Source organism: Crinia signifera, chromosome 2 (genome assembly GCF_055691185.1).
Source record: "Crinia signifera chromosome 2, ASM5569118v1, whole genome shotgun sequence".
In the NCBI taxonomy this organism is placed as follows: Eukaryota; Metazoa; Chordata; class Amphibia; order Anura; family Myobatrachidae; genus Crinia; species Crinia signifera.
The window spans coordinates 361,895,372-362,148,915 of record NC_139218.1 but is presented as its reverse complement, the minus strand read 5'-3'; the positions used below and the strand labels follow the sequence as shown (position 1 = coordinate 362,148,915).

At 44.7% G+C, this 253,544-nt stretch overlaps 2 protein-coding genes and 1 pseudogene across 3 annotated transcripts; 2 read left to right on the top strand and 1 right to left on the bottom strand.

Moving 5' to 3' along the window:
• The first annotated feature begins 52,555 nt into the window (after window positions 1-52,555).
• On the top strand, window positions 52,556-115,125 carry TNFRSF19 (TNF receptor superfamily member 19). Of its 2 annotated transcripts, XM_083169912.1 has the most exons (10): window positions 52,557-52,752; window positions 66,777-66,878; window positions 74,331-74,441; window positions 80,759-80,937; window positions 88,208-88,293; window positions 106,014-106,175; window positions 107,195-107,320; window positions 108,647-108,740; window positions 109,700-110,033; window positions 112,180-115,125. In XM_083169912.1, exons 2-10 carry the CDS (start codon window positions 66,807-66,809, stop codon window positions 112,186-112,188), a joined length of 1,173 nt encoding a protein of 390 aa, XP_083026038.1. In that variant the 5' UTR covers window positions 52,557-52,752; window positions 66,777-66,806; the 3' UTR covers window positions 112,189-115,125. The 2 variants fall into 2 exon arrangements, with proteins under 2 accessions (XP_083026039.1, XP_083026038.1); XM_083169913.1 differs by lacking the exon at window positions 107,195-107,320 and having other exon boundaries at window positions 52,556-52,752.
• Window positions 115,126-127,221: 12,096 nt separating this feature from the next.
• MIPEP (mitochondrial intermediate peptidase) lies at window positions 127,222-230,464 on the bottom strand. Its single transcript, XM_083169911.1, has 19 exons — window positions 230,213-230,464; window positions 227,713-227,886; window positions 226,218-226,306; window positions 223,451-223,537; window positions 222,204-222,267; window positions 220,826-221,008; window positions 216,314-216,470; window positions 213,745-213,793; window positions 212,197-212,257; window positions 209,579-209,631; window positions 191,501-191,654; window positions 189,498-189,575; window positions 187,740-187,944; window positions 170,720-170,829; window positions 168,552-168,626; window positions 167,707-167,826; window positions 153,329-153,450; window positions 152,083-152,156; window positions 127,222-128,129 (listed from the first exon to the last, which is right to left on the bottom strand). The coding sequence occupies exons 1-19, from the start codon at window positions 230,360-230,362 to the stop codon at window positions 128,032-128,034; spliced, it is 2,103 nt and encodes a 700-aa protein (XP_083026037.1). The 5' UTR covers window positions 230,363-230,464; the 3' UTR covers window positions 127,222-128,031.
• Window positions 143,086-143,221, top strand: LOC146060872 (U2 spliceosomal RNA; annotated as a pseudogene).
• Window positions 230,465-253,544: the final 23,080 nt, after the last annotated feature.

Genomic DNA, 253,544 nt, shown 5'->3' with positions numbered 1-253,544 from the left:
GCACCACCTGTCCTCCACTGGCTCATCATTCTCGCTGAAGGACTTGGAGGATGAACTGCTCAGCAAATGACCCTGTATCTGTACTGACCCCTGTATCTCTACTGACCCCTGTAACTGTACTGACCGCTGTAACTGTACTGATCGCTGTAACTGTACTGATCGCTGTAACTGTACTGACCTTTGTAACTGTACTGACCCCTGTAACTGTACTGACCCCTGTAACTGTACTGATCGCTGTAACTGTACTGAACGCTGTAACTGTACTGACCCCTGTAACTGTACTGATCGCTGTAACTGTACTGACCCCTGTAACTGTACTGATCGCTGTAACTGTACTGAACGCTGTAACTGTACTGACCCCTGTAACTGTACTGATCGCTGTAACTGTACTGACCCCTGTAACTGTACTGATCGCTGTAACTGTACTGACCCCTGTAACTGTACTGATCGCTGTAACTGTACTGAACGCTGTAACTGTACTGACCCCTGTAACTGTACTGATCGCTGTAACTGTACTGACCCCTGTAACTGTACTGATCGCTGTAACTGTACTGAACGCTGTAACTGTACTGACCCCTGTAACTGTACTGACCCCTGTAACTGTACTGAACGCTGTAACTGTACTGACCCCTGTAACTGTACTGACCCCTGTAAATGTACTGACCCCTGATTTTGTCAAAGTCTTCTGTGATCTGTCTTGCAACATAAATTAAGATATTGAGGGAAGACAGCATTTCCTGATGATACAACGGCCCATTGTTAGGACAGTAGGACGTTGCCTAAAAAACAGGACTGCCCGTCCAGAATCGGGGCAGTGGGGGAGGTCTTTATATAATAAAGGTGGGGAAATTCACTGGTACAGTATGCAAGCTACACCAATGTGTCACAAACCTCACTTCCTGTCACCCTACACAGCGACTATTCCTAATGTCCATATTTTACTTTCCGTTGTAGTTGTATATGAAACCAGGTGAATGTTTGCATAGTTATTGAATGACACGGTGCAGTTCTCCTGTAAAGTATATATTACCACACGTGTAATATAAAATCATTTCTACTATGGAAATGGAAACTAGTAAACCAAGAACATCTGGAACTGAACTCTTGTGTTTATTTTGTAATGGATACTGCTGTAATTAACATTATATTGCCAGCCATTAACTTGCAGCTACATATGTTTACTGTTTTTTTTTTAATTAAGGAACACTTAACATGTCCTTTATGTCACATGACTGTCGGCTAGTGCTGTGGCATATAGAGGAATAAAAACTTCGGCCTCACTGAAGAAATAAAGAAGATTAGAACAAATTCACATTTTTAAGGTCCTCTTACTTGTTTGCCTGTAGTTCATAACCAGTCTTTTCTATTATTGTGTTAGTTCCTAGTTGTAAAGCACTGTGGAGTATGCTGACATTTAATGGAATGAGAGATTTTCGCACTTTTTAAAATCGCCCATTATCGCACTTTTTTAAAGTCGCATTTTTGCAGCGGATTCGCATATTTAATGAGGTGCGTGTTCCGGAAAGAAAAGTGCGATTTAGTGCGATAATGTGCGAATTTTCAGCATGAAAATGTGTGAATTTTAAGCATGAAAATATGCGAATTTGAGGTAATGTGCGATTTTATGTAAAAAAAAAAAAAAAAAAAATGGCGTGAGGTCCCCCCTCCTGAGCATAACCAGCCCCGGGCTCATTGAGCCGGACCTGGTTCCAAAAATACGGGGGACAAAAAGCGGTCCCCCGTATTTTTGGAACCAGGTCCGGCTCAATGATCCCGCGGCTGGTTATGCTCAGGAGGGGGGACCACACGCCATTTTTTTTTTCAAATAAACACTTTAACACATTTTTTACCATAGGAACATGCACAGATCTCAATGATCTGTGCAGGGTTCTGGCCAATTCGCATATCAGAACCTGGTCTAATTTTTTGGCGATTTTAAGACACATTTCCCAAATTCGCATCTCATTAAATATGCGAATTGTATACTTTTCAATGGGAAAACATCTGGATGCGAGTTCCAGCGCGAGTAAAAAATCTCACTTTCAGAAAGTACGATTTCGCGGAAAAATCTGCGATTTTTGCCGTTTTTCGCATCTCATTCAATATGCGAAAACGGGATTTCGGCCGTTCTTCTCGAAAATATCGCAAAAAAACAAAAATCGACTCCTATTAAATGTCACCCTATATAACCACTGATAGTAATAGTGTGAAACGCGTATTAGAGCACTTCATGCATTTTACATATTTGCCACTTTATGGATGGCAGAAAGGAGGGGAGACGCACGTGCCGTGTACAGATTGGCACATGGGACATGATGAGGTCCGTAGTTACAAATCTTGTCATCAAGCCTAGCTCCATTCACTTTATTAGGAATACTCAAGGGCAGCCTTCAAGCCTGGATGCAGAATCTCTGACAATCGTGAGTCTTCCGACATTCTGTAGGAGTAGGCAAGTGTGGCATTCAGATGCGGAACTACCATTGGTGCAGCCTCCGGTGGAGGCCGGGGATGGTCGCACGCTTGCGGTGCTCCCGGCTTCCATCCCCCAGAGCCACCATTCTCGGTCCCCCAGAGTACCGGAAAAGGGACACAGAGAGTCGAGAGTGGCAGGAGGGGAGGTCGGAGGAGGCCCCTGGCCACAGCACAAGATCCGGAGGAGGCCCTCGGCATGAACGCGGCTGCGGCCCCTGGTGCAGGATGAGGGAGTGCCCCCCCAGCAGCAACCGCAGGATGCTGCCCCCCACTATATCAGCCCAGAGGACCGCAGCCAGAGGAGGGTTGAGACGGAGGAGGGAAGCAGATGGACCCCGGCGCCACCTCCGCCAATACAGACAGCAGGAACCCACGGCCGTGAACACCCAGTGCCCTGCCAAGGAAGCCAATGGGAGAAGAGGTATGGCTCTGAATCGGGCCAGTAATGGTGGACTCCAGCCTCACTCTTTCTGACTACCCCCTCTCCCTGCACGCTGCCCCCCCCCCAGCTGCAGCTCCAGTTAGGGCCCTGAAACACTGCCCCCCCCCCCACACACAGCCTAAGGATCCATCCTGTTGTGTGCTGTTGAGCCCTTCTGCTGCTGTGAGCAGCATGATCAAGATGGCGCTACAAATGGTTGCCTAGGAACTGTGCATTCAGCCACATGTAACCCTGTGTCTCTGCTTGTATTGTTACCGCCTGGCTGTAGCAATGACCAGTGGCGTCGCTGATGCCTGCCTTTGCGTTGTGCTGCCCAGCAAATATATGTTCCCTGCCTCTATAATCAGGGCCGGTGCAAGGCACCGGAGCGCCCCAGGCGAGTCGGGTTGGGGGCGCCCCGGTGCCCGGGGGTGTTACCTGTATTGCCCATCCCTGCAGTGCTGGAGCGGGCAGGGGTGTCCTGCGGCACTGTCCACTGCGCTGTCACTCTGTGATAAAGCTGCTGCTTTCGGCGGCGGGATCCCTGGAGTGTCCGTGCGGCGCTGTCCTGTGCAAAGCTGCTGCTGGCGGCGGCGGGATCCATGGAGTGTCCGTGCGGCGCTCTCCTATGTAAAGCTGCTGCTGGCGGCGGCGGGATCCATGGAGTGTCCGTGCGGCGCTCTCCTATGTAAAGCTGCTGCTGGCGGCGGCGGGATCCATGGAGTGTCCGTGCGGCGCTCTCCTATGTAAAGCTGCTGCTGGCGGCGGCCGGATCCCTGGAGTGTCCGTGCCGCAGGGGTACCTGCGGCGCTGTCCTGTGTATAAAGCTGCCGCAGCTTTATACACAGGACAGCGCCGCAGGTACCCCTGCGGCACGGACACCCTGGCCAGCTATATGCACATGGGGGTCAGGTGAGGGGCGAACTGCCGCCCTCCAGGTGCCGGCGCCCTAGGCAAATGCCTAGAGCTGCCTAGTGGTGGCGCCGGCCCTGTCTATAATACCCAGGATTAGCGTATACCTGTATGTGTTATGCATATCTGTACTCTCACTGGATTAACTACCTCCTGGCTATTGCACAGCAATTCAAATCAAATTCCTAGTATACGCGAGAGTATACGTATACCTGGCCAATAAAGCTGATTCTGATTCTGATTCTGAAGACGAAGGACCTGAAGACTAAGGGGCTCACTGTTGCCCCTGTCACCCTCTTCCTCTCACCCACTGTTTTCCCTATCCCACTCTGCATTCCCCTGCCGATATATTTGCTGATATAAGAAAAATCAAATAGAAAAATAGGCAAAACCGTGTGTACGCCCTATAAGAAAGGGTTTGGGTCATTGGGTCGACCCAACAAAGGTCAACATTTTTTTTGTCCCGAATGTCGACACCGTCGACATGGACACCGAAAAAGTGCACTGCATCCGCTCTATGACCCTGTTGACCTAAAGCTATGTGAACCTAAGGCGTGTCAACCTTCAGTGGTTGAACTAATGTCGACCTAGTGACCATATACCATAACAAGCGTGTCACAGTAATACTATAAAAACAAATACAAAGAACAAACATAATACAAAAAACCAACGCCGTCCGTCCTGCTCCCTTCTAAAACAAAGCACACACAGTGTAATAACTTATATGGGACGAGCACTATACTGGAATGTGCTGCACAGTAGGGAGAACCTAAGACACAACAAACTATTGTATTGTGAGGGTCCTGGCTGTGTATGAAAGAAGTACTTGGTATGCATGAAATACTGTACTGAGTGTCGACAGTCACGCACCAGGGAGATTATTACAGTTCCTTGCTGCCAATCTTCAACATAAAGCCCTCTCTACTCTGCTACGAAGAGGAGAGTTAGTCTGCATACAAATCCACATGAGGCAAATCCAGAGTGAAACCAGGCGGTGTGCAGCTTGGTCTGACATAGTAGGGATAGCCATCGTCCATCGATGATTTATTATCGTCTGTGGTTTATAACCAATGTAGAATACTTTTGCCAAAGGTTTTCCCCCATCTATGGCACAGCATAGCTTCGCCTCTGACCCCGCCTCCAATTTTTTATTGGCCTTGGAGCGGCCAGTCATTGAAAGGACAGGAATGACCATCGGTTGTGGAAATTTACCATATTGCCATTGGTGCCATCTTCGCAAAACTACAACTCAATCTGAATCAGGCCTGGAGAGCAGAAGCTGTTTCAGTTGGGGCTGAGGCAATGGGAGAGTGTCAACATCTCCCTGCTTCCCATCCAGCCGGTACCCCCCTCTGGCATCTCATGTCATCTCATCTTTCATCCTATCATCTTCCAATCATTAGTATCGGTCACGGGCCAGCTCTTCCAGCTGATGGGAGTGTAGATGTGGGTTATTATGTGTAATGCTAGGTACACACCAGAACGATCATGATTGTGAACAGATCGTGAGGTGATCGTACGATGGTCGCATGCTCGGTTGGAGCACACAATCTGCATATGATCCAATCACGATCTCTATCCAGTTTAATGGATCTTTAATAAATCCTGACTGCAAAAAGAGCAAACGACTAGCAAGGACGCGCATCGGACCGGAATCGGATCTAAAACATGCCCAATTGACATACAATTGGTCAAGATTGTATCGAAATTGAGAAATTGATGCCAAATCGTTATGGTGTGTACCCAGCATAAGTGGCACACCTGTGGGCATTGTGTGTTGGCAGCACTACTCTGGGCATTGTGTGTAAAGTTGTATTACTGTGGGCATTATGGGGGTTATTCTAATTAATTCGCATTCCCCATGCGTTCTGATGTTGTGCGCTTGCGAATCAACCAGAATAACCCCCTATGTGGAAGCGGCACTACTCTGGGCATTATATGTAAGTGCCATTATTTTGGGAACTACTACTATTGGTATTATGCATATATGGGCACTACTACTGTGGGCATTATGGGGGTTATTCGCAAAGCTGCAAATTTGAAGCCTTGCAAGTCCACCAAACCTTGCCTTGCGAATGGTTAGCAAGGGCAACTTGCTCGCAGGGACTTGCGAATGGATGTTACGCAGTAAGATCCATTCGTAGGGGGAACCTCCCACATCTTTCGATGGTCATGATGTGGAAGGTGAACACATATGTAAGGTAGCTCTGAGCACCGGTGAGGCTGACATCTGGTGATGGCCTCATTAGCATGAGAACGCCAAGCATTCTGATGGAAACTCCCATGAAATGTTCCATAACCTGCCTGTCGCCTCACGTCCCTCTCCACCCCCCGCCCGCTGTGTTGGGTGTGGGCACCCGGCAAACAGAATGTTCACGTGGGTGCACACACCCTGCGTATACACATGCGCAGAAATGCGCACTAACAAAACATAGGTCCCCATGTGAACGCAGGCTAGCTGCAAACAGAACTGAATAAGGTCCCATGTGTATAGGAGGCACTATTGTGTGGTGTAATGTGTATAAGTGGCACCACTACTGTGGGCATTATGGAGGTTATTCTGATTGACACGCAGCACTGCGAAGTTCGCAGCAATGCATGTCTGTTTTAGCCCACCCGTCCACAGACCCCCCATGGGAATGTCCCAGAAACACTGGTCATTCCCATGGGCATATCACCCGACCCGCCGCCCCCCTGCCCGCACTATTGTGTGCGAGCGTCCGGCGAACACTCTGTTCGCTGTGGCCACTCGCACACAGCGCGTGCATATGCGCAGTTAAAAAAATTGTGCTCCAGTGTGAATTTGTATGGGAGCGCATGGACCAGAATAAGGTCCTATGTGCGTGTGTAATGGGCACTACTATGTGGTGTAATGGGAATCAGGGGCACTACATGCAGTGTAATGTTAATAAGCTTGTGGCAATGTGTGGTGTAATTGTAATTGGGGGTACCGTTGTGTGGACACACCCCTTCCTTCTGAGACCACACTCCTTGTTGTGGCACGTGTCTCCGGCATACAGTGTCTCTTTCATTGTATAGCAGGGTTGCCTACCCTCCCAGAATGGTGGCCAACCCTGCCGGATTCTGGGGGACCCCCCCTGATTGCGGCTCCTCCCCCCCCCCCCCATCTGACCGTGGCGTTTAAATTGCCTTATCTCTGCTGATCTCCGGGGAGGGGGCGGGGCTTAAGTGTCATAATCACATCATTTAGCCCCGCCCCCTCCACGGAGATAGGCAAATTGAGTATCTTTTCTTCATGGGGTGGGGCTTAATGATGTCACGTGTGAGCCCCGCCCCCCGAACTCCTGCTGAAAGTCTCCTCTCCGGGCAACCATGTTGTATAGTTTGCAGGGGGTGCCCAACACCTTAGCACAGCCCTGGATTTACTGTAAAGGTTTTTGCCTTCGCCAGCATGTATTGTATGTGTTTACATAGATACATATGTGGGTATTTTACAAAAGTCACCGTAAAATTAAAAATAACCACCAGCATGTGAGATCATGTGATCACACTTTACATTTTCCTTGAAATAATAAGCATAACAAGGAGAAATTCTACCTCATAAAAATTCACAGTTTGCTGTTACACATTGGACCCTTTGCTAGGAATTTGCAGGTGATAATCTCTAACAGAGAGGAGCAGGAAAACTAATAATCAGGCGCCAAGTTTGATATATAATTGAAGCAGATATGATACAGCCGTTCTAGATAATTAAATCATGCTGCCACCACGGCATGTAACGTACCAGTAAAAACAGTGAGTGGGTGAGAACTCAGGATGCACATCCTGTGTCAGGGAAGACATACAGTTCTCCTGCATAGTGCAGGGCAGTTAGCGGGATGCAGCGTTCCAGATCATTTAGCAGAAAGGTTCCGTTATTTCCCACCCCTGATCACTCTCAAAATACAACTAAGCTGTAATAACAGTACAGGAAAAAAAATGGCATATTTTCATAAGCTAGATAACATAAAAAGTTACTGGCTACTATAAAACGTTTAATTGCAAATTGCCATGGTATGTTATTGTGGGGCCTATTCATGAGGTGGAACGGGACAGATAAACATGTGGAACGCCAGCTCTCATGTTTATTTAAGTAGAGGACCTAGGGTGGGATGTACTAGGCAACTCATCCATGATGCAATACATTCCACCACTCATCGGGCACATACTGGCATTAAAACGCCAGTTTGTACATAGAAATGCAGATAAAATTGCAAAGGACAGATCTTCCAATGACAGCTGTCCTTTGCGATAGGAGGACTTTCGGTTTTAAGACCCAGGAGCCCTTCTGTGCAGGCACAGAATGCTGTGAACTGTGCGGGATGTTCTGGGAAGGATTTGATTGGTGAAGAAATGGCAAATATCTTGAGACTCTGCAATACTGCTTGGTGGATCTTTAAGGACCTACTTTCAGTTGAACCATCAAAACATGCACCAGCCTTATGGTAGCTACAGATTAACCCTCTGCAGGGCAGGCGACAAGGGGGGTCAAAGGGGACACTTGTACCAGGGCCCAACCTTGTGAGGGGCCTCTGAGGGGCTCAGGGGTTGTAAGCATGCCTGCGGCAGTGCAACCCTTGCAATGGTTTATAAAGGTGCTGCTTGCCCATCTATGTTCCTGGAAGGAATCTTACAGAGACCACGGCGGTCAAATTGTCAACAGGGTCAAAATGTCGACATGAAAAATGAAGACACATGGAAAGGTAGTCATGAGTTTTGGGCATTTTTTGGGTGTCAATGTCAACAACTCTACAGTGCATGGTGTGCTGCGCTCACGATGCTTTGGACTATTATGTTCTCCCTCTATGCCGACATGGATCGTGAAGTAAGAACAAGCCGGTAGAAAAAAAAATCATGAAAAACCTCATGTTGATCTTTTGACCCTGTTGACCAATTGCATGTTGACCTTTTGGGGTAAAACTAATGACTGTGTATCTAGACACTGTAACTGTAACCATGTGTATGTGTGATATGCCAGTGACAATTCCATAACACGCCCATAAGTAGGACCATCCCAGTGCATATAAGCGTTAGTGCACAACCAAAAGGGGAGGGGTCATAGCTCATAGGGGAGTGGCCATGTGACACACCCCCTTGCTTCTGTATGTCAGATGGACAAACAGAGCACCGGGAGGCTGCACTGCCCATCCAGTTTGTCTTTTTAAGTTGGCGGATTGGCCCATCAGGTCATCGGCCCTTCTACCATGTGCCAGATGGGCAGTCTGGCACTGGTAACTGCCCAGGAACACCCATCACATTTCAATATTTTTCTCATACCGTACATCTCAATCCATTTGTGCCTCGGTGCATATACACAGTGTAACATTGAGCCGCAAAAGTTTCAAGTTTTTTTGCGCACACAGAGTAGCAAAATAAACCAGTTCAACTCCATAAACATTGGCATTGCGTGCAACTATGGGAGTCCAAGGGTCGGGCAAAGAACTACAAATGGATAGATAGATAGACCCCAATACAAGGGGGCATGATTGAGTGTATGGGGCAGTGGCCATATCTGTTAATTCCTACAGATCGCTTTACTCCCGCAAGGCCACGTCCCTGTTTTGACATGTTTTGTCATGGCCAGCCCCTCTGTGCGTCTATTCCCCCCCAGCCGTGGGACACTGCCGGCCCCAAGCGGGATGCGGGAACATCCCAAAGAAAAAATGGGACAGTTGGGAGCTATGCTAGTAGTATTGATAAGACTTTAATGTAGCAGTGCCGCGAGGCCACGCCCCCATTTTTCACCGCAGTGGGGGCATGCCCAGCAGCTCTGTGAGCTGCTGGCCAGCCCCCAGCCCCTCTGCCTGCAAGAATAGTTGCTGTGCCTATGCGCACAGCATCTATTCACGGACTACAGGGGGGACTCCCAACTGTCCCTCCCCCACCGTGGGACACTGCCGGCGGCGGGAGGGATGTGGGAATGTCCCAAAATATAGGGACGTTCCCGCGATAAGCGGGACAGTTGGGAGGTAAGATATAGTGTCTATATTTTTTCATCTCTTTTCCATATCTTTAATTGCACAGTCTCAGATTGTCAGTAAAAAAAAAAAAAGACATAAGGAAATTGTAGGTAGATTGACACTTTAAATATGTCTTAAAGAAATGTATTGCATCTGCAGAACAGTGGAAGCTCCAGTATGTGAAATCCAGCCACAGGCCGCGTCTGTGAATATCTGTAACTAGTCCCGCAGCAGTAAATGATGTCATGGGATCTGTCTCTTCGTGAGATGAAAAGGATTAAGTGAAACCCGCTGGCACTAGGCAGGGATCCAAAACATAATCTTCAATTCAGTTTGTGTAACTCGCAAAAGATCCGATCTGGCCGGGGCACTTTTATAAAAAATCTCTTCTCATACAGAAAAGTAAAAAAGAAATAGTTTTAGTGTTTCCAGATACGTAAATCAATAACCAGGGAGGAACATCGACTTGTGTTATTGCCAATTTGGTATTAGCTAGAAGGAGCCGTTTTGTGTTCACATTACACTCTTTGATGTTTGGCAAGTAATCATTACTCCGGTTACAGGCGTTTGGTATTGCTGTGTTTCTGCTTTGATCTGTCTGGTTAATTTTATTTTCTGGATTTAGAACTTCATCCAGGCTCACACTTTAAGACATTTCAGCATTTGTCCAGTTTTTGTGGAACAATAAAAAGTTTCCTCCAGCTGCCCGGAGATAGTGGAGACAAGGGAAGTCCATGCTCTGGATAAATATCAGGGAAAATGTTCTTTAAATCTTGTGTTTGTCTAACAAAAGGAATTATGAAAAATAATGATGAAATTATCATCTAATAAAGTGCCTTGGTAATGAAATCTACTTTTACAAACAGGTCTAAAGGAATAAATGTTACAACTAGCAGTTTATTTTATTGGTTGCAACATGCGAAGCCCCAAAAAACGCCTAATTCAGATATCAAGAGGTATCAAAGCGGCTATGGGGCCTAATTCTGTATCAGTTGCGAGGATTCACAAAATGACAACTGCTAACGCTAGGTAAGGGGGGGGGGGCACGCATCACAGGTCAAGGCTGCCCTGCTCGCTGTGTTTCTCCCCGCAATGTACAGATGGAGCCCCTCTCATTCAACCTCCGTCAGCCGCCGCACCCCATTCCGATGGTGCTCCCTCTCGGTCCCTGCCGCCTCCTTGAAGGGTCCCCATCTGTCGCCGCCGCCACCTCACACCCGCACTAACCCTGCCCATCTCCCTGAAGCGGAGACTGGCAGGGTTCCCGATCCCCGCCGCCGAGTGACTGGGACACGCGTGCGTGTGAGTCAGCTGGAGCCCCTCTCCACCAGCACCCGCCAGCGGGGACATTCTGGCGAGCCCTGGAAATCAATGAGAGGGGCTCCATCCATAAATGCAATGTAAACACCAAATTTAGCATTTGCATCGCTATTGTGTGATCACTTCATTATACTAAAGCGAAACGCTCACACAGCTGCTTCGCCTCCCCAAAATGGTCAACATCGCCCCTTCAGTAGTTCTCCCATCTTAGTAAACTAACCCCATAGAATTTGATGGCAGATAAGAACCCATCTAGTCTGGTTGCGCAGAATGGCCGGTGCTTTCACAGACCCATGCCTACAAAATGGGGCAACAGGACCCAATTTTGTACAATAATCACCATCACTGCTCCACCCCTCAAATGGAACATGCTCCGATCTCCCACCATCAGTGTTGTACACAAAGATATGGGTTTGTGTACAACACTGAGTAAGACCAATACTGCTTTCACATTGCAGAAACGGGTATTGACCCTGTATTCTTAAATGGGACTTTAAAACGGGTCTGAACCTTAAGACCTTTCACATTGCAGTTGAAAACCGTTTTAAAAAGCATTTAATACAATTCACACATTCAACCTGTTTAACCCCCAAGGGACACGTTTCAAGCCATAGAAATAGAGCCATTCGCACTGCCTAAAAAACGGCTTTGAAACGGGTAGGACTCTGCTTTTTAAACGTGTTGAAATACCAGTTAACTTTAACCGGTAAATCAACTCTGGCACCTTCACATTGCAGCCTTAAACGTTTTAAAATGGAAAAAAAAACTGCAATATACCATTTTAAAAGTGCAGTGTGAAAGGGGTATCATTATCACTTGCTCCCCCTACTTTAAACTATTCTATAGATATTGAAAGGAGAGATGAACAGTGTGGTTCTGTTTTGACTTGTTTCTTCCCAAGAAATTTGGACCTAAATACAAGACATTGAATAACCCTCTAGATGTCATCTTTTTACAATGTGGTTCTGGGTAGCTTTTAATAGCCGTGAAAGATGACATTAAGCCTAATACCCCTTTCACATTGCAACTAATTACCGTGTACAAGCTGGTTTCTTGCCGGTTCGACCTAGTAATTAGTGCGACGTGAAAGGGGATACTGGGTCCGGCAAACAGGTAGCAACACGGCAATACAAACCGGTAAAAGAAAAGGGTTCTTACCGGTTTGTTGCCGTGCGGTGTGAACGGGTTAAACGGGTTCACCCGTTTCTCTTTCACACTATGGAGGAGGCAGTGCTTGGAGCAGCACCAGCTCTAAGCGCTGCCTCCTCCCCCGCTCCCGATGACGCACCGACTTCCCACCGCGCCCCTGGTTGACATCAGAACCGGAAAAAATGCTGGTTTGCTGAAAGGATGTGAACATCCCAAAATGCAGGGTCGCTCCGGGACGGAACCGTTTCAAGGTCCCTACATTTTGCGACCTGAAAGCAGTATAATTTTCAGGTCAAATTTTTGCAGGAAGAAGAGAGTCAAAACTAAACTGATCTCTAATTAAAAGTCATCTCAGATTTCATATACAGTATCATCACGGGATCATAGTGACGTTGGTTATCCGTAGCGTGTACAGAGGGTGTACATTAAACAAATAAACAGCTATGGTGATAAAAATAAGGAAGGAGTGATAATAATAATCCCTTCCAATTATTTACAGAATCAGTATTCTACATCGGCAAACATGAATTGGAATCTTCATAAGTGCAGTTATATTGAACCACTCCATAATTACAGACCTCTGGAGCTGTTCAAAGAAACCAATAATTTCATTAATTGCTTAGATGGTTTGGCCTATTGCATTACAAGCAGTTAGAAGGACTTAATTGGGTAGCTCTCTGCCCTCTGTGAAGCTGTGTCTGCAAATTCAACTAACAAAAGGCAGGATTTGCGCGGCTGGATGGCTGGGCCACACAGGTGCTTTTATCATGTGATCCAACGTTACTTAGCATACTCTCCGAGTGCCCCAGTCATCTGCATACAGTCCACGCTGCCATTGGTGGCCTTCATTTAACCAATAACAATGATGTTATCTCCCCTGCTGTAACTAAAGTCTTCTGGCCCTCCAGGAAAAATATGGGCCTGGGCCTCTTTGCATGCTATTCTCACCCTACATGTATAGGCAATTTCCCTGTGACTGGGATAATAATGTGATGGTGAGTGAATTGCGACAGGGTAGTGGATTGTTAAATCTTTGCAATTCGCTCGCAGATTTACACAGGGCGGGGTTTCACTCTGTCTGGGTGGTAGCCAACAACTCACAGTCATCTGCAAATTTGCAGATGACCGAACAGGTCTGACTTAAGTTGCATACACACTGTACACATTTTTTGACCAATTTTTTGTACCAATTTCATTCATTCTGAACGATATTGATCAAAATATCTTTCAGCGTGTACACGGAAAGACACTGATGACCAATTTCCCTTGAACTCAGTGTCCTGGACAAAAGATGTTTATGAAAGATGTTAACGAAAGACGAAAGACCAAGGGCATAACTACCATAGGTACAAGGGGTGCAGCAGCTGCTATGGGGCCCAGAGCTGAATATGTTTTACATACATTTCTGTGATGTGCAGCGGGTCCCCGGCGGCTCCCCCAGCGGCTCCCCCTCCCTCCCTTACCTGGCCGGATGATACTGCTGCTGCGGGGTGGGCTCTCCTCCCTGCACCCGGAAGAGGATGTATAGTGCAGAGAGGAGGAGGTCACTGGTCCGGGCAGCACAGCACTGTGGTGAGGGGAAAGGGGGGCCCATCCGGGGCGGCGGTGGTCACGTTAAGAAGCCCATAGGCTTCTATGGGGTATCGCCAGGATACCCCCGCAGTGAAGACCGAGCATTTGAAAATGCGGTTAAAACCCCAATAACAGGGGTTTTACCGCATTTTTCACTTAGTGCATCCCACCCTATATCTATTATCTTCTAGAAGGTGCTGAATAAATAATACATTGTTTCTGATAGGTTGCTACGGGCAACATACCATCGTCAACAGAACTCCCATCTTAGTAAATAAGCCCCTTTGTTTAGCAGCTTGGATTCTTGTACATTGTTCTTACCTAAGTGATCTAACATTACACCTTTACATACTGTATGAACTGACTTAGCAATCTCTCCCAGCACTTACCGATGCTGTGTCTCCGACCTTTCCTGTGCCCGCTGAGTCTCTGCTGCCACTGTTGAACTTGTTCCTGACCCCAGTTTATTTGACTGTTTCCTTTTTCCTCTGTTGTCGACTTTCTTCTAATCTGAGTAATAAGCATCAATAACTCCACGCAGGGGACAACACAACAGGCTGCTAAAGATGAAAGGAAATAACCGTCTAGGTATTGGGGTTCACTAAAAGGTTTCACTGTCTGCCATGATGACACATAAACATGAACAGTACTAGTAAAATGGTACTACAGCAATATTGTGTGCCTAGTTGGTGAAGTAAAACCAGCAATACAGCATATGGCATGGTGCTGGGTATATCGATCTGTGTGGCAATCTGAAACATACTGTAAGCTTGCGAGCAGGGCCCTCCTACCTCTATGTCGGTTTGTTACTGCCCAGTTTATTTTATCACCTATTGTAAAGCGCAACGGAATTTGCTGCACTTAATAAGAAACTGTAAATAAAATAAGAGGAATAGATTCGATTGACCAATCAGGTGGGAATTCTTCTGTTCGCAAAGTTTATCTGAGGCCTCTCCGCTCCCATGTGGGATCCTTGTGTACTGTATAAGTTTTGGTTAGCCGACTGTCACCCTATTAATAAATGCATCAGTTTATTTACAGTTCCTCTATGTTACCATTCCCTTCGGGGCAAAATGTTTCTGCAGACATCAGAGGTAGCATTTGATCAGTAAGTGCTATGGAGTTAGTGTAACAATGTAAATGTCACAATGTAAATGTCACAATAACTTCAGTATTTTTAAATTTTTTGTTGGTCTCTCATTCTTTTTTTAAATGCACAATTATCTAATGTAACTTTCTTAAGTACATTCCACAATTGACAGGTTCCAAGAACCAACTTGCACCTTGCTCTTGGGGTAATTGCGATGTTTATGGGTTTTTTTGCCAACCACCTTGGGTTATATTTACTAGGTTGTCTACATGACTTAGTTGTCCAGTATGTACAGAATGTAATGCTAATCTCTTAATTTTTGTCGTCTGTTTTTTTCCGGTATGCATACGTACTTTATTGGACCGATTTGGATGAAACCGACACAAGGTGGCTTGATTGGATCCAGATTAGGTTCACAGCCACTAAGACCCCCGATCCCAACCCCGTGTGGGTATTGGGGGCATAAAAAGGGGTCTGGTCATTACATAAAGTGGGTTAGGGAAGCAAGCTATGGCAAAGTTGCATAACATAGAGGGGGTAGAGGACATGGGGTTTAAGAAAAAAAATGTGGTGAGATCCGGGAGCCGAGCGAGAGGTGCACAACACAACATGGGCATGGGGAGCCTGTTCAGGGCCTGCCGCTGGATGGATTTGGATGAGAACTTCAGATGCCACTAGGCACCCACCTCCAGGGTCTGTTGGAAGAGCTGTCAAGCTTAAAAAGATGAAGAAGGCTGGATTTCTGAATGTATAACGTTCCCCAGACGTTGCCCTCCGAACCAGATGGTTTCCACCCTCAATGCCGGATTCCTGTCAGTCAAGATGCAAGGGGATCGCGCGGATACAAATCACTGTATTTTGACGGTTTGGCCTCGGACATGCATGCTACGATATGTACACATGTACAGTTGTACGATAATCAATCACCTTGCAGTGGCCCATTTATCATTCAGTATTGTATGTCCCTGGGCTACCGACATTCTGGGACGCCGGGGCAGTGCAGTCAGAGGGGTCTGCAGGGGGTCATGTACAGTCCCCCCAGTGCCCAGCTGAGCACATCGCAGGTATGGGGTCCCTGCACGTGGGGAATGATACATCCCAGCGGTAGGATCGCATATTACAATGCGATTCTGGGCGGTAATATTCCTCCCAGGTTGATCCATCATGAATGAGCCCCACAGTGACTCAGCATCCTGGCAAATAAATATTCCTTATTGTCGCAATTTGCATGGCTAAGGAGTCTTTATTATCTGATACATGTATATTTGCCCATATTGGACATTGTATTCAATAGGTATATAAATCAGCAAATGTTTTACCACATGGCTTGTATTATATGCTCTTTATTTGTGTGGAACTCTATGTATGTGTGAAGATGATATAGACCAGGGGTGGCCAATGCGGTCCTCAATATCTACCAATAGATCATGTATCTCAGGCTCCTATGGATCTATAGTAGGAATGAATGCAGCAGGTTTGATAATGTGACAGTTAAGGGGCCTACACACATGCCAATATTAAGGCATTTTCTAAGCGACTTTGCTTAGTTTGGCAAAGTCGCTGAGAAAACGCCCTCACATCGGTGTGTGTGTAGGGGTTATAACGACAGCGATGCGCGTCCCCTCCTGCCTTCGTTAATAAAAGTCAGTCTAAACTGACTTTCATTACTGCCGCTATCTGCCAAAAAGAGATTGGACGTGGACGTCATGTGACGTCAGCCACCCGCCCCAAGCAGGCACCGACCCGTCTGCGTTCCCAAGGGAACACCCAGCATTTTTAGCATTTTTATGGCTACACCCATAAAATGCTGGGAATTCCCCGGTGCCAGCCCCCTCCCTCCCTTACCGTGCGGACGCACAGGGGGTCTGCTCATACACAAAAAGTACATGTGCAGAACCCCCTCCACCATAGGAAAATTCTTGTTTTCGGCCCCTTCTGATCCGATCGGAATTGGGCCCATAATCAGATCAACTTGTATTTTACCGCCATGGCAAAATGTATTTTCTTTCTGTGCTCATTATTGAATATTTTTTGTTTGAAACCAGATATTTAAAGAAAAAAGTTTTTTTTTTAGTACCTAAAACCCTTCCTCGCCAAGTCCAGCAGAATTAATTGGAATCAGCAATGCTTCAGTCACAAGAATAGCTGTGAGTCGTTGTGCCAAGTCAGCAAAGGTTTTTCCTGAAGAGCTTACAATAACGCTGCCAATCAGCAGATAGACCTTTAACCTGTTCCCTCAAAGTGGGGATATACTTCTCCAGACCATAATAACGGAGGGCGCTACAAGCACAACGCATCACTGGACAGCAATCTACAACTGAGCAATTGAATGACCTTTTCATTGTGACATGTATGTTTAAAATCCTGACAACCAAAGGTTAGAGGTCAGGCATAATTGGCTCCCCCCCTCCACTTCACATAATTGCTTCAAATTCAGGAAAGGTGTAGTTAGCAATCTATTAAGCATTTACTGTAAGTGGAGTCTTTCGCACTGCTCATCTGTGTTAACCTGTCACCTAGTTTAATGATCCCTAATTTATATAATAAGATGACATTTTTGATATTTTTTATTGTGCATACATATAATGAGTTTCAGCCGAACCCCTCTGAGTCACAATTCTCACCTGATAATTTAATGGCTGCTATTGAGCTGGCGATAATGATGAGAAAGTAAATGATAAATTCAGTAAATGTGTTTTCTTTTCTGGTTTGAACACATGTAAGGCAAAACGAGGGCAGCATAGGCCAGAGTGCAGTTAAGAGCCCGGGGATTTGGGGGTTAACTTCAGATGCAATGCAGCACAGAGCAGTGTGATGATTCACAGGCAGGTTAGCATGTGGGGTAGCTGGGCCAATCAGCACCAAAAGGGGAGGTAGCTTAAGCAGGGTATTTAGGGTCCAGCTCTGGGGGCAGGAACTTCCTCTTGGAATCCGGATCTGAGTGAGAAGCCTGCAGGGACCGAAGCTAAGTACCTCATTAGTGTAGTTATCCCCTTAGCAGCCTTCATCATGTCCGGCCGCCCCAAGAGATCCGCGCCACCTCCCCGGTGGTTGGCAGACGCCTCCCGCCCGCTGGTCACAGTGCCAGCACGCGGCGGCGGGAGGGGAGCTAGCAGGACGGCTGCGACCGCGTCATCGCGGGTGCGCGCGCCGTCTCCTGCTGGCATAGTGCACGGGGGACAGGGTTCCCCCGCTCCCGGAGGCAGCTCCTCGGCTCGGCAGGGCTCTGCTGCAGGCGGGGAGCAAGCAGCTTCCTCCGCACACACCGTGTGCCCAGCCGCGAGCAGCGCGGCTGGGGACAGCACTTTGGCGCCATCTGCTGGCGTACCGCCGGCGGTGCAGGCGGATGGCAATATTGATGTCACCCCGCGCTCCTCAGGCAGCGGGGTGAGTGCTAGTGGTACATCACGCAGTGGGGGGGATGCCTCCCAGGACCAGTACCCCGCTGACACAGGGGCAGGGTAGCCCGCTACAGGTCATCACTGGGGGCCCCGAATGGAGCCCTCTGCCAGTGGCCACGGGGGGTCAGCGCGGCACAGGTCAAGGGGCTCTGGCATCCCTGGCGACCATCATGGCCCCGGTAGGGGGGTCGCTCCGTCCCTTAGGCTGGGACGGTGGCCGCGCGGGCGCTTTCGTCGGCGGCCGGGTCGATGGCGGTGCCGCCCCCTTTCAGGATTGGCAGGCCCCGCAGCAGCAATGGCATCAGGGCCAGCAGCCCTTCCATACGGCCCCTCAGGGCTTCGCCGGGGCTCCGGCGGGTCACAGGGGGGGCCAAGGGTTCGGCCATGCCGGGTTCGGGGCGGGCCCGCAAGCCTATATGCACGCCCCCTTCCAGCAGCAGCAGCAGCAGTGGGCATTTCCCGCCCCTAATACAGGGGGGTACCCTGGGTATCCCATGCCTAACCCACAGTATGGGCCCTACGCGGGGAGTCAGCCAGCCCCTTTCCCTTATTTCCCCCAAGCAGCAGGGCCTGCGGGGGGGTTTCCCGGGGGGTATTTCAGGGGGACATGGCAGGGTGCTAGTGCCCCCAATCAACAGGTCCCGGGAGGGCAACAGCAATCGTTTCAGGGGGGGGGCTTATACACACCCCAGCATATACCACCAGGCTCACCAGGTCAACCAGGTTTACGCGACTGGGGGCCCGGGGAGTCCTGGTACAGCAGCAGGGGAGACGGGGAGGAAGACAGGTTCAGGATCTGGTCCTAACGTTGCCCATTTGTCTCCCGAGGTATCCACAGCTGGTGGGACGAGTGTCGTGTTCGGAGGGTCGTCTCAAGAGGACGACACAGACCGGTCCAGGAGGGTGGCAGAATCTCGGCCAGCAACCCCAGTGGCGACACCAGCCCCAGGCAGGGGGTCAGCACCTGCTGCCTCGAGGGACGAGCACCCGGCTTCAACGTCCAGGCCAGAAGCATCTACTTCTGCAAGGCCGGTGGCCACACCGCGGGCAGACCCCGTGGTTCAAGGCGAGGCTTCAGGAGACGGTGAGCATGATGATTCTTCTGAGTGTGCATCCTCCTCCTCCCGCTCGTCGGCTAGCAGTGACGAGTCCGGGTCCCCCAAGCGTCCGCGCAAATTTGCAAAAATGGTTGTGCGTGCGGTGGCTAAGAAAGTGGGGGGCACTAAGCGCGCTAGGAAGGATGCGGAGCAGGAAATAGTTCCCCCGGCAGGCGATATGGTCCATTGCACCAATACCGCCGTGTCACGGGGCCTGCGTAAGGGGGTGAAAGACAAAATCAAGAGGGGAAAGTTTGTCGACTTTTTCACGCTAACGGTTGACATGAAAAAAGATTTCGAGGCAGCCAAGAAGGCGGGGAGCAGTAGTGAGGCGGCCTTCAAAGGCTTCCACAATTGGCTTAAGGTTTTCCTGGTCTTCTCCTCCTGTTACTTAAGTACACGGCCGGGCGAGCACGTGAACGTCTTGCGTTACCTGTTTCTGGTGAACAAGACGTTCATGGACTATAATGAGTCATGCGTGGCGGAATTACGATGAGAAATTCCGCCTCGCCCACGCGGGGTCCAGGGTCATGCCCATGGGCTGTAAGCACGTGGAGATCTGGCTCGAAGTCATTGGGAAGGGGCAACATAGCTCCGACAGCTCAGGCAGGAAGCCATTTCCAGCGTCAAAACCCGGTTCCAAGACAGGCGGCAAAGGGAAGTGCTTTGCTTTCAATGAGGGCAAATGTGACAGGGGCGCCAAGTGCCGCTTCCGTCACGAATGCAGTAACTGCGGGGGGGGGGCACCCGTCCAAATCTTGCAGGTCGGCCAGCAAGGGCGGTGACCAGGGTGACGCCGGCGCTGGCGGAAAGTAAGGCCCCGTCCCCAATTGTGGTAGAAGCGCTTGCCCGCAAGTTAATGGGCTACCCCAACAGGGCAGACGCAAAGTTTTTACTAGATGGTTTTAGTTTCGGTTTCCCCCTCCCCATCCCCGAGGGTGTCAGAGTTTCCTCTAACAGGAATCTCAAATCCGCCAGGGATTTCCCCGAAGTGGTCTGCCAGAAGGTACAGGCTGAGGTGGCCCTGGGAAGGATGGCGGGCCCTTTCCAGGGGGACCCCCTTCTGGACATGTGTTTTTCCCCTCTCGGGGTAGTCCCTAAGAAGACAATACAGGTTGATACAGCACCTGTCGCACCCCCACGGCGAGTCTATAAACGACGCCATCCCAGACGAGTTTTGTAGTGTGCAATACCAATTATTTGATGAGGTGCTAGGCATAGTCCGGGGTTTCGGCCAGGGAGCCCTTATGGCCAAACTGGACATCGAGTCCGCGTTTCGGCTCCTCCCCTTGCACCCCAGCTCCTTCAGGTTTATGGGTTTCAGGTTAGATGGGGGCTCTTACATTGACAAGTGCCTCCCGATGGGCTGTTCTGTCTCCTGCTCCTACTTCGAGAAAATCGGTACGTTTCTGCACTGGTGCATCCAGAACAGTACTGGATGTGTGGGCGTAGCCCATTACCTGGACGATTTTCTCTTTGTAGGGCCAGGAGACGATGGCACATGCGCAAACATATTGTCCCGGGCAGTTGCCCTGCTGGGGGAGTTGGGGGTCCCCATAGCCGCGGACAAGACGGAGGGCCCCACCAGGGTCCTATCTTACTTAGGTATAGAAATTGACTCGGGTGCGGGGTGCTGCCGCCTTCCTGAAGATAAGGTGACAAAGCTCCAGGGGTTAATTGCGGAGTGCTTGCAAAGGAGGAGGATACAGCTGAGACTACTGCAGTCCCTGCTAGGATCCTTCAATTTTGCTTGCCGCATTATACCCATGGGTAGGATCTTCTGCCGCAAACTTGAAAGGGCCACGGCGGGGGTGCGGGACCCCCACCACACGGTCAGGCTGTCACGGGAAATGCGGGACGACCTGATGGTGTGGTCTACATTTCTAGGGCAATTCAATAGAGAGCTTATATGGCCCACAGAACCAGAATCCAGCAAAGAGCTACAGCTCTTCACAGACGCCGCTGGCTCCACGGGATTCGGGGCTTATTTCCAAGGGGAGTGGTGCATCTCGCGGTGGCCGCAGTCATGGATTGACCGAGGTTTCACGGTCAACCTTTTACTGTTAGAGCTCTTTCCCATTATTGTATCGGTAGATCTATGGGCCACACGATTGGCGAATCGGAACATAGTGTTCTGGTGCGACAACCTGGGGGTGGTTCACGCCATTAACAATCAGAGGGCGTCTTCCCCGGAGGCACTTAGGCTACTGCGTTACCTCGTGCTCCATTGCCTGAGGAACAACATCCATTTCCGAGCTAGACATGTCCCCAGCGTAGAGAACACCATAGCGGACGCCCTGTCTAGGTTTCAGTTCACAAAGTTTCGGGAGCTGGCTCCTGAAGCGTCACCCCTGGGGCTTAGGTGTCCAAATCTTGTATGGCAGATCATAGAATCGGCATGACGAGTTTGGCACTGCTGTCACTGGCGCCCTCCACCCGTAGGGCTTACACGGCGGCCTGGAGTGACTGGGAGGAGTTTCAGTCGGCACCGGACGTTTGCGGTAAGTCGGTCGAGGACCGGTTGCTCGCATTTGTCTGGGGCCATTACATAAGGGGCAGGTCAAAGTCGGCTATGGCGGTGGCTTTGGCGGGTATCGCTTTCCACGCCCGTCTGAGAGGCGAGCGCGATCCAACAGGGTCATTTATTCTGGCAAAAGCCTTAAAGGGCTGGGCGAAACAATGGCCAGTGCCTCCTGACACTCGTCGGCCGATAGATGAGCGCATGCTGGGGGATTTAGTGGCCTGTTTAGGAAAAGTGGCCGATAGCGCTTTCGAGGCCGCGCTTTTAAAGGTTGCTTTTTCATTTGCTTTCTTTGGGGCATTCAGGATTAGCGAATTGGTAGCTGCTAGTAAAACTGCCCAGTCGGGTCTGCGGTCTGAGGATGTGGTTTTCCACGAAGACCATGTTATGTGTAGGATCCAAAGATCCAAAACTGACCAGTTAGGGAGGGGCAGTTGGGCCACGCTGCGGGCCAGTGTGGACCAAGCCATATGTCCCGTAGCATTAAGCAGGGATTATATGTCCCGCAGGCCGGTTTCAGCCATGCAGTTTTTTGGTTCACGCAGATGGCGTGCCCCTCACCCGATTTCAGTTCGGGGCTGTATTTCGGCGGTGTTTAATCGACTTGGGCCTGCGGGCGCAAGACTACTGGACACACTCTTTTCGCATAGGGGCGGGGCTTCCACCTTCTGCCATACAGAGAGTCGGGAGGTGGAAGTCCTCGGCTTTTAAGAAATATGTAAGATTAGATAAGATAGATAAGGTAGATAAGTTGTAGTATGCGCCTGTTGCGCCAGCCCAAAAACGTAAGTTTACAATCGGTTCTGGAACGGCTAGCGTTCTGGAATCGACGGTGTGAAGTGAATTTTTTACTTTTTCCTTCGAGGTAGAACTAATTCAATTCGGCTGTCACCAAAGTTCACCGGAGGTTTTTTAAGTTTTTCACCTTCACTTGGGCTGTATTGTGCATTCTGGTTGTGTTTACAGTATAGTTTATATTGATGTTACCGTTAGGTTTCTTCTTTTTCAGCCCCCTCCCTTTCCTCACCGCCCCGGGGGATAGTTTGGTTCATGGGGCACTCCTATATTTTTTGGGCAGCCAGGCATCCCATGGCCGCCAAGGCTTCAGGCCTCCTGCGAGCCGACTCAGTTCAGTGGTTCGGGGTTAGGGGACTCCAATGGGGTGGGCTTTACAACCTTCTGGTCACCAAGGCCCGCAGCTCAGGGCGCCCCGGCACACTGATCATACACCTAGGGGGCAACGACCTAGTTAAGAGGACAGGGCTCTCCCTCATTTGCAACATAACTACAGACCTAGAGCGCATTGCGGCCCTTTGGCCAGGACTGCATATAGTGTGGTCCGACATTGTCCCCCGTTTTCATTGGCGGGGCTGCAGGGGTGCAGTTGCCATGGATAGGGCAAGGCGAAAGGTTAACCATGCTGTTTCTCGTAGGGTACACGCCATGGGGGGTAGAGCAGTACGGCACCCCACGACAGTCAGGGAGTCGGCCCATTTGTTCAGGTCAGACGGGGTGCACCTGTCTGACGCGGGCATGGAGGTTTTCCTGGGGGACATCTTTTCTCGTCTAACTCACCAATAGGGCAGGCATGTAGGTCTAGTTTGAGGGGTGGCGGGCCTCGGTCCCGGGCGACCTTGTGTTAGTGTCTTGGGAACCTCGGCAGTGGCGAGAAGGCGCTCTCGACCAGCAGTAGGGTGAGGTGTCAGGTGGTCACCGTGCGGTATTACCCCCCCTTGCCAGGACGGTGGGCGAGTCCCAAATTGAGCGGGGACGGTGGGCACTTCCTTGAGGTGTCCGCGCACTACCTTAGAGGGGGCGGGGAGCCGTCACGGTGCAGGCTGTACCTTACGTAAGGGGTGTGTTTGTTAGATTGGAGCGATGCAGTCGCTGCCATTGGCATACACCTCTGACTGGTGCTGGTATCAAGTACTTTTTTGGCCATCCCTTTGATAGACAAACAAGGGTCATACCACCTAAATAAATAACTTGACCATATTAAACTTATGCCATGGTTGTCTGAGTCTTATTTTTAGTTAAGGTGTCCGTGTGAATTATTTATAGGCATTTAAAGTAAAGGTAACAACACAAGGCAACCAACATAATCCCTTGGGCGCCTTAGGCAAAACGAGGGCAGCATAGGCCAGAGTGCAGTTAAGAGCCCGGGGATTTGGGGGTTAACTTCAGATGCAATGCAGCACAGAGCAGTGTGATGATTCACAGGCAGGTTAGCATGTGGGGTAGCTGGGCCAATCAACACCAAAAGGGGAGGTAGCTTAAGCAGGGTATTTAGGGTCCAGCTCTGGGGGCAGGAACTTCCTCTTGGAATCCGGATCCCCACCCTCCCTTCCCTTCTTTTCTTCCTCTCTCTGGTGCTCATTGCCTTCGGGCTGTCCAAACAATTGGCAAATTTAGTTTTAGTTTAAAAATCGGCGAGAAGGCACTCTCGACCAGCAGTCGGGTGAGGTGTCAGGTGGTCTCCGTGCGGTATTACCCCCCCTTGCCAGGACGGTGGGCGAGTCCCGAATTGAGCGGGGACGGTGGGCACTTCCTTGAGGTGTCCGCGCCCTACCTTAGAGGGGGCGGGGAGCCGTCATGGTGCAGGCTGTACCTTACGTAAGGGGTGTGTTTGTTAGATTGGAGCGATGCAGTCGCTGCCATTGGCATACACCTCTGACTGGTGCTGGTCTCAAGTGCTTTTTTGGCCATCCCTTTGATAGACAAACAAGGGTCATACCACCTAAATAAATAACTTGACCATTTTAAACTTATGCCATGGTTGTCTGAGTCTTATTTTTAGTTAAGGTGTCCGTGTGAATTATTTATAGGCATTTAAAGTAAAGGTAACAACACAAGGCAACCAACATAATCCCTTGGGCGCCTTAAAGAATTGCGGTACTGGGAAATTTTGATAATCATTTAATGTAAGCTAAAAAAAAAATGAAAGCAAAAACATTATGAAGTTTCCATTTGATCCCGATTACTAATTTAATCTTTCAACTAGGAAAGCAGAGTGATGTGTGGGAGGACGGGGGTTCCTGCGTGAGTGAAATAAATAGCAATGTATAGCTCTTCCTGATAGATGTAGATGCAGCTAGCAGTGCTGGCCTCAGTCATTATCTTTATCATCAGCATGTATGTAGCTACTGACAGCCAGTGGTGGATTTAGACCTCAGGGGCCCTAGGCAAGATACCAGTTTGGGCCCCTTCTCGCTCCAACAATTTATAACAGTATATTTTTGCTGCTGATTGCAGCAGTGCATCCGGGAACATGGAGGACGCCATGTTTCTGGAGGCCTACTCTGCAGAGTCTATGACACCACAGAGTGTACAGACCCTGTGTGGGCCCCCTTTTCTCTTAAAACTTCCAGAACTGGACACACCTCCGGACCGTGAGCCATCATGAGGTCACAACCAGATGGCATGGCCACCATCACAGTTAGAACAGCTGAGTTTCCAGAGCACTTTAGGATGCTCTGATCAGCTTTGGGCCGGCTTCCCTCTTATAGGCGGCAACCACCCCTAGTTATGGCCCTGTGTCCAAGGCACTCCAAGCCAAATGCACTCATTCTGCACCAGGTGTTACAGAATAAAATCATGGCTATATTTAATGTATTGAGCTCATTAGTCAAGAAAAAAAAAAACAACAGGACAAAATGTCCATATATTAACCAGGCCAAAACACCCAAAAATTGTTTAGATGACTAGGATATTTGAGGGAATTTAGATTATTTTAGTGTTGTTGAACTGAATAATGAAAGTAGTTATTTTAGAATTGGCTCTAGTTCTCGAGATAATGGATACCTCAAATTAGTAGGGAACTGAATAAATATATAGACTCCACAATCATTCTAGAAAACAGGTTCTAAAACTCGGTCCTCAGGACCCCACACAGTTCATGTTTTCCAGGTCCCATGGGGATTTTGAAAATGTGACAGTTTGTGATAAACAGTGCTCCTGTCGGGTCCCGATGGCCAAGTTTGAACACCACTGCTCTAAAATATCCCCCTCTCTGTTGCGTGGTGTGCATTGTCAATTGAGTTTTTCTAGTTTCTAATCTGTGAAAATCTAGCAAAGCTGCCCCATAATAACTCTTTATGATTTCCAATAACATGAGTGTTGATGAATTTTATAAATATATTTACTAGACTTTAATATTAAGAGTCTTCAAAATACAAAAATCAATATAACTGTGTTTTTCTAGGAGGAAATAGTTTCCAGCAAATCTAAGTTGATTGGAAAATGATATTGTTTCTGCAGAGTGGAAATGGCAGAGTTCCCATCTACAAAGCATGATACGCCACAAATTGATAACACCTTCGACAACAAATTCAAGGGGCGATTCAGGTTTGCTCCCCATGCAGCAGTCATACGAATGATTGTTCTCCCCTTCAGAAATAATAATCAGTCCAAACTGACATTTATTTATGTTTGCGTCCGCTGAAGAGGGGGCGGTGCTGATGTCAAATCTCCACCCCAGCATGCATTGGCCCACCCCCGTTGCCCAGCGTTTGGTTCCTGAATCACCCCCTCAGTATGTTCACATCACCTGTTATAGCAATATCTATAATTACAACAAACTTTATTCCCCATCTTACTAATTTAAATATTTACTACAAATACATTTGTGTCTGCTGAATGCATGTAATTACTCCTAATGCCTGGACATGTCAGGTAAATGCTGAAAGTGTCATTAGTAAAATCTCTGTAATTCTATGAGACAGGGCGTTAAGTGTGACAGTTCCCCCAGCGTGCTATTACAGTCAGTCAGTGATGATGTGGTGTAAATGAGGGATTGCATGTTTTCCAACACTGCAGGTGTGAAATATATGATCATCTATATGTCTAGTGACTGATAGTGTGTCTCCAAAACACTGGCATCTGTTGGCAGCCAGTGAAACTACATCTCTTTCCCTCTCACACATGCACAAACACAGAGGCAATCACAAGGTAGCGGAATAGGAGCATTTGAGCAGTGACTATGATGATGATAACAGTACAAGTATTGCGTCAGTAAAGGTTCCACCACAATCCTTGATAAATGAAGAAGCCATTGCTGGAGAAATCTGACAAATCTTAGGTGCCCAAAAGTATTGTAGTTTTTATAATATAATTATTATATGTTTGTACATCACCACCAAATTACACAGAGAATAGTTGTCATACATATCAGTGCCTGTGCCTGCAGCCATTAAAGCGTAGAGGTAATTGTAGTAAAGCTGCTTAATGTGAAAAGAGAGGATATTGCTCATAACAACAATTCAGAATCTAGCGATCATTTCCCTATTGCAGACACAGGATCTGTTCATTGCTATGGGCAACATTCAAGGACGGGAGGGTCCCGGAAATCGGGTCCCCCTCACGGCCCCCTGAAATGAGGGGAAACCCTCCAGGAAAGCCGCCCAGCTCCTTTTTAGCCCTGCCCACCGCAGTGCAATGCCTTAAAGATGGCATTGCACATCGGGGGCATGGCTAAAATGGCGTGATCGATCTGGCCATGCCCCCCAAAGAGTAGCCACTCATGTGGCTCTACCCCAACCCTACCCCTTTTCACTCCAGGTGGCCCCGCCCCCCCTGAGCTTGCTGCCCTCTCCCGGAAAGGGCAGCTAGAAAGTAGGTAAGTATGGCTTTATTATATGTAGCCTTAAACCCCCCATCCACTGCGCAGACATATCTGAAGCTACTGTACAAATCTCTTCAGATTTCCCTTGAACTCTCCCAGGAATCTGATCTGACCCTTTACTAATTTTCCCCATATTCACTAGAGATACATCTAAACAGATCTATGATAAACCCTTGACAGCTTCAGACCAGATGGATCTTTGGTGCAGCACCTAATATATTTTTTGACAGATGTATATGAAATGCAGACGCACATCTGATCTGAGGGAGCTCAGTTTTTGGCCTTCGGTCTCTGCCAGATCCATCTGAATCTGAAGAAAACAGGCCATATCTGACTAGTGGATGGGGGTCTTTGCATTTTAGGTTCTCTAACAGACAATATTTTATCAAAATCCAGTTAAACTTACGTAAATACGTAAACATGAGACAATACAAACCAGGCTTGCCTACCCATGGGCGGGAGGCTCCCGAAAATCGAGTTCGCCTCCCGGCCCCCTGGGATGGTGGGCAAGTCTGCTGCTTGCAGGCCAGAGCCCCCGCACCCCCCATCCCCACTGGTTCAATTACCGAAAAATCGTGGTGGGGCTAAAATAACGTGGTAGCGGCAATTCGCATCATTTAAGCCACGCCCCTTCCTGTGGCCACGAATCACAGAATTTTATGGCATGGGGGCAGGGCCAAGTGATGTCAGCTTTGTCCCCACCCCTCTGATGTGTTGCCTCTCCAGGCTTCTCCCAAAGAGGTGAAAATCAAAGTAGGCAAGTATGATACAAACTCCGCGCAGATAGTCTATGGGTGGAAATTGAACTCATCACCTCAGTGCTGAGATGCATTAGCACTAAAATATCACTGTGCTACCAAATGGATATGGTAATATATTAATGGAAAAAATACAAATATATATTTTTCAATCCTTTGATAACTGTACAGCATATGCCCTTATATGATGAAATATTATTTTCAGGCACCAATTCAAACTTGAAACAGGCTTCTCTTCCATTACAAATATTCCCACCCTTCTCCTAATGCAGAGGAATAGCTGTTATCTAATACCCCTCTCACAAAAGAAAATGCAGGGACATACCTAGGAATTCGGTCCCGGGATCATGCCGGGCATTCTCGGGTTGGCCCTTTCGCACCAGCCTAGATTCCTGGGTCAACCTAAATCTAGTGCTGGCTTGAACGGGTACCGAGCCAAAAATACCGGGACTTTGTCTAGGCATTTCAACCCTGCTAGATAGCGTTTTATTAGCGTCCCCATCAAAATGCTGGGCATTCCCCAGGGGACGCCGGCAGGCCGATGCCTGCTCTGGTCAGGCGGATGATGTCACATGACGTCAGCGCACGCCCCCTCTTCGGCGAGCATCGAATGATTTCTCTCCTCTTCGGCCGGATGTGTTAGCGTACATCCCCTCACATGGTACCGAGGGGATTCGGCGGGTGGTCAGACAAGCGGCGGGCGGCGTTTATGGGCTCGCTAGGCAGCGGTTGTATGCTGCTGAGCGAGCTTTGCTAATTTAGGCCCCATATGCATTGCTGCAACTTTATACTGCATGGTATATTTACTAAGAAGGATTGAGAGGGGCAATAATAGTACATTCAAACCAGGTGTGTTCCCAATTAATATTACTGCCCTTTTAAAACCAGTGGTCAGTGAATCATTATATTTTACTAGTATTTTCCCAGACACATTGCTGTGCTGAGATTACCTGAAGGGTAAAAAAAGGGGCAGACTAGATGGGCCAAATGGTTCTTATCTGCCGTCAAATTCTATGTTTCTATGTTTATTCACAATTCTCATTGTCCAAGGAAACCCGAGGACCCACTCCTGAGAGTGTCTGGTATAGTATGGTACATGGGTATGTGGTCCCTGGGTCGACAATGTCTAGATCAACAGTTACTAGCCACTAATGGTCGACGGTGACTAGGTCAGCGCCAAAGAATGATCGACAAACTCTAGGTCGTTATTGACAGAAGGTCGACAAAAGCTTAATGTCGATGTGGACATGGTCGATATGGATAAGGTTGACATGAGCTTTTCACTTAAAAGGTGCATTTTTCATACTTTACTATCCAAGCGGGGATAAAGTGAGAATATAATAGTGAGCCGAGCGCGGCCGGGCACCATGCTGGAAGCATGGCGACTGCGGCATACCTATACAGTGTCAATGTTGACAGATACCCAAAAACGTAAAAAAAAAAAAAACGATGACCTTATTCATGTCGACCATATCCAAGTTGACTTAAAGCTTGTGTAGACCTTCTGCCAATGTTGACCATTCTTTGGTGTCGACCTAATCACTGTCTACCATATGTGGTCGACCTAGACATTGTCTATAATCTATATCAGGGCCAGAATGACCATCTGGCACTTTTGGCAAATTCCAGAGGGGCCTATGGCCATGTGGGCCGATTTTTCCATTCAGGGTGGAAGCAACGCCTCCCAATCGACACAAAGAGAGAGCAGCACGTGCACAAATGCCAGGGCCGATTCAGAGGCCCAATCCGTCCCTGCAGTATATGATATAGATTGCCCCCTTCCTGCTTATTCAGTAGATACACAGACACTGATAGAAATATGGAGGGCTGGATCTTACGGTCTGCCCATCCCTAGGCACCCATTATTGCCCAACCCCACCCCCCCCCCCCCCAAAAAAAAAAGAGGGAGTAAGAGGCTTTCTTTCTTCACCCAGTGGGCGGCGGCCTTTAAGCGCCTCTGCATGGACACTGCCCATCCATAGGGCTCTCCAGTGCAAGCTATCTGATACCCAATGGTCTCATATATTTCAATACACGTTTGCCAGTTCCCCTTCTATACAGGTCTTTGAGACCCAATACAAAATAATGCCTAGATGGTGCCGTTGTCCTGAGCAAATTCACACATCTGTATCTACCCTATGCTGGTGACCAATTGCAGGGCACTCCTCTTCATATCTAGTGCCAATGCCACATTCTAACAGGTTTCTGGCAACTTGTTTATAAAATCACATGTGAACTTACTGGGTACCCAGTACCAGAGACTCCTGAATTTTGGATCCTTAGTTTGATGGACATGCCACTCTCCCAATATAAAACATAATTATTACTGCATTTAGTAAATGCAGATAGGGCCCACCATACCTTATTTTATTTATTTTTTTTTTTTTGGGGGGGGGGAGAACTGCTGTGCAACCAATTTCTCTCTGGATACAGAAGGTTGGCTTTGGAAGATCTCACCACTACTCCACAAATGTCTTCCACCAGATCTACTGCCACTTAGTTGACATGGCTAACTTAAAAAATTCTCCCGCCTACAAAATTAACATGACACTGACATCGGACTCGACATCCTAACACCATGATGATAATTCCCTCTTTTCTCCATCTACTTCTCCTTTACCATACTAACCCCTTTTCTTTACTTTCTTTTCTTCTTTCCCCATTCTCTTTCGCTAATATTGAATACGTGGTTGTTTTGTAGAACTGAATTAATTGTTATTTCAGAACCGGCAGTATTGTCGTAATCAATATACTACATGCATGTGTTCTCATTCTATTTTACAACTTAATAAAAATCAGGTTGCGAAAAGAAAAAGTAAATAAGGTTTGTTTGAACTTTGACACGATCTCCATTCTGGCTTCACTCTACATGTTTCAGTTGATACAGCTGAACCAACCGCATCTGAATAAACTGAAAATGTAAAAATGTTAATTATGCTTTCATCTTAATTATTGGGCATAATGATTGCATTATATGGGGACTCCTTTGGTCCAAAAAGAAATTGACACTAATTGTTTTTTTTTGAGTCTGTCATTATTCATGTTCCTTGATATTGATATGTTTCTCTCTCAATTACACATTGCTGTGCAAAGAGAAGCCATTACCTCAGATCTAACTGATCGGAACTCCCACAATATTCTTCTCCGAGATTCTGGATTCTGTACAGACTAGACACTAGACATTGTGGTGCCCTGTGTCACAAAGAGAGTTGGTGCACCCTCTCCCCATATTCAAAACAGGGGCTTCATGGCGAAAGGGCATGGTCACAAAATAGTACCAATTCACATAACATCGTACAATTACACACAATACACCAGGTAGAGCATGTTACTTGGATTCCGCCAGGGCTGCCATCAGGAATTTTGGGGCCTGGGATTCATTTCCTATCTGGGCCTCCCCCTCCTCACTTGACTTAACCTGGCTCCTGCTCCCCATCTCTTTTTCCGCTGAGCTGCAGCCCGGAGGTCCCGGAGCGCAGGCTTCTTCAACTCAGGATGCTGGCAGCCATTTAAAATGCAGCACCGGTTGGTGAGCCAATCAGAGCTCGTGTACCAGCAGCCGCTCTGATTGTCTCAAAAGCCAATCCAGCATTTTAATTGGCCACCTGGGGTCCTGGGTTGAATAAGCCTGTGCTCCGTGACCTGCTTTGTTCAGTGCACTGAGCGCAGCGCAGCAGAGGCACCCTTACAGAGGACGGGGCCCAGTACAGCTATTGGCGGCCCTGGATTCCACCAGGCAGAGTATGTTATAAACATTCGGGCCAGGTGGCGGATGGTGCAAAAAAATCCGAATAAGGCCCTATGTCTCAGGGCTCTTGTCCTGAGCCGGCACACACCTATGTTAGGAGCAAACTGGTCCAGATGTGTACAATGCGGCAAATTCGATTTTTCTGTGCATTATCATTTTGAGCAACGTGCGCCTACAGTATATTACTTTCAAGTGTTTACATAATAGCAATTACCTTCACTCTGCAGAGCACTCACTCACTAATTACCACCAACCCTGATAATACTAATACATAGCACTGCCTAGATTTGCAACAAACTCGAGGTCAAAATTTGCTGATTCAATTAATGAATCTGAAGGCATGCGATATATCATGCCTTGTTGACAGAAGCCAAATTCTAATCACATTACTTGTTCCACATCCTATAAATAGACCTGGTCTTTGACATCGCACGAACAAGCAGCAACGCTGCTGAAATCTCTCTGCTTTCTATCCTTATATATAACATGTTATAACAAATATGGTAACCATCAGATGTAAATGAATGCATCCAAGCTGATTACCTAGAACATTTAAAAATATAGATTTTTCTCTTAGTTTAAGAGACGTATAATGAAATGTTTGCTTATCTGTGCATCTGATGGTATATATTATTGTGCTGCAGTAGTTTTCCCGGAATTTACCGCTGCTGCTTGCAAATCTATGGAGAGCTGCTAAACCAATAATAAAGCTTTATATGAAATTGTTTATAGGAAGTTTTCTTGTACGCCATCTGTTATATGTGCGTACATGCTGTACCCAAAGGCTGTGGCTAATTAGAAAATGAAGTTCAAGTGTGTCTCGGAGGCTGTAGGAAATGGTGTTATTAAAGCAGATGCAAGATACTCTCTCTGCTTATAATTTATAATGCCCACACTGATGGTCTACTACCAACCGCATTTACTAAACCACCCAAAATGTATATAACCAACAGAAGCCAGAAATAATATTCACTTCAAAAAGGCAACACACAAGTTGGATGTATGGTATAGAATTAGTATTTCTCACATATACAGTGTGTTGCTATTGTTTCCTTTCCACTAATGCTGCTTTCAGACCGCATCTCTGGCTTTGACCCTGTATTTGGAAACGTTTCCAAAAACGGGTCTGCCAGATAAAACCCCTTTCACACCGCAGCACTTAAACGGTATATTACCGTTTAAGTGCCGATTTTTTGACACTGGCAGACCCGTTTTTGGAAACTTTCCAAATACAGGGTCAAAGCCAGTGCAGCCTTCAGCCCTCCCCTCCGTGCAGCTCCCCCCTCCTCCCCCCCCCTCGCCCGTGTCGACTTACCCCGTGCCGGTACCTCTGTTGTGGATCCCGGCACTGCAGCTCGGAAAGCACTTATGAAAAAAGTGTCTTCCAGAAAATAGCTGCCCCATAGGAAACCCTGTTTAAAAAAACTGTCTTTCGTATGGGGGCAGCCATTTTCTGAAAGACACTTTTTTCATAAGTGCTTTCCGAGCATACTGAGCTGCAGTGCCGGGAAGTGGGAACCACAACGGAGATACCGGCACGGGGTAAGTCGACACGGGGGGGGGGGGGCGCCGACACGGGGGGGGGTTGGGGCGTCGACACGCGCGCGGGGGGTGTCGACGCGCGCGCGGGGGGGCTCCAGTGCTGTGAATACTTAATGAGCGCTCATTAAGTATTCACTGTGCTGAATTTAGGACCCAGCTCATTGGCTGGGTCCTAAATACCGTTTCAGAACCGATTTTGAGCCTAAAATACCGGTTCTGAAACGGGTAGGACCCTGCATTTTAACCGGTTAGAAAAAAAACGTTTTTTTCTAACCGGTTAAGTGGTCCTGCACCTTTCAGACCGCACACATTACCGTTTTAAAACGGTAAAAAAACGGCAATATACCGTTTTTAAAGTGCGGTCTGAAAGGGGCTTTAGGGGGTGATTCATGTTTACTATGTAAAATCTGGGATCGGTCCGGGGACCGATGTTGCTGTTTTGTACATGCGTATCGGCAGGGCCCCCAGGCAGGGAGGTGCCCCGGCGCTCACCCGATCCACGGGGGGAGGTGGGGGGATCGGGGTGCCAGGTGATGCAGCGTGGGAGGGACCTGGGTTCAGCCGTAGCGCTCCATGTGGGGGGGGGGAATGGCCGGGTGATGCGGTGCGGGAGGGACCTGGGGATTCTCCTGCTCTACCTGTGGACAGAGAGAGCTGCGGGAAACTTACCCCTGCTGCCGGCGTCCCTGTGCGGGTGAAGTCGCTCCAAGGGGGGGTGATGCTCGGGGGAAGAGTTGCGGCCGCCGGTGGTGCTGACCTCCATCCAGAGGGGGGGACTTGCTCCAAACTCCCGACCTCCAGTGGCCGGCGCCCTATGCAAATGCCTAAAGCTGCCTAGTGGTGGCGCCGGCCCTGCGTATCGGCGAAAATATGCAGACCCAATTTGCGAAACCCTTCGCCAAGGTGTTTGCACAGAGCGCCCCGCAGGAGTGTACATTGACTTCTATTTGCGAACAAGTAAAAAAATGATTCGATGGTCGGTGACCATCGAATGATTTTTCGCCCATTCGGCGGAATGCGAATGGATGTGTAAGTGTACTTATACATTCTCATGCAAGCATGGACATTTGCGTGGTTAGCGGGGGGGCGGGCATTTGCTCGCCCGGCGGGTGGTGAAAGAAAGCTGCTTAGCGAGTAGGTCTGAATGAGGCCCTTAGTACTTGACTTTTTGCACTTGGACTGTTCGAATGCTCTGATATTTTTACATACTAGTAAAGGTGTGGCTATTAAATAAAGAGAATGTACTTGACCTTGGACTAACCCAAAATGGTTTTGCAAGTTTCACCCCTCTCGAGCAGATAGGTTACTGTCACACAGCGTTCAAAGTTGTGTTCTTCCAGTGCCTCGGAAAAATGTTTATTTCCAAAGTAGAGAAACTTGTTCACTTCAAATGTTTGTTAAATTGTACAAAACGCCCACCAAAGATCTCCATATGTTAATTGACGCCCCATCAACTCAGTGTCTAAATCAGGGATGGGGAACCTTCGGCCCTCAAATGTTGTTGAACTACACATCCCAGCATGCCCTGCAACAGTTTTAGTATGGCCAAATAGCAAAACTGTAGCAGGGCATGAAGGGGTGTGCAGTTCAACAACAGCTGGAGGGCCAAAGGTTCCCCATCCCTGGTCTAAATCATAGCAGAAATATTAACTTCGACACAGAAATGGTTGGGCAAGTTTTGCATCAACATCTCAGCATGACAATCACAATTTGTATATCTCCGCCTACTGTAGTTTCTTGATGGCAGGGCCGGCCTTAGGCATAGGCAAACTAGGCAATTGCCTAGGGCATTTGGAATGCCTAGGGGCATTAGCAGCTTCTGCTGATTAAAATGATATGCAGCATGCCTATATTCTGTGTGTGAGTGAGGTTATATCTGCATATGAAGTAGTGTATTCATGGAAATCATAACATTCTGTATGCAGGTACAGCCACAGTCGCACACAGAATATAGCCATGCCGCATATAATTTTAATCATCGGAAGCTCCTTGTGTGTCCTGGTCATAACAATGCAAATAAGACGAATTTTCAGCAAAAAAGGCCCCCAACGTTAGCAGAACTGGCCTGGAGCTGCATGGCCTATTGAGGCAAGATGTATGAGGAAACATCTCTATCCAAGCAGAAGCAGAGGTCACACTGTTAGCGGCTGTGCGAGTGCTGTCTGCGGGTGGGTTGGTTGTGCAATAGTGTTCGGCATATGTGTAAGGGGCATTATGTGTGTCATGTATAAATGCATTAATAATGTGCGACAAATGTGTAACAGGCATTATGGGTACTTATCTAATATCTGGACTCCCGTCTTTCTTATGAGACCGCGGCCCCTCGCGGGGCTCGCTGCGCTCACCACGCTTCGGGCACGGTGGCTCGCTGCGCTAGCCACACTATATAAAATCAGCTCCATGCGTAGTTGGATAGTAGGGGTATGAAAAAATGGGGTGCATTTAACATGGGAGTCCAGATAATACATAAGTACCGCATTATGTGTGTCGTGTATAAGGGCATTAATAATGTGCAACATATGTGTAATGGGCATTATGTGTGTCATGTGTATAAGGGCATTAATAATGTGCAACATATGTGTAAGGGGCATTATGTGTGTCATTATGTGTATGAAGGGCATTAATAAAGGTTGGCATAATGTGTAAGGGGCATTATGGTTATAAGGACATTATTAATGTGTGTCATGTGTAAGGGGCATTACTGTGTGGTATTATCAGGGGTGCCGAGAGAAAGGGGTAGGGGGTACAAATTACCCAGGCCAAAGTCTGATGGGAGGGCCCAGTGGAGGGCCTGCCGTGGCAAACGCAGGATTTTCAGAAGGGGGTTTCCAGAGGGGCGGAGCAAAGCACGGAGATGGACACTTAGGTGACCCAGTATATGCCGGGTCAGTATTATAGTATTATAGATAGACCAAATGTATATTAATAATAATAATAATAATAATAATAATAATAAAAAAAAAAATATATATATATATATATATATATATATATATATATACACACATATACACCTGGATCAGTAATATACACCTGGATCAGTAATTTCCACTAATTGCCCCTTTACTGCACAGATGGTGGGAGATGAGGTGGGAGAAGAGGGCATTTGGCTGAATGAAGGGGCCCTGATACATAATTTCCAGGGTGGTAGAGTGGAGTGGGCTTATTATTCATAATTGTCTGGTGGGAGGACAGCTTGCTTGACTGCGGATATCGCCAGTTCCCGGAAATAGATTTCTTAGCTTTTAATGGAATTAAAAACTAGAGAATCCCACCTACCAAATGGTACTGGGGACTAGGGGATCAGAGTTCAGGAGGCAGAGCAATCTGCCAACGAGAATATAAAACTACATACCAGGTGTGTGGAGCTGGAGCAGTAACCAGCTGCTGGAAGGCTGATATCTCTGGTTCTGGGAACAGTAGAGACAAGCTACTAGTGTCCATCAAAGGGGGAGAGTCCCAGCTTTTGGAATGTACCCCCACAAAAACTCTAAGTCAGACAAAACCTGAAATATCTGACTGGGAAAAGCAATTAACAGGCTTGGATGGGGACCACTGCTTTGAAGTCAGATATCTCCGGTTTCCAAGGGCCGATTTTTAAAATTCTTGTACCCATGGAAAGAGGGGACCCTCAGCTTTCAGCCTAGGGCCCTAAGACTCCTAGGGGGGTTTCTGGGTACTCATAACCCCCCCCCCTGCGTGCGCTACTGGCCTGGGCCCCCTCCCCTTAAGTGACAGCAGCAGCTGCAGATCTTCTCCTCTGCCCAGCACACACTGCTTTGTGCTGGGTTGCAGTGTGGCCATGGAGGTGCTTAAAATACTAAAATATTTTCTCAGGATTTTTTTCTAAGGGTATAATGTGAATAATGTGACGAGTAATGTATATAAGGTAAAGTGGTATTACAGTGTGATGTAACATGAATAAGGGACACCATTGCATGATATAATGTGAATAAAGTTGCACTACTGTGTGGCATAATTTGAATTGGGGGTAAAATTGTGTGGCCATGCCCCTTCCCAACAATAACACACCCCTGTTTGGGCTGTGCACCGAATGTGTGCACTGTTTCTATTTAAAATATTGCGGGTAGGAGCACCAAAATGATGACTGCTATGATGAGGGTTGATGGTGCTGGGAAAGGGGAGCAGGGTAAGAGGCGGTGCTAGGGGGCACCAGCCAAAGTCTTGCCTAGGGCATCATTTAGGCTAGGGCCGGCTCTGCTTGATGGAACCTTCAGACACTAGTGTTGGCCCTGAATGTGTACTAGCCTGTAGAGGTCTCATCACAGAAGCCGCCGCTGCAGAAATGTTATTAAGGGCATTAGAGGAGGACATAAAGGAGGACAATTTTCGAGGGAAGACAGATCTTACAAAAGAAGGACTGTCCTCCCTAAAGGAGGACAGTTGGTCACCTTAGCTTTAAAACCCCTCTCTGCTGCTCTGTCTTGCCCCTAAGTGCAGCTCACATCCATCATCCGAATGGTGCCCCAGCCCTTGTTTGGCACCCCTACCCCTGCATTCTGTACCCTGTAGCAATACTGCTCGATCACACGTACCCCTGGTCCTCCATCTGGACTAGGGCCCGTATCGCAGTACAAATTTGTTCTAAAAAATGGGCAAAACCAGGTGCAATGCAGGTGGGGCAGACATAACATCTGCAGAGAGAGTTAAATTTGGGTGGGTTGTGTTGAAACTGAAATCTAAATTGCAGTGTAAAAATAATGCAGCCAGTATTTACCCTGCACAGAAGCAAAATAACTCACACAAATCTAACTCTCTCTATACATGTAACATCTGCCCCCCCTGCAGTGCACATGGTTTTGTCCATTTTGAGAACAAATTTGTACTGTCAGAACTGAACAAGGGCCATTGTGTAAGCTAGGGAACTATGATGGGGCACAATATTACCTAGGGCACTACTATGGATCAGAAAAGGAACTAGGGCATTAAAAAACATTGGGACAAGGGCCCCTTCAATATGTATCAATGGGCCCACAAAGTTCTGGTTTTACCTCTGCCCTGGCCCAGACATCTAATACATTTTTCTCCCCTTATCAACAGGTGTCACTCTGCTACGGTCTCTATGTTCTGCCGGTACTGGAGAGTCCAGTCTCAGCCAGTGATAGGCTGGTCACTTTGGGCCACATATAACTGACTTTACACATAAGCTTCAGCTCTCATTCTTCTGATACAATCCAGATTTTATCCTTAATTTATGGCCTCTTGTGCATTCTCTTTCTTGTCTTGGGCAAGTATTAGATTTGTTAATGATCTGGCCAATGGGAGGTTATTTCCTCCGTGCTTCAGTTTTCCACCAATATCTATAAATTAGGGACTTTTTCCAAGCTTCCAAAGCTCATTTTAGCACTCCCACATTCAAATGGCTGACATCTTCGGTATATTGGACAAGAGGAGGTCTTGCTCATAGCAACCAATCAGCTACTAGATACTTTAGCAATTATCATGAACAGTGTATACAATGCTACCTTAAAGCTGATTAGTCCATATAGGCTATACTTGTTCACTCTGAAGAAGGTTTGATATACTTCCACCATAAGAAGAGTAAAAATCAATGTATGGGCCAATAAAGGGGTGTACACACAGAGCGATTTTTGCTAGCGACTTTAGCTAAGCGATTTTGACTAAGTGATTTTGTCTATGGGCGATTCTGACTATACTAGAATTAACATACTTGGTTGGTATTCATTGCAGATCGCCTAGTGAATATCTCCCTCAGCAGTGAATAGCAGTGATTTTGACTAGACAGCCAGCGATCTAGTCAAAATATTCTTGCCTGGCAACTCTTTTTTACTAGGCGATATTATAGGGAGATTTGTCACCTTGACAGAGATCTTTACTAACCTTCTAAGCAATTTTGACTATGTAGTCAAAATCGCTTAGAAGGATCGCTCCGTGTGTACACCCCTTAAGATAGTCATGGTGCCTCATTGGCTACACACCTCTCTGCCTACAGTAGCTTCTGAATCTCTACAACTGTATTCTATTGAAGTAACCAGTATTTAAACTACAGGCTGAGTCTCTCATACACAAAGTATTTTGGAATTTGCATACTATAATGAGATACCTAGATATGGGACCCAAGTCTAAACATGAAATGCATGTATGTTTCATATAGACCTTACACATATAGCCTGAAGGTCATTTTATACAATATTTGTAATCATTTTGTTCAGGAAACAAATTTTGTGCATACTGAACCATCAGAAAGTAAAGGTGACCCTATCAAACCCACGCTCAAAAAATGTTGGCATTCGGAATATTTTCCATATCTTAGTAATCAATTAGTTAAAAGCCTGTTAAAATGACAGCTTTTGGGCCCTACACACGGGGCAATTTCAGCCCATTTTCTAAGGGATCTGACTAGATTGCTTAGAAAAGGACCCACATCGCTCTGTGTGTAGCAATAGCGATGCGCAGCCCCGTGTGTCCAGGGCAGCCAAGAGGGGGGGGGGGAGCGGGTACTAATTACCCGGGCACAGGCTTGCTAGAGGGGCCCTGGTCCAACCCCTCCCTGCCCCCTCTATCCCTCCCAGGTAGCAACAGCAGCACACACTTCTACAGCATGTGCTGTGCTGATGGCAGGCCATACTTGCCTACTTTGGATTTCACCTCTCCGGGAGAAGCCCATAGAGTCAACACGTCAGAGGGGCAAGGCTGACATCATTTGGCCCCGCCCCCCCATGCCAGAAAACGCTGTGATTTGCGGGCAGTAGAGAGGGGACGGGGCTTAAATGCTGCAATCGCGTCATTTAAGCCCCGCCCCCTCCCCGTACAGTAATTAAACCAGCGGGCAAGGGGGGAGCGGGGGCTATCACCAAAAAGCAGGAGACTTGCCCATCTTCCCGGGGGAACGGGAGAAGGACCCGATTTTCGGGAGGCTCCCAGCCATTCCGGGAGGGTAGGCAAGCCTGTGGCAAGCTCAGCATGAGATGTCATGCTGAGCCTGCTGTCAGCACAGCACAGGCTGTAGGTGTGTGCTGCTGCTGAGATTACAGTTTTTAGAGTTTTCTTTCACCCTCCTCTAAACATGTTGGTGACGTGGCCTAAGTGCGGGAGGTGCCCACATCTCCCACACTTAGGCCACGCCCCCAAAATTTTACCGGGCCCCGGCATTCCTCTCGGCTGCCCTGCGTGTGTCTCTATTACCGGGCAATTAACATTCCTGCATGCAGGATAAATCTAGTTAAATCACCAGTTATGGCCAGTGTTCTCACCGGAGAGCACTGGCCCTGACAGATTAGTGATCTTGCTGAGCGATCTACATTGCTCAGATCGCTCAGCAGTTTCACCCTGTGTGTAGGCCCCATAAGTCCTTATCTGCTCCTACCTCTAATGGAGCGCCTTACCTCTAATGGAGAGCCTTACCTCTAATGGAGAGCCTTTCAACCACTGTGCCGTGTGCCAGTGTGCCATTAAGATGTTCTCAAGTGTGCCCCCAGATCTAGAGCTGTCCACACCAGTTTACAACCACCGCCACCAGTTCAACTGTTATTTACTCTTGTGTTCATGTGAGGGCCAATGTATTTTATTTTTGTTACCTGTGAGGACCAGTGTGATTGTTTTTTTTTTTCATATGGGGGCCAATTCGTTTTTTTTTCCTGTGGGGGCCAATGTTATTTTCCCTGTGGGGGTCTGTTGGTGTGCCTTGGCAATTTTAATAGTGGTGTGCCACAAGTTGAAAAAGGGTGAAAATCACTGCTCTAATCTCTAAGCTCCCTCTCTCCATATACAACAGGTTTGAGACAGATCATTCGCCTTTCATTTACTGTTAGTGAGTAATTTGGTCCACCGATTGGCCTCTAGTGGTCACTGGTGTTACTTCACCTCAGAGGTGAGGAGTATTTACCCTTTTTTATATATATGTAGATATGGGAGACTCAACTTGTGTAACATTAGATCAATAATACATGGCCAGTAAGAAAAAAAAATTCTGGTTCTCGGTAATTATAAAAAATCAGGATGCTTGATAAAGAGTCCTTTTTGGATCTGTCTCATCAAACTTTTTAATTACCGCCAAGTCCCTGGACTGTTTCTTTTTTTTTTTACTTCCTTCCTGTCCACATCAACAGCAGAGACCATTTGGGAAACAGCCAGGCAATAAGTTTAGTAAAAAAGTGCCCATCTCCATACTAATTGTACTTACAAAGCCATAAATGGGGTACCTGTAGCCTGTGTACCAGGACTACATGAATTTGATCATTCCACTTTAAGATTATCCATCCTACCAAAGCATAATTTCTGCAAATGCAATAATTCCTGTCACCAACGGTGCCTTAGGCCTTTATATAATCCTGATTGATACCAGCAACAGTAACACAGGGTTTTAGTTTATACAGACACATGTCCGCAAGATTATTTTCTTTAAACCCATCACACTCATGAATTATTTGTATTGCTCAACTAAACACTGCATGGATGTTTGTACTCAAGCTGTATTGTAATAGAAAGCAGATGCAAATAAAATCAGAATACCAGAAGAAGAATCACAGCACATTCACAGTAAGTATGATGTAAGCGGTGCTGAAAATAGCAATATGGCATTCTTTGCCATTATAGAAGGATAGGCATTTAGGGGGGACCTGATCACAGTGGTGGATCCAGGGGAGGGACACTTGGGGAATGCCAGCTGTCAAAAATTTTTAACAGATCAGCAATAGCACTATGCTGCTAATTGACACCGCCGCTGGGAACTAGGACCCAGAGGTTTGCCGGTGCCCCACCTAGGTTAGCATATGCCCATGTGCAGGAAACATGACTGCCATTGTACAGCAGGAAATGCTGCTGCTTGCCACACAGCAAGAATTACGCAAATCTAGGGATGGCCATCGGTGGCTTCCCCATCGATGGTGGCCATTGATGGCATCATTGATGGGCAACCTCAATGGGCCCATCGATGGTCACCCCTGCTTTACAATACAGATGATTGTGTGCCATTTAGAATCTGGGGGAGGGGCTTTGCAGGAGTGTTTGCTCTGTGTCCTGGTACAAAAAAAACAAAAAACATATTCCTTGCGCCGGCCTCTTTTATGGTGGAAAACCATCTGGTTCTCCTGCATCCATGGCAAAGGTATTCAACATTGGTTATAACCCTCAATGATTTAGAACCATCGATAGTTGTTGGCCATCTTTATGCACAGCCACACAAGACTCTACCGCTGCCTCTTTCCTTCACAGAACAGCAGGATGGGACACTACATGGGGTCATCCAGGACCGTGGCTACTAGGGTGAAAGTACCGGCGGGGGTGGGGTACAGTCATATTGGAACTGGAAAAACTGGATGATGGGGGTAATATGTACATTGTCACCCTGTCCTACTGCCCAGTGTATATGTCCTGCCTTCACCCCAAGTGCATGACCCACTGTCACCCCATGGGTCAGAGGCAATTGTTTAATCCCAACTGATCTCCCGTCTAAAGTGACGAGACATTGGGGGGCAATATTAATCTTATGATTTTTACAGCACTAGGAAGCCGCCGAGTTTCATAAACAAAGGAGAAATGCGTATGAAAGCATTGCAGCCCGGTCACCGCAGTGTGATACTATCATCGCCCATTGCATTATTGTTTGGCGGATCACCAAGCCATATGGTCATTGCCCCATTTAAATGGACTCCGGAGCACATCTCTGGTAATTAAAGACCAACTTGGACAGTATTATATCCGGATAAAGGATTTTTGGAATATAAGTGTAGCCAGTGCTCGAAGTGGGGCGGTATACGGCGGTATGACATACCGCCACTTCCCTCCGCCACTTTATTTTTTGTCTGTTTATGGAATGTACCAGCGCTAGAATAGAATATGGTATCCCAGCGCTGAACAGCAGCAGCATTGTTGGAGAGGTGTCCTTCTAGGACCTCTCACGGTACGGCTACCAATGAAAAGAAGGGCAGCTTTTTTTTAATACTGGCATTAGCCAATCACGTCTCTGTCCACCAATCAATTAGAAGCTGTCAAGCGGGAGGCATGAAAGCTGCAGAGGTCGCCGGACTCAGGGGATGGAGGTTGGAGCGTGCGCCGAACCCGCGGGACATGGAAGCTGCAGCGTTCACTGGACCCGGAGGGTGAGTGTGGCAGCAGCGGGCACCAGACCTGCGGGGGATGGAGGCTGCAGCAGATGCCGAATCCAGGAGGGATGGCGGTGTGAAGGCTATGATGGGAGCTAGTCTGGGGGTCTAGCCTGCAGGACTGCTACTGTCCTCCAGGCTCAGCGGCCACAGAAAAGATCAGGCATCTGCTGGATCCTTCAGATAGCTGCACCCACCCCATAGCCAGATCCACACTACAATCCATTGCCTCAACCCAGCTGCCGAGAAACTACATTCACAGCAGGTGAGCTGCTGCTGTATTGCCGGGGGAAGGGGGGGGGGGGGAGCAGGTGAGATGCTATGTGGCCTTGCAAGGGATAGGGAAGTGAGGGTCCTGGGGGGCGTGGGGGTGGGGTTACATTTCCATACCCCCACTTCTAAAATTCCACTTCGACCACTGAGTGTAGCAACACAGCTACTGGAGAGCAATCATACTGGCGGGACTGGTAACTATGAGAATCACTGCCTCATGAATTATGTCTAAAAACTTTGATGCCTAAGAATCTGAGCCATTATTCTAAGCCTCTAAGATATTAGATATTGCCAGCTTTTATATTTTATATGTTGTATTGTCTTGTCTGTGTTTTAATTAATTTTTTATTATGTAGTGCACTTCTGAAAAAATGTTTGGCTATGAATTATTTTTTTAAATAAATCTATATTGGATCAAATACTGTATGGGATAATTTTTAACTAAACACAGCTGCGCCTCTTAATTAGCAACAGTGACTTACGCCATTTGTTGCTATCCCTCCATATGTTCAGTTTAATCTGAGGTACACATCTTTGGTAAAAGCGGCAGCAGCAGTGTTTAGTATTGTGCTACTAGCGCTCCTGAGTATCCTTAGGGATACTATCTTTTGGTTTGTCTTTTAAGGTTTAGGCACACATAGCGGCTTAACTCGACCAGACAAATGGGCCCCTCTGTTACCCTGTATGTATGCCCCTCTGTCACCCCATGTGTATGCCCCTCTGTCACCCCATGTGTATGCCCCTCTGTCACCCCATGTGTATGCCCCTCTGTCACCCCATGTGTATGCCCCTCTGTCACCCCATGTGTATGCCCCTCTGCCACCCCATGTGTATGCCGCTCTGTCACCCCATGTGTATGCCCCTCTGTCACCCCATATGTATGCCCCTCTGTCAGCCCATGTTTACATGCCCATTCTGTCATCCCATATGTGTGCGCCACTGTCACTCGATGTATGTCCCATCTGTCACTGTGTATGCCACTCTGTCACATTGTGTATGCGCCATTGCCACCTTTTATATATGTCCCTCTGTCACTTTCTGTATAGGTGTCATTGTCACCCCTGTAACATGTGTGCAAATTTAGAGGTCATTCCTCCCCTAGGCACATTATTGGCCAAACCCCGCTGCGCCCCCCCCCCCCCCTCCACCCACCAAAAATAAATAAATACTGTCCCCTTAATTTTGTAGTCAATCCGGATGCATGCAGACTCCCCTCTTGACACCCCTGCAGCCCAAGCCTGACCCCACTACCACCTCCAGGGCCACAATTTGCTACCCATTGGGCCTAATTCAGACCTGATCGCACGGCTGCGAATTCTTGCCGAGTAGGAAATTTGTGGGAAATTTGCCGCTGCCTTTGGCGCTTACAAATAAACCTAATGCAGATAACCTCCTCTCTTGCCATATCATGGTGCCCCCACTATCATCTTCTGGATCTGCCTCCTGGGCGTACCCCTGCTCTGGCCCCCATTGGGGGAGGCTGCTGTACCGGCATGCAGGCACGGGGAGCCCGGCACAGGGTGCAATGTACCGCATGGAGCAGAGCAGGAGGTGGAGGTAAAGTTACCACCTCATCCCTTTAAATTCGGACACATATTAATTACACAGGTTCTGTGGCAGTTTAAAACCAGGTGAAATGGAGTCTTGAAGTCAGCCAGCCACAGAACCTGTGTAATTAAAATGTGTCCGGAATTAAAGAATGAGGTGGTAACCCTAGGTGGAGGTCCAACGCCGAAAGCGCAACTGAACAGTGAGCAGCGGTTCCTGGAGCGAGACGGTTCTTCACTGTCAGTGTTTGGAAGAACGTCTCGCACCAGGAGCCGCCGCTCACTGTTCAGTTCTTCAATCTTCACTGAGTCAGTGAGTGAACTGTGACAGTGAGCAGATCAGCCGCTTGTTCAATGGCTGTCTGAGGACATGTGACTCAGAGTCAGACAGTGAGTGAGTAAGTGAACACCAGCAGCGGTTCCTGGAGCGAGTCTGTTCTCAATCACACTCTGTCAGTGGAGAAGAAGAACCGATGCTCACTTCAAACGGCTCACTTGGCCCATTTAGTAGAACCGGCTGAAAGATTCGGCTCATTAGTGAGCTGCGGAGGAAGGAGCCGCCGGTTGCACGCTGTTAGCAAAATCTCAGTGAGCACCTGGCAATTGGAAAGAGCAGCTGCAGCTTCCTCTAGTCAGGTGCAACAGGGGTGCAAAGGGGAGACAGTTATAGCGGATGCAGGGGATTACCCGTTGGAGTCCTCGGGCCCCCCCAAGCGGCCGGGCCCCATAGCAGTTGCATCCCCTGCACCCTCTTTAGTTGCGCCACTGAAGAGATTTTTGTTTTATAGTATAAATATGTAAATGTATTCCTTACAGAGCCTGGTTCCTGTCTTCTCCATAACAGTCAAAATAATATTCATTGCAAAACGCAGTAACTATGGTTACCGGATACTACTATACTATGTGTGCTTTGAATTACATATATTTAGCTCTATTGTAAACAAAATCAGGTTTGAGTTACCACAAGGATTAAATAAATCCATTGGAAGTCCGGCAGGAGTCTCCATTCGCTTTTCATTAACGTTAAGCCTCTTACAGCAGACTTTATCCACCCTGAGCTTTTATAAACCATTCTGTTTAAGTGTATTATGTATCTTATTGTGCTCCTGATACATTAAGAGTTGATCAGCTTGTAAAGTTATCTGCCACAAGTTCACACCGCAATCAAGCAGTGATGCTATAATTTCTCATTTCCTATCTATCCCTTCTGTGTCACCCAAGTCTGTCTGCCCTTCCCCTTTAGAATGGGCAGGGCCCTCTCTCCTCATGTGCTTTTCTCTGCCATCCTGACAATTGTGTCAGTGTCCTGGCCCCTGATGTAACTGTCCTTACCATGGGTATCCGGACTATTGTTAGACAGCACTTACATAGACAGTCCTTACATCGACACCATTAGTTCGACAGCTCAATAGGTCGACATGGTTTTAGGTCGACATACCATTAGGTCGACATGTCATTAGGTCGACAGCTCATTAGGTCGACAGCTCATTAGGTCGACATGTTTTTAGGTCGACACTGCCATTAGGTCGACAGTGTCTATGTCGACAGTCAAAAGGTCGACATGGTTTTTTTCACTGTTTTTTGAGCCGACATGTGCCGACAGGCAGTATTTCATGCCCTACTATCCACTAGGGCGTGGTGGGAGAATAAAATAGTGTGCCCGAAGCATTGCGAGGGAAGCGAGCGATGCAAGGGGCTGCGGTTCACTTCAAACTGTGTCCATGTCGACTGTGTCGACATTTCGGCCAAAAAACAGTGAAAAAACCCATGTCGACCTTTTGACTGTCGACATAGACACTGTCGACCTAATGGCAGTGTCGACCTAAAAACATGTCGACCTAATGAGCTGTCGACCTAATGAGCTGTCGACCTAATGACATGTCGACCTAATGGTATGTCGACCTAAAACCATGTCGACCTATTGAGCTGTCGAACTAATGGTGTCGATGTAATGGCTGTCTATGTAAGTGCTGTCTAATATCCGTCCCACATCCCTTACCATGTCCTTGTCCTAAATTGCCTTGTACTGTAATTCGTTATTTTCTTGTCTTTCGCTCATCTTTGTATTGTCAGGCACTGTGGAACCCTTGTGGCGCCATATAAATAATCAATAATAAAAACAATACTGCATGTGTTTTACAGGCACCATTAATATCTTAGACCATAATTTCTAACTGTACAAATTTTTAAGGGACAGTCCCATTTTTTTGTCTTCAAGGAGGGGACTGGGCTAATGTAATGTTGATTTGTGTATTTTTAGACATTTCCCCTCCAGATAGACCCGCAATATTTACCCGCAAGATGGACTGGCAATATTTATTACCAGTTACTTATATAGCGCATACATATTCCTCAGCGCTCTACAGATAATATTTGAACATTCACATCAGTTCCTGCTCCAGTGGACTGTGCAAAATTTTGGCGGCATGGCCTTGTAGCAAGGGGTGTGGCCTATACCCGCAACGCTCCCGCGAGGCCACACCCCGGTTTTTGCCGCTGTGGGGGCCTGGCCAGCGGCTCTGTGAGCTGCTAGCCATGCCCCCGGCCCCTCTGGCTGCAGGAATAAACACTGTGCACATGCGCACAGTATATATTCACGGATGACAGGGGGGCCTCCCAAATGCCCACCACCACCACCACGGGACACTGCCGGCACCGGTCGTGGGAACGTCCCAAAAAAACGGGATGTTCCCGCGAAAAGCTGGACAGTTCGGAGGTATGATGTGGGGCCTACTCTCCAAACAGGAGTAGGCCCTGTAGTTTGCAAGGCCTCTGACTGCATATAGCATAAGCATAAGCATATAGGGCCAGATGCACTAAACTTCAAAAGTGATAAAATGGACAGTGATAAACAGCCAGCCAATCAGCTCCTACCTGCCATGTCACAGACTGTGTTTGAAAAATGTCAGGCAGGAGCTGATTGGCTGGTTGTTTATCATTCTCCATTTTATCACTTTTGAAGCTTAGTGCATCTGGCTCATAGTCTTTCCCTGTATACCTATGTGCAGTCTGAAGTAACTATACATGTATTTCACTCCAGGGGAAAGATCTGAGGTGCACGCGGTATGCTATAATAGAAGCTTGTCAGACTGAGACATCATCATTTCACACCTAAGCAAATCATTATCTACAGGTCACTGGTAATGCAAGCTACCACTTCTCACATGTAAACAGACTGCGCAGTGATTCCAAGAGCCCTATGTTTCTGCTTCACACGACCATGTCCATTCATTTCACTCATATTTAAAAAAAAAATTGGTGCTATTTATGAAATGCAGCTATTAAATAATAAGATTAATGCTATAATTTACATGTAATTGTATTAAGTACATTTTAACTCCACTCCCCTTCGGTATATGGTCGTTAGGTCGACACATATAAGGTCCACATGCACTGGGTTGACCACTGAAGGTTGACCTGACTTATGAAATAGGTCGACATGGTTGGAAGGTCAATGCAAGCATTAGTTCAACAATGGCTAGGTTGACAGTTAAAAGGTTGACTGGTTTTTGCACTTTTTTGTGAGCCGACATGTGCCGACAGGTGGTATTTCATGCCCTAGCATCCACTAGGGTGTGGTGGGATATTAGAATAGTGTGCCAAGCTTAGCGGTACACTTTGATGGTGTCCATGTTGACCATGTCGACATCCTGAAAAAAAAAAAGTAAAATACCCATGTTGACCTTTTGACTGTTGACCTCGCTCCCTTCAAACATAGAGGCGCCAACACTGACCGATCAGAGGAGCAGTGTAACCCACGGACATGCGATCGCCCCCCTGTACCTGTCTCCGCTGCCAGCAGCTGCAGTGATGCGTGCTGTGTTATGTAACAGACGCTAGGGACACCAAACTGAAGACAATATGGCGGCACTCTTGGACTTATTATTAATATTAACAGGTTCTTATATAGCGCAGCTGAGCTTCTTTTTTTCTCAAAGCCATCGTCAGGAATGTATGGTAATACAATGCCATTACAGCCCCTGTTGATGTAACAATCAGGTGTCTAAAAACTTTTGTCCATATAGTTAGGGGTGTCTGAATGGGGGGTAATATATATACAAGCATATATGACTGATGCGTGCGGATCAAAGTGTGGCGATCTAAGTGCTCCCTAGTTGGTATATATACGTTTTAATATTCTGGACAAAGTTATGGTGTTCTGAAGCAGTTAGTAACCCAGGCTGCTCATGTTCTGAACTTGAACTGATAGATAGAGCTATATAGAAGTCAGCTGACTTACGTAGTCCACATAGTGTCCCTGTCAGCATCGCAGCCAGCGTCCCTGTCAGCATCAGCGTTGTGTTCCCGCAGCCAGCATACTCAGCGTAGTCAGCATGTAGTCAGCGTAGTCTGCTTGTGTCTGTGTCCGGAGCTTACACAGTTAGCGTAGTCAGTCAGTGTTTGTGTCAGCGCTTATTACATTGTGTGGGAACCTTTGACCATTTTTAACCTGCCTGACATGACGGGTGTGAATGTGTTCCTGAAACACCCCCACTATCCACGTGAGCCTAAAGCATGGCGAGCACAGTGTGCCCCGCGAGGGGACGCAGTACGCGTCATTCCGACCTGTTCATGCCTCCACGATTCATGTCGGCTTGGGGTTGATCTTATAAAGTGTGGCGAGCTCGAAGCGTGGCAAGTGCAGCGAGCCCCTCTAGGGGATGCGGAAAATGAGCCCAAAGTGTGGCGAGCATATCGAATCCCTGCGAGGGGACGCAGATTACTTGACCTGTATTCCGCGTGCGCTCGCTACCGTTCGGGCTCGTTAAACGGGTCCTATCGCGGGGCTCCCTGTACTCGCCACGCATCGGGCTCAGTGGCTCACTGCACTTGCTACACTTTATAAAATCAACTCCACGCCGATGTGGATAGTGGGGGTATGAACAGGTTGGGAGGATGCGCACCGCGTCCCCTCATGGGGCTCGCTGCGCTCGCCACGCTGGATAGTGGGGGTTTGTAATGGAGGCATTTGCCAGTATTAGGGTGGCCAATCCCGGGATTGCATATCTCCAAACATGACCCTCTCCAGGAGGGACACAATGCTCTATTCCTGGACTTTCCTCATCATTTATGATTGCCATCACCTGTGATGAAACACCTTTCTTATCAATAAACCTGTTTAAAAACAGGTGACGGCAATCATACATTAAGAGGAAAGTCCTGGAGCAGAGCATGGTGTCCCTCCTGGAGAGGGTCATGTTGGGAGGTATGGGATTGGGATCTGTGGAATCCCGGGATTTGGCCCCTAAAATGCCGAGATTTCAATCCCGGGATTGCGCAGTCTAATGCCGGGCAGCGTCTGAGCATGTGCTAGACGCTGCCCGGCTTCTCCGTTCCCCTGCGTGGCTCTGCTCAGCGTGACGAGGCCAGAGGTCACGCTGCGCAGGCCAAGCAGCTGCGCAGACCCGGCGCGCAGCATGACATCATCGCCCGCCCGCCCACCGGCCTGCCCGGCTACTGGATCCTGCCGCTGGCCGCTTACTCACCCGCCTGCCTCCCTGCATCAGTAATCGGCCGCCCACCCTCCCAGCTTCACCGACCACCCTCCCGGCCGCACCGCACATGTAAGTAAATATGCGGGGTGGGTTTTTAACTTAGGGAAGCCAATCCCGGGATCGGGCATTTTTCAATCCTGAATTCCGGGATTGAAAAAATGCTCCGAGATTGGCAACTCTAGCCAGTATATAACAAGGAGCAATGGCAATGCGTCCTGTATTGTGCATGAGATGCACTTGCTCCCGCACTCCACCTTTGTGCACGAGACGCACACGCTATCAAACCCCTAACCCTGACCGTCTCCCTGAAGCGGACATGGGCAGGGTTGCCGTATAATTACTGAGATGCACTTGCATATGAGACGCTCGTGCATCCCAGGCAGATGGAACGACTCTCTGCCGGCGCACACATGATCGCCTCCCCGCCGGCGTCCGCCAGCGCAGGAGATCTGGTGGTTACCGGCGCTGTGTGAGAGGCGCTCACTAGGCTTGCCAGGGACGCCGGGGACAGAGCTTCAGCTCTTGGGGACAGTACGGTGACTACGCTGCCTGAGGGGGACACTATGCTGACTATGCAGAGCTGCCGCGGGGACACTACGCTGACTACGCAGGGCTGCCATTGCCCTATGCTGACAACGTACCTTAGCCTACGCTGGCAATGTGGCGTGCAGCCTTGAAACTACACATGTACAGTTTTAATTTATGTACTTTAGGTACTTGTGAGTTATCCGGGCTGCCGATTTTTTTGATTGTATGCCTTAAGTTAAGGCATACAATCAGATGCGATGCGATGCGATGCGATGCGATGACCCGATTTTTCCATAGGAATCAATGTTAAAATGGAGTCCATTTTAACATGGAATTCAATGGGAAAAAGGGGTCCTTTTCATACCCCTACTATCCAAGTGGGCATGGAGTTGGATATAAACCTGTGGCGAGCGTAGCGAGCCACCGAGCCCGAAGCGTGGCGAGCGAAGCGAGCCCCGCGAGGGGACGGTATTCTGTGTCCCCTCGCGGGGCTCGCTACGCTCGCCACGCTTCGGGCTCGGTGGCTCGCTACGCTCGCCACAGGTTTATATCCAACTCCATGCCCACTTGGATAGTAGGGGTATGAAAAGGACCCCTTTTTCCCATTAAATTCCATGTTAAAATGGACTCAGTCCATTTTAACATTGATTCCTATGGAAAAATCGGGTCATCGCATCGCATCGCATCCGATGGTCGCATGCGATGCGATGCGATGTGCCCGATCCGACCCGATTTAGAAATCGGCAGCCCGGATAACTCACAAGTACCGTACTTTATAATTGGGCACTTCAGAACTCATGTGGCACCACATAAATAATAATTGTCTAAAAATATTATTATTATTTTAATTAAGTAAAATATTATATAAATAGACTGAGCGCTATGAGCTCGGGCACTGGTTAGCAGCAGGAGAAGCGCCCCCTAGCGGCCACAGGTAACCGTCTTACAATTGCCATATTCTACACAGGGAGATTTCTGCGCTTCCTTGAGCAGAAGCTACGGAGGGGGCGTGCTTCAGTGGGCGGGGTCTGTCTCCTAGGAAACGTCCCCGAGCCCCCTGAGCTCTCCCGCTGCTCCGGCAGCAGCAGCAGCTCCTGCAGTCAGTGCTCCGGGCGGCCGCGCAAGAGCTGATGGGCGACGGGAGGACGGCTGCTCAGCCAGGTGTCAGCCCGTGATACACAGCACGTAGTTGCAAGGCACGGGGAGGGAACAGAGCAGGCCGGGGCGGCTGCAAGCAGCAGGTGGGTGCTGGGCTACCGGCTCTGGGAATGTGCGGGTGCAGGGCTACAATGGGAATATTTTGTGTATTTGGGCACAAGTGCAGCAGCAGCAACAATGCCCGCAGACTACTGTATGATAATATGTGGGAAGTGTGGGGTTCCTGCACACACCCATGCATGCATGCTACATGCTCACTGCTGAATGTCACCATACTGCATTATGATATTAGGTTAGTGCCATAATGCACTTATCTTGCTGTGTAAGTAAATATGATGGTGGTTGGTCACCATGATGGCACCATATTGCATGCATGCATTAAGTCCTGACATTTAGCATTGGGTGCCATCTCTCTAGAGTTGGCATCTCCATAGCATGCCAGGCTCCAGCATCTGTGCAGTCTACAGTATATGTGGTTTCTGCCATATTAAACCTGTTTTTATGAGTCAGTGAGTGATCAGGACTGATGTGGGCACTGATACTCTTATTACTTATATATAATGATGATAAGATCCCAGATGATCAATGTTGGTATTATTTTTTGCAACTTTGTTGCGTAGCTTCTGTTTTTTTTCAAGATATTTTTAAAGCAGAATTCAGTGATCAATGTCATCGCAATGCGATTGTTTCCTATTCTCCTGCATGTTCTTTATGCTGATAGACTTTTATGTCTGTCAAATCCATGTTCAGTAGTCTAGGATTACAATGGTGCAACAACCATGGGTGACGGCCATAAAACCGGTGTGCCCATATGCCACAGATATGTGTCTGCTGATCAAAGGCTGTGTTGATCCCTTTATGCTTTAATATTGTGGTAATGTATTGTTTTGTTGTGGCAAAGGATCATAAATCATGACCTTTGGGGATTGTGGCCACCGGACTTTGCAGCTGGGATGCGCTGGTTATGAGTCTGCAGGAGCAGATTGTAGATATGCCCAGATGGCCAGTAAGGGCTTTGTATGAAAGAGATGCTCTTGGGTACAAGCAGAGTGATTGCATTTGATTCTAGTACACACAGTATGGAATCCTACAATTATAGTTTTTATTTTGGGGGGGGGGGGGGGGGGGGGGGGATTATAGTTTTTTGACTTATCAAGAGCAAACTTGGTCTATTTACTCAGAAGTATGTAGCTGTTAATAGCTTATGTGATATTATTATTATTATTATTATTATTATTATTATTATAAATATATATATATAAATATATATTTTAGCACATTTTCAGCAGATTCATTCTTATCTTTATGTACAGCAAAATAAAGAATTGGGTTTGTATACTGTATATTCTCCAGTTCCTGCTACACTTCCTTTGGGTGTAATGTAGCTAAATGTCTATCTACATTGTGAAGGCTAGTGAATATGCCGACACCATATAAATAATAAAAGTAGACGTTTCTGACGCAATTAAAAAAAATAAAAAATAATAAGCTGCTTTGCAGTATAGTTATGATTTTTGAATTTGGAAGAAATCAAAGTTGTTGAACAACTTCTAATTATATTCCCCCATTGACTCTAGTTTATAGCCTAGCTGCATTGGTGTCTATTATCAGGGTGACCAACAAGAAGTGGGGTGAGCCGCCTGCCGAGTACACAGCCCACTAATGTCATTTCTGTATATCGAGGTTATAGTTTTTATATAAATGTGTGATGTTTGTTAGTTTTATGTGGTGTTACACAGAGTTGGATTTGGTCTATTTTTCTATCTTATTTTGCTTATATAAGCACAATCGTATCGAAAGCTTTCGATTCGATTCCGATGCACGGCCCCCCGACATAGAAATTTAATAGAAAAATAGACTGCAGGCAAGACTATATAGTAAATATCTGTACTAAATATAGTCCAAATCGAATGTGTTTGGCTTACTGTGCGATTCACTCCTGAACGAATTGGGATCGAATGGCAAGGAAATCGCACCGTGCGTACACTCCTTTAACAAGAGGCTGCAATAGTAGTATACAATACTGTATGTTATTGTTACATGTTAAGTCTTTGTAAAGTAGATTTATACATGTGTGATCAACCTCTTTATTGGTTGAGAGACTTCAAGTCATTATGCCCCAGGGTGTAAAGCAATTATATAATTGGTTTGAAGTTTATTTATTTCTGTGTATAACCTCTGCCGGTACTTATGTATTATTTGGGCTCCCATGTTAAATGCACCCCATTTTTTCATACCCCTACTGATCCAACTACGCATGGAGTTGATTTTATATAGTGTGGCGAGCGCAGCGAGCCACCGTGCCCGAAGCGTGGCCAGCGGACGCGGTCTCATAAGAAAAATGGGAGCCCAGATATTACATAAGTACCCCTCTGCCTGAAATTCAGCAATGGATAACTATTTTTTCTTAATGATCCTACTGCATAGGTATACATCATTATTTGGTGTACTTCTAGAACTTAGCATATTGCGGCAGTTATGCGTATGCTTTATCAGCACGCGGACGCTGTATTTAAAAAAAAAAAAAAAAAGTTCTGTGTGAATTGAGCTTGCCTCAACGGACAACGTATTCTGCTGTATGGTTTGGTTGACTTAACACAAAATCCACCAGTGGATCAGGAGTGAATGTGATGCCAAATGCTGAATAAAGCAAATATTAACTCAGCCATTTGAAAACTTAGTTCTTCTCTGGTTACATCGCTCTGTGTAACAATGTTAGTTTATGGTATAATAAGCTATGTCATGAAGTACAGAAAATAAAACTTCATAAAGAACCAGATTTATAGCTGTAATTTGTTTTAATGACAATGCTCGCTGTTTATGTAGGACTCCTAACAGGAGTTAAGGTGCCCATACACTGTGATTTTTGTGGGTGCGATGCGCACTCCAGCACATATCCCATTGCACAGTTTAAAAAAGTATGTGCTGCACGTACTTTTTGAACTATCTTCGCATCGCATGCAAATCGCATGCGATGTGATGTATTCCAAAACGCATGCAATTATTGTAACGTGTATGGGCACCTTCAGTCCATGGAGAGCAGACATGTACACTAGGGATGGACATCGGATACCATCAATATTTTTGACTTGATGGTCTTTCCATCTGATGCCATTATTGCGATGGTTGCCACCATCACTTGCTTGTCTATATAATGTTCATACAGTACCGCTCTCCGTGACATTGCAAGGCATACTGTGATTGCAGTACTGCAGCCACTATTTGATGGCTATGACCGTTCCTATAATCTAGTTTTCCAGAGTACAGAATATGAGTTAGTAGATTGTAGCTACCGGTAACAAGTCACAGCCCCCCCCCCCTCATATGTAATCATGAAAGCAGTTTAATTTGCAAACTTGCTATTGGCCCTGTATCTGTTTGGAGTTTACATGTTTGTTTTTCTTAATGCCAGCCAGAGGAATTAGAAACATAGAATTTGAGGGCAGATAAGAACCACTTGGCCCATCTAGTCTTCCCCTTTTCTTAAACATGTTACCTCAAACCATATTTGATCCTTATTTCTTTGTAAGAATATCAATATGTCTATCCCGAGCATGTTTAAATTGTTCTACTGTATTTGCCTCAACCACCTCTGATGGGAGGCTATTCCACTTATCTACTACTCTTTCTGTGAAGTAATTCTTCCTCACATTTCCCCTGAATCTTCGTCCCTCTAGTTTCAGTGCATGTCCTCGTGTTCTGTTGCTCCTCTTCCTGTGAAGAATGTCTCCCACCTGTACCTTGTTAAAACCCTTGATATATTTCAAAGTTTCTATCATGTCCCCCCTTTCCCTTCTCTGCTCCAAAGTATACATATTTAAATCTTGTGGTCTTTCCTGGTATGTTTTGTGATGTATTCCAGCCATTTGGGAGATAACGCAGGGTGACGAATGAATCCTTGTACAACATGTAACACATGGTCAAATTAAAATGCACACAGAACACAAAATCAGCCTGCCATAAGGCTGGATACCCATGCTGGGTTTTGGGCATGGTATGCCCCTTGGATGGTGTGCCAGCTCTAGCACTTTTCTAAATACCACCAGGACAAAGATATGATCACACGGCTGCTACTTTGCCACGCACCATTAATTGATTTTTCCAGTGTGTGCAGTCTGTGAGTAGCCCAGGACCTACTTGGCCAATGCGATACAAAGAGGCTGATCGGGTCCAGAGCTGACACCACACACCCTCTATGAAAACACCAGGTCGTGCCTGCATTTTCCCCTGAAATGTCCGGTTACCATCCACAAATGCCGGTTTCCTGTCCATCACCATGATAAAAAAAAAAGTCAGGATTTTTTCGCAGGATGGCCTTGTGTATGCGGATTACAAGCCGTACACACGCGCAGGCCGTCGGCCATCAAGTCCGAATAACCCCTGAAGTGCTGACTGTCAGGACAGTTGGGAGGTAGGCGGCGGAGACAGCAATTGCTCTTGAAGTTTAGATAATTTGCAAGCTTATATTCTTCCCCAGACACTGTAATGCAATACCACGACATGTCACTCAACTACTGAACACACAAAGTGTCATTATCCCTCACACCTTCACAATGTGCTCAGTAGAGCTTCTTTCTGTCATGCAGGTCTGCAAACTATTTTCTCTGACTCCTGCGATCAACTTTGACAGCCGTCTCTTGGCTCTAGAACGCCCTTAAAAGAAAAACCCAGCCTCAGTGGAAATAACACGAGTCTATTTATTAGGTCAGCAGTCATTATGTCTGTGGCCCTGTTTAGCAGTCTCACTAGTCTTGCATTACGCATGCTGCTTTAACGTTTTGGAAAACTGCACCCAACACCGTGACTGTGAAACGATTGACTGCATCCTCTCCTGAAGACCCGGATTGATAAATTGTTAACTTAAAACATTCCCAATCTCCACAATGTGTGATGGAATGTGTTGTTGCTTTTTGAGGCTTTAGTACGTCTGGTTGTAAATAGACTCCCTTGGACAGTGGAGGTGATTCAACACTGTTCAGTAAGCAGCAGTCATTCGCTGGTTACAGAGTGGCTTAACACCACCCCTCAGAACGCTACCCCCAACAGCGGAACGGGCTGAATTTGCCCTGTTCCAAGTGCAGTAGAATTAGGCCCATTGTTCTTGGTGGGCGTGGATTGATAGATCAAACGTAAGAAGATACAGACATTAGATGGTTGACATGGACAATAGGTCAACCGATATTTGGTCGACAGTAAGTTAGGTTGACATTCAAATTGTTGACCTTAAAGAAGTAGACACATTTTTTTCTTGCCTAGCTCCCGCTAGTGCCTAATTCTTACCTTTTTTAAACATGTTGCTCCAAGTCACTGATGACCTAATGACCTTGTCACCCTGTTCACCGTTAACAATCTAAAGCTGACCTATTGACCACCGGGATATCGTTCTTAGCACAACCTTGTTCACCTTTTGCTACTGTACCCCTTTAATAGAGGTTCCCGTTTTTCGACCAGCCGCTTTTTCCATACGGTAACCGCCTTTACTGCAGGGAGCAGTAATGGTATAAAACCGTCCTGTATATTCGAACACTCATTGTGGTATTCATGGTAGATTCTCATTACATTATTAGTTGCAGTCTCTATTCAAAGCCACATTCAGTATATAAAGCACTGAGCAGTGGTTCAGATCTGCCATCGCTCTCCTCTCCCAGCTGCCTGCACTGGCATTTCTATGGCTGCAGTGTAGTAATTGTGAGGGATCTGCAGTGAACACCCGCTGGAGCTCCGCATGAGGGCTGTGGGTCCCCAGTAATTTAAATACATTGCTGTGAGGAACAATAAAATCATTTAATAAGAAGCAATAACCCAACATCTAGTATAATATGAGATTACATACATGCTTTATATCAAGCACAAAACTAGATAAACGTAAGATAAAACAAAATGACATGCATAAGCCCAAAAGTAGATAAAATTAATGGTTACTTAATTTTTTATTAGTGTGTTTTTAAATTAATCTTTATTATACGGCCATACATTTGGTGTTACACGTATACATTGATATATGAAGAATTAACACCACATAGAACAGGCCTGGCCAATACGTGGTCTCTTAAGCTGTTGTGAAACTACACATCCCAGTATGCCCAGACACAGTTTTAGCATTCCTTAATGGCAAATCTGTAGCAGGGCATTCTGGAGCTTGTAGTTGGGGAGCCACAAATTGGCCAGGCCTGAATTACCCAGATATGCACGCACACACATTTTCTTTCAGAAACATGCTTGCACTAGGGAACTCTGGCAGGCACGCATCCTTACATTAGCTTACATTAACTTTCTCAATAACCGTTTCATAGTGGTTCATAACCAGATTTGCTCATACAGAATGCAAATCATTCTTTATTGAAGGAATTAAATAAACAAGGAACAGACCCTATACATCCCTTTCCTTGTACTATTTACTTAACTGCCAGAAGAGTTTTCCCTGTTAATTTGCATAGTATTATAAAGCACTGAGCTTATTTACTGTCCTTTTAATAATGGGGTAATTTGAGTGCCAACATTTCTGTGAGAGATGTTCAATATATCCTCTAAAAATGCCAACGTCTCTCACATTTGTTATATAAATGACAGGAAGCAAGGACGTAACTACCATAGGTGCAAGGGGTGCAGCTGCTATGGGGACCGGAGCTGAAGGATGCCCATATTTGCTGTCTAACTAATATGTTTTACATACATTTATCACCAATTGCTAAATAGGGGGCCCTTACAAAACTTTTGCTATGGGGCCTACAAATATCTAGGTACGCCTCTGACAGGAAGCCAGCATTTGGGGCTGGCAGCCAGCTGTTGTTTCTGGTAGTGTCAGGGAAAACGCAGACGTGCCCAGGCGTTTGAGGGTAAGGTGAGCAATGTCCTCTCTGGAACCGACTGCTTCTATCGCAGCCACGGAGAAAGTCCTGGGCTACACACAGATTGCACACAGTAGAAAAATTATTTGAGCATCTTGTGAATGGATTTGCAGCTAATCGCCAACGGCTAATTTTCGCAAGCCCTGCTTAGCAAATCGCAGCCTTCACAGGGCAGGTCCGCGGTTTGCGGGAGGAGCTTAAATGATTCATTTTGCATAATTTTAGCCATGCCCCTCGACGCAGACCGACGGAAACCGGTATTTAGGGCAATGCGGAGGGGGGGTGCGGGAGCTGCGTGGCCAATGCGGGAGGATTGCCCACCTTCACGGGGGCCGGGAGGAGGGCCTAATTTTCGGGAGCATCCTAGCAATTCCGAGAGGGTAGGCAAGCCTGCCGTAAAATGACTAGGACTATGGAATCTATTACAAACTTATTATCAGGTTATGGTCTATGCAGAAATAAATGAAAAGGGATTTCCTTTTTATTGTAGGATGAATGAATTTTAGGATTGATGGAGATAACTATTTTAAAACAATCCGGTCACTTTATCCTAGTATAACTCCTGTGCCAAAAATCTATGTTAAGCTCTTGTAGATGTGAAACCATTGTTCTATTTGCATATTGTATACACAGAAGGGTAATTCTTCTTGCAATTTGATATGGTTTAAGAAATAGACCCCTGAAAACACAGAAACGTTTGATCTGCTGGCTTTTATGCCCCACGCGCTGCTTTATCTCTGTAAGGGTTACCTGACATGCTACTGGTGGAGGGGGAACAAAAGACAGATGTAGGATACTGTATTGCAGCGCTTTGCATTAAATGTTGTATGCTCCATCCAAGCGATCAGAGGGATTTATATCAAAGTCAGATCTAAGGACTGCGCCTGCAGATATTTTGGCTTTTTGATGCCACTAGCTGTGATAAGTAACTCATTTAGCTGAAGGTTGGATTAAGAATACGCCAAGTCAGACTATAAAGGAGTGTTAAAAAAGATCTTCTAGAATGAAATACAAGTTTTATCTCTTGTGCACAGTGTAACATGCTACAGCTGATACTGCAGACTTCTTCATTTTTTTCCTGTTTTGTGATTTATTAGGGCAGCACGGATGGTGTAATGGTTAGCATTACTGCCTCATGGTACTGAGGTCATGGGTTTGATTCCCACCATGCCTGTAACTGTGCAGAGTTTGCTTATTATCCCCGTGCTTGCATGGGTTTACTCTGTGTACTCCGGTTTCAAAAATATACTGGTAGGTTAACTGGCTCCCAACAAAATTAACCCTAGAATGAATGTGTGTGCGTGTATATGTGGTAGGGAATATAGAGCGTAAGCTCCACAGGGGCAGGGACTGATGTGAATGTTTTAATATTCTCTGTAAGCACTGCAGAATATGTGTGCGCTATATAAATAATGGAAAGCAGTTGAAATCCCGGCGGTCGAAATCTGCCGGGATGTGCGCTATATAAATAAAGGGATGCAGTTAAAATCCCGGCGGAACTGCTGCGTGGCGGATAATCCACGGCATCCGGATTTGGCCGCTGCATTGAATAGACCATGTTGATCCATTCCGTCAAAAGAATTTCGGAATGGATCCGACATCAATTAAATATACCCCTATGTCACCAGGGCATTTGGAAAGTATTTAGAAGCACATTGTGGGAATACAGAAATGCCGTTCCCTGTGCTGGAATGTGTTTAACTTTAGAATATAAAGTATTTTGGTTGCATCGTTTTATTATTACAATTCTTCTCCCAGAAGTCATGTTGCACCTCAAATTATTCCCACAGTGGATCTCGCGGTCCTTGTTGAAAACACTCACACGACCAGCCAATTGCTGTGTGCCTGGATCATATAGCCCAAAATGAGCCTCTGCATTCTTGCTGGACCAATGTTGCCATATGTAAAACTTCTCACATATCAAATACTTAGGGCTCTATATAATGTTTATTGTAGCACCCTGCACCTAAGTGAGGAGGGCATATTTTAATTCTGAAGGGCATAATTTTATTGTATTGCTACTGTAGATATAGCCACACTTTCTGGTCCTTATTCTGGTTGACTCGCAAGGCTACGAATTTCGCAGCCTTGGGAGCACCCCAGACCTCGCCCGCATAGCTGCCCGCCCGCGCACCCCCGAACCTCCGCAGGCATGCGAACAATCGGTCCCCTCTTACGAACGCACGGGGGACCGATTTAATTAGAATAACTAAATTATCGCGGCTTATTGTTGTGTTTTCACCCCGAAAACAGGAAATGTGGAAAAATGTACTTTTTTTTCGCAGTACAGAAATGCATGCAATTAATTTCAGAAACCGCCTTATTCCCAAGTAAAAAAACAAAAACAAAAAAAAACAATTAAAGAACTATTTAGGGAAGCTTGTTGCCTTTCAGAAAGTATGGGAAAAGCAGAAGCGGACTTATCATCCTGCGATAATGAAGTCGGCCATTTTTCTCATTTCATGCCGTGTGCAGATAAAGGTTGTCAACTCCTCAATCTAATATCTCAAGTAAGAAAACAGCTGTGACCTCTCACCTCTGGTTACAATAAATATCAGAATATTTTGGGGGTATTCCATAACATGGGATAGATTAGCGGCACATATGTTGCGTGTTAACACATCCAAGCTGCTGTTCAATGACTAAAGCAAACCTACATCAGATGGATTGCCACCTGCTCAGTGTTTAACGTGCCCAGCTAGTTAAAAATGGGACCTGCTGCATATGGGAACTTGGGAGAAAAACAACACATAAAGCAGTCCGATATTTGTTTTTCAATAAAGCCAGCAACCATTATTATAATCCGTATTCCTGTAGAACACATGTATGCACATGAATAGCACTTAATTGCTCTCTTACTTGGAAATAATCATGCAAATAGTTGCTCGGATTCCATTATGGAAAACCTTGCAATTATCGCTTCGGTTGCTAGCGCTGCCATTATCCCTGTGCTTTGAAGTCAATTTTTACGACCGCAAGGTGTCTAGGAAATTAGTTTCCCAGAAAACTTTCCCTGTTTTATAAATGTGTATACATTGTAAAACATATCTCATAAATAATAATTTCTGTGACCTTAAAATGCACCTTTTGGCAATATACAAGTTGCAATTTTGTGGGCTGATCCAATGCTCATACTGTCCATTTGCTGGGAACGTATTGTTGGCCAGAGGCACTAAAATTCAAATGGAGAGTGATAAACAACCAGCCAATCAGCTCCTACCTGCCATGTCACAGGCTGTGTTTGAAAACTGTCAGGTAGGAGCTGATTGGCTGGTTGTTTATCACCCTCCATTTTATCACTTTTGAAGCTTAGTGCATCTGGCCCTATATCACTGTCATGAGGCAATTTTTTTTTTCCTTAATCCCTAATGAAATTATAGGTTGCATTTCTGTGAATATTGTTCATTGTAGTAAATAAAAAATAAAAAAGTCAAGCTTCCTGTGTAGGTTAGTGGTATGTATATCCTATGCCTTATGCCTCAAAATGGTTGCCACTGATTAGTGGTACACTTCAGCACATAGGAGCCTTATTCGGTGACATGGAGCAGAGGGGGGGGGGGGGGATGAGAATGTAAGGATAGTTTTTCATGGGGACATGTATCTAACCTACAGAGTGGAAAAGTTGGTCTTATCAACCAATCAGCTTCTACATATCATTTTGAAGACTGTACTTGATAAATTATATTGAGAAGCTGATTGGTTGATAACGCATCTTCTTTCTTTTTTTTATTTTTCATCAATTGTCCACTTTTTAGAAGGCTCCATACATCTCCTCCTTATGAACGGTATCTTATCTCTTTTTATTAAGTAGGTTACAAGGGTGTGCGCTGACCACCCATGCCAGAATAATGTGAACATTTTTTCACCAGTTGAAGATTTAAAAAGCTGTGACTATGGCGCATCATTGTTCCTGACGCCATTTACAATCTATTGATGATACAAGTTCATTGTTTTATTTTATTATATATTCAATGTAAATGGTCTTTCTCCAAAAGTATTGTTTTCCTATTTGCCAAATTTTGGGCTTTTACATTTGATAGTAGGCTATTGTTACTCCTGTGGGGAGGGGAAAGTCCTGAATCTGAATAGAAATACCTGTTCTCCGAGACTTCTGGCTCTGTGTCAATGGCCGTTGATGCGGTAGCCTGGGGACATAAGATGAAAGCGATCGTTCTGAACTGAATGTTAAAAGGCAGAAACCGTCCAGGACCCGCCAGCAGCAGTAGAATCATTTCAGCTGCAGGTCTTGACACTGTGCCCAGCCGTCTGAACCCTGGGTCTTTTCAGTTCTGACCTTGCAATTATCTAAATATGTAGATGTGACTCTGCTTCTCCTTTTATGTGTGAGAGAAATCTCCTGGAAGGAAATCGTTGCACTTAAATAACTATGTGCCTGTACTCCGTGGTCACATTTGTGCTTTGTTTTGTGTGTGTGTGTGTGTAAAGGGGTGTAGTGCAAAAACATTTCCCAGAGGCTCTTAGGGGATGATTGGATTCAGGGCTGTACACCCCCCCCCCCCCCCCTTTTAGCCCATTTTCTATTGTTTCTCCATCCCAAATTAAATTAACTTCCTGCAGTCGCCAGTGGTTTATGCAGCATGAAAGTGCTAGATGTTATCAGGGGACATTTAAATGCATCATAAACTCCTACTCGCCAAGCACAACACTGTACTACTAGGTTTATATAGCTAAGCCATTAATACACCTATGTATCGGCTGGCTGCACGGGGCTCAGTAACATGTAGTGGGGTTCTGCGTTGATGCAGGGTGCTCTGGTTTGGTCATACTGGTAATAATCAGGCCTTGCTACCAGATCTGTAGTCTGCTGAGATCAGCAATACATCTAGTAGTTACTGACGGCGCAATAGATAAAATGTTGACTGACAATTCCACCTATTCTCATACTGGATTTGGGATGTCAATGAACATACTTCGCTTTGGCCTATACTGTAATCAATATGTGTGAAGCCTATGGTGTCCCCCATTCATCTACGCCAGGCATATCCAATCTATGGCCCTCCAGCTGTTGTGAAACTACACATCCCAGCATGCCTTGCCATGGTTTCAGCATTCCCTAATAGCAAAAATGTGGCAAGGCATGATGGGACTTGTAGTTTCACAACAGCTGGAGGGCCACAGTTTGGACATGCCTGATGTACGCCCTCTCTTGGCTGCAGTCGTCCTCTTATTCACTGAGATCTATACGGCTGTTAACAAACTTTGGGGGGGGGGGGGGCATTTAAGCAGCAGCCGCTTCATTGACTTCAGACGGGAAACCAGTGTTTTCTTATGTCTTATTTTTGCAGACGTTCTCCTATAACCTAGATAAACTTTGCCTGTACTTTTATCATGTTCATCACAACTACTGAAGCGATAGATGCAGTTTGTATACTTTGCTGCTGTGCTGTGTGATCTGAGTCCGCACAATAACGTGTTATGGAATCCTGTCAGTGAGTTTATCTTTGACTTCAGTTAGACTGCGGTTGGGCCAGGCTGCTACAGGGTCTGAGGAAGAGTCCCCACATTTGTATGGGTTACCTTGTGCACTCCAATTACCAGCTTAATAGATTTTAAAAATGTCTATTTTTGTAATAAATTGCTTAAAAATAAGATATTTAAGTGGGTACGCAGTCAGAATCAGAATCATCTTTATTGGCCAGGTATACTTGCGTATGCTTGAAATTTTTTGTGGTAACAGTGCAGCATCAAGCAGGGAACACAAGGGGGGGGGGGGGGGGGTGGGGGGTGGGAAGAGAGGCATAAACATACATCACATACATTTCACATGTATCTAGAAAAGTTCGAGTTAGTATTTAGTATTTGGTACGTTCAATACTGTTTAGTTGGTGGACAGCTATTGGGAAGAAGCCTTTTGTAGTTCTTGTCGTCTTTGCTGGGATGGACCTAAAACGTCTGCCTGACGGAAGGGGTTCAAACAGGTTGTGGCCAGGGTGTAGCTTGTCCGCCAAGATCTTTTCTGCACGCTTATTGACCCTGGCTAGGTATAGATCTTGGACAGTGGGGAGCTACGCCCCATTGTAGCAACACTAAAATATCAACATGCTTGTTATGTCGTCACTTGAATCTCGACATGGTCAAAATGTCTTCATTATACGGCTGTGATTAGGTTAGGGTTAAGCCTTAAATTGGGCAGTATGGATGGTGTACTGGTTAGCATTACTCTCTCACAGTGCTGAGGTCATGGGTCCGATTCCCACCATGGGAACAGAGTGTGTATATTCTCCCTGTACTTGCGTGGGTTTCCTCCGACATTCCCAAAATATACTGATAGGTTAATTGGCTTCCTAGAAATATAACCTAAGTGTGAAGGTGTGTGCGTATACATGTGGTAGGAAGAGTATAGATTGTAAGCTCCACTGGGGCAGGGCCAGATGTGAATGTTCAAATATTCTCTCTATCAAGCGCTGCGGAATATGTGTGCACTAAATAAATAACTTAATAAATAAATAAAATACATTTTGACTTAAAATGTTCTAATTCTCAATGTTCATGTGCACTATGGTGATTACTGAAGCCAGTGATAACACATTTATTTATTTATTTATTAACAGTTTCTTATATAGCGCACACAAATTCCGCAGCGCTTTACAAAGCATAATTAGGAACAAAAACACATATCAAATTACAGTACAAGACAGTTTAGGACAAGTACATGGTAAATATGGATAGTTGCATCAGGGGACAGGACACTGAAGCAATCATCAGGGTGGCAGAGGTTTATATATTCTAAGAAAGGCACATGAGGAGAGAGGGCCCTGCCCGTGAGAGCTTACATTCATACGCCTGCACTCATGTGGTGGTAAATACAGATTAAGTATCCTTTATCCAAAATGCTCGGGACCAGAAGAATTTTGGATAAAGGATTATTCCGTATTTTGGAATATTTTTATATTTCAATGAGGTATCTTCCATTTATGTTGTATAAGCACATCAAACACCTGAAATACACACAAACATTTTATTTGTGCATTAAACAAGGTTTTAAAAAATGAAAGAAAGTTTGTGTACAGACACTGAATGTGAATGCCAAGCAATCATGTCCTTGCATATATTTAGTGCCAGTTACTGTACATGTTATTTCCCCAATAGTGCCAGGTACAGATGTACTCAGTAGGTTTTTAGCAAAAAATAAAAGTACATTTTGGAGACTATGGTTTTCCGGATACTCAACCTGTAATAAAAGTCTAGAAAACCGTAATAACCAAAATCTTATTATTCATTTCTGTGTTTCTGTCCAGATATTGAAGAACTGCGCAGTCGGTGGAAAGATGGACCATACAACACCACAGGAGAAAGGATTATTTTGGATTATGATGCTGTGGCTTATACCAATATGTTTGGTAAGTAATATGGGGCATAGATTGTTACATTAGAATCATCACCGGTCTCCAGTTTCCTTCTGCGGTGTAAGTCTGAAATTTCCCTTCCAGTGTATACGGTCACATATTACAGGCACCGTGTTTATCAGCAGGCAGTGAATAATCACACACCGTCATGCCCATACACGCCCGGCATAGCTGCGGTGTTTCTACATAACACAGTCAACGACTTCAAAGGCTCCTCATTTAAAGTGAATCCAGATATCATTAACTGCTAAACTTTTTGTGGTTAGAATTAATATACTACAAAGTATCCTTGTATGTTATTCATGGCTCACTGGCAGTTCTTCTCCATTTGTCTTGCTGCCTATTTTGATTTTATTATTTCAATTAGCATTTTATATAGGCATTACAATGTTAATAAACCATCAAATTTCTATTTGATCAAGTTTGGGCAGAGGAGTCGGCTGTTGTGTTCAATGTTCTGTTTCTGCCAGACAGATCACAATGGTCATTTGTTAAATGCCATCAATTATTAGAATTTGTTAAGTATTGCTAGTCTGTGAACTTTTTTGTCTATTTATTATTTAACAACTGCAGGCTCTGGGAGGGCCTCCTTACATTGTGCCAGAGCCTACTGCAGGTCTCTGGAAACATGGCACCTGCCGTGGTCAGGCATCCATTTTGGCAGTGATTTTTTTTGTTTTCTACATGGCTTCAGTTCTTATGCAGGACTTGGGAAACCTAAGTAATCGATGCATGTTTTGCACCATGGTTACGGTATAGTGGGTGGACAATGTCTAGGTGGATTTTACATGTGTCGACCTGGTCACGGTTGACCGCTAGTGACTGGTGACACATACCGTGCACCCATTAAAGATATGCTAAAGGGGTGAGGTTTTTTGAAAAGTTGTTATGTCATAACACTTAATTTACATTATTTTCATTTAAATGTTAACCCTAGTTAATTAATTAAATAATAAAAAAAAAAGGATTAGTAGAAGTGGTCCTTATACCCCATCATTGCTAATCTCAGAATTGGGACACCGGGGCATGGTAGAAGTATGCTGGGAAAGGTATGTGTCATAGTGGACATGAAACGCGTTACCTCCTGCCCAGAGGGCGTGGTTGACACATTTGAAGTGCAAGCCCACCTACAGAAGCACAGTGTTATTGCGGCACCCAATCATCTGCCTCCACTGCATGTAGCACAGGGAATATCCTCTGGAAGGCGGGACAAATGTGCCAGTTCACTTTTTCATATTGGAAGTTCCCAGGTGAAATTGGGACAGTTGAGGGGTATTATGTAGATACCTTGCTAAAAGGCATTTCGATTTAATATGTAAGATCTTTTTAGGTTGTTAAATCGAAGATGACATGACTGTTCCTATATATTAGAAGGCTAATGCTGCTCCTCACCTTTATGGGGGGAATTCAAGTGTTGTGCATGCCGTTACCCACGGCACACACTTTTTTTTTTTTTTTTTTTCTTGCAACCTCCAAAGATGCAAAAAAAAAACGTGTTCAAAGTCGGAAGGTTTAGATGCTCACTCGACAACATTAGAATGGTTTAGCTGCTTTGCAAAGCTAAACCCGCTTAATATGCTAATGGCAGTCTGATCAGAAAGACCCCATTAGCATAGATGGCCAGCAGGGGGCACCAGCAACAATTGAATCGGCTCCATAGTGTTTACTGGCTCTTAGATGTAATAGTTTTTGTAGAATAGATTGAAATGAAAATCTTTTTTTTTTTTAATGATCTGTTCCATAAAATTTTTATGAAAGAAGGCACTTAAAAAATATAAATATGTAAATGCTGAGCTTCTAATGCGGTTGACAGAAATGCAGTTGATTCACACCTCTTTATTTGGATGTCTAAACAATATTTTGTCCACGCTAACATCTGCCTTCCATATGTTGACGTATAGTACTTGAAGTTCAGTATAGTTGAAGTAAGACCAAACATTCGGATGTCAATAACTTGTACTTTTATGTCCTTTGCATGAGAAATTGTATCATAAGTGCCAGAAACAATCTTTTTTGTATATAGTTATGTTCACAAATGGGGCACATGAAAATTTTTATCCAGATATTTGCCTTTCTGTCCACCAGTTGTCACTATTCCATGGCTGTGGCATTGGGCCTAATTCAGATGCGGCCACCAATCGACTGTTGTACGCAAATCGGCAGTTGTTTTCTTACTGTGCATGCATCAGAGCCACAGTGTGCGTACACAGAGAGGGTGGTGGTGGTGCACACAGTAATGGATTAGTTGTAAAGTGAGTGACAGGAAGACAGCGTTTGGGGTAGTAACGGGGAGTGGTTTAATAAACGCAGACCTTTATGGCCAATCAGATGGCGTTTTCAGGGTGTGCATAAATTAGCAGTTGCTATCTCACTTGCCTCTGGAGAGCCCTCTGCATCCTGGTGGACAGCTCACCTTGCGTGTTTACAGAGGCACTCAGAATCTGCAACATGACCTGATTTGCAGCGATGGTACCAATGCATCAGCAACTGAGCGCCTTCAGATGGAAATGATGTGACTGTTAGCTTCTGCATATACTGTACTTGCCATTGAAAAGGGCAAAAGATAGTAACGGCAATCATAACCACACCTGAATTAGGCCCATTGTACTGATTGACTTTTAATCAGTTAATTTGAACAGCACTCAAGCTGGCCACATGTATATTCTCAGTTATGTTACAGCCTTATTCCAAAATGGAATAAATTTTAATTTTCCCTCAATAGTCTACACACAATACCCCATAATGACAATGTGAAAGTTTATTTTTATTTTCTTTGGGAGATTTTTGCAAATTAATGACAAATAAAAAAACTAAGTAATCACATGTATATAAGTATTCACAGACTTTGCTCAATACTTTGGCAGCAATACTTTGGCAGCAGTTACAACCTCAAGTCTTTTGGAATATGATGCCATAAATCTGGCACACCTATCTTTGGTAGTTTCGCCCATTCCTCTTTGCAGCACCTCTCAAGGTACATCGGGTTGGATGGGAAGCGTTAGTGCACAGCCATTTTTTTCAGACCTCTCCAGAGATGTTCAATCAGATTCAAGTCTGGGCTCTGGCTGGGCCACTCGAGGACATTCACAGGGTTGTCCTGAAGGCTGTGTACTTAGGGTCTTTGTTCTGCTGAAAGATGAACCGTCGCCCCAGTCTGAGGTCAAGAGAACTCTGGAGCAGGTTTTCATCCAGGATGTCTCTGTACATTGCTGTGTTCTTCTTTCCCTCTATCCTGACTAGTCTCCCAGTTCCTGCTGCTGAAAAACATTCCCGCAGCATGATGCTGCCACCACCATGCTTCACTGTAGGGATGGTATTGGCCTGGTGATGAGCGGGGCCTGGTTTCCTCCAAACATGATGCTTTTTACATTCACTGCTGTAGAGATGGTTGTCCTTCTGGAAGGTTCACTCCACAGAAGAATACTGTAGCAATGACATCTAGTTCTTGGTCACTTCCCTGACTAGGGCCCTTCTCCCCCAATTGTTCAGTTTAGACAGCCAGCCAGCTCTAGGAAGAGTCCTGGTGGTTCTATACTTCTTCCCATTTACAGATGATGGAGGCCACTGTGCTCATTGGGACCTTCAAAGCCCCAGATATTTTTCTGTACCCTTCCCTAGATTTGTGCCTCGAGACAATCCTGTCTCGAAGGTCTACAGACCGTTCCTTTGAATTCATGCTTGGTTTGTGCTCTGACATGCATTGTCAGGTTTGGGGCCTTATATAGACAGGTGTGCCCCTTTCCAAATCATGTCCAATCAACTGCATTTACCACAGGTGGACTCCAGTTAAGGCTGTAGGAACATCTCAAGGATGATCAGTGGAAACAAGTCGCACCTGAGCTAAATTTTGAGCTTCATATACATGTGATTTCTTTGTTTTTTATTCTTAATAAATTTTACAAAAATTTCTAAAAAGACTTGTTTCACGTTGTCGTCGTCGTCGTCGTCGTCGTCGTCGTCATCATCATGGGGTATGGTGTGTAGAATTTTGAGGTAAACATTTTTTTTGGGAAGCTGTTTGGACGCACCGGTTGCGACTAGGACACACATTTGAGCAAAAAAGATGATGCACTGCTCTGCATGGCTCACTTGTGCCCTATGTCTCGCACCCCGGTGTATTAGGACACATACGTATGTTTTTACTTTACAAACAGTGGTATTAAGACAAAATGCCACAAAAGCACCAAATTATTTTACTGCTTCGATGTCCAGGCAATATCCATTTGACTACGTAGTACAAAGCCTTCTCTAAAGTAATTTGCACCAATGTACCATGTCCCATCTCTGTATCCCATATACAGATAATGGTGCGTATAAAACGCCAGCCACAAATACAGCCATGATGGCATGATGTGTTTGCTATTTGCAGCAAGAGCAAAACAACGCAGGTGGTGAAAAGCCCACCCATATAAGGAGCTATTCAGCATAACGGACAGGAGAATGACCTATTACAGTGGTTCCCAAACTGTGCGCCTAGGCTCCCTGGGGTGCCTCGGGACACTTGCAGGGGTGCCTCGGGTTGGTCGTCCAGGACCAATTCAAATTATTTATGATCAATTATTTCTGGACAAAACCAGTGCTGGTGGCTGCCAATCATAAAATGTGTACAATCAGAACCAAATCCTGCCCTTTACCACCTAACTGAACCTAAGAAGCACATATAAACACAATCTACTTAATTTGATATATATTTTGGGGATGCGGTCATTTGGTCTACTGCATTATGGTAGAAAGTCATTAGGTCGAATCCATTAGGTCGACATGCTAAAAGGTCGACATGACTCGAGGTCGACATGGGAAAAGGTCGACATGATTCTAGTTGAAAGGTCATTAGTTCGACAGGTCATTAGTTCGACAGGGTCATTAGTTTGACATTGTCTATGTCGACATTCACAAGGTCGACATGGAGTTTTTCACTGTTTTTTGAGCCAACATGTGCCGACAGGCGGTATTTCATGCCCTACCATCCACTAGGGCGTGGTGGGAGAATAAAATAGTGTGCCGAGCGTAGCGAGGCACCGTGCCCGACGCATCGCGAGCGCAGCGAGCGATGCGAGGGGATGCAGTGCACTTTAAACTGTGTCCATGTCGACTGTGTTGACATTCAGGTAAAAAAACAGTGAAAAACCCCATGTCGACCTTGTGAATGTCGACCTAGACAATGTCGAACTAATGACCTTGTCGAACTAATGACCTGTCGAACTAATGACCTTTCGACCTAGAATCATGTCGACCTTTTCCCATGTCGACCTAGAATCATGTCGACCTTTTAGCATGTCGACCTAATGGATTCGACCTAATGACTTTCTACCATAATGCAATAGACCAAATGATCCCAACCCATATTTTGGGGGGCCTAGAGGTGCCTTGGAAAAATTCTGATACTCTAGGGTGCCGTGATTAGAAAAAGATTGGGAACCTCTGACCTATTAGTAACCACGATCCTATTCCTGCCGCAGTTGTAGGGGCAGAATTCCTTTCTAGATCATCTGTTCTCGTCTGTAAAGAGCAACGAGGGCTTCCGGTAGGAACAGGCAAAATAGAGGGAACAAATGAGAAATACAGTTACTGTAGTCTTAAATCACTGATCTCTTATTTTAAATTACATATTATATATCCGTGGTGCATCTTTGTAATTTGAAGCAAGTTGGGATAGACACCGTACAGTACATCAAACAGAATGTAACAGAAGTCTGAAAAACACCTGTTCCCCTGGGAGGAAATCCTCCAAATAGAACTTTTCAAAACATTCCCTCAGGACCTTCCTAAAATATGTACAATTTATATTACAACTGCCATCATTATACTCCAAATAAGGCAAGTTGGCAAACGGTGGCCATGCTGTATTGACTGATGCACAGTCTATTTCTACATTTGATTTCGATGGTGCTATGCGATTTCACGAAGATAGTTAAAATTGGTATGCTAGTGTAAATCACACCGTGTGACCACGGCTTTAGAACATTTCATGTATCCTGAAAATTGTTTGACGCGCTCCTGAATTTGCGCCTTTGTTCTTAAACACTCCTAAAGAACGGATTTGTTTTTTTGGAGGCTGCCTTAGCATTTTTATATAAAGCTTGGAAAACATTATGGGGGGAAATTAAGATGTTTTTTTTTTTCCCAACCTGATGTTTTCTGGTAGTGTCCGAAAAAAAACGCAGGTGTGCCCAAGCGGTTTAAGGGAAGGCCTGTGTCGTCCGCCTCGATCCTCCTGTGTCTATCACAGAGTTGTGGAAGGGTCAGATCAAATGTAGAAGCAGACCATATTGCATGGTTTTCACTAAAACATGGACCTTGCACATGAGATCAACCGGTTTTTAGTGAAAAGTCGACCCATGCTGGTCCACGTCCGGCTGGTATCTCTGATGGGGTGGAAAAAAAATGAATCTGTTGCATCTATGACAGATTACCGGGCATACACTCACCAGCTGTAATACAAGCACTGCTAGGGGTCCCTGAGGACTGGCTTTTGTGAAATACTCATCTAGAACCATGTAGTCTTTTGAACTGAAAACTGAACTGAGCACTTTCTGTGTGTGCTAGAGAATATAGCGCATGAGTACTATCTCCCCACTACATACAATATATTTATTATGGTGGAACAATAAAACTATAAGAGGTGCAAGCAGTGACTAAAGTAGAGAATGATCTGGTCACTGCTAAGTCCATTACTCACTTCTTGAGGGGCCTACTCACAGGGAGATTAGCTGAGCAATACTAGAACGCTCAACAAGATCACTCAGCAATCAACAATGCGTCAGTGCAGTGTGCTGAGCGATCTGTCAGGGCCGGTGTTCTCCGGTGGGAACACTGGGCCTGCCTGGCAATATTACTAGATTTATCCAAGATGTCCATAGGCCTTCAAGTCGCAGCACTTTCTTTGTTCTCATCTTGCCTATCTAACCGCTCGTTCAGTGTTCTCTTCTCTGACTCCACCACTGGACTATGTCTTAGGTCCTCTGATTTTTGGGGATTTTAGTGTGATCTGTATGGGTACTCAAATCTACCTATCCTCTCCAGACTGTTCACCATCGATATTGGGCCATTTTTACTGAATGCCTCTCTGCCGTTTCATCTTGGATGTCATCTCACTACCTTAAACTTAATACAGGTATTTCAAAAACAGAATTAATAATATTTCCACCGGCCATTAGTAGTTACCAACCTGATATCTCTATCACTGTTGATAAGTCGATAATCAACACTACCCCAAGTGGTCCTTACTAGTCTTGCCTATGACGGACTCTCAATGCTACAATCCATTCTGATTGCGGCTGTAAGGCTAATCCTACTTTTTTCCCCTGAGCAGAACAATTAGGAAATAATACTATGAATGCCATTTCCCTGTCCGAAGGGTTTAAACAGCTGTAGGAAGAGCTGCACTCATTGAAGTTGTTTTCCTTTATTTGTGTATTTAGTTCTTTAATTTGCCATTTCTTGTAGGTTGGCAAAGCACTTTCTGAAGTTGGAGACTGCAAGGAGCAAGAGTATTTTGATAACACGGGAAATTGTAGACCCTGCAAGCAATGCGGTCCGGGGAAGGAACTGTCTAAGGTACCGTGAATGATACTGATTTGCAAAATTGTATGTGTATAATCGGTTCCATGTTTTTTTCAAGAAATCTGTGTGGAGTATTGCCATGCTCAGTGACATGATATATTCTCATTGTCTTTGATTAATTGTCCCTTTAAGACTGCCTCCAGTTTGATGTAATGATGACATAGGGGGTTTTCAATCTAGCATCACGGCTGTCGATCCCTGCTGACAACCGTGATCCTGGCCCGTTTGTTGTCAGCTGAACGACAGGCGGGATTCAATGTCCCAACTGTCGATTGGCGTAAAGGCTGCATGGCCACGAAAACGCGACAATCCATGGCCGTTATTGGCAGAACGGGCCCGACAGCTTCTAAAGTCGGGTTCGTTCTGCCGGGATCTCGCTTCAATTCTGTCATTAAAGACAGCATTGAATAGGGAGCCACCGCAGTTTCCCGCATTGGAAATAGCGGCGGCACATTGCATACCCCCCATAGTCAGTTAATTTTGAAGTACACCATTTTAAATGTCATTTTTGGGAAGATATATCGAAGATTATAAAGAGTGGAGAAGTTTCCCATAGCAACCAACCAGCTTCTAGTAATAATTTTATAACCTGTGGTATGAACAGTTTCTCCACTTGATCAATTCTCCATGCTTTAGAAGCTTTGATACATCTTTGTTCTGTAATCATGCTGTCTTGGCGGGAGCAGGACTGCCTTGGTTGCATGTGATGTCATAAGCACATGACCCACATCGGCTCTGGTAACCACAAAGTTCTCATTGATAGATAACTGAAACAAACCACTTTTTCCAAACGTCCCTTTACCCGCGTGCCCAAGTAGTTTAAGGGAGGGTATGTGATGTCTGTCGCGATCATCCAGTATCTATCACAGAGTTGTGCAAGGGTCAGACTTACTCACATTTGCACAGACTGGAAAAATCATTAGATGGTTTATGAATTGCTTATGGATGTGCTACAGGAAAGGGATTAGCGATATTTTCACAATTCACTCGCAGATTTACACAGGACGGGTTTTCTTTCTGTCGGGGAGGTGGATAACTACTCGATCGATCATCTGCTACTTTGCAGATGAGAGATCAAGTCTAATTCGGGCCCTGATACATCACTGTTGCTGGTCAATAAAGAAATTTGTATTGTATATAATGGACAGATTGCTGCGAGTGAGTTATTTATGGGCATCTACCTGCTGAGCAGCTGCCGGGCTTCCTAGTGGCTAGGATCGCATATGATACAGTGGGGTAGATGTATGAAGCAGTGATAAGGGAGGAGAAGTGATAAAGTGCCCGGTACTTTATCACCGGCCAATCAGCTCGTAACTGTTCCTTTTTAAACCCAGCCTGTAAGTTAACAGTCAGGAGCTTATTGGCCGGTGATAAAGTGACACTTTTCACATGATTTATCGGCCCGATGGGTCAAAATCATCTGAAAAAGGGCCATATCGTACTAGTGTATGGAGGCCTTAATAAGGAATCTTTGGAAATCTTGCAAACTTCCATAGCCACACTCTCATTATCTATAGAACTTCCCTTCCCTAGTACAGATAAAAGTACTTAACCGTTCTTCTAGATATTGCATTGTGGGGCTGCCTGCTGAGTATGAACAAACCTGCGCCTTCCCACAGAAACGTCTTTATCCAAAGGCGACCTAGAAACGGAGACTATTATCACATTTACTACATAAGCTCTGTACAATCGGGAGCCGTAAGAGCAAGAAAAGCCTTATATACCGGAGGAATGTCATTCCTAAATTGGTGCTTCATTGTACATCGCTCTGTGTACTCCCTTCATTGTACTGTATGTATTTTGCTTGGAGGGGCCGGCACAGCGTGATTTGCCTTTGGCAAGGCACACAGATAGGTGTGGCTTCTATTCAGCGCTAAGTGGGGTGCCTAGTGTGTGAATGTCTATCCAGCTCATAGCCGGCTTCATTAAAAAACAGATACCTCACTGATCCCTGCCATAAGCTAGTAATAATACAACAGTGGGAGCCCTTGAAAACCTTTTATCATTCAAATGCGCCAAATAAAGTGGACGGCTACAGGAGTAAGGGAGATGATTAGCCCTGGAAAACACGCTGCAAGCTGCTGCAATTAGACAATAGGGCTCTGTGATCCTTATACAGCTGGATCTACTAACTCGGTCACAAGAGAACCCAATTAATTAAATACTTCCCCCCCCCCTTACTTTAGTTCGCCATGTATTACCCAATTCTAATATTTTCTTTTTCCAACAAGGCTCATACAGCTGTTTCATCAGTTCTGGGAATTTTTATTCGATCCAAAGAACTGAGACGTTTTTATAATGGAAATTCTGCCTAATACGGAAGTAGAAAGTATTACATTCCTCAACACTGACCAGCAAAACCAGCCCTGGCTCTATGGAGGAAGATCAAGTGACACACCGTGTCTGGTGAAGTGCAGGGTCAGAGGGCACCGTCTGAAATCAAGGAGCAGTGTGGGAAATCCCTGACCAAGGCTTACGGGTGCAAAGTATGCTGACAGGTGTACTTGCAGCATCTTGAACCTTGATGATAAATTTGGGGAACACACAAAGGGGTATATTTACCCCTTAGCAACCCTGGACACAAAGTGGTATATTTACTAAGATGGGATGTTGCCCGTAGCAACCAATCAGATACTATCCATTATCTTCTAGTAGGTGCTAAATAAAATAATAAAAATAATCTGACTGGTTGCTATGGGCAACCAAGGGTGCATCAAAGGCATCCGGTTTGGTGCGATTTCTCAGCCTGATCCGCAGGAATCAAGTCAAATCGGACTAGTGTATGGGGGCCTTAACTTTCCAGGTATGAAACAAGTAAATTAAAATAGCTGTGTTATAAATACAGAGGGTGTTTTTCTTTTTGGTTGAATATATCCATAAATAGACATACACAGGTATTGTTTTCAGCTTAAAGGATTTTTTAGTTTCTGATTGGCTCGCCGCGCCCGTTTCCTATTGGCCGCCGATGCGGCGTTTTGAATTGGCAGCCGAATTGGCGCCAAATTCAAAACCCCGCTTCGCCAATGGGACCCGCGAGCTGCGGGTTGGCCACCGCTGTGTTAGGGTATGATCTTTATGCATGAAAGGGTTAAATGGAAATGGCAATTGAAATTATATAAATATGATGTGTGTAAATGTGTATCAGAAGAACATTATTATGCTGGGGATGGTAGGGGTTAGGTACTAGTGAGGGGACCTAGGGTTAGGCTGGGGGGTAAGGTTAGGAACTAGTGGGGGGATTAGGGTTAGGGTGCAGGCCAGGGGGAAAGGTTTAAGCACCTATAAGGTGGTGGTTAGGAACAGGCTCTGGGTGGGGGAGGGGATTAGGTTTAGGCAGAGGGGTGCGGAAGTTAGGATTAGGCACTGGGGGGGGATAGGCTCAGTCTGTGGTGGGAAGGGTTAGGCTGCTAGAATGAAGGGTTTGGTAGGCATGCGGAAGGAAAGTATACTTACCCCCTCCTCCTTGGGATGTGTCTGTGTCAAAGATACAGTTGCAATAAAAATTATGTGAACCCTTTGGAATTACCTGGATTTCTTCATAAAATGTGTTCTGATCTTCATCTAAGTCACAACAATAGACAAACACAGTCTGCTTAAACTAATACCACATAAACAATTATATGTTCTCATGTTTTTATTGAACACACCATATAAACATTCACTGTGCAGGGTGTGAACCCCTAGGATAATGACTTCTCCAAGAGCTAATTGGAGTCAGGAGTCGGCCAACCTGGAGTCCAATCAATGAGACAAGATTGGAGGTGTTGGTTAAAGCTGCCCTATAAAAAAACACACCGGTTTTGAGTTGGTTTTTCTTACGAAGCATTGCCTGATGTGAACCATGCCTCGCACAAAAGAGCTCTCAGAAGACCTACGATTAAGAATTGTTCACTTGCATAAAGCTGGAAAGGGTTACAAAAGTATCTCTAAAAGCCTTGATGTTCATCAGTCCACGGTAAGACAAATTGTCTATAAATGGAGAAAGTTCAGCACTGTTGTTACTCTCCCTAGGAGTGTCCGTCCTGTAAAAATGACTGTAAGAGCACAGCGCAGAATGCTCAATGAGGTGAAGAAGAATACTAGAATGTCAGCTAAAGACTTCCAGAAATCTCTGGCACATGCTAACATCTCTGTTGACAAATCTACGATACGCAAAACACTAAACAAGAATGGAGTTCATGGGAGAACACCACGGAGGAAGCCTTGCTGCACGTTTGAAGTTTGCAAAGAGCACCTGGATGTTCCACAGCACTAAGGCCAAAATATTCTGTGGACAAATGAAACCAAAGTTGAGTTGTTTGGAAGGAACTCACAACATTATGGGGGGTATTCAATGTCTGTCGAGCTCCTTATTTTTGTCGAGCTTTGTTGTTTTCTCGACGAGAGGTTGGTTATTTATGAGGTCGCCTATTCATTGTCTAGTTTTCTCGACTTGTCGAGCAGAGCTCGCCTGATTTGGTTTTCGGTTTGCTCGACTGTCGAGTTGCACATAACTCGACTTGTCGAGTTATTTTGGGTAAAATCTGTCGAGATAATTCCTGCAGCCTATTCAATGTCAAAGAATTCACCTGACCTCGACTGTTTGAAATCACTCTTCCCTCAAATTTAACTCGACAATTATTTCTGTCGTGACAAGGGAGTTTCTCTTGTTGCATGTTCATAAATTGTGTTAAATGTATATGCAGGATTGTACTAATGTTTGTAGTGCTTATCTTGACTTCTGTCTTTGTGATATTTTGCTAAATATTCCTCTTTTGATTAACTTTACATTTGATGCATGTTTATATGGTATGCTTTAACCCATTATTCCATTGTCAGCATCAGTTTTCAGCTTGTATTATTACGCATTTGTTTAAATTATTCCATTTGGCATATAAGAAGTATTATCTTTTTTTCTGCTCACCTTTCATGTTCACTGTGCTGCATTTTGCCCATTGAAAGTCTTCTGTATACATGTCTATTTATGTCTACTTCTGGTTTGATCAAACACCTATGTTTAGGTCCCTTGTATACATGCTGGGGCAGAATTACTCAGGATACAATGTTTTTGTTGCCATTCTTTTGTTTACTTCTACAATGCAATGCATTGCAATTTACCTCAGAGCTCTCATTCCTGTACTGAGACTTCAGGGAGATACCAGCATTGTGCAGTCTGCTGATTTGGAAATGGTTTTTATAGGAGAATTTTTATTTTTAACAAGATATCTACTTTTATATTATTGACTATAAAAATGAAGCCTATCTCTGACAATTGCCACTTTCCTCTCTAGGGGAGAACTCGACTTGTCGAGCAGGGGAGAACTCGACTTGTCGAGCAGGGGAGAACTCGACTTGTCGAGCTAAATTTTCAGTTAGCAAAATGAGAAAAACAAATGCAAATGCTCGACAATTCGGACTGTTACTGGTGGGATTGAAATTACAGTTTGAATAGGCGAGAACTCGACTTGTCGAGCTAAATATTCATGTCGAGCAAAACGAGAAAAACAAATGCTCGACAATTCGGACTGACACTGGTGGGATTGAATACCCCCCTATGTGTGGAGAAAAAAAAGGCACAGCACACCAACCTCAAAACCTCATCCCAACTGTGAAGTATGGTTTGGGGATGCTTTGTTGCCTTGGGGCCTAGACAGATTGCTATCATCAACAAAAAAAATGAATTCCCACTTTATCAAGACATTTTGCAGGAGAACTTAAGGTTATCTGTCCACTAATTGAAGCTCATCAGAAGATGGGCGATGCAACAGGATGACCCAAAGCACAGAAGTAGATCAAAAACAGAATGGCTTCAACAGATGGAAATACGCCGTCTGGAGTGGCCCAGTTCAAAATCCTGACTTCAACCTGATTTGAGATGCTGGGGCAAGAGAGCGATTCACACCAGACATCCCAAGAATATCGCTGAACTAAAACTGTTTTGTAAAGCGGAATGGTCCACAATTCCTCCTGACTGTAGTTTGGTTTGCTGCCAAAGGAGGGTAAACCAGTTATTAAATCCAAGGGTTCACATACTTTATCCACCCTTCACTGTGAATGTTTATATGGTGTGTTCAATAAAAACATGAGAACATATAATTGTTTGTGTGGTATTAGTTTAAGCAGACTGTGTTTGTCTATTGTTGTGACTTAGATGAAGATCAGTACCCAATTTATGCAGAAATCCAGGTAATTCCAAAGGGTTCACATACTTTTTTTTTGCAACTATGTCCTATGAAAAATATCTTGATATTGCCAATGTTCATGTTTTTTAAGAAAAGAAAAGGCCTCTCATTATAGCCTTCCATTGACCCCTGGTGTATTTTCTTTTATAGGAATGTGGTTTTGGGTACGGGGAAGACGCACTCTGTTTGCCCTGCAGACCCAATAGGTTCAAAGAAGACTGGGGTTTCCAGAAATGCAAGACTTGCCTAGACTGCGGCACGGTGAACCGCTACCAGAAATCAAACTGCACACCGACTGGTAATGCCGTGTGTGGTGAATGTTTGCCAGGGTAAGTACACCAGCAATGGCACTCTCCTGGCTCCATGTGGTATATTTTAGTAGTATATAGTATGTTTTTTGGGGGGTTTTTTTTGCATAGATTATGGTTGGTACTATTCATCCCATTTTTTTTACATTGGGTTTTGGGAAAATGTACTTTCCCCACATAGACGTTTCCGACATATGAATATGTTGTGACGGCCTTGAGACAATGGGGCAGATGTACTAAGCCTGGCAAAAAGATAAACTGGAGATAAAGTGGAAGGAGATAATGCACCGGCCAATAAACTCCCAACTGTTATATTTCAAACACAGCTGATTGGCTGGTGCGTTATCTCCTTCCACTTTATCTCCAGTTTATCTCTTCTCCAGGATTAATACATCTGCCCCAATGAGCCATGTTCTACAAAGGGATAACCATAAATTTGGGTTTGTCTTCTGTAGAACGTGCTCTGATTGGTAGCGCTGCACTGAATTTACTAACTTTGTTTGGACAAGTGTAGCTCAATTAAATAGAGCTTAGAACCCCACACTCATTCATCTCGGCTTTCAAAGGCCTAGTGCAATAGTTTGTCTAATATAAAGTGAATTCTCTGCCTGCTATCATGGTCGCCGCTCTTAGCAGTTGAAGAGTGAAATATTTTTCTAACGATTTAAGGACTCTCAATTAAAGCACGAAACTTGATCTGAATTCTAAATGCCAGCTTTTGTGCTGAAACAAATGCCTCGCCAGTACTGCACAGACCTCACTGCCACAGGGCATCATTATTGTAAAGGAAGTAATCATGCTTAAGTTCTCAATTCATAATCTGTGTTCCTGTGATATAGCTATGATAGGGGAAATCTAGAACTAAAACAAAAGGCGGCTGTTTCCTCAGTACAAACTTCTTTGTCCCCTTCGACTATATTGCCTAAATGCTGGCACCCACTTTCTGGGCTCAACCAGTATTCCTGGGAATGCATCCATAGAGGTCTATGAAATTGTATAAAACCACATTTCCCATTCTGGGCTTACTAGGAACGGACTCTCCACAGCACTCCATATAGTGTGGAAATGGGCCATATTACTCTGCATTTATGTTTTTAACTTTGCTGCACATCCATTTGTGCTGTTTTTACTGTATGTTTTGCTTTTGTGTCACATTTTGAAGTAAATAATTATATGTACAGATCATCCAATTTCTCTTTTTCAATTGTCCACAGCGCTGCTACCTTTTTCCTTTTGTTGCTTCACATGTTTTACAGTAGTAACTAACCTGTTTTCAGCAGCTGCTTAGAAGCCACTTATGCCAAGCGCCTCCCTTCTAGATTCCCACCCAGTCTAGGGTGTGTTCTAGTTCTATCCACTTTTTGGTATAACGAGAGATTTATGCATGTGGACTTATTATTGACTAGTTTAATGGTAAAAGCTCCAATAAACACATTGAAAAGTCACCATTAAAGAAATCCAGCCAGAAAGGAATCCAGGTCATGTTTTGTGAGTTAATTTTACATCCAAAAACATCTCTCTAGATTTTAGAACCTTTGGGATTTGCTGTATAGTGAAGAGAGGTGAAGTGGACTAGTGCAGAAGCTGCCTATCCCACCCAATGAGCCTCTAAATCTAATTTTATAGAGCAGTGGTAGCCAACTCCAGTCCTCGAGAGCTACCAACAGTTTACGTTTTCTAGATCACCTCACAGGTGCACTCATTACTGACTGACCCATTATAAATGATCCACAGGTGGAGCTTATTACTTCACTTATGATTCTGTGAGGAGACATGGAAAACGTTAACTTTTGGTTGCTCTCGAGGACCGGAGTTGGCTACCCCTGTTATAGAGTGTACTCGATTATTGGTTCTTCAGCTTATTGGTTGCTGTGGACCAGTGGAGAAGTTTTTCCACAGCAGTCAATCGCCTTCTACCGATCATTTTATACAGCACAGGTTCTCAAACTTGGTCCCCAGGACCCCCAAAGTGCATGTTTTGCTGGTCTCCTCACAGAATAAAAAATTGAAATAATTAGATCCACCCGTGGATCTTTTAAAATGTGTCAATGAGTAATGAATGCACCTGTGCTCCTGCCGGGTGACTTGGAAAAACGTGAACTGTGTGGGGTTCTGAGGACCGAGTTTGAGAACCCCTGGTATACAGTGTACTTGATAAAGGCTTCTTCAGCTGATTGGTTGCTGTGGAGAAGTTGCCTATATAGCTTCTCTTTTCATTGCTTGATACATCATCCCCTCAGTTCCTTCATACTTTGCTAGGCATGCCTAAGTGGATGTGAAAAGGTATTTATAGATGTTGGTTGACTATGGCTGTGTAAGAGCACTGAGCATTTCTTATACCGGAACCAAAACTAGATTGTAAGCTCAGGTGGTTCTGTAATGTACAGAATTGTGTGTGCTTAAAAAAACTTTGTGTACACCTACATCTTTATTACACATTTTATATTACAGCACTTTGCTCACATACACAGTGGGGTGAAAAGTATGTTGCTCCCTTTATCATTTTTTTTATACATTAACATATGTCACAATTATCTTCAAACAGAACTGTATTTAAGACAAAGATTTTCATTTATTGAAGGTCTAAAGTAGGGACGGGGAACCATTGGCACTCCAGCTGTTGTTGAACTACACATTCCATCATACCCTGCTACAGTTTTGCTATTTGGCCATGCTAAAACAGTTGCCGGGCATGCTGGGAAGTGTAGTTCAACAACAGCTGGAGGGCCGAAGGTTCCCTATCTCTGAAAGTCCAACATCTTTAGAACCCATGTGAAAAAATGGCCTGAAGAAATCCAGGAGGGCGCAAATACATGTTCACACCACTGTACATGCCCTCAAGCAATGTGTGCCAAACACACAGCATTTTCTGCCAGCTGACTTCTGTGCTTTTCAGCCAAGTCATTCTTTTGGACTGAGTTTTATAATCCAATGGTTCCCAGACTGTAACATCTGATTTGCATTATAAGTTTTCATTTCCAACTAATGACTTTTTTTCTTTTTATTACAAATTCCCCCAAAAATCTTAAGCCTCCTTACAAAAACAAATCTCGGAAATAAGTAAATAAAATGTTTTCCTAATGATGTGTAATTTCATCCGTTACATTACCCAGCAACGCCTTTTCAGTACTAAGGGGAAGATGTATCAAACCAGGAAGGGAATTCACCCATATGAACCAATCCGCTTCTAGTACTTAATAGAATCTAGTTGATTACCTACAATCTAGAAGCTGATTGGTTACTATAAGCAACTTTTAATTTTACCAGGGTTTATTTACTAAGATGGACATTCTGTTTCAGATGGGATGTTGCGATGGGCAACCATATACTATCTATCTTCTAGAAGGTGCAAAATAAATAAGTAGGTTCTGATTGGTTGCCCATAGCAACAACCCATCTGAAATAGTACTCCCATCATAGTAAATAAACCCCGCCCTCTTTAGATCTGATACCTCCTCCCGCATGTTAATGCTTTACTTGACCCCTGTGTCGCCCCCCCATGGATGCGGTGGTCACATGCAGCTAATATGGTTTCAAATACTGATAGTACATGCTGAATAATGTACCAGATTAATAATGCAGTGGTGTCACTGGGGGAGTGCGGGCACCCGGGGGTCACTCACTGAGGAGGTGACACCACAGTGCTAATTCCTGCTCAGTGACAGGAGCTGGTTGCTGCACTGTAACATTAACTGCAGAATCCAGCTCCTGTCCCTGTATAGGAGTCGGCACTGCAGCCAAGGCACTCTCCAGGGCCTCCCAGACACCTGCAGGATCCCAAGCCCGTGAAGCCACATCCCTAAACCAGTGATGCCTCGTGCCAAACTCACAAGCCCATGCCCCCTTTACTGGGGGTAGCTTTGCCAGGCTGTATAGTTCCAGGCTATCTCTGTCTTAAGGCCCCCATACACTAGGGCGACTTGTCCTGAGGACAAGTCGCCCCCGACTTCCCCCTGAGCTTCCCCGGCAGCTCCCCGGGGGAGCTTGATAAGCTTGATAAGATTGGCACTTGATGTGCCATTTTTTTACATGTGATAAATCGTCTCAATTTATCACATGTAAACCCGGGGAGCAGGGGGGTCTGCAGAACAGGGCTGCTGGTGGGGGGCGCTGCTAAGGCAGTGTGCAGGGGACGCTGCAGGGGACAGTGACAGAGCCGGGCAGGGGGAGGCGGGAGCTGTCCAGTGCTGGAAAAAAAAGCCCATACAATGAATGGGCAGCCTGTGATTGGCTGAGCGCTCTCTCAGCCAATTGCTGACTGGCTGAGAGAGCGCTCAGCCAATCACAGGCTGCCCATTCATTGTATGGGCTTTTCTTTTCCAGCGCTGACAGCTTTTCCTGCCCGGCTCTTGTACTGCCAACTCTGTGTCCCCCGCAGCGCCCCCCTGTCTTACTAGCAGCGCCCCCCCCCCCCCCGCGCATTGACGGCTCCCGGATCCCTGCGGAGGTAGTGCAGGCGGGGACCGCAGGCGTCGCAGAGAAGAGACCATCGGCGCGGCGGGAGAATAGAAAGAAATCTTATTCAAAAGACCGGGCGGCCGCTGAGCTCAGCCAATCAGCGGCCGCCCGGTCTTTTGAATAGGATTTCTTCCTATTCTCCCGCCGCGCCGACGGTCTCTGCTCTGCGACGCCTGCGGTCCCCGTCTGCGCTACCTCCGCCGGGAGCCGTCAATGCGGGGGGGGGGGGGGGGGGGGGCGCTGCTAGACAGGGGGGCTGTATATAAAGATATATCGGATCTGAACATCGTGGGTGCTAAAAAGCACCCATGATGGCTCAGATTCCGATATATGTTATGTTCTGCAGGTCCAACGCCGTGATCCGATCCGATGCACACGGGACCGCGCATCAGATCAGATGTCAAACACATGTGATTTTGGTCTGATTTCACCCGATTTATCGGCCCAAAGGGCCGAAATCGGATGAAATCGGCCGAAAATCGCATAGTGTATGGGGGCCTTTAAGCTTTGATAAATCTGTCCTCATGTGCACCAACATTTAATTGTTATTGGGTGGAGTTTTTCTTCTTATCTGTTAAACCTTTTCATTCCTATTCCCTGAAAATGCTAATGATAGATGGCTTTGTTTCTAAACTACTAGATTCTTATTGAGTCTGGCTCCTTTGCTTCATACTATATAAAGCACAAGCTTCTGTGAGGTTACTTTTTTTATGTAACATTTCAGTATGTCTGAACTTGCTCTTGCTTTCAGCTTAAACACTGTATCATTTTTCACCATTCAGCTCCTTTGTTGACTTTTCTGGTTATAATTTTGTTCATGTATTTCAAAGTATTTGTTCCACTCTGCTTGTTTGGGTCCACAAACCCCTCTGTTGTAATTCCAAAGTTGCACTGACCATGGCTGTCTGCAGTAACTGGTAACAGCCGTCTTGTCAGGAATGCAGCAATTGTTTTTACATGCTTCAGCGTAATCTCATTTCTGTAGAAAGATACCCGGGGATAATGGGATAATTAAGCACAGGTTTGAATTCTCAGGTTATTTTTAATAAGCAAAAAAAAATACAAAAAACCCATTCAGCTTCTGAGGTGGTCGATGTGACTCGTCTGAAACCATTGCAACATTTTACATTTTTGTGTTGTCCATATAGCAACCAATCAATCAGCTTCTAGCTGTTATTTTAGTTTGTACATGCATAAAATGGTAGCAAAAATCTAATTGGTTGCTAAAGGAAACACCCCAACTTGTCCCTTTTTTTTTCTTTCTATTATAAATTTGTCCTTAACCCTTTCAAGTACAAAGTCTAGTCAGGCGCAACAGTCCTAGCGCTAGTAGCAGATCCAGTGGTGAGCCACTTTAAAATAAGAACAATAACATCGTTCAACATTAACTGTAGACCATTTTTGAATCTAAAAAAAATGACCATTAATTTAACCAGACAATTAACCAGACTGAATTGCAAAAAAAAAAAAATTTGGACTGCAAAAGGTTCATGGCTATCATACAGTGTCCTCCTCTGACTATGAAGTTATTCCCTGAATACAATGGGGGCACCAACTTTTCATCCTGTGAACTCTCTAAATATGATTGCCCATCAACCCAGTTACAAAGCATTGTTGATTAACAACCAGTGGTAGATTATTTTGCCATTGATGGCAAACATCCTATGGAGCCCCACCCCCTCCACATCCCACCCTGACGGTTTTCTTTATTTTTCTACATGGTGCCTGGATATTAAGTCTAGCTCCTCCCCCTGATGCACCTGTAAAGCCCCGTTCCTACCTCTGATTGGTCCACAGCTAAGTTTAAGAGAGCGGAGATGGCCATAGGTGGGTGAAACCATTGATGGTTCTCCTTTTTAGTGTTTCGTACCATGAAGGTTAACAATCAATGTTACCTTTTGAAGGTCATATACTTGCCCCTTGCACCTTTTATGTCTCCCCTATGGGAGATGCTAGAGGTAAGGTCCAAAGGGGCAGCTAAACCAGGGGCATCACTGCTCCTTCACTTCACTTGGAAAGAAGTCTTGCAGGAGAACAACATTTAAGGGAAAGCAGGAAAGTATCTTAGCAGTTGTAGGCTGAAACACTCCCCAGTTACCTCCCCCAAGGGCTCCCTGACGTTCAATCAATTTGCAATTACATCCTCTCTGCGACCGACATTGCAAGACCACGTGCAGTGTGGCTTTTACACCGGCGCAGTGGCAAATGTGTACAACACTGGATCGGGCCCTATGTAGCTTATTCCTATGCCCCACCGTCTGTATGTGACTGCTGCTCTTTTCTGTAAGGCTCAAAAGTTGTTATAATGTAAGTTGAGCAAGATTCTTTGGGGGTGATTCTGATTGACATGCTAAGCAACGAAAATTCACCGCAGGAGAAATAATTCGGCGGTCGCCAACCATGATGATTTCCCCTGCCTCCGCAAATATGTCAGTCTTAACTGACTTATATTTGCGGAACGCCCATGAAACGCTGGGCGTTTCCATGGCACAGCGCCGCCGCCGCCACCCTGTCCCTCCCTCCTCTCTATGAACTGCCCGGCGACTGAGCAACTTGCCGTGGCCGTTCACAGTGGTGGTGCAAATGTGCAGAAATGCGCTTGTGCGTGTGTAAACCCTGACCACTGGGGCAGGGGCCAAATTCGAGACGGAATAACCTTTAGGATCATATGATTGATTGGATATTTGACAGATAATCGTACAATAAAATGTCGGCGAGTGGGGAAACTGTATCTTCTAGAAACATTTTCTGTGTGTATGATGATGATGATATACATAATTACACAACACAATTTAGATCCACTTGTTACTAATATAAACCCTTTATTTTGCAGTTTCTATAGAAAGACCAAACTGGGTGGATTCCAGGACATGGAGTGCGTCCCCTGTGGGGATCCCCCACCCACTTACGAACCTCACTGTGAGTATACTACGTTTATTCCACACTTTGCAATCATGAATTGTTGTAAATCCTGTTTTCATTTTTCCAATGAGTTGATAAAAGTGCTGATTATAAACCGGTGCCCCTAGTTTTGTGGCGCTGTGAAAACAAGTGTTCATTTTACAGCGTTAAACTATGCCGATCATATAAAGGGTTGGGTGGGAGTATCTTTAGGGGCGTTCCTTATTGCATTATTATTGTGCAAAAACTATTCCGTCCGGAGGTGGCAGTTACACATTAGCACCATGCCCTTCTTAGGGTTTGCCCACCTCCGAAGACTGTAGAGTTGGCGTTGAGAGCAGTAGACAAACCTTATAGGGGTAAATACAATTTGTAGCCCCCCCCCCCTTATAACTGAGGACACCTCATTGAGGACACCACATGAAGGAAGCTGTTGGTGGTAATTGCCTTCTGAATAGAGTGACCCTTGACCTTCCATACAGAAATACATTTACACTTGGCTGTTTTGTCATCGGCCGTCGGAAGCTATAATTATAGACTGCTGTATAAGTTGGCAGGTTTATAATGGTCAATCATTTTAATATTTATTCTGTTTTGTTGAAACAAATATATATATATATATATATATATATAGGTAAGAAAGCAAGGCGTCACTCGGAGACAGATGAATTCAAATCTTCACTGCTTTATTAAGCACAAGGTAATAACCAACACCAGCGTTTCGAGCCGCAGGCTCGTCCTCAGGGTACAACCCCTCACTGCACACACACCATGTTATATACCCCAAAAGGTCACTCCCCCATTATAATCAACAGGGTTACTCACCTGGCACAGGTGTCAGCGCGGCGCCTCCAGCGTCTCATTCCTCCGTCTCCTATCCCTCGTTGCACTTCCGGGACGCGTCATCAATGACGCATCCGGTCTGTGACACGCAAGGAAACTTCAGAGACTAGGTGATATCCGCCTCATGACCCGCACAGCCATTCTGTACCTGGGAGCTGCCTGTGTATACGATACATGCATAAAAATTAGCATATAATAAAATACATAATATAAATGATTACAAAACCAACAATACGTGAATACATAAGTGAAATTATATGAAAAAAGTAAATTTATAAAAAAGATTAAAAAGAGGATTACCAGCTGTGTCAAAGGACTAGCGCATTATTTATTTTTTACTGTAAATAAGTTATTTAGTTCTAACAATTAATTATAAATTGCGCTAACTATCCTCTACTTAACTGCAGATTTCCCGTATGAGCAGTAAAATATTAGCACTGATTTTAAATATTTAGTGTACCAGTGTGTGTGTCTGTGATATAAAGCAGTGAAGATTTGAATTCATCTGTCTCCGAGTGACGCCTTGCTTTCTTACCTACATTGGGACTTTGATGTCTGAGGAGGGCACCGGAGCAAGTAACCTACATTATAACCAGTGGAGTGCCGGACCCTGTATCTCTTTATATATATATATATATATATATATATATATATATATATATATATATATATATATATATATATATATATATATATATATATATATATATATATATATATATATATATATATATATATATATTTTTTTTTTTTTTTTTTTACTTTGTCTCTTGATAACTTGGACTTGGTTCTTCTGTTCAGTTACTTGTTTCCTTGATGAAAACCAATAGTGTTTATTGAGTGCGATGCCATTTTGCGTTTTGGTTGACCTGTTTTTCCTTTTCAACCCCACTAGTGAAATCTATTCTTGTGCACTGCAGTGTATTAAACCTCTCATCCCATTTCATGTTGACTCTACAGAGACATTGTTGATCCAGGCAGGAGAGCGTTGATAAATTAGCTCTTTTCCCTCCCTAGTCGGCTGCTTAGATGTTGCTTGTGAAATATCCTTCAAGAAACGTTGAGAATGACTTCTCTCCCGCAGATGTGTTGTGTATATTACTGGACAGTCCACACAGATTATATTTCAACCTCAAACCTAAGCTGTCTATATGGGAGAGACAAATATTTGTAAGCTCCATTGAAGTGCTTTGGTGGCAAATGAAAGTGTTAATGCCTGTGGGGGCCCCATAAATTAACAAAGTCTTTTGTAACACTGAGATACTTTGGCAAGTGTTTTGTTTGCCTGTGAACACTTGTAAGGGGCATGAACTTCCTGTGCTAAAGGCTTATTGAGTGTAGGGAGTTTATTAAGACTTTGATCAGAAATTCTAACAACTAGTAGCAGTTGATTATTACCCAGCTGGCAATAAATCTCCCGTCTTCCCTTTTATCCACTGCTTGGTTTTAAGATATTTGAAGGCAGAAACTGGTTTAAACATTTACCCTTTTTTTACGGGATGGGGGGTTGTCGTAAGACCTCTGTCCAGACGCTGCAACCTTTTTCTCGTAAATACATAGTACGATTATGGATAAAGAGTTTTCTTGAAGACTTCTTGCAAAATGTAGCAAAAGAAAAGTTTTGTCGTATGGATTAAATAATATCTAGTTGACCTCTATAACGGATTGGCAAATATAATACTCAGAACCACGGCAACACTGTTGTATTAGGTCTCCTATACTATACAAAGTTCTAAAGTATGGGCTAAAGCCGGTATCTGGTCAACGGATCTACGATGTCTCATGTTATGGTCGGCCACGCGTAGTCTAACCCATCTAGTTAGACGCCTAAAGATAGTGGACCACGTCCAGATCGACCGTAATGGAAGATAGATGCCAGCGTTAGAGCAACGGGAGCGTGGTCAACTTGAGTTTTCCAAGTTTTTTTTTTTTGGGGTGTCAGATGTCACAGTTAGGCTTGGTGCGAGGGGACACTGTGCACATATACAGTGTTCACGGGGATCCCTGGTCGATCTAAGCAGCTTTGAGCCGCTATTCCATAACCCTGAATCTAGCCATGCATACTATTAATGATAAAGGTGACAACACAGTTTAATTTTATTTAAAAAATGTCTGTTATGTTTGAACAGGCTGCTTTACTCTTCTGAAACGAAGCGCTATGCAAAGCCGTCCACAAAGCCGCTCATCTGTTGATAATACAAGAAGACGAGCAGCTTTCCCGGTGATGGTGCGTTGCGGTTTAACGTAAACATCCATTCGCAAGCTAGGGGGAACCACCTCCATCATTCTATGGTCGCCTAATGATGGCAAAGGTGCACGCATATCTAAGTGACTCTCAGGTCACTTAGATATGTGTGCACCCTCGAGAGGAAGTGGGCGGGCAGCGGCGAAGGCCAAGGTGGGAATTGAACCCATGACCTCAGTGTTGTGACGAAGTTACACTGTCTGTGCTTCCCAATATGGCAGCTTCCACTAACATAAACTGTATATGCCATAAACTATGTCTAATAGATTATTTCTTTGTTTTAAGTAGATTTTTGCGGCATGTCCCAGGGCTCTTTACTGAAACAAGCAGGTGTTCCATTATATTCCTACCCAGGCCTCTTGTGTTTGACCAACCTGCTTACAATGAATGTTTGCATGCCGTGCACACGCCTCCTCTTATCTTTATTGGCTCATAGATAAGGATCGGTTACAATAAAGATTTAAAAAATATCTGATTGACCAAAGACATTCTCTGTTTAAATTGGGCACGGAAACGTTGCCATGTACACATTTCTTTAAATGTTTTATTTGCTTTATATGTCCTATTTTATTTTCACAAAACCGGTTATATTATTTACATAAGACATTCAAAAAATATATCCGTACCTACCTATTTCAGAATTACCACAGAATCGATTTTATCACAGGAAAAGAACGGTTTTCTTTAAATTATTCTCATTTTTGTAAAAAAAATTTAATATATATTTATTTTTCTTGGGTAAATCAAATAGTTTCCCATAAACGAAAGGTTCATACACACTGGGCGATTTGCGGCACCGCTGATATTATTAATGTCTACATATGCCTTATTAACTTTGTTAAAATGCTGACCTTTGCATTAGAATTATTGCGAGGCTTAGGGTTGGGGATAGACAGACATTATAAAGTGTCTGGTAATTTACCCTAGACGGGGTTGGCCTGAGGCCTCTGGCCAGAAACTGGAAACTTTTTAATACAGTGGCAGGTATTCAATGAGTAGTTTAGTTTTGTTTTGTGATCCTGTTTAGGATTCACAGAGTTTCGGAGGGCTGGAGCATTCGCTGCCAGCCCTCCCTCTCCCCCTATTCAACGCCACAGGTTCCCGCTGCCCCATACGGCGATTTTTAACCCCCCACCCCCCCCCGGCGAATGCCACAGGGAGCCGGGGGAATGGCGGAAGGCAGGTAGATGGAAGCCCCCCTGCCTGAGCCTGACACTGTGGAGGAGGAGGAGAAGGAGTGTTCCCGGGGACACAGGCAGCACAAGCTGCCCCCCCCCCCCTGGGAGAGCTGGCAGGGGACGCAGTGGAGGGAGCGCTGCGCTGGTCCCACTCCATGCATATGTAATGAGCAGGAGCAGTGTGCAGTGAATATGTAATGAGTGGCTCCCCGCCCCCTGCTTGTGTAATGTGTGAGAAACTTCACAAAATTCCATCTGCTCCCGAATCAGGCCCATAATGCCCAGAAAAAGGCTGGCCTTTCCCCTGCAGACACAGGCGATGTGATGCCGCCCTGTATTCGGCAATCTGCGGGCAGAATAAAAGTCAGTGTAGATTGACTCTTATTAGCGAACGGCAGAAAAATCATTTGATGTAAGGGACCATGGAATGATTTTTCGGTCATGTGGAGGTAGGCTTTAGCGTTCACATCCCCTCGCATGGTACCAAGGGGATTTGTGATGGGGGGGTGGTGAAACTTCGGGCGGACGCCGTTTACCTGTTCACTAGGAGCCACAGTGATTCCAACACCAGCAAACCGAGAAAGACATTGTAAATCCATTAATACAGTATAATATTGCTAACAGGCAGTGCTGCATGTACCCATACATATGTAAGAATATGTATATATTTGTAATAGTTGAATGTGTAAGCCGTCACTGCCAATGTTAGGCTGTGAAAACCACAGATGAGCTGTTTTACGGCAGAACCTGACACTTTATGTTCCAATTCTCCATCATCCTGAACACATAACCATCAGTTATTTCGTTAACATTCAAGTTCCTTAATCATTTGTGACAGCGGGAGCTGCAGAAAACACCATCCAGATGGGGGAATTGATGTGTGCTAAGGTTTTCACGTATCTGAGCATGATCAAAGCGCTCCGTTTAGAAGAATGTTATACATTCAGACTTTCAATTTCAGACTCTGATGCCTCTCTTATCCCTATATCATATACAGAGACGTGTTGCTCATGCAGCACAGGCGCTCTTGTCTTACCCAGTTCACAAGTAACTTTTACCAAGCACTTAATGATATAGGAGAATATTTATCTCAGCGGATCTTGCGGTCAGCAGTCTCAGCGGCTGCGGTTACATTACCGTAATGTTGTCACGTTACCTAATATTCCAAACTATGCAGCCTATCAATTCATTGGCTGGATTCAAAAGTGTCAGTCGAATGCTCGCTGCGTGTAGGTAATAGCGCAAATCTACTGTGTGTTGTAGTGGTTTATTTCTTTTTATATCTTTATTTATAAATATTAAGTATTAACATGGAAGTGTGCTTGTTATTCAGATGACAAAGCACCTTTCTATTTTAAATACAATAAAATCGTTTTTGTTTTTTAAAATCATAATTATTTTATTTCGAAAGCACCGCAAGGGTTCCGTAGCACTATACATGGTAAAATGCTACCTCCTGGTCACACACATATATGAAAAATAACATTGATTTTATGCCAACCTCAGAGACTATTATATACTCTATGCCACGTGTGTTTTCGCAATAGGGACACGATCCTGAAAGCTTTGCTTCTCCAGAGCTTGGCCCTGGTGGCCAACGTCCTCTTCAGATGCCGGTAGCACCGGTTATTGCTGTATAGACCCCTAATTCCCATCACCGAGGAGGGCGAAACACAGACCATCTTGACGCAATAGAAACTGCATCCATTGTCGCATATAATGCCATTCTAGGGTTATTGGAAAGGTATCCAGACTTTTGGTCGACATTTTGACCAACACTGTCATGGTTGACACATGGAAAGGTCAACATGGGATTTTCATAATATTTTTGTGTCAACCATTTCGGTGTCAACGTTTTTTTTTTGCCTGTGTGTTTTTCCCCATGTCGTCCATGTGCATGTCCAACATTTGGAGTCAATTTAGTCGCAGTCAACCTAATTATTGTCTACTCTACTTTCCACACCCATCTTGTAACGTGGCTTTGCGCCTCGTAATTGTAAGCATACCCCCCCCCTCCTTCTCCAATATAGTCTATGGACAACCGTTGCAGACTATTCTAATCTCCAGTCACATTCCCATATCAGTATAACCCCCCTCCTGTAACTAGCACAGCATTCCTCTCCTCTTCCTGTAACATGCTGTGCTGTTTCTATTAGGCTGCTTAATATAAAGAAGAGTAAAAAAAAAAAAAACACACACACAATCCCCATCAATAAGCCGCTCTCCACATTCCTCCACACAAGTTGCTGAGCAGTGGAAATAAATGTCTTTGTTCTCTACTAAACGTCACTCGGCCACTTGAGCAATTGTGCATCGGACACATCAAAGGTGCATGACAGTGTCTCCTGTGCCTGCCTTCTACATGACTAGCTCCCCGGCGTGTACAGTATTGTGTGTTAGGGAGCGCAGTACACTACCTAGACATTACCAAATGTAACTGCGCTCTGAGATCGCTCTGTCTAGCCTAAGCAGCTTCAATATGGGAGACCGCTCTTATTTATTAAGTGTTTCTTATGTAGCGCACACATGTTCCGCAGCGCTGTACAGAGAATATGTAAATATCCACATCAGTCCCTGCCCCAGTGGAGCTTACACTCTATATTCCCTACCACATGTACACGCACACAGGCATTTTAGGGTTAATTTTGTTGGGAGCCAATTAACCTACCAGTATATTTTTGGAATTTGGGAGGAAACCGGAGTACCCGGAGGAAACCCACGCTAATACGGGGAGAATATACAAACTCTGCACAGTTAGAGCCATGGTGGGGATCGAACCCATGACCTCAGTGCTGTGAGACAGTAATGCTAATCATTACACCATCCGTACTGCCCCCTAACGACTTACAAAAGTCAGGGTTAGGCGGGGGGGGGGGGGGGATGGGGTGGGGCTTGTTGTTAGACTGCAGGTATGAAGGGTTCAGATTAGGCACCTATGGCGGCAGAGCGTATACATTAGGCCCTGTTGACCTAATGTATATCAACATTTTTTAATGTGTTGACCTAAAATTGTCGACCTCATGATCCATACCCGACTTGGCTAACAGTTCTTTACCTTTGCCAAAAAACTGGGTATTCATATATGGAAAGAGCTATAAAAGGGCCTCTATCCTTTCCGTCTTATTATTTTCAGGTTACTTATAGGATTGCATATAAGATTTTGGGCCAGATGCACTAAACTTCAAAGTGATAAAATGGAGGGTGATAAACAGCCAGCCAATCAGCTCCTGCTTGCCACAGACTGTATTTGAAAAATGTCAGGCAGGAGCTGATTGGCTGGCTGGTTATCACTCTCCATTTTATCACTTTTGAAGCTTAGTGCATCTGGCCCAAAATCTTATATGCAATCCTATAAGTAACCTGAAAATAATAAGACGTGACATGACCCCACACATTGCACACAGCTGCTGACCGTACATTAGAAATGTGGCATCGCGCAGGTATGCCGTGAATGGTATGGAGCGGATTGTAGCATGTGTGCGGGCTGTAAAACAATTGCTGTCTTCTGTGCTGAAAGGATGTTTCATGAGTGTCATGGCGCCACCGTGACCTGTTCAGTTGTGTGTATTTATCTAATTACAAAAGCCATAAATGTAATGTCAAGTCAAACAATGTGTGTGCCAAGCATTCATGGCTTGCTCATAGGAAGGGGAGTGAGAGCTGGGGGGTTGTATTTAATCTTGTGCTGGTACATAATAGAGCTTCATTTCCCGTCTCTTTCACATAACTGAGAGACTCTTTAGAGGAATTTGAAAATAAACCATTTATTGTCTTAGTGAGTGTCTTACTGGTCTGGATCGGCCTCTTCCCCGATGTTCGGAGTCTTTCACACTCGCTGTCTCGTTAGCTCCAGGAGGGATGGAGTGGGGGCGGCAGCAGGGGAACATCCAGCGTATTATGGGCTTCCCCATAAAAACACTGGACGTTCCCCTGCACACCATGAGAGTCTCAGCCAATCAAGGTCTGGCCAGTCATTTCAAAATATTCAGCAACCGCATCCCGCTGCCCGTCAAAATGCCGCCACAAGCTCCAGCCTCCGCTGCCACTCGGACGGACCCCGCTGCCCACCACTACGAGCTAGCCTGACCCCGCTTCCTGCCCGCTCCCGCACGAGGAAGGAGGTCCCAGGTCGGGTGGTCGGATGGCCAGCAGGTCCGACCACTGTCTTGGGTGTGATGAGCACGGGACCGCTCATCGCACCTGAGGGGACATCAAACTGAGCCAATTTGACGGGCCGATTTGTCAAAATTGGCCCTGTGTATGGGCACCTTTAGGGCTGTATCCTATAAGCCGTGATAATTTACCATGGCTAATTACATCCCCCCCAGGACATTTTTTTTGCGGATTGCAGAAGCGGAACGACTTTTTGCAGATCCTGTGTTTTTGTACAGTAGAGGAAACTTTTGGCAGAAAAAAACAGGGGGCTGATTGGATAGCCTGAAAAAACAAATGGTCTCAAAACAAAACCTAAAAAAAACTTTTTGGAGCCTCATTGAAAATGAGTTTTTACATTTCTGCTCCATATTGATTTATATACAACCAACAGTTTAAGAAATAAGGTTTATAATTTGCTGTGCAATTGACTAATTTATGAAATGCTATATTATACATGTTAAAGTCTCCCTTATCCGCATATTACAAAAACCGAAATATTCCGAAAACCATGGTTTTTCAGAGTATTTCGTTTTTTTTGTTTTTGTCCCCCCCCCCCCACACCTCTTTTTTTCATACTTACCTCGTCCCCTTTGTCCACGGCGGCCATCGGCATCCGCACATTGCACCCCTGGGACCGAATATGCTGCTGAAGAGGATGCCGGAGGATACCGTGGACATCGGGGCACCACCGGGGGACCAGGTAAGTATGAAAAAAAAAATCCCTTATCCAAAATGCTCGGATAAGGGATACTCAACTTGTACCAATGTTTGCTGTTTGTACATTTTTGTTTATGTGGGCGAGGTGTACTAAGATTTGAAAAGTGATAAAGTGGCGGTTGGTCAAATTATTTATCTGCCCACAATCTTCATAGATTATCAAAGACAAGTGGAGGTGTCTGTAGCAACCAATCAGATTGTAGCCAACTTTTATCTAGTACAGTCTAAAAAAATGCTACCTAGAATATGATAGGTTATTATGGGATACAGTTTTACTTGTTCTTTATTAAAGGTCTGGTAAATCTCCTTCCTTAACATTTTTACAAGGCGTGTGACCAAACCCCCATGCTTGGCCACAATCCTTCTTGTAACCGGTCCACAGACCTCCCTGAACGGACACAGTGGATTAGTAAGTGTGATCCTCACATTCTTATTCCTCACTGCCACCCTTCCTTCTTCCATACAATCCAGGGCTCTCTGCTACGAGATATATAATACGTAGATGTGTGTGTAAATGTTCCGTGACACATTCCAGCATTCCACCTTTATCCCATGGAAGTGATGGCATTTATGAGTCAGATCTATTTAATGCAACTACAAAGCTTAAAGCAAATGTACCCTGTACAGTAGATGACGATTCCTATGTGGATATGTTCTTATTGCGCAACAACAGCTCACTGTAAAAGCTCTGGAGAATATTTTGGAGACTGTACAGAGCCATTTGAGCCTGTGCCCTTCCGATTGTGATCTTTGTTCTAACTCCCAGCTGGCAGCCTCGTCCTCTAATCCTTGTGGAAACTTACATCGCAAACACAAGAGCGGTTTCATGACTCCTACGGCACACATGCTGCGGAGAGGACGTCGATGGGGGCTGCTGAATGCTTATTGGGCCTTCATAACATGCTTTACATATAGTGACCAATCACATGGAAAGCTGACCCTTTCCTTTGTCACGGCAATGCCTTGGTGTATATATAGGTCTGTGCCAGTCAGAGAGAACCGCCACATATTCTCAGCTGTTGTTCTAGTAGTTGGGAACGAACCAAACCGCGTCACTGGTTACTTTAATATTGCATTGTTCCTAACTAGCAGATGTCTTATGGAAGGGACATGCGGGGTAGATTTATGGTAAGGCAAAAAGCTCCATCTTGGATAGGACTTTACCTTATCCATCAATGGGTAAGAATCGCTGCAGCTTCTCCACTCAAAACGCCCTATTTTAAATAAAACATCTCTATATACTTTTACTGACTTTAAAAAAAACCTGTTAGCGGCTTCCACTGCACATGTGCAAGAGGCTCGTACATTCCCAGATCCCGGTAGCACCAGAAATCACCATGCGTAACTAATGTGGCTGTATTGCGATTGATTATATAAGTAATTTCTTATTGCTAGATTTTGATAGAGCTTTTGATCACTTCGCCGCTGCCACTACAGGCGGTATTTGTGGAAGGTCCTTGGGGACACCTGTAAATCTAAATTTGACAGGGAAAGATTTTTGGCAGGCACTCTGCCAAAAATCACTCTGCCACTTGGCAGAATGGCAGAATGCACCCTCCCACTAACACATTATAACCAGGGCCGGCTTTACCATTAGGAAGTTGCTTAGGGGCTCCATAATCTGGGGGGCTGCCCCTAAGGCTGACTCACAATATTAAGGATGACTCTGGGAGAGGTATCCTTGTTTAACTTAATACAAACGGCAGGTGTTGAACTTCTAAGCTTCTCTGTCCACGCTCCCCTATTTGAATTTTGAACTGTGACGGAGCCGCCACTGCCAGAGGTTACTACACAGCCGGAGAGGAGAGGCCCAATCGGAACATGCACATGGCCCCTCATCTCTTAAAGGTACTTTGCATAAAAGGCCAGATGTATCAAGCTTCAAAAAGTGATAAAGTGGAGAGGTGATAAACAAGCAGCCAGATGTATCAAGCTTCAAAAAGTGATAAAGTGGAGAGGTGATAAACAAGCAGCCAATCAGCTCCTACCTGTCATTTTTCAAACCCAGCCGGTAGCATGACAGATGGGAGCTGATTGGCTGGCCATTTATCACTCTCCATCTGCTTGATACATCTGGCTCAATGCCTTGTACACATGGGGCCACCCGGCTTGTTCTGCTGAGCAAAGTGCTGCAGCATGACCGCTCAGCACATAGCGTGTTCGTGCTGAGTGGGGCTTTGCCTATTGTTTAATAATAGGCAAAGCCCTGCGATCTGGGCCGCCGGCGATACCGACGCGCAGGACGCAGCATGTTGTTCAGCGCCAAAAGCCAGATCGCACCCTTGTGTACGGGGCTTTAGAGCAGCAGTTGATCCTCTGATGTCACAGTAATGTAATGTCACACACGCGGGCTGTAAAATCACTTTACCAAAGTGCAAAGTCACCATCCTGGTAATGTTACTGGACCCTTGTTTGCGTTATATACACCTTGAACAATGATTGGGATGAAATTGTAATAAGCCCTATCCGGAATCAATATTTGAGGAAACGGCAGCCTTATCTACAGTATATAAACCTGCTATAGCATTCATCCACTTTTGACCTTATTATAAATTACTAATCTTGAATCAACAACTGGTAATCTTTGCCTATTGTGTATAACTTACTGATTAAACCAATATTTCTGTGCCGTACCTCAGGTTATGTAATAATTGGGTATATGATTACAGTATGTCTGTTTGTTGAGCAGTAAATGGACAGCACACAGGGTACGAGCACATTGGCATACCTCTGTATAATGCTTCCAACCCCTCTGGTGTTTTCAAATGCGATTTCCTTACGCCAAAGAAGACCCAATTCCGATCTGTACAGAAACCTGATGGTTTACACAGAAATCCAATGGTTGTGGGTCTGCGCATGTACAAAACGGTCTTGCACGCACCCCCCTGTAAGACGCAGCATGATAAACATGCTGCAGTAGTTTGGGAGCGGTGCAGTTTTTCAAATTCTGGGTTCGTCTCCCCCATTTTGTAGCCATGACGGGTCCAGGTTCTGCATTCTCAGGCCCAAAATCAGACGGCCAGCACAAGTAAGCTGACTGGTTCCTAAAAACATAGCGGATCCCTGCCTGCCGATGGTGGCTATAGTGATCAAGGCTTCCTCCTCAAATGCAGCACTCGATATATGTGGAATAATGCAAATATATATATATATATATATATATATATATATATATATATATATATATATATATATATATATATATATATATATATATATATATATATATATATATAAATATAGTACTATTTTTCTGGAAAAATAGGTCCAGGAACTCCAGGTCTGGGGGCGGATCAATTAAATAAAATATATATATATATATATATATATATATATATATATATATATATATAATAGAGAGAGGGAGGGATAGATGTATGTATTGTATTTACAAACAAAGGCACTCACAGGTGACTTTAAAATAAAACTTATCTTATGGAAAAGTACATTTTCAGTTCCTGATGATGTCATATTTAATAAGAGGTTCAGGAACTGAGTTCCTGCTGGTTTCTGCTGAAAAATAACACTGTATGTATGTATACATACATATATATATATATATATATATATATATATATATATATATATATATAGTAAATTATATGCATCTCTGAATATTTCCTAATGCACAGAGGTAATAAATCCAGGTGGATGTAGGAATGTTGCGGTGTGACGCGCACTTCTATATAATAAGAGCCTCACATTGGGATTTCCTTTTACCTCTGCGTGTCTGTGGGTTAACCCTTTGAATGCCAAGTAAATTTGTCAAAATAGGTGTGAAAATTGCCGAGAAAACTTTTTTAGAAAACAGCCTGTAATGTTTACCTTATATTGGAAATATAATCTTTTTATACACAACATTTTTTTTATTTGAATTTATATAATAAATTATATGAGCGACGCCGGCATTTTTATTGGATATTTTGCTCATATCTCAGAAATGTTGACACTCAAAGGGTTAATCCGGCTACAGCCATGTGTATGTGCATTAATCTTGCTACATCCATATGCATCTGTGGAATAATCCTGCTACACCCCTCCAGATGCCGGCATTAATTACCGCACTGTCCGGAGTAATCCCAAACTTGTGGTAAACCTAGAAACGCGCACAGGTGTATGGCCAGCATTACAGTAGTGCTCAGCAATACATGTAACCGTACAAACCTTTCCACGTTCTACACGTTATTAATAAAGTATAAAATCCAGGTAATGTATTATGCTAGAATAGCAATGGCTGTCATATTGGCTGTGGTGTGTAAGATGGCCACCGCTGTACCTGTATGTTACTATGCAAGCTGCAGTGCTGTTCGGAAACTCCTGATTCCAGCTCAGTGTTATACGGTAAAAGGTTTTATGTCTGATCTTGGCTTGCAGAGAATGCTGGAATTTGTAGTCCCACAAACAGCTGCAGGTAGGCCCAGGTTGCCCAGGTTTTGCAAATACAGTATAGAACAGCAATATATTACTCTAGAAAAGATTAAAAAGATTGTTTTTTTTTTAAATTTAACTGAACAATTTATTATGCGATAAGAAGTCTAGAAGGTTCCTAGAAGTCACTCCCCGGGTTCCCACCCACATTCTGTAGCCAGACACATTGATGGATTGCAGTGTCTGTCACTTGCTGAGAGAAGGGCACATCTTAATAATAAGGACCCTTGTTGTTCTGCTTACACAACAAAGGAAATGACAACCACTCACTCAGCTCATAACTTACACATGTCACAACATTTAACACATTACTTAAATACTCTGCTCTTTGGTCTTTTCTGTTTGCCGATTGCTATTTTACACAAACCATTTGTGGTATTTCTTGCACTACGGTCTACAATGCTGAAGGAAGGTTTCTGCTTACGTGACTGTCTTTCTCTTTCCAGTGAGTCTCTCCAATTACATATAATAGGCCCCAGAGACCTACACATCTTTTGTGTTTGTGTTTCTGGCCCGTCCGTTCCATCCTGTGCTGGCTCCCATGATCCAAACTCTAGCTGGTGCGCAGCAAGCTATAGACTTTTACTTCTGAAAGACAAAACTAATCGATTCATAGACGATGCTACAACAGGTATTTCCGGGGTGACCATAATGAAATATTGACACATTGGTACATATGGGCAAATTTTGGGCCTTGTTACAGAACAGATATTTAAATAATAACGGTAATGTCAGTGCAGGTGGCCTGAATGGAGCAACACCAGCGCACAAAAGACTTGATCCCCCCCATAGAGGTGAGGAGCAGTGTTAGCCTTTTACTATATAGGACTAGTCTTAAGACCCGACGGGCAAAAGTTTATGCAATTCTCAAACATTTTGTAAAGTGAAAATGTTTTTCATTTATTAAACCCTTTGGTGGTAGTATGGCCTCCAGCGTGAACCACTGGAGCACCAGCCGGGATCAGTCATACCACTACCGTAATTTGTGCACATACTGTACCTTCAAGCATTAAAAAAACAATATTAAGACCATACCACCCACAATCCACCACCACAACAATAGTGTAAGCCACTCCTACTTTCTGGGGGACTCCACCCCTATTAAGTTGTGAGAATTGAAAATGTCCCAACAAACAGGTATTTATTTACCTGCAAGCGTAACACAGTATCTGTGGATTTGCGGAATAATACTGTAATATTCCAGCACAGTTTTCAGGAATTTATCTTCCTATGTCTATGCAAATACACAGCGCAGTTTGATATGTAAAAATCAAAACCACAGGGCAGAATATTACTTCTAAGAAAGCAAAAAAAAAAAATATTACATCTGTTTAGAACATAATTCATGTGGAAAAACTGGCAAAAGCATTTGGTAAATGAGTTTATATACAGAAACCCCATCTTTCATGTTAGCCAGGCTTTGATTCTGGCTCCGATCAAACTAATTTCTGCCTATTTATACCTTTTTTAAAATCCTTCCTGTGGCGCTCAGTGTTCCCCAAGTGGGATTTCAGATTAATTTGTTCTGGTCATTCAGTTAAAAAGCATGGAACATTAGGAATAAAATCCCAGAGTTCAGAGCGGGGGGCTTTACGTGGTGAGGGAGGACATTTTTGTAGTCGGCTCTCGGAGAACATTTTCATAATTGTGGTTTGACCATAAGCAGGTCAGGGTTTTGGGTTATGTGTTTGGCTGCATGTGGCCCTGTACGTGTCTCTCTCAGCAAAGCTGCCTATTGTGTGGTGTGCAAGAACTCTGTGCCATGGCAACTTTATTTTACCTTGTTGGGGTTTAGGATGGTTGGAAGTGAGGACTAGTGGACTACAGAGATGACTAGCAGATGTGCAGTTCCTAAATGCTCACTGCTGTTTGTTATACAGGATTTGTGTTTCTGCATTCACTGACAGAACAGTGAGCACAGCACCTGTAGCATAGATAAATCATAGTGGCCTGCCTGTGGATACAGAGGGAGCACCAGTAGCACTTGTTAGAGAGACACTGACACTGTGTCCGATTCAGTACTATGGAGTAATCTCCAGCTTTACCTCAGAAAGGGGGGGGGGGGGGGGTTCAGGGATTTGTCCTTATTGGAGTTTGAAACTATGCGGCGCAGTTTCAAATTCAATCGCTGTTGGGATGATATAGAATTATTTATTTATATAGCGTACACACATTTAGCAGTGATTTACAGAGAATTGTTGGGAGCCAATAACCTACCAGTATACTTCTGAATGTGGGAGGAAATCAGAGTACCTGGAGGAAACCCATGCACACATGAGGAGAATATACAAACTCCACACAGTTAGAACCATGGTGGTAATCTAACCCATGACCTCAGTGCTGTGAATGCTAACCATTAAACCATCCGTGCTATGTAGTACAGGCAGGGGTGCCGAGAGAGGGGGGGGGAGCAGGTACAATTTACCCGGGCCTGTCAGGGGGGCCCTGGTCTGAACACAGGTTTTTTTTTTATTTGCTGGCAAGTACCCCTAACATGACCCATTCCATTAGGTACAAAATGCTCTGTTCCTGGACTTCCCTGCCAGTGGTAATTACAGAGGTTGGACTCCAGCACAGTCCAAAATTCAAAGAGGGGCAGTCACATCAACTGCCAGTGAGTCCAGGACAGTGATGCTTGGGGTGGCAGTATAAGTGACCCCCCCTTTTGAATATTGGACTGTGCTGCAGGCTCACATCTGTAATTGCCACTGGCAGGGAAGTCCAGGAACAGAGCATTTTGTACCTAATAAAATGGGCCATGTTGGAGGGTATGTGTAAATCCTTTGCAAAGAGCATGTAACCCCTGGCAGAGCATGTTAACCCCTGGCAGAGCATGTAAATCAGGGCAGACAGGTTAATCCCTGGCACAGAATGTTAACTCCTGGCAGAGCATGTTAACCCCTGGTAGAGCATGTTAACTTCTTAATATGCAATGAGCATTACGGTGTGTGGCATAACGTGTAATGAGCATTAGGGCATGTGGTATAATATGTAATGGATGTGTGACATGTGTAATAGACATTACAGTGTAAATTTTTGTACGTGTAGCCACCTTGGAAACAGTCGTAACACAAGGTCCGCAGAGTGGGGGCCCCAGGAAGTTGTTGTACCGGGGCCCAGAATTTCTCTTGGCGGCCCTGAGTACAGGTGTACCACCCATCCGCTTCTCTATATAGTACAGCTGTATGTATCACCCATCCTGCTCTGTACAGTACAGTTTTATCATGCATCTGCTGTGCTATACAGTACAGTTGTATCATGCATCTGCTGTGCTATACAGTACAGTTGTATCATGCATCTGCTGTGCTATACAGTACAGTTGTATCATGCATCTGCTGTGCTATACAGTACAGTTGTATCATGCATCTGCTGTGCTATACAGTAGAGTTGTATCATGCATCTGCTGTGCTATACAGTACAGTTGTATCATGCATCTGCTGTGCTATACAGTACAGTTGTATCATGCATCTGCTGTGCTATACAGTACAGTTGTATCATGCATCTGCTGTGCTAAACATTACAGTTGTATCATGCATCTGCTGTGCTATACAGTACAGTTGTATCATGCATCTGCTGTGCTATACAGTACAGTTGTATCATGCATCTGCTGTGCTATACAATACAGTTGTATCCTGCATCTGATGTGCTATACAGTACAGTTGTATCCTGCATCTGCTGTGCTATACAGTACAGTTGTATCCTGCATCTGATGTGCTATACAGTACAGTTGTATCATGCATCTGCTGTGCTATACTGTACTGTTTTATCATGCATCTGCTGTGCTATACAGAACCGTTTTATCATGCATCCGCTGTGCTATACAGTACAGTTGTATCACCCATCCGCTGTGCTATACAGTACAGTTGTATCACCCATCCGCTTCTCTATATACAGTAGTACAGCTGTACCACCCATCCTGCTCTGTACAGTACAGTTTTATTACCCATCCTCTGTGCTATACAGTACAGTTGTATCACCCATCCTACTGTGGCAGGACATGCTGGTCTGTGTAGCCCTGGACTAGGAATATGACATCATAAGCTGCATTTTGGTGCCTCCTTAATGCCACCGATTCCTACTGAATAATTACTTTTTATAGAACGCTTTATTTATATATACAACTATATATTTATAGATACAACTTATACAACTTTATTTATATTCCTTTCCAGGCAGCAAGGTAAATCTTGTGAAAATCCCTGCCACAGCATCGAGTCCCCGGGATACCGCTCTGGCTGCAGTTATCTGTAGCGCCTTGTCCACTGTGCTCCTGGCCCTGCTCATCCTCTCCGTCATCTACTGCAAGAGACAATTCATGGAGAAGAAACCGAACTGTAAGTAATGCTCAGCTCTCCTCTTTCTGGTTTCCCTGTCCTATAATGTAAGGTGTACTCTATTAGTTGTATAGAAATTATCTCCAGGGCTCTTGGCAAACAAGCGCTTATTTAATCTTCATGAACACCTGTATTAACGCTCTGTTGCACTTGAGGCAACCATGTTCTTAGACTGATCCAACCAAGGCTATCACAGAGGCAGGAAGTCCTAGCCTAGTACAGTCTCACTGTGAATCGTGTACACCTTACCCTGACACTGTGTCTTATGATATCACTAAGGGCGCCTACACTGTGTCCAAAATAGGAGGTAATTCCAGTATGTAGACAGCCTGTGTGTGCTGTAGCCAAACAGTCTGCACTCACCCAGCAGTGACTGGAAAAGCCAGTTCCAGAACACTGTCACTGCCGGGTGCGTGCAGGGCTGTCCGTGCTAGCCTCAGCCAGAAGTAATCTGGGCAGGTAGAAACGACACAGAAGGCATTGTGCCTAACATGCTAGGTGTGTGTCCCAAGTGTGGGAGATGGGTGCATTGTACGGTATATGGTGGGGGGGTGTTATTCTGGTTCATTTCGCAGCCTTGCAAATGGTTGGCTACCGCCCCCACTTCATGGTCTCGTTAGCATGAGAACGCCAAGCGTTTCCGTATGCTAATGGAGCCACCCAAAGGTGTACTTTGACGGTGTCCATGTCGGCATTTGGGACCAAAAAAACGTGAAAATTATTTTTGACTGTCGATCCTAGCCATTGTGGACCTAATGCTGGTTTCAACCTTCCAACCTTGTCGACCTATTTCATGTGTCACCATAAACTGTCAACTTTCTGCGGTCGACCTAATATGGGACAACCCAATGACCCATTTCCCACTGTAATTGTTATCAGAGTTTATAAAACATAATAGTACATGTATACGAATATGTATGGGGAATGCTCATTGATTTATCAGACGTGCTCTGGTCCCTGTAGTGTATTACATATATAATGTATATAGACCGCTCACACCCTCTCTCTCCCTCCTGAAGGGTCCAGCAGGTCTCAGGAAGTGCAGTACACCGGCTCAGAGCTGCTGTGTTTGGACAGACCCCCGCTCACTGAGCACACACACAGGGCTTGCTGCCAATGCCAGCAGGAACCAGTGCAGGCTTGTGGTAAGTAATGGCTGCACATGGTCTGTATAATATGATTAGGCCTCTAGTACAGAGCTGCAGACTGTTACAGTGGCAGCACAGAGTACTCTATGGTTACTCACTGTCCTATTACACAATACCGTAGCACAGGCTGGTATTGCAGCTCAATGAAGATATTGTGGTTATCTCAGGGTTGCCTACCCTCCTGAATTAGCCGAGAGGGTCCCAGAAACCAGGCCCCCGGGAAGGGTGGGCAAACCTCCCTATTTCCCCCGCGCCCACCCACTCATCCTGGTCTTGTTTAAATACCACAACTCGCGGCTTTTTGGGAGTGGCGGGCTAAAATGACATCATTTTATCCCCGTCCCCTACTTCGGAGATCCGTGTATCCCGCTATTTGCCGGACTGGGGCCAGAGCTTGATGACACCGATATCAGCCCCCGCCCCCCCCCACAGTTCTGCTGACAGTCTCCTCGTGGGCTGCTCCCGGAGAAGAGACTGTAAAAGTAAACAACCATGGGTAATCCTGGGGGAAACTGCATCAGCAAGGCTGAGCCTTTTGCTTTACTGAATAATGTGATTATTAATAATGAATGACCTGATGTCCCGTCTGGTGTCCTCACAATGGCCCCCAGCTATGACACACATTGCTTTTAAGAAATGTTATTTTAAACCGTAATCTGTAATGTTTCCATATAATCTTTATTATGTACATAAGGCTGAAGTCTTCCCCCAAACTCCTCCAACAGTGGGCTCACGACCCCCCTTTCCTCCCCATACTGAGCGAACGCTTTGGTGAGTGTGATAGTCGCCAAAGGCGTTTGCAGAGGAGGTTGTCACATTTGCATATATGCTTTTGTTCATAATTTATCTGTTGGGCCATTGCAGTAACCAGGCTGCATTTTTTTTTTACATACCCTTCACCGCTCTTTTTAGTCCACTGTCCAATATTAAAATGTGCTTATTTCCAGCTGGATTCACTTTTAGATATTTCTTATACGCTGATGATGAGCGAAATGTTCAAAACTAATCTGAAAAATATTCACCTCACTCCGCACTTGGATGCAAAACTTTGAACCTTCTGCCAGTGGAATTTGGCGTTGTTCCGCTACAAAACTGAATATTAGGAAACAGCACCGCAGCATCACTTATCTGTAGTATATGTATCAAATAAACTGTAGATATTGTAAATGATCATTGCAGAGTGAGGTCCGAATACTCTCAGGTGCCAGTGAGTAAGTGTGCCCAGTACGGAGAGGGCTTGTGCCTGGTCATATCGCTCTGTGCGTGTGTGGGAACTGGCATATGGCTGCCTATAGAAATAATAATGTGCTTTTCTTTCTTTAGGCCCCGTTCACTTGATCCCCTCGTTGTGCTGTGAAGAAACGTTCAGCATTGGACACGGCTGTATATTCCGGTCACACAGCACGCTGTGCAATGGGTAAGTACCGTTTAAATCGAAAATAACCCTTGATGCTTTTTTCTTCTGAGTTGTTTTTATATGAACAGAAACAGGTCTGATCTGTGTAGTTATTGGGTCTACAGTATGTTGGTAGACATGGGTTTGGGTCGACACAATAATCAGGTCGACAGTCAAAAGGTCGACATGGGCTTTTTCACTGTTTTTTTGTGCCGACAGGCGGTATTTCATGCCCTACCATTCACTAGGGCGTGGTGGGAGAATAAAATAGTGTGCCGAGCGCAGCGAGGCACCGTGCCCGATGCAGTGCACTGGAAACTGTGTCCATGTCGACTGTGTCGACATTCGGGGTAAAAACCCCATGTTGACCTTTTGACTGTCGACCTATTGACCCGTCGACCTTTCCCCATGTCGACCTAACGGTGTCGACCTAATGCTTGTCGACCAAACGATCCCAAACCAGTTATTGTATGTTCCTGACTACGATGATATGCAGATTGCATTTTTTGCTATTACTTTCCCACAATCCTGTTGGGAACCGCCTTCCCTCAAGTGCCCATAATACACCTTGTATGACTTCTGCCCTAAAGTGGCTCTCTGCTTTAGATAAGGAGATAATGAGATTATATAAACACTTTCTGATGCAGTTTAAGACATGCCCATAGCATTTCTTAATGTTTATTATAATTTTTTCACGTCCTTCACATAAGCCCTTATGTTATTTGATATTGGAGAGTGTTGATAGACTGTACATTAATGAGGTGAAAGTCGTCTGGCTGACTCACGTTATTGTACTTATCCAGAAGTGCTACTCATTACACCCCATGTCATGTGATAGACCATGTGTGGCGGAACCAGTATCCATGGCAGTGCGGCCTAGTAACTGGGGACCACACTGAGAAGTGATTGGCTGGTCGTCATTCAAAATGGCTGCCACTATTAGGAAAGTATAAAGACATTACTTGTGTTTGTTCTTTCAGGAATGCAGAGTCTGTGGCAGACATGATGCCGGCATATACTGGATCTGCTTCCCACTTGGCCTGCAGAGAGCTTGCAGAAACTTGGCCTCTTATGCAAACACTTCCTGGCACAGGGAGCGCTCCTGTCTGCGAGCCATATCCGGAGCCTATAGGAGAAGACGCAGGCTTTCTCAACAGAGATACTGAAGAGCCAAGCAACTCGCACACGCACAGTAACAGTGCGGAGACGCAGCCTTCAGAACATCTGCATGTATTAGAGCTGGTGCCGGGTCAGATAGCTAAAGGAAGTCAGTCAGAGGATGAGCAGATGTCATGCACTGACCACGATAATCAGGTGATTATGTGCGACGGGCACAACTGCAGCAGAATAGGCCATTCCATGGATTGCTGGGCGGTATTGGGACGTTTGCTTTGCATATCATATGCTATGATTAGAGCTGGGACAACAATGGGCTAATCATTGTTTGCTATGGTCAGGATAGGACTGGTAACAAGTAAAACTGATTTATTTTTTTTGGGGGGGGGATGCATTTAGTTTCCTGGCAAAATGTGCAATTTATAGTCTATAGATAATGCTGAGAAATGAGAGCACATTTATATTGTTCTGTGGTGGGGTTATTTATTTATTACCAGTTTCTTATATAGCGGCACATATTCTGCAGCGCTTCACAGAGAATATTTGAACATTCACATCGGTCCCTGCCCCAGTGGAGCTTACAATCTAATCTACCACATGTACACGCACACACAGACATTCTAGGGTTAATTTGTTGGGAGCCAATTAACCTACCAGTATATTTTGGATTGTGGGAGGAAACCGGAGTACCCGGAGGAAACCCACGCAAGCACGGGGAGAATATACAAACTCCGCACAGTTAAGGTGCCCATACACTGGCTGCGACATCTTGCAGCAGTGTACGGACACCCGATGGACTGCGAGCCGCCGGGACCTTCCCGGCGGCAGGGACACATGCGATCCGTTGTGATGGATCGCATGCGTCCCTGCTTCCCGCCCGCCCCAGAACGGGTGGTCCGACGGCCAGCCGGTTCGACCACATAATCGGGTCCGATTCACACGGGGACCGCGCATCGGACCCGACTACATGTCAGGGAGAGGCGATTCGGTCCGATTTAACGGGCCGATTGGTAGCAATCGGCCGAAATCGGACCAAATTGCCTCGATGTATGGGGGCCTTTAGGGTCATGGTGGGAATAGAACTCATGACCTCAGTGCTGTGAATGCTAACCATTACACCACCCGTGCTGCCATTACACCACCCGTGCTGCCATTACACCACCCGTGCTGCCATTATACCACCCGTACTGCCATTATACCACCCGTGCTGCCATTATACCACCCGTGCTGCCATTATACCACCCGTACTGCCATTATACCACCCGTGCTGCCATTACACCACCCGTGCTGCCATTACACCACCCGTGCTGCCATTACACCACCCGTGCTGCCATTATACCATCCGTACTGCCTACAAAATGTTGGCCATTGTAGTGTCGATATTTATTATGTCAAGATGAGGATGTCACCATGGTCAAAATGTCGACTTTGATTTCATGATGAATGTCAGCATAAACAGTGATGACCTGTTAGACTGTGGACATTTCATACTTTGTACCAGCTGCATCTTTTAGGTCTCAAAGTTCATGTCTACCACTAATCCTCTCTACTGGACCTAACCCATAATGTCCACATTCTGAGTGTGTCGACATGCTGCTTGTCATCATTTTCACCATGTTGACATTGTAGTGTACACCTTGTGAATGCCGACACTGTTACTGTCAATCAGGTGACTGCTTCCCTGTGGTGGTGTTAGGTCGGAGCACAGTACAAACAATAAGGTCAGTTCTGCACAGGACACTTCAGGAGACAATTGACTGATGGGAGTTCTAGTTCACATGGGATGTTGCTATGGGTAACCAATCAGAGCCTATCTAGTATCTTCTAGAAGGTGCTAAATAAATAAGAAGCATATTCTGGTTGGTTGCCCATAGCAACATCCCATGTACGTGGCATCTATTCACATTTAAGGATAGCATTAACCTAGCACCCCTCCATAGGTGTTGGGCACACCCCCATTAGTGACGCCGACGGATGGGGCACATGATGAAGCTGGACAGCCCACAATCATGACATCAGCAGGCCACGCCCTCGTCCAGCCACAATATGCGGCTTGCACTCCCTGTACACCACCGGTAAACCAACACTTTCTGTGCCGGATTATCGGTGGTATCCCCCCCACCGAGTAGTCCACCTCCCCTGCGCAGCATGACTACCCCCAATCACTGATCCTTTGGGGACTCACGGAAAGATATGCATGTGTTAATAGCAGATTTTTCCCATTTTGGTTTAGGCATACGTTACTGAAACTGATGCATTTACTAAAAGCTACATTACTATAAATGGTTGAAAAGAAAATGTTTCACGCAAGAGATACAATTTGTTTTATCTCTTTCATTTGCAGGAATGCTGAGTGATTGTCAGAATAAATATCCCATTGGAAACTGTCTGCGTTCCGGAGGTCTACATCTGTCGCCACTTTATGGAATTAGCATTTCATCATCTGGGGATTTGCATTTGTTTGGGACTCCTGAATGTGGCTGTACAGTAACTAATGCCCATATACAGAACACAAGGACCCGTCTACTGGGAGAACATTGCGGAACTGGAGCAATTCAAGGGAACATATCAATCAAGAAGAAAGCATCACGTGACCTGGAAGTTCCGAGACCAGTGAACTCTAAAGCCGAATGCCTCCATCGGTTTCTATAGTGACCCGAGTTGCTCACTTATTTTTAGAACCTTCTGCTTACCCCAAATAAATGTCTACTTTTATAATGTGTGCCTATGAAACACCTTGCCATATATTGTAAATAATGGTGCTGAATACTAAATCACGTTGGAGGACATGTATTTAAACCATGCAGAGGATATGAGAGTTTGGGGCGTAGTATTGACCTTTGCGGTTACTATTGGCAACACCACCTGTTTTCATTGCACGAGCCCTCCATTTGTTTCTCTGGATTTCAACAATGAGTGTAAAAAAAGAGACCTTTTTTTATTTATTTAGTAAATTGTCCTTGTTTAACCTTTGGTTTCATTTACCTGTAATTTCCCTGACGAATTCCATATAAATGTGTAAATAGTTGAATGTTCTGGATTAGAAACTACGAGCTGTGTACCCAAGGCTTCTGAGAAGTCCGGATTTGTGTCTCAGTCTACTGTAGATCCTTCTGTCGCCGCAAGCTTTGTAATGAATGTGCATTATAAGGGTGTGTGTACATAGTTATGTGACCTGGAACAATATATATATAATTCTTGCCGGAGATCTCCTTCTGAACAGTGTGGTGTGTATCTACCTATTTTTATACATCATATATACAGTACAATGTTTATAGCACTGCAAGCAAATGGTATGCATTCGCATAGTCGGCAATGACTGTGTAGACCATACTGTGGAATTGCAGCATGTCGACAGGTCTTATCTATATAGTTGGAATAACGGGATGCAGTTAAAATCCTGGCGGTCGGGATCCCGGCGTTCAGAATCCCGACGCCGGAATCCCGACCGCCGAAATCCCGACACTTTCACCCTCCGTGGGTGTCCACGACACCCCTGGAGGGAGAATAAATTAGCGTGGCAAGCGCAGCGAGCCCGCAAGGAAGGGCGATCCACGTCCCCCCCTTGTCGGGATTTCGGTGGTCGGGATTCCGGCGTCGGGATCCCGACCGCCGGGATTTCATACTGAATCCGGAGTAACATTACAATATTATCAACATTACATATCTTAAAGTTATGGTGACTTGTTGACACGTGTTGAGTTGACATGGAGAACCTTGTGGTTGTCTAGATTATGATGGTTGACGTTAGAAATGTCGACGTCATACCGAGCCCATACAAACTATTTAGGCACAATTAAATGCCAATAATATATACAATCTAATTTTGGTATTGATAATGGTCTTTTACAAATGATTTTCCTATTGCCTTATCTGTAGGACTATTAATGTGCTTTCTAGTACAAAGTGCTAAGGGCCTAATTCAGACCTGTTTGCTAGGCTGCGTGCATCAATCGAAAGTCATCGATATAAGTCACGTTCGAACATTCGAAAAATTTGCCGATCATCTAATTATTTTGTACCTGTTCTCAAATAAAAGTCCGTGTGGCCTGTCTTTTGTTTGCCACGGATATGGTGGAATTCGGCATGGGCGCTGACCTCGTGTAACATCATCTGCCCACCCCAAGCAGGCTTTGACACACCTGCATTCACATGGGAACACCATTGTTTTTGTGGGCACGCCCAGGAAACGTGGGGCATTCCCATGCTTGAGTCCCCTTCCCACCACTGTCTGTGCGTAGTGAGTGTGTTACCCACCTAAGGCGTTTGCACAGAGGGTCTGCACATGCATATTTTTGCCCACACACATGTGCAGACCCTAGGGCTAATTACAATGCAAGTATATGTCGCCCAAACTCCGTAGGGCGCCATGATTCAATGAGGTTTGGCAACCGCTACTTTACGCTACCGTGTCAGGGTAACCCGCACATAGAATGTAATAAAAAAAAAAGTGTTATTTTTTTTTATCTGTTCATGGAACATAATGCTGTACGATAGCTTATTTTTAAGGGTCACTTTTTTACATCGTGTTTTGTACATATGATTGTTATTTAATTTTCTAGGTTGTATATTGAATTTTTTTGAAGTGTTGGATTTGTTAACCACTCAATAGCTTCATCTTATAAAGGCATTTTTGTATCTTTTACTCTAATACAGTCCACTTAGGATGACCTTTTAATTCAACTGTAGCTTTGCAAATAGATTGATGTCAAATACTAAATGTATCCTTAAAGAAACCTCGTACAGTACTTTGCCTGAGAGATGTTGTCAGTGAAATAATACACCACTTCACATTGTTCTGTCTTTTAGTATTAGCAGCCTTATAAAAACCTACTTGTTGCCTTTTACACAGTGATGGCGTCCATTTTGCTTGGTAAACGAATAGTCGTGAGAGTGCAGCCTGTCCGCAGCCTTAGACAGGCTTAATAATGAATGAGGGAACTTTCTTCTCATGAACCATGGTGGAGACTACAAAATGGCCGCCCCTGTGTGAAAGGGACAGGTATGTACAGGAAGGTGCATGATTACTATGTTGTACTTTCCTGAGGAAAACCATTTCCCGCTTCATTCCTTCCTGCAGACAAGCAGAATCCTGTGCTTCATGTGTTTGTGAATAGTGTACAGACTGGTCCGTGCTTCTCTCTCTTATATACAACTGATGTAAATTCATGTATAGAGCAAAGTTAAAAAACTGAGATTAAGGAAAGTAACTGCCGATTGCTTATATTTGTAAATTTGGACGTGCGTCTCATTTTTATATCTCACTATATGTAAATAAATTCTTTTAAAAAAAAAACAAAAAAAAATTGTTTTTGTATATTTTTTATTTGTTTTTTTTGACAATTTTCTGGAGACGTTGTAGCTTTTAAGAACAAAACCAGTGATCCCATTAAAGAAAAAGACATGGCGGTATGAATCGTCTTAAGCACTGGGTTGTTTATGGTATCAATCTATCCCGGAAATTCTTGTTATTTTTATATTGCTGACCAATACTAAAATATAGGAATGCATTTTGTGAGAATTAGGAACTTTAGCCGATGGCTTTATCAAGCCTCCCGCGCTTTGCAAAAACTCTAAAAAAAAACCTTGTGGGGCATGCGTTCCTCTGACTGGATACAGAGTAACTGGAATACAGCTTATGTCGCACAACTGTGGCCATTCCTGGGGGGGGGGGGGGGGGGCAATATTCACAGATCTTGAAAGTGGGTGTCTCACTGCTTGTATGAAAGTGCTACTATTTGCATAATATTGTTTCCAACAAATCAGACAATCAGGCTAATTCAGGTAGCCTTGCCGATTACCGAAAATGCAGATTGTGATTTTCAGCAATCTGCACATGCGCAAGGCGGTGAACTGCAGAGGGCGTACGGAGGGTTGTGAACGAGCATTTCTGTGGCATGGTCCGAACAACGCAGGCCTGTCTGGACCATTCAGGGGGCCGGGACGACTGTGTGACATGCAGCAGACTGTGCCTGGCTTCACAGCCAGGGGGCAGTCGGTATTGTGCGAGTGCTTATAACGAATAACAAAACCTGTTCTATAATTATATTTGTGTAAAAACATTTTTTACAGCTATTAAAACGGTAACTTCTCTCCTGTGTGTTTTACTCCTCTAGGTCTCATTGTGTAAGGTTATCTATTGTCTCCTCCTCGAACATATCCAGACATTCGGAAAGTGAACTCTGCATCATTTCTATAGCTAAAGAAAGCAGGGGATTATCTGTGGTATGTGCAGCAGATCAGAGCCACAGGCACGTGAAATGAATCCTACTTAGGCTTTCATTAGACTTTTCCTTACAAGGTAGAATCATCGAGCTCTCAGCCCTCAAAGTGGTTTAATAGGAGAAATGTGTGCTAGAGGATTATATGGGTAACTACTGTGTATGGGGTGCCGGCGCTATTACAGCATGCAAAGGGCACCGGATCATTCCACTTTACATTGCATGTAGGGTAGATCATTTTAGAAAACATGATGGAAATTGTTTTTGAATAAGGCACCAATGAATTCTTGTACAACAAAGAAGTCTCTATCACACAGGTACCATGCTGTGATAGTAGGGCAATGGTTCTCAAACTCGGTTCTCAAGACCCCACGCAGGTCACGTTTTCCAGGTCACCTGACAGGTGCACGCATTACTGACTGACACACTTTAAAAGATCCACAGGTGGAGCTAATTATTTCACTTGGTTCTGTGAGGAGACCTGCAAAACCTGCACTGTGTGGGGTCCTGAGGGACGACTTTGAGAACCTGTGCAGTAGCGTAACCATACATAGGTGTGTTTGAGGTACATGTGAATCTCCATCATGGCTCTAAGGTCTAGCTCATCTCAGCCTCTTTTCTCACATGTGTATCGCTGACTTCCATGTGGTCACAGAGGCCAATGATAGTCTTTCCTCTGACATGTTTTTTTCCATGGTGGGGACACTTGGGTTGGATTTGGTGGGGGTCTGGGGCCAGTTGGCCCCCGAGGCATCAGGGTTCTCTGATGACAGTGTTCTATCCAGGAAAAACTTTAAAAAATCAGAGCCCGGTGACCTCTTGCCCCATCCTGGTGGGAATATAACCTTTTTCTTCGGAATTTTGTTTGTGTGCATATTACTTGGCATATTATATGTTGCTAGACTAATTACTAAAGATTTGTCTTACATTTAAATAAGGCAAATCTTAGTGCATGAGACCGTTGGATCGCATCTGATACAGGCAGGCTTGGCTCAGGGGGGCTAATGATGACTATGCCTTTCTATGGCCAAAATACCAAACAAAACTTTATTCAGTGAGTATAAGCGAACTGGCAGCCTCCATTGTTTATATGATCAAGTGGGTGGAACAGCGACTGTTACTAATATCAGTAACTTTGTGTAGATCAGGCCTGGCCAATCTGTGGCTCTTCAGTAGTTACTGCAAGTCCCAGCATCCCTTGCCACAGTTTTGCTCTTCTAGAATGCTAAAACTGTGGCAAGGCATGCTGGGTTGTGTAGTTTTACAAAAGATGAAGAGCCACAGATTGGCTAGGCCTGAATTAGATGGTCAGGTAAAGTGGAATCCAGGAGAATTACCAGCTCTTTAGGGATTTCAAGAGTTCTCATACTAATTGGAGAGTCTCTTGGTAGTGGTGTCACCCAATGCACTGAATAAAGCACCAACACATGACCAAAAAATGAGTATGGCCTTGTTGGATTCCCCAGTTGTCATCATTCTGGGGGCATACGCAGCATTCCCGTAGATGCTGGGCTGCCCCCATTGACTTCCCTGCATTACTGGCTTGTTATCAATGACAATAGCCTGGTGCTGCAGATAATATCACAGTGCAACACCTATCTCCCTGTCACTGTGGGGTGTACACACAGAGAACTTTTAACAGGAGATTTTGACTAGATAGTCAAAATCTCCTAGAAGGTTAGCAAAAATCTCCCTATTTTTCTCCTGCTTAGTCAATACGGTCTAGCAGAAATAGCTTAGCATAGATTGACTGTGCAGGCAAGAAAATTTTGACTAGATCATAGACTATCATTGCTTAGACAAAATCGCTTAGACAAAATCTCTCCAAAATTGCTTAGTCAAAATTGTCCATTAGTCAAAATCTCCCCGTGTGTACACCCCTTAAAGGAGATAGTATTTTGGTGTCTGAGGGTGACACCAGGGTCAGATATGCATCCCCATAATAGCACATGTGTCTCCTGGACATACTAGAGAGGTGATGGTTTAAGCATTGGAGAGATAAATTACCATTCAATTAGCTCCTAATTGTCTTGTTATAGGCTTATTGGTTGCCGTGGCAAATTTATAATGGGTGCAATATGTTCGGTGCTTTCACGGCCCCTGAGTCTAAGGGGGCCCACGCTGCACCCTATTTGTTTATACTTATCCCTCAAAGTCCCGTGGCATCAGCCGCGCTGTGGTAATTGCTGAAAAATTGCCTGCCGCGCCATTTCTCCGGACATTGACGTCTGCACAGTAGAGTCTATAGAGTAAAGTCTGAGCGCTCTATTTTTGTTTTAAGGGATGGTGATCAGTGTTTAAAACTAAACCGACAGAAGCGCACCAGCCCCTAAAATCAAAGACAAACTGTTGTTGTTTGTCAGTTCAGACTTAGAAGGCCTCTGTTTTTGCTCCGAGTTCTTAGCTTTGCATTCCTCTGAGCTACCTCCAACCGACTCCCGGGCATAATAATAATTATCAGTCTTCTCCCCCCTTCAGCGCTTGTGTCTGAAGTCTAGATTACTACCTGCAGCACATTCCAGATCATGCACCAGTTTTTTTTTCTTCTTTTAAAGACAAAACAAAGGACATAGTGTCTGATTCTATTGACGAAGCTGAAGAGCGCGGCTTGTGTGCTGCATAACAAGCAAACACAAAGCACACTTTGTGCTAGCAGGGTGCAATATAATCCATATTTGGTTTAAGCATCAGTGTTGGCAAAACCCACTTGGCTTTCACAGTGCATCTGATCCATTTTGATGATATCCCATGATGCAACGCTTCCAGCGGGACCTACAGTAACAATGGCAAGTGGCTGTGCCAGCAGCCCTGCTGTTTCTCACATAAGTGGTGAATGAGGGGATTAGAGGGGAATGCGTATGGATGGTAGGCGGGAGAGTGAGAGGATTTGATTGGGTTCCTTCAGGGATCAGAGTAAGTGGCACCGTCTCTGAGAGATGTGTGAGAAAAGGGGATTTCTCATTAATTGCTGACTAAATCCCCTTGAAACTGAGAAATATCGAATAAATCTCCCAGAAGACAAAGCTATTGTCTTCAGAAAGAAAGTTTTTGTGAATTCAAAAACATTGCATGCCAAAAGCCAAAAACACGGCACAATTTAACAGTGTGTATGAGGGAGCATGTACTGTAGTTCATTCAAAGATGGTAGCTGGGGTATCTAAAAGTTACTTCAGATCTGCCCATGGCTTGTTGCATTGTAGCATATTGCACAATATAATCCCTGGGTCTGGTTCAGAGATAGATTGGGTAGTATGGATGGTGTAATGGTTAGCATTACTGTCTCACAGCACTGAGGTCATGGGTTTGATTCCCACCATGGCCCTAACTGTGTGGAGTTTGTATATTCTCCCTGTGCTTGGGTGGGTTTCCTCCAGGTACTCCGTTTTTCCCCCACAATCCAAAATATACTGGTAGGTTAATTGTCTCCCAACAAATTAACCCTAAAATGTCTGTCTGTGTGCGTGTACATGTGGTAGGGAATATAGAGTGTAAGCTCCACTGGGGCAGGGACTGATGTGAATGTTCAAATATTCTCTGTACAGCGCTGCAGAATATGTATGCGCTATATAAAACACTGGTAATAATAATAGACTTCTTTGAGTCCCGTTAATCGGCTGTCTGCCGAAATGCGGCTCATGTGCCGCCAAGGCATGTCATGACCAGTTTTAGATGCGTAAGCGGTCACAGTTGCAGCCTCAAATGGCATCAATGTCATACTTATTGCCACCACATTTTGCGACCCTACTCAGTACTTCAATAATCTACTGTTCTGTGGCTGATGCAGCATCTTTGTAGACTCATAAAGCCACCTATGACCAACCCAGCAATAATCCCGCCAGCTGCAGCGCTTGCATAGTTACGCACAGTCGCTGCGTACAAGGCTGCAGTGACCATGGCATAGTCTCTCTGAAGCAGGCACACGGTTTGCTGTATATTTGGTTAATTTGTGGGTTGATAGGAAATCCAGTCGGGTGACCTAGTCTTATCTAAAAGCTGCAAAGTTATAATTTCTTTTCTCATTATTATTTTTTAACTCGAGGTGTTCAACTCACATAATAACCTAATACCCCTTTCACACCAGCCTAGTCCCTGCATTTTCTGGTGTGAGGGGGGAGAGACAGCGCTGGGAGGGCACCTATGTGCAGCAGCGGGGATCCGGGCAGTGGTGGCTGGGAGCTTGTAGCGCTATGTGCCGGGTGGCGGGACGGGAAGTGCTGCTGAATTTGAAAACATTTTGAAAAGACTTGCCGGGCGCTGATTGGCCGAGAGCATCCGGCCAGTCTTCAAATTCAGCAGCTCTTCCTGCCCTGCCACCTGGCAAATAGCGTTACAGCGCACAGCTGACGCTGCCCAGATCCCCGCAGTCTGGACCCTGCTGCCCGGGTCAGTAGCTTTCACACCAGTCAGTAACCTGGGCTGGTCGCGGGAGTAACCCTGATACCTAGCAGGGTTGAAATCCCGGCATATTTTCCTGGGAATTTGGGGCCAACCCGGGAATTTTGGCTGGTGTGAAAGGGGTATAAGTAGAAGTAAAAGAACACATGCTGAATACAACGATAAATAGTATATGTGATAGCTCTGATTGTATAAAACTGTCATGACTTCAGCACTGCTAAATCTAAAGCACCAATTAGTATTAAGGCAATAAAGGATCAAATAGGGTTGAAGGGCAACAATCTGGTTAAAAAGGGGCAAACTAAATGGGCCGAACGGTTCTCATCTGCGGTCAGATGCTATGTTTCTAATCACAGAACACGACTGCTGGGATTGTGAGTGGTCTGTAATTCGCTGACCTGGGGACACAATGTAACTTCTCTACTTCAAACGCTTTTCTCATGCAAAGATCAGATGCCGAGTCGTGTGTATTGTCTTATTCTCATTGTTCCTCTGTGGGTAATCCTATCGAGGGCTTTCAGGGCAGTACTGATAATAACAAAGTGGAGAACACGTCTATCCCATCTATTCAACACAATCCAGATCTGTCTCAAGTGGTTTTACTTTGTTTAAAACAACACAGAGAGATAATCAGCTGGGTTCCTCAAACAGGTGCTTCCAACCGTAGGCCTGCCAAACCTATAGAGGTAACCCATGATAATGGGGAATGTCAGGTAACCACTGGGAAAATAGCGTGACCTTCAGTAATAATCCACTGATCTTGGTGAATCTCTACATCTGCCATCTCCAGCTGCGCTGAGCAACAGGAGGCCCAAGGCCAACGTCCCTCACCGGTGGTCCCATCATCTCCTTCCTGTGCCTTATTGAGCGTCGTAGTAATATATATGGGCAGTTTAAAGGTCAGTCCATGCCCCCAATGAGATCATTGCATTTCTATACTGCACAATCTTTCCCCCAGATATCTCATGTTGGGCCAGATGTATCAAATTTCAAAAAGTGATACTATGGAGAGTGATAAACAGCCAGCCAATCAGCTCCTACCTGTTGTGTTACAGGCTGGGTTTGAAAAATGACAGGTAGGCTGATTGGCTGGTTGTTTATCACTCTCCAGTTTATCACTTTTTTGAAGCTTGAAAAATCTGGCCCAGTATGTGGGCTTGTGCAAAACTTCTGGCCTTTTATAAAATCTGCAATTACCATTGTTAAAAAGGTTTATAAATAACAACTTGGACTTGTCCTACACCAGGTCCCACATGAAATAGGTTGACACAAGCATTAAGTCGACAATGGCTAGGTCAACAGTCAAAATGGGTTTTCACTTTTTTGGGTCCCGAATGTCGACATGGACACCGTCAAACGTGGTTGTGGTAGACATGGTTGGAAGGACAACACAAGCATTAGGTCGACAATGGCTGGGTTAACAGTCAAAAAGATCGACATGGGTTTTTCACTTTTTTTGTTGACAAAAAGTGAAAAACCCATGTCAATCTTTTGACTGTTGACCCAGCCATTGTCGACCTAATGCTTGTGTTGTCCTTCCAACCATGTCTACCGCAGCAACGTTGACCTATATCGTGTGCCAATCTAAGCCATGTCGACCTTTAGTGGTCGAGCCAATGCACGTCGACATTATATGTCGACCCAACACGATACCATTTGGACATTAGGCCGCACAGGTGATCGGATCGCTGCTATTATATGAAAAGGTGGAAACAAAAATCTGACATCCAGAGAAAATCATTGAGAACAGTTCTCGGAACCTAACAGCCTGAGGTTCTACGTCTCTTATTTCCAGAACGCACAGCTACAGTACTACACTATATATATATATTTTTTTTACCAGATCTTTAATTGGCTACATATGAATTTGTGATCCATTAAAACATTCTTCTCCAGCGTCCAATCACAAACAGGTTATTACGCTGTTATTTCCTGTCTCCGTTACAAAAACGTCAATAGTAACAATAAGAGGCGCCAAAAATGACATATCCGTCTATCCCCCTCCTATAATTTTGGTCTGGTTGCACCCTTGTCCTAACCACACTAACCAATTTTTAAAGTTCCTTATAATTATATTCTCTTTCAAGAGATTGGCCATTCTTCATAGGGAATATGACAAGTTGATTAAGTGGAGAGAAAACTGTATTATTTACAGAAGGTTTTTAAAAATAAAAAACCCACAGGACTGAATTTGAGATTAATACACGACAAACCCTCCACTTTTACACGTCAAGGAACTTATGCACAAAGTTAAAATTGAACTGGCTGATAATAGGCTGACAGCAGGAAACAACTGCTAGACCGCACTGCTCCTCTATGGAATGACTTAGTGCGCATATGTAAATGTAGTGCACATCCCGAGTTGACCCAAGTGACTCATTGGCACTTATTCTGGTTCACTCGCAAAGGCAAATTACTTCTCAAATGGACAAAACCACGTGCACTGCAGGATGGGCAGAGAGTTAGATTTGGGTGAGTTATTTTATTTCTGTGCAGGGTAAATACTGACTGCTTTATTTTTACACTGCAATATAGATCTACCCGTCTCTCAAATCTCATTCTCTCTGCAACTGTTACATCTGCCCCACCTGCAGTGCATATGGTTTTGTCCATTTGAGAAGGAATTTGCCTTTGCAAGTGAACCAGAATAACCTCCATTCTCCAATTTCCCCCCAGTTTATCAGTACAGTGATACCAGGCCAAGTTCCAGATTGCACTGGCCCCATCAGAACATGGTGTAAATATACATATGAAGAGGGGCAGGAGAGGTATATTTTGTCGACATGGGAGCATATCAACAAAAACACTCCTGGTGGTCCAACGTTGAATTATCTCGTTCAGCAGGTCCAACAGCGACATCATAACTTCCAACTCATCTTGTAGTGACGTCTCTAGCCCATGTTACAATTCAGCATTTCAATAATGTCAACATAATAACTGTTGACATGGTAGTGCTGAAAGTTTCGACATTTTAAAAACCAGCGGCGATCTCCCCCTTTATTGGTGTTTTCACTGGAAAATACACATCTCCATGTCAAATGTGTTAGAAGGCAATGATTTGTCCATCAGTACCTTCAGTCTCTGTTAGTACCACCCCCTCAGTAGCTGATTGGCTCTTACTAGAATGATAGGCAGAAGTTTCCAATGCTTGGCCAGCAGCATATAGAACTGATGCTGTGCATTACTGATCAGCTTCCAACACCGTCACCAATCTCTCCTCCCATGTCTAATATTGGACTGATGGGACATGTGTGGAGGGATAACTCTTATTAATATATTCCTGCGCTAAGCCATCCTGTATCACCGAAAAGTGGTAATGGGTAGTGATAAAAGACCTTATTCAGGTCCGTTCGCACGGGGACCTATGTTGTTTTACTGCGCATAAGCAGGGTGCGTGCACCCACGATGAATCCTTCCCAGCGTGCATGCATAATAAGCAGGTTTCTCCGAGCATGCCCTAGTGCAGGGATCGGGAACCTTCGGCCCTCCAGCTGTTGTGGAACTACACATCCCAGAATGCCCTGCTTCAGTTTTGCAATTTGGCAATGTTAAAACTGTTGCAGGGCATGCTGGGATGTGTAGTTCTACATTTGGAGGGTCAAAGGTACCCCATCCCTGCCCTAGTGGATGGTAGGGCATGAAATACCACCATGTCAGCAAAAAAATAAAACAAAAAATGTTAAAAAAACTCATGTGTCGACCGTCAAACCTTGTCTACCTAGGTCATGTATCAACCGAATGAATGAAACCTGTAATAGAATGAAACTAGTGCATATCTGTTTAGTAAGTAGCCCTTATGTACGTCCATGTACAGAGAGTCATCTTCAGATGTTTACGTACTCTGATGCTTTGTATATATTGTGCTGTACACTTACAGGAAACCGCTAGTCCAGATTAATAGAGTTAAGTGGTAACAGGCGGAATGACTACACAGAGTTCCCAGAATAATAATAATAATAATAATACACACAAACATAAAACAAGCTGGACATACACAGTAAGATGATCTGTCCAACCATTGCATAGATTGCTGCTTGGGATGGAGATCTGGTAAGAATGATCAAGTCTGTACGGTGCATTATTAGTATGTGCTAGATTACAAGTGACAGGTTTCCATCAGTACATAAATATAGGCGAACCGTGAACAGAACCCATTCATCCGCCAGGTGCAGGACACTGGTAGCCAGATAGATACAAAATAAAAGCGACAGAATCCGCCGAGGAATTCCACAGATGGTTCTGAACAGTCTGTAATTTACTGCGATGAGTGAAACCACAGTGTCTTATCTGTCCTTTCCTGACCAGCAGGATGCACAATGGAAATATACTCCCATAGTCCTCTCCTAGTGAGACCGCAGAAGTGTGAGGTCACGCCGGGTTCAGCGAATCAGGAACAGTAAAACATAAAAGTATAAATAACCGGTATATCTGGGCGTCTGCATAAGAATGCTGTTCTGAACGTCAGAAAATATTGTGGCCAATTCAGCTGGCAGCACTACTAAGATGGTTTGTCATACTTCTGCCATCTGTCTATGTAATAGATAACGTCCACACCAAACTTGTCACAAATATATTTATTATTTTTATGGAGCGCACTTTGTGCACGGGGCTCAGATACGCTAAAATAGGAAAGTCCCAATCTGTTGCCCAAAAAAGTTGGAAGCACTTAATTTTTAAGCCCTATAATACCCCATTCACATCACAAATGCCAGGTCGCACACAGGATATGGACACGGGTTTATCCCGGGAGCGACCCAGCATTTGCAAGGTAAAGCTCCCCTCAGCAATCCTGAGTCGCACATGTCTCAGGGGGGCGGGGTGGAGGCACGTCATTAGGGGAGGAGGCAGCACTTGGACCGGACACTACATGCTCCCTATAGAATGGCCGGGAGGGTGCCGGAAATTGGGACCCCCTCCCAGCCCCCCGGAAAGAAGTGTAAGCCTCCCAGATTTCTACCTCTCTCCCGTCGGCGTACCAAATTACATGTTTGTGTCATTGAAGCTCCGCCCCCTCGGTGCAATGCCTGCAATACCGGCATTGCATGGCGGGGGTGTGGCCACGAGGACATGCTCATACTGGCCATGCCCCCACACCGCCCCTCAGTGGCACCGGCTCCCCCCTGCCTCAAAGAACTAGCTGCTCTCTTCCAGAGAGGGCAGCGCAAAAGTAGGCAACCCTGCTATTGGGGTAACTGGACCCGGGCTACACATTTACACTGCCCAGCAACCCGGGTAAAACCCTTGTTTTAACCCAGGTCGGATTGCCGGACCTAGGTTTTCCCTTTTGGCACTTTCACACTGCACAGTGACCCTGGTCAACCCAGGAACAACCCGCGTCATACCAGAGTTATGTGTGCAGTGTGAAAGGGTTATAATAAGCTTGTGGCAGGGCCTTCCAACCTCTAGTGTGGGGTACACACCAGGACGACCCGCTCACGATGTGCACTGTGAGCGGTACCGATCTGATGGCGACCCGCACCCGGGAGTATGGTCGTTTACAGATCCTACCTGCTGCAGGTAGGATCTGAATAACGACCGACCTACCCACGGGGCCGCGCATCCGGAATCGGATCAGAACAGGACAGAAAAGGGCCCAAACACGACACAATCTACATCTAATCGGTTGGAATTGGATCTAGATTGATGGGATCGGACCCTAGTCGTCCTGGTGTGTACCCAGCATGGGTCTTTCTGTTATTATCCAGTTTTGTTTGAACACTGTTGCTTTCAGTTGTAAAGTGCATGGAATTGCTACAAAACTGTTAAGAAAAAAAAAAAACTGCCGGGGATAATACATGCAAGGCTTCCGCTATTCTGCAAGTGTATACGAGGCTTTAATATTCACGAAAGATCAAATTATTTATAAATGCTAAAATGTTATATGACAATTGTAATAAGGGGGATAAACTCCCAGGGTCAGTGCTGCACTTATTACAGCCCCCACCATCCCCGCTGCTGCCTCGCTTATCGCACTTGGTCATTAGACCCTAGTTGGAGCTGCGATTAGAACATTTCAAAAATTCTAAAGAGACTATTTTTTAATATAGGATTTAAACTATAGATGTATAGTCACACAGAAGTCACAATAAGCAACAGACACCACGGAATAATCATCAAATTTGACAAATTCTAACATAGGAAACTTTATTTGACATTAGATCTACTGTATGTTACATTTTGAAAAATAAAAGCCAATATCATAACAAAGAAACAAATAGAAAACTGCTATATTACCTGATATTCCAATGGACCTACGTATGTCATTATTACATTTTGTGAAGGGGATGGTATTGGCATCCTGGCTGTCAGAAGACAGATGAGTGTCTAACTGAGTGTCTAACTTCCCGATAGCCGGGATTCCGATGGCCATTAGACTGATGTCTGAGTTCTGACTGCCGGTACTCCGACAGGGGTGGCGAGCGCTACAAAGCCCCTCAGTGGCTCGCCACAGGTTCTATTCTCCCTCTATGGGGGGGCATGAACCCCCCCCCTCCCACGAACAGCCTTTGTAAGTAGAGATCCAAACGGTTGGACTTTTAAAGTCGTCTGTCTACTGAGTGTTGACATTCCGACTGAGGAGACCTTGCAAAAACACACTGCTGGGGTTCTAGGCTACACAACTATTCAATCCCCGGCTGTTCCTGTTTAGATTCAGACCAAGCGGTGTGTATCTATCCATGATCCCCTGTGAGGAGACAACAGCAGCGGGGAAAACGTTTATAAATACCTCGATTTTCAGTACGGTGCCATTATTTCTCCCCCCAGAACAACTTTTTCATGTGTTATCATCTTGACTTACACGAAAACAGTCTGGGCGTGGCCCTGTAGTGAGGGATAGCTAACAAAGAATGGGTGTGGAGGGTCTAAACTGAAATTATGGCTGGATTGGTCTATCTACCCCATGTGATCTTGACTGGCTCATACATTGTACAGAAAAATGGCATACAACGACAGATGCAGTCCCCAACTGGGCACCATTATTTATATCATTCATATGCATCTATAGAATTTTTTTTTTTCCAAAATAAATCTTAAGAACTAACACATTCAGCTTCCATTAATTGGGTTATGAGTTGACATTGTATAGCCCACTCTTGTAATCTCACCGTTTTGTATTTAACCCCATTAAAGGAAATACAAGTATTACATTATTTTACACATTAGTATTTTGGGAATAAGAACGGAAGGCGAGACGCTGAAAACGAAGAGACATGAGTCATAGCCAAAGGGTGATGAAGCGGGCTAAGGATGTCCCGCTTTGTCTAACACCACTGAAGTAGGAGAGCTGAGGAACAAGTCTGACGATGAAACATGTTCTCACAGAAATAAATACAACTGGGCATAACAGTAGTACAGGAGAGATACACAGTACTCCCTGTCGGTAATACCCAGTCGGTAATACCCAGTCGGTAATACGTTGTCAGCCATTCAAGGCAGGAAAATGGCTGGTGCCACACCTCTACATCCCGCCCCAGAGAACATGCTGTTCATTACTGGCTGTTTATTGTTCCAATGGAACCAATTCAAAATAACAGACTGTTACAAATTACATTGTTAGTGTTCCAAGTCTTCCATCTCCTCTACTCCGAGTCCATCAGAAATGTTTCAAAGTCTAGATCCAAATCCGAAACCAGCGCATCTACCAAGTCTTCCACAGACGGGGACTTCTGGAGCATGCCTACGGGATAACACAGATGTGCAATTAGCACAGTTAGACTCAAACACAATACTGGGGCTAAGCAAACGTTATTATAATTTTCTCTATAGCGCCAACAATTTACACAACACATTGAAGATCTAAAATACCCTAATACACACACACACACACACACACACACACACACACACACACACACCTTCTCTGGTCAGAAACCCAATAACCAACCAGTATGTTTTTGGACTGTGGGAGAAAAGTGGAATACCTGAACATGACCAACACAAACAGAGAACATACAAACTTTGCACCAGTGGGCTAGATCTGGGAATAGAACATGACCTTAGTGCTGCGAGGCAATAATCCTAACCACAACGCCATAGTATAAGCAGATATTTCTATTCAACTGAAACAGGAAAGTCCCAGCACCCTCACTTCACCCATCACTACTGTTCCAATTAAAAAAAAATAATATATATATAAAATGATCAAGAATATCATCAATATATCTGTAGCCTTTTCTATGGTGCTAGATTTGTTCCTTCACGGTATGAGTGCACAAAGCTTCTGATTTATTGAGAGAACATCGGATTACCATGCTATAGATAAGAACGCACAAAAGAATAGATTTAAAACCCACCAAGGCAGTTAAAACCCCACCAGCTTTGTATCTTCTCTGATGCAGTAGTGCGGACAGGTACACCTCGGTGTGAGTAAATAACAGTGGCATAGGGGTGTGTATTGCTGCCTTGCAGAACAGAGGGACATGGATTCAATTCAAACTAGTGTTTAATGTTCAATACCTGTTTCTATGGCAGAGGTTCTTAATTGCGGTCCTCGTACCTGTTTCTATGGCAGAGGTTCTTAACTGCGGCCCTCAAGGCACACCAACAGTAGTGGCGTAACCGAAGCTATTGTTAATTGGGCCACTGCCGCCGATCACCTGTTGCTGCCAGCCTCCGGGACCGGCAGAGCTTCCTGCTGTCTGCAGTCCCGGCACTCCTCCAGCTCCTGTTAGAATGTCACTTGCAAAATGTCCGCACCCCCCCCCCCTTACCACAGATGGTTATTAAGGATGGTAGAGGAGGCGGCGACCTCCTCTTGCATCCTAAATAACAGTCTGTTGTAAGGCGGCAGCCATTTCTAACAGGAGGCGTGCCGCACCAGGACCGCAGACAGGAGGACCAGGCGGTCGCAGATGCAGCGGTAAGGGGGGCGCACATATTTTAGTGGTGGGGGGTGCCCAAATTGTAGTTACACCACTGACCAACAGTCCAGGTTTAATGGCTATCCAGGCTTAGGCACAGGTTACTTAACTTGTACCTCAGTCAGCTTGATCATCCATCTGTGCATAAGCAGGGATAGCCATAAAACGTGAACTGTTGGTGTGCCTTGAGGACCGCAGTTGAGGACCACTGTTCTATGGGTTTTCTCCTGGTTTCTGCCATGGCCTACTGGAGGTTATTCATCTTCAAACAAAATTGGGCCAAATTGTAATTGCATTGACTAGGGCTAGGTATTGACGTAAATGAATTCCTTTCTGCATCATTACAACAAGCATGCTAATAACACTGGAAATCCGAGAATAGTAATGTGCGGTTATGAAGCCAGTGAATCAGATGTATTGCAATTGCATTCAGCGGTGGAGCGCCTCTCTTTGGCAGCTGCACAACAAGCAGTACTGTGTCATCTCGATAAGTTGCAGAATAGCGGCGCCCCTGTTTTGAGAATCCATACAAATGTGATATTGCACATCGGAACATCAGGGTTACCCAAAAACCATATCCACCATTGGTGGTCCCAATCCAGATTTGTTATGGAATAACTTAATGAAAGTCAGGATTAAGATGGCCCTTTGCGGGCTTGCTGCGCTCCCCACTTCTATTCTCCATCCATGGGGGTCATGGACCCCCATGAGGGAAAACAGCCCGTGTAAATCGGGATTCCGACTGTCGGGCTCATGACAGTCAGGATTCCAAAGTTGGAGAAACGACCATTAGAATCCTGAATGTCGGTTAGTCATCCGGCACCCGTAACCATCATCAGTAGCCTCACCGGCTCACTTTGGGCAGGTTACTATTCCAATCATAGGGCCAGAGGCAACAAGCTTCAAAAAGTCAAGTGGAGAGTGAAAAACAAGCAGCCTATTCGCTCCTAATTGTAATTTATTTAAACACAGCCTGTAACATGGCAGTTGGGAGCAGATTGGCTTTTTCATTTTTCACGCTCTACTTGATCACTTTCTGAATCTTGGTGCATCTGACCCATAGTCCCCATGGATATTAAATCCGGCAATGGGTGGGCAAACCTGAACTATTGTAATGTTGACCTTAGCACGGTCTAACTTTTATACCCATTGACCCAACGCATGCCGACCACATGATGTTGACATATTGACCGTCTTAACTATTGACTGCAGATCTATCATCCATATAGCCATTCAGCAGATCTAGTGAAACCATCACGTCCTCTCCGACTGACAATCATGCTCACGATTTGGTATGAGAGCAACACTTAAACTAATAGTTCTTAAAATGATTTCTTCATCCTACAAGTTGATCTCATTGCCAGGGGCAGGCCAGCTTCATGTACTATGGAGCATGACATTTGCAGCGCACAGGAAAATAAGGTGCTTCCCTGAAGCCTGGCACCGCGAGCCAGTACGCGGTGCGCTCTGCAGACGCCTCCTGCTTTGAAGTGGTTCTTTATTAAGAAAATAAATCCAATGCTAATTTGCCAAAGTAAACATGACCTGGATGTGGACTGCCACACCTTGTGTACATCATGCAAAAATACAAATGCTTTTAACAATTCAGCTCTTCTCGGAATAATTATAGGCAGCTCTCATTAAAAATACAAGCTTTTCCCTATATCCTTGTACAAACACCGCCGGAGCCATTTAGCTTTTCCGAGAGCTTCTTCAGAATGAGCCTCCAGCACTGACAGTTGAATCAGCGCTGAGAACGAAGAGCCGCGGGCAGTAATGAGTAGTTACACAGATTGGTCCCTGATAACAGGCATTCAGCTGATTGAATATAAAATACATGCTTTGTGCAAGTGCCAGCTTGAAGAATCAATAGTATCAGAAATGGCTCTCCTACTGACGCACCAAAATCGAATTACTGACATATTCCGGGGAGCAAGGCATAGAACAGATTGGTTATAAGGAATGCAGGTGGATTTGTATTCACTTTTTTTAGCCTTCACATTCCGACCCAGAATATTCTATACACACACACACACAAACACACCATCAGGCTTTGTCAAAGGGGTCGGTCAAGAGCAAAACGACATAATTAGACGTTTTGATTACGCCACTGCTGTGACTAGAAAATAGGAATAAAAAGGTACAGAGGAGGTGATTCTGGTTGGTTTGCAAAAGCAAACTCCTTTTTTAACGTACAGGTTATGATGCCCTCACTAAACTGCCACACTTTGTGTCAGCCGTTACCGCCACCTTGTGGGACAGTGAACTACAGCACAAACAAAGGCATTCTCAGCACCATAGAACCGGCATAAAATATGGGTCCGGGGGCTCACATGCCATTAGCCAGGAACGTTACCGATATTTATTTGGGTTTAGGTAGTTTTATATATCGTAGTGTTCATTCTAGCATCCGCTATCTTTGAAAACCCATGCAGTTCCTCTTCCCTGCCTGGGGTGTCGCTGTCTGCTTTAGTGCTTCTAGCACAGTGTGGTCTGTATATCAGCACTGATATGCAAACCAGACCTGTGCTAGAAACACCACAGCAGTCAGCGTCACCCCAGGCAGGGAAGAGGAACTGCATGGGTTTTCAAAGATAGCGGGTTCTAGAATGATAATCACTCAGGCCCAGTGAAGCTTACAATATAGGATAATTTGTTCAGAAGCCAATTAACAATTTGTTTTGGTCTTGTTGGGGAATCCAGAGCACCCGGAATCGAGAAGGACATACAACTGCACACAGACGGAATTGAAGTTACGACCTTAGAACTCTGCAATGCTGACCACTACGCCAACAGCGCTTTCACTATAATAGTAATCACACCGAATCAGTAATTTGGTAGAAACCCACCCCAGATATCAGGTAACTGGTGTCTTATGGAAGTATACATGCCCTCATTTACTTATACAGGTGACATAATGTTTTTTTTTTTTTAATAGAACCACTGCAAGAATTAGGGTCCATACAATTAGGAGTGAGGAGGGAACCATTGCAACCGCATAGAAACGCCAGTTGAATTCTCCTGGATCGTATGCTATGAGCAACTTCTCCAATCTGTATTCTACCTGTATTCTACCGTACTCAATACAAAATTATTTTACTTACACACAAAGCCATAAACCAAACTACACCAACATACATATCTTTTATCTCAAAATATCTTCCAACACGACCTCCCAAGATCTGCGCCTCTCATCCACACTCATTACCCGCTCCCATTCCCGATTGCAGGACTTTCTTCGGGCTGCACCCACTCTGTGGAATGTCCTCCCAAGCACAATTAGACTCTCCTCCAGTCTCCAAACCTATAAGCGTTCCCTAAAAACTCATCTCTTCAGGCAAGCTTATCAAATTCCAGAACCAGTCATAGAACCTTGCATTCTGGTAGAATCGATGCAATAAAGAATACAGTATCTATCCTTATGTATCAATGCCTATTTCCCTATAGATTGTAAGCTTGCGAGCAGGGCCCTCCTACATTTTAACTGTCTGTAAATACCCTGTTTGTTGTATCACTGTCTCCTTTGTAAAGCGCAACGGAATATGCTGCGCTATATAAGAAACTGTTAAATAAATAAATAAATAATAAAATCTGTAGGACGCTTGATACATCCCCCTCATAGCTTCTCAAATACCTATTAATAAGGGTGAGCGCCCCCAAATTCCACCTCACCATTGTGAATGGCCTGTTTGGAGATTCCTGTCTGCCGTTTAGCGCTGCTTGTTTTATGTTATTATAGGCTTATAGCACATGGGCCAATATTAGCATTACGGTGACACTTGTGTGTGTGAGATACCGGCAGCTGGTAACTTTATTAACAGCTGGAGACTTTATAAACAGATCAAAGATACCCTGCGTGCCTTGCCAACCAGCCATAGGGCACACTACAGATACCAGCAAGAATTCCTCCCAATTTCTGGAAAACGATAAGCCACAAAGGTAAGCTTACATATTGCCCTTTAATAAATGCTGCCGCAATACAGTCACTATTAAACACTATGCCAATGGCGATATCATAAAAATTCTGGAGATAACGGGTTTGGTCTATGCAACAATTTTAATACATCTGGGGTATTGGAAAAAAAAAATCGGAAAGTTGGGCGCATTGGGCCCTTATAGTGCTTAATATGTTCCTCCCTTGTTCCAAGTGCTGAATCAAGTCACTTCATCCATCAAAAATACTCCACTTGTACCATGCTGTCTCCATGTCTGGTCAGAGAATAATCATTGGAAACTCATGGAACAGTGTAAGTGTAAGAATGGGGATACAGATTCTATAATACGGTGTAAGGCTTAAGGTGCCCATACACTATGCAATTTTGGGCTGATTTCACGCGATTCAGAACTTGGGCCGATAAATCGGGTGAAATCGGCCCAAAATCGCATGTGTGTGACATTTGATCCTATCTGATGCTCGGTCCCGTGCGCAACTGACTGGATCAGGAGGACGGACATGCAACATGTACGATGATGTCTGACCTCCGGCAGTGGGCGGGCAGCGGCGGCTATTAGAATGTTAAAATATGTCAAAAGACTGACCGGTGGGTGCAGCGACAGTGCCAGTGAGGAGCAGTGGGACAGGCAACGGCGGTGATCAGTGCAGCGGGCGGGTAGTGGCAGCTACTAGAATTTAAAAATAATGTGTCAAATGACTGGCCGGCTTCTGATTCGCTAAAATAGAGCACTCTCAGCCAATCAACGGCCTCCCTCCCAGAGGCCACTGATTGGCCGCCCGCTGCACTGATCACCGCCGCTACATCCACCCCACTGCTCCTCACCAGCCCCACAGCTGCATCTGACGCCCACCCCACTGCTCCTCACCGTCCCTCAGCTCCCTGATTTTTTACATGTGATAAATCACATTAATTGTATGTGAGCCTCCCGGGGAGCTGCCGGGTGGCTTGCAGGAGAATTGGGTCTTTACAATGCATAGGGGGCTTTACACCATGATATTACTGAGATCTGAATCCCCATTGTTTAATTTAATAAAACCATTTTACAAAAATGTAAATATTTCTTTAGTGTTTCTGTAACATTCTAACTGTGCACAATTGCACTATTGTCTAACACATACAGGACTTTACTTAGCCAGAGACTACATTAAAGCTCCAGAGATTTCCCAATCAAGTTTGGGAGCCAAGAGTCGCTGCAGATGGGCCTCTCCCAAGCCCTGGGCCATTGTGAGGCTCACCTTCCCTGCTTTGAAGCTTCTGCCCTTGTGATAGGAAACAATTTCATTTAATGATGTCAGAGATAATAAGTGCTCCTGGTTGAGCTTTTGCTTTAATGAGCGGGTGATTTACGAGCTTGGAAAGCGATTGAATGTCAGCGGCGGCCAAACAAAAGTGTCAAGCGCTTGTCCTGACTGCATTCTAATCTGGCCAGGGGCTGCAGGAGGAAGGGACACAATGGGATTTACTAAGGACTCCAGCAAGTGATGACATAATATATGGTACCTCATGTATGGAACAGTACAACTCTATACAGTGTGTACAGTAACACAATATATAGTGGCCATTGCATCAAAAACAAAAACAGATCGATTTAATCTTTCTTACAGGTGGTGGAACTCCATTAAGCCTCACAGCACTGGGTTTTTTTTTCCAATGTGACCCGCTCCGGGGACAGTGGCAGGTGGGGAGTTTGACTGGGGCGGTACACCAGTCAAACCATAACGCAGGTGTCCTAAGGCGAGCTCAGAGAGGACAGAAACCTCCCGTGGTTGGTTGGCATTTTTATTTTACTGACCACTTTAGCCACGAGAGATAACACTGGGTAATCTTAAGCAGCATCCTCCTCCCCCCCCCCCCATTTTTTTTTATAAGGCAGCGGTACCAGAGTCACAGAGCCCTAGATTTTCAGCGCTGATTTCATGGCACTCTTAAGATCCACACACACTGGGCGACTATGCCCAGCGTGTATGGACAGCGATGATCACGTTCATCGCTGGGGGGAAAGCCGATCAGTGCATACACACTGAATGGCTTTCCCCCTGCCCCGTCAGCGGGGAGAGGATGGCTTTGCATAATGCAGCGCTATGCAAAGCCGTCCTCGAAGCCGCTCATCTGCTGGTATTACCAGCAGATGAGCGGCTTTCCCAGCGATGAAGCGTGAACGCGTAGCAGCGCTCACCACTCATCGCTGGGGCATACACACTGGACAGCTTTGAGCTGAAAGCCGCTCAAACTTGCGGTTTTGAGCGACTTCCAGCTCAAAATCGCCCAGTGTGTATGGGCCTTAAGATGCAAAAGCAATAAATTGTGATTTTATAAATCTTAGGAGGTGGTTCCTGTTGATAAAGCTACAGTGTCAAGACAGACAGTCAATTGGTCGATAGCAAAAGATCGAAAGGCACTAGGTCAGGGTCAAAAGGTCGACATGTTTAAAAAAAAAAAAAAAAAAAACATTTTGTGGACTTTATGCTTTACCATCCACATGGACTACAATTAAGGGCGGGATGTTGTAACATCCGCGGCCCCCTTCGCCGGCTACCGCAATTTTAATAACGGCATATGCTGTAACATATGCCGTTATTAACGCAAGGGACAGCTCTTGCGATAAGAGCTGTCCCTTGCGATGCGGTGCCGGCACTGGACTTCCGGGTCTGTAACCCGGGAGTCCATCTGCGCATGCGCATACACCGGCGCCGGCCGCAGGGCACGCTGGGAGGGATCCGTGACGGATCCCTCAAACAGCGCTGCGGTAAGAAGCCCATAGGCTTCTGCAGGGAATCGCCAGCTTTTGCTGGCGATTCCCTCCGCAGCGCTAACACTGCGTTGGGCTAATACAGCATACAGAAATGCGGTAAAAACCCCGATAACGGGGTTTTTACCGCATTTCTGTGTTACAGAATCGCCCCCTTAGAATGGTAAAGTGAGCCAAGTGAAGTGAGACATCAGGCTCGAAGCATGGTGAGCGAAGCGAGCTGAGGTACATGTTAAACCAATTGGGGGTCCAAGTCGACATTGGCACCAGTAATATGTGAAAAACTCATGTCAACCTTTTCATGTGTGTCACTTTTTCATGTTGACATTTTGACCCCGAACTATTGACTATATAATAAGCCACACCCTGTAGGAGGCATTCAGTTGTAGTAAATGCCAAGCTGTGTACATGTGGGACAGTTACTTTAACCCTGCATGACAAGTATCTATGCACACTTCCATGAGATGACACCTAAAACCTGTAATGTAGATTGATGCGATATTATGTACTGGAGCGACAAATTACGCATATCGGGCCGCACTGAATCCACCACACGTGACTTCAAAGTAGGAGGAATTGTGCTGAAAACAATTACAGAGGAGACTTATAAACCCAAACAGAGTTCTGATCGGTTAGTGTTTAGAAGTTAGTACAAATTATACAAAAGTACATCTACGGCTGTAAAACAATTATTGTTCGAGAATAAGGCTGTAAATGGTCTCTCCACTCAGTGCATAATTCGGAATTTCAGTATTTGACAGACAATTTGGAGGGGAGTTACAGAGCCAAAAAGTAGGAATGTTAGCGGGGCTGAGCTGCAGCAACACAATCCTAAATAAACCCATTTATCAGGTCTTTGTAAGTTTAGGATGTGATAAAGGCGCCCTGTTCTTCCTTTGTAGTGCCTGCTCCTTTCTACTATGTAGCAGTATTATCTCTGCAGAGACCTGATGGGCAAAATCTATCACTACTTTAGGAGTACAGCGGATCAAAGCGGAGAACATCAAGCCCGAGCCAAGCAATGGAAAATAGCCGTATAGCTCACGCATTGTAAGATTAGTTATAAGGGCAACATTTATAGCCCTCTCCCCGGCTACAGAATGATACAGAGACAACCTGGGGAAAATGAACTAACGAAACAAAAATATAAAAACTATTTTGTTACATCAAAGTAGTGAAAGGGCAGAGCGCTGAGGGAGGACAACTTATATCAAGCACTCTCACACTCAGTACATGCACTCCTTCACATGTACTATATAATCCAGTGGAATAAGTACATGCAACTTCTAGGCACACTAGAAAAGTGATAAAATGGAGCATGTTCAACCATCAGCCAATCAGCTCCTGTGGCATGGTAGTAAGGCGCCAATTGGCTTCTACATTTATCACTTTTCATGCTCAGTACATTTGGCCCAATGTGACATTGGCCCCCAACCTGACATTTAACAGCGGATATGCCTCAACATTTTTATTTTCCTCCTAAAATGCAGACTTGGTAACTATAGCTGCAAAACAAGATCTGTATAAAGTCAGTTACATAGTAGTTAAGGCTGAATAAAGATTTGTGTCCATCGAGTTCAACCTTGGTTTATTAGCTTATCCCTTGTTATATGTAGTGAATACTGATATTTTTAAAGACAGATTATTATTCTTATTTGTACCCCTGGATGTTTTTAACCAATAAATGTTTGTCCAACCTTATTTTAAACGTATTTATTGTTCCTGCCGATACCACCTCACCAGGAAGAAAGTTCCACGGTTTGGCTGCCCTGAATGTGACATTTTTTTCCCTTCTAAGGGAACAAAATATTTTTTCTTCTAAGCTAAACTCGTGTCCTAGAATCCTTCCTTGCAGTAAAAAGGGTGCTTGACAGTTCCATATATTGGCTCCTTATATATTTGTACATGTTAAGCATGTCCCCCCTTAAAGTCTATTCTCTAGCATAAACAATCCCAATTTATTCAATCTGTCCTCATAGCTTACATTCTCCATTCCCTTCATTAGCTTTGTCGCTCTTCTTTGGATTTTTTCCAGTTCTATGATGTCCTTTTTATAGTGAGGGGCCCAGAATTGTACTCCATATTCTAGATGTGGTCTAACCAATGCTTTGTACAGTGGCATAATTACTTTTGAGTCCCTAGTTTCCATGCCCCTTTTTATACAGATGGAGCGGGCATCATCCTTGGCCGGCGCTCGCCAGAACCCTTGCACTGGCGATAGAGACTAGCGTCTCACACGCACGTGCATCCCAGTATCACGGTGGCTGGGCAGCTTCCCCCTGCCCGTCTCCGCTTCAGGGAGGGGTCGGGGCGGCGGGGACCGGCGGCAGGCTCCGTTTGCCAAGGGGCGCGCGCACTTTTTTGCCCACTCATCTAGTTTATCGAGATCAGACAGTCTTGCCATGCTCTGTTACATGCAACTCATACACACTGTATCGCTTACAGCTCATTTACTTTGTGGGTCATCTGCATTTTTATATGAACTGTACTAAATTCTGGATTATTGATGGTGTGAAAAACAGGTTTTTGATTTACTGAGAAAAGGAAGTGAAAAAAAAAAAAACACCTGTAGCACTTATTTATAAATGGGGAATGTAGACATTTGAGGCCTTAACCCTCTTATGTATACCCCTAAGCTGCAAGTGGCCACCACCAATTTGCAAAAATTGGGGCAATACAGTGAAATAATAAAACAGACAATCGGCCTTAGAAAAGTGAAAATGCGTAGAAGGCTTGTGGGAATATGTGACAAGTTCGTATCCTTTAACAGGTGTTTCCACCGAGTGAGTTGAACATTACTAGTTAAGGACTTAATTTGGTCTTTTGCCTTGAAGTAAAGGAACAAGGTAAGAACATCCCTGGGAGGTTAGTCAGCAAAAGGTTATGGTCGAAGCTCTCGGTGGGACTGATCGAGGTGCATCAGTTCTGCAGAGTGGCTGATGACCAATTGAACAAGGTCCTCCAGGTACTAGTGGAAAATTGTGGCTCATAGTTTGAAATATTTTGAATGTAAATGTTGCGGCTGTCAATGCCATCGAGATGGTCCTTCAACTTGGAGTTCTTGATCCATAAGTTTGGAATTAGCTTGCTTAATCTAGTTTGTGTTCAAGCATATCAGTATTTGAGCCCAGTTCCACTAGCTTGGACATTAATTTAGAAAGGTTTGACCTAATTTCAGATTGCATGGTTATTTGCACAATAGCTATTTTAAGGAACAAAGATGTCTTTTGAAGGCTCTTCTGAGATTGAGATTGGATCAGGAGATACAGCGGTTTCTTTAATAGAGCAGCTCACCTTCTCTAGGGCACAAAGAATAAGGGTCTTTGGGAAAAAAAACACCAAGGGCCGAGTGTCCCAGAAATTCTACCCGGGTAGCTACTAGGGTAGAACATGGGAATGACCCAGACCTGAGTGCAGTGTAAATGGGTAACCTGGATCAATGTAAAAGTCGGTGCTGGAAGATGTTCTAATCTCCCAGCACCAGCTCAGGCTCCTCCCCTGGTGAGGTCAACCATTATGGCATTATGCCAGGTGGGGAGGCCCGGTGTTAAAGCCGGGTCGCACCTGAATTGGAGCCGGATCTAAGTTCCACAGAAGCCATATGATATTTCAGAAGCATGTTCGCTCTACTCAAGCCACAAAAATATAGACGCAGAAGAAAAAGTTCAGAGTTCATAAAGAAATAAATCTGGTGGAAGTAACTGTTCCTATATTGTGCATTAAACAAGTGTTTACCCAGCATTAAGCATGAACCAGATGATGGGCTGAGCAGTCACACTAATCTCCCCTGTGTAACTGGACTGGAGCCATCTCCTCATGTTAAAAATGAGGAAAAATATTTTAAAATGCAAGAGTAAATATTTAGATATGTTCCACCCTTAATCTAAACCGAGCTCTTTCCCTGTCACTAACATACAGTTTGGTTTCTTTCAGTATTTTTACAAAATTATTTAGTTTGAGTGTTTACCAGACAGAGTATAGAGTAATAACGTATAAAAGTCACACGTTTATATGTAGAAAATCCACCCACCTCCCCTTCCCGAAACAGTCCAATTTCAGAGGACTTGTCACACCTGAGGATTTTGTATGACCTGCTTGAGTGACTTGCTCTAGGCCGGAGAGTACTGGAAGCTTGAGTTCTATCCGCATAGGTGATAGGATCACAGTGGGATGTGGAATCCCAGGCCCGTACAATGGTCCACAGGAAACTAGGCTGAGTCTGTGAAACTGCTGGACTGTGCCTGGACTGGAACCAGAGGAGTACTGGAATCAGCTGGAACCAAATGAGACTAATACCGGACTGGAACTAGAGAAATGCAGGAATAGGCTGGAACCGAAGGCAAGTTTAAAAAATCTGACTGATGTTGGTGGTACGTACACTGCAGATAAATGGATCGAACTCTGTACAAATAACAAAGGAGAAGATCACTTATGATGATAGTTACCTATGACTGGCTGTGGCGTTACAAGCTAAATAGGCCGCTTCCACTGTGTGTGGACGATGTGACCACTTTCATTTTAAACCACAACCTCCTAAAGAACGACCCTACCAGAAGTAATAGCATAGCATGTGGATATAGTGCAAAGCTGCTGACATATTCAGTACACAGACAATTAGAGCTGCTGGGACAGATCTGTGTCTGGTGCAATGGATCTAGAGTAGATTGACTGGCAAAAAGTTCAATAGGGTCAAAAGGTTAACAGACAAATTTGGTTGACAAGTTTTTTTTGTATCATCTTGTATATTTCACCATAGTCCATTTGTGAACCCTCGCTTTGCTCATTAACCTTCGGGTAAGGTGCCTCAGTCTGCTAGTGCTGCACTCAGCCCAGATTGCTATTACCGGTACCTGTTTCCTAGCACGGCCACAACGATCTTAATCACGGTCATCGGGGGTAAAATCGGGGCCATCGCGGGCATCGCGTCCGCTAAAAAATCGGGTGCGATGGGCCAGACGCGATGCCCGCGATTTCCCCATAGAGAACAATGTTAAATGCCTCAATTTACCCGCGATGACCACGATTTCCCATAGGAAACAATGTGAAATGGCTCAATTTAGCCAAATTATCATAGGAACAATAGTAAATGGGCCAAAAACACCCCTGAACATTGAAATGTCCCCCCAAAAGTAGTTGACGCCACCCCGCCATCAACGTGAACCCGAAGCGTGGCGAGCGCAGCGAGCCCGCGAGGGGCGGCGGTACGCGTCCTCCGACCTTTTCATGCCCTACTATCCACTAGGGCGTGGAGTGAGAATAGAATAGTGTGGCGAGCGCAGCGAGCCCCGCGAGGGGACGCGGATACCTTCACAGTTATACGCGTCCCCTCGCGGGCTTCCCAGGTGTCCATGGCGACGCGGACACCTGGGAAGCCCGCGAAGGGACGCGTTTACCTGTGAAGGTATCCGCGTCCCCTCGCCACGCTTCGGGCTCGGTGGCTCGCTGCGCTCGCCACACTATTCTATTCTCACTCCACGCCCTAGTGGATAGTAGGGCATGAAAAGGTCGGAGGACGCGTACCGCTGCGCTCGCCACGCTTCGGGTTCACATTGATGGCGGGGTGGCGTCAACTACTTTGGGGGGGACATTCCACTGCTCTGTGGGTTTTTTTGGGGTTTCTGGGCCATTTACCATTCTTCCCTATGCTGATTTGGGTAAATTGATCCATTTAACATTGTTTCCTATGGGAAATCGTGGTCATCGCGGGTAAATTGAGGCATTTAACATTGTTCCCTATGGGGAAATCGGGGGCATCGCGTCTGGACAATTTAAGCATTTTTATGTGCACACGACCCGATTTTTCACTGTTTTCAATGCATTTCAATGGGAAAATCGGGGGCATCGCGTCGGTCGCAGGCCACTAAAAATTACCCCCGATGGCCACGATTGTGGCCATGCTAGGAAACAAGTACCCTATTACCAATTGTAGACCACGTGGATAGAAAATGAAGAAAAAGTAAAAAAAAAAAAAAAAAAACACCAAAAACCTTCAATCATATGTGTCATGTTCTATCTTTTAAACCTGCCGACCTTACACACTGACTACTCTTTACCTGTTGACCTTTTGACCAATCGGCATCAACCTACTGACCACCATCTTTTTACCTCAGCTGCCACAGTGAACTAAACTGCCAAATGTGTTCCCCAGTGTCTCTGGTCATCCCCAATAGTAGCAATAAACTTATTAATGATAATGACAACTTACTTCGTAAAACTGGAACTAAAGATGGACGTGAAAAATGCCCATTTCTTTTTAACGCAAAAGTTGCTCCCAAACTTTATTAAATCATGGCGCCCTAAGTATCAGCATTCTTTCAAGGCCCCCCTAGTCCAACGGTTTCTTAAAAAAATATAAATACATGAAATAAATTGTGCTAAACGGTTACCTTTAGGTTCAGTGATATATAGTGGTGGACATGGTTGTGGTTCTAATACTACATATTTCGATTGGCAGCCACTAGCACTGGGTTTACTGATAAAGTTGACCATAAATAATTTATTTTGGTCCTGTACCACCAAAATGAGGCTCCCCAGGGTGCCTAGGCACACAGTTTGGGAATCACTGGCATTGTTTTTTTAATGTATTGCTTATACATTCAATGCTTGTGACTTTTAGGAAAGGTCTATAGGATCATTAATCGTTTAGCAAATTCTCGGTGCTATAAGGACTGACTGCTCCCTTATACTCTTCGTCTGCTTGTTTAGGTCACCAAGGTAACTGCCCGATGCAGCACACATACCCCTCCCTAGCAGCTGGGAAGGTCTCTGTCTACCTTTAGCTGACACCTCTGGATTATGCACCGAATGTCCCCCAGGGGACTTGTCAATTGTAATCCTTGCTGATCTCTGTCTAGCATTTGACACATTCACTCACAAAAAGTCTAAAAACAGCTCCTGTATGCTTAATGTGGATTAAGTTAATCAGTTCTGATTGGTCATACGTAATTATGTGACAATTAGCATCTCTGTGTATTACGGGTGCAGTGCCCGATGTGTAACACCCTGTCATTCTGCGATACCAAGCTGCACGGCTCACCTTTCACGTTGCTTATGGAGAACTGTGCTGAAATCACTTCTCGGCCTTTTGGCTAAGATCAAGTGTAGTATCTGTTCTTATCAGTGGGTATGGACTGGCCTCTGGCAGAGAATAGAGAAAGGTGGGACTGAGTAGCTGCTCTGATGGGCGGAGGGTGTGGGACCCCTCTGTTTTTTCCCGGGAGCAGTGAAAAGTCTCACTAAGTATCTTCACCTCTGCCTTTGGTAGGAGGTGTTGTTTCCGTAAATCCACTGGTAAGAGGGGGGGAGAAACACTGGGCCTAGTAGTTTGACTCTCTTGACGGGGTTTGTAGCCCCCGAAGGATGAGACAGCGAAAGGCTCAGTCGAGTATCCATTCCCAGGGAGCGGAGAAAGGTTGGGACTGAGTAGATGGCTCCTGTTCCAGAGGATCGCAAGCCTCTGAGGGGGAGACCGCGAAAGGCCCAGCTTAGTACCTTAACCCTGGGAGCGGAGAAACACTGGGACTGAGTAGATTGCTCTTCCGGAGGGGGTGCAGCCCCTAAGGGAGTCTTTCGAAAGGCCCAGTGGAGTACCCATTCCCATGCCAGGGGCTGGAAAGTGCCTGCTGTTGAGACGGAGAAACACTTGGTTGGACGCTGACTGGCTGGCTGCTTGGAGTCCGAGGCTGCACTGTGCCCCCGGGGAAACTCGGGGGTGCCGAACATGCACGGGTGATCCCAAAATCACCATGCACTAGTATGGCACTAGCACTGCGCACTTCCCCTCTAGGTTAGCGCTTCACGTCCTTACCTCGTCCTTTTGGATGGGGTAGGACAATTTTTCACACCCCCACCCCAGCCTTCTGGCTGGGGTCCTCTTTATTATTTATTTCTCTTCCTCTTCACGTTCGTGCACTTTTCACGTTTTCTGTTTTCTGTAGTGTGTCACTTTTTTTGGGTTGTGTGGTCGTCCCTTACGGGCCTTCCATTTCCCCAATGTGCCGAAGCTCTCGCCTTTTGGGGAGAGCTTCGGTCCCCCCGAGGACGACCCCGAGCCGCAAGGCAGAGGGAAGTCCACTGCGGGTCTCTCCAAAGCATGGGCTGCGGAGGACCCACCGTCCTAACCCTTTCGGGGGTTGAGGAATGAGGGTCTCTCTAAGCTTCGGCGAAGAGGACCCACCGTTCCCTATTTTCCCCTTGTCGGCCTTATGGCTGAGAGGGGTTAGGGGAAAAACGGGGCCCGTCTCCTTCGGGAGATAAGTCCACTCGATCGCACGGCCGCTTTTGCACGTGTTTAGGCACAGCACTGGTGGTAGGGAGCACACCTCGGGCTCCTGAGTTTCTTCAAACTGTGCTGAAATGGAAACTAATATGTGATGTGTGCTATAAGCTTAAATGCCATCAGTGGGGCCGCTCACAGATCAGGGATTTTAGACGTCCGTGGGCGAGGCGGTGGGATTGATTGGTGTTAGGAAAGTTACATACAGCAACTTATGCAGAGGGTCTGCAAATGAGGCCAGCTGTATCAAGCTTTAAAGTGATAAAATGGAGAGTGCTAAAGAACCGGCCAATGAGTTCCTACCTGTCGTTTTTCAAACCCAGCCTGCAACATGGCAGGTAGGAGCTGATTGGCTGGTTGTTTATCCTTCGCCAGTATGCTACTTGGTGCCCTGGGCCCTTCCACCACCAATATGGGTTTAGTTATTGTGTAAACAGATGTATCCTCATACAGAAACCACATGATAGATCTATAGTGTATGTATACAGTCAATGGGTCAACTCCAAAAAGTTGTCATGCATTCAGTCGACTCGACAGGTACAAAACGTCAACGTGACAATGGTTGATGCATTTTCCGTTTCGTTTTTCCATGTTTTCCTATTATTTGCCCGATTAACTATCGATGTGGGCTACAACTGGGACCAGTAATCCTGCCTAGAGCCTGCATGGGTGTACGCTTCTTAGATATCTTATAGATAATGTGATCTAGGGGTTAAAAAAAACACATTTACTAACAAATCTTTTTATATGGATGCATGATTTAGCCCCTAGAACACATCTATTGAGCTTAATTTAAAAGAAATTAACCCTTTGAGTGTCAACATTGCCGTTCGAAATGTTCAAAATATCCACTAAAAATGCCAGAATTGCTTACATTTGTTATATAAATTCAAATAATAAATGTGTAAAAAAAAGATCTTTAGGTACTTATTTCCTAGCACGGCCACAATGATCATGATCGTGGGCATCGTGAGGAAAAATCGGGGGCATCGCGGCCATCGCATGCACTAAAAAATCGGGTGCGATGGTACCGACGCGATGCCCGCGATTTCCCATAGGGAACAATGTTAAATGCCTCAATTTACCCGCGATACCCCCGATTTCCCATAGGAAACAATGTTAAATGGCTCAATTTACCCAAATCATCATAGGGAACAATGGTAAATGGGCCAGAAACCCCCCAAAACACCCCTGAACAGTGAAATGTCCCCCCAAAAGTAGTTTACACCACCCCACGATCAACGCGAACCCGAAGCGTGGCGAGCGCAGCGAGCCCGCGAGGGGCGGCGGTACGCGTCCTCCGACCTTTTCATAGCCCCACTATCCACTTCGGCGTGGAGTTGAGAATAGAATAGTGTGGCGAGCGCAGCGAGCCCCGCGAGGGGACGCGGATACCTGTGAAGCCCGCGAAGGGACGCGTTTACCTGTGAAGGTATCCGCGTCCGCTCACTACGCTCGCCACACTATTCTATTCTCAACTCCACGCCGACGTGGATAGTGGGGGTATGAAAAGGTCGGAGGACGCGTACCGCCGCCCCTCGCGGGCTCGCTGCGCTCGCCACCCTTTGGGTTTGCGTTGATCGTGGGGTGGCGTAAACTACTTTTGGGGGGACATTTCACTGTTCAGGGGTGTTCTTGGGGGTTTCTGGCCCATTTACCATTGTTCCCTATGAGGATTTGCTGAAATTGAGGCATTTAACATTGTTTCCTATGGGAAATCGGGGGCATCGCGAGTCAATTGAGGCATTTAACATTGTTTCCTATGGGAAATCGGGGGCATCGCGTCTGGACCATTTAAGCCGCATACGACGCGACCGACGCGATTTTGACTTTTTTCAATGCATTACAATGGGAAAATCGGGGGCATCGCGTCGGTCGCGTCGCAGACCACTAAAAATTACACCCGATGCCCGCGATTGTGGCCGTGCTAGGAAACAAGTACCGATCTTTATATAATTTATATTTCCTATATATAAAAGGTAAATATTACAGGTCATTATGATGAATATAAAGGTCTGCTTGCCAATTTTTACCCTGCACGCAAAGGGTTAAAATCTCCATTTGGTAAATTTAACCCCCTAGCCCAGTGGTTCTAAAACCCTAGTCCAGAGGTTCTCAAAATGCGGTCTTCAAGGCACCCTAATGGCCCTGGTTTTAAGTATATGCATAATTGGCTGCAGGTGAATTCATTAGTACCGCAGTCAAATTGACTTAACCATCTGTGCTAAACAATGGATATTGCTAAAATCTTGACCGTTTGATTCCCAAATGCAGTTCTCATGGCACCCTGTTCTAGCCATTATACACCACATGGAGCGAGATGCAAAATGAGCCAAACGGTTTAGCATAGCTACTTTCTTTAAATTTGCGACTTACTGTATTCACACAACAGACGCAGAAAAAGAAAACCTCAATCTGTACCAGAGAGCACTGTTTGACACAACTGCGGTAATAGTGTATGTATACATGAAATATTGAATATTAAAAAAAAATCTAAATATACAAAAATAGAATAAAAAAAAGCCCACAAGAATAATCCTGTCACAAACAGAAGTATCCTCATACAGAAACCACATGATAGCTCTTTAGTGTATGTATACAGTCAATGGGTCAACTCAGAAAAGTTGTCATGCATTCAGTCGACTTGACCGGTACAAAACATCAACGTGACGTCAGCTCGTCACTTCCTGGCCGTTCTCGGCAGAAGGAGCCCGACAGCTCGTGATATCGGGCTCGTTCTGCCGAGAAACCCTGATCAATGCTGTCGGGGAAGACAGCATTGAATAGGGCCCGGCGAGCATCTCCCCGACGGGAGATGCTCGCCAGGGATTGAATATCCCCCCTTATTAGTGTATTTGCACCACAGACGCAGAAAAAGAGAAAACCTCATTCTGTACCAGAGAGGACTGTGACACAACTGCGGTAATAATGTATACATGAAATAGTTCTTTTTTTTTTTAAATGTTTAAATATACAAAAAAAATATTCAAAATAAATAAGATCCCACAAGAATAATCCTACTAATAAACAGGGTATATTTACCAAATGAACACCGTATACTGAGAGGAGTCTCCCCACTCTGTGACTAGCTATTTTAGCGGATTATAATTATATATTACCATAATCTTATAAAGCCACATCTACCCAATGTTGCCTGGGTGTAACCATATATAACAAACAAACAAATCCGTACTTCTGTTTTTGTACCATGATCCAGGAGACCGAGCAGCCTGGTGCGTCTCGCTTGTTCTGGAACTACGGCCTTTTTAAGATGTCAATTATGATTATGTCAACATTCTACGATGGATTACCGCTAGTTGACTTGTGGTTAAAAAAAAAAGGGGGGGGGGGGTAATCTACCACAAGTACGGGTGTCACGTCACAAAAGAGGTCATGTCTCAAATTTGACGGCACACCCTTTTAAAAATGGATTAAAAGGTAAGTGCATAAAACAAAGCTTGATTTAAATAGAGAATCTCACCAGTAAAACTCACAAATCTGTATTTAAGTTGCACTACATGGATGTTAAAACTGAAAATAGTAGAGATTGGTACTTGAAGACTTAACATACACCATTGCCGCAGTTTTGACAAACTGCCCCTCCCGGTGCGACAAGTCCTGTGCGACATGGTCGTGTATCTTATTTGCTTAAAACGTGCATCTTATTCACACTATTAAAATCAATGGAAGTGACAAAACTAGCTAGCTAGCATGTACTGATCCAGTGGCGGAAGTACAGTACAAGAGACAATCGAGTGAGTCGCCGCCGGGCTCCAGCAGTGAAGGGGGCACCTTCTCCATTGCCCCTGGTGAAGTTCCATCACTGTGCTCTCTTTTCCAACGTCCAGCTACTGATAGTATAACTATGATGATTGTTGAGAAAAGCTAAAGGGGTATGCTAAATAACCATAGAAAGGGGAGGCGGGGTTTGCCAGCTCTGTACCTGTAGGAGGTGGCACTAAAGGTCTTGGCTAACTCAAAAAGTTCGGTACTTATGTAATATTTGGGCTCCTGTTTTTCTTATGAGACCGCGTCCCCTCGCTGCGCTCGCCACACTATATAAAATAAACTCCATGCATAGTTGGATAGTAGGGGTGTGAAAAAATGGGGTGCATTTAACATGGGAGCCCAGATAATACAAAAGTTCTAATAGTAAATAAGGTGCTCCCTCCTCACAGATTGATAGCCCTATGGCACCCGAGATAGCATTCTTTGGCTGAACACGGTGATCAGCTTTGAAGAGATCCAAAATTTAGCTCATAGGCCAGATCACTTGTAGACGCAAGTAGCGTAACCTAACATAACCACACACGGAAAACAATAGAATTCACCTTACAAACACATTTTTCACCATGCCCAATAATGAACATACTGATTTGATTAGGATCATTATCAAGTACCAAGCAATAACAAGAGTGGATACGTTTCCCATATCAACCAATCAGCTGTGGAGGTAGCATTTATCCAGTACACGCTCTAAAAAACGATAGTTTGATGCAGACTGGTTGCTATGGGCAACTTATTTACTCTTTTGCTGCTTGATACGGCAACCCCTAAAGACACATGCCAATACAGATGGTGGCTTCGGTGGATAAATAGGTGTGCTCAAATGACCTGTTACCCACAGCAACTAGAGACTTGCTGTGGGCGCTTGTAGCGCTATTCGCCGGGTGGGAGAATTTGAAAATTTTTGAAAAGACTGGCCAGACGCTGATTGGCTGAGAGCGGCCTGGGCTTTCCAAATTCAACAATGCTTCCCTGGCTGCCTGGCAAATAGTGCTACAAGCACCCAGCTGACGCTGCCCGGATTCCCGCAGTCTGGACCCGCGACCCGCTGGCCGGATTGGATGCCGCCTCGCCGCTGGAAGCAAGCCAGGATGCTGAGTAAGTACCTTTTACACCAGACTGTATCCCAGGCTGGTCCCAGGAACAACCCTGGTTGAATTCCCGAGAAATTTTCCCGGGAATTTAGCCCGGTAACCTTGCACACCAGCGCTAGTCATGGGTTGTTCCCGGGGCCAACCCGGGAATTCAGGCTGGTGTGAAAGAGGTATAATTTGCAGTAGGAAGATGGCTGACCTGGATTGGTTACTATGACATTCCATACAATGTAGCATTATTGTATTAATTACAGGTATGTCCAAATGATTGGCTGACAGGTAGTGACTGACCAGCGCTATGCACAGCTCTGGGAAAATTAATTTGTGAATTAGTTTCCCTCATCAGGGGAAAACAACAAACATCTTAAGCAAAGACATTGTTTGGGTGAATTGAGAATCAAAGACCCCTCTATACAAAGGGAAACCGGAGTCAAAACAATGATCCCAGTAACTTAAAAGCAGAGAAAAAAAAAAAACTATTGTCATAGTTGTGTAGCATAACTCAGACCCCGCAGCAAACAGAAGGAAACTTAGTGTGTGTGGAAATGCCAGTTCTGGCTTAGGATGTCCCACGCTGGGAGGACATTGTATGGAGGGGACATGTTTATCATAATGAGCAAAGGTCAGGATAGGGTGGTTTTTGCAGTACAATGGAGTGGCAAATACAGTATACACACACGCTATATAAAATGGTGGTATAGCTTTACTTTATTGTTCTGGAAATGCCCAGGGGAAATCTCTTGGCACGCCATTATCTGCATAGATAACACTGTTTCATCAGCAAAGGTTGGATTAATAGCAGTATCATGATGAATGGTGTTTATGTGTGGCGTCTACTCACAGAAGTGGCTGCCAATGTGTGGGCACAATGAACGTTTGGCCTACCGATGACATCACTGAGGCACTTTGAGAGGTCAGGGGGAATAACACAGGTGGACAAACATTTTGCCATCTCAACAACTGTTGGGAAGCAAAATAAAACAATCTAAAGTTCAGACGAAAACATACAACAGGACGGAGCAGATGTGGGCAGAGATGTGTGTGCGCAGCAGCCAGAATTAGTCAGCTGGAATGTGCGTGCGACTAGATCAAAGGCTTCCTGCTCTGCAGATGAAGAATACTCTGCAGCCATGTAACGGAGCAGGCTCCCACTGCAAACTCGGCTTTTATATGGGATAAGGACACACACACACACACACACACACACAGCAGTCTACTTAGTAGGATGGTATAGTGGGTGTCCATAAACCTGAATGGACACCCACTATACCATCCTAAATATGGACACCATGGGAGATCATATCCAATTTTCTGAGGAGAGTACACTAGGAACAAGTGAGATTGATAACAGTATAACCCATTGTCATTTATGAATAATTTTCAGAGTGCATTTTATTTTTAGGTACTTGTTTAGTTTCATGGCGCCCGATATATCAGATGCGATATCGGCCGATATATCGGATGCGATATGGGGCGATATATCAATGCGTTTTTTTACCTGTTCCTAACCCCACTATCCACTATGCATGGAGTGGATTATATGTAGTGTGGCGAGCGCAACGAGCCCGAAGCGTGGCGAGCGAACGCGGATTACTGCGCTCGACACACTATATAAAATCAACTCTATGCGTAGTGGATAGTGGGGTTATGAACAGGTAAAAAACAAAAAAACGCATTGGATCGCATTGATATATCGTCCGATATCACATCTGATATATCGGCCGATATTGCATCCGACATATCGGGCGCCGTGACACTAAACAAGTACCTATTTTTATTCTTATTTTTATGATGTATGCTTCACTTCTAAATTTTTATATTTTATGTGCTAGTCATAAATAAACGGTGATTTTTTTATGTGATACCCAATTGATCTATATACATTTATTTTTGTGTGATAAGATTTACAATCCTTGAGCGCTCCACCATTAGTCTTTTTCTCTTTGTATGTATTTTTGGGTACTGACCCACCCCATTCCGGTGTGAGCAGCTTGCAGAACAACTCACCTCTTGGCGCTTATCTTTTCCACCTAGGTGGAAATTCTTTCTCCAGGAGGCAGTACATACCCACATGGCACTGGCCGGAACTCCTTTACTTGTCCCAAGAGGCCCTTGATCATCTTCAAGTCCAGGCCTATGTGGCCCTCTAACCAAGGGGTGGGCAATAAGCGGCCCTACAGCGGTTGATAAACTACACATCCCAGCATGCCTTTCCTTAGTTTTGCTATTTGGCCATGCTGAAACTGATGCAAAGCATGCTGGGATGTGTAGTTCATCAACAGCTGGAGGGCTGCTCATTGCCCACCACTGCTCTAAAACCTCATATGCCCAGTTAATGTACAAGCATAAACATATAGCATGCACATACATCGAGGCACCATAGTTATGACAATAGCAGCGGGAGGAATGAAACAAGAGGACAAACCTTAAGTGGGTATGAGGGGTTACAGAACACGGGTATTATAAAACCAAAACGGGGTCCAATACGTTTCTTCTGTTTTACACAGATGAATGTACATACAGCTGTTGCATAATTAGTTTTACCTGTCCTTTACTATAGCTAAACCTGACTGTATACGCGGATCACACTGCAGTATGCACTGTACAACCCGAGACACTGAGTGAACATAATACAAGAACACCACACAATGAAACAGAAGGCCGTGCTTGCTAGAGCTTACTATCTAAAGAAAACCTAGATAATCTATCTCTCAGGCAATAAGAGCGCGGTGTTCCTTAATATGGGAAACTCTTAAGGCAGCTTTGTCCGTTTGAAAAGGCTGCTGCTGGGAACAGGCTGAGACGGCTGATAACATCTGATCGCAACAGCTGGTGTTTGCCAAACATACACCCTGGTCAACTGAACAGACAAAAAGATCAGAGGATCAGACATCTCTTGTTTTACTTTACCTTGAACCATGAGCATGGGCTCCTTTCCACCGCCATGTGCCAGCATCTCCTTGCGATAGCGCTCTCCCATCGCCCTAAAGACAAGACAGATCCTGTTACTGCCACCTGCATGCTCAGCTCTCCGGAGGACGTGCTGGGACAGTCTTGTGTTTCCGGACTGATACAGATATAGGGAAGCCTGCCACCATGACACAATGGCGCCCTTCATTCTACAGTGGAGGATAAGCGTCCCTGACATTTCCAAGTGCACGGTGCTGAATGATATTAAGCGTACTGGATACCGAAAATATTCACTGCAGTTTAATCTACATTTTACTGGACAAAGGAACAAGCTCACACTCAGTCCCCCTTCCCCTAATTCCCCTGAATGACTCTAGTTTCCATATAAAACAAGGAGAACCTTACAGGACAAGACACTAAATACTTTAGAATTTAGAAGAATTTCACCTTCCTAATTTAAGACCATAAATTTCACCCTTTCCCAGAACCAGTTCTTCAAAAAGGGACCCCCCCTCCTCTAGTAAACCCAGGGCCAAATGTAATAGGGTTTAAGAATAAGGAAGGGAGAGAGATTTTAAGGAAGGGTTTTGACAGTGCCCCTCTACTAATCAGATGCTGGCTGCCAAGCTCTAGCTAGAAAACACAGTTAAGGTGCCCATACACTGCCTGCGACATCTCGCAGCAGTGTACGGACACCCGACGGACCTTCCCGGCGGCAGGGACACATGCGATTCGTTGTGATGGATCGCATGTGTCCCTGCTTCCCGCCCGCCCCAGAACGGGTGGTCGGACGGCCAGCCGGTCCGACCACCTAGTCGGGTCCGATGCGCACAGGACCGCGCATTGGACCCGACTGCATGTCAGGGAGAGGCGATTCGGTCCAATTTAACGGGCCGATTGGTCGCAATCGGGCCGAAATCGGACCAAATCGCCTCGATGTATGGGGGCCTTAATATGCTTCAAGATAATATGAGAGGCCAACCATGGAAAACTCGTACAAAATGCACAGAAGCATGCTGGTCGGAGCAAACCGTGGACTACCGGGATTGCTGGCGTTTCTATTGGGGTGGAAGTTGTAGTTGATTGAGTTAGGGAGGTAGAAAACCCATTTGTATCTTTGCATAAATGTGTCAGGACAGCTTGTTTTGCTATGAAAAAGGTGTTGGAGATTAAGTATTGCTGCTACTGTTTTTCCAACACAAAAAGCAAAACAGAGAAAGAGCAATCAGAGGAGAGAAGCTCTTACCTGTCAAATGGGTCCTTCACGAAACACTGTTTCCACACCATAGAGGCCACAGCTCGGGACATCAGGTACGAGTAGTATTTGGCACCATATCCCACCAGATGACTAAATCGCAGATGCCAAGCCTGCAACAAGATAAATAATTACGTTAATATAAACCTTTACAGTGTAGAGTTTATAGAACTCCTGGTCAAACTAAGCAGAAACACAATACAGAGTAAAAACCAGCTGGTTCTAAGTCACAATCCCCTATAGAATCTATCTATTGACATCATTGCTGCATTGTGTGCTCCTCTTAGGCGCTCTACCAAAATTAGAAGGTGTGCCACCTAGTGACCATTTTTAATTTCTACATAAACCATAAGGTCTGAATGTAATGGCTGAGAAAAGTTCACTAACACACAGAACTTCAGGGATTCTTGTAAAATATTTTTGACTCAAGGTTAAGTAAAAATGAGTTTTGATCAAATAATCAAAATAAAAGTTCCATTTGCATACTATGGTTATCCTGGCATATAGGCCTACCCTAAACATGGTCTTCCTATAATAGCAATATACACCAGTTTTGACAGCCTTAGATGTATCATTTCAATCAAGTTATCTTAAATTTAAAATAGTAAATTATTTTTTTATCGTTAGTAGCAACTGTAGTATTGGAACATCCATCAACAAAGTTATGTAGTATGACACGCACACAGGGAGAGTGGATCTCATGGATCAGTGTGTGGCAATGTACCCACACAAATGCAACAGGAGATCCTACAATTGTATTTCCTTTCACTTTCTGTGGTTTAAGTAAATGCATTCCTCCTGTATCAACTGTCTGGATTCAATGACAAGAATCAGGACCCCATTCAGATTTGTAAGTTAACCCAATAGCATCATGAAAATTGGAGGAAAGGTGTAAAGGAGGAGGAAAGTCCACTGAACTGTGAGAGAATCCACTGGGTCCCTATTTCATAAGCCGTACTTCAGAAGTTTGTGGTTATTTCGGGAGGCCATCATGTCGATGTGCAGATGGCCCCACTCACCTGTCTAAATGTTCCGGCAGCAGAGAAAGTCCATCTCTCAATTGTGTATACTGCCAAAAGAAGGGGACACTGCCCTATGTCATCTTGATGGTTTATGTAGGCAACTGTGGTCACTTTCCCTGACTGGATTGGGCAGGAGTGTTTGGAAACCGCCCTGATCTCCAAGCAGGACATTGATGGGGAGTAGGCTCTGGTTGAATGGTGTGATGGCAAGTCCCCTCTCTCGAAAACTGGAGTCCGTGGTGAGCAGGACTCAATCCGGAATTCAGGATCAAATGAGAGCGGTGTAGCCACCAAATGAGAGTGATGGACCTCTCAAGAAAGAATGCTATATCTAGGAGACCTTAGATGTAGATGGGGCTTGTTACACCTCTTCAGAATTTCTAGCTTTATAGGCCAGTAGTAAAATTGGGCACATTCCACCATCTGGAAAGTGAAGAAGAATGGCCAGGACTTTCACGCAAGCCTGTATGAAAACTCACCTGTCCCCCAAAATTTTGGCCTGTAAAATTGGGAAGAACACCCTCTTAACCGAGGTGTCCAAAAAGTGAAGCATGTCCTGAGAAGGAGCCAAGATTTCTTCCAACTGATAATCCACAGTTTGGAGAAGATCTACCATGAGGCCCCACGCCATAAATGACCTCTTAGGATTGGGCCAAAAGGAGCAGGTCACCCCAGATAAGGTAGAACGTGGAATCCCTAATCTCTGAGAAACCACTGCTATGACAGCCATGACTGAGCTCAACATCTTCTCCTGTTTTTACAACTAAAACTACTTGGAATTAGGAGCAACAGACTCTTATTCACGACCGGCTCATTACCAGAATCAGGCAACTGGAAAGTTGCAGAAAATAATCTCAGCAACGTCAGTGGTTCCCAGGTTTCTGAAAGTAAACTTATTTGTCATGTAGTGAACAATGTGTACACCGCTCTGCTTAATTAGGAATGCCATATGTAAAAGTTCTGTGGGCAAACATGGGAAGGTACATATAAGAAAATGTAAAAAAAAAAAAACACAGGAAAGAACAAATAGTATTTAATTTTGCTACCTAAATTTAAAAACGGTTTCCTTACATTTCGGCTGGCTCAACTTTTTATGATTTAAACCAGTCTAAGAATAGGAACTTCTTGATTGTATCTTATATAATAAAAGGCCAACACTGCTCCTCATGTCTATGATGATGACGACATAGTAGTAGTAGTAGTATGACGACGACTAAGTGTTGCGCATGCCAGTCACCACCAGGTGGAGTCTGAACAAAAAATTCAAGTTTTGCTCCACCCATGGAGCAAGATTACCGTTTTGTTGTTCTGTTTACGGGCTGGTAACTAGTTTTTATAATATATTTATATATTCTTTTTCATAAATATTTTAATTACTCTTATAGGAACTCAGAAACACAACCGTACAGCCACCCAAGATGTTTCTTTTCTTTTTCCTTTAGATGCAGCTATATGACCCACCAGGTGGGGCTATATGGCGAGATAGGGGGTAGACTGCGTGGACCCATCTGTACGACAGCACAAGCCACAATATCTGCAAAACATCTTTAAATGCTTTCCTAACACAACCTGACATAATATACAGGCAACAGCACTCGGGACACAAACCTACTACAAGGCTGCATTTTAAATCAAGGTGTGAGAGTAAACATGGGAGTCATGTAGATCATGTCATGTATGAATCTTTAACGTTCTGGCTGATGAAAGATATTGACATGTTTTGTATGAACTAGGACACTGTTTCCAGTGAAGAAGAGGGGGGGGGAGAAGAAAAAAAAATGACTGCCAAGGGCTAAACGTTCACACTGAAGAAATATGTCTTTTAGCTGAAGGTTACATTACACAGGTAATACAGGCTCAGTGGAGTCAAGTCTGCATAATTATCTGTAATGCCATACAGATGTAGCAACCCAAAGGAAGGATGATGAGGATATTTAATAAGCTGATTTGCGAAGAGCTGCCTGGGGCTTGTTATGTGCCATGTATCGGTCATGTCACAGCCTGTTCTCAGTAGCTAAAGCTGATCAGATTGTGTGATGGATTGCTCTCAAAAGATGGCTCCCTTTGCTCACTCTGACAGTAATCCAAAATTATTACATTTCCAACGGAACTGCCAGCTTCATATGCAGAGCTTTCAAGCTGACAGAAAACGAGCAGGTTTTTCACGGTTAACAGATCTTCGGTATTAAAAATATTATAATATATCATCTATATCTGTACACATAGGCGTGCGTACATTGAGTGTTAGGGGTGCACAGGCACCCCCTAATGCTGTTCCCACCCTTATGAACACCTTCCTGCTACTAGCAATACCAGCAATATCTTTTACCAAAGACTTTTGCTTTTAAAAATGGTGTTCCATTAAAAGAAGCGCCCATCAATCAATTATGTGTATTTTGCATTAATTGTACTAGACCATTGTCATATAACTACATACCTGTGTCATCTATATGCGTTTATGACTTTATTTGCATGTACTGTTACACAGTAATTAGAAGATTCAGGGCGGGATGTTGTAACATCCGCAGCCCTGTTTCGCCCCCCTTTGCCGGCCACCGCATTCTTAGTGATCGCATATTCTCCAACATATGCGGCTATTAACGCAAGGGACAGCTCTTGCGATAAGAGCTGTCCCTTGTGATGCGGCGCTGGTGCTGGACTTCTGGGTCTGAGATCCAGGAGTCCATCTGCGCATGTGCAGAGCACAGCGCTGGCTGCAGGGCATGCTGGGAGGAATCCGTGACAGATCCCTCACACAGCGCTGCGGTAAGAAGCCCATAGGCTTCTGCAGGGAATCGCCAGCCCCTCCACAGCGCTACCACTGCGGAGGGGGGACAGAGCACACAGAAATGCAGTAAAAACCCAGATAACGGGTTTTTTACCGCATTTCTGCTTTAGAGAATCTCCCCCTAAAACTGAAATAGGCAGGGGATTATGGTGTGGCTGAGAGAGGTTTTATATTGTAGCGAGTGCCAATAGAGGATGGTAGACACTCATGATTGGCGGTGTTAGACATGACCAATAGGTGGTGTTAGACATGCCCAGTAGGTGGTGCTATGCACACCCCTTGGACAGTGCACCCCTTAATAAAAATGTGCTGATCACGCCTAGGTCTATACAAATATACATACATACATACATACATACATACACTATACCTCTTTTAATGTGGACACCTCAAGTGTCAGGGTAGTTAGGCTTTGGGAGGTTTAGCTGCTGCAGGGAAGGGTAGGCAGCGCGAGGGCTCAGGTGAGCTGCAGGAGGGATTCTGGCTGTGGGCGGTTAGGGTTTAAGGCACCCATTACCTACACAAGTTGAGAGCAGGCACTTACTGCCAAACACTCCCAACACAGGAAAGATGCATCCATCCAATCAGGACGGAGAACCGATGGTCAAAAAGAGGCCAGGACATTGTTCCCATTGCATGAAAGACAGTCCAACGGCATATTGATAGCGGGTGCTTACAGAGCTCATCAACAATTTGTTACAGAATTCCATACTACTAGTTACCAATAACGATTAGGTTCCTCATGTTGATATTATGGTCCTTAAGACCGCTTGCATTTTTTTTTACTGGCTGAGCATTTTCTATTTAAATTACAGAAGTTACATAAACTGGCAGCATGTACACAGCCCATGTTCTGTTGGAAATGTCTTAATCTGGTATCCCACATTCCGAAAAGTTTTCTTCTTTTTTTAAACCAACAGAGACCAGAATTGCAATAGCTTCTATGGGGACCATGTTCTGTTTACTAGCGGTACAGACATTGGTCTGGTCATGCACAATGCAAGGCTGATAGGTACCCCAGGAAATTCTTCACATTGCTGCCCCTGCCCTCAATACCGAACTACTCTATTTCTGTTACTCCCCTGGTAGATCTGCTTGCTCAAGGCTTTTATAATATGTACTGTAATGTGGGTCCTATGGTCAAAATCAACTCAAGAGATGCAGAATGATCCCTACACCTGTGAATTGTGGGTAAGGACAGGTGTGCTCTATGCAGACGATTACTATAGAACAGCAGTACAGAGCCACATGCACACGCTAAGAATATACCACATGTTATTTTGTTTAAAGGTAAGCCAACATTAAGTTTTATTATATAGACAGCAAGCTAAAGGGACTAGGGGTAGATGTATGAAACAGTGATAAGGGAGGAGAAGTGATAAAGGGGCAGATGTATTAAGCCGGGCGAAGAGATAAACTGGAGATAAAGTGGAAGGAGATAACGCACCAGCCAATCAACTCCCAACTGTCAGATTTTGAACACAGCTGATTGGCTGGTGGTTTATCTCCTTCCACTTTATCTTCAGTTTATCTCTTCGCCCGGCTTAATACATCTGCCCCATAGTGCCTGGTACTTTATCAGCAGCCAATCAGCTTTCAACTGTGTAGTTACAGGCTTGGTTTGAAAAAGGACAGGTAGGCACTGATTGGCCGGTGATGAAGTACCAGGCACTTTATCACTAATCTTCCCTTATCACTGCATCACACATCTACCCCAGAGATCTGTCTGTTTCCCAAACGTTAGGTGCTGGTTGTGTTATATGCATCAGATACTACAAGTGCTGTCTGACTCGTGTGCACACGATGATTGATTGACGGCACAGTCACACATCTCTTGGCAGGATAAGACATTCTGTCATCACCAGGCTATACCAGACACCTTTCCCACAAATCCTCAAGCATTCTGTATCCAATTCACAACATAATTATTTTTATTACATATCCCCGGGGCGTTTTCATAAGTACGTAGGTAATAGTAAGCCTCAGAGCTCATAAAATCTAGTCCCGTTCATTACTTCATGACAAAGATGTCTTCATAGTGATTGCATGTATCTGGTAAGAGGCAGATCTGGAAACAGACTGCCACGGCTTCAATAACGATAAACGATAAGTAAACACTCAGGCGATCTAGATCTGTAATGACGCAAGTCTCTAGAAAGGACTGTACACTCCAGCTTTACAGGGTGACTCCAGACAGCTCAGGAGAACATCCACTGAATCAGGGAAACATAATTACGTCAACCACGACAGGGCTTAAGTTGACACATGAAATAGGTCGATATGGCTAAGGACGACAGGGTCGGAAGGTGGACACAAGCATTAGGTCGACAATGGGAAGGTCGACAGACAAAAGGTCGACAATTTTCCCGTTTTTTTTTTTTTTTTTTTTTTGAGCCGCCTTGTGCCGGCAGGCGGTATTTCAGACCCTGCCATCCACTAGGGGGTGGAGGGAGAATAGAATACTGTGCCGAGCACAGAACGGACCATTCCCATGATGCACTGGATCCACATCTACCTGGAGAGGGAATATAAAAGTGTGAGGAGCAAAGCAAGCCCACAAGGGTCCAACTTCAGCTGATCTAAAAGAAAAATAACCCGCACCAACCTAAATTCAAGACAAAATACAAACTGCTGTAGGGGCATGTAACCACTTCTGCCCACACCTTCTGTCACATCCTGGTCCTTTGCATGATGGTCTAGCAGCGCTAGGTAGGATCATGTGGCATGAACTGTGCGGACTCATAGGTCATGGCCAACACGTCGCCTTCCCGCCAGAGTGCCTGCCCGTGCACCGCCGCTGGCCCGCTGATCCTCTGTCCGCTCCTGCCTGCTCCTTCATCCAATGCTGCCTGAGATGCATTCATTTATGATGCCGATAGAGCATGCTCCAGATGAAGTGTGTGATATACATAGGATTAGACTCTAGTCCTATGTATATCAGACTTCATCTGGAGAATTGCTAAAAAAGGCTGGAAGATCATATGAATGTTATTCGCAGCAACAGAACATAGTATTTAAGACTCCGGCTGCCCTAATTCCTTGGTGTCCTTGTACTGTAGATGTAGGCATCTTTGAAGTGAGAGGAGTTATGCCAACATGTAACCTTAAGCTGGGTACACACGGGGCCCATATGTCGGCAGACTCCACATGATCAAGTCAAACGGATGTGTAAACACTTTTCTGCATGGTGTTCGTGTAATGGGCACAGGTAAGATTCACAGAAACAGGCGACATAAAATAAAAAATAAATAAATAAAACCAAAAAAACTCAAAACAAGTTAAGGTGCCCATACACGGTGCGATCATTGCATGCGTTTTGGTCTAGATCGCATCGCATTCGATTTGACAGTGACGCGATCGGGACCTAGTTCAAAAAGTATGTACAGCACATACTTTTTTGAACTGCGCTATGGGATGTGCACGGGAGCGTGCATCGCACCTGCAAAACGCACCGTGTATGAGCACCTTTAAAACTTCAGTAAAAACACAATGGCCTAATTGGAAATAATTTTTATTTTCTCAGGTGTCAACATGCAGAAATGATGCTGTGTACGAATCACAATGGCATCAGAATACTGCTGTTGTTAAATAAATGCACTACAACCTAAAATAATGCCCCACCAAGCTATTCGGTGTGGTGGTGTGTTTGGTTTATCCTCCAAATACTTTTTTTGGTACTTGTTTCCTAGCACGGCCACAATCGTATGGATCGTGTACCTTTAAGTTAAGGTACACGATCCATACGATGGACCCGGTTTCCTTTGAAATCAGGTCCATTTGGGCGGCTAGGACAAAATATCGGGGGCATCGCGTCGGTCGGGACCATTAACAATGGTCACGACGCGACCGACGCGATGCCCCCGATTTCCCCATAGGCTTCAATGTTAAAAAATATTTTAACATTGAAATCGTGTCGGGAAAGGTAAAATATCGGGGGCATCGCGTCGGTCGGGACCATTAACAATGGTCCCGACGCGATGCCCCCGATTTTTCCATAGGCTTCAATGTTAAAATATTTTTTAACATTGAAATAGTGAGAAAATGTGAAATGGGCCAATATGACCCATTTCACATTCTAGATGTCCCCGTCGTCACCCCACGATAGACGCCAACCCGAAGCGTGGCGAGCGCAGCGAGCCCGCGAGGGGCGGCGGTGCGCGTCCTCCGACCTTTTCATTCCCCTACTATCCACGTCGGCGTGGAGGTGAGAATAGAATAGTGTGGCGAGCGCAGCGAGCCACCTAGCCGTGGCGAGCGCAGCGAGCCCCGCGAGGGGACGCGTATAACTTCACAGGTATACGCGTCCGCTCGCCAAGCTTCGGGCTCGGTGCGCTCGCCACACTATTCTATTCTCAACTCCACGCCGACGTGGATAGTAGGGGAATGAAAAGGTCGGAGGACGCGCACCGCCGCCCCTCGCGGGCTCGCTGCGCTCGCCACGCTTCGGGTTGGCGTCTATCGTGGGGTGCGGTGTACGCCGTTAAATTTGGGGGGGGGGGTTGGGAATATTTTACATTGAATCCAATGTAAAATCGGGTCCCAGGGACCCGATTTACATTTCATTAAAAAAAAATCGGGTCCAAAATCGGTCGGTCGCGTCGATCGCATCGCATGCGACCAAATCGCATGCGATGCGATCGACCCGATTTTTCCGACACGACCACCCCGATGTAAATCGGTGTGGCCGTGCTAGGAAACAAGTACCCTTTTTTCTTCCTGACCAAAAATGGTTGAACAAATTTGGGGTATTTTTTAGGCTATTTTGGGGTGCTCGATTAAAAATGAAAAGGGTACCATTATTACCCTTATTAGGCATCTTCACCAAACATTCTAGGCTTTCACTATACGATCATTCTAGAATATTTCTACTCCATATATTAGTGGGGTGTGGTACAGGGGTCAGACAGTCGGGATCCCGACAGACATTAGCCCGACTGGCCGGACTCAGACAGCATGGTGAGCGCAACTAAGCCCCTTGCGGGCTCGCTGCGCTCGCCACCTATTCTCCCTCTATGGGGGTCGTGGACCCCCACAAGGGAAAATAGCAGGTGGCCATCGGGAACCCGGCTGTCGGTGTTTTGACAGTCGGGATCCCTACTTCGGGTAATACCTGTCAAGATCCCGACTGTCGGGACCCCGTTCGGCACCCATATTAGTGATTTGCCACAGTTAGCTGACTGTTAAAATTGTTTGTGTTGTCTATTGTGTTATTCTAATTTCTCATCAGTGTATCTAGCAAAACTGAAGTTCTATTGGGAATTAGCACTTCAAAGTTACCCCAAAATCACTCTAAGACGATTGGCAAAAAAAATGCAGTGTTGATCAGAATTCTTGATCAGTATCTACAAAACCACTTGATTGCATTTTCAAACATATCTGACACAACAGACTAGCGTTTCCCAAACTCAGTTCTCAAGGAACACTAGCAGTTCTTAGCTGCATCAAGTTTTCATTAAGGAGTCTGGTCTGTCTAGCATGCACAGTTGAACGATCATCGGCTACCTCGCAAAATCGCAGGGCTGTGATCAGTTCTCAATAACCCAGAGTGTTCCTAAAATCGTTCTCTCAGCCAAGTAGCTGAACTTTCAAGCATTCCTGCATTGGAATTTTGTGCAAACTGGATCTTTCATGTATTGACTTCGACTGTGGTTCACTTGAATCATACTCCATTATCACTGCTCTTCTAATAATGTATGCATGTGTATCTCTATGTTGCTGTTGATATCAACTATCAGGAGCCGTTATGTTTAATCTTTGCATGTGAATTCAAGCTGTGGCGCAGATCTGTGCATTCACTCATTATCTGAATATCACCAGTTGTGCTTCTTTTTAGGATTTGTACTTCTCTATTCTATGTGTAATGTCCTCACCTACAGTCTGCATATTGCCTCACTATAACTTTGCAACTGTCAGTTCCTAGGGTTTTACAGAAGTACTCCAGTTAATTGCATTCTTGCCGTGTTGTACCCTAGCGATCTCCTGTCAGTTATACCTGCCTCTACAGCTTGAATATGAAGACCTGGCAGCATCCTAAGTCTCGGTAGGTACGTAAAATACTAAGGGAATAGGCAGTTGTTGTAGGCAGAAGAACCTAACTGGCGTACAGGAGTTTCTTAACACTGGCTATACATTGTCCAATGTGTGGGTGCATTCAGCATAGTGAACACTCAGCCCGTTATATCTGCTTATCGGATGGTTGAATGCATCTTTAAGGAAATTACAGGCAATAAGCATAGGTACAAAATTTGAAACTTACTGATATAAAGGGGGGGGGGGGGGGGGGGGTTTGTTCACAGATTTAAATGTAAAGCGGGTAGGTGGGATGAGGGGCTAGTCTGAAGTGTTACCAGGGGGTAGCAGTTGGGGATTGTGCTCTGTTAGAATAAAGCACACCCAATGAAAAATAATTAAACAAACCTTTCATATCAAAATAGGCAAATAAATGCTTTTTTTCCCATACACTTCTACTGTTTATGTACTGGGGTGGATGTGGATCTCTGAAAATTAAAATTGAGGGTGTAATAGTTTAAAATGTGCCTTAAAGCTAAATGTTTTGAATGACTTGCAATAACAGAAGGAGCACATTAAAAAAAACTCCAAAGCAAGAACCATCATTTCAGAAACCCTGCCAAATAATTAGTCTATTTCCAAAAATGTGCTTTGTTAGGAAGGCTAAAATAAACCATCTGAGAGGCCGTTTTCACTCCGCTAACAGAGCAACAGAACACAGGAGAAAAGCCCAATCCACAACACTTCACTGTTTGCGCGGAGCTGTCACGGATACATATAGAGTGGCAGAAAATGTAAATATTTAGAACTTATTTAGTCAGCGAGAAGAGGATCGGAATGTAACATCTCATTAACCACTTACGTGGCTGTACGCATAAGCCAGGTGCTCGCACAATTATTCACGGCTTTATAATATTATGACTTGCTTGAGGGATCTACTAAGCTCAGGCTGTTAATCAAACTTCCTATACAAAGATCCACACGTCATAACAAAGAAACTGACCGAGGAGACATACAAAGCCATGTCTTTTGGAGAGGACACCATACAAAGCAGATGTATGCCTAGCTACTGTGCGATATCAGTATACACGTTTACAATACACAATCTTTACATTTAAAAGAAATGAAACTTCTACTGGCTGCACTTTGTAGCCAGTGATTGCACCAAAATAATTGTGCGGGTCCCATTATATATACAGTATAACGTACTGATATTTCCACAAATGATCCTTAAATGACCTTCAGACCTCCCCAGATGAACAATAAATTACATTCCCTCACATAGCATCAGACTTTATCATTTTAATTACCCATAAGACCCGCAATGCCCCTTATATAGCATCAAACATCCTCCACATCCCGCATGAATAATTTGATTCATGTGGATTACTAGATCGACACAGCCTAGACAGACAGTTACTAGGTCACCCCCAAAAGGTCGACCGGTTCATAAAGTAGACACATGAAAACTGTGGATTTGAGTTTTTCACGTTTTTTTGGTGTCAATGTCGACAAATGTCGCCATGCTTTGGGCTCGGTGTCGAGCTGCACTATTATAGCCTCTCTATGCTGACATGGATGTACAAACAAGCCGGTTTAAAAAAACAAAAATCATGAAAAATTTATGACGAGCTGGTCAGGTCAACCTTTTTGAGTAGGCCTATTGGTCTATCTAGATCTATCAACCGGAACCAAATTTGCGAAGGATTTTTAGAATGTAAGTTCTCACAAGCAGGGACCTCTTCCCTCCTGTGTTTTTCCTTCCCTTAGTTAAACCTGCAGCTTTCTGCCACCCCGATACGTCTTTCAGTGTTGATGCAGCTGTGTTTATGTACCCTGTACTTGTCCTGTATTGTTCATAAGTATTAGTCAATGGGGTTTATTTACAAAGATGGCAGTTCTATTGAAGATGGGATGATGTTGAGGGCAACCAATAAGATTCTATTATCGTCTCAAAGGTGCTAAATAAGTAGAGTCTCCAGCTGTAACCTAAGTGTATACTCTGACTGCTCAGTTATCAAAAGATATTTATGAATCACTTCTGAAACGATCATTGCCATGAGCCCAGGAGGGGGCTACTTGCTCAGAGAAGCTCAGTGCCATCAGCCAAAGAGGAGGCTACTTGCTCAGAGGACATCAGTGCCATCAGCCGAGGAGGCGGCTACCTGCTCAGAGTAGATCAGTGCCTTCAGCCAAAGAGGAGGCTACCTGCTCAGAGTAGATCAGTGCCTTCAGCCAAAGAGGAGGCTACCTGCTCAGAGCAGATCAGTGCCATCAGCCGAGGAGGAGGCTACCTGCTCAGAGCAGATCAGTGCCCTTAGCTGAGGAGGTGGCTACCTGCTGAGAGCAGATCAGTGGCATCAGCCGAGGAGGAGGCTACCTGCTGAGAGCAGATCAGTGCCATCATCCGAGGAGGGGGCTACCTGCTCAGAGCAGATCAGTGGCATCAGCCGAGGAGGGGGCTACCTGCTCAGAGCAGATCAGTGGCATCAGCCGAGGAGGGGGCTACCTGCTCAGAGCAGATCAGTGGCATCAGCCGAGGAGGAGGCTACCTGCTCAGAGCAGATCAGTGCCCTTAGCTGAGGAGGCGGCTACCTGCTGAGAGCAGATCAGTGGCATCAGCCGAGGAGGAGGCTACCTGCTGAGAGCTGATCAGTGCCATCAGCCGAGGAGGGGGCTACTTGCTCAGAGCAGATCAGTGCCATCAGTCGAGGAGGGGGCTACTTGCTCAGAGCAGATCAGTGCCATTATGCGTGGAGGAGGCTACCCGCTGAGAGCAGATCAGTGGCATCAGCCGAGGAGGGGGCTACCTGCTCAGAGCAGATCAGTAGGATCAGCCGAGGAGGAGGCTACCTGCTGAGAGCAGATCAGTGCCATCAGCCGAGGAGGGGGCTACCTGCTGAGAGCAGATCAGGGTACTTATGTATTATCTGGGCTCCCATGTTAAATGCACCCCATTTTTTCCTTTTCCTACTATCCAATTACGCATGGAGTTGATTTTATATAGTGTGGCGAGCGCAGCGAGCCACCGTGCCCGAAGCGTGGCGAGCGCAGCGAGCCCCGCAAGGGGACGCGGTCTCATAAGAAAAACGGGAGCCCAGATATTACATAAGTACCCAGATCAGTGGCATCAGCCGAGGAGGGGGCTACCTGCTCAGAGCAGATCAGTAGCATCAGCCGAGGAGGAGGCTACCTGCTCAGAGCAGATCAGTGCCCTTAGCTGAGGAGGCGGCTACCTGCTGAGAGCAGATCAGTGGCATCAGCCGAGGAGGAGGCTACTTGCTCAGAGCAGATCAGTGCTATCAGCTGAGGAGGAGGCTACCTGCTGAGAGCAGATCAGTGCCATCAGCCGAGTAGGAGGCTACCTGCTCAGAGCAGATCAGTGCTCTTAGCTGAGGAGGCGGCTACTCGCTCAGAGCAGATCAGTGGCATCAGCCGAGGAGGAGGCTACCTGCTAAGAGCAGATCAGTGCCATCAGCCGAGGAGGAGGCTACCTGCTTAGAGCAGATCAGTGCAATCAGCCGAGGAGGAGGCTACCTGCTAAGAGCAGATCAGTGCCATCAGCCGAGGAGGGGGCTACTTGCTCAGAGCAGATCAGTGCTATCAGCTGAGGAGGAGGCTACCTGCTGAGAGCAGATCAGTGCCATCAGCCGAGTAGGAGGCTACCTGCTCAGAGCAGATCAGTGTCATCAGCCGAGGAGGAGGCTACTCGCTCAGAGCAGATCAGTGGCATCAGCCAAGCAGGAGGCTACTCGCTCAGATCTTAGAGAGCTCTCAGCCAATCAGCGGCGGTCCATTCATTCGAAGTTTCCTGCCCATACTGGGGGTATGAAAAGGTCGGAGGACACGTACCGTTGCGCTCGCCACGTTTCGGGTTGGCGTTGATAGTGGGGGTGCTTTTAACATTGTATAAGCACCTAAATGGTTGGTCACAATTATTAATCTGATAGGGGGGCCATTTAACATTGAAAGCACCCATTACGGTGCTTATACAATTTAAAATTGCATCGCATTGTATGCCATATACAATGCTATACAATTTTAACCATGTATGACATCGGGGGCCATCGCATCGCATTGTATGCCTTATGGTATGCGATGGGCGCCGTGCTAGGAAACAAGCACCCTTTTTTGTGTTGGTGTTTCATGTTAGGATAGTAGTGTTGGTCACGTACATATTTTGTACTACCATACAAATTGCATTTCCAATGTCAATATTACTGTTCATTTCAGTCCATTGCCTTTTGTAGCGTTTCTATTGTGGCCACTCAGAGCTGCGTTTTCTGACCAGCACTTTACAAGCTGCATTTAGTGATTGTTACTTTTTTATATTAGTTATCCCTGAAGAAAGAGCACAAAGGTTCTGAAACATCAGCTTATATCCTATAGTCTGATATGTTTATATGTGAAGGCCAATGCTCATATCAACAGCCTGCCTGGAAGGCACTAGTAGAAGTTACATCTTGTGTCATGGCGTGCCAGCAGTTGTGTGAAGACATTGCGATAGCAATACTTGTTACGGAGGAACAGAGGAATAAACCTGTACTCACTGTATTAGGTATGTATGGCAATCCATAGAATTCTTCCTGGGTTTCTCTTAAAATGTCCACAGTTGAGCCTTTCAGGGGGTGTTTCCCATGATAAATTTGATCCAAAATGGAATAAAATACCTGTAGAACAGAAACCAGGCAGGAGTATATATCAGGTGTTTCTTTTACCACTGGGATTTATTTCCTTAGTTGTATCATTTGTGACAAAAATGTCTGCCATAAAAGGAGAATATTAAAAAGTAAATAAGGTGAACAGACATAGAAATAAAGGGTTGACAACAAATTGACTACGCTGTATAATCTCTTCACACCATCCCCTATTTATACTATGTAGACAAAAGTGATGGGACACTCCTTCACAAGCAAAACTGTGTGCTAGGCTACAGGGAAAGTAACATTATACCGTGTACACATGGGCAGACTCGGTGGCTGCCAAATACCGATTCAACATAGGCTATCAGCCATGAGGGAGGGACGGTGGGTGGATGCTGCTTTGAGCAGCTTAAAACTGCTTTAGAAACACTACAGCACACAGCGACAACCCAGGCAGGGAAGAGGAACTGCATGGGTTTTCAAATATGGCGGGTGCTAGAATGAACACTAGATGGTCATTGTACTTAAGCCAGAATGGCAGACCATACCACCCGTTATTGTCCAGGAACTTGTGGACAGTTTGCCAAGAGGGGTGTTTGCAGTAATCACTGCACGTGGTTGGCCTTAATGCAGCCAATAAAATCTCGTTGATCTATTTGCAGTCTGTGTCCAATCACTTTAGCCTACATAGTGTAACCCCGTACAATACACCCAGTACTAACTCTACATAGTGCAGGGACTGACTCACTTACCTGGAGCTGCATGTCTGAAGCGGCACCAACTTTTTTGGACTCACAGAGACGGGAAATCATAGGTTTGGGCAACGGCTAAAAGTGCAGAAAAATATCAAAACAATGACTTAAAACATCACTTAGATCATAATTTGTATACGGTTACTGAATCTTCGTAAATAAAGCCATAATCCCAACACATTATACCTTTATAGCCACCTATAGTATATTGTTCTGTAGTCACATTAAAGCATCATGTAGCACCTATTGTAACTAAACTATTAATTTGCAATTCTGTCATCACTTCTCTGATAAACTATACAAGGATAAAACAGGTAAGGGGTTCCCGACTCTGCATTTCCATTTCGACATTTATTTAAAGCCAATACATAAATGTGCAGCGATGAGCCAGCAAAGCAGACAATGGGTAGGGGAACAGCTGGCAGGCAATGAATATAGGAGTAACACTGCTTCCTAACGCAATTCAATCAGATGTTCTAGTGCTGCAGCTTCTGAGCATTATTTATTACTTGACAAACATCTGACTCAGAAGTATGTACTCATCACCTAACAGATGTTCAGCAGCCATGTACATAAACCTACAAGCGGAACTCTGTTCTTGTATGTATAGTCTGTTTGCTAATATTATATATAGTTGAATAAAACAGAAGTTTGCTATAATAGGGGAACACACACACTAGATAGTGATGTATGTAATAAAATACAAATTATACTTAAGGCCCCCATACATTATGTTTTCACGGCAGCACTTGATGTGCCATTTATCACAATAACCAGGGGGTGCTGCAGGCGGGGTAGTGGCAGGAGAGCAGAGTCTGTGGTAGAGGCAGGCGGGGAGCGGAGAGCAAGGTCCGGGGTAGCAGGGGGAAGATAGAAAAAAAAATCGTATTTAAAAGACTAGGCGGCTGCTGATTGCCTGAACTCTCATCCAATAGGCAGTCGCCCAGTCTTTTGAACCGGGGTAGCGGCGGGAGAATAGAGAAAAAATGGCCATCCAGTCTTTTGAATAGGATTTTTTCTATTCTCCCGCTGCTCGCCAATACCCCAAGACCCTGCTCTCCGGTACCCGCTCCCCACCTGCCACTACCACAAACCCTGCTCTCCCGCTGCTGCCTCACCTGCAGGTACCCTGGACCCTGCTCTCCGCATCAGGGCCCCTGCTCCCCCGGACCTCGCTCCCTGCCGCACTGACAGCTGCACATAAGATTTATTTTGTGCAGACCGTTCGACCTCCGGATCTGATCCGATGCGCACCGAACCGCGCTTCGGATCAGATTGGATGTCGTACACTACGCAATTTGGGCTGTTTCACCTGATTTCTTGTCCCGATCCTCCAGAATCGGAATAAAACGGGCCCAAATCGCGTAGTGTATGGGGGCCTTAAGCATATACGTGTCAAACAATCTGAAACTGGATTAAGGGTTTATATTACAGTACATTAAAAGCTGAGATTTAAACAAGACACGTTAAAGATGGAATCTCAAAGTGAATCTACAACAGCCTCATTCTTCCCCAACACCATTAAGTCACTTACCAAAGTGTACTGATCTTCCCTACAAAATAGGCATTTCCACTAAGCAATGGATCTTTTACAAGGCAAAGTGACTACCGAGGGGCTAAATTAAACAAAAGCATTGCTTTAGCATTGCTCTAACCTCACGATACCTCCCGATCACACGTGTTAAGAACCCTACAAAGCTAAAACCTAACAGGAAATGTACCCTGATAAAACATATGTAACTAGGATCTGAGTTACCTACTACCATGTGTTTCTGCAAATGTTATTGCTAATGCCCCTTGGTGTGCTGGGAAAAATGTGCAGGGGCTAATGCCCCTTGGTGTGTGTTTTTTTAGTCTAGAACAAGTCCCTCCCCTTTCAGCATGCGAGGAGCATTACCAATTTCAATTAGCAGCTTACATTTTAGGATTTAAGATTCTCAGATCTACAGTGAGAGGATTTTGTCTCCTGCAATTGTGGGTGTAGCATTCCGGCCAACAAGGACAGGCCGATATAGAGAAAGGTCTTTATTACCTTTCCCAAAATACAACTCTCCTATGGGGGAAAATGTGACCATAGAGATTGGTGCTGATTAACAGATATGTGATGTTGCTTCTTGTGCCATCTGCATTATACAGTAAGTTCATATAAAGATGTAACATGTGGCTACCTGTCCAGTCTGGTAATGCCGTGCAAACTGGTTTACTACACGGTAATCGCTGGCAAAGTATTCCATCAGTATAGAAGGGACTTCAGCAAAATCTGTGGCACATCTGGTACCTAGAATACAAATGTGAAAAAAGTTCACAAAGACTGAATGGAAGTGACAAAGTACGTTTCCGGTCCTCCCATAGTGGAGAACAGGCTTAGCCTAGGAATCGGTGGCACATTAATGTGCTTTGTGTACATTAAGTATGTAGTGGAAGCAGCTTTTGTGGGATGATCAAATAGTCCGTTACGTGTTACCAATTAACAATGAAACTCCAACGTTTAAAAAAAAAAAAAATACAATAGAATTCAACATCAAATAAACAGATCTATAGCAGTTTCCAATATATTGGTCAATGATGTTGTCAGGTGCCTAAGGGGGGTATTGAATCCCGGCCGCTATATCCACCGGCGTAAAAATTGGCACCCGCCTATTTAGTGCTGCCGTTCCCAACAAAACGGATCCAATTTTAAAACTAGTCGGATCCGTTTTGTCAGGAATGGCCGCGGTTTGTCGAATTCTCCACCGTTTTTCGACGATCCGCAGCCATTTTCAACAATCCTCTGATTTTCCAACACTGAATTCAGAATGTCTAGTTTCTGACGAGAAAAAAATGAAACCACCTGGGATGCTCATGTACAATTGGAATACCAGAATGAATACCCCCTTATGACTAATTAGTAAACTTTACCCGTAAAAGTCCATTTTGGCATTGTTCAATAGCTAAACTTGGGGTTACAAAACAATAATCAAAACCAAAAAATAATAAGGTACTTGTATAATATCACAGCTCCCATCACATGCCATATGTAATGGCACGCGATGCGATGTTACCGGGTTTTTTTTTTTAAATTGAGTCGTTTTTATTGACACAAATGTAAATAAATGCACATCTGTATAGTTTGGTAAATAACATCAACGATTGAAATAGACATTAGAAGATACAGCAGTTAACAATAAACAAGCGTAAGCTTTCCAAAGAAGTCCGTGTTCGAGTGTGTACTGTGTCCACCGGTTTCGCTTACTCTGGAAAGATTGGTTATGCTACAGAGAGTGCATGTGGAGCAATTAAGTGTTATGTTTCCACCCTAATAAACTTAACCCGGTACCCATAAGATAGAGTACAATCGCCCCACCCCCCTAACATATAAAAGGTAAGAGAAAAGGAAGAGAAAAAAAAAAAAAAAAAGAGAGAGAAAGAAAAAAAGAGGAGGAGCAGGGCAAAAGAACAATTCGTATAGATCACAATAAGATGCAATGTAATAGGAGAACTTCACATCATAAGGGATATCATTCCCAGGTAGTGAGTGGGTACGGTGATGGCTTAATTTAGACCATGGCAGAGAGAGGGTGAGTCATCGGTGGGACCGTGAGGAGTGGGGACTAGTGAATGTGTAAATCCTGGGGGGCGTGGCAACGGAGAGCAGGGAGTGAGACGTGTTGCTCGAGTCTCTCCTGCTCCATGAGCCATCCAGGAATCCTGTTTAATTTGCCCCAGTGATGAGTGACCTTTGACGGGCGGAAGTAAGGAAGATTACCCCCCCCCCCCCTCCATTACAAGAGTATACGGTAGCCGCTTACCCTGTGGCGCAGAGAACGGAGTCACAGACTGCAGGCGCTGGTGTGTTGGCGTCTGACGCATTGAGGACGCTGGACACAAAACCGCGAGGCATGGAAGCAAAGTGCGCCGGGCAGTGACCCCGGGTGAGAGACGGGGGCTGCGGCTGTGACGGCGGACACATAGACGGAGACGCAGCGGGGGTGCCCAGCGCAACTAATCAGCCGTCGGCTGTGAGGAGGTGGTGAGCGGAGGGAGACGCCGGCCGGACACAGGAGAGGGTTGGAGCCAGCAAACACGGGCAGAGGCTCTGAGTGAGAGACGGAGCCCAGGGAACAGAGCTGCAGGGATCTTTAGCCGGCAGTGCTGACTCAAAATACAGGCATCCGACGGCTGCCCCTGGTGAGAGCTGGAGCAGCTAACAGAGCCGGGCAGTGAAAATTCCCACCCCCCCCCCCCGAGTGAGAGACGGGGTGATTGGGGTAGAAGAGTTACCTGTCGGCTGGCTAGCCAAAGTGAAAAACTGTCACTGGCCCCAACACGCAGTCATCTCTGAATGTGAGTAACACGTATTTTTTTTTTTTGGTTTTCCACTCCACCCATGTGCCAAACAAGATTAAGTTAAGGAGTGTTAAAACATCAGAGAGCTAACTGAAAGTGCGGACCAATAATATTAAACACTTAAACCCTCTCCACCTTACTCTCCCACGGAAATATATACAAGCGCTGAGAATGCCTAAGAACCAGAGCACGGCTGCGGCTAATAAACTTTCAAAGTATGCCAGACAACCGGGTACCCCAACACTCCCCACAAGAGAGGAGAACTCCCCCCCGGTCACCCCCCCAGAAGCCGAACAAACTGGACCCTCTATACAAAAAGTATTAGACGCCCTCGCAGCTAGCGAAGGGCGACTTGCCAATAAAATTGAGAAGGTCCAACAGGACCTGGATATAATGAAGCAAGCAGTACAGAGGGTCAAGGAAAGAGTTAAAGAAGTAGAGACCCGTACATCAACTCTGGAGGACCTGGTCTCTCCTATGACTGAGAAGATGGAAAATATGGCCACTCAGTTGAAACTAGTTAATTCTAAAATCACAGATCTGGAGGGGCGCTCCCGGAGAAATAATTTAAGAATAGTGGGCCTGCCCGAAAAAATTGAGGGAACAAACCCGGAACTTTTTCTCCAAAACTGGCTGATTAAAGTTTACGGCCAAGAAGCATTTTCAAGATTTTTCTCAGTTGAAAGAGCACATCGGGTACCCCTAAGAACACCCCCCCCTGGGGCACCAGCCCGCACATTTATAGCAAAGATGCTACATTACTCAGACCGAGACACAGTATTAAAACTAACTAGGGCTCAAGGCTCACTGACTTGGGACAACATAAAAATCTCAGTGTTCAGTTATTGCAAAATTCCTAAATTATAGGGACAAAGAAAACATGCTGATAGCGTACCGTAAAAAACGCTCCCTCCAGATCCATGATTTTCAGGTCCTCATATTCCAAGACTTTTCCACCTCTGTTACTCAAAAACGCAGAGAATTCACCCCCATTTGCAAACACCTAATCGATAATAATATAAAATTTGCTCTATTGTATCCAGCAAAACTTAAAGTCACTACGGATGGTAACACACAAATATTTGATGATCCCATTCAGGCCAGAAATCACTTTAAAATCACTCAATCCGCCCCAGATAATAATCCACCGCCAAATGGATGAAAACCCACAATAATACCTGAATGACAAATATGGATGGTGATACCACCTTAGGTGGCTTTGTCTTTATTATATTTCTATTTACTTTGTTTAGTCACAGGTGACTCAACGAAACTATACTAATTAATGTTAAAAATGTTTAAAAGTTGGTTATACTATTTTCTATGCATATCCTTCTTTTTCCTCTTCCCCCCCTCCTTTTCTCCTCCCTTACCCACCTCCAATTCTAGAACATGCGTGTCCGGACGACGACTACCTGCCATCTTGAACTCCACCACGTGCTCTGCTGGCTGGGACAGAGCAGGTGAGATACATATTTATACCTACATACACACTGTCTTCTCCAGGGATGGTATAGGATGACGACAAACCACTCATCACTTTTAAAAACCCCACAAATTTCATCCAACTCATTTAGATTCTTATCATGGAACGTGGCTGGTCTAAACACCACTATAAAAAGACGTAAAGTTCTTACATACTTAAAAAGATCCAACTCGGATATAATGTTTCTACAAGAAACCCATTGGCTTAAAACTTCAAACTCAACTTTAAAAAGCCCCTGGATTGGGGAGTGTGTCCCTGCTTCATATACAAAGAAAAAACGAGGTGTGGCTATAGTATTTAAGAAAAACTTAGACTACGAAATAACCCACAAAATAGCAGACCCAGAAGGCAGGTACTTATTGTTAAATGTCACAATACATGGGGAACCCTTCACACTACTTAACCTATACGCACCTAACACCCCAAACTTCACATTTTACCAGACAATATCAAATCTATTACTGCAACACAACACACCTAACTTAATAATAGGAGGCGATATGAACTCATTACATGATACACAACTAGACCATTCCAAAACCCCAATGAACTCCCCTCCCAACAATAAAGAAGGCATATCCTTTTTATGCTCCCAACATGCATTGCTAGATGCATGGAGACTACAAAATGGCTCCAGTAGAGAATACACATACCATTCACGAGTCCATGATATCTTTACAAGATTAGACTATTTTCTACTGGAAGAGTCATTTTTTCCTCGTATCTCCCACACTTATATAGACAATATCATAATCTCCGATCATGCCCCCATATTTTGTGACATAAACCGACAAAATACACACAAAACTTCAAAAATATGGCGCTTCCCAACATATTTAACACACAACGAAGACTTTCAAAAATATCTTAAAAATCAATGGCAGTTATATGTAGACGATAATATCCAACATTGGGACGACATAGTCCTATTTTGGGAAACATCAAAAGCAGTCATGCGTGGCCACATAATCTCATATGTAGCCAAGCGCAACAAGGAAAAAAAAGAACAACTACACTCCCTAACAAACAAGCTCCGCATATCACACCAACACTACCTAAATGCCATGACTGAAGACAATAAAAAGATATACTTACAAAATAAAGGCTTACTTGAAGCCTTCTTACTACGAGAAGCAAAACTAAAAACTGATTACATGAGAAATCAATATTACCGTTGGGGTGGCAAATCAGGTAAACTATTGGCATTCATGGCAAAAAAACAAACCAAAAAATGCTACATTACTAAATTACATGACCCAAAAAACAGATTAACCCTCACTTCCCACCCTGACATCTTAAATTTACTAGAATCATACTTTACAGACCTATACAAATCAAATGACCCCAACCCGAAAGATATAGATGACTTCTTAGAAAACATAGGCCTTCCTAGATTGACGACAGCACAAACCGAAAGACTAAACGACAAACTCACTGAACAAGAACTACTCATAGCCATAGACTCTCTTAAATTAAATAAAGCACCTGGGCCCGACGGGCTAAATGCCAATTATTACAAAATTCTAAAAACTGACATCATCCCAACACTTACCTCACTATACCAAGAAATATTTAGCAATAAAATACCTTATCCATCTTTCAATGAAGCAATAACAATCTTAATACCAAAACCACATAAAGACACTTCTCAGATGGACTCATACAGACCAATTGCATTATTGAACCAAGACTACAAAATACTAACAAAAGTCTTCTCAAACAGACTAAAGGGAATGATGCCAGACCTCTTGACCACACACCAATTAGGGTTTACAACAGACCAACACTCGGTTCTGGGAATCCGTTCGGCATTAACAGTTGTGGCTTCCTCATCTAACAATACTAATACTTCAACAGTGTTGTTGAGCTTAGACGCAGAGAAAGCTTTTGATAAAATTTTATGGAAATACCTCTTTGGAGTCTTGGAACACAGAGGTTTTGGCCTTCCCTTCATAAACCTAATCAAATATATATACTATAAACCCTCTACCAAACTATTAGTAAATGGCCTTCTAGGTAACTCCTTAACACTACAACGGGGAACACGACAGGGTTGCCCACTTTCCCCTTTATTATTTAACTTAGCGCTAGACCCCCTATTACGCCACTTACAACAATGGACAGATCTACAAGGAGCAAAAATTGGATCCCAAGAGCTGAAATTACAAGCTTTTGCAGATGACTTAATGATATTTATCTCCAACCCAGAAACAAGCCTAGAACCCTTGTTTAACACACTTCATCAATATGGCCTACTTTCGGGGTTCCGGATAAATCTCTCAAAATCAAAGGCTCTAGCACTGGGCAACCACCCATACAAACCAAACACCCCTATTGGAGATCTACAATGGGCCTCTTCTCACATACAATACTTAGGCATAAAACTAACTAAAAACATTCACAACCTCTATTATGCAAATATAACACCACTCATTGCACAGATTGAAGCGGAACTAGAAGGTTGGCAACATTTACAATTATCATATCTAGGCAGAGCTAATTTAATCAAACTAATTACATTCCCAAAACTTCTATATCCGCTTCAAGTCCTCCCGATCATCCTTACCCTATCTGACGAAAGGAAAATTACTAACCTTTTTAGAAATTTTATATGGTAAAAAAAAAAGCCAAGAATTAGCCTAAAAATATTACAGAAAACAAGACAAGAAGGAGGAATCAATTTTCCCAACATTAAATTGTATAACCAAGCAGCCATATGTCGATACATAAAAGACTGGATACACCAAAGAGACCAATACGCCAACTACACAATGGAACAACAACTCCTCCCCACCCTTAACTTAACAAGCCTCCTACACTTACCTAAACACGAATTATCCACACAGATATTGGAAAACCCCCTCCTTATGTCTACATGGTCCACATGGCACACGATTCGCAACAAGAACAAATTGCATACTCAATATTCATTACATCTTCCCTTCATAGGCAATAATAATTTTCAACATGGCTCAACAACACAACCATTTCGATCATGGCACTCTCAGGGGATACGCTCTATAAGACAACTCGCAAACAAAGAAACCAAAAAAATACTAACATACATACAAGCAAAAGCCTTACATGATTTCTTACCACCCTGCAATTTAGCCTTCTTCCAAATCCAACACTACGCCAACAAGGTAATAAAATTCCTGGGGGAAGCCGACTGGGATAACCAGTTAGACAGGGCATTCTTGAATGTAAGCTACACCAGAAAAGCAATAACATATTTCTATCAGATACTAAGAGAGCCATACTATACTGGCCAATTCCAAACAGGCATCACTAAATGGCAGGGACACTTCCCCAACCTAGATGAAAAGACTATCCTAAAGACTCTTCTATACTCTACCAAAACAATTTCCGCCACATCCTACAAGGATATGTTTTTTAAAATATTCTACAGAGGTTACTTATCTCCTCATCGCTCCAACTTAATAAATCTCGCTAACTCTTCGTCATGCCCAAAATGTAACCACTCTGACGAAAATTTATACCACTGTCTGTGGGAATGCGAAAAAATCCAAAGATTTTGGATGTTGATAAGACAATTCGCAGTGGACCACTTAGTAAATTATCTAGTATTAACACCAGAGTGGGCCATTTTGGGATTCTTACCAGCTACCCCTAAAATCACAGTTGGCTGTAAAAAACTGCTGCTATATGTATCCTCAGTGGCAAGGAAATGCATATTGCAACAATGGATATCTACTTCACCTCCCTCGATCTCAATGTTTGAAGAAAAACTGTTTCAAATATTCAAACTTGAATGGACCGAAACAACTTTACACAAAGAATCCCAAACTAAAGGTTTCTTTGAAATATGGGAAAGTTATATAGATACACTTCAAATAGAGATTAAACAACAAATACACAAATGTTTTCATACAACCCTCTGGTATGAAACCAGAATACTCCTACAAGATCCGCCAATCATCCAATAACAACTGGAGCTGATCGTCTAGGACACGCATGTTCTCTCCCCCCCCCCCCCCCCCCCTCCACCTCCTTCCTTTCCCTCCCAATCCCACCTCCTATAACCTTTGATCTTATTTCCTTTCTACTTTTGTTCACATTTAGCATAAAATAACATATGTTTTCTCGGGAAAAATTTATTACTGTGGTTCACATGAAGAATGAAAAACACCACAATACTAATAATCAAATATGTTTATTGAAATTAATATAAATGGAACGACAACATATATGAGAAATGTTTATCTTGTTACATGACTTAGAAACTTTAGAATTTTTATACTGTTTGTTAGTAAGCAAAGATAATTCTAACATAAAACTGACGTTACATGATTTCTCTTATACACTTGTAACCTTATGTTGATACCGAATTTAAACAAAAGAAAAATGGAAAATGTATGCAAGTTCTAACGAAATCTTACAATTGTTTGTTACTGTTTTTGAACTTGAAATAAAAACAAATTTGAAAAAAAAAAAAAAATCTCAGTGTTCCCAGATTACGCTATAGGGGTACAGCGGGAAAGAGCACAGTTCTACGAAGTGAAAAAACGTTTGAGAGAGCTGGAAATACAATACGCTATACTCTTCCCAGCCAAGCTTCGGGTGATTTGTGAAGGTGAAACTAATTTTTTTCTGACGCCTAAAGAAGCAGCGGCCTGGCTGGACACCAAGTTCCCAGGCAAACGTCCAGTAAGGCCCAATTAACCTTGGACACTTCGGACTGACGAATCTGTGGGTTAGGACAGAATACCCCCTTTTTTTTTTTTTTTTTTTTTTTCTTCTTCCTGTGTCACTTTTTTTCACTGGAAAGAAAATTTAAAATGGTGATATTTAAGGGAAAAAATGTTGTAATTAAGTATTGGTTAATGAGACACGGTGTTCATGACATGATGACTTATCATTTTTTTTGGATTGAAAGTATAAATGATGTTATGCAAATTAAATAATGTTATATGTGGGGTAGTAACAGTAAGGGAAGATAATTGCTATATATAATAGATAATAGGACACTGAGTGCTCATATAATAATTTGAATAACACTATAATGGAAATAGTAAGTGTGAACACTCAACTAAATAATGTGGTAATTAAACACTGGTAAATAGGAGGGTGTGTATAAAGGGATGAATTATTTAAGCACGGATTAATGAGATACGGTGTTCATAATAGGATGATTTATTAATTTTTGGAAATGAAAATATAAATGCTGGCACATAAATTAAATAAGGTAGCACCTGGGGTTGTAATAATAAGGGAAAACTATTGCTATATACAATAGGACACTGAGTGCTCATGAAAATGTATAAATAACACTGTGATGAGATTAGTAAATGTAGACACTTAGTTAAATTATGTTGTAATTAAACACAGGTTAACAGGAGAGGATGTTTTTTTTTTTTAGGGATCTTATTGTTAGATTTGAACCCTAAAAGCAGTTGGAGAGATAGAATAACGCCATATATGGGACAGCAGCAGTAAGGGAGGATAAACCCCTGTGAAAAGTCTAAATCAAACGCCACAAGTAGGCGGGATATAAATTACTATCTGAGGTACTAAATGTATGATTGGGAGTTATAATGGTGACAAATAAGTGGGATGGAGGGGAGGAGAAAGGGAAGGAGGGAAAAGAAGGAAAAACAACTATGTACATAGGTACTCTGAAATCAGGCTGCTGCCAAACGGCGTAAGGATTTAACTGCAATTTAGGATTAAGAATGGAGAACAGGTGTTTTATTTATTTATTTATTTTTTTTTATTATTTTTTTTTTTTATTTTTTTTTTTTTCTGTCCTTCCTGTCTGGCGGGGAAGGGGGGAGAGGGAGGTGAAAGGAGGGATAAATAAATATACTCCCTAAAGTCGAGGGTTTAGTCACTGGGGATTTTATACCGAAAGGGTTTTTTTTTTTTGGGAGCAGGAGAGAGCTCCTGGCTCGTAGCCATTAGATAGATTGCCCTAGACCGATGTGTATTGTTAGACCAAGCAATAGAGTAGGGAATCGGAGGTGGAAGGAGGGAGGGGCTACGAAGCATGTCAGGGAGAGAAAAGATATAGGGCATGCAGGGTGGGGGGAAGGGAAAGGGGGAGAAAATCAGGTTAACAAGGTCAAATTTAGATATAATACTCTGCTTAGTATGTTTTTACTTTCTGTTTTTTTTTTGTGTGGTGGGGGAAGAGAAGGACGCTTACTCCTGACCAATGGTTAACATGAAATATAGCCTCCTCACATGGAATGTGAGGGGGATTAATGATAAAATAAAAAGATCCCTGATTTTGCGCCAGATTCGACAATATACGGCCGACATAATATGTCTTCAGGAGACTCACTTGGTGGGAGGTAAAGTCATGGCTCTTAAAAAACCCTGGATAGGATGGGCTTACCAATCCACTTTTACCAATACATCCAGAGGTACTTCGATTTTGATTCGAAGAGGAATCCCCTTTACACCAATAAATATTCAAACTGACCCAAATGCAAGATATATATTCATAAAGTGTAAATTGGGTCCGTTGGAATTAGGGATGCCAATCCCGGGGCATTTTTTCAATCCCGGGATTCGGGATTGAAAAATGCTCAATCCCGGGATTCCCGGGATCGGCATCCCTATCTCTATCTAACACAAGTGTAAAAATTGAACGGCAGTGTTCAGGCTCCGAGATAAAGCCAAGTGTAGAGGTTAGACTGTGGCATAGATATTTTAAAGTTTACTGGAAAAGGAACAAACGATTACTAGAACCAAGGTGGATGCAGGTTTGAAGCTTTTGATTACTTGATTAACATTAAGTACAGATGTCCACATGCATATTAAAAAACGCCCTGGCCGCCCACTACTTACTTACATTTGCGGAGGTTGCTGAGTGGGCGGCCGGGCTGATTGAGTGGCCGGGAGCCAGGTATGCGTGCGGGAGGGCTGCTGGCTGGGTTGGCGGCTGGGTGGCCGTGAAGAATGGCTGGGTGTGATGGTGGGGCGGACCGGCAGGCGGTCGTGATGGCTGGGCGGGCCGGAGGAAGGCTGAGCGGCTGTACGGCTGTGCCCTGCGCAGCGTGACCTCTGACCTCGTCACGTTGCGCAGGCCACACGCCGGGTATGGGAGAAGCCGGGCAGCGTCTGAGCAAGTGCTCAGATGCTGCCCGGAATTAGACTGCAGTCTAATCCCGAAATCCCGGGATTGGAAACTCCAATCCCGGGATTGAAATCCCGGCGTTTTAGGGGCCAAATCCCGGGATCCCGCCGATCCCGATCCCGGGATTGGCCACCCTAGTTGGAATGTCTAATCATGACAGTATATATCCCTCCTCCCTTCAACTTTGAGATACTGAAAAAAGCCGCTGAGTTTATGGCATTGTCCCCAAGAACCCCGGTACTGATGTTAGGGGACTTTAATAATATCTTGGACCCCATACTAGATAAGGAAGGAAGTGGTAGTAAGCGGGGAAATGGGTTTGCAAACGTGGTAAGAGATATGGGATTAGTTGATGCTTGGAGAACAAGATTCCCAGGGGAACAGAAATATTCATGCTTCTCTAGTACACATAACACCTTTTCTAGAATCGATATGGCACTTGTCACTAGAGACTGGATGCCAAGGATACGTACGGTGCATTACCTCACTAGGGGCATATCAGACCACTCCCCGTTAGAACTAAGTGTGGACCTAGGGGAGGAGAAGGGATTCTCTCTATGGAAATTAAACGCCAAATGGCTTACTCATTTTAAAGTAGACAAAAATCTTGAACCCCAGTGGCATGACTTTTTTAAACTCAACCAGGGCTCAGCATCGGCAGAGGTCATCTGGGATACATTTAAAGCAACTCTCAGGGGCTCATTAATAAAGGAAATAGCTAAGCTAAAAGCAACTCACAAAAAGGAGGAACAGAGACTAGAGGTAAACTGTGTGAGGTTAGAACAACAATACATACAAGTGAAAACCCAAGAAAATAAGGAGAATTGGATTAAAGCCCAAGAGGGATGGCGTAAACACCTACAAGATAAAACAATGTATAGAGAGCTATTCGCGGGACACGCCAGATATATGGAAGGAGATAGGCCTGGGAGTTTCCTAGCAGGGCTGGTAAAAGCAGACCGTGCTACGAATACTGTAACAGAGATCAGGGACGATGCAGGTGGGGCACTTACACACACACCAGAAATAGCCAATAGATTCAGGCAATTCTATAAAGAACTTTACACGTCTCAGCAAAGTAATACCCCGGAGGAAATCCATGGATACCTTAGGGGTATAGTTCACCCAGTACTAACAGAAGAATCCAGAATCATGTTAGATGCCCCAATTACTCTAGAGGAAATAGAAGAGGCAATAAGAGACATCCCCGGAGGTAAGGCCCCTGGAATGGATGGCATTCCACAGGAAATGTACAAGAGACACAGTAAGTTCTTCTCACTGAAGCTCCTGGAATTGATCCCGGAGCTCTACGCGAGAGGAACCATATCTGCATCCATGACAGAGGCTTTAATTATAGTAATCCCCAAAAAAGATAAAGACCCAAGCTTGGCCGAATCATATCGTCCAATCTCGCTGTTAACTAATGATATCAAAATCCTGGCCAAAATATTGGCCAAAAGATTAAATAATGTTATCAGCGAGATAATCCACCCGGATCAATCCGGTTTTATACCGGGAAGATCAACCACTACTAATTTAAGAAAACTCTATTGCCACCTCCAAACTCCACAGCTTAATAGCCACAACCCGGCGGTAATTGCCTTAGATGCCGCTAAGGCTTTTGATTCCATAGAGTGGGATTTTCTTTGGCAAGCACTGGAATGGATAGGGATAGGCCCAGTTTTTATTAATTGGATTAAAATGCTGTACAGAGCCCCGGTGGCAAGGGTATCTGTCAACGGTTACATCACCTCAAGATTTGAGATCGGCAGAGGAACAAGACAGGGATGCCCCTTGTCACCGGGACTATTTGCAATTGCAATTGAACCTCTGGCATGCATAGTGAGAGGCAGTCCAGAGGTTGAAGGGCTGAGAATAGGGCAACGGGAAGACCGCATCGCACTCTATGCGGATGATATATTATTATTCATCAATAATCATTACAGGGTGTTGCCAATAGTCTTAGATATAATCAACGAATATGGAGATTTTGCTGGTCTTAAGATAAACTGGGCTAAGTCTTGTGTCCTCCCCCTAAGTGATAACCCCCCTCCCAAACAGATAACAACTACCCCGCTGAAATGGGTCGATAAATTCCAGTATTTGGGAATATGGGTCTCGCGAAGGATAGAAAGCTTTGAAATACTCAATGTAACACCACAAATTGAATATGTTAAAACGAGGGTGAAGACATGGAGTAAGTTACCCTTGACAATGACAGGACGTGTCAATTTGGTCAAGATGATCATCCAACCAAAAATAGCGTATATTTTGGGTCACACCCCGCAATATCTCCCTCGGAGAATATTTTTATTATTAGAAGGCCTTATATCATCCTTAGTATGGGGGGGCAAGAGAGCCCGTATTAAGAAAAATAACTTAATGAAGCGAAAGGGAGAAGGAGGATTGGCCCTTCCAGATTTTTGGTTATGTTACCTGTCCGCCCACCTGACCCATTTAAAAAAATGGATCCAGAAAGGGGGTGAATATGAGCTGATATACGAACTAGTAGAGATGGTCTCTCCGGGTCATACCCCTTTACAATTGCTCCTAAGTGGCAATTTAAAACGCGCCTGGCCACCAATGATAGTCCAGGGAATTAGGGTATGGAGGCATGTAGAAATATTGCTTGAGACTCAAGGGTTAGACCCGGAAATGCCGCTACACAATGCTCCCCCCCTAAAGGGAATTAAAAGAATTACAAATGGAAAGAACCTGGGCGCAAAAGGGCATAAAGGAGATTGGACAGTTATATGAGGGAGATGAGTTACGATCATTTCAAGCATTAAAATCAGACTACTCACTCCCCAACTCCCACTTATTTCGCTACATACAACTAAGACATGGCCTAGAGAAACAATTTCAAGGACAGAAACCAGATATAAGCGAGTCTCAAACAAAAAAACTAATAAAGAGAATTCCCGCAAGACATGAAATTGCTTTTTGTTATAAAGAACTAATTAATAATAAGCAGAAGGAGGGACTGGGAGGCATAAAGAGTAGATGGGAAGAGGATCTGGGACCCATCACAAGGGAGGAGTGGGGCAAAGCCCTGAATAATGTAAAAACTGCCACAAACCAAATACGCTTCCAACAGATTCAGTTATTTCTAATATATAGGACCTACATGACGCCGGAACGGCTGCATAAATTTGGAGGCAGAAATAACACCAACTGCCCCAAATGCCAGGACCCCTCCGGAACTTTCCTGCACTTGTTGTGGACATGCCCAAGTGTTGCTAAGTTCTGGGAGGGGGTTATAAATATATTGGTAATGAAGGGAATCCCCCGTGGGTGCTGCACACCTAGAGCATGTATATTAACCATAGAAGAAGGGGGACTGCTGAGCAAACCGGTGAGACAGTTTTTCAATAATTTATGTATGTTGGCCAAGGTGTGCATCGCACGGAAGTGGATGGCACAAGAAGGGCCAGAAATAGCCTATTGGAAAGTTTTAGTCCAAGAAACTAAAACACACGAGAAATATTTATACCTCATTAGGGGAATGGAGAGTAAATATCATCAAATATGGAACAGATGGAGTGATGAGAGCTAAAATAGACAGAATTTTGATAAGACCGATGTTAACCTGGGGAGTTTTGGGAGGGGTGGGAGGGTAGGAAGGGGGGAGGTTTGCAGGGAAGAGAAAGGGAAGGGGGGGGGAAATAAAAATAAAAAAGATGGGAAATAGGAAGCAAAACGAAAATTAAGATCTGTAATATTTGCATATTATACGTGAATTGGGGGTTTGGTGCTGTGGTGTGCTATCCACCCTCGGCTGGGACATCGGAGGGAGGTATGAACAGGAAACTGAACTAGGAAGCCAAGTGGATTAACTACATAAGCACATTAAAACCAGACAGGTAAATAAAGAGCAGAAACACATTATAATAGTAAAATAATTAAGGATTCAAACGCGACACTGCACTTTAAAAATGATAAATAACAAACACCCTTATGGTAAAAACAGTAATCACCTTAAGTTAAACATGGAACAAATATAGGCAAGGATAGATCAGGCCGACGGGGGCTGGGACACCGCAGCACCAGGGGAAATGGAGATGTTGATTTCAAGAAAAATGAGAAAAAAAAAAAAAAAAAAAAAAATGAATGTGTAAATCCTGTTGGGGATCAGCGGACAAGGACAGCCTAGAGGAGGTCCATCTACTCCATTTGGCCACATAGGGAGCGAGCGAGCCCCGCGATCTGTAGGTGAATCTTTCGTGCCCCACGACCTCATTGACCAGGGCCCTCCAGTTGTAGATGTTCGGGTGTGCGACATCGAACCACCTCCTGGAAATAAGGACCTTAGCCAGGGCGGTGAGACATAGGACATATTTGTAGACTGGGGGCGAATGGGATTCTTGTAGGCGATGTTACCGGGTTTTTAATGCATTTGTGAAAAAATCGCATGCGATGCCATTTTTCACAAAAATCATGGACATGTGTTCAAATCATGTAAAATGCACCCCAAATGGCATTTTTCACACTGTATCACCCCCACTATCAACGCCAACCCGAAGCGTGGCGAGCGCAGCGAGCCCGCGAGGGGCGGCGGTACGCGACCTACAACCTTTTCATACCTCCACTATCCACGTCGGCGTGGAGTTGAGAATAGAGTGTGGCAAGCGCAGCGAGCCACCGAGCCCAAAGCGGGGCGAGCGCAGCGTGGGGACGCGGATACCTACACAGGTATCCGTGTCCCCTCGCGGGCTTCACAGGTATCCGCTGCGCTCGCCACACTTTCTATTCTCAACTCCACGCCGAGGTGGATAGTGGGGGTATGAAAAGGTCGTAGGACGCGTACCACCGCCCCTCGCGGGCTCGCTGTGCTCGCCACGCTTCGGGTTGGCGTTGATAGTGGGGGTGATAGTGTGAAAAATGACATTTGGGGTGCATTTTACATGATTTGAACACATGTCCATGATTTTTGTGAAAAATGGCATCGCATGCGATTTTTCCCTGTACGATGCCCATCGTGGGAGCCGTGATAGTATACAAGTACAAATAATAATAAATACAAATCACAGGACTCAAGGTGCCCAGAAGACACTTACTGAAAATAAATAACAACTTATTAAATGGAAATACAGAAAAAAAAAGAGAAATCACATGTTCATACATATACAGAAAATCTAATGATATTTGCACAGCTGGAAGTAGGCAGACTAATCACTCCCTTTGCAAACAGCAACAGGATAGTGTAAAACTGGCCCTACATGAAACGCGGGGACTGTCATTGTGCTAACTAGCAGCCTCTTCAGACACCATACACTCAACCAGCCAAGCTGCCAGCCGGTATGCCCACTGTCTATAGTATCCCAATGTGGGGGCTGCACTGCTGTGTTTACAGGATCAGATTGCCATTACAGTGCACACAAGCCAATGTAAGATACACAGTAGGATGCTTAGTGACAGGTTAGGTCTCTGTATTGTGTATTGTATTCTGCACAAAAACCAAGTGTGCAATGGATGAAGAATTATAGTTGTGAATGAATTGGTATAAAGTAGCAGATACTGGGCCAGATGTATCAAGCGTCAAAAGTGATAAAATGCCAGCCAATCAGCTCCTACCTGTCATGTTACAGGCTGGGTTTGAAAACTGTCAGGTAGGAGCTGATTGACTCGTTGTTTATCACTCTCCACTTTATCACTTTTTGAAGCTTGATACATCTGGCCCAAAGTGGTTCAGTCAGGTCCATGACGCACCAAACAGGGCTATTTAGTGCAATTTGAGGGTAGGTGTATTTGGGCAAATCTGTGATAACATCCCAATACACCAGGGCCTGCAAAGCACACAGTTCTAACTAGGTCTTATTATATAGCATGCACATACACATACGGACAGTAGGAATGGTGTAATGGTTAGCATTACGGCCTCACCGTACTGAGGACATGGGTCCGATTCCCACCATGGCTCTAACTGTGCGGAGTTTGTATATTATCCCCGTGCTTGCGTGGGTTTCCTCCGCGTAATCCGGTTTCCTCCCACAATCCAAAAATATACTGGTAGGTCAATGGGTGCCCAACAAAATTAACCCTATAATATCTGTGTGTGCGTGTACATGTGGTAGGGAATATAGACTGTAAGCTCCACTGGGGCAGGGACTGATGTGAATGGTCAAATATACTCTGTAAAGCGCTGCGGAATATGTGTGCGCTATATAAGAAACTGGTAATAAATAAAAAAATACTCTAACAACTATTATCCTTCTAGAAGGGATTAAATTAAATATATATTAAGCATGTATATATGCAAATGGTTACATCTTACCGGTAACATGCTGGTAGCGTGTCCGTCCCAGCATAGAATGCATGGCATGCCCCATTTCATGGAACAGATTCTCCACCATACCGGGTGTTAGCAACGTCGGGGAGCTCTTGGTGGACTGTGGGAAATTCAGCATGAGAACCACCACGGGCAGCTGATATTGGCCGTCTTCTCTAAGCCGCCCTCCGCGAATTGTGAAGTGACAATCCTGCCAGTGAGCAAAAGGAACAGGAATGACGTCTAGCATTTTAACTAAAAAGATTTTGAATGAAGCTTGGAACTGACCAATAGCCGTCCGTGCTGTCCCAGTCAGACCCCCGCCGTGTCATAAAGAATCACTGAGGGTGGATTGGTGTCTGTGAGGACATCACCCGTTATAACCATGCACACAGGATACTATTAAGGGTAATATCACTAAGGGGGGCATTCATTCCAGGATCATGGCTGTTGATCCCTCCTGGCAGCCGGGATCCTGGTCCGTTTGCGGTCTAACGGACAACTGAACGACAGGCGGGATTCAATGTCCCGCCTGCCGATCGGCACAAAGGGGGGCGTGGACTGTCAATCTGCGGCCGGGATTGCAACACTTCGCGGCCGCTATCGGCAGTACGGGCCCGACAGCTTCTAAAGTCGGGCCTGTTCTGCCGTGATCCTGCATCAATGTCGTCGCTAAAGACAGCATTGAATAGGGAGCCGCCGCTATTTCCCCGGTCGGGAATAGCAGCGGCACATTGCATACACCCCTAAAAGCTTTAAATAAGGCCAAATTAAGGGATGAGGCAGCCGCCAAAATTTAGACACACAATTTTAGCAAAATGGCAGAGTACGTGACAATGAGAGCGAGGGGCAGGGTCACACCATAAGGTCGCCATATAGTCTGGATGTGTGGTCATCAGTTCTGAAGTAGGTGTCGAAATGGTCGAGGAGACTGAAGATGAAGTAGAGGAAGGGAAGAACAGGACAGGAGCACTGGATAGGTAAAGAGGTAGGGTGAGTTCGTGAGGAAGGAGGACCCTACTCATAAGACTTAACAGACTAAAAGGAGGTAGGTGGACAAACGAAAAACAATAGGATAAGTAGGAATGGATGGGAACGGATGGAGGGGTAGGCAGGATAGGAGGAGCGAAAGAGGTTAGGAGGAGGAGGGATAGGCTAGTCAGAAGAAGTGGGTTTTGAGGGAGCGCTTGAAGGAGGTAAGGGAATCAGAGAGCCTGATGGGTGGCGGGAGGTTGTTCCAGTGCAGGGACAACCCAAGCTATTTATCTGCTGAAAAAAATAAAAATGTTGGGGTAAATTTAGAAAATATTAGCATGGTGCCTTTAAATTCCTATGCTGTTAATGGAGATAAATGGGATAATGTACACTTTTTCCAGGTCTCCACACAGAATCACAGGTGAAATAATTAGCTCCACCTGTGGATCTTTTAAAATGTGTCAGTGAATAATGAGTGCACCTACTGGGTGACCTGGAAAATGTGCACTGTTGGAGGTCCTTGAGGACCAGGGTTGGGAACCACTGAGCTAGACATTTAATTTTATTTTGTGTGAACAATAACCTTCAGCCCCCAACAAAAATTAGCAAGGAGTCAATTGATCAGATCAGGCAGATTAAATAACCCACAGAACCTGTGGGCGTGTGAACAGATCCTAAGCAGGGGGATAATAGTTCTACGAGGGGACCAGGACTGGATACATGCACAGATGAAATATTTAGGCACATTATGGTAACACGGCATCACAGAAATGGTTATTACTGAATTACCTGGGGAGGCTTTTCTGGCCGGTGGAAAAAGTCACAATAAATGTATCCCAATAAGCCTTCGTCTTCATGGACAACTGCCTGGCAAAGACAAACAGAGCTCACAATCTTGCAATGAAGCAAACGTGTGTGGAATACGGTACAATGGGTTCCATCAAATCGATCACTTTACCCAGGGTAAACTATACAGGTCCATATAGGAGCGGGGGCGTTCCTCCGATCCACCCACCGGAATCTGGGAATCAGGATTTTTACATAAATTTAATATCCCGAATCCCCCGGCATGACCATCAGAGGATCGAGGGTTTGCCACGGTACACCGCTGGTGAATGGGCGACATAAGGCTGATTTTCCTTAAGGGTTCAACAGGTTGTTAATTCGTAAATTCAGTCCAAAGAACCAATATCCATAGGAATAAAGCCGATGACATAACTATGAGCTGGCATCACCACTGAACGTGGGGATTATTATGCATCATAGGGCAGTAATCTCACAAATTGCTACAGAACTTGTGAGACTACAGCTCCACAAAATGGCTGCCTCCACTGCAGGAGTCAGCTGATACACTGTTGTTCTATATCAGGGGTGGCAAAACCATTCCTCAACATTGAACAGTTCATGTTTTCCAGGCTACCTGTGGATGCAGCACATGTCTGAAAGTGTGACCGTTCGTAACGACTGTGCAGTTCTCCCCTCCTCTAAGGGTTAAATTAACCAAGCAACGTGTTGGTCAGAGTTTCGCATTCTCATGTGAGTTGAGCCAAAAATCATGATTTGAACAGGAAAACATGGCCGAAATGGCAAATCGTATTCAATACACTGTCGAACGTTACTCATAAACACTCTCAATACCTACTCCATAAGAATACAATACGGAAATTTACAAAGAAGGCCCATTTGAGAGGGGTGACCCCTTTATTAGTGAGTCCCCAGTCCCGAGGAATACCCAGCTTGGGCTGGCAGGCTTCTGCATACACACTGCTCACAGGGAGAACTACAGATCACAGGCGCAACATGACTGAACTCAAACACTAATAAACACAACATGATTGCATAGAGCAGTGGAAAACAGGATTCTTAGTAAGTTTGTGATCCTGGAAAACCCGATGCCAAGCATGTTTATAACCTAACCAATCACAATTATGTATACCTTTACCCCTAAGGCACTTTCGTCACCAATATGTAATCTATATAAAAAAAAAGGGGGGTATTTGGGTGAGTGTCCCCGTAACACCTCCTATTGTATAAAAGTAGAGTTCCTGACAAAGATAAAGCAAAGGGGCCCATTTAACAATGAGTTTTAGCTACCGTATTTATCGGCGTATAACACGCACTTTTTCCCCCTGAAAATAGGGGGAAAATGATGTATGCGTGTTATATGCCGATATGCGTGTTATACGCCGATATAAGCAATGTCATCCGCCGATATAATGTTAAGTACCGGTAATGCAGGCAGTAATGTCATCCGCCGAAGTGCGCGGTCCGGTTCTCTGCTGCTGCTGCGCACCGTCCGGTCCTCTGCTGCTGCTGCGCACCGTCCGGTCCTCGCAGCAGCACGCTCAAGACTCCTCCCAGTGACCTGCTCTGCAGAGTGACTCCTTCCTCCCTGGCTACAGCAGCGTCATCAGCCTTACCAAGCGCTGGCTGTAGCCTGGAGGAGGAGAAGGTTTTCTGGTGCTAACTGTGCTGCCCTGCTTCTGTTATTCAAGGTGGATTTTTTTTTTTTTTACAGATAATCAATTATCCTTATTTTGCTTCAAAGTTTTTATTTAGAAATCTCCTCTTAAAATGAAGGTGCGTGTTATACGCCTGTGCGTGTTATACGCCGATAAATACGGTATTTAACACTTCGAGTACTATAAATGGTGCCAACTGTCATTTTTACACAAATGGCAGTTAGGGGCCGATTGGATGCAGCACCATTTATAATACACACAGAGTTTTAAATAACTAAAACTCATTGATAAATGGGCCCCAAAGTGCTCAGAGATAAAAGGAAGAGTTACCAGCTTCCGGACATCCTTGGACCACACCTCTCCTTTCTCTGGTTGTTCAGAATACAAAGAGATGCCGAGGAGCTGATTGAATATTGAATTTAATCCTTCCATACAGGCACCAAGGGAGAAGAATGGAGAGTACAAACTAGGTTCTATGTTATACCTATGGGAGACACAAAAAAGTAGCTTGGTTAATGGACAAGAATCACAAGCCTATTACTGTAATGCTTCCATTTCTCGGTCAAAACAAAATTTAAAAAAAAAGTAACGATCCCACAAGGCAGATTCCAACTAGTAGAATCTGGCCAAAAGAATATTAGGTTGTAGTTCTAGACAACAATAAGCTTACAAACCCACCAACATCCACAAATAGCAGCAGGATGCCCAGTACAAAGGGTATGGTTCATCAGGCTGACCGTCAAAAAGCGGCATGGTCTAAAGCAGTGGTTATCAACCCAGGTCCTCAAGTACCCCCAACAGCGCATGTTTTGCAGGTCACACGGCAGGCGCACTCATTATTCAGGCACATTTGAAAAGATCACAGGTGGAGCCAATTATCTCACCTGTGATTATGTGTGGAGACCTGCAGAACATGCACTGTTGGGGGTACTTGAGGACCAGGGTTAGGAACCACTGGTCTAAAGAAAAAAAGGTCGACCTGAGTTTTGAACCTTCTTTTGGTGTCTACGCCCCCTTGAACAGAGTGCCTTTCAAATGGCCGCTCAGTCCCTAGTACCGCCAGTTTACCCGGATTCCCCCACTAACAGGGAGCTGGGATATACTTACAACTGCCATGCTGGCCAGTGGCGGTATGGCTGGAGGACCACACCGTGCACCGCACGCAGCGGCATCCATTTACTGAGAGACGGTAGTCTCAGGAGCCAGGTACCCTGGCGCAAAACAGAAGCAGTGGCGCTGGGGTCCCCCCGGAAGCTCCCGCGGTGCAGACAGGCAGTGGCAGAAGATGCCTGCCTGTCCTCAGTGTAAAAAGTAATACAAAATAAAACAGAATTGAAAATAAAATATCTATCAGAATCTGTGTGCGCTATATAAGAAACTGCTAATAAATAAATAATAAATAAATAATAAATATCAGCCCTGGAGAAAGCACACAAGGGCCCAGCTACCGCAGCGCACAATCTAAGACTGCCTGGAAAGGGAAGTAGAAGGGGCGGAGTTAGCCACACTTCTTTAAATTCTTAAAGTGCCCATACTCCTGGTAGTTGCCCTTCTATTCCCAACCATGAACTCCAGTGTCACTTAATGGATGAAGGAAAAAATTGTCTAATTTAAGTTACAGATGGACAATCATTCAAAGGAAAGTAGTTTTTTTTTTTTTTTTAAAGAGTCAAAAAACAGCAATAGACCTGAACCGTTGCCAAAGCATTAGCTGGACCCATAAAGCCTGTACCGTGTCGTGAGCATCCATAAAAGTGTTTCATTTTCAGCATTTAAGCTGAACTTTACCACTGTATTCCGTCTCATGGTGCTAATCTGCCTCACGTTCTTTTGATTAACTTCTCCATTTGAAGGCCAATTCCCAGTACCAGTTATAGGAATGCCACCACCGACTGCAATAACAATGAACGCTAGTCTGTAGCCCAAGCTTCTGGTTGGCAGAGAGTAACCACAAGATGTTTGACATCTGTGCTCCATCTTGCAAAGCTCGTTCTTTTCAGCTGCTGCCAGGAAAATAGATCTATTTGCCGCTCCTTATATTGTGAACACAGAACCGTACAATCGCATTGAACTTAAAAGGCAACCGTATGAATTTAGTCAGTGATGGTTTCACTTAAGAGGGGAACAACTAGAGGAGAATCCGGGTCACTATTCAAGTTTTGGGAGAGTTACAAAGAATGAAGAATAAAAATAACACGAGGATGACATCTGTGTTGAGAAAATACGAAGGCTGTGAAATTAATTTTATGGTAGAGACTTTAATCAGAACTACTTCATAGTTAAAATTACACACTAGCTTAATGCATTATAGTGAACCAATTTGCCTACATACTGCTGAGGCGGCCATTTTAAGCGGATCGCTAATGTTCATAAGAATGCATTAAGTGTGATGAAATAATGACTGACTAACCCAATAGGCTGAATATTGGTTTAAGCCCATAAAATGGATTCCCCCCACTGTTCATAGACTATGACAAAGCCAAAAAGGCTTAAAAAAAATTACACCAGAAGATAGACATGGTTAAAAAGTCAATATGCTGAATGTCCACATAGTGCTATGTAAAATGGCAACATATTAAAATGGATCCTAACATTAAACTACAATGACGCAAGAAAAAAATAAAATGATATAACATCAAAATACTAATTTTTTTTTCTCAGAAAAAAAAAATTTACCACAAATTTTAATTACTGTATATACTCCAGTATAAAATGACCAGAATATAAACTGAAGCACCTAATTTTACCGCAAACAAACTGGGAAAACTTATTGACTAAAATATAAGCCTAGGGTGGGAAATGCAGAAGCTACTGGTAAATCTCAAAAATAAAAATAGATACCAATAAAATTACATTAATTAAGGCATCAGTAGGTTGCACACACAATCTAACAGGTTCTTGCCCAGTATGGCACAGACAACACAGAGGCTGCCGGCGTGCAGGAGCAAAGAAGAAGAGCGGTGATATCAGCAGTCATCGGACCACCCGCAGAGGCTGCAGGCACCAGCAGATGAGCGGGAGAAACCGGAGAACAGCCGCACTGCACCGGAGATCAGGTAAGTGGGACCCTCACTCGAGTATAAGCCGAGGGGAGCTTTTTCAGCATAAAAAAATGTGCTGGAAAAAGTCTGCTCATACTAGAGTATATACGGTACATATATTTATAATCATAGATTATAATCAGAAGAGGACACAATTATACTTTGGCCAGCCTTCATTTAGGCATCTCTCTAGATCTAAACCTATAGAAAACATTAATCCACTGCACTCACAACCCCCGAAATTGTGGTGCAAAATGGTACAGTATTTCACCACATCGGGTAAATAAAAACACATATCTTAGTAGACACTATTATAAACAATGGGGTTTTGGTTTACATATTGATCAATACATTTAAACTCACAGCCCTGGTTATAAAATGTTTACTCTTTAGATCAGATTTAAAACCCTGGTAATTAGAAGGTGGCAGGTGAGCTTTAAACCAGTTAGCATACATCGGAAGGAATTTGTTTCTCAACATGGGTGCCACTGGATGGCAACCAATGGAGAAATTCAATTGTTGCTCTGTTTTGGCTCACTGAGTCGCATGGAGACACATTTCAGCTCCCAGCCAAACATGGCACTTTGGTCAGGTTTAGCCACTAAGCCTGACCTAGAAGGTCACGATCAGCGCAAACAAAAACAACTGAATATCGATCCCATCACTTTTGAGATCGGACACGATAAACAATGGGTCGCTCTCCCTTAAGTTTAATTCTGAGGTGACAGCAGTGACCGGGTCGCTCTCCCTTAAGTTTAATTCTGAGGTGACAGCAGTGACCAGGTTTGTAATGAGAAATAGAAGCGTGACGAGTAAAAGGCACCCCTGTCATTATAGGGGCTGCGATCTACAACTATGGCAGGCCCATATGTAGGGTAAAGTATGATCAGTAGCATTGACCATTCCAACACACATAAAAAGGACAGCCCTGTCTCTGGCAGGGGCCAGCTCCGCTCTACAAAGATCTTGTGAGACTCTCGCATGTCCAGTAAGCCAGAAGGTGTAGACACACAGAGCATCAGCATTAGGCACACAGTTTCAGACTAAGGCAATCGCAATTAACATTCTTATAATGTTGAGTGATTGAATAGGACTTGAAGAATAAGGTGGTCATGTGATCGGGGGGGGGGGGCTACAATCTTTAATGTTTAGATCAAATTATGAAGCAAAACCCCACTGTTTATTATGGCGAATGCCGAGGTGTATTTTATGTTCAACCACCTATGGCGTGCGTATATCCGAGTGCGACCTAACACCCAGGCATGGTACAGTGGGGATCGAAAGTTTGGGCACCCCAGGCAAAAATTCAATTTAATGTGCAAAAAAAAGCCAAGGAAAGATAGAAAAACCTCCAAAAGGCATCAAATTACAGATTAGACATTCTTATAACATAGCAAAAAAAGTTTAATTTTATTTCCGTCATTTACACTTTCAAAATAACAGAAACAAAAAATGGCATCTGCAAAAGTTTGAGCACCCTGCAGAGTTAATACCTTTTACGGCCCCCTTTGGCAAGTATCACAGCTTGAAAACGCTTTTTTGTAGCCAGCCAAGAGTCTTTCAATTCTTGTTTGAGGTATCTTCGCCCATTCTTCCTTACAAAAGTCTTCCAGTTCTTTAAGATTCCTGGGCTGTCTGTGATGCACTGCTCTTTTAAGGTCTATCCATAGATTTTCAATGATGTTGAGATCAGGAGATTGTGAAGGCCATGACTAAACCTTCAGTTTACGCCTCTTGATGTAATCCACCGTGGATTTTGAGGTGTGTTTAGGAACATTATCCATTTGTAGAAGCCGGCCTCTCTTTAACTTCAGCTTTTTCACCGATGGCATCAAGTTAGCGTCCAAAATTTGCTGGAATCTTATTGAATCCATTTTCCTTCTACTTGTGAAATGTTCCCTGTGCCACTGGCTACAATACAACCCCAAAGCATGGTTGATCCACCCCCCCTGTGCCACTGGCTGCAATACAACCCCAAAGCATGATTGATCCACCCCCATGCTTAACAGCTGGACAGAGGTTCTTTTCATTAAATTCTGTGCACTTCCTTCTCCAAACGTACTTTTGCTCATTCTGGCCAAAAAGTTCTATTTTATCCTCATCGGTCCACAGAACTTGATTCCAAAATGCATCTGGCTTGTCTAAATGTTCATTTGCAAACTTCAAACGCTGATTTTTGTGGTGAGGATGTAGAAGAGGTTTTCTTCTGATGACTCTGCCATGAAGACCATATTTGTACAAGTATCTCTTTATAGTGGAATAGTGTACCACAACTCCAGTGATCGTGCAGTCAAACATGGATTTTTACTTGCTTTTCTCACAATCCTGTGAGCTGTTCTGTCTGATATTTTTCTTGGTCATCCAGATCTTATGGGCATCTGATAACGCTTTGCTATCTTCTTATAGCCTTCTCCTGCTTTGTGAGCGTCAACTATTCCCAGTTTCAGTGTTCTACACACCAGATGTTGAGGAACTACACATCCCAGGAGGCTTTGCATTAGTTTTGCTATGTGGCCATGCTGAAACTGATGCAAGGCATGCTGGGATGTGTAGTTCCTCAACATCTGGAGGGCCACAATTGCCCAGCCCTGGCTTAGAGGAACCCATAGTGCTGATTGTTGGTGAAAGGTCAGATGAGTCTGGGCTTTTAAAACCTTTGAGATTGACATCACCTGGTCTTTCCAGATGATGATTGAGAACAATCCATGACACTGCCAGGTCTCAGCTGTCCAAAGGGGGCGGTGCATGCTATAAACTCTGCAGGGTGTCCAAACTTTTGCAGACGCCATTTTGTGTTTTCTGTTATTTTGAAAGTGTAAATGATGGAAGTATAATCAAACTTTTCTTGACATGTTATAAGAACGTCTAATCTGTAATTTGATGCCTTTTGGTGATTTTTTCCATCTTTCCTTGGCTTCTTTTTGCACCTTAAAATTAATTTTTGCCTGGGGTGTCCAAACTTTCGTTCCCCACTGTATATCGATCTTAAAAGATTGCTCCTGTGCTAGTGATGTAAGGAAACCAGGTGAAAGCCATAGAAGGGAAGGAAAGAATAGTTCCAAAAAGACTGTGTAATTAGAATGACTTTTAATGAATAAATATGTAACGGGATAACAGTGTAAGTCAGGCATGGCCAAACTATGGCCCTCCAGCTGTTGTGAAATTATAAGTCCCATCATGCCTTGCCACAGTTTTGCCATTTGGGAATGCTAACACTATGCCAATGCATGCTGGGATATGTAGTTGCACAACAGCTGGATGGCTGTTGTGCAACTACATTTTGTTTTATTCACTTACACCATGCCTGGTGTAAGTGAATAAAACGGTTTCAACTTTTATTTTAGAAGTTTGTATGTTCTGGCCAGTGATGCCCTGGTGAGCTGCTATTCTGGGGTTAGTGTCTATGAGTGATGCGGTTTACACTTGTGCAATGATGCTGCTGTGGGATGAGGTTTTGGTGACCGTGGAAAGTAGTTCAGGTGTGCAATGATGCTGTGAGGCCATTGAGAAATAATGCATGGTCATGTGACCTAGTATGACCAATCATGAGAGTGGGATGTCTGGGTGTGTATAAATAGAATATATTTATATAATGATGTTCTGACACCGTAAATGGGGAGAGTGGAAGTTTGATCGGTACTTGTTTTCCTAGCACGGCCACAACGATCATGATCGTGGGCATCTTGAGGAAAAATCGGGGGCATCGCGGCCATCGCAAGCACTAAAAAAATAGGGTGCGATTTCCCCATAGGGAACAATGTTAAATGCCTCAATTTAGCCGCGATGCCCCCGATTTCCCATAGGAAACAATGTTAAATGGGTCAATTTACCCAAATCATCATAGGGAACAATGTTAAATGGGCCATAAACCCCCCAAAACACCCCTGAACAGTGAAATGTCCACCCAAAAGTATTTTACGCCACCCCACGATCAACGCGAACCCGAAGCGTGGCGAGCGCAGCGAGCCCGCGCGGGGCGGCGGTACGCGTCCTCCGACCTTTTCATACCCCCACTATCCACGTCGGCGTGGAGTTGAGAATAGAATAGTGTGGCGAGCCCGAAGCGTGGCGAGCGCACGCGGATACCTGTGAAGCCCGCGAAGGGACGCGTTTACCTGTGAAGGTATCCGCGTGCGCTCGCCTCGCTACGCTCGCCACACTATTCTATTCTCTATTCCACACCGACGTGGATAGTGGGGGTATGAAAAGGTCGGAGGACGCGTACCGCCGCCGCTCGCCACGCTTCGGGTTCGCGTTGATCGTGGGGTGGCGTAAAATACTTTTGGGGGGACATTTCACTGTTCAGGGGTGTTTTTGGGGCTTTCTGGCCCATTTACCATTGTTCCCTATGATGATTTTGTGAAATTTAGGTATTTAACATTGTTCCCTATGAGAAATCGGGGCCATCGTGGGTACATTGAGCCATTTAACATTGTTTCCTATGGGGAAATCGTGGGCATCGCGTCTGGACCATTTAAGGCTTTTTTAGCCGCATACGACGCGACCGACGCAATTTTGACTATTTTCAATGCATTTCAATGGGAAAATCGGGGGCATCGCGTCGGTCGCGTCGTATACCACTAAAAATGACACACGATGCCCACGATTGTGGCCTTGCTAGGAAACAAGTACCGTTTGATCATTTAGGTACTTTTGCTACCCACTGAAGTATAGATCACCTGTACTGCGCCCCAAATGCTGGCTGTAACGGAGCTATGTGTCACGGCTGTCGGCGTTCCTGAGGCCACACAATTACTGTATCTCATCAATGACTGTGCTATCGCCATCTCACACTTGTGCCTCTGGGCATCTCTTAAACATGCACTTACAGGATTACAGGCTCCCAGCTAGAATAGTTGCTGAAAATGACGTGTGGAGAAAATCAGAATTGTGTAACCTCTTGTATGACTCATTTTGTCATTATCGGCTACTCTTTCTGCCTAAGGTTCCAAATAAAGCCAACCAGGGTGGGATTAGCTGGGGGGGAAGTCTGTGAAAAGTGATTATAGATCATATACAGCAAGGTATAAAACAGGCTATGATTGGATGGCTGGATGATACGATCAGTTTTTTACAGGATGCTCTGAGATTGTTTTTTGAAAATGGTCTCTGGTGCAGAAATTCATAATTTGATACAGATATGGCGGGCACCAAAATCTAACTCCTCTATGGATTTTTTATATTTATATTAGACCAACTGAAAAGATACAGATACACATTATTCCATAGACAAATGGAAAGTTTTTCATGTTTTTTTTTTTTTTTCTTAATCCGACTTGTTTGTACTTTATCAAACCACTGGGTATAGCGGAAAAATACAATAGTGCATGTGAGGTACACTTGTGCAGTGTCCACGTCATCCTATGATGACAGACACAAAAAAAAAAAAAACTGCAAAAAACTCCCGCTGACCTTTCTACATGTCAAACTTTTGATCAGGTCAACCTTTTGACTGTCGACCTAATGATCCACAGCCATTTAATGTATGTAATGCAGATCACCGATCAAATGTGGGTCACTTCTTAAATGCTCTGCTACAGCAGAGATTTGTCACAGCCCAGGAACACAAGAGTGCGACTGCTTAATTCAAAGCCACCAAGCATCCTTCATATTAGCAGCTGTTTCTTCCCATTCACACTCCCCAGAGTTAGCTCAGATATCCTGCAGTTTCTCAGCTCCAGCGGGAACTCTGCTGCTCTCTTCAACTCGCCCCCTGTTGTTACAGGCTACAAATGTAAAACATGGCTTCTCCTTCCAGGACGCACCATGTACATACTAGCTTATATGAATGCATGGAGAACCACAGGACAACGGAGTCAACGAAAGGACAAACTACTTAGGAGTCCGTTCTTCACATCCACCCTTGACCAAGCCTCCGCTACAGTATTTATGTACAGTTATTTATACAGCTGCAGCGTATTACATTGGGCTTTATGACACTTCATCAAGTTCCTACCTCACCCAACAGCAGTAATAGTGAAAGTTTTTGGATGGATTCACAATTACAGGACTATTGCTCTCATGGGTTCTCGATCACCTACTTCTTTGTGATGACTGTTATGGAGGAGTAGGGTGGAGTCGTTACTGTTTCTCTGGCGTTGGGTGGCTGATTGTGATTTGGAAGGGTTGGGGTGGTCCGTCTTCTGTCCGGCCTCTCTTCCCTGTATCGACAGTTGACCTCCTGCTTATGTCAATGTATATTACAGACTCATTCTTACGTATCCTATCTATTGGCATGCTCCCCCCCCCAATTAGTCACCCATTTTGACACTTCTGGATACATCTACAGAGTCGTCGTCCCCCCATATTAGCTAACTTCTGGCAGAGCCATCTGGAATCTTATCGTGACATTACACAACTCCTGGCCCCTACAGCAGCTTTGCCAGATGCATTACTTACTCTGCATCAACCAAGGAACATACATCTATTCAATCCCATCACAGAGGGGACAGTGGCAACCCAGGTTCTTGGTGGCAGTTGAGAACAAAGGGGAATATTTATCAAAGCTTGGAGAAAACAAGTAAACTCCTATCACTTTACAGATCACGTTTGAAAAAAGAAGACAGGAGCCGATTGGTTAGTACGACTATGGCTTTAAATGTTCCCCTATGGTTTGGGGGTAACTGGTCGCTGCTGATGTGTCACCACATTTGTGCACCCAGCCCCCCCCCCCCCCCCCCAAAAGCTGACTTACATCACTGCGGATGTGTCTGTTAGTGGTCTATTCTGGATGATCATTATTACCAGAGCAGACATCAGTGTAATGTGCTGCAGCACATGGCATGCGATGCCTATTAGGAGAATCTGGAGAAATGCACATAAACATGGCTCTGCAGATTAGTCATACTTGGAATAACACCAGATAGAATCTATTATAGAGGAATGGGTCATAAAGGGGACAGGATTTTTATTATTATTATCTGTATATAGATTTCTTAAACAGAGCTGTATTCGCAGATCCTTACATACAGTAAAGGTACCATTGTTTCTCTTCTCCCCATAAAAACTTTATTGTTCCCGAAACACTCCCGATTCATTTGTTGGAGTACTTGTCATTCATGGTGTAGGACTGCAGTTTAAGGTAACCTTGCTATAGAAACAACACGGCATTTACACCATTTTCTGGAAATTTGTGGTCTGGACGGGCGTTTATGTGATTGCTGCATATGTAGAAAGAACCAGGGAGATGATTATTCTGATGAATAATAAATAAGTCACTCCACATAAAGTGTCTTATTAAGTAATGGACTTGGTACAGAGAGGTCACACGCAGTAAATATTCACTGTGTTAAGTCTGACGCTTAGTAACGGGCATCTCCTAATTACCCACACATGACATATGAAATAATCAGCCATCTTAAAGGTGGTCCATACACTTATCCGATTTAGGCCGATTTCACCCGATGCAGACATCAGGCCGAGAAATCGGATGCGTTTGACATCCATTCCGACCCAACGCTTGGTCCTGTGCGCATTGGGTCGGATCCTACAAACTTAACCTGCTGCAGGATCAGATTGGACCCATTAGCGGCACATTGGAGGCAGTTTTTAGCACCCACGGCGTGTTGTGTCCAATCCGTAGGTGTGTGCAAGCGATGATGAAGCACCACTGGCACACACCTATGTGCAGGGGTGGGCAGCAGTAGGGTTTGGGTTGGCCGGAGGTGACCATGCAGAGGCGGTGTCCAGGAAGCGCTAAGCTGCAGATGCCATGCGGCCAGCGACGGCAGAATTTTTTTTATAAAATTCAAAAGACAAGCCGCCCATTGATTGGCTGAGTGCTCTGTCTCACAGCCAATTAGCAGCGAGGTCTGTCTTTTGAATTATTTTTTTCAAAGTTCTGCTGCCGCTGGCTGCAGGTCCGCTCAGCACTTCCCGGATACTACCCACCACACCCCCAGGTGCTCAGCACAGTCCGGCACCGACACTGCCCAGATCCCCGGGAGTTTAGATGGGATAAGTCACATGCTATTTATCCCATGTAAAAAATGGCACATTAAGTGCCCAATCGTTAGTAACCACTCCAGGGGAGAGCAGAGGAAATTGGGTTAAACTTGTCCTCAGGACTAGTATATGGGGGCCTTTACAACGAAGAACCTGTGATTTAGTCCTGCTTGAAGAAATAGTGGGATAGAGGTTATAGAGAGGTCAGATCACTGTCTGCAGCTAGTCTTTTCCAGCTCACTTTATTCCCACCAATATCCAATACTGAATACTGAATTACTGGCGCCCTCTGCTGTTCAACATTCAGTAACGAAAGCACCTTGATAAGGAATATAAAAGAAATAAAGTACCTCTAGAACTATAATTAAACTAATTCCACACAAATGTTCCTGTATTTCCCACTGGTACTGACTGTAGTGTAGCAGAACAAAAATAGGATTTTAATACCTACCGGTAAATCCTTTTCTCGAAGTTCTTATGGGATACAGGGAGTCGTTCATAACGATGGGGAAAAGAGCTTATCCGAAGGAGACAGGCACATATAAAAATTTATACAGGGTGTACTGGCTCCTCCCCTCTGCTCCCCTCCCTCTAGCTTCAGTTAAGTGAACTGTGCCGAAGGAGAAGAACAATATGAGAGGAATATGTGTATATTTACCGTGGTGAGATTCATCCAGCACACCCAACATTCAACATAACAGACCACATTAGCAACCCCATAACCTGGGAAGTCTAAGGGCCTAAGAACATGTCAACATGACAACTGTTTTGAACTGTGTTCCAACTGGAACAATGCATAGAATTATCACCTAAGTGACATATTTACACTCGTGGACCTTTAAGGTACACTATGTAAGATTAAGTTACCTAGGTAACCTACACCCTATGTCCGCCAGGAACAAGAAGGGTAGCAGAAGGACCCAGAATTGGTCCATATCTCACAAAGTGAGCAAGGCAAACCTCCGCACAGAGGCGGGTGCCCTGTATCCCATAAGAACTTCGAGAAAAGGATTTACCGGTAGGTATTAAAATCCTATTTTCTCTATCATTCTTATGGGATACAGGGAGTCGTTCATAACGATGGGGATATACCAAAGATATCAGAACGGGCGGGATTGTGCGGAACCTATTGCCGCAGCACCGCTTGCCCAAACTGAGTATCCTCAGTGGCCAGAGCATCAAACTTATAAAATTTGACAAAAGTGTGTTGGCCAGACCATGTGGCTGCTCTACACAATTGTAAGGCCGAAACTCCTCGGGCAGCCGCCCAGGATGTCCCCACGGAACGAGTAGAGTGAGCTTTCACCCCAACAGGCATAGGCAGCTTTGCTACCGCATAAGCCTGTTTAATGGTTGCACATATCCATCGTGCAATAGACTGCTTGGAAGCAGGACGTCCAATCTTTTGGGCATCATAAAGGACGAAAAGTCCATCAGTTTTACGAATACTTGCTGTTCTCCTGATGTAGACACGGAGAATCCTTACTACGTCCAAGGACGTCGGCACCTCAGAATGAGGCCCACCAGCAGGAACCACAATTGGCTGGTTCACATGGAACGCAGACACCACTTTGGGCAGAAAACGCGGGTTAGTGCGTAATTCTGCCCTGTCCTCAAAGAATATCAAATAAGGACTCTTGCAAGTCAATGCCCCTAGCTCCGAGACCCTCCTAGCCGAAGCTAGGGCCAGTAAGACCACTGTCTTCCAGGTTAAATATTTCAGGTCAATTTCCTCCAAGGGCTCAAACCAGGAGGATTTAAGGAACTTCAGCACAACATCCAAGTCCCACGGTGGAGTAGGGGCCACAAAAGGAGGTTGTATATGCAATACTCCTTGCAGAAATGTCTGCACTTCAGGAATATTAGCCAGTTTCCTCTGGAAGAAAACTGATAACGCAGATACCTGCACCTTCAAAGAGCCTAGGCGTAGGCCGAGATCCAGACCAGCTTGAAGAAAGCTAAGAAATCTTTCAAGTCTGAACTCTGATGGAGAAAACTTTCCCTGTTCGCACCAACCCACATATCTTTTCCAGATATGGTGGTAATGTGCAGCTGTTACCGGTTTCCTTGCACTTGTCATAGTTCTGATGACCGAAGTGTGAAACCCCTTCTGAGTCAGGATCTGCCGTTCAACTTCCAGGCCGTCAAACGCAGCTGTTCCAAGGCCTGGAAGACGCACGGTCCTTGCATGAGTAGATCTCTTTGCAGGGGTAGGCGCCACGAGTCCCTTTGCAGACTTAGAAGTTCCGGGTACCACGTTCTTCGTGGCCAGTCTGGGGCCACCAGAATCACCTCGGTTCCTTCTCTTCTTATCTTCCTTAGCACCCGAGCCACTAGGGGAATCGGTGGGAAGACATAGACCAGGCTGTTGAACGTCCACGGTATGGAGAGGGCGTCCACTCCTTCTGCCTGAGGGTCTCTTGCCCTCGAGAAGTACCTGGATACTTTCCAGTTGTTTCTTGATGCCATCAAGTCTACCAGTGGGGTCCCCCACCGAGCCACCAGAGAATTGAATACCTGGTGGTGTAGACTCCATTCCCCGGGGTGGAGCTCGTGGCGACTGAGGAAGTCTGCTTCCCAGTTGTCCACCCCGGGTATGAAAATGGCCGAGAGCGCTTGGCAATGACTCTCTGCCCAGGACAGGATCTTCGATGCTTCCCTCATACAGGGCCTGCTCTAGGTCCCGCCCTGTCTGTTCAGGAATGCCACAGTGGTGGCGTTGTCTGATTGTATACGGACCGCCTGACCGCTGAGGAGAGGGCCCGCCTTCAGAAGTGCGTAATACACAGCACGTAACTCCAGGCTGTTGATATGGAGGCGTGTTTCCCATAGGGTCCACTTGCCCTGAAAGGACTGACCCATGGTCACTGCCCCCCATCCCGTGAGGCTTGCATCCGTGGTGACTAAGACCCAATCCTGGATGCCAATCCGACGCCCTGCCAGCAGGTTGGGCGTGTGGAGCCACCACTGTAGTGACAGTCTGGTCCGAGATGACAACGCAATGCGCCGGTGCATCTGGTGGTGTGAACCGGACCACTTCCCTAGGAGATCGAGCTGGAAAATCCTGCTGTGAAACCTCCCGAATTGGAGAGCCTCGAAAGAGGCGACCATCTTTCCCAATAGGACAATGCACTGGTGTACTGTCACCTGGGGGGTCCTTAGCAAGTCTGTGACCAGCCGCTGGATGTCCAACACCTTGTCCTGTGGCAGGGACACTCTCATGAGAGCTGTGTCCATCACCATGCCCAGGAACTGGAGTCTCTGTGAAGGGATCAGAGAAGACTTTGCCAGATTCAGGAGCCAACCATGGCCCGACAGGGTCTGTATGGTAACTTGTAGAGCTGTCTGTAGTTCCTGTGGCGACCGCGCCTTTACTAACAGGTCGTCCAAGTATGGTATCACACAGATACCCTTTTTTCTTAAAACCACCATCATCTCCGCCATCACCTTGGTGAATATGCGCGGGGCTGAGGACAAGCCGAATGGCAGTGCGCGAAACTGATAATGCTCGTTTAACAGCGCAAACCTCAGATATTTCTGATGAGGGGGCCATATTGGGATGTGAAGGTAGGCGTCCTTCACATCTAGGGACGCCAAGAACTCCCCCTCCTCCAGTGCCGCTATCACGGCCCGCAAGGACTCCATCTTGAATTTGGTTACTTTCAAGAAGGGATTCAGGGATTTTAAGTTCAGAATTGGGCGCACTGACCCGTCCGGTTTCGGAACTACAAATAGGTTCGAGTAATAACCCTGCCCCCTCTCTAGGGGAGGGACCCGGGTTATAACCTTGGCCTGCACCAGCTTTTGGATTGCTTGCTGCAACACCACTTGGTCCTCTGGAGACGCTGGGAGGCCTGATTTGAAGAACCTCTGAGGTGGCTGAACTGCAAACTCCAGCTTGTAGCCATGCGTAATAAGAGCCTGTACCCAAGAATTGAGGCACGAGGCTTCCCAAACCTGGCCGAAGAACGCCAGTCTGGCTCCCACCTCTGCCGGAGCTAATGGTGGAGCCCCACCGTCATGCTGCGGGTTTCCCTGCAGCTGCCCCAGATGGCCGCTCTGCGGTGGCCGAAGCGGAAGGCTTCCTGAATTTACCACGGGAGCCTCTTGCAGCGTTTGAACCACCCCTTGCTTTAGGGCGGAATTTACTAGCCTGAAAGGACTGCTGCTGGGAGTGAGCCTGAAAAGGACGCTTCGGCGCCTGTGGAGTGGATGGCAGGAAAGTGGACTTTCCCGCCGTGGCTTTAGAGATTAATTCGTCTAAATCACTCCCAAATAACCTGCCACCTGTAAAGGGGAGGTTTTCTACACTCCTTTTGGAGTCAGCGTCAGCTGCCCACTGCCGGAGCCAGAGGGATCTGCGCCCTGACACTGCCATGGCTGAGTTACGGCCGTTAATGGCTCCTAACTCCTTCTGCGCTTCACACAGAACTTTAGCAGTGTCCTGAATATGGTGTAATTTTTCAGACACCTGTGCAACTGTCATGTCGCCCAGAAGACCTTCCTGTATCTGGGAGGCCCACGTGTATATGGACTTGGCCATATAGCAACTAGCTAATACAGGACGCTGACACGCGCCACTAGCAGTAAAAATGGACTTCAAAGTGTTTTCAACCTTTCTGTCCGTGGTGTCTTTAAGTGAAGACGACCTGTGCAACTGTCATGTCGCCCAGAAGACCTTCCTGTATCTGGGAGGCCCACGTGTATATGGACTTGGCCATATAGCAACTAGCTAATACAGGACGCTGACACGCGCCACTAGCAGTAAAAATGGACTTCAAAGTGTTTTCAACCTTTCTGTCCGTGGTGTCTTTAAGTGAAGACGACCCTGGTACTGGGAGTACCATCTTTTTGGCTAAGCGAGACACAGAAGAATCAACCTCTGGTGGCTCCTCCCACACCTTACGTCCCTCAGGATCGAAGGGAAACGTGGACTTAAACTTTTTAGCCACTTTAAACCTCATTTCTGGGTTATTCCACGCTGACTTGAATGTACTTTCCAGGTCAGCCTGCTCAGGGAAAACTACCTGTTGCCTTTTCTGAGTAGCAAAGAAGGTATCACCTGCTGTGGATTCAGCTAAGGGAAGGTCCAACACCTCCCTGATTGCCATAATCAATGGCTCTGTGCCCCGCAGTAGTGACTGTGAAGCATCAGGCTCGTCATCACCTGCGTCTGCATCATCCATATCATCACCATCATCCCCATCGTCAGCCCCGGAATCAGGGGTTTGAGAGGGGGTCTTTCTCTTACGAGTATTCCCAGGGGTGGGAGTAATTACATCCACTCTGGCAGAGAGGACAGCCAGCTCCCTTTGTACTCTCTGGGTCTGTGCTGCAGTAGCAGTTAACTGTGTAGTTACAGTTTCAAGCATGGTTTTTATACCTGTAGCCCAGGCTGGCTCCTGTGAGCTGTCCTGTGTGCTACTTTGCTGCCCAGTTAGTTGTGGGGGGACCCCAGTACTTTGAGGGGACATGCATGACTCACAAGTAACCTGTGATGAAGATGCTGGCACAAACTTATCACTGCACACCATACATGTAAGTTTCCTCACCATTGTGACAAACAAACAGTCTCCCCTCACACAGCGCGCACACACAGTGGATATGCAGTGTGAAATAACCAGATAAATACTATGTGTAGCCTTATCTGATCTGTACAGCTTAACAAGCCAGTGGGGTGGTGTACAGAGGATAATGGAGGAGACCAATACACCTGATAACCTTAGCTCTCCGATTAGAAGAGCTGGTAATACAGTACAGTAATCAATAACAGTACTTTACAGTGTAAGCAGGCAAGTGCACAAGTACACAAGCGCTGAAAACCTGAAGCTGTCTCTGCAAGCAGATTCCCTCTGATCCACACCGCTGAGGAGTGTCTGGAGCAGTATAATGGCGTTTCCAGCAGCCAGGGAAGAAGCAGGAAGCAGGTTTTGGCGCCCTCACAGAGCTGGTCTCACTCTGGGTAAGCTCCGCCCAGCGTAATGGCGCCGGAGCTTACCTGCGTTTTATACTGAGACTGACATTGGGGAATGTCCAAATCCTCTTTGGTAACTGCCCTGGACAAAACAGGAACTGTACCCTGTCTCAGTGTAGGCAGGGGGTTACGCGGTCCCTGTGCAGGGCACCGCCATACCGCCGCCATTTTGCCGCACAATAACCCGGGGACCCCACGGCGGGGGACCCCGGGGTAATACTCACCACTGACGTCTTCAGACTGGACTAGGGGTGTGCGGCGTGCCAGGGGTGTGCGCGCTGCAGCGCAATGCCCGCGGTAACATCACCCACTCAGGACGGTGGTCCTGTGGCAGGGACAGCTCGGTACCTTGAAGTGGCCAGCAGCTGAACCCTTCCCCTAGTCTCCCACGACGCAGGACTGCTGTTAAGTCCAAACAGCAGCCCCAAAATAATAAAGAAAATAAAACAGAAGAAAAACTCTCTGGAGCTCTTCCTGATGCGTGCTTCTCCTGAGGCACAGTTCTCAAACTGAAGCTAGAGGGAGGGGAGCAGAGGGGAGGAGTCAGTACACCCTGTATAAATTTTTATATGTGCCTGTCTCCTTCGGATAAGCTCTTTTCCCCATCGTTATGAACGACTCCCTGTATCCCATAAGAATGATAGAGAAACAGCATTTAAGACCGCTACCAGACAACGCTCGTATCAGGCCATTCCACTATCAGAGTGCGAGTTAACTTATTATCCACACTCTGGGTCAGCTCACGCCTCGACTACTGCAACATTCTTCGCATTTGCCTCCCACTCTCCCCTCCGGTCTGTTTTTAACTCTGCAGCCAGACTTCTCTTCCTCTCCCGCCGCTCTACTCCTCACCCTAACATACAAGGCCCTCTAACTCCAATGCTCCCTACATCTGCCTTCGTACTTCCTCTGCTCTTTCCGGTCAGCCAATAACATTTGCCTCTCCTCTACCCTGGTCACTGCATCCCATACGCTTATCCATGATTTTTCTGGTGTTGCTCTCCTTCACTGGAATGAGCTCCCTTGTTTAATTAACTCTCCCCAACCTTCACAAAGTGTCAGCTGGGCACTGAAACCCACTTCTTCATCAACATGTACCCCTACCACATAACCTAGTACCAAGGCCACTATCCTTACCTGGGCTCACTTCTGCAATCAGGTCTCTTTGCCTGCACCTCATGTCACCTGTCCGTCTATTCCTCCCTCTTATAAACTCATGGATATCAAAGCTGCTGCCAGAGGGTGACCCCTACTGGCCTGTGTGTAAAATTACATTCTGTACACCTCAACAAGCATAGTGAGAGTTAACATTTTCTGCCTATCACTTTTCAGACTGCAGAATTGGTGCATTTGTATGGCTTTTCCAAATTTAATTTGGTGTCTCCCTGATTAGTCTTAACATATTTGTTGGAGCACAAACAGAATATTAAGTGTATTACTAGCACTTACCGCTCTGCACGTAATACACCAGCATAGTAAGGAGGATCCCAAGGCATCAACTCCTGAAACAGAAGGGTTTAAGTATTACATAACATTCCTAAATGTAATGGACATTGTATTATAGGGTACCTTATACACCGCGATAGGGAAACCTTCCCGAGAACAGACTGGAAACTAAAGCTACGTTAGATTTGTTTGGTCAGCCCAACAATCTGACAATTTGGGGGGACATTTTGGGCACCAATATTGGAGCTCACATTACAGGTTATTTTCTTTGTTTATAAAGTTACATATTTTACAATTCATTTGAGGAGGAAAAGGACGAAAATCCCGCCGAATACTTAGTTCTGCGAGTAATTCCCTGATCCACGTCTTTTTCGACCAATTACCCCCGTGCCTGCTCACGCACTACATCATATCGGGAGATTGTACCAGAGATTTCTGCGAAAGATCAGAAAATTGTTTGTTCATGATTGTGGGCAAGATTTTCCCAAATTATCTCTGAAAACTATTGATCATACTCATTGTATGATAACTCAGGCCGATGTCCTAATTACTGGCAAAACCGGCGCAATAATTGTATAGTGTCCAAAATTCGATACGACACCAGGAAATGTGCTCAGCTGGAAATGTGAAATCATACAGGTCTAGATATCTTGCAGTAGTTAGCTCAGGAGCTCCAAATGGGCATTCGGTATTAGATTCTAAGGCAGAGGTTCCCATCCTGGGGTGCCATGGAACACTTGCAGGGGTGTCCCGGGATGATTGTGCAGGATAAATTTAAATTATTTATGGTCAAGGTAATAGGCAAAACCAGTGCTGGTGGCTTCCAGTTATAACATATGTAGACAAATCTGGCCCTTCACCACATAACTGGCCCTAAAGGCCCATACAGCTTAAAGTCACTCAAAACAGCAGGTTTGAGCGGCTTTCAGCTCAAAGCCGCCCAGTGTGTATGGTCCGGCGATGAGCGGTGAGCGCTGCTATGCGCTCCCGCAACATCGCTGGGAAAACCACTCATCTGCTGGTAATACCAGCAGATGAGCGGCTTTCAGGACGGCTTTGCATAGCGCTCCACTATGCAACACCGTCCTCCCCCTATGCACTGTGCTGTTGCAGCCACTACCGCTGGAGGAGTGGCAGGTAGTGTTCCCGCTAGGCTGTTTTAGCAGGGCACTGCGCCCTGTCCGATTTTTAAAGGGCAAAATGCACCCTGCCCCTCTAGCAGCGCCCCGCTAAAAACGGCCTCACGGGAAAGCCCAGCGTCGCCATAGACGGTGATGCCCGGCGCTTCCCTGGCAGCACAGCGACTTCGGAGGGGCCGGGCCCGCCCCCTTTGGTAACGGCAGCGGCCTGGCCCACCCCCTTTGATGACGTAGGCGGAAGACCCGCCCCCTTTGATGACATAGGCGGAAGGCCCGCCCCCTTTGATGACATAGGCCGAAGGCCCGCCCCCTTTGATGACATAGGCCGAAGGCCCGCCCCCTTTGATGACATAGGCCGAAGGCCCGCCCCCTTTGATGACATAGGCCGAAGGCCCGCCCCCTTTGATGATGGCGGAAGGGCCCGCCCCCTTTGATGATGGCGCTGCCCGGGACTGCTCCCAGACCGCCCCCCCCCCCCCCCCCCCCCCCGGCCCGCTGTAAAATCTAGAGTGAACACTAGGCAGGTCGATACTGAAGAAAAAATAATAATAATATATAAAAAAAAAATCAATCCATAAAATACAGAAATTTACCATTACATTGTCTTTTATATACATAGGACCTTACACATCTCTATTATCTGGGAATGTGGTTATTAGGTCGACAGTCTACCTGCTATTGGTTGGAAAGCAAAAGGTCACCACATCAAGAAGGTAGACACAAGTTTTTCATGAACAGACTTGTTCATTTGATACCATCCCTGTGGGCATAGCGGAAGAATAAAAAAAGCGAGCCATGTGAGGGGTCGCAGTACACTTACAGTGTACATGTCGACATAGGGGGGTATGCAATCTGGGATAACGGCTGTCGATCCCCGCTGACAGCCGTGATCCTGGCCCGATTGCGGTCTGATGGGCCGCAGAACGACAGACTAGATTAAATGTCCCGCCTGCTGCTCGGCGCAAAGGGGGCAGGCCCGCGAAAACGGCCGTGGATTGTCGATCTGCGGCCGGGATTGCGACAATCCGCAGGCCGTTATTGGGCAGCTTCTGAAGTCGGGCCCGTTCTGCCGTGATCCCGCTTCAATGCTGTCGCTAAAGACAGCATTGAATAGGGAGCCGCCGCTATTTCCCCCATCGGAAATAGCGGCGGAACATTGCATACCCCCATAGACACCAAAAAAGTGAAAAAAACTCAGACTACCTTTTTCATTTTGACTTTTTGCTTGTCGGCCTTTTGACCATGTCGACCCAACTCATGTCAACCTTTTTGTGTCATCCTTGACTGTTGACCAATAGTGGTCAACCTTTTGACTGTCGACTTAAAAACCCGTATCCTATTATCTTACCTGGCAAATAAAATGACCACCATATATTCATTATAATATGTTACATATGCGTAGAGAGGACAGCAAGCGTCATCACAACTTGTGTACAGCGGGGAAATCGTCAGCATCAATTAACAGAACAGGACAGAACTTACCCGATTCATGGGGTTCAGCTTCATTTTCATGCCAAGCATCATTTCAAAATCTTTAGCTGTACTGAAAGCAAATTATATCATATAAGTGTTGCACAATCCATTAAGCACAGATTATTTTTTTTTTTTTTTTTTTTTAGGGGTTTATGTACTAAACCCCTCCAGCCTTGGAGGGAGATAAACAGGTCTGTTCATGTAAAAAAATGAGAAGTTAACTGTTCATAATCACTATATATTGCATTGGTTTCATGAGATATACAGCCCTGATAGTTAGCAATTCATGTATGCTGACCGGTCTGGCGATGCAATCTTGTATGCAGGGCTCCATTGGTAATGTCTTCTCCAGCATGTCCTTCGCACAGTGCGGAGAGCAGAAAGGGGAAGCTACGGGGAGGTCAGAGGGCGGAGCTAGCGATGGGTAGATGGCAGAGGAGCACTGAACGACCTCGCTGATTTTGCTTTACAGCACAGATTATGCTTTTCTTAAGAGATACTGAGCTGCAGAACGGAAAGCAGAGCTTCCCTTTCTTTTGTGAACTACACGCTCCATACAAAACTATGGTGATGCGATTCAGACACCGAGGCTGCAAGAACTTCTCCATGGTAACTTGCTCCGTGACTAGCTCAAAGCAGAGAAAAGTCCTGTTTTCCCCAAAAACAGGGTTTTTTTTTTCCCTGCTTTATGAACAGACCCCAAAGTACCAGCCAGCCTCATAATAAATATAATTTTTCAAATACAGCCTGTGACATGGCAGTTCTGAGCAGATTGCCTGTGTCTATCTCCGTCCACTTTACCTCTTGCAGCTCGTCCCTTATAGTACACTGACAACTCCTTTGCTTCCCTACGTCTCATCTGCATTGTGTACTGAAAACTGATGTTTCTTGTTACCTGTGCTCTGTTTTAGTTTTCAGTTACTGTAATGTTAATTTATTTGTAACCTGTATTGTTTTAAATATGTACCGTTTGTACAATCGCTGCCAAACACTTGTAGCGCCTCATAAATAAAATGTAATAATAATAATAATAATAGACATAATAATCCCCTTAAGGTGCCCATACATGGTATAATAATTGGATGCGTTTTGCACTAGATCGCATTGCATGCGATTTGAGTGCGATGCGATCTGAACCTAGTTCAAAGTGTATGTGCAGCCCATACTTTTTGAGCTGTGTGATGGGATATGCGCGGGAGAGCGCATCGCACACTAAAAAACAAAACAAAAAAATACTAATAAGGGTTATACTGAGATGCTTGGGTCCCCTTTCCTCAGCTACAAAATAATCCATATTTGGGGCCAACATTGTCCAATATCTGATCTTTAACAGTTTGCAGCTTTGAGTGCCCGTAACCAAATGCCTACAACATATGTTTTTCATTATTGTTGCGATGGTTTGCAGGATTCCCTCCCAAAAAAAACGTAGCCTCAAAATCCTGACAGGTTCCTTAGAAATAAAAAGGATTTGTTTACCCACGTATCCAACAAAACAGCAGATCCCTGTGTGTTTACCATTTGTCACATCATTGGTACATCGGAAGTAAGAAAACTCACCGATCGCGTAACTTGCTGGACAGCTTCTCGAGGAACATCATCACATTCTCTGTTAACAGTACAAAAGGTATTACAAGGCAATCATGTTTACAGAAAAAAAGAAATGACAATGTAGTGCACAAATATACACAGATAGCCAAAACATACAACAACCTGCGTAATACAGTGAAGGTCCCACTCTATCCTGAGGCATGGACTCCTCAGAACCTCTGAAGGCATCATAAGGTATCGGGCACAAAGGTGTTAGCAGCAAATCCATTGAGTAACGTGAGTTTTGAGGTGGGGTCTCCAAGGCTTGTACCGTTTTTTCTGGCACATTTCACATAAGCTTGATTTCCAGATCTGGGGAATTTGGCGGCCAAGTTAACACCATGGATTGTGTCATGTTCCTTAAATTACTCCTGAATAATGTTTGTACTGTTGCCATGAAACAATGCACCTGGTCTGGTATGTTTAAGGTAAATGTACGTGCCAAAGTATCATGCACATGAATGGCAAGACCTAATGTACAGTTTACCAGCAGAACATTGGCCAGAGCATCAAACCTTCTCTGGTCATCTGTGGGATCAGACAAGATTTACTAGCTGACTCACCAGACATAAAAATAAGCCTTGGTCAGGTCATATGTTCACTGGTTGTCCTTCCTTGGACCACTTTGGGTAGGTACCTACTGATGCATCATGGGAACACCCACAAGACCTTCTGTTTGGAGATGGTCTGACTAGTCTACAAATCACAATCTGACCTTTGTCAGATAGAAGTAGCTCAGACCATTGACTTCAAGAACTGAAGGAGTGTTCATTTACTGACAAACACACTCCATCCATTAGAAGCTGCCATTGGGATGAGAACCAATGTTATTCTTTTCACCTGTCAATGGTTTTAATATTATGCTTTATTGGTGTATACCAAGTAAGAAAGTTGAAATTAATTATAAAGCAGTTCAAATAAAGCACAAAATCATTCATTATATGATAAGATCTTGAAAATGGTGCAGTAGATGGCCATTTACTGTATCTGGAACAAAACAGAAATTTCCTTTTCTAACTACTCTGTAAAATGGACCCAAAGTATTTCAAGAATCCAAAATGGCAAACGGTTTCAGGAGACACTAAAGTAAAGTAAGACTACAGTAAAAGTCATCGGCCATTTTGGGGAAAGGTTTATAGCAGTGTTGTGCATGAGTTGTTCTCAAGTGTGCCATCAGATCTAGAGTGGTCCACACTAGTTTACAGCCACCACCAATTCAACTGTTATTCACTGGTCTCATGTGAGGGCCAATGTATTTTATGTTTTTTTTTACCTGTGGGGACCAATGTGATTTATTTTTTCGTATGGGTGCCAAAGGTTTTTTTTTTTATTGCGAACATAGAATGTATGTGTCGTATTATTCTCCTGAGAACAATGTGCTCCATGGAAGACGCAGAATCCCTGATTTGTGTAAACTGTCAATTTAAACGACGAGGTTTAAATCAGATTATATTAAATCTGTGAATTAATATAAATTACATTTATTGCCAGAAGTTCCCCTCTTTCCTAACAACAGATTGGCATACAGATTAAGTTTTCAAAACACAAATATGACAGGAACAATGTCCTCTGGACAGGCAAACATTGAACCGGTCATATTTTGTAACAACCAAACAGCATACCACTGCAAAGCCTCATAGGGCAGTATTCAATGACGCTGATTCGCCATGTTCTAAGGCGATTGTGTGCTATTTTCGTGCTGTAAGGCGAATATTTCTAGTGAAAAACTGATTCGCCCTATTCAACGTGCACTATTCGTCAATGGCAAAAAGTGAATGACGGCCAATTCGCCGTCTGATAGTCGCCGCAATTCGCTGCTGTTTTCCAATGGGTTTTTCACTGTGATTCGCTGTGAGTGTATTCAATGCTAGGATGGCGAATTGCTTTCAGCGTGATTTTCGCTGTGCTTCACCGTGTAGCAATCGCCATCTTTTTAAGGGGAACTGGAATGTTATCTTTTAAAATATAGTTGTTGTTTTTTTCAGTCGGTGTGATTTTTTCCTGTGAAGGGGCATGCTATTTTTATTCATGTCATGAATATAGAATTCATTTATTTTATTTTTTTACATAACAGCCAGCAGGGGGCCGAGAGGCGGGAGCCGCTCATTACATATTCATATATTCACTGCTCCCGCTTACATATGCACGAGCGGGAGCAGTGCAGCGGCTCCCTACCCGCGTCCCCTGCCAGCTCTCGGGGGGGTGGCAGGGTACGCTAAACAGGATTCGCTGCACATGCCGAAAATCATCATTGAATACTGCCCATAGTGTAAGGGTGGTCTGGTGTCATATTGCAGTCACATGATCTGGGCACCTCACAATATAATTCTACTCATTATGACATGTAAAAGTAATTGAAAGGTACCGGGGAGCAGTATGAACAGAGAAGAAAAAAAACAGAAAATTCACCCACTCACATCACAAGTAGAGATGTTGCCCATAGCAACCAGATTCTGGCTATTGTTTTTTAGAAGGTGCTAGATAAAAGATGAATAGAAATGATAGCTTTCCACTAAGCAAAGTAATAGACAGGTTGTACCTGGTGTTTTAGCCATGGTTCCAAGCAGCGCCCTGTGCGCAAAAGTCTGGTAACCCACAAGCTGAGTTAGCGCATTTCTACTACTCAGTAGTTCATCCAAACACTCCAACTGCCGGCTATTCGGGTACAGGAAGATCTTGTACGCTGCTTCCCGCACCTAAATCCAGAATAACAATGACGTATGCTACATTACACATCTAGAATATAAAATTACTATCGGGTTTAAGCTCATTTTTTTAAAAATTTTTTTATTTTAAACCACTCTAGTTCAACACTGTGAATATCAACATGGTTAATGTAGACCAGGCATTCCCAACCACGGTCCTCAAGGCACACCAACAGTGCAGGTTTTAGTGATATCCAGGCTTCAGCACAGATGGTTTCATCAGAATCCCTCAGATTCTAATTAAGTCGTCTGTGCTCAAGCCTGGATATCTACAAAACCTGCACTGCTGGTGCGCCTTGAGGACCGTGGTTGGGAATGCCTGATGTAGACTATCTGAACGGATACAGACTTTGGCAGCAGTATGGAAAGAACTAGTTTCTGCCATGTTTCCACTATAGCAAGAAGGACGATGTAAGAAGTGCTTGTTTGGATCGAGTCCATAGCTTTTGGCTGAAAGCCAAACCGCGTATTAAACTAGAGAAAGATACAGTTACTACTTTTGTATGAAAAATCCAAAGCAACATTATATATAAACAGAAAAACACACACACACAAAAAAAAACATACTGGTGTAAAAACACAAAACTATAATAACGTGAACATAGGCAAAAGGGGAATAGGACAATTTTACCTATGCACTAATACCCACCAATTGTTATTTTTTAGGTAAATATCATAAATAAAATATCCACGGTAATTTTAAATAAGTGTGCCTCAGCACAGAATACACTGTGTGGAGGTGCTCCCCAGAGAGTAAGGTAGAGTCAAAACAGAAAAAGGGAAAGTACTCTCTTTGTTTGGGGGCACGCTTTAATTAAAACTTAACGTTTAATTTTTAATCATTAAAAAGTGATTTTAACATGGCATCGGACATACATAACACACGTAACATATATACATGAAAAAAGTTCCTTATTCAAAATCCCCGCCTTGTATTAACAATATTGTCTGCCTTCCCAGGGTTTGACTTGTAATGTAGGTCACATTCCCTGGTTGATTGATATCAATGAAGCAAGACTTATATTTTGCGGTGATAGTAAGGAAATTACTAGAGGACACCTCTATGTTGTGGGTGAGTTAGCGAATATACTCTATTGTGTTTGTCAATGTCTAATCTCCGATACTTGTGTATTTTGGCGGCGCCCCCGATGTCCGTCGTACGATGAACGTATCGCATCGCATGCCATGTACCCGATGGCATGCGATGCAACGCGATTTTGACCCCCTATACGATGAAAAATAGTATAAGCACCCTAAAGGGTGCTTTTGAGCACCCTAATGGGTGCTTACAATGTTAAATGCACCCCCACACCACCCCCCCACTATAAACGTGAACCCGAAGCGTGGCGAGCGCAGCGAGCCCGCGTGGGGCGGCGGTACGCGTCCTACGACCTTTTCATACCCCCACTATCCACGTCGGCATGGAGTTGAGAATATAATAGTGTGGCGAGCGCAGCGAGCCACCGAGCCCGAAGCGTGGCGAGCCCCGCGAGGGGACGCGGATACCTTCACAGGTAAACGCGTCCCTTCGCGGGCTTCACAGGTATCCACGTCTGCTCGCCATGCTTCGGGCTCGGTGGCTCGCTGCGCTCGCCACACTATTCTATTCTCAACTCCACGCCGACGTGGATAGTGGGGGTATGAAAAGGTCGTAGGACGCGTACCGCCGCCCCTTGCGGGCTCGCTGCGCTCGCCACGCTTCGGGTTCGCGTTTATAGTGGGGGGGTGGCGTGGGGGTGCATTTAACATTGTAAGCACCCATTAGGGTGCTTAACATTGTATAAGCACCCATTAGGGTGCTTATACAATGTTTAATCGCATCGCATCGTATGGCATTGTATGCCATGTACAATGGCATACAATTTCAAAATTGTATGCCATCGTGCAGTATCGTACGATATCGCATCGCATACCATCGTATGCGTTATGGTATGCGATGCGATGGGCGCCGCCAAAATACACAAGTACCTAATCTCCAAAGCTATATTTCAGTCTGTGGTATTGACAAACAGATACAGAGTACCCCTGGTATGCTTAAAAATAGGGGAAAATTTCAGTATATGCACAGTGTAAACTTTTTCAACTGGATAGTATAGCACCACCTAGTGGTCTTAAAGTTATACTGAGTGGTTTCTATAGCTGCAACAATCTGGTTTGCATGTATTATAAAAACAAATGGGGAGTGGTAGTCAGAGTAGAAAAAAGTTAGAAATTGAGGGTTAGGTAGATTTATGTAGAGAAACATGTGTTAGTATATCCCTGCAGTGTGATTGTTTACACGGCAACTGCTGCTGATTGTCGTTTGATGGATTGAGCGGGTTGGATCCGTGTGACAGTTGCAGATATGGATATTTAAACAGTGGGTTGCTCCTGTTCACGTTAGAGAAGAGACCTCCCTGGTTGGCTGCCACCCTTGCAGGGAATTGTCACTTCAATCATGAATGGGTGTACCCGAAATGTGGTAATAGAACAGAGACTAGATTGGTAGCACCTACAGACTCCTCACATGCTGCTTTTTCCCATGTGATGTATGCATTGATGGGCGATGAGCGATGCGTCTCGTCTCAAGTGTACCAGAAAAATAGGATTCATTTAGAAAAGACAATACCACAAATGTAATTTTTAAAGATAGACAGTATCATGCAATAATTTTTCAGCTAGAAAAACAGAGTCATAACATCTATAACGGTTTAGCCATTAATGCGGTTAGTGGTCTCCTAATCTGGACTTTCTATAGACTCTATCACCAGGTAGTGCAATTTATGACAAGCACATAAATAGGTTTGTTCCCCTCTAGGGGGATCTTACCACCTTCTAGTAGGATAAATGGGTGCGACCTACATTACAAGTCAAACCCTGGGAAGGCAGACAATATTGTTAATACAAGGCGGGGATTTCGAATATGGAACTTTTTTCATGTATATATGTTACGTGTGTTATGTATGTCCGATGCCATGTTAAAATCACTTTTTAATGATTAAAACTATAACGACGTCAGAAAACAAACCACAGTGGTTTACCATGTTCAACAGTCTATTGCAGCGTTTTAAAAGGGGCCCATAAAGCAGGCATTGCCAAACTGTGGCCTTCCAGCTGTTGTGAAACTACACATCCCAGCATGCCTGGCCATAGTTTTAGCAATCTCCAATAGCAAAACTGTGGCAAGACATGATGGGACTTGTAGTTTCACAATAACTGGAGGGCCGTAGTTTGGCCATGCCTGACGTAAAGTACATTTTCCATAAAGAAAATGAGTATGTAAAACTGTCAAAAAACAATAATAACTAGGCAGGGCCCATACAGTATTTTTTAAACATTTACAATTGTAAAATGAACCACTAATGTAAAGGTAGATTGAAAAACATCACAAAAGGACACACCAATACACACATGGATTTTAACACAACAGTGGTCAAACTTATAGCAATGGTCACTAAAGAAAATAGATTATTAAATCTATAAAGGAGACAAAAAAATTATTTATATTCCAAAACGGTTTTATTTTTCTAATGAATGTACATAGCATTTACTACATGTAACTAATGTGAATTAGTGCAAGCGTCGCCTCCATTGACTGTCTGCTCAGTACAGCAGTAAACACTTTTTAAAGGAGATATAAAGATCAGCGATTTTATGGATTTTATGTATATATTAGCGAGGCAAAGCAGGAGGGGAGACCGACAACATGTATTAACATCTTGTCGGCCGAAGCGGGGGAGCGATAACTCCGCCCTCTGACGATGTCCTCGGCCTGCTATCATTTAGATAGCAGTGCCGATATGGACAGGGGCTCATAGAGCCCCTGTCCTTTACTGCACCTTCATACATGGGGGAGAAGCAGTAACAGTGCACATAACGTGCGCGGATACCCCTTCTCCCCCATAACAACACTTCATACATCTACCCCCATGTTAGAACAGTGAGCCTGGAATGCCAGGCAAAACAAAGACAGACCGCATATTGGGAAAATGTAGTAAATTCCCACAAAGCAACAGAAAATAAACATTGTTAAACTACAACAGTCATTTCCACACAGTGGAGGCAGCCATTTTGTACCCCAAGAACTTCTGAGTACGCTGAAGTTTGAAGCGCAGAGTACCTCACATATCAGTGGTGCTACTGCTTTACTGTGATATAATACAGTATATTGTATTCTTATGTTGATTGAATCATTGGCCTATTGTGGTCTGAACCGATGCTGTGCTTACCAACTCCCTAGTATCTGTTGACGTCACAAGTGTTTAACAAAGCAATACCTCCCACGAATAAACCCACAAAATGGCTGCTCCCACTGGGCAGGAAATAGTTACACCTTGAAATATACACACTGTATGCCCATCACTTACCAGGTCATTTGGAGAATCTGCATGTAAGCCATTGATTTGCAAGTACTGCCCATCCCAGGAAAAGTGAGAGCGAATATGCTCAGGTATGATATTTTTATCAATCTTATTGGGCAGGTTGGCTCCTATTAGGAAGTCATTACTCAAGTCTGCAATGACAACATTCAGGTTGACAGCCTTCTGGCGCTGCATTCAAACAAACAGTTGGATTTTAGATACAGACAGCATGTAGAGCATGATAAACAAATGCTGAAAAGACAGGCAGACAGCAAGAATAAAATATAATGCAGAACGGAAACGTGAGGATCTCCGTAGTTCAAGTACAAGCTTGTGGGTCCCTTCAGCCAGCGGATAACACAAGGGGTGACATGTAATGGGATGAGAGATTCAGAAAGTGAGAGATTTGGTAAGAATTCTCCAGTTACCTTAAAGCAGCAATCATTTACACGGCAAAATCAAACTGCTTTTGCAGCGTAAATGATTGCCGCTTTAAAAAAACCTGGAGATTTCTTCCCAAATCTCTCACTTTCTGAATCTCTCATCCTATTAAATTACACCCAAGATTGGCATCAAGGACATAACTGGGAAACACGCAGAACCCTTCAAGAAAGCCTAAATGTAGGGTCAACTTATACAAATATATCTTCCGAATAGTCACTGAAATTAACCGAAAAACTACTAAAGGGTATTTTACACCATATAAAAACTGGAATAGTGTTTTTATGTATATAGCTGAACCTGAATGATGTTGGTGCGATATGCAATTTCCGGCCATATCAGTGCAACATATCGGCTTTGCGTTCTACCATGCAATACCATCCAGTGGACCGTGGTGCAGGGCTGGCCGGAAGATATAGCGGGTGACCCAGCGCATATTAATGAAGGACGAAACAGTGATCGATCTGTCCCTCATTACATAGGTCTGATGTGTAAATCAGATATGAATTGTTGGCTGGCATATCAGCCAGGTACGTGTTTTTCTGACGTGTAGCCGTTCTAACACCTAGTTCGGTTATTCCAATAAGTGGGAAAATGTTCTATATCCATATTAGTAACCAAAAGTTGGTCTTCCAATCAAAAACCCACGGAGCTACCTGATCATGGTTTGTCTCCACGCACTGCAGCCTATGGTCCGGTCAGCACGGACTAAGATGATTGTACCGTAGGTTTTTATTTATGTGTGACCATCCTGTGAGGTAGCCCCACTCCCCTTGGAGAATTGTACATTTGGGAGTGTCAGGATAACTGCAAACCTGCAGCTCTCCCTGGCTTATACCACACAGCTCAAGGGAGAACATGCTCAATGGAAACTGTGCCTTAGAGCAATCCTTTTATACATGTATGGGCAAATACATTCCCTTTTGGATGAAAATGAACCTACCTTTTCTTCATCCATATGAATGCCACTGATTTCAAAATCAAATAAAAACAATTCAGCCACCCGCCTATAAAAACAAAAGAAAAAAAGTTATATAAAGCAATATATCGGTTTAACCCTTCCCAAGCTTAGAACAAACATCTGCTTTAAAAAAAAAAATCTCTTCAGAGGGCTACAAGGCATAAAAAGCATAAACAAGTGGGAACTATAATCAATGATAAAGGGGCTATAGGACCATGAGCTGGTCTACAGTAGAACCCACACATAGATCTTTAAAAGCAAGATTTTATTTTTCTCTTATATTATGTGAAATGTCTACACTCTGCTATGGATATTGCAGCGGGCAACTGGGAGTGTGGAAGAAAATCAGGTAAAATCAAAAACCTGCTTAATGTGACAGAAAGATAATATAAGAGGATCCTTGAAGAAATGACTATGTTAATACATTGGGCAGTATTCAATGAGGCTGATTCGCCATGTTTTATGGCGATTTTGTGCTATTTTCGTGCTGTACGGCGATTTTTTGACTAAAACGGTGAATCACCCTATTCAACGACCAGATGGCGAATAAATTTCAACGTTTTTATCGCCATAATTCACCGAGTAGCAATCGCTTTCTTTTTATGGTGAAGTTGAAGGTGAACTTTTAAAATAAAGTGTTTTGTTTTTTACATTTGGTGTAAAAAAAATCTGGAATTTTATTCTGAGGAGGGGCATGCTATTTTTATTCATGTGCTGTAAGCACATAAATATATATTTAATTGAAAAAAAAAATTATTATTTTTTTCTTTTTTTTTTTACACAGAGCAGCCAGCAGGGGGCCGGGAGCCGAGCCGCTCATTAGATATTCATATATTCACTGCACCCGATCATTACATATGCACGATCAGGAGCAGTGAATATACCCGGTCCCCTGTTGGCTATCCCGGGGGGGCAGCCTGTGCTGCCTGGCTCCCGGGGAGCCCACCTCCCCCCCACAAACGTTCTGGGGCAGGCAGGGAGACTTCCATCTCCCTGCCTGCCGCCATCCTCAGGCTCCCTGCGGCATCGCCGCAGGAGTTAAAATTCGCCAGTCAGGGGCAGTGAGCCCCTGACTCGTTGAATACTGGAGCAGGCGAGGCTCCGGAATGCGGCGGGCAGTGGCGAATGTGCAGCGAATCCTAAACAGGATTCGGTGCACATCGTCAAAATTCTCATTGAATACTGCCCTTTGAGCTGCTGCATCACTGACCGAGAAATGTATATTGTACCTGGTTTCTGGGTCCAAGGAATCTAGCAGCGTTTTGTTATCCAGCAGTTTCCTCAGACTATGACACAAATCAATGTTGGTATTTAACCTACAAAAAAAGAAATATGTTTATCGGAAATCATCATACGGATTATACTTCAGAACTTACAATTATCCGCTACGCCTCCACGTGGTGGCACTACCAAGTCATATTTGTTACATATTGCACAATATTAGACTGACAATTGGATGCTAACCTTTCACCAAGTAAACACTGGGTACATAATATGGAAGGGATTGGCACTGACTGGCATTGAAATAAAGCATAATGATTGCACAGTACTATCATTAGTGCTGCATTGTAAAGAATATTTAGCAGCAAATGGTTGGTGGTGCTCCCAAATTGTTCAGTAGTTAAACTGTACTTAATGTCTCAGATTAAGAAAGAACAGAAGGCTTTATGGGGCACACTTACAGAATCAAAAGAAAATGAATAATGTGTATATTTAAACCGTAACATTTATGTCATACTTTAAAAAGGCAACAGAAGTAGAACAAAAAATTCACACAATGCGTAAACTCATCACAGGACTTGGTATGGTCTCCAATACCAGTAAATGGCACAATGGTAGATCTACGGATTAATTATAATCCCGTGTCATGGGAACAAAAACAAAAAACACAATAACAGGATCACCACACATATAATATCATAAATAACTGTGGGATAGGGACAGTGGGTATTGGTATTTGCGCAGGACACAGCATATTATTCATTACATAAATGTTAACCGACTTCCATATATTGTAAAATTACTGAAAAAACATAATTGGGAAAGGCCCACAATAATTGCTGCGCATTGACAAGTATATTAATAAGCTGTAGAAAAGTATTGGAGACCATACCAAGTTCCGTGATGAGTTTATGCACTGTGAATTTTGTGTTCTACTTCTGTCGCCATTTTAACCCTTTGAGTGCCAATTGAATTTGTCAAAATTGGCGTGAAAATTGCCAAGCAAACAGTTTTATTCCTCACAATGATCTGTAATGTTTACCTTATATAGGAAATGTTTTTTAGATGCATGTAACATGATTTGGAGACAGATTGAGAGTTCAGAGTCGAGGATGACCCCTAGGCAACGAGCTTGTGGGGTAGGGTAGATTGTTGAGTTGTCAACAGTTATGGAGATATCAGGATGGTTACTGTTGTTAGTTGGCGGGAATATAAGTAATTCCATTTTGGAAATATTGAGATTGAGTTGGCGAGAAGACATCCAAGATGAGATGGCAGATAGACATTCAGAGACTCGGCCCAAAACCCCTGGTGACAACTTTAATACTGTATTATTACCAACATACTGTACATTTACTAAATCTGAAAAACCCAAATGGAATACTATCACTGATATAACAAATCCTATAATGGGGTGATAAGTCAGTATGTGCCCCATGACTGATATGCCACTCAGTGTACAGCCTCTGCCATTTATGCAGATGGGCAGAAACCTATTACACATCATGGAGTCATTGGTACAATGTACATAAGGAGGAGTCAATAGCTCACGGACAGGGGAGTTGTGTCAAACCTTGACGAGAGAAAGAATTGCGTGCAATCGTCCCACCCAGGAAGCCGGGCAGTAGCCGAGGTACCGCATGCCAGTCTGCATGTGTCACCTCGGCTTACTGAATGAGGGCCTTAAAGCTGGTAACACACCTGTTCAATCCCCGGCTAATTGGGTTAAACAATCATGATCAGCCGAGCAGTGCTCATCAAGCTGTGACACCCTGTGACCTCCTGTTTGGCAGGGGCAGGATCGTAGAGGTAGCAGCTCCTCTATGGGGATTGGAAGGTCAGCTATAAGACACAACCTCCTGATCCAGACCGTTGCAGAAGCATTACAAGCAGTTTATGGTAAAATGCATTGGCACTGCATACACGCCTATACAATCGCCAGCTGTTTGCCCAATATCAGGAGAACGGGTCGATGGTTGTATAGGTTTGTACCCAGCTTAAGAGTAGCCTTCCTGGAATTCCCTGCCAATTGAGGGGTGGCAACCAGTTCTACAACCAATTATTATTACCTATTAAATTGTATTATTGGGATTATTTATCACAGAAAACAATTCAATAACCATTTGTGGGATCAGAAATGACATCATCCCTCCCCTATTATGAATATAAACTGATAATTGCTTCAGTAGGTTTTGGGTTAAGCTTTTTCTGGAATAACACAGCAGAACATATTTAATAGCAAATTAGAACCTTTCAATACATTTTTCCCACACTAAGAGTGCAAACAATTACACTCTAAAGGGGGTATTCAATGTCAGGGGAACGGCTGTCGAGCAAGCTCGACAGCCGTGCCCCTGTCCCGTTCTCGCTTGGCTCGACTGGAGCTCTGCGGTCGGGATTCAATGTCCCGGCTGCCGAGCGGCGAGAAGGGGGCGTGGCTGCGAGTTGTTGACGGAAATAGACGAGCTCCGGCCAGGAGCTAGCCTATTTCCGGCTTTTCTCGGCAGAACGAGCCCGACAGCTTGTGACGTCGGGCTCGTTCTGCGGTGAAACCCTGTTCAATGCTGTCGGGGAAGACAGCATTGAATAGGGCCCCGCAGCCATCTCCCCCGTCGGGAGATGGCTGCGGGAGCACGACTGTTTGAATACCCCCCTAAAAGACTTCTCTAAAAAAGATAATGAAATTGAAAGGACTGCTCTAGAATCCGATGATCATTCCTCTCATCCAAATAACCACACGTTTACATAATGCAAGGCTAGTATGAGATTACACACCTCTCCACCATGGTGCCAATGTTCCTGAAGGCCTCCTCTGCAGCTTCTCTGAACGAAGAGTCAGGATGAGCCACCTTCACAAAATCAGCCTGCAGACATAGACATAGGCCATTCAGCCAGATAATATACTTACTGATACATAAGATGAACACATTTACTTTAACAAAAATCAGTTTACCCAGAACAGGTTAGTGTAATGCACATTTCAAGGAGCTGGGTGGGGAATGCCGAGGGAGCCAGAGTATAAAAAAATGCATACAAATGAATGGGCAGCCACTGATTGGCTGAAAGGTCTCTCTCAGCCAATCAGCGGCTGCCTATTCATATGTATCTATTCAATTCACCCACCGCCCGGCTCTCTGTGTGTCCCCCCCGCATCAGATACGATACATCGTGTGTGCTAAAAAAATTATTTATGTGCAGCACATATAGGGGGAAATTTACTAAAGGAAATTTGTAAAAAATAGGTGTATTTGTATCCAGAAATACACTTATTTTTTACATTTACTATCCCGAAAATACAGCAATTCGTATTCGTATTGATAGCACATCAATACGCATACGAATTGCTGTATTTTCGGGATAGTAAATGTCAAAAATGAAGTGTATTTCTGGATACAAATACACCTATTTTTGTTACAAATTTCCTTTAGTAAATTTCCCCCATAATCTCCGAATCCAATGTGTATGGGACCACGCATCCCATGTCATACACATGACATTTGGCCAGATTTTAGAGCCCGATCCACCAGAATTGGGTGAAATCGGGCCCAAATCACATAGTGTATGGGGGCCTTCTGATCTGTATGTCAGCATAGAAATACAGACCAAGCACCACAGCAGAGCACTGGTGACACCCCAGGTAGGAAAGTGGAACTGCACAGATTTTAAAAGATGCAGGGTGCTAGACTGAACACTATTGTTCCATGAACACAATATTTGTGACATTCTGAAAAAATACTGCATAGTGACCACACATTTGTAGTCCATACACTGCTGATCTGGAAGAATACAGTACTAGCTATGACTGAAGGTGATGAATGCAAAGTTGCGTACCCTCCAACTGTAAATTTTTGGCTGGTACGGTAACCTTTTTTATGTTCTGTACCAGCCAAAAAAGGGCTTTGTACCGGGTTTCTGGGTCTCCAACTGTCCATTGAAAGTAGGAAAGGGGGCGTGGCCACACACCTTTATTTATTTATAGTGTCTTATGTAGCGCAGCAGATTCCGTTGCGCTTTACGATAGTAGACAGTGATAAAACAAACTGGGTTACAACAGACAGACTTGGAGGTAGGAGGGCCCTGCTGCAAGCTTACAATCTATAGGCAAGCTTACAATCTATTCTTTCCAAACTTGTTACGATTTCTGCTCTTTAGATGTTGGAGAGTATGAAGTTGGCAATGCCGCTTCCCTGTGCCACTACAGGCTGGGAGTTTTCTTCATGCAGGGACACTGGTAATAAAATGGCACGTGAGGATCTAGGCTTGTTCTCACCAGGTCAGCAACTTTACATAGCTCATCGCTGAGCAGGTCGAACATCTTCACAGTGTCAGCGCTCGGAGGAGAAGCGCACACTGTCTCCACTAGGGACTCCGCTTTCCTCAGGGCATTATCTTGAACCACCCTAAACCCCTCAGGAGAACTCAACTCAGGAACGCCAAACAGGCCCTAGAGAATAGAAAAACACAATGTTAGACATGACTAATGCAAAACGTATGACTGAACAAAAGAAACCCCATTTATACTAGACGCAAGTAGAAACATACACGGAAAACAAACATAACTGAACCGATATGAAATTTATGTCCGCCCTTTAGTTACACCCCCATTGTACAACCAAGAGATCAATACTGTCAACAAATATTAACGGGAAGATTACTTACAAACAAGTAGGCTGCTACACAACCTTTATGGTTCTAGATCTATTATTTAGAAGGAAAAAAAAGGTTTCATTGGAACCTTGCCATCGCTGGTTTTTATTGGAAGAAATCACTCGCTGTTGCTCACAAAAGAGTGGGTTCCCCATCAAAGAACAAGCGTGGCACCACGTAGTTAATTTCCACTTCCTGTAATAGTGGTGTTCATTCTAGCCCCCGCCATCTTTGAAAACCCATGCAGTTCCTCTTCCATGCCTGGGGTGTCGCTGTCTGCTGTAGTGCTTCTAGCACAGTGTGGTCTGTACATCAGCACTGATATGCAAACAAGACCTGTGCTAGAAATACCACAGCAGACAGCGACACCCCAGGCAGGGAACAGGAACTGCGTGGATTTTGAAAGATGGCGGGTGCTAGAATGAACACCATAGTAGTATTTGATTTATTAAATATTTACAGTTTCTTATATACTTTATAAGTCCATCATATAGAATACACAAAATTCATTGTCTGATGAATTGTGCGGTCGCACAGTCCCATCCTATGTGCTACACATCAGATGGGACAATGGCTGCGGTTACATTATTCATGAAACAGTACATTTGGACATTGTTCTGCAGGCATTGTAAACGCAGTAACACTACATCCTAGAAGTCCATCAATAGAACACCAAAGTGGGTAGGAACCAGGGGAATCACCATGACAGAAGAATCACAACGCCAAATCAAAATGAAAAGAGGGAATTTAAAACACTTTGTATTTAAATTAAATGAAACCAAGGTTGCTTCAAACTTTTCAATTCATTTTCACTCCATTTATTACCTACAGCACAGCACCAGAACATAATTATACACAAGCCTTCCTGACACAATTAGTACCACGAATGTGAAGGGACCTGCAATTCAGAGTCTAAAGGGGGCCTTACACTAGGGTAATTTATCTGAGGCTTGAAATTGAATGAGATTTCCCTCAAACTCCACGGCAGTCCTGCGCGTCATCCAGAACATCACACCGCTTGCAATCATAGGAGCCAGTTTGGTAGGTGGTGTAGGAGCTCCACAACCCCCAATATTTGTGCCACCCACTCACATCAATACATAGCATGTTATAATTATAAGCTACATTTAACGGGAAAAAGCTCCAAGCATTTTATTTTTAAAGAAGTTGTCTCCAGCTCTTGCTGCAATTCCCAGCAGTCGGCCTGACAACCTGGGTGCGCATTTATTGCACACATAGTGGTTGATCCTATGTCCACAATAAGTTTGCAGGTGCGACTCATCGCTGTAGTGGCTTCACTTTACAGCGGATGGAATTCGCAGAACAGTGATTGCTGACTCATAGTGTACAGAGTAATTATGAGTGAATTAGGGATGAAACCAGCCATAATTATCGGACTGTCCGAAGTAATCCTGGAGGGGTGGTAGTAACCTTAAAGGCCCATACACACTGGGCGACTGAGCTAAAAGCTGCTGAAGACACCCAGTTTGAGGGGCTTTAAGCTCAAAGCCACCCAATGTGTATGGCCCGGCGATGAGCGCCCACGTCTGGTATTACCAGCAGATAAGTGGCTTTGAGGGCAACTTTGCATAGTGCTGTGCTATGCAACGCCATCCTCCCCCTGATGATAGTGGCGGACAGGGGGAAAGCGGCTCAGTGTCTGTGCACGGAGCTGCTTTCCCCCCTGTGATCATCGCTGTCCATACACACTGGGCATAATCACCAATGTGTATGGACCTTATGTGTCATTGCCATCGTTTAAACACCAAGGCAACAGCACCTTGCACCCTTTGCATTGGACTGACCCCCAGAGTGGCCCACTCACAGAGTACCATGGTAATGCACTTATATGTAGCAAGGGCCGACAGTAGGGAATAAAATCTAATTAAAAACATCAATAAGTGGTGACAGGGGCTTGTAATAAGATATAACAACAGTAGGGTTATGTCAGTGTTGGTCTGGATCCTGCAGTGACACTGGTGCACATGTACAGGACAACACTCATCTCCTTGCCCCATCCAGTAGCAGGGCTACAATACCCGGGTCCCATGTAGGCAGGTAGTGGCCCTGGCTGGCGCGTGTAGGTGAAAGGGCACCCAGAGGACACGTGACCAGCCGCTCACCGTGCTCTTCTCCAGCACTTCCAGCCTCCACTGCGGCTTCACGTTAAACGCGGCGCCGACCGGCGACCAGCCAGTGCTGACCGACCGTAGCTTCGGGGCACCCCCGGCTTTGTGCCAGAGGGCGAAGAGGACCCTCCGCACGGACAGCATGCTGAATGCTGCACTGAGATCCCGGCACCGGCGGCCACAGGCCAGGAAATCTGCTGCGGGAGGGGACGTAACACACAGCCAGGCGCCGATTGGCTGAGACTGTATGCTTGGGATTAACCCCTCGCTCCCCAGTGGCTTACACCTTTTAAAGAGGCTTGTGGAGGTGTCACACCCAGAAACCAATCAGGTTCTAGCTATCATTTTTTAGCATGTGCTGGATGTTAAAACGGTGCGCTCTGCGCATTGTCCCCATGGCAACGCTATCAGCACGCAGGCTGTTTGCCCCCCTGCAGCCACCGTCCCCAGAGTAGGCAGCCCCAGTGTCACTACGCTGAGTGACAGCGCACCTAGCCTATTAGCAGCCGGCGCGCCCTTAGATCCTATTAGCGCGCTGCTGCTGCTACTTACTAGAGTAGTAGCGCCGGAGCAGCCTTGAGGTCACGGACGGTGTCCACGTGCTCCGTCAGCGCCTCTCGCTGTGAGGAGAGACCAAGTCCCAACAGTGTAATACCCGCCGGGTCGCTCAAGTCTGCACGCTGTGCAGCACCTCAAGCCAGCAGAGAGACCCCCATAAAGCATAGATGAGTATTCCCAAAAGCTGCTGAAGCGAATAAGTACAAGCTGCACCATAACACCTGCTGAATATATACTGCCTGTGACTGATATACAGTTCATCTGCTATTCTACAAAAGTTAACCCTTTCAGTACCACTAGACGTTGTGTGGATACCATTAAAAATAACAACTACTGGATAAACTTGAAATGTGTGTCGTCTAACAATACCACTTAGCCCCGCCAGATACTCTGCCAACAGGTTATGGGCCCAGTACCCTGCGTGCTTGGAACATTAACCCCCTAAAGTCAAGCGGGAGCACAGTGCATACAAGGAACACAGAAATTATTTCTGAAGTGACATTTTATACAAGAGTTAACAAAATGTACAACACGGGGCATAGCATGAGCTTTCCTAAACTCAAAGGCCCAGAGAACTACAGTACGTGGAAGTTCGCTATGGAAATGCAGCTTAAAAGAGACAAGTTATGGAAGGTCACAATAAATCCGGCAGCAAATCCAAACCCAGAGGAGGTAGACCAAGCTATTGGCGCGATAGGCTTAGCTGTAGAGCAACATGTCTATTCTTTAATAAGTGAGAAGGAGTCTGCTAAAGACATGTGGACAGCTCTGGAAAATGCTTATGAAGACAAAGGTCTAATGAGGAGGATAACCTTAAGACGCACACTATATGGAACAAAGTTGAATGCCTGCAAAGACATGAATGATTACATCAATAAAATCCTATCGATAGCTCAGCAGTTGGCATCGGTGGGAGCACAGATGGACACGGAAGAAGTGGCGATGGTAATGCTGCAGAACTTAACGGCAGAATTTGACTTCCTAGTTATCGCACTGGAATCAAAGGAAACCAAGCTTACAATTGAAGTTGTGATGGCCAAGTTACTGCAGTTTCAAGAAAGGATTCCCGTCGACACCATAGCTGAGGGTTCTGCCTTAGTAGCAAATGGTGCAAAACCCAAGAAGTACAAATTCAAGTGTTTCATATGTCACAAAGTAGGGCACAAGGCTTCGGAATGCAGGACGAAGAACACCAGTGGTGCGCAAAAGCAACACAACAAGAAAAATGAGTCAGCATGTGTCTCTAATACTGTACTACATCTTTTCTAATGAACTCACGGACAAGACACGTTTCCAGTGCATGGTTCTCGCGTTGGGAACTTTTGCTCCCAGCGCCACATGACCTGACCATCGTCCTGTATGTTATGCTAAATCCTGCTACTCTTTTACCTTGTGGGACCTAGGAGTCCCAGAGGATGGAGGGAGAGTAGAAGGATTTAGAAGATGATTGTGAGGAATATTTAAAGCAAATTTCTCCAATCAGACCTGATATCTCTGACATGCCACTTCCATCTACAAAGACTGTTGACTGGGATATACGGTAGTGTTGGATTTAGAGATCCTCATATTCCATCGTGATTTTGCTATGATATAATACGCTAATATCACAGCAAGTAAAGGAGCTCATTGAGGCTGTGCAACTCCCTGCAAATGTAGTAGTTGTCAAGCTCATATGTTATAAAGTGATCTTGTTTCACTTGGTAACAAAAAAGATGACCACTGTTGTGAATTACACCACTATACAATTGAATGTTTTTACAATTGACCAGCAGAAGCTCATAAAGCATCAAGAGTTTTGTGTATTTAACATGAATGTGCCAATGGATGATGAATGGATGCAGTCAAATGGCTAATGGCCTATTGAAAGATGGTGGGTGCAGACCAGTAGCTTCCAAAACCCCTCCTCCCGGCATATGCAGAAGCTGCCCATGAGATGACCCATGTAAAGAGAGAGATGGCATGTATTTTGCTTTCATCTTATGCAGAGGAGAAGGCCCAAACTCATCTGCAGGAGAATGAACTCAGGAAAAGTATTCCTATAGAACCATCTCATCCCTCCTACCACTGGTTCATTCCTACTGTAAGGTTAAAAAATAAATGTTGTTGAATTTACATGCATACAAAATTGTCATTATATTTAAATGGTATCTGATCTGTTATCTTGATTAGAAGGAACATCTCAGCTGTCCCATGTACAGCATCCTTTACAGCAAATAAATTTATTGTGAAATTTGTGTTCAGATATGTTGTCCCATGTGTTATTAAAACATCATAGAGGTACATATTTAACAGGAAAGGTATTCTAAGGAATAAGTCAATATATGGGTATGAAAAGTTGGTTGCATTCACCACACACTAAAAGGTTTTAGTCAAAATTAAACAGGTTAACAAATGCACATTGAGAACACATTATTTAGGGTGGGTGTGGAAATTACCATGAGTTGACTTGAGGTTTTGTCTTCGGTTTTGTATAACATTCACACTACTCCTCAGCAGCCACTGAACCTGTCCCCTTATAAGATCATTATTTTAATTGATATATACATTTTTTTTTTGGGAGACCATCAAACCCTCTGTCAGCATCCAGCAGCAGACTTGTCACTCTAATTCTCAAATCATCTAAAGACTTTTACCTGAAAAGCAAGCAAGCCTATGGGACGTTGTTATAAATTCCGGCCTGAAGACTATGCAATGATGAGAAATTTCTTACAATTAAATGTCTTGTAGATGAAAGGCAAGACCCGTCCCTGTGAAACAAACCGATTGAATTCATGCGTCTCACTGCAAGAAGGTTTCCGACCCGGTGGTGATATCAGTTGAAGGAAAAAGATGCTGATGCAGATAAATATTGTGCAAATACTTTGATTTTAACTTAATAAACTTATTTGATGATGCGCCTGTCCAGGGCCCCCACACAGACCAAGATAAGGTCCACAGAATCGGGGGGCATCCTTAGTAATGTCCCTGCGGGTTGTGGACAAGGTGTAAAAGAAGGCTTCCCATGAGTGACCAAGTTTCCCATACACTCACTAACTGAAGAAGTCATTTTTGTTTTTTTTTAAGTTTTCGTCTTTTTATAGTGAATGAGGGTTACCAGGGATTGGTTGCTGGCAAGGACAGTGTGTATATTTATCAAAGAGGTATTGCTAGAGTCATGGTGGTGTATTCTGCTTTTAAATTTAATCCCACAAGTATAGTAATAATCATAACAGACACACATATACAGCATACTACAGATGCTCCTAGGTTTGGGTATGCATCAGAGGATGGTAAAAAATACTGATAGCCAATATGTTAAACTAATTAGAAGGTTTAAAATAAATATATGAGTAATACCATAAAAGTAACTGAGAACTCCCACACCAGAACCATTCATAAAATACATCTAGTGAGGTATCCGTAAAGAAGAGGCATTCTAAGTAAGGATGGTAACGAATGGTGCAAGCATAATAAATATATATATATACTGATATTTCGGGGGAAATTTACTAAAGGAAATGTGTAAAAATAGGTGTATTTGTACCCAGAAATACACTTATTTTTGACATTTTCTATCCCGAAAATATGGCAATTCGTATTGATAGCACATCGATACAAATTGCTGTATTTTCGGGATAGAAAATGTCAAAAATAAGTGTATTTCTGGGTACAAATACACCTATTTTTACACCTATTTTTTACACATTTCCTTTAGTAAATTTCCCCCTTCTTCTTTAAACGCTCATTGTGAGATAAAAAGAACAATAAGGTAAACTGATTGTTGGTTATATTGTCATCTACAGTATCACTCCAGTAATGTTGGGTTAATGGCTACTTATATTTGCAGTCAAATCAAACAACACTTCATTTTCTATGTAGGATTTACACAAGTGAAACTTATGAGGTTACTGACTCCCCAGGTTTAAAATGAACAAAGTGTCCAAAGTATAATCAGGAAAGTATCACATGTATTAACAAAATAGAATTGTTTCATATGATGTTTTCTCAAACATACTGTCTCCGAAGCCATGGACATTACCACAAGGATTATAGTATATTTACAAACTTAAGGTTTCTAAATGGTTACAAACAATATCTATTGTAATAAATTTTACTTTTACCAATTAATACAGTGGTAATCCAACATGAACATTTGAAAGTAACATATGGTATATTAAAATAAACATTTATTTACATTATCCCCAGATTATAAAATTTGATTGGAGTTGTGAACATAATTAAATATGGTACAAGCATCACAAATACTTTACTGATGGTGACATTAAAATGAAAACTGGATAAAATTATTTGGGTTAAAAATTAGTTTACTAAACAGACGTGAGTGATGTGATTCCCTACAGTTGGTTTATTTGGTTGAACCACAATAACTGGTTCACATAAGTCAACGTTATATATGCTTTGAGAAGTTTAATGTTTTTTTTGCCAAGATATTATTGATTTCTCTGTATATAAGGGAAATGCCTCAAGAAGGTTTTCCGATGTATTAACCCCTTCCCGACATTTGACGTATATATACGTCATGGCCGGGATGTACTTCCCGACACATGACGTATATATACGTCATGACTTCAAAGTGCCACTGTGTCTCGAGACGCAGTGACAGAGGGACGATGTCTGCTGTCCCTGACAGCAGACATGTCCCTGCATGCCCAGGGGGGGCAGCGATGCCGCCCCCCCGTCGGCGATCGCTGTGATTGGCTGTTCAATGTGAACAGCCATTCGCAGCGTTTTCCTGTGTTACCGGCGAATCAGACGCTCGGTAACACAGGTTTCAATCACCGCCGGGTGTGAGGGGGCATGAGGGGGTCATCGGTGACGACGACACCTCACCCCACCTGCCCCCAAGGCTGTGATTGGTCCGTCGGACCGACGGACCAATCACAGCCAAGGCGCGCCATTTAAACTAACGGTGACTGCGCTGCAGACGCCATTCCGGTCTGGAATTGCGTGCAGAGCGGTCACCGGCCACTCTGTCGTGATCTACATACCTGAACCTTGCCTGATACTTACCTGATCACCGCTGATCACCGCTGGTAGCGTGCTGCCAGCAGTTGGATGCTTCCTGGATCTTGTGACTTCCTGTGTCCTGCTGCTGCAGTGTCATAGAGTCACAGATCGTGAGAGATAGTGACAGAGAGTGATAGAGAGTGCTATATTTTGTGTCTGCTGCACCCCTTTTGTGCTGATCAGTATATCTGCTGATCAGCAACTTTTTTTTTTTTTATATATATACTGTATATACCTGTCAGTTGCACCAAAGGTTGTGCTGCCTGTGCAACTGACTGCTGCCCCCCCTTTTGTGCTGATCAGTTTAAGTTATTTAACTGATCAGCAACTTTTTGGGGGTCCAGGTTTTTGTTTTTTTATATATACCCTGTCAGGTTGCACCCACAGTTGTCTGCCTGCTGCCCCTCACTGCTAATCAGTGTCGCATCACTGCATCACTGATCTGCAGTTTTTTTTGGGGGGGGGGATTGCAGTGGGGTTTTGTTTTTACACCCACGTTGCTTTTGTGGGTCTCCTGTGGCCGCTGATCAGTGACCTACATCACTGAACAGCATTTTTGGCACAGGGTTGATATCATTTTTTTTCTGCATATAAAATATATGAGTAATACCATAAAAGTAACTGAGAACTCCCACACCAGAACCATTCATAAAATACATCTAGTGAGGTATCCGTAAAGAAGAGGCATTCTAAGTAAGGATGGTAACGAATGGTGCAAGCATAATAAATATATATATATACTGATATTTCGGGGGAAATTTACTAAAGGAAATGTGTAAAAATAGGTGTATTTGTACCCAGAAATACACTTATTTTTGACATTTTCTATCCCGAAAATATGGCAATTCGTATTGATAGCACATCGATACAAATTGCTGTATTTTCGGGATAGAAAATGTCAAAAATAAGTGTATTTCTGGGTACAAATACACCTATTTTTACACCTATTTTTTACACATTTCCTTTAGTAAATTTCCCCCTTCTTCTTTAAACGCTCATTGTGAGATAAAAAGAACAATAAGGTAAACTGATTGTTGGTTATATTGTCATCTACAGTATCACTCCAGTAATGTTGGGTTAATGGCTACTTATATTTGCAGTCAAATCAAACAACACTTCATTTTCTATGTAGGATTTACACAAGTGAAACTTATGAGGTTACTGACTCCCCAGGTTTAAAATGAACAAAGTGTCCAAAGTATAATCAGGAAAGTATCACATGTATTAACAAAATAGAATTGTTTCATATGATGTTTTCTCAAACATACTGTCTCCGAAGCCATGGACATTACCACAAGGATTATAGTATATTTACAAACTTAAGGTTTCTAAATGGTTACAAACAATATCTATTGTAATAAATTTTACTTTTACCAATTAATACAGTGGTAATCCAACATGAACATTTGAAAGTAACATATGGTATATTAAAATAAACATTTATTTACATTATCCCCAGATTATAAAATTTGATTGGAGTTGTGAACATAATTAAATATGGTACAAGCATCACAAATACTTTACTGATGGTGACATTAAAATGAAAACTGGATAAAATTATTTGGGTTAAAAATTAGTTTACTAAACAGACGTGAGTGATGTGATTCCCTACAGTTGGTTTATTTGGTTGAACCACAATAACTGGTTCACATAAGTCAACGTTATATATGCTTTGAGAAGTTTAATGTTTTTTTTGCCAAGATATTATTGATTTCTCTGTATATAAGGGAAATGCCTCAAGAAGGTTTTCCGATGTATTAACCCCTTCCCGACATTTGACGTATATATACGTCATGGCCGGGATGTACTTCCCGACACATGACGTATATATACGTCATGACTTCAAAGTGCCACTGTGTCTCGAGACGCAGTGACAGAGGGACGATGTCTGCTGTCCCTGACAGCAGACATGTCCCTGCATGCCCAGGGGGGGCAGCGATGCCGCCCCCCCGTCGGCGATCGCTGTGATTGGCTGTTCAATGTGAACAGCCATTCGCAGCGTTTTCCTGTGTTACCGGCGAATCAGACGCTCGGTAACACAGGTTTCAATCACCGCCGGGTGTGAGGGGGCATGAGGGGGTCATCGGTGACGACGACACCTCACCCCACCTGCCCCCAAGGCTGTGATTGGTCCGTCGGACCGACGGACCAATCACAGCCAAGGCGCGCCATTTAAACTAACGGTGACTGCGCTGCAGACGCCATTCCGGTCTGGAATTGCGTGCAGAGCGGTCACCGGCCACTCTGTCGTGATCTACATACCTGAACCTTGCCTGATACTTACCTGATCACCGCTGATCACCGCTGGTAGCGTGCTGCCAGCAGTTGGATGCTTCCTGGATCTTGTGACTTCCTGTGTCCTGCTGCTGCAGTGTCATAGAGTCACAGATCGTGAGAGATAGTGACAGAGAGTGATAGAGAGTGCTATATTTTGTGTCTGCTGCACCCCTTTTGTGCTGATCAGTATATCTGCTGATCAGCAACTTTTTTTTTTTTTATATATATACTGTATATACCTGTCAGTTGCACCAAAGGTTGTGCTGCCTGTGCAACTGACTGCTGCCCCCCCTTTTGTGCTGATCAGTTTAAGTTAATTAACTGATCAGCAACTTTTTGGGGGTCCAGGTTTTTGTTTTTTTATATATACCCTGTCAGGTTGCACCCACAGTTGTCTGCCTGCTGCCCCTCACTGCTAATCAGTGTCGCATCACTGCATCACTGATCTGCAGTTTTTTTTGGGGGGGGGGATTGCAGTGGGGTTTTGTTTTTACACCCACGTTGCTTTTGTGGGTCTCCTGTGGCCGCTGATCAGTGACCTACATCACTGAACAGCATTTTTGGCACAGGGTTGATATCATTTTTTTTCTGCAGTTTTTTTTAAATTGTTTTTTTTTTGGAGAGTGCTGTGGTATTTTTTTTTTTAAATTGTTTTTACACCTGTTGCCTTTGAGCGTTGTTCAGTGACGGACGTTACTGACCAACATCTGTGCTCAATTTTTGGCGCAGGACCTTTTTTTTTTTTTTTTTAACCCCTTCAATTTTTTTTTTTTTATTGGGATCAAATTCCTGTATAAAGTATTTTTTTTTCTGCACTACATACACACTACACACTACATACCCCCCGTGTTGAAATAAAGTTTGTACCCCCCCAACACTATACACGTGTTGAAACATTACACTTACAGAAACACAAAAATAAAAATGGCATCCCAAATGTCATCCCAAATGTCATCCAGAAGAATGTATTCAGCGGAGGAGGCATATGCCATGCTTGCCTCTGACTCTGACACAGCCAGTGATGCAAGCGGGGAATTTGAAGGATTCGTCTTAAGCTCCTCTTCCTCCTCTAGTGATGAGGGACCCCCTCAAAGACGCCCCCGTAGAGCAGCTGAGACCCCCCCCCCCCAAATGATTGATCCCGTATGGACCCCACCACCAGACAATTTTGAGCCCCAGGTTCCTGAGTTTTTGGCCATCCCAGGAATCCAATTTGATTCAACAGGTCTCAGAGAAATTGACTTTTTCAAATTATTTTTCTCTGATGATTTTATAAATTTAATGGTGGACCAAAGTAATTTATATGCCCAGCAGTTTATTGCTCAAAACCCCACATCATCATTTGCTAGGTGGACCCCTGTAGATGCAGTAGAGATGATGACGTTTTGGGGTCTGGTGTTACATATGGGCATAGTAAAAAAGCCAGAAATTAGGCAATATTGGAGTACAGATGTTCTGTACAGCACCCCACTTTACCGTATGGCCATGACTCGGACTCGTTTTGAGATAATCCTTAAATTTTTACATTACACCGATAATGCACAGTGCCCACCCAGAGATGATCCCACCTTTGACCGGCTATTCAAAGTCAGGCCGGTCATTGATCATTTCAGTGCCAAATTTGCAGAGATGTACATCCCTGAAAAATGTATTTGTAACGACGAGTCCCTTATACATTTTAAAGGAAGGGTTAAATTCCGCCAGTACCTTCCCAGTAAGAGGGCAAGGTATGGCATAAAAATGTATAAACTGTGTGAAAGCACCTCAGGGTACACCCACAGGTTTAGGGTATATGAAGGGAAGGATTCAAGAATTGAACCACCAGAATGCCCCCCCTCCCTCGTAGGTGTTAGTGGAAAAATTGTCTGGGATTTAGTGCACCCCTTCCTGGATAAAGGTTATCACCTCTATGTGGATAACTTTTACACTAGCATCCCCCTGTTTAAGGCCCTTGGTTCAAGAGGTACAGCAGCTTGCGGTACTGTGCGCAAGAACCAAAGAGGCCTCCCAAAAACGCACATTGCCCAAGTACTGAGAAGGGGTGAAAGCAGGGGAATATGCACCGAAAATATGTTGTTGGTCAAATATAAGGACAAGAGGGATGTCTTTATACTGACAACAATTCATGGAGACAGTACCACCTCCATCCCTGTACGAGGTACCAGTACCCACACCTCAAAACCTAATTGTATCCTAGATTACAATAAGTACATGGGCGGAGTGGATCTTTCAGATCAGGTACTGAAGCCGTACAGTCCCCTGCGGAAAACAAAAATCTGGTACAAGAAGCTGGCCGTGTATATCATCCAGATGGCACTGTATAACGCTTACGTGCTATTCCGTTCTACCAGCCAGAGGGGGACATTTATGCACTTTCAAGAGGAAGTCATAAAGGGCCTAATATTTGGTACTAGTACTTCTAGTACTGGCCCCCGTATTGTACCAGGGCAGCATTTTCCTAACGAAATCCCCTCCACTGCAAGAAAGGGCAGGACACAAAAAAGGTGCAAAGTTTGCTATAAAAAGGGAATAAGAAAGGATACTATTTTCCACTGTGAAACTTGCCCCGACAAACCCGGCCTATGTATAAAGGAGTGTTTTAAAATATACCACACATCTATGGATTATTAGGTTCATCATTTCACCGTGCTTCGGGGGTCTTGCTAATGCCACATAGCACCCACCATTCATTCCACCAGAATCTGAGCTGCAAAATCCAAAAATCACTCCTTCCCTTCTGAGTCCTGCCATGCACCCAACTGGTATTTTTTGGTCACATATGAGGCATTGCCATACTCGGGAGAAATTGGGGCACAGATTTTGGGGTGCTTTGTCTCCTTCATTCCTTGTGAAAATGAAAAATTTTGAGCCAGAACTGCATTTTTGTGTAAAAAATGTAATTTTTCATTTGCACAGCCCAGTTGTATCAAAATTGGTGAAACCCCTGGGGGTTTGAAATGTACACTATACCCCTAGATGAATTCCCTGAGGGGTGTAGTTTGCAAAATGGGGTCACTTGTGGGGGGGTTCCACTGTATTGGTGCTTCGGGGGTCTTGCTAATGCGACATAGCACCCACCAACATTCCACCAGAATCTGTGCTGCAAAATCCAAATATCACTCCTTCCCTTCTGAGTACTGCCATTTTTTGGTCACACATGAGGCATTGTCGTACTCGGGAGAAATTGGGGCACAGATTTTGGGGTGCTTTGTCTCCTTCATTCCTTGTGAAAATGAAACATTTTGAGCCAGAACTGCATTTTTGTGTAAAAAATGTAATTTTTCATTTGCACAGCCCAGTTGTATCAAAATTGGTGAAACCCCTGGGGGTTTGAAATGTACATTATACCCCTAGATGAATTCCCTGAGGGGTGTAGTTTGCAAAATGGGGTCACTTGTGGGGGGGTTCCACTGTATTGGTGCTTCGGGGGTCTTGCTAATGCGACATAGCACCCACCAACATTCCACCAGAATCTGAGCTGCAAAATCCAAAAATCACTCCTTCCCTTCTGAGTCCTGCCATGCACCCAAATGGTATTTTTTGGTCACATGTGAGGCATTGCCGTACTCGGGAGAAATTGGGGCACAGATTTTGGGGTGCTTTGTCTCCTTCATTCCTTGTGAAAATGAAAAATTTGGAGCCAGAACTGCATTTTTGTGTAAAAAATGTAATTTTTCATTTGCACAGCCCAGTTGTATCAAAATTGGTGAAACCCCTGGGGGTTTGAAATGTACACTATACCCCTAGATGAATTCCCTGAGGGGTGTAGTTTGCAAAATGGGGTCACTTGTGGGGGGGTTCCACTGTATTGGTGCTTCGGGGGTCTTGCTAATGCGACATAGCACCCACCAACATTCCACCAGAATCTGAGCTGCAAAATCCAAAAATCACTCCTTCCCTTCTGAGTCCTGCCATGCACCCAAATGGTATTTTTGGTCACATGTGAGGCATTGCCGTACTCGGGAGAAATTGGGGCACAGATTTTGGGGTGCTTTGTCTCCTTCATTCCTTGTGAAAATGAAAAATTTGGAGCCAGAACTGCATTTTTGTGTAAAAAATGTAATTTTTCATTTGCACAGCCCAGTTGTATCAAAATTGGTGAAACCCCTGGGGGTTTGAAATGTACACTATACCCCTAGTTGAATTCCCTGAGGGGTGTAGTTTGCAAAATGGGGTCACTTGTGGGGGGGGGTTCCTAACTTTTAGCATCTTATGGTGCCTAGAAACCTACATGGTGCCTAAAAAATAATCTCATAAAAAGGAGGCTCCAAAATCAAGTAGGTGCTCCTTCTATTATGAAGCCTGTGGTTTGGTCAACGTGCACACTAGGGCCACATATAGGATATTTATGAAAACAAAAGGGGGGGAATCAATTTTTAGTCACATTTCTCTAGTAAAATCTACTGTGTTCCTTAGAAAAATGTATTAAATTTGCAAATCTGCAAAAAAAATGAAATTTTGAAATTTCACCTACACTTTGTTTTAATTCCTGTGAAACACCTAAAGGGTTAACAAACTTCCAAAATGCTGTTTTGAATACTGTGAGGGGTGCAGTTTTTGAAATGGCATCATTTATGGGGGTGTCTCACATAGAAGTCCCTCAAAGTCACATCAGAACTGAACTGGTCCCTAAAAAAATCAGTGTTTGAAATTTTCTTGAAAATTTGAGAATTTGCTATTCATATTTTAAGCCTCCTAGTGTCCAAAAAAATTAAAAGGATGTTGAAATAATGATGGAAACATAAAGTAGACATATGGTCTATGTTAGTTATTAACTATTTTGAGTGGTATGATTATTTGTCTCACAAGCAGAAAATTTAACATTTTGAAAATTGCTAAATTTTCCATTTTTTTACGACATTTTGGTATTTTTCACAAAAAAACACAGACTGTATCGACCCAAATTTACCACTAACTTGAAGTACAATGTGTCACGAGAAAACATTCTCAAAATCACTGGGATAAGTAAAAGCAAAAAAAAGTTATCCCCACTTAAGTGATACCTGTCAGATTTGAAAAAAAGGGCTCTGTCAGGAAGGCAAAAACAGGCTGCGGCGGGAAGGGGTTAAGAGAGACTGATGATGCGTTTATGATATATGAACTTTCATCGGAGATATGACGAAGTTCAGATGATGGAACTGTAAAAACAGAAATAACGCATCAATAATTCTATGCTTTTGTTCTACTCTGTTTTCTCAAATATTGTTATTTATTGTTGCAGTTGCCATTTGCTTGTTGCATAAGGTACTAGCCACGGCGTATGAGGCCTACCCTTTGCGCTAAGCAGCAGGTGTTTATTAGAAGCAGCAACCATTTTGGCAACCATGACTTGCATAAAAATATTATAAAATGGCTGAAGATACAGAACAGTGCTGTAAAAGTGATTTCTTATAGAGAATTGTTTTTGATTTTAGAAGCTTAAGAATGTGATGTTGACAGTATAATGGAGCAAGAACAGAAAGCTAGTCTCCACAAACTTATCAATAATATGGGAACAGGGCCACACATGCGTAGACCCCAAGGCCACTGAATCTTTGCCTAGTAACAAGGAAGTTGGGTTAATTGTGACATCATGATTGAAAGCATAGCTTGCAAATAAGACTCAATGCTTATGAGTAATTAATTAATGTGATTAAGGTTTAAATATCAGAGTTACAGAAGGAAGAGGAAGGCAGTTGAGGAAGAACAGGCAAGCACGGGGGGCTGGAGGTAACTATGAAGGAGGTTTAATGGCTGATCACTGTCCTTGAAAGGTTTCCATTTTGATTTGATTTAGAATTACTGTTTAAGTATTAGCTAATCAATTTTATGTTTCTTGTGTTAGTCTGCATTTGCAAATACCTGTAATGAAGCTATTTTTCAAGTAAAACATTGTCATACATTTTATAACAAGGTTGTGTTGGTGTGCAATCATTTCAGCGTTGCCGTTATATTTAAAGGTTATAAAGTAAATATATATAAGTTTGGGTTATCAATCATATCTAGGCATTATCAGATCGGAGACAAGGTCCTTACTGCATTATAAGTTGGGACAGTCACAGTGAGACTAAGAATTGAGGTACAGACAGTTGTTACGGATATCCAAGACATCTTGTACATGCCAGAATTAAGAAGTAATCTCATTGCGATCAGCAAACTCGAGGCGAAAGTCCAGTTTGCAAACGGCAGGTGTATGGTAACCCAATGCAACCAGCTATATGTCCTGGACACAGAGGAATGCACAGCCTTGGCAGCCTCTGATGAAACCAACCCGGTAAACGCACGCCAGCGGGACCCGGAAGTGCCTCTATTCCTGTGGAAGCGACACGGTTTTCTACACTGGTGATCTGCACGGCTGTGCAGACACCAGCAGGATTAAGTCCGTCTACAGCGAAGCGGCGTGGGACGGAATTACTGAAGATTCCAGCGGGCACCAGGTAAGTGTTAGGTGCACCGCCAGGGATTCCCCGAGCGACACCTGGCAAACTTACACTGACCTACTGCGAGAGACTTTCTGTTACCATCCAGGACCTGCACAGCGGTCACTGCTAGAAGGACTCATCCTCCAATTTCCATTCCCCCCAGAACACACGGACTGCGTTCACCTCAGGAGGTGAAGCAGGGTGTGCTCTGTTTTCCTATCCCATCGATCTGGACTCAGGCTAGTTTTAGCCAGCACCCGCCCTCCTGCACCCCTGCAGAGAGCCCCATTTTCCACATTCCCATCCCCCATCCCCCCCTCCACCCGCACCCCATATGGTGTATTTACACCCATTTATATTGAATAAAATATTTATTTTATCACATTTATTGGTTACATCATCATTGCTGCTTATCCAGCCTCACAGATACTACATCACTCCCATTTTCAGTTTAAAGCCAGAGCGCTAGTCACCCCCGTATCTCTAACATTGAACCCAGGTTTGGACAAACCAGACTGAGCAGCCGGCACCCAGGCAGAGCGCCCATCTCCCTCTTTCTCTCTCTTCTGATGAAACCAAGACAATGGGATGGTGGCACAGACGTTTGGGACACTTAGAATATGACAACGTCCAGAAATTAGTAGACAGAATGGTAATGGGGATCACAGTGAATGACGTGGAAATACCTGTGTGTGAGAGTTGCATAAAAGGCAAGCAGACCCACAACCCATTCAGCAAGTAGAGCGAATCACTAATAGCTCTAGTGCACACAGATGTGTGCGGACATATGGAAGAAGAGTCAATTAGCGGTTACAAGTACTTCATGACTCTCATTGATAATGCTATACATATACTTCATCAAGAAGAAAAGTGGTCAAGAAAATTGTGGAGTACAAGAACCTAGTGGAAACTCAGACAGGCCTAAAGCTGAAAGTTCTGAGATCTGACAATAGGGGAGAGTATGAGAATGAAGCACTAACTGCATTCCTCAGAAAACATGGCATAAAGCACCAGTTGACAATGGCCTACATGCCGAAACAAAACGGTGTGTGAGAGGGCAAACCGAGCGATTGTCGAAAGAGCATGAACAATGGTAAATGACGCTGGCCTGAAGAAGAGTTTTTGGGCAGAAGCAGTATCCACTGCAGTGTACCTAAAGAACAGAACTTCCACAGTGGCAGTAAATGGAAAAACTCGGGAAGAAGCCAGACGTCAGTCACCTCCGCGTCTTTGGAAGCAGAGCTTATGTGAATGTACCAAAGGAAAAGAGAAAGAAACTAGATCAGAAATCTAAATTGCATAATGCTAGGCTATTGTGAGGAGAGCAAAGGGTACAGACTCTGGGATGAAGAGAACAGATGTCTCTTGAAATCCAGAGATGTAATATTTCCAGAAACCGTACCACCCAAAAAAGAGCAAGAAAGAGAAGCACTGGTAGATGTGTACACAACAGAAAGTGTGCCTGAGATGGAGAATGCCAAAGAGGGAAGTGAATCACCAAGCAGTTTCTACAAGAAGCAACAGGGCATACCCGCCAAAAGATATAGCGAAGAGTATGCAAACATCGCTTACAGTGAACCTCAGATCATCCAGGAAGCAAAAGTGTGCAGTGATTGGACGGTATGGAAATCTGCAATCGACACAGAGCTATCAGCACTGAAAGAGAACAATACATAGACTATCGTAGATAGGCCAGACCACCATAAGATAGTAAGGAACAAGTGGATCTTCTGTAGGAAGTTAAATTTGGATGGAAAGGTCACCCGCTACAAAGCCCTCCTTGTTTCAGGATTCACTATGGGGAGATTTACTCACCAGTTGTAAGATATAGCACATTGAGATTAGTGATTGCAGTTGCCACGTTATACAACTTCTATACGAACTAGACTTTGACTCAGCATTCTTGAACGGAGAACTTGCAGAAGAAATCTACATGGTGTCGCCTGAACATTACAATGAAAATACATTCCAAACAGAAAAAGTATGCCTTTTGAACAAATCGTTATACGGTTTCAAACAAAGTGGTCGCTGCTGGTACATAAAGCTGGATGCAGCACTACTGGAAATTAACTTTGTTAGATCAGAGACTGACTATTGCCTCTTTCATAAGACCTTAGGAGAAAAAGTGTTCATTATAGCCATCTATGTGGACAATATACTGATGGCAAGTCAAGAAAATCACATTGCTGATGTGAAGGATCAACTAAAGCAAAGATTCAAGTTGAAAGACCTAGGTCCAGCCAATCATTTGTTGGGCATGAGGATCGTGCAAAACTTGTAAGAAGGAACAGTCACAGTCGACCAAAAAATGTACATCAAGGCATTGATTTTGAAGTATGGAATGGCAGTCTCCAAGCCAGTGAACACTCCGATCAATAAAAGCATCAAGATGGTCAAAGCTATGTCATTAACCTCACAAGAAATAGAAGAAATGGAAGCTGTTCCTTAGAAGAACGTGGTTGGAAGTATAATGTGGAACTCGCCCTGATATCACGCACGCAGTTAGTCAGGTGAGCCAATTTGCAGTGAATCCTGGAAGGCAACACTGGATCGCTGTGAAGAGGATTCTGAGATACCTGAAAGGAACAAGTTCCTTGAAACTAAAATTCACTAAAAGACAAGCAACTCCAACTTGGAAGTCTTTTGTAATGCCGACTGAATATGTTGCAGTAATGCTTACTAAAGGATGACAAATTTGCCAACCAAGTTCGTGAAGAACTGTTTAAATCAAAATGTTGAATTTTTTTTTTTTTTTTTAGTCTCTCTCTTCTAACCATGTTTTCGGTTACAGGTGTAACTAAGGACAAAATGTAATGTTCTTTTAAGTAGCTGGAGACAGTTTTGAGCGAAGGAAAGTGTCGAAATGGTGCGCTCTGCACCTTGTCCCCATGGAAACGCTATCAGCCTGCAGGCTGTTTGCCCCCCCCCCCCCCCTGCAGCCACCGTCCCCAGGGATAGGCAGCCCCAATGTGATCGCGCGCTGTCACTACTCTGAGTGACCGCACCTAGCATATTAGCAGCCAGTGAGCCCTTTAGATCCTATTAGCGCGCTGCTTACCAGAGTAGTAGCGCCGGAGCAGCCATGAGGTGTCCAGTGCCATTAGAGCCTGTGTCTGGGTGAACAGTGCACCTTTAGTAAGTAAGTTTTATAGCGCACTTTCTCCAACAGGACTCAAGGCACTTAGTGTGCCCCATCAGCGCGTCCTGCTGTGTGCCGGAACGAGAGAGTCCTGCTCTGTGTCCGGCAGCTGCCGCTGTTAGGAGAGACGGAGTTCCGACAATGTAATACCTGCTGGGTCCTGAAGCTGTCAATCACTGCCGGGGGCAGTGGCGGATTCAGGGGGGGGCACCCGGGCACGTGCCCCCCTGTCATTTATTTTGTAGCTGAGGAACAGGGCTTTCTAACGAGCCCAGCCCCGTGTCTCTAGCCCCCCGGGAACCGGAGATATCGCCTGGCAAACCTGTAACGTTTTTTCCCCATAGGATAATATGGGACCCGTCAATTCCGACCCCCACCCGGTTCCAACGGCTGCCAGTTCCCGCCATGGCATCACAGAAGCTTGTGGTGTATTTCATTCAATTCCAAATCGCTGGGCCTTCAATATGATATCAGGCTGGTCCAAATCGGTCAATCGGTTCCAGAGATATTGCGTGTAAACTGATTTTTTTTATTTTTGAAATGTAATTTCATGGCTGTTCATGTTCTTTGAGGGCAAATTACTCTGAAACCAAACGTTCCAGTTTCACTGGACCAAAATCATTCAAAGCCCGATCAAAAGTTCTTCAATATAATACTTGTCTCATGTAAATGGGTCAGTTGGTTCTGAAGATATAGCCGGTTAAATGAGATAACTGGTTAAAGGGGGAGGGGTGGTTTTCTCTTCCCCTCACACCAGAAAATGCAGGGACTAGGCTAGTGTAAAAGGGGCCAGGTACTTGTTTCCTATCTGGGCGCCCGCTACGTTAATTGCGCACCATGCTATTCTCCGTATAAAAATCGGATCGCATCGCATCGGATACCACAAATGCACATACACGATATTGAACGATGCGATGCGATCCGATTTTTATACGGAGAATAGCACTAATTTTTAGTGGACTGATAATGGCAATTTACCGGCCCATTACCAACGACACCACCACTATCCACGTGATCCCGAAGCGTGGCGAGCGCAGCGGTACGCGTCCTCCGACTTTTTCATACCCCCACTATCCACGTCGGCGTGGAGTTGAGAATAGAAAGTGTGGCGAGCGCAGCGAGCCACCGAGCCCGAAGCGTGGGGAGCGCAGCGAGCCCCGCGAGGGGGCCGCGGATACCTGTGAAGCCCGCGAGGGGACACGGATACCTGTGAAGCCCGCGAGGGGACACGGATACCTGTGAAGGTATCCGTGTCCCCTCGCAGGCTTCACAGGTATCCGCGTCCCCTCGCGGGGCTCGCTGCGCTCGCCACGCTTCGGGATCACGTGGATAGTGGTGGTGTCGTTGGTAATGGGGCGGTAAATTGCCATTATCAGTCCACAAAAAATTAAATCGGATCGCATCGCATCGTTCAATATCGTGTATGTGCAGCATTGTGCACCGCATGCGATGCGATCCGATTTAAAATGAAATCGGATCGGATAGCATCGTATGCCATCGTACATCATCGAGTACCGAATCCGATGCGATGCGATCCGATTTCATTACGGTGCCGTACGTAGAAAACCTGGGCGCCCAGATAGGAAACAAGTACCAGGGGCCAACCTGGGAATACATTTTCTGGTGTGAAAGGGGTATTATTTCAAATAGCCGGGATCTGCAGTGCTCTGAATACAGTCAGTCTCTGCCACTGTCAGTGGCTATCACTTCTGCCTGGCGGCGGCTGTCCCCCATTTACCACGAGCATGTATTCCCCATTGGCAATGAGCATGTAATCCCACATGGCAACGAGCATGGAACCTCTGGCAATGAGCATGTAGAGAAGCAGCACTTATGTAGCATCATTTTTAATAGGCATTATGGTGTTTGGCATAACACATAATGGACATAATGGCGTGTAACTTAACGTGTAATGGACATTATGGTGTAAATGTTTAATGCGAGCCTTTGGTGGACAATGTCCCTGTTTATGAAGTGTATTGTGAATTTTGGCTTAATCTGTGTGGCATTATGTAAATTCTGGCTCAATCCATGTGGCATTATGTGAATTTTGGCTCAATCTGTGTGGCATTATGTGAATTTTGGCTCAATCCATGTGGCATTATGTGAATTTTGGCTCAATCCATGTGGCATTATGTGAATTTTTTCCCAATCCGTGTGGCATTATGTGAATTTTGGCTCAATCCGTGTGGCATTATGTGAATTTTGGCTCAATCCATGTGGCATTATGTGAATTTTGGCTCAATCCGTATGGCATTTTATGCATTTGGCTCAATCCATTTGGCATTATGTGAATTTTGGCTCAATCCGTGTGTGTTATTATGTACATTTTGGCTCAATCCATGTGGCATTATGTGAATTTTGACACAATGCATGTGGCATTATTTGAATTTTGGCTTAATCCATGTGCCATTATGTCAATTTTGGCTCAATCCATTTGGTATCATGTGTAAGGGGCAAGTATAATGGGGTCTAGTATTTTGTTGCATAATGTGTAGAAGTTGTATATGGTGTTGACACGCCCCATGTTGAGTGGCCACACACCCTTTTCCGGAGCGCACCTTTGGCGCGCGCACAACTACATCCTTCACTTTTGTCGCCATGGTGGGCCTGCATACTTTAAATGCCAGGGCCTATTTTTAATTCCATTCCCACCCTCTCCTGCCACTCTCTTAGCATGTACACTGGCACCAATAACACCGCCCCTCCCCCACCCAAACCCTTTTTTATCATGGTGCCCCCCCTGTCATTTTATCCTGGATCCGCCCCTGGCCGGGGGAGAGAGTTCCCTGCATAGTGCCTGCAGCGCTACTTTATTCACTGCCTCACAGACCCTCCAGCTCAAGTCTGCGCGCTGTGCAGCATCTCATGCGAGCTGAGATGTCTGCTGGGGATTCCCAAAAGCTGCTGAAGCAGATAAACTGCACCATGACACCTGCTAAATATATACTGTTGTACACGTGACTGTGATATGTTCTGCAGTTCATCTGCTATTCTACAAAAGTTAAACCTTTTGTGTACCACTGTTCATCGTGGGCATACCATTGAAAATAAACCACAACTCCTGGTTAAGCTTCAAACGTGTGTAGTCTAACGATACCACTTAGCACCGCCAGATACTCTGCTAACTCTGGATACAGTAAGTTACACACTTGTCGTTTTTGGAAGGTTTGATTCATCTCCCCTTAGACAAACTAAAAGGCATATTTTAAAAATAGAGGGAACGCCCTGGTTCCAGTAATACAGAGACACATTTTGACAGGTGTTCCCTGTATTTTTAAAATATGCCTTTTTAGTTTTCTAATGGGCTGGTTATTCTCAGGTGGGGGGTCGCCATTTAAAAAAAAAATTCAACTTTCTTTTACATACATTAGCACTGCACGGATCTCACTGATCTGCACAGGCTTTTGCAAACACGAATGGCAAAAGCATAGGGGTGTGTCTGGCATGCCCATGCACATAATTATGTCTGGAAACCCCTTTACCAGGGCTGGCACTGGCTGCTCAGCAGGGGAAGCACAGCAGGGAAGTGTAGGGCAGGAGCGGTGCTACTGTCCTGTTGCTGCTGGCTCTGCACGTGTCACTCTGTCTGAGAGGCGACAGCAGTGCCGGAAGATGTTCCTTGCACCCCTCTGTAACAGCGGATGCTGGTAAGGGTGCTTTATGGGTCCAGTGCTGCTGTATGTCAGAAGGAGATCTGCAGAAGCAGAGGTGGTACTACCTGGGTCATTACATATATGGCACTACAGTGGACATTACGTATATAAAACTAAGGGGTGCCTTACGTATATGGCACTGTGGATGGCATTATATATAGGGCACTACCGTGGGGCATTATATGACACTATGAGTGGCATGTATATGGCACTACTGGGGGCAGGGAGGCAGATCCAGGAGAGAATGATGGGGGCACCATGATAGGGAAGGGGGATGTTAATGGTGCCAGTGTGCCCATTCATAGAGGGAGAGGAGAGCAGAGAGAGGATGGGAATGGGATTTGAAATAGGCTCTGGCATTTAATGTACACTGGTCCATCTTGACATCAAAAGTGAAGGATGTAGTTGTGTGCGCCAAAGGGCACTCAAAAAGAAGCGTGTCCTTGAGCATAGTGTTCCACACATACCACTTCTACACAATATGCAACAAAATAGTTGACCCCATTATACTTGCTCCTTACACATAATGCCTCACGGAATGAGCCAAAATGCACATAATGCCACACGGATTGAGCCAAAATGCACATAATGCTACACGGATTAAGCCAAAATTCACAATAAATTCCATAAACACCGTAATGCCCATTACATGTTAAGCCACACACCATAATGTCCATTACGTATTATGCCAAACACCGTAATGCCTATTACAAATTATGCTACATAAGTGCTGCTTACCTACATGTTCGTTACCATGTGGGATTACATGCTCGTTGCCATGTAGGATTACATGCTTGTTGCCAAGGAGGAATACATGCTTGTTGCCATGTGGGATTTCATGGTTGTTGCCATGTGGGAATACATGCACCATCACTCCAGTGTTCTAACGGTATATTGAGTTTGCTAATCACGTTATAACACTAATGGATGATTTGATACCCTTTGTGTAATTATGTTTGCACAGCTGAAAACGTGTTTGCTCATTAGAGAAGCTATAACACTGGCCTTCCTTTTAAACTTGATGAGTATCTGGAGCATCACATTTGTGGGTTCGAGTATACCCTCAAAATGGCCAGAAAAAGATACATTTTATGTGAAACTTGACAGTCTATTCTTGTTCTTCGAAAAGAAGGCTATTCAATGCTAGAAATTACCAAGAAACTGAACATGTCCTACAACTCCCTTCAGAGAACGGCGCAAACAGAGAAGTGGGAGGCCCCGGTGCACAACTGAGCAAGAAGACAAGTACATTAGAGTCTCCATACACGCTGCCTGATCTGTCAAGACTGACATCACAAATGGACATCACTGAGCTGTCATTCACCAGCAGCTCCCGACTCAGCTGTATAGGCGGTCGGTGGGTCGCACGTACACACATTATGATGCGCCGATATACCTTTAGCACAGCCGATGCAATATATCTATGAACGACGCCATTCACAGATATATCACCTGTACACAATGGCCGATGGTGCATCGATATATCAGCCATTCAATCAAGTGGGCGATATATCGACTAGTGTGTACACACCTTTAGAGATGATCATATCTTCAACCGCTGGCTTTGCGCAGGTGATGTCATCAACTCGGCAATTAGCCGAGTCAGGTCGTCACTCTGAAAGGTGTCTCAGCCCGGTCACACCTGGGATGGACCCGTGTACAAAATTCCAGGTGAAACCTGATTTTGTGTTATGAAAGGGATATTGGTGCGTTGGAGCTACAGGACCTTACCTGCATCACTATCGTCTAAAACCCTGGTAGCATCTCCTTAATTTTACCTGCAGCCACCACACACACGCTAGCCCCTACTTGGAGCCCCCACCTCTACTACTTTTGGTCAAGTAGCATAATAAAAAGAAAGGATTTTAAAAAACAATATAAGGGCCCCTAGGGAACGTAGGGTCCAGCGGCTCATGTATATCAGTTTGTCTGGGTAGAAGGGTTATGTTTTCATGCATTGTGTGAGTGTTCGGAGTGGATATAGGCCATAGTGAATGTGACGGGGAATTTAGCATGTGTATATTTGTAACTTTAAGGCAGTAAACTTCCTTCTAGAGTGGTTACGGTATAGCAGGTAGACAATGTCTAGGTTGACAGTCATTAGGTCGACCACGAATGGTTGACATTGACTAGGTTGACACCCGAAAATGGTTGACACTGACAGAAGGTTGACGTGGACATGTTTGACTCACGTTTTTGTTGTTTATTGACATGGACACTGTATGAGTGGACTGCGTCCCCTCGTATGGATCACTGTACACTTTTATTCTCACTCTATGCCCACTTGG

Bases quoted from the DNA above. Each gene is read 5' to 3' on its own strand.
- TNFRSF19 (XM_083169912.1), top strand. From the start codon at position 66,807: ATGGACCATACAACACCACAGGAGAAAGGATTATTTTGGATTATGATG. The intron at 107,321-108,646 runs GTAAGTAATGGC...TTCTTTCTTTAG, and splicing joins GGAACCAGTGCAGGCTTGTG to GCCCCGTTCACTTGATCCCC. The intron at 108,741-109,699 runs GTAAGTACCGTT...TTGTTCTTTCAG, and splicing joins CACAGCACGCTGTGCAATGG to GAATGCAGAGTCTGTGGCAG.
- MIPEP (XM_083169911.1), bottom strand. From the start codon at position 230,362: ATGCTGTCCGTGCGGAGGGTCCTCTTCGCCCTCTGGCACAAAGCCGGG. The intron at 223,538-226,217 runs GTGTGTAATCTC...CTTTTTTTGTAG, and splicing joins ATTGGCACCATGGTGGAGAG to GTTAAATACCAACATTGATT. The intron at 128,130-152,082 runs GTAAAGTAAAAC...GTTATCCCGTAG, and splicing joins GCCCATGCTCATGGTTCAAG to GCATGCTCCAGAAGTCCCCG.